Source organism: Hippichthys cyanospilos, chromosome 8, assembly GCF_059441005.1.
Source record: "Hippichthys cyanospilos isolate Australia breed blue-spotted pipefish chromosome 8, RoL_Hcya_1.0, whole genome shotgun sequence".
Taxonomy (NCBI): domain Eukaryota; kingdom Metazoa; phylum Chordata; class Actinopteri; order Syngnathiformes; family Syngnathidae; genus Hippichthys; species Hippichthys cyanospilos.
Window position 1 is genome coordinate 9,947,472 of NC_142376.1, and position 243,793 is coordinate 10,191,264.

General features: G+C 38.7%; 2 protein-coding genes across 5 annotated transcripts; both read right to left on the bottom strand.

Moving 5' to 3' along the window:
* Positions 1 to 121,753: 121,753 nt before the first annotated feature.
* On the bottom strand, positions 121,754 to 169,849 carry bcl11aa (BCL11 transcription factor A a). Its single transcript, XM_088421688.1, has 3 exons — positions 169,463 to 169,849; positions 165,933 to 166,385; positions 121,754 to 127,260 (listed from the first exon to the last, which is right to left on the bottom strand). Exons 1-3 carry the CDS (start codon positions 169,515 to 169,517, stop codon positions 125,033 to 125,035), a joined length of 2,736 nt encoding a protein of 911 aa, XP_088277814.1. The 5' UTR covers positions 169,518 to 169,849; the 3' UTR covers positions 121,754 to 125,032.
* Positions 169,850 to 180,164: 10,315 nt separating this feature from the next.
* rims1a (regulating synaptic membrane exocytosis 1a) lies at positions 180,165 to 243,357 on the bottom strand. 4 transcript variants are annotated; one of them, XM_088421028.1, is made up of 32 exons: positions 242,600 to 243,357; positions 239,422 to 239,496; positions 232,309 to 232,519; positions 229,845 to 229,856; positions 218,870 to 219,138; positions 216,809 to 217,497; positions 209,810 to 209,850; positions 209,157 to 209,270; positions 208,929 to 209,028; positions 208,085 to 208,208; positions 207,382 to 207,399; positions 206,475 to 206,521; positions 204,945 to 205,060; positions 204,731 to 204,861; positions 204,457 to 204,628; positions 202,987 to 203,140; positions 202,629 to 202,682; positions 199,368 to 199,530; positions 198,067 to 198,171; positions 197,546 to 197,605; positions 194,912 to 195,001; positions 193,241 to 193,324; positions 190,590 to 190,699; positions 190,277 to 190,395; positions 188,852 to 189,012; positions 188,507 to 188,721; positions 187,000 to 187,032; positions 185,576 to 185,741; positions 184,508 to 184,620; positions 184,258 to 184,359; positions 183,983 to 184,122; positions 180,165 to 182,508 (listed from the first exon to the last, which is right to left on the bottom strand). In XM_088421028.1, the coding sequence occupies exons 1-32, from the start codon at positions 242,749 to 242,751 to the stop codon at positions 182,290 to 182,292; spliced, it is 4,359 nt and encodes a 1,452-aa protein (XP_088277154.1). In that variant the 5' UTR covers positions 242,752 to 243,357; the 3' UTR covers positions 180,165 to 182,289. The 4 variants fall into 4 exon arrangements, with proteins under 4 accessions (XP_088277154.1, XP_088277155.1, XP_088277158.1 ...); XM_088421029.1 differs by lacking the exon at positions 197,546 to 197,605; XM_088421032.1 differs by lacking the exons at positions 193,241 to 193,324; positions 197,546 to 197,605.
* Between the last annotated feature and the right edge of the window lie 436 nt (positions 243,358 to 243,793).

The window sequence follows — 243,793 nt, forward strand, 5'->3', positions numbered from 1 at the left end:
ATATATATATATATATATATATATATATATATATATATATATATATATGAATACACAAAACTCAATCGACATGGTGAAAATAAAGTCTGCACAGCCCTGCTTAAAGGGTATTTTATAATGGGAAATAAAATAAACTTTTTCGGTCATTGTCACTTAATTGTGTAACTTACATATAACATATACAAATGAAAGGGAGTAAAATAAAACGAACACGATTGAGTTGCCCATATCTGCACCACGTCTTATATTTAGGTGACCTTGTTAAGAAACTATTCATTTTCAAACTTAAGTTAATTCTAAATCAGATTAAATGACACCATTCAAAGTGCTTCTCATAAATAATATTTTCCCGAGTTATTTGTTATCTTTCTAGCAGAAGTCTGAAGAGTTTTTTTTCCTTTTTTTTTTGCCAACACTTCTGTATTGTGTCTAAATTCTTCCAAACATCTGCAAAGAAATGCATTATTGGTCAATCAAACCAAGGTTTTACTTCATGTTCCAAATATTCAAGTCATTAAAGGGGTGTCGTAGCCACACAGAGGCCTGATTTAAGGGAGCGAGGCGTTCTACTTCCAGATTTGGAAAATAACTCATATTTCATAAGAAAATCAATCACCATTGTGCCAATGGCGATATATAATCATATATACACACCAATAGATAACAATGGAACGTTTAAAAAGCACAATACAGGCACTTTAAATTGCGGCCCATGACTGCTACTGTTATGACTAAGTTCCTGATTTGGACACATGACAGACCCCAGACAGACAGAAATGTTTGAAGATTGTCCAAAAGATTTATTAAGCGTGGAAAGAAAAAACAACACCAAAAGGGTAAAGTACAACAGAAACTTGATTGAATATCAAAGTACAACCAAAAGAGAGACTTACAAAACGCCTTAACAGAAACACACACCATGAGGTGGAGGTAATGGAGTCTAGAGGAGAACGACGGAAAATGAAAAAGTATCAACTTAAAAATTCTCAGTAATAGGAACACATACAAACACAAGTACCAACAGGAAAGAAGTACTGAGCGGGTAAATCCTGTAATCGTAAACTAGATACTCGAGACATCGCTCAGCGAATGGCATGGAATAATCCGACATCATTCTTCTGCTCCAACTGCAATCAAGAAGACCCGGTGATAATAGATGATCGCTAGGCGTGCGGCTGGTGACTCCGCCCCTTCATCAACAAAACTCACTGCCTCGAGAGACAAACACAAACAGCCGTGAGCCGGAGACTTGACACTAACAGTTGTCTACCACACATGTAATTGTTGTACATTAGTCAAAACGACAGATTAAACAATTCTTAATTTCAGACCCTTACTAATAACTTTTTAAAAATATATATATTTGTAGTGAAAAATATATATCTTAGAATAAAAAAGCAAAAAAAAATGCATCGCATGACCCCCTTTCCCGTGTGGTGGGGAGGAATATTTTGGTTTCATCTCCCTACATACCACTAAGAGCATAAGCAGCCTTTTTTATCCTATACATACGTGTTCAAGCATTCATTGCACGAGGAGTAATAGCCCCGTGCAGATATATTACAAAGCACTTAGATCTTAAAGCTTACACAGTGAATTCCCCCTTATAGATCCCGACCGCAATTCTATTGCCCGTCTAATTGAATCATAAATACATGTATATGTATATTACCCATTAATAAATAAAGACACAATTTTTTATTAATGAAGTGGAAAATGTGGTATGGTGAGACATCAATCATTTAGCATAAAAACCATGGGTATTAGTGGGGTGATATGGTTCAGGGGGATAAAATTAGACACGTTAAATAGGGAGCGCTGTGTGCATTAGTGTGAGTTTTTACATAAGCAATTATGGAAGCCTTCAATGTTAATTTATGTGTGATCAGTGAACAAGAAGAGGGAGGGAGAGGGTCATGTAAGTGGGTGAGATAAATAGATGGAAATAGGAGCAAATGGGGAGGAATTGTGCAGCCGGTTGCGCGACAGAAAGGGAAGTGAGAAGATGGAGTGAGTAGTGGTACAGGACGGACGGAATGCATTAGCGACGAGACGTGGGAAGATTGTGTGAAAAACAAGCATATTAATGAGGCAATATGAATCACGCTGATTACTCAACAATTAGGGATCTGTAGTCTTCCTGCAAGTGCGCAAGGAAAAAGTAGAAGAAGGAAGACAGGAGAGTGTCGGTTCTGGGACAAAACTGCAGGTGCATCAGAGGTCTTGTGGAAAAAACTTGAACAGCCGTGCGGAGGAAGTGCACAAAGTCAAAGCTGCGTTGGATGAACTTGTGAATGAGCTAATGAGACATTGAAGATATAATGGGGCATAATATACACCTTGGGCAATCTTTAATACATGTCATTTTGACTGTTTCCCACAGAAAAATGAGAGTGAGAGCCACAAAACTCTTTTGGCACGTAAAGTGCTACGTATACATTTGCATCTATAAAATCAAATAATTGTTAAAGTGACTTCTGCATGTAAAATATACATAATTTGAACTGAAAAATGCTTTCCCCTTTCACTTTCTGTCTTCTTGTCCTTTTATCGTTTGGGGAGTAACTATTTGACTCAATTAGAAGAATTATATATGAAATATAAATGAAAAAAGTCATTTATCTGGTAGATGTGATTTTCCGCTTGTGAATTTACATTGAATGCAGCAAAGTCACCCAACATCAAAGTTCAGGTACTTGTGAGATCAAATTAAATAAAAATAAACCACTTGAAAATGGATTTTTTACAAAATTATTACTAGTGTCACCAAAAACTTTATATGAAGAGCTAAAATAGAAAAAAAAACACAATAAAGAAGTTTTGTTTTGTTTCTTTGAGGGGAGAACTAGAAAAATATATCTGATAACAAGTGATTGAAAATATTTAGAACTGTGCCAAATACCAGTCAGTCAACGCGTTAAAAAGACAAAAAACAAGTAAATAAATAAAATGCAGGGGGGTTAGGTTAAAGTTAGTGTTAATGCCATTAAACATGGATTTAAATGTGACACAGCTTAAGCAATAAAATGGTGCTCACTCTTGTATAAACACATGATTTAATTTGTTCAGCTTATTATTTTTCAAAAGGTGAATACGTCATGTCAATGGTGAACAAAGTTTTTACCATCCACTCAATCTGTAGGTCATAAAAACCTGGAAATTATTAGGTGTATGTAGACTTAGAATAAGATAATCTAAAAGATTTGTTCCAAGGATATTTTCTTTGGATTGGTAATTATCTCCCCACATAGAAAAAATAGATACGTTATGCAGCAGTGGACAGTGCTGCGCTGACAGTCACTCTTCCTCTCTCTCTCGCTCTCTCTTTCTCTCTCTCTTTCTCTCTCTCTCTCTTTCTCTCTCTCTCTCTCTCTTTCTCTCTCTCTCTCTCACTCTCTCTTTTCACGTCCTCACTTGCTCTTTAAAAATATTTATGTATATTGAAGTTGACAAGTGATTTATTTAACTAATAATTCTCAAACTTCCTCAAATTAATCATGATTAATTGAATTTATCAGTGACTATTTCCTACAAAGGTTGTAACAGATACTGTAACTTGAGTGAAATCTTGGAATTAACGAAAATTCATCAAGTAAGTAATCGACATTTCATTTCAAAGATACTGTAGCAGAGTTCAATCGCCCCAGTGATTAAATAGAAGTTGTATTCTTAAATTCAATCACTATATATATATATATATATATATATATATATATATATATATATATATATATATATATATATATATATATATATATATATATACAACTATACAGTATTTTTTTTTATATGTGTGTGTGTATTGGAGTATGGGTGTGTGTATTTGCGTCAAATGAGCAAGATGTGTGCAGTAATCTAATTGGGCAGTAACTTGGCCTACCCTGAACTTAGTAACTGAGGCAAGACTCTAGTCCCAGAGTCCCCTGGTGAGGGTGCACGCATCCAAACTATTGGTCTGTCTGTCCGGCCGTCCAGCCACCTCTCCATCTGTCCTCCCATCCATCCAGCACCAATATCACATTTAAAAATCTTCAAAATGAGTTGACCGTTTTAGGCAGGTGATGAATCATGTCTGTCGATATTTAGTTTATAAAATGCTCGTGTGTGTGTTTTGTGTCTCTCTAGGGCGAGGGTGAGGGACACAGCTGTCTAAAATCACCACTGGGGCAGAGAATAACCTGGGGTCTTTCAGGCCTTCATCTGTGTGAACACACACACACACACACAATAAAACACACATAAACATGCCCACAAAGAAACAATTCACTCATAGCTGAAGCGTGGTTTAGCGTTGAGCCTTCAGGTCAGAATTCACTGGCCTCAAATTATATTTCTCAACATGACAGACACAGAAGTAGAGTGGAATTATTGTCTCAGGTTGTGTTTGGCCCTGGTGTTTAAAATGCCTGATGGCAGCCTTTTGCATGTTCTCTAATGCACATCTTAGAGACAAATACAAAGTGCCCACCCCCCAAAAAAGGGCAAAAAAGATTACATAACTCTAAACGTGGGAATTTTTTTATTAGTTGATGATTGATTGCTATTGATTGCAATTTAAGGACTAAACATTTCTCCAAGAGAATTTTTTAGGGCGTTTTTATTTTAAGTTATTTTGGATCTTTGGTCTTTTAGGTGTACATTTTTGTATAAAAAGTAGGAAATAATAAATAGCTTAATTTGAGGGGAAGTACAGTTCCACCCTCTGAGGTGTTTTCTATTCTTGGAAATTTCATTCTTCTGTAAATACTTTTTTATAAGGTGCATGTCTTTTTTAATGTTTTTTTCCTTTCATCCAGAAAGGAAAGAAACAATTCTTTTTTAAAATTGGAGATAAATGAAGTTTAGCAAGAGAAAGGGCACAATGCCGCACCATTTGTTCTAGTTCATCTCAAATATTGATGTTCTGTGGATTATGTTTCACTCCAAACATGTTCATTATGCCTCAGCAACTGTTTTGTGGGGGGGTTCTTTTTTCTTATTCAAAGATGTACTCCAAAATATTTTTTTTAGCCAATCACCCCTTAATGAAAAGAGCATTTTCTGTGCTGTGGCATTTATGTCTGGTTTATTGAACTTCTGAGCTACACCTGAAATGTTATCTCCAAGCATATTTTATCCAATAACTCCAGAAGATAGCTCATTCATGTTTGTTTTCCGGCTTCTCTTTTGGAAAAATGTCATTAATAACAATGCATTTTAAATTCAACAGTCAAAAAAACATTTTGCATTATAACACAATCTGGCAACAAGTTGTTTCACGTTCATCTTAATTTTCTCTTAATTTGAAAAGAAATATGTTCCTGTTATGGCAATCCATCCATCCATTTTCTGTAGCTGCTTATCCTTGACAAGAATGGCAGGCTATCAAAACCCTTATTAGCAAGGCCTTGATTATTTGCAAGTAGTCTACTGTCAAGTGAAAACTACACAAAATAAATACATGACCAAATAAGCAAGCTTTTATTTTTTCTCTAAAAAATTCAAAATGTATTTTTTTTCCGTCACTCATTCCACATTAGTCTAATAATTGAACGATTAAAGAAAAATGTTCAACAAACAACCACGCTAAAGCTCTGCAATGCATCTTGACATAAATCCAACAATAATGTACTAGTTACTCATCACACTTCTTCTCGTATTTAGAGTTTCTTGGGTAGTGTGCATTACAGTGTCCTCAAGGCTTACAGCTCCAAATATATTTTTACAGCCATCTGCGCCAGTTGGCTATTCTTAATCTGCGTGTGTGTTTGTGTGTGTGAGTGTATGTGTGATTTTTACCAACCTTACATACTGCAGTGGGTAAAGAAAGTCATCAGCAACACTTGGCTCAGGCACAGTGCCTCTGTGGTATACGCTGTGATGCCAACATAAATGCCAGTGGAGGAGCGTAAATGTCAGTCATGCACACTCAGACACACATGCCGAGTTTTGAGGGATAGTCTTTATGCAGTAGCATGGGGTCTTTGGCACAGACTCTTGCCCAGACTGGCATGTGGTCTGGGATAAGTGGGGAAGCGTTAGCTGAGCTGACACACTACCAGACGTGACATACTGCACTCGATTCTCTCCTTTTTTGACTGTTGTTCTCTCTCTTGTTTGCTTGTTATAACTATCAAACAAGTGAGCATAAATGATTCAAAATAACCCTAAAAAAATGAATACCTTCAATCCATTTCAGGGTGTTTTTAAAGTGATTTTTCTTAGTGGTGATGTCGCATGAAAATAAATAAATAAATAAATAAATAAATAAATGCAGGCGGAAAACGTATTAAGTTTGTTTGTTCCTTATACTCTGAGGAAATTAGACGACGGAATAAAATTTTTATTAAACCTCGAACTGCTCGTTTCACATGGAGTTGTATGACGACTACCTATGATGGGCTATTTTGGTTTAGTTTTTCCTCTGTCATGGTTGTTGATCAACAGTTTTAAAACAAATTCAGGGCTAAAATCTACCCATTCTGGATAATCATTCTCTAAAGCAGTGTTATGTGCAGCGTTTGCTTGACTTAACAGCTGTTGAACCATAGTTACTGTGCTAAGCTAACGATAGCGCAGCATTGTCAGCACAATATTTAGCACGGTCTCGGCCACTCGATTGCGACATTGAAACTTGTATTTTTTGGCAGGCGAGTATTGCTGCAAAGAAAAAAAGATGCTGTCGGCGAAAATATTGGCTCTGTCACATCCCAGAAAAGTGAAAGTTCTCAGCAATGCTCTTGTTTCCGGATCTACCGTGAAGTGCACAGCAAGCTCGCTCCACTCGCCTCCCCTCTCCTCGCGCGATTAAAAAAAAAAAGTGGACAAAATGTACAACAGCGACAGAAAGCCCGATCCATACCCCCCCACCCCTGGTCCGCAGTCTAAATTTAAGGAGTTGACTGGGCTGCGGTGTTCAAAAGGTTGGGAACCACTGCTCCAAAGGTGCTATCCCAGTCAGAAGCAAACGTTGGTGAATGTCCACAAAGGTAGCGGCTCTTTTGATCTTGTCAGGTTTCTTTTATGGTTGCAATTGATCTTAAGACATTCTTAAGTCATTCTGAAACAGACTTAATCATTAAGGCAGTTTAAATTGTTTTAAGAAAGTCATAAAAACAACTGCGACCTTGAATGTACACTGACAAAATCTCTGATAAGAACTTTGCATAATTAAGCCCCTAACTCTCAGAGATCTTAACATTTACAAGACTTGATGAAGGCAATGAATGTGTTGTGTTGCAATACAAAATAAATCAAACTTTGAGAACTGTTAAGACTTTCATAAAGTCTAAAGAACCATTGTGACCCTAAACAAAACATGACGGAATCAAAAGAGTTGCTTCCTTCACTGACTTTCAGCAGTATTTGCCCCTTTGTAGGATAAAGGCTAAACCAAGCAAGGGCTTGTAGCAAAAACAAACAAAAAAAATAATAATTGGAGCACACTTGAGTCTAGAACTGTAATCTTTTCTTTGTGGTTTTATTTCATTGGACTATCCTGTGTAAACTCATGCTTAAGTTATGACACACTAAACCAACAGCAAGTACCAACTACCGACACGTCACACTGCAGACGTGGGGTCGACAGAGCAGATGCAGATCTGAAACATCCCCATGCCTCAAATCCAGGGCAAGACACAGAAGGCAGCTCTCCCAGATGGCATTCCGGGACAGTTAGTAAAGGCATGTGCCTATTTACTGATATTTTCAATCAGTCCCTTTCTTTCAGCTACTGTATGTCCACACCTTCTTCAAATCCAGCACTATCATCACCATTCCCAAGCAGTAGATGGCAACCAGTGTCAACGATTGGCGCCCCATAGCCCTCACTTCCATAGCCAGCAAGTGCTTGTAGAGACTGGTTAAGGATAAGGATGCTGTTCGCAGACTACAGTACTGTTTTTAACACCATTTTACCTTCTAGTCTGTCAGAGAAATCTCTAAAAGAAGACTAGGACAAGCCTAGCTGCTAAGCAGCAAAAAGAAACTCAGACTAACCAAGATTGACTTTTCTAGAGGGAAAAAGCTTCGGCGAAAGAACTTGTGCGTTCCCCGGCACTAATTCAACTGCCCAAGCGTCCCTGCCTGGTTTTTATTCATTCAGCAAAGCATTGCACATTACAAGACATAACAAAAAGAGCCAGTCGGGCACCACCAACAGCTGGGCCAAGGTCCCAGCTCACACTTTCCTGTGTCAACAGCTTTATCTAAGGACTGGGGCGAGATGAACTAGGACTGCACAAATGGATAGCAATGCACACTATTCTAGACAAGAAATAAGCACATATTGATAACAAACTAATATATGATTTCCTTCACATAGTCTTAATGGCGAGCTTGGGACTTGGACCTGAGTGTGTTTTTGCGGAGATGAATTCTGATTTGTCTGACAGACTGCCCTCAAATGGTAAAATTAGCAAGTCAGTCTTCCTCCACGCTGTTTGTGACCGTAGGGGTACCGCAGGGCTGCGTCCTCAGCCCTCTCCTGTACTTGCTGTACACTCACGACTTTGTGGCAACACACAAAACTAACTACATTGTCAAGATGGCGTATGACAGTGTAGTGGTGAGCCTTGTCTCCAGCGGTAACCAGTCAAACTACAGGGAGGAGCAGCAGTGTTTGAACGACAGCCTCTCCCTGGATGCGAAGAAGATCAAGGATAATGGTGGAGCCACAAAGGAAGTTGGATGAGGTGTGGCCAATCACCATCAATGGCAGACCAGTGGAAAGAGTGGACACCTGCAAATACTTTGGGGTCAACCTTTCAAGTGATATGTCCTGGGAGTGCCACACCACAGCAGTGACAATAAAAAGTCCCAACAACACCTTTATGGCCTCAGGCGCTTGAAAAAGTTTAGCATGAGACAAAATACCATCGCACACTTTTATAGAGACACCAATGAGAGCCTTCTGACCAGCGGCTTCACAGCCTGGTTCAGCAGCTGCTCAGGCAAAAACCGTAAGGCACTGAGAAGGGTGGTTCACACCGTAAAAACTTCCCAAACTGCAAGTCCTCTACACCCGACGATGTCTCAACAAGTCTCTGAAGATCATTAAAAACCCTACCCACTCCCATAAAAGGCTGTTGGGTCACATACTTTAATTCAAATAGCATTTCATCAAACCTTAACGGCAAAGTACTGTAACTGTGCATTCTGAGTGCTAAGTATGAAAGTGAATTAGATGCTAATGACTGGGCACAGATCGCAAAAGACGGAGCAGACTCTTGAGATGAAGAGATGGTGTAAGGCCAACTTGGAGGACCTAATGGAATGAAATAATATGATTGCCCAAACCTTAGCCTGCTGGTATGAGTTTCAATCAAGTGAGAGAAGTGCTGATGAGTCCAACGTCTGTTGTACTATGAGTGTCTTCTTAGTGATTGCCTACCCTGCTGTCCACCCCTTCCCTCAGATGAATTACTTATATTAGAGGAATATACTGTTTGGCATAAGAGAGCTGATACCAGCACCCTGTGATGCACATGCCAATTTAGCCAAGGTCCTTTTTGTCTCTCTATTCAAGCCGAGCTTGGTGGGCCATGCCAGTTTCAGCCAGACTGGCACAGTTCCTGGCTTGGCCAATGGATTACTGAGGGTGACCAGTGATGAGTGGAGACTGGCAAAGCAGCAGTAGTAGAACAAATAAATAATACGAAATAAAATAGTATTAATAATGAATATTGTATAACATTGATAGGTGTCAAAGAGATATCCAGTTCTTAAAGTCAAACATAATTAAAAAAAGTACTTTTACAAAATTCCAAGGTTCAAGACAAAGAGGGATGCAAAGTTCACATATAGTTAATCAGCTCAAACAAATCAATCATTTTTCTCAAATGACACCAGTGTAATCAAGTAAATTCACTTGCAAATATGCAAAAGAAAAATGATGGTTCTTTGGCTGGGCAGTGCAGTGGTGCAAGAGTTGGCACTCTTGCCGCACGGAAGTCTAATGTAGAGCTGTCAACTTCCCCTTTCTTTTCAGAATTATTGATTCTCCTTATCTTTGCATGGGTAAATTTGACATAGAGGACAGATGGGGACCCGAAAATGCAGGAAACTGAGAGGAATTTAGCTAAAAAAAAAATGAAGGTTTGAAAAATAAAGCAGGAACAACAGAGAACAAAAACCGGACAAAGTAGCAACAAAACTTGAAACTAAACTAAAGTCGCACGGAACAGCAACAGGATGACTGGGAAGCATGAGGAACACGGAAGACAATGAGGAGAATTCAACAGCAAGGAAAGTGACATATGACTACGAGGAAAAGACATGGACCCAACAATTAACTGAAACACAACTGGGGATTAAATACAAGCAGACTAATTAGGGAAATATACAACAGCTGGATGGGAATAATAGGCAGAGGAAACAGATAGGATGAAATATATGGGCGGGGACACGTGGACAGCAAGTGGAACAAATCACGAATACATAACATGAACACGAAGCATCTAACTCAAACAGACATGACAAACAAATGCATTTGTAACCATGTACCTTTTGCTCTGTTTTAGACTAGTCCTAAGTGGTTGCTGCAATTTTTCATTTCGGCCATCAGGTGGAATGGTGTAGTTTACTTAACCAAATAATTTGAAAGTAACATTCCAATGAAACATTGTCCATCGCAGATTTAATCAAACAATTGCTACAGTCACATCTTTGTTGCCATCCTAGCTTCAGCTCAAGTCGCCACTGAATGTTTTCTATGTATGAGTCGGGCTAAACCTGAGCTGCATTTCTTGTGGGATAGCTCCTATTTACAAAAAACGCATATCACTACAATTTTGCTGTCAGAGAATGTAATGTAAAATTCACCATTCACTGGACCGACAACTCTCACATGAACTTCCATTTACACATCTTCCTTTTGCCCACCCTATCTAAGGTAAGATTATGTTAAAGACGACAGCCAAGCAGTGTCCAAGACGGTGTTGTTTTACAACTTGCAACATTTCAAAAACAAAAAACCCAATGCGTTTGAACGGGTTCAATCAGTATACGTAAAGCAACAAGTTAGAGATTAAAATTAGATTAAGTTGATTAAAAATTAATTACACTTTAACTATGACTGCAATTAATTGATCACAATTCATCTCAGATTGCGTCGATGAAAATACAATGATCAACAGAGATCTTTGAATGGATGAAGCATTTGGAAGGTCTTTTGGCAATATATACTCTGCCATTGTTGGAAAATCAGAAATACTTCACCACTTGTGTTGGAGGCGACAATACTTCAGAATGCAACATTTGAAAAGCGGCCTAACATGTTCTGACATCAAGGAAGCCATAGATAAGATGTCATGCTGACGTTGGAGCCCTTTGGACCCTGTGGCACGGAGAGGCATTAATGCCATGCCTTCAACTTACTGCTCTCGCCTGAATGCCTATGATGATGATGGCCATCACGACCACAAGACAGGCAGTTTAAAGTCATTCCCCCATAGAAAAAAAATATTTACGTTAGTTTCTGTATTTATTGTAGCAGTGAAGCTTTAATCAGGGAATAATTTTATCTTCGGCTTTTGTTTTTCAAATGGTCAACATCTTTCAATTTGGCAAAGCCAAAAAAAGCTGTTGGAGACTCCTGACCATATTTTGTTGGAGCAGCTCATCCAAAATTTAGAAAAACAAATGGTGTTGATGGTTATAGTGGTGGGAGGTGACACTAGGATATTTTCAAGTGGGACTTTCAACTTCACACGCAACTTCAGCACAATACGCGTGAGCTTCCAATGCAGCTTGTGTACTCGTTTGCCAACTACCAGAGTGTCATCTCAAAAATTTTGGTATTGTGCATCATCCAAATGTTGTCTGCCTACAGTATTGTTCATTAATATACTGTGAAATCTGTTAACACAACATTATTTGCAGTTCCCTACAAAGAAAATGAAAGATGCTTTATACCAAATGTGTATTGTGACACACACGGCCAGGTTATATATATATATATATATATATATATATATATATATATATATATATATATATATATATATATATATATATATATATATATTCACACAGTATATGTTTTACTGACACATTGAAATCAATATATAATTAATTGCATCATCCCTTCTCAAACGTACCCATACTGTCTCAAATTAAATTTGAAGTAAAACTAAATGGAATTGTTCCAATTCAACCCCTTGATACAAGCGATTAAGTAGAACCCTCCTATGATTATTTCACACTGAAACTTTTTCTAACCTCAGACATAATGTTCCAGTTTAGATTTGTGTCTGATTTAGATCTTTTCCAGAGCAATCTTATTGCTCTTTTAAAATACCTGAGTTAGTTTTTGTGCTGAAATATTCACACATGACCTTTGCTGGCAAGTGCAAAAACAACATTGATGTGCATTATTATATATGAGCATTTATTCATTCACATTTCTGTTATACTCTTATTTTAAATGTCCTGTTGAAGAGGACAGACCCTTGTTGAGTGTACAGTATTATGTGTGTGAACACACAAAAATACACAAATTATCAAACACAGACCCTGCACACCTAAATGAAGATAATGTCTTGATTAGGTACGTGTGTGTATTTTGGCAGGATCTTCTGTACTCTGCAGGGAATTGTTCCACTAAAGTTGGCAAGAGGCTCTTGTTCACCCTGCGCTTATGCATCTCTTGATCTCACTGTGCGATGAAAAACTTGCACCGTATTAAAAGAGCAGCCCAAGTTCCCACTGTTTACAAAGCAATGGAAAAGACTGTTTTAGAAGGAAGGAAAATAAAGAGACTCCCCAGGTGTTTAAATCGACTACAGAGGGGAAACTTTCTGTTTAATCCTAATGTAATATTTTACCAAAACAAAAGGAAATTTTCATATATATATATATATATATATATATATATATATATATATATATATATATATATACATATACACATTTGGCCTGGGGTTTTGTCCTACCTTATGGAATTATATTTTTGCCACAATCACACAGAAAAAAAAAATGCTCGTTCAAAATCTCTCTCGCCCACGATAGCCCTCCATCCATGCCTCGCTCAACATCTACCTCACCACTCGTTCGAGTTGTGTACTCTCTGTGTGCTCAGTGTGGCACACACGTTACGAATGTGCCACGAATCCAGCCAATCAGAGCTAGTAAAAGTACATTGATTGACTGCTTGGTCTTATTAGGTTCCTTGTTGTTTTCACCCCAAATGAGCAAACGAGATCACGTCACACTGATTTGGCCGGTAGTAGGACTTATTAAAGTACAAAAACTAACAAGGTCATTTATACGTCATATTTTAGGTGAACCATATTCAAGTTGCTCTTTTGAACCGGAAATCACCCTGAAACATTCAAGCGGTTGTGACAAGCATGCCTTTGGGATGATGTCAGCCTACCGCACTTACAAAGGAGTTGGACATGTTGAATTCATCTGCAAAATAGGAAAATGTAGGAAATATAGAATGTAAGTTTTTCAAGCTTTAATACTCATCAAGTTAACCTTGCTTCATATCCAAACCAAAAATCTGAATACTTTGAGCACATGATATGACTTCTCTGGGTGCTTTTGTGTGAATCTCAAAGAGTGTATGTTTGTGTGTGTGTGGTAGGTGTATTGACATTGCTCCCTGTCAAAGGCGATTTGAGGCCAGTTCAGTCACTGTCAGGGCTGAGGCCAACCGGGTTGCGGAGCGTCTGTGTATATCAGCTCTGTTAGATGCTGTCATCCAGCAGGCTGCAAGCAGTGCACAGGGGACCGATCATCATCTCATCCAGCAGGTAAAGAACATTGAAGTGACAGGAAAGGACCTCCAACCACACATATATGTGTACACTCATAAAACATGGCTCATGTTGGCCATTCCCAGTGCTGGTTTGCCCTCAAGTATGAAGGAAAGGTGTGTGTACTTTTACAGAGTCGCTTTGACAACCTGTACGGGATTTGCTACCTATGAGGCATTTATTTAACGTGCAAAAATTGTCTCATTATTGTCTCGTTAACATTTTTTTTGTCTATTCGCATAATAGTCAGTGTAGTTTAGGTCTAAGGTCATTGAAGTGCATTATTTTTTCATAAAATTACGTATAGATATCTGTCAGGTTGTGAGTTAATTGAAATAGTTTTGCTTCATTACGTTTATTCATCTAACATTCTTGAATGCTAATCAATGAATGGCTGTTGGGAAGCTCTCTTTCAAACTTGTAAAAGCTATTAAGCCATACATGTGTTGTGTCAACAACATTTACTTATTTTTTAATTTATTCTATTAGTGAAGTGATTTCTTAGCTGAAATTTGAGAAATAGCAATCAAGGTAGTGATGGGACAAGACACAAATCCCACACGCCAAGATGTCTCACGGGATTGAGTCCAAGGGAATGAGACTAGATTTTCACCAAATTTACAATATAATAATGTCTCGTGTAAATATTTCAGTTTTCAAAATGTTTTCATTTTATTGAACAGACTGCAACAAAATTAATCATCTAGAGTGCAAATCAATCAATCAATCAATCAATCAATCAATCAATCAAATTTTATTTGTATAGCCCTAAATCACCGAAGTCTCAAAGGGCTTCACAGATGAAAAGAGGTCATGTGGCGACCTCCTTCGAAAAAAGAAGTCGTACAGAGACATCCTTTCAGTGTAAGGTACACAAACACTCTCTGTCCTGCAGCAACAGTTTGTTTGAAAATCAGCCAAAATGATATCAATCTCGTGCTGTGCTAGGAAGAGAAATCTCTTGGCATTCTAATATCACGAGATCTCGCCGTATGAGTGCTCATTCCATCTTAGGCATTGGTGTCGAGAGCGGATTCACAAATTTTCTCTCAAACTCACGATACGTACAGCTGATAAACAATAGGCAATGTATTGCAAATAAGAGTAAAGCATGATATACAGTGGAAGACATGAGACAAAAAAAAAATTGAATTTAGAATGGTGGAGGGAAGGAGATGGCTGTGGAGCTAAGGTCAGTAATGACTGTGGACAGGTTCAGAGGAGCAGACCGCCATGACACGAGTTTCCCCACTAATAAGATTACCAGGGATAAAATTTTCCCTGGAGGACTGGATGCACTCACACCAGAGAGCGCAAGAAAGAGCGACATTTCTCCCTCGCTTGGCAATACATCCTCAGGACTTGGGTTTCTTGGTGTGTATTTTTATAATGTGTATTTTTGGTGGCCTTTGGAGAACTTTTGAGAAAGATATGAGGTCATGTAGATTCTTTTTTTTTCTTAAAATAATGGAAAATAAAATACATTTAGAAGTTAATCAAAGTTTGAGATCTTAAAATGTCAGCATGTTACATATAGTGCTTTGCAGGCCAGAACAGGAAAATCTCCAATTTTGGTCATTTTATTGATATCATTTGTGGTGGTATGGCAAGAAAACCATCTTAACTAATTGATCTAACTCTATTTGACGAAGATACACTATAAAGTTCGGTACACCTTATCACCTCAAGTGCCCCAACAACTCATGGCTACTCAACTCAAACTTTTTTGAATTGTGACTGTGGCAGGCACACATATTTGTTCTCAAACTTAAGGAAAAACAAAATATAGTGTGAGGGAAAGAAATGTGTGTGATTTCAAGTGATGGTGACATGGAGCGCTGCCTGGGAGCCTCTTCACAGCTCCGCTCGGTCTGTAACATCACAAATAGAGGAGAGCTGGAGTCCTTCAACTTCATACACGCTCAAGTGTCCACATGCTGCTTGTACATGCACACGCACACACATGCACACAAACGTTTAACTACAACAGATTTGTGTAACTCGGTTACATTCACATTGTGGATCATTACGCCCACATTGGATGGTTAAAGTCTTACATTTTATGCATTTGTTCATATTTCAAAAGCCAATGCGACTTCTAATGTGAATTAAATAAAATTATAAAATGGCACGCATGCTCACAAAACAATGTAACATACATGAACACTGAAGATGACATCATGGGATGCAATGTTTATGAAAGTACATATGGTGTCACTCTCTTATTGGAAATTGCAAAGGTTTTGTCCTTAAACAGTCCTAAATCATTGTCTTTTCACAACTGTTCTCTGTTCCTTCATCTTCCATTGCTTTTCTCTGCGCTGGTGATCTGTTTTGTTCAACAAGCGTGTGTGTGCTTTTTTTTTTTTTTGCCTTCTGCTGATAAAGGTTGGATGAGCGTGACCAGAGTGTCGCTACTGCAGTCACATCGGATACATGTCATTGCAGCATGGACACTCATATTGATATTGACATATGAAGAATCTTAGATCGAATGTGGAAAAAAAATCGGATTGTACAGTTCTTATTGACATTGGGTATAAAATCACGTGGGGAAAATATATATAAGAATACATACTCTTAACATGTGCATGCCGCATTGCATCACTTTTGAAATTGTTTTGAAATTGAAAAGTTTTTTTGCCTTTATGAATCATACAGTAACAGGCCAGAAGTTCCTTCTTAAACTGTCGCTCAAGATACGGTGTGTTCTGCTGGTGCATCGAGATATTTCAGTATGATGAACAACTAGAGGAGATGTTGACTAGTTTCATGAATTTCAAAGCACCAGCTTAAGCCTGATTTTGGATGGACATCTGGAGCACTCCAACAATTCTGTCATTAAGAGTTTGTTAAGTCAAAACTAGTAATGCATTTGACCAAAAAAAAAATGCTTCACAGACATTGGGCCCCTACAGCTTCAAACTTCTATACAATAATGGGCACTTGGAGCCTTCCGTCTTCCAAGGGTCCGGGGTCCCTCTCCGTGTTCCTGCCTGCCTCATCTTCCTATTTATGACCAGAGTCAAGTGGACAGAACTGACGGATGCATCCCTAAAGCAAGGGTTAAGCAAGAGAGAGAGAAGTGGAGAGTGTTTGTTTTGGGGGGGATGTTTGCACTCATTCCTGGGCAATTAGAGAAAAAGAGTGTGCGAACAGTGTGTGTGTGTGTCATGTGTCAGGGGCAGACATGGTGTGAGTTGGACTTTCCTAATCCATTATCAGTGGGCCTCGCTCCAGGTGGCGTTATGTCGACATGCTGAATGGAGAGTGTGTTGTGATGTGACAGGTTGGGTGTAGGAATGATCCACGGAGGCATCTGATGTGCGGTAATTGCTTCCCTCCCAGTTAACGGTTACAGATTGTCTTGAAAGGAGAAATTTGGTTCAGTCAAGACACACTTTCTCACTACCACTGCCAAACTTAACTTCTTTCTTTCGGGGGCTATTCGACTGGAGAGGAAATGGGTAGCTTAAAGGGAAGGCGCAAATCTCTCGGTTTTGTTGTCATGTAACTACTTTAACTAGGATTGCAAAAAACAATGTGATTAAGAATTCTTCTTACACACCTCCTTATAGGTTAATAAAAACACTACTTATTCCTTTCACTCTTACAATTTTGCATTTGTATTCTTATTTTAGATGAGTGTCACATTTTCATTTGGACTGTAGGTTCTTTTTAAACTGGTTTTACAATACTGCTAAGTAGTTTTACCTGTGACTGCGCTGAAAGTTAAATAAATAAATCATGCCAGCAGCTCCAACAATCCACATTTGCTTCATGGCACAGCATGTGGTATTTAAAGGAAATGTCCAAATTAACTATCCTAGATGTACATCATCTTTTCCGAAGAAACAAGCAAATTAAAGAAATGCATTAAACTTTAATATATAAAGCAGTGGATGTGAAAGAACAAGTCTATATTCTTCTTAATGTTGTGGTGACTTGATATAGGTCATTAACTGTCAGAGTGTGACCCAGTACGTATTCTGGACATTAGCAGACCGCACAGCAAACAAACCTTCTGTGGCCAGAATGCCCTATAACTGGACTGCAATTGAAACAGAAAATAAGGACAGACAGAAAAAAGAAGAAGAAGGAAATAAAAAACACATATAACATGCTGTAACACTCTGCTAATGTCCCAAATTGGTAGGGGCGTACCCCAGAAAGTTACCAGTGTGTCATATCACCAGTGAGAGAGGCCAAGAGGGGGCCTGCACAGTCAGGGTTTCATGCAGACCAATACAAGATGAAACACATAGTACATTAAGTCGTGAGACCACATGAAAACCTAAACAAATTATTCACCCAAAAGCCACTATAACAATGGGCAAAATAACATAACATTATCTGTGAAATCCCATTTAAATCATGCACCTTGAGGAAACTGGATGTTCCTTCAGCATCTGTAAAAAAAATAAATAAATAAATGAAAAATAACAGAGCATATCCAGATATGTATATTCAAATTCAGGTTAACATGATTTGGAAAATCATTACATATATATATATATATATATATATATATATATATATATATATATATATATATATATATATATATATATATATATATATATATTCTCTGATATAATATTACCCCAGTGTTACTGTACATTTTTGACATTTACTCGGTTAGGTCTTTGGATTAGTATAGGGACCGGTGAAATTCGCTATTATGTTAGGACATAATGCTTGGAACAGCAGACAGAAACTCCAAATACATTTATTTAAATTAGATATTAAAAAAAAAACTTATGAATGAACAGAAAAAGAGAGTAAAATCATATTGATCAAGTCATCATAAATTGATTAGCATACTATTCAATGTCAAATGTGGACAAGCAACAAGCAACAGTTTTGTTCCCTTATTAAAGATGTGAAATGAAGAAAATGAAAAATCATCATCGTCTGCCTTGTTATTATGATTCCATATTTAACCATTTATACATGCATTTGCATAAACGTGTCAAGCAACACTACATTTAACAGTAGGTTGCAATCGAACTCGTGAACAAGTCAGCCATACATTCCATTACTTGTATGTCACTCAAGGCCAAAAGCAAGAGTGAAAACTACAAAGTTATCATGTAAAATTAAACAGGTTAAAAGAATGTGTGTGTGTGTGTGTGTGTGTGTGTGTGTGTGTATGTGTGTGTGTGTTTTTGTCAATTGGCAATTCTCTAATAAAAAATGTATGGTTTAGCTTATCATGAATTGGATTTATTTTATTATGTAGCCTACAGTGACATGTTTTACCACAGTCTGACGTTAGTAATTAGTATTAAACACTCTGTACATGATGTCCCTTGTAAAAGTGCCAGTGTGAGTGCTTTTGTGAGTATTGTTATATAGAGGTCATGTAGATGAGGTGGAGTAATTATATGTTCACATAATTAGGTGACAAATTCACATACTGCGCATAAGGTCGTTGCTCTATTTGTGATCAGGTATTTCTTCATGGTCCATATCTGTCCCTGCAATAATTGTTTTTAACACAGATTTTTATTTTAATTTTGAACATACACACACTTATTCCACCCTATTTATTATAATGGATTTTTTTAATAAATGAAAGTTAACATCTGACTTCAGTCAAACATCTGACTTTACAAAACAAAAAATGGACATCATCAGTACAGTCAAATTAACTCATTCAGTCTCATAGACCGATGGCGATCTGTGCATTGCACACCTTCAGTGATGTCCTACTTAGTCCAACTCGAAAAAATACCCCTCATAATACCATCATTTAGGACATCACAGCTGGATAAATCATATGCAGAAGCATACACACGCATTACTGAGCATTGCATCACCATAATCGTGTACAACACAGGCTATATTTCAGAGGATTTAAACATCAATAAACCTGCATCAGCAATTAAAATTTATCACTACACATGATATCCATTAATTGCATGTGAACAAAATAAAATTACAAAAAAATATAAATATATAAAAAACATGCTTACACCGACCAAAACGGCTATCTCACAAAATACTTGTTTCACCTCAAAATACAATCTTCTTTCTTTCCTCAATAAAACCTCAATGACTCGGTTGACATGTTCCTCTCATTCAGTCATTCTGGGTTAGTAGATGAGTAGATATATTTCATTTTTCTGCTAAAGTTCCCTGGGTCTGGCTCTGATGAAGGCTATACTGTTAATGCAGATGAACCAAGTTACACCATGAACCATCAACCATATCTTGGTTGAACTGCATAGCTCTGCCTCCCACCCAATCCATGCAATCTCAGAGCACGTACAATGTGAGGCCTTCTTGCTGGCCTTAGAGTCAGCAACTCGTGATCGGATTGGTTATCGCAACTGTTCGTTCACTTACAGCGCACAGTGCCCTATCTGTTTGTTGTGCAGGCCTTTGGAAGATTTCATACATCCTGACGACACAAGTTTGCTGAATTCTGATGAACGTTACCAAATGGACAGAATATGACACAAAGAGAACAGAATATTCATATATTCTATTCTTTTTGTCTCATATTACACACACACACACACACACATTATATATATATATATATATATATATATATATATATATATATATATATATATATATATATATATATATATATATATATATATATATATAAACAAAACAGGCTCTGTGTAGCCCATGGATTCCCAACAATGCCCCCTTTTTGTCTTAATGACAATGGCACAGAGAGGGAGACCCAATGGCTTTTGAGTTCATCCACTCAATCAGGAGAAGACAGTATTGTCTATGTAAAGTGCTTTATCTTTGTAAATTCAGAAGTAGATCAGGTTCTTTTTCCTATTTTGTGCTTTCTGAACTGTGATATTGACCATGGTGCACAGCGCCAGAGCAGATCTTTCAAATCATGCGTAAAGTTGACGGACCACGGCGCAACGGTGCAAGCACAAAAGGCAGGGGTGGAACCGCTCTCATTTATTACCATTGCTGCAGAGTGCTGCTCATGGTGCAGGACAGTGAAGACGCAACGCTGTATGTTGAATCAACATGTAAAGGTTTCTCCCCGATTTTCAAAGCCAAGCAAGCACATCTCATGTCCTCCTATTCTGAGAATATTTGTTTGTTTACTGAAGAGGCTTGGACCCGCTGTCATAGCTGCGTATCATTCTCGTGAGGATGTAAATGAGATTGTTTATTTTGTCGCTCTACAGTGATGGGGAATTTACCTCTGACTTCCTTGGACAAGCTAAACTGGATCCCGAAGAAACTATAACTGATAGTCTTATGAAACTTTTTGAGGATGCATGTTTGAATAAAGCGACGTTGCTGTGCACACACAGACAGTGCACTCAATTAGGGAGCAACGCTGCGAATGAAGTTGCGAAAGACTTTTTAGTCAAACAATGCGTGACTACCAAACACTACTTCCTGGTACTCGTGTGAGTAACCCACGAAAAAAATTATGTGCATCCCTGTATATAATCATTTTACGCCTACTACATTTCACAAATGAATAATTGTTGTTCAAACACAGATGTGTGAAGAAAATTGGTCTGTTTTTGAGTCATGCAAAAATGTTGACCATCCTAATATAGGGGTTGAAACTCAGGATAGAGAACTCAACTGGAAAAAAACGGTAAGTACCAAAGATTGAAAGTCTGGAGTCTTAAAAAGCATATAAGATAGACATATAGTCCTTTCCACACACACACACATACATAAAAAATGCACACGTTACAAATAACACTTGTCGGATTTACACATGCCCACGACATGCTTACACTTCCACCCTTGATTGGTGAACCACAAAACATCCACACACTCAAACAGGCACAGCTCCCACTGCTTCTAGGCCTTCAGAAGGTATTTTCACTCTCTCTCTGCCTCATCAGGCCCTGTAGCAAAGGGCAGGCAGTAGCTAATAATAGGTATTGACTGGTTCAACGTGGGATGAGCAAGGTTCAACCATTGGATCTCCAAATGTGCCCGGGGGTCACTCTCGCAGCGAACAAGTCTCCCTGGACCAGGCTGAAAGAAAAGGCATTTTAAACTTTCATGACTTCTCTGAAATCACGGCTGTTTCGCCTTTCAGGCCTTAACTCTTTGTACTCAAAGCGCTCAGCCCGATCAATAACCGCAAAAGAGAGAGAGGGGAGGAGAGAAAGTGAGGAGGGGATGGAAACCAGACATCTTTATTTCAACAACTGGAAGTGGTGAGCACAGAACACACGGGCCCAGTTTTGTTCGGTCACTGCGGGGGTGAACTTTGTGAGTATGCTTGCTGTATCTACAAAATAGTGTGATCATTTGAAGGTTGACACACTGTTTACGATAACCTCCTGCTGTAAAATGATATTTTTTCTTCACTGTGTCATTTTTGGCAACGAAGACCATATGTCCCGGTTTAACCGGTAGCCTACAGTCCTAGTTCTGAGCCTTGTGTCCTGAGTCCCAACAGATTTCGCTAGCCCCACTGTTTTGTCCTGATTTGACATAGGTCATGCCTTGTTTTTATATCGATATTTGTTCAACCCAGTCAGCAAGCCATTTGTTTGGGCCATAGTCATTCATACCATAAACCAATAAAAAAATAATTTGACTATTAAATTTACTTTCACATTTGTGTTTGTGGTTAATAACTTCCTGCTTCAGTTTCCAAGAATCATGGGTAATATAGTCAAAATGAATGCAATCTGGGGGGGTGTTTCAAATGTGGGACCGCAAGGTCACATTGTGACATTTGACTCAGTTTCATTAACAAGATTTTGCAGCATTGTGGTTTTACAGTCCTTGCATTGAACGATCAATGGCTGGATAAGCAAAAACAAAAATATAGGGGGGTGGTGGGGGGGAGTACAATACTGCGTTCAATGACCATGCACACAGTAGGATCCTCCAAACAGCTGGAGAAATACTCATTCAATCCATTGCAATGATATAGCAATGATTTGATTGTGACTTAGAGCTGTCACAATTAATGAATTGCCGATCATATTAATGGACAACTATGTTAATAACCGTGTAATAATTTAGAGCTATTGTTTAACTTAGAAATGTCCTTTCTGCAGCAATTAAGTTCTGATTTCTGTAGTCTTTCAGCAAAGTCGACTGATTATCTTTTGTATTTAGTCAAAAAAGGACTTTTGAAACCACCGGCTTTAATATTGGAAGACCATGAGTAACCAGTAACTGAATCAATTTCAAATCCTTTGGTGAGAACATTAATCCCTGCTTAGTTGTTGTTTTCCTTGCGTTGCACCACACAGGGGAAGAGCAAAAAAAAAAAAAAAAGAAGCTGGCTAATGGTAAGTGGTTAAAGTTGTTTAGCATTGTTAAAACGTCATCCAAGATAACATTTAGGTTTAGCTAAAGTACCGTAAACTAATAACAAAAGAACTAGCCATTAGATTGGCCCGTAATTAAAATTGTTCGACATAGTTCCTTGTGAGAATTTATCACATATTTGAGTGTCAGTGAAATTGTGGTGTCCCGTTTTTAATTTAGTAAATGTGGTCACCCTAGCTAGGTCTTGTTGTGTCAAGCAAATGTAGCATATTTATAGCATATATATAGCTGTACATTATGCTGTTTTTGACCCCTTAAGTAAAAAAGAAAAAATCAACTGACCAATTTCAGTAAGCATGCAGATCAAGTAAAAATAGTGGACAAAACAGCATAAGTACTTCAGATTACCCCGAGGCTTGAACTGACACAAACAACCTTTCTATTAACAGGAAACTGGTTTGCATGTGACACTTTAAGTTCAGTTGATTGTTAGCTGACTAATACTTGGAATCGTTAAAAATTGAACTATTCAACTACAACCAAAAAGAACTAATACATTGCAATGGTGACTTTGTATGCACGTGTGTGCGTGTGTGTGTGTGTGTGCGTGTGTGTTGGGGTATGTGCGTGCGTGTGCATACGCTTGTGTGAATACGCCTATGTGCACGTGTGATGCCTTCAGGTACAAGGGGGTTTCACCACAGCGTGGCTCCAGCTGCGATTGAAAGAGAAGTTAATACTCAGGGCAGAGAAAAACATGTTTGTATACAAAGGCCACTACAGCTGTGGCTCCACTAGATCAACATGACCAAGGATGTCTCTCATTTGGACACAAAGTGTCATTAAATACACTAAAAGCCATGAAAAAAAAAAAAAAAAAAAAAAACACCACTTCTCTGCAAATTACGTATTGAGTATACTTTTAAAGTTTACAGCATGAATACAGTACATTTTTACGTATCCAGTACTGTGTTCTTTTATGTATAATGTGTGTTCCACACAGCTCTGCCTTGACTAGTTCAATTTGTATTTCGGTACTTGTGGTGTAAAAAAAAAAAAAAAAGGACTGGGCACAAAACCATATCCCACACAAATACTGGCATTTCACAAAAGCTCGGCTTTTATTCAAACCCACTCGTGCAATACAAATTTTGCAATAACTATTTGTCTGTATAGTTGTCATTATTATACTGGAAAATCACTCGCAGGGATTGCACGCTTCCTGGCAAATACAACAATTTTTAATGCTCTGAAGTGTAAAGTAACTGGTGGAAAAATGCTCTTTTTTAAAGTTTTTAGTTCCACGTTGAAAGTCAAACTGTGTGTACTGGCATTTCAAAAAAGTGGGGAAAAAAGGAATGATTTGTATGTCAGGAGTTGTAGTCATCATAGTTTGGATTTAATATTTGTCTCCTTGGGCACCAGTGTAAAAGAGATTGTGCTTATATTGGATCTTGACACAATGTTAGAGGTGCCAATAGTCAGTAAAATATTTTTTAAGTTATTCAAGAAGTCGTAACAACCAAATGATGGGAAAAAAGACACTGAGCCTGATTTACTAAATGTCTGCACGTGCAAAAATGGGCGCAAACCTGAATACTCAGCCGTCTGCCAAATGGGCAAAATTGCAGCGCAGTTCACTTTGCACGTTCTTGGAGGAGTCTGGTATATGAAGAAAGATTCATTGAGCATATGCAATGTGATTTGTCAAACCTGAGAAAAAGTGTAATGCTGAGTATGCACTTCAAAGAGATTTCTTGTGAAATATGAAGGTTTTTTTTTTTTTTCAGAAACAACATTTCTAACCAGGAAGTAAACCATCTTGTTGACTAAAACTGTGCCTCTCACTGTGTTACTGCACCCCACTCATGACATAGTTCTGAAGCCGACATGAAACAAAACAAAGAAAAACACTACGTTTTTTGCAGATCAAATGTATTGTAACACTACAGATTAAACATCTTATTCTGTTCACTTCCCCGAGCAGACTTACATTTCACACAATAGAGCAAAAAATAAAGTAGGCAATAAAAAGACATTCTGACTTTATTCAGAATTTAAAGTGAGAATTCTCTTTTCAAAGTCCATCCATCCATCCAACCATATTCTAGAGCCACTTAACCCCACAGGGGTCGAAGGCTTGCTGGTGCCTATCTCAGCTGGCTTCGGGCAGTAGGCAGGGGACACCCTGATCTGGTTGCTAGCCAATCGCAGGGCACACAGAGACGAACAATCATTCACGCACCCAATCACACCTAAGGACAATTTAGTATGTCCAATTCACCTGCCATGCATGTTTTTGGAGTGTGGGAGGAAGCCGGAGTGACCGGAGGGAACCCACGCGGATTCGGGGAGAACATGCAAACTCCACACAGGAAGGCCAAAGCCAGTTGGATTTGGACGGGGACCTTTGCCCTTCGAAGTCTAAATTGGAATTCTGAGATTAAGTTTTTTCCTTTACTGGCCCTAACCCTCTTCCACATCCTTCTCTGTGTACCACCCCTCTGGAACGATTTTGACCTATGTATCAACCAATGAAGTGTGGCCTTTTAAATTTAAAGATGTGCTGTCAATACATACATATACTATAGTATGCTATACTATACTACTCCACAAATATAAGACACACTTTTTTCCCAAAAATGAAGGCCAAAAACTATGTGTGCTTTCTTTAAATGAAATAAACTTTTCAAGAAGGATTGATCCGTCAGCCACATTAGCCGAGTTTTGATGCACGGATGTGCATTTTTATATCAGCAATAATGAGAATAATTACCATAAAGGGACAGGCTACAGTAGAGCTAACGGTAGCTCATGTTATCTGCGGTTTTTAAGGCATTATTTTCTTTAAAAGAATAGAGCGGGCTGAACCACTGTCCGAACCCATCCTTTTTCACACACAGGAATTTCACGAAAATGGAGAGGATCATGTAAAAGTTATGATGTCTCCAGGTGATTCAATTAAGAGTACACCGGTTAGAGAAGACGGAAATATATTCCATTTGACTCGGTTATTAATTGTGGTCTCTTGGCATATGAACACAATCAAAAACATGGTGAAACACTGATCTAGTGCAAACCCCGGGTATTTATGGTAAAATGAACTAGAGCTGTGTTGCGACGAAATGGACGCAAAACAGCTTCAATCACATTCAAAGTAACATTGCTGAGGCGTTCACTGACCACTCACAAATTGGGAAATCTGACATATACTTAATGAGCAACAAATATATAACTTACAGAAATGAATACAAGAAAATATGAAGAATTATTTAAAGATGAGACTTATTCTGTTTTGTTATAGTTTTTAAATTGTTGCCAAAGTGTCGGCTTATACACGGCAACAGAGAAAATAGTCAGACCCTAAAATCAAGTGTGCGTCTTATACACAGGTGCGTCTTATTTCTGGGGAATTATGATAATATAACAGTGTGTGTAGGCCGAAAGGCCATTAAAATATAAGCACATCAGTGAAGCAGCTTTCACTGGCATAAATGAAATCAGCATTTCCCCCTGCAAAGCATTTGATAAACTGCATGTTTTATTTTTCTTTTTGAAGACGCACTACTTGTATATATCAAGCTTGATTAATATTTACACAATCAAACCTGTCATTAACTGTAAAAATAGACACATTTGATTGCACTAACCAAAGTAATTTTTTCCCCCGAACATCTAACAACAGATTTGCTGCTTTAAATGTCAACGTGAGATACTCTCTCTGTTCAAAGTGTGCTTCTTTAATTCTCTCCTTGCTGACCCTGATCACAAACCCCCTCTTCAGCTTGGTCAAACACACACATACACAGAGTCTGCGCTGACAGTCCCTTGAACTGTTGACAATAAGTTGATGGGCTAAAGCCTCCAGTAAACATCTCTGGTGCCACATCTACCCAGATGGAGATACTTAGAGGACACACACACACACGCATTCACGCACACATACACACACACTTTCCAGGGCTGTGTTTCATTAGTCCGTGTGTTTATGTCTGCGTTCATGTGGCCTGGCGCAGAAAAGTCCCCATTTCAAGGCTCTCTTTGGTTGCTTCTCCTGGACTTTTACTTTGAGCAGAAAGCGGAGAGCAGCAAGAGTGACCACATCGCCGTCACGTCGCCGTTTCATGTATGGACAGCTTGTGTGTTCTTCAGTGTGTGTATATTTGTGTGCAAGTGCACCCGGTCACCTTTGATGTTAAAACACGTGGGACATGCTGTTCTCATTTCTGATCCCACTCTTCTAACCATGCTGACATTGCCGCATTGCCGGCCAGCCACCGAAGGGCAGATGGCACCAGAATCTCTGTGCACGTATTTACATGTCCGTGTGTGTTTGTGTGCACAACTCAGCATTGCGAGGAAACACATGACCCAAGGGTCATCGGCCCTAGACAGGCTTAATTTTTCAACAATTAATCTCTTTCAGCCAGGATGGACGAAATGAGTTTAAAAACTCTCTCACACACCATCTGACGAATGCGGTCACCACACACTCCCTCTGACGAACTTGAAAACCACTGTGCGGTTTGTTTGTGCGTGTGAGTCCGTGTGCATGTGTGTGTGTGTTTGTTAGTGTGTATGTGTTAATCTGAGAGGTGAATATGAGGAGATTAGATGGACCCGGGGGATTAAAATCTGCCCTTTACCTCAGGGGATCCGTTCTAGCAGGGACGGCGCGATGGACGCATAATACGTGCAAAAATAAATTCTCAAGTCCAAAGAAGAAGATACATTTGGATCACGACAGGAACTTTTGTATGTTCAACGATCTAACACACAAAACGAAAGAAATGAGACAGGCTGAATTTAAGGAGTAACTGCAAAAAGATGAGCTGTCATATACCCGTGAAACAAACATTGCTATGCAGTTCTGGGCAACACGGTGGTTTTCCCTCCAAATTTCAAAACATTCTTAATGGATTGGAAAACAAGTTCTGACCCTCTTTTTATTGATGATGAGTCACAAACACATCAACATCCAAATGTACCACCCACTCTAGTTTTGCTCACTCTAGCGAAGGAAATCCCATTCATTTTTGGCAACACTCTTGCCAACCAAAATGTAGTGTTTTTTCCCCAACTAGATAATTTAAAAAAGGAAAAGTAAAGGACATCGGATTCCGACCATGTGAAAGGTTAGGTCTGTTTTCTCATGTAGGGACTGTATTATAAAATAATGACTTAGTCTTAATGAACAAAATTACATGAGCTACACCAACAGATCAACAGATAAATTGATTGGATTTTTACTTTATTTACTGTCAAGTCCACAAACAGGTTTAAGACAGATTGTTTCCCCCCACAGTAAGCAATATGGACACACATTGTGTCCACTTTTTTAAGGTCAATACTTGACATTAGTTGTCTTATAAACTTTTGCTGCAGGTTTGAAGAACGAGGAAAAAATTACTTATCCACTCAAACGATATATTATTTTTTCTTGCACCAAAATATAAATTACAATATGCTGCAATAACTTGTTACCTCCTTACATAAAATAATGTTTGCAATGACATTTTTGAATGACAACAAGTCACAAAATGCTGCCCTAAAACAATTATTATCTGTATTTGATTAGTGATATTGTCATTCTCTTTATTTATATATTTTGAATAGTGTGTGTGCAAATGTGTGTGTCCAGTCAGTGACATGCGGGTCTACAAGCAGAGACAGGGAGCATGTTGGAGCTGACAAGGCCTGTAGGGTCAACATCAAGCCAAATCAACTGTACTTGGGATCAACCACTGCTCCGGGTCTGTCAAATTAGGGCACCACGCCAACACACACAAACACACACGGACATGCACATAAACAGCTGTCAGGCACACACACACTCGTGACTGCCCACTGCCCCGGAAACATCAGAGCACATCTCTGCCCTGAGGTGAAAATTGCAATGTGTGTGTGTGTGTGTGTGTGTGTTTTCGTGTGTGTGTGTGGGCAGTCACAGGGTCTTTGCGGTGACTGCTTTGCTGGAACATACTGGCTAAGCAGCAAGGGATTTGAGTTGGTTTGCGCACGTGTACGTAGGACTGGGGACATTTTTGTGAAAATTATGTGTTAAGAGCTTTTTGAACTTGAGTGAGTCATCCCTTACAATGTGTGCGTGCGCGCGCGTGTGTGTATAATGTATGCATCAGCAATAATACAAACTGTGTCTCAGCTGTTCATTAATGTGTGTGTATGTGTGTGTGTTTATGGGTAAGCACATGGTATTTATCTATCCTGTGTCAGGTGTGTTTATATGCATAAATATATATCTTGGAGTAACGGATGTGTGGTGTGTGCGTACTGTATGTGTGTGAGGGTTATGCCCCGAGGGTGTCATCAGTGGGGCAGTAAATGGGCATCTGTGCGTGGTCCAGTGGAAGCCAGCCGGTTAACTGGGCTAACTGGGCCACCTCTGCCAGCTTTTGCCAGCTGTGTCACCGAATGGCCCTCTACAATTTGTCAACATCATCATCTTTGGCTTCACACAGTTGTCCCACCACGGTCACCATCATGACTCCACTTTACTCATGTAGGGCTATTCTGCTACTTTCGTGTTCGATTATAATGAATAATTTCATTTTCTGGATTCAGTGTGAATAATTATTCTGCTCAAACAGAAGGATACAGAATAAGTCAAAACGAAGTGTCAAAACTGGCAGGTTTGATTTGCAACGTTTGTTCCGAGTGAAAGAGGACGACGTAACATACAGTATACTGGTGTGAAAACTATTTTACCTCGTCTCAAATTCTTTTGTTGTTGTCACACTGCTTGGTGTAATGCCAAATTCAGACTTTTTTTTGTCTTTATTAATGCAAAGTTGTTCTGTGTACTCTTTCGCATTCCAATAACACATGTGATTTCTATGTTATTTCTCGGGTCACAACAATTTTACATGACGAGGTATTTGTTTGTACATAAGCTGAGTTTTGATGCCCTTTGTGCATTTTTGTATGGGGCATATTGTTACAATAATTAGAGTAAGGGGATGAACTGGAGGATAGATGATGTGCCTGTTATACCTAACAGTAGCTCGTGTTAGCTGAGTTTATTATGGCATTATTTTTAATAAACCAAGTGAGCACACTGAACCAACGTATGAGTCCATTCTTGTTCACACACTAGAATATTAGTAAAACCGAAAGGATCTTGTAAAAGTTATGAAATCTCCAGGTGATTAAAATAAGAGTGCACTGGTTAGAAAACACAAAAATGATTTGTTTATTAAGGACGGTCTTTTGGCATACACCAGTGCTTCTTAATCACATTTAACCAAGTCCCCAAAGAGAAAACTTTTCATGCTAACCCCTTTTGACGCTCTGACGATAAATAAAATTACTATCGAGAAAAATTGTATAAGTATACTTAAAGCTGTATCCTTTTGACCATTAACAAAAGGAAAAAGTGATACAAAATCAAATGTCAACAACTTTCTACTATTTTTTACATCGTTTATATGGGTTACGGCTTAGTCTAAAACAGAAAAAAAGAACTAAGTGCATCAAAGTACAGAAGTTGCAGGTTTGAGTCTCCAAATTGCTTTTAGGTGTGCTTGGGAGTGTGAATGGTTGTTTGTCCATGTGAGCCCTGTGATTGGCTGGCAACCAGCTCAGGGTGTCCCCTGCCCATTGCTCGAAGATTGCTGCGATAGGTGCCAGCAAGCCAGCGACCCTAGTTAGAATAGAAAATGGATGGATGTTTTTGCATGACTCTGGATAGTTGTTTGTTCGTATGTTTGTTCGTGCATGTCAATGTGGCATGTAAATTGTGTGCTTTGTCCAATTTGACATTTCCAAGCACGATATCCATTATCAGCTCAAGGATTTATCTGAGTCAGACTACATAATTCTTCCCACAATTTATGGTGACAAAAGTCCAGTGGTATTCTTCCAACACCTCCCAACATAGTGATAGGTCAGAAACCTAAACATGATGAAAACTATTTGAATGACTTGTTTATGGCGATGGGTCACTCAGCTGTATTCAATATATGTTCATTTGAACCACACAGGATAAACTGCATGCGGATGGTCCTGTGTGTCAGTATGACTTGAGCCGTCTGGCAGCAAGGGCCTCATGACAGATCAAGGCGTTCAGGCCAGTGACATTCCTCCCAAGCCCCAGATGCATCATGGGCCAGTGGTGTGAAAAATGCTGGTCGGCCTGATCCACTCAGCTGCAGATGAATGGAGCACTCGGTGCACTCACCCGTAGATGAATGGAGCGATCTGTCTTGTCAGTGGAGGTCGACCGAGAGGTTAGAGTATCTGGCGTATATACAGTACCTGTGTTTGCTGACGCTGGAAACAAGCTAGAGTGCCACAGACACATAAAACGGTGTACACAGTAGATAACAGACAACACATAAGTTATAAATGTGTGGTGCAAAACCATTATCTTGAATATATCTCAGAACAGTATTTGAAAACTTTAACATTAACAGCTTTGATTAGATACATTTCATTTCTTTAAAGCTAATACTGAATGACCTTTGTCAGGATGTGTTGTGAATCAGTTGAGAAATTAGCCAATGCTAATGCGGGTAATATTATGGGTACTACCAGTGATGCTACAAGTCCCTGCCTCATACAATGTGTTTGAGATATATAATCAAAACCATATTCACTCTCCAATAGTCTGAATTTACAAGATCTGTTTCAGATTTCAGAGGCCTAGGTCATACTGATTACAAATGAGCTACTGGAAGAGGACACCCAAGAAACTTGAAGGAATGCTCCTACTGCAGAGGAGCTGAAAAGAGAGATTGCATTTGGAAAATGTGGTGTAAAAGATTAACAGAGCACAAGCAACTGGAGAGCTGGGTCCTGTACTAAAGAGTTTGCAACAGACTAAAGAATGTCAGCAAATCTAAACAAAATCAATGAAAAAAAAAACCCAAACTCCAAAATAACATGTTTCTATCAATTGGTTGGTGTATTTTACAACTTTTAAAAACGTTACCAAACCACACTAAATCGTTTAGAAATTTGTCGACAACCATGAGTTGCTTCACTCATATGAAATAAGTTTGAACCATTCCCAAATAAATTTAGATCCCTTATTCACAAATGAAAATTTGTTAGAAAACTGCAGTTTTGTCTTTACATCTGTGACCACAAGGTTACAGTTTCTGCATAGTGGCGCCTTTGTACTGGTCATTGAAGACATTGGGTCCAGTTGCTCTCTCATCAACGCATAACTTCAAATAAGATCGTAAAAGACTCTTGACCTCATTTACTGTCTGCCAAATGCCAATGTGAAGGGAGTGCTTCGTGTGTGCTTTAATTAGATGTTGTAACAGCGGGTGTTGCTCTAAAAAGTTGAGTTTAGTTGAGTTCAAGATGTCATGGTGATTCAAGTGAGCAAATATGATATCAATATGGTCCACAGAAGTGGTTGAACCAAACTCGCTTGAACAGCCATACAGACAGTACTAACATGGCCGGTGTAATATTAACCACACTAAGTAGCTCATTTCTTGCATCAACTGGCTATCATTAGATGGTTGGTATACAAGTAACTGGAAATAACAAGTTGCTAAACTACTGCAAACTACAATGGTTCATACTTGTGCTCTGCTACTTATGTGCTGTTTATATCTTATTTTAAACCTAACTTGGTACTTTTGCTTTTTTGTGTGTTTTTACGACATTTGTGTGGACAGCAAAGTAAGAACTTTATTGAATTGAGAAACGTGTTTGACAATAACAACACTTTGCATCTTGAATCTAACGCGCAAGCAAAGCTGCCAAACAAAAACATCATGTTTATAATAATTATATAGCAATTTGGGCTCGTGATAAGCCTAATAAGCCTAATGTTTTGACTCGAACACATTTGGATATTGGCCAATAGATGTGAAATATGCTGAACTTTTCAATTTTTGTGCTTATTTGTTCATAGTACATATACAATGTCCCGAAAAACCCAATTTTGGGAAAAAAACAAAAAACAAAAACAAAACACACACACACACAAAACAAATGTATGCCAGTTACACACAAACAAACAGCATCCTTACAAAAAGTAACTGTTACACTAAGAACATCAAAACATAGCAATTCCAACTTACAAATACGACCAAAAACACAACTATTAAATTTACTTTACCAGAAAGACACATTCTGTCAAAATTATGTCAATGTGGAATATTTGACAAGGAGGCGTTGTGCGAATAGAGGGATAAACACAGGTATGTCGAGTCAGAAGTGAATTGCACAATACGCTTTTGATCTAACGGCCCCTATCTTGGTTTTTCATCTTTTTCTTGCTCCCCTGTAAAATGTGCGTTTTCACTAAGTGCCCCCTACTATTTGCCTATACCCCATTTATTATGGAGCTGAAAGTGAAGTTTAGATGCATTTGATGCACATCTGAACAATTTACCATGAGAATGTAAACCAGAATTTTCTCCGCACGGATCATATATTTTTGCTGTGCTGTAAAGTTGAGTAAATCTGGTATTCATCTCCACGCTCTAAGACCAACAAGCACAGACACGAGCATGTTGTCTGTGACACATTCATGGACACACACAATCAGACCGTCGCCTCAGACATCAGCCCAAAGCTCAAGCGCCCCGGAGCAGTGGCTCTGACATGTCTATATGTTTTTTCCACCTGACCTTTCGCCGTCCTTTCTGCCATAGCCCGTAAACTATAAGCTGATATATGGTGGCAATTTTTTGTGGTGCCACTAGTATCTGAGTGATTGTGTACACTTTGTGGTGCCTGCCATCTTGCCACTTTACCTCCCCTCGCTCTCTCTCACTCTGGGTGAAGTAATACCAAATATTTCTATTCATAGAGTGCAGAATCGCTAAGGTAGCCCTTTACATACGTAACCTTACGGTGTTAGTGCTTTTGTTCCTCTTGTGAATATGTTTGTATCTATTTACCGTAACTAAACACATATTAAAATATATTTATTCGCAGACAACCAAGTCTTGGGGTCAAGCCCGTCCACCTCACAGTTCAGCATCCTGAGTTTAATTCTAGCTCACTCCAACCTTCCTTGAGTGGAGTTCGCATGTTCTCCCCATGCCCACATGGGTTCTCTCCTGGCACTCCGGCTTCCTCCTGCATTCCAAAATGCATGTATGGCAGGTGCATTAGACAGTCTAAATTGTCCTCAGGTGTGATTGCGAGCATGAGTGGTTGTTCGTCCCTGTGTGCCCTAATTGGCTGGCAACCTGTCCAGGGTGTTCCCCTCCCACTTGTTGTAGAAGCAGCTATAGCAAATGGATGGATCGATGGATGGATTGATGGATGGATACGAACTTGTAATTGGGGCACAGCTGTACTGGAACTAAAAAAAAAAAAAAAAAAAAAAAAATGCTGCTTGTAGATGTTTGTGCAACTGAAAGCCTCATTGCACATGAAGATGATTGAACAGGTTGAAAGGCAATCTCGGAAACTGCCCACTTCACAGCGGTCATCTGTGATCACTAACTTTTACATGTTGTTAGTAGAAGTCAGCTTGCATTTTCCTTCTAAAAGCACTTTGTGCACTTTGATCAACATGGACTCCAGCAGGTCTATTTTTACTTCTGCAGTGTCAAAGAAGCTAGCTGTGTTGATGCCCACAATGGTGCAAACGCCATTTCTAACTATGTGCGTCGACAAAAATATAAAAAGAAAATCTGAAATTAAATTCTGTGTGGATCAGGAAGACACATCTTCTTCTACTGCTTTTGGCTTTTCCCTTCAGGGGTCATCACAACAAAACATTTGCCTCCATCTAGGCCTGTCTTCTGCATCCTCTTCCCTCATACCATTACCCTCATGTTCGCTTTCACTGTATTAATAAACCTCCTCTTTGGTTTTACTCTAAATGACTACTGGGAAAATGTAAAAACTCATTCCATTAAACTTTTGCAAAATATTTCTATTTAAGGAACACATCTCAAAATTATCTCATGGGAGCGTGATGACTTTTCGCGGTATTTGTGTATTTATTTTTTTTTTTCCCTCAACATTTTTGTGTTTCTATTGGCACTTTGCTTTTGCGCAAATCTGAAGGCTGTGGTAACACACCTAGCGAGGTTTGTTAAAGTATTTTGTGAATGAATGTGGCCAGCACGGTGAAATTGTGGTTTTCATCCATGGATTTGAATCTCGGCTCAGGTCCTCCTGTGTCGGGTTTGTATCTTCTCCCTGTTCTTATATGGGCATTAGAGCTTCCTCCCACATTCCCAAAAACGACATTCCCAAGAACGACTTTAGTAGTAGTGTAAATGGTTGGTTGTCAATATTTACCATTAATATGACAGGTGCAAATCAGTTGACTGGGGGCCAGTCCAAGATTAGTCAGCTTAGGATAGACCCAGGCTCTGGTCTGCAACCCAACTGAGGATAAATAAGAAAATTGGTAGATGGCTTTTTGGTGTGTAATAATTCATTCATTGAATTCAAGGAAGTGTCATTTTTATTGAGAAATGAATTTAAATAAGTTTGAATGTAAGCAAAACAAACATTTCCATAGGGTTTACATTCTTCTTGGCTTATTGTTTTGATGGTGATAATGTTGATGCAGTTGATACAGTTGATGCGGTTGGTGCGACTGGGAAGAGTTCATGTTCTAGTAATGGACTGCGGCAGCAGCTTGTTAGCATTTTAACTCATGTTTGAACAGGCTGCAATGTGCCCCTTTAGGCCGTTATCACAGCAGCAGATTGAGCTCATTAGCTTGTTACCATAAACTTATGCTATGGGAGCTATATGGCATTAGGCCATGTTACATTATAGGAGTACAATGACACTTGTTAGCTTATTAGCATAACCCTCTACTGAATGGACAAGGAGGGAACAATGCATTAGTCAATGTAAGAGTAATGGAAAGGTTCTTTTAGCTTGTTAGCATGCTAAGCAGACTGAGTGTACATTATGCGACAGACGCATTGTTTCGCACAGCATCTCCGCTGCCATTCTGCAGCATGTGACGCACACATGTCAAAAACTGTTGCTACGCATCAACTGCTGCATGTATAAAGTATAAAGGCAAGCCCTTTGAAAAGAAGAAGAAGCCTTTAGGGTCATTGGTTTTATTTAGCATACAGTATGCTAGAGTATCTTTTTCCTGCCCATACACACTCAGTATAGCAATTATTGTTAATGCTCTGTTTGACAGTAAACCACGTCAAAAAATGCAAAGAAAAAGCTGACTTCAAAATAAACTTTAGTTTACCAAATAATTATGTACAAAAATGCCTTAGCTCACTTTTTTTTTGAGTTTTGCCTGAAGCGTTTCATGTCTTACCAACTCGACAAGTCTTTCAACTCCAGCTGTTGTGCTCGACCCCTGATACAAACAAGAAAGCATTGGTCTAAAACGACATTCAATTGCCAACTCAGGGTGCTGACAAATGACTGCATTAGGTTGACATTAAAACATAGCACCTGTTGCCAGAGTTTACCACTGGCTCATGCTCTGTTATAGTTGCATATAGCTTTAATTAGCTGCAAGCTAGCAGCGCTCGAGTGGATGCTGACATCCAGACACAGTTGCTATTCCTCTTGAACACATTTTAACATATCATACTGGCCCAAATGTTCCTTTTCAGTGGTCAAATTTGTCTAGTGGAGCAAAATCTTTGCTCAGATATGTCTAAATGCCAATGTTTTAAAAGAGGAAAATAGTGCGCTAGTGTGCTACCTCGATTGAAAAGTTACCTCAAGTCGATTCCAATTAAGAATAAAAAATGTTGATCGTCTAAAATATATAAAAGTTGGTCAGTCATTCATACTTATAATGAAATGGCTATCTGGTGTTCTGTGTTTATTATTATTTTTCACCATGCAATATATGTATATATTTAAATTCAAATTCAAAACTTCTCTAGGTTATATGTATGCAAAATTACTCAATAATGCAGCCATAGTTGCCGTTAAGTTAAATTTCTCCCCGATGGCAGCATAGTGACTATACATCCGAGGGTGATCACTGGTCAATTGGAGCCTTCCTTTTATTATATGTCCATTTTTGGGATACACAAATGTTTTGCATTAAAAATGCAATTTTCTTGATCAAAACATTGAATGGCACCAAGAACCAACCACAGTTTCAAAATACAAGTAATGAACAATTTTACAAATAAAACCAGTGTTGCACATTAACAAATGTAGAGGGATTTCTTTGAGAAAAACGAAAACGTGTGCATTCTTAATGCAACCAGACATGTTCAACTAATTTTGCTCTAGGTTCTTTGTGGGTGAGGTAAGGGTAAGGGTTTCTTCCTAGAGCCAATGTTTGTGTACATGAACATTTGCCCTGAATTAAGATCATATCAGAGATACCTAAATCCTAAAGCACAGTAGTTTGGACATTAGACACAGTATGCTGTGTGGTTGCCTGTGTAGAATAAACACAAAACGCAATCGGATTACTCATGGCTCCAATTATTTTACAGTTGACAAGCCTTTTGCTCTTGACCTTATTGTAAGGAAAACAGACCTAACTTGTGTATTGTGTGATTCCTATTCTGTTATGTCAACTACTTAATAAACAATTGTTTATGATCCGAGATGAAATCAGTCTCGCCTGGAGCCTTGGAACCCCACCTTGTCATCCTGTGCAACCTTTCACAAATTCCCTATGCTTTTCAATTATGGATGACTGGGGTGTCATTGGCATTACTTTCCTCCAGTTAGAATATTAATCTCTGTGAGGAAAGAAAGCATAATGCAGATGCCTTAATAAAAACTTCATCATGAAGGAGAATAATTACTGTGTCCTTAATGATGTATGTGTGAGTCTTTTGAATATTTGACAGGCTCAACTTTGATGCGGTTTTATCGTGCTAATTTCATCATACAGATTTTATCTGACATACAGATGGCCCAATCATTTATGTTACATGTGTGTCTTCAGTTGTGCGCATTTAATGCATGAATGATAGGATTTGTGACATTATTATATTATTTTAGTTGAAAATATTTGGAATATAAGAAGCATGGAATAAATAAACCTCATATTCAGTAGATCTAGTCTTCGTCAAGTGGAAATACTGTACTATTAGCAACACATGTAAGTTGTGTTTACACAAGGCATCGTGGCGTTTGTTGTACATTCAAAGTATCATCATAAAATGTGGTGATGAAATGGTTCAATTTGATCAACTACACTTGAATCTGTCCATGGGGTGGATGTGGTTGTACATTTATTTGAGAGGGCCATTTGTATTCCATCACCCACTGGACATGTTTGGTGGATAGCACTGGAACGATCCAATCACAGTGTAACTTTTCATGTATCATGAGTGGCAAGCAATTAGATGAAAGTGCTATTGAAAAGTTACATGTACATATTTTTCATCTTCATATACTGTATAATATGTCATATGATGTTACACATAGAGCCATCCAAATGAATCAATCGATCTAAAATGAAATGATTATTGCTTAAATTGACAATTATTTTAAAAGTTGAGCCATTGTTTGACATAATACTCAAATTTCAGTCTCTCAACAGTAATTTGTTGATTATTGTCATCCATGGTACTGTTTAAATTATTGTTTGGGTGTTTTTTATGACTAAAGAGTAGCAAATGAACAACAATACAACTCTAACCCATTATATTAATATATGAATATGCTTAATTATGGTTGACATATTGATAAGGAAAGAGATAATAGGAGATGTGAACATATACATTTATAGGTCATACTTCTTTTCAAACATAAATTGTCAGATAAGTGTGAGTGTCTGTGTTATTCCTACAAATTTTTTGCTGGTGTTTGTAATGTTGGTTTTGTTTTCCATTTTACTTTTTTACTTTTTTAAATTAATGTAATTCAAGTTATACATGAAAAAAATAACCTCATGCCCTGAATCAGATTGAATACTGACCAGGCAGGGGAGCCGGATTAACAGTTTAAAAAAATGGAACAGATTTTGGTTTTGAAAGACACAGTGTTAGAAACCTCCTTGTACCTGTGCTCACCGAGCAAATTACTATTACAAAAAAAAAAAAAAAAAACCTCCATACATATGCACAGTTAATGAGACAAAAATGAGACCTTTCGTTTTGTTTCTATTACCTGGGCTATTGTACAGTAATTATTCTGGCCGGAAATCCACTTTTTTGCACGTTAAGTTCAGTGTGGGCAGCTCGGTCACAGCTGTTGGAGTTGCGCCGAGGTGGTGTGGATATTAACTAGCCTTTAGGTTGTTGTGCCTCACAGTAAACAGGTCATTGCTTGCTCAAAGCCTTCACCTGGCTCCACACACACAAACACGCATGCACGCATGCATACACTAACACAAACATTGACTCCCAACAATTGAACACGCATTGAAAAACTTTGCTCTTTTTGCCCACATCTTCACTTGCACACTATTGGGAGTGTACAGTTGGCTATTTATGTTGTATTATTCTATTTATTTTATGATAGAACCACACATGACATGTATGCCTATGTATATCAAGATCTGTCAAATACGCAAATATATCACCACATTTTATTTTTATCGTGGCTTCATTATAAAGATAGCGGTAGCTCATGACAAGCTTAATTACCGGCGTCTCTACACAACAGGATTTATTTTCTCCTGACTCAAATCACCGGAATCATCAATAGGCCCCCTCCATTCACCTCCACATGCCCACCACGCTGGCAGCAGATGAGGGACTCTGAACAACACGCATGTAAAAGTCGGCACCCGGGCCGACGTTTACGCTGAGAGAGGCTCTCCAAGATGTGACTCTATGAGATGTGAAATGGTTAAAACGGGTGGGGTGGTGATGGGGGATTGTCGAAGAATAATTGCCTCGAGACGGTGCAGAAATAAGCCCTAATGGTCAGTAATCCAAGCCTGGAGAGGCCCTCTCCACAGTGTTCCACTGAATGCCGGTAATGGGCTTGCAGCTCTGTCACTTACATATGCATAGATCTTTCTCCATTAAAGCTGGTTTGAATGACAAATATGGGTGGGTGTAAAAAAATAAAAAAAATAAAAAAATAGAAAAAGTCGAGGGGAAAACGAGGGAGGAGAGAGAGCGCCAAAGAGATGGGAGAAGATTTTATCTTGGCTGGCAGTAATTTGGCAGCCGCTCAGGCCCCCATCCTTAAATCTCATTAGCCAATTGTTCGCATGATGCTGCCTGGGTGAAGTACAGGGGCAGGAGATGCAGCTTAAAGATGGTTGGAGGGTATTTGGACCTGGCATTTCTTTTTTTTTTTACATCTTTGTGTCTGAAAGTGTCTGTAAGAGGGTGCGAATACTTTCATGTTGACACAGATATGGATTAATTGGAGAATATAAATTGCATAGGTTGGAGTGTGTATGGTCCCGTTAACTCTGTGACTGACAGGTGTTCAGACCGCTCTCATTCAAAAGAGACTTTTACACAACAATATTTTAAACTGAGCCAACACTTGTCATTTTGGAAGCTAATTTTTACTGCATTTTTCTTGGAAGCGGAAATCACAAACTTCATCGTGAGGTATTTTTAAATACTGTATTGTTTTCATATAAAATGGAGCATATCACATTGCTGAAATGTGATGCAAATAGGTTAGCGTCTCGTTAAGTTTTTGCAGTTTAGAAGAAAAGGGAATCATTATAACAATGATGGTTTCATAACAGTCCCTGATATGGAAATCCAACTTTTGAAGCATTTAACAATCATAAAAAGTTAATTTCTCACCCGAAACACCCCCAAAGTGACAATTAACTAAATGCATCTCTATTCTGCACTCTTAGCAGAGCTTCCATTCTTGTGTCACTGCGTGACGTCACAGTAGGGAGAAAACCTTTATTACGTCGCAGTTTCACTCAGGGTAGCAAAATTAACACCCTTTGCTAATGCATGTATAACAGGATACTAAAATCATGAGAAAATAAATGGAAGGATAGTTTTGCCATTAAAACTGCTAAATTCACCATAAATGTATATTATATAGCTGATTTTGATACAGATCCTGACTTTTTTAAAGCAAAACTGGTAGGATATTTATTGTTATAGTCCAGGTGGTCTTCATCTGGCTGACTGCTTTTCAACGATGATCCCCAGGCACCTCCATTGATACAGAGGGCAAAACTGACTCAACTGCTGCATTCACACATCATCGGGTTAGGAAGACAACATCACACAATGCTTTCAACCTGAGACATGGCTCTATTTTTGTGGATGGCTCATGCAGAAATGTTGGTGCATCCTGACTATCATACCAGCACACTTTTGGGAATTTGATTGACCATCGTGCCATGCACACCTGGCAGTTTGGCGGCTGAATGTCGGTCTAAACATATGCCTCCTCAGACCAAGTCCAATTTTTGGTGCAAGGTATTGGTGAGTTTGATTCAAGTATACACAGACAATTGTGAGGTCAGTGGACCCCATATAAAGGCACCATATAAAGAGCAATTAATATTAAGATTTGTTCAAATATATATATATATATATATATATATATATATATATATATATATATATATATATATATATATATATATATATATATATCATTGGAGAATACCTGCTGGGTTCAGTTGCCTCACTGGTTGAAAGCAGTGACAATGCTGCTCTGGTCACACATGAACTGCTGCATTATTTTCTTTTCAGCAGAGGGATGTCTCCATGTAAGATCTTTAAGGGAATTAGCGGAGCCCCTTTGATTGGCGCCCACAAAGGCACACACCACCCTTTATATGGTGTCTTATCTGCAAAATTAACAGTACTGGATCTAACACTTCACTATGTTCATTTAGACATTGTGTCACACAGAATTTGCAACATGCACAAAAATAACATCCGTAGTTTTCAGCCAACATCAGCAAAATATGCATACTGGACAAGGAAAGCGTCTGCTCTAAACTGCCACAATGCACCTCTAAAACATCAAATTGATTCAGCTTGAAATCTACTACATTGCTTTTTGAAGCTTTGTACTTTTTTGACAAGTTTTGAGGACCTCTATAAACTTCCTTGGCCCATCATGTTCTGCTCACCTGCTGAGAAATTCATGCAGTGAAGCCAACTTATTTCTGCGGGTCGACAAGATCAATTCCAGTTAAAGTATAGCTTTTACTGACTGGGTGGCACATTTGCTCAGTGGTGAGCATTGTCAAAACACACTAAGGGGATTTTGTTTTCTATCATCTTTCTCTCTGGGTCTTCAGGCTTCCTCCCATGGACAAAAAAACATGCAGCAAGGTTAATTGATGGGCTTGGTTTTCTGTCTCTAGGTGTCAGGCCTGTGATTGCCTTGCAATCTGTCCGGGATGTTCTGCCTCTTTCCCAGTGGCGTCCAGCTGTAAAGATAATGGATGGATATTTACCGACCATCACTGGTTCCCAAAAACAACGACCATTAGCCACCCCTGGTCTGCCCTCCACTCAATACCATAAATGTCCTTCATTTTACAGTATGTGCCACAAAGGGTCTCTTTAAAAATGTGTGTTTATTTCCCCATTTTGCCTTACTCATCTTATTAATTGTTCACGTTCAAGGAATTGACAGGTCATTTTTTTATGTGGATCCAAACATTTCACGTGCAATTCACACTTACTGTAGGACTGACATCAAATCGCGTGTGTGTTATTGTGTGCGTGTATCTTAAGGGGGTAGGGGATACAGAGGTCTATTGGGGTTGCAGAGGGGGGCGGAGGAGCCATCATAACGGGAAGCCCCCCCAGCTTCCTCATCCTCCGGAGCTGCCAGATGGCACACACTTATACCCCTCTGGAGGAAGCCGCATATACACAGACACACACGCACTTACATTCAAACAGTATTTACGTAAACACAAATGCATCAGTCACATGCATCATGCACCCTTAATTACAGAAGTACACAGGTGCATGAACAGGAAAAAAAAGTAAAAGAATAATGTATGTAATTTTAAGCCAGCCAATCAACCACAAATCACCTGTATTGTGCATGCAGAGCAATTGCTTCACCATTACACCAGTCAGTGTAATGTAATGTAGTCATTTAAAGTGCTCCAAAGAATATACTGCATTTCCTCACAGGATATCAGCAGGCTACATGCTGTCATTGAAACGTGTCACCATATGGACACAGGGACAGTTTGTAAATGCATCACTTTCTGATGGTTTTGTCACTCGCTCTCTTAGCTCTATTTCGAGACTAAATATGTCACTCTTTGAGACTATAAAATGGGAATGCTACTGAGTGCAGGGTGTGTGCGTATGCCAAGTGCAGAAGTTCAAGGGCGCACATGTTCCGACAAGCAGGGATGAATGTACCTGGATTGCGAGATAAAAAGGTTCATATTTCACGATTGGTTCTCTAAGTGGCCTGGACTTTAATAGGAAAGATGGGTTTATATGATATGAATATGAGCATTTGAGTGACATAACTTATTTTGTGGCACAGGCTTGTTGGAAACCCTGTTGGGATGTGTGTGAGTGTAGATGTGTGCTCAGATGGTTGTGACAAATTTGTTCTTGAAGACATTTGTGTGCAACCTTTTGCTTGGATATCACACCCTCACACACTTCCACCCCAACACACACACCCATACACACAGTACCAGCAGTAATAGATATCCAATAGCTGGGAGCAGTGGAAGGGTCTTGCTACATCTGTCAACGCTGCCTGGCAAAGGCGCGGCAAGTTCAGATGCTATCTCAACAAACGGCTGCATCAAAAGATTTAGTGTCCCTACCATCACTCCCACCCTGAGGTGGGCTATGCTCGCAGTCTGCCGGGCAACACAATAAGGAGGAGGGAGGGGTGAAGAAAGATGCAGGCTGGGGACAGATAAGAAGGAAGCGACAGCAATATCAGCCAGGGGGTTTGAGGTGGAGGACAAGAGAAGGGCTGAAGGGAGACCAGAGGTGGTGGGAGGAACAGGCAGGAGAGGCGCTCCTTTTTCACCTTCTCTATGAGCCATACTTGAGAAACAGGGCTCCAGACAACACTTTTACATACAATGTCTTTCTGAGCTGTAGTCAAAAGCCTCTTTTCAAATGTAGTGTTTTGACCTTGAAACAGTCTGGTTCTCCGCTGTGTTGTCGCTTTTCCATTACACTTTTTCGAGGCCGGGCCTGTCAAAATGGAACGGTTCCTCAGAACGTCTTCCAGCACGTTTATCATATGCCAGTCGGGTAAGTTCCGTGATGCCGCTGCCCTCTGATCGACCAACAGATATAGGTTTTTCTTTAAGCAATGCGCCAAGGAACTACACTGCACACATCCATTTGGTAGTTTGTAATTTTGTAACACTCACTGTGCAAAAGTGTAAGCGCAACTCACAGCATTACACACAATATGCAAAGAATAAGCAGACCCTTTGCAAACTACACACATTAAAGACTATTATTTACATTGGTCTGCCAACTCTCTAGACAAAAAACTATATAACATAATTACTGCACTTTGCAATCACCCAGAGCACAATAAGTAAGCCACGTGTAAAATGCCGATGCAGAGTACAACAGAGAGAGCAGGAAGAGTAAACAAAGTGAGAATTAGAGGAGACCAAGGAATAGGACCATGGTGGCCATCTATATTTCCTGGAAAAACGTTAATCTCATTCTGGGCCAGACTTCCGTACCTTGTGTTCAAAGAAATCAAATGCCAGATTTGTTTTTCATTGTTACCATCACGGTGTAGCTGGTGCTCTGTGTATTTACTAATATGAAGGCCTCTTTAAAAGAAAAATATAAACTGTACAAAAGTTTGAAGAGTTGAACAGAACTTCTTAACTTTTACCTGACAATTACAATGTTTTGTGAACTTGGTCAATGTTTTCCCCGTTAGTGTGAAACGTTTGACAACGATAGCCAAAAACCACAAGTTTTAGTAATTCGTGCAAAGGCAAATATAAAATTGGGAATATTGCTAGGTATTGTTTTTAAAAAACAATTGTGCACTGTGTATAATATATTTTATATGTCTTGACAGCAGTGGGCAGTCAACTGTGTCTCGCTTGCTTAAACCCGGATATTGATTATTCGTTTGTGTGAAAGCTTCTGTGCATTTAATGGGCTATAATTTACGACATCGCCGCATTGTCCCATTACGACTCATATTTTGAATCTTCTAAAAACCAGTGACTCGGCCACTCGTGAATTATGGTGCCTCGTTCCCACACACTGCAAGTGTGCTGCGGAGGCTCGCGCAGTTCAATTGATCCCACCCTAATTGTCAGATCAGTGAAGGGGGCACTAAGAAACTGCCTTATACATATTTTAACAGTGTTCGCATCTCTTTGCGACCCAAACGTCTCTCCCTACACTTGTTTTACTTTGTAAGTTCTTTTGTAGGTATTTACAAGTACTTTTTGGTCCAATGTTAAGCACTTTGATTTCCTTTGCTGAATGCTGCTGTTGAATAATGCATTTCATTACTTTGTATTAGAGAAATCAAACTGTTGTAGAGTTCAATCACTTCGAAGATGCTTGGGTCAAAAAGTTACATTTAGAGATGACTGACAAATAGGTTACTGATAAGACAAGGAAGCTTTTACATAAAGATCTTTCAGAGTGCAGCTATAGGTCACATTTTTGTGGCTATTCTCCAGTTTTAGTTTTCTGTTTTAAATATTACTTTTGAATACCACTTACCATGGTGGGAAAAAGATTCTGTTTGGTTGGCACAAACACGGGCGCAGTGATGGGTGTGTGCAGGAGACACAGTGACCCAGAGAAGAGAAAGGGGGTTGGCTTACTTCTAATTTCTCTCCCTTTGGGTCACCTCCTAATCACAACTCTCCAGAGACCCCACTTGCCCTATATCCCCTCCAACCATCCTCACACACACACTCACAAACAAACACGCACACGCACACCTACACGCACACACATCTGAGACAGAGAATTTGCTCTTGAATAACCTCAACAGGGGTATGTGACGACACAGGGAAATGGGGCAAAATCACCGTTATTTTGTGAGAAAGGGGGAGTGTGTCTTTGAAGCCTTTCTCTTTTTACCGCCACACACCTACCAGGCTGTCAGCTCGGGGAGGATTTCTCCTGGACGTGTGTGTTAAAAGACCTTCCGATGAAGAGGGGGAGGGAGAGAGCTGCAGCCCTGATTAAATGCTGGAGCCGTCATGCCTGCGAGCCAGCTAGGAGATTAATATCGGCGTAACCTGTTACTTAATTCATTATGGGGATACAGGCTAATTTGATTTGATATTATTTTAATAAAGTTCTGTGATATCCAAGATTGTTTCAGGCTATCAAAATAATTTTCCAGTTATTACAGTTCGTCAGGCAGGTCCCTTTGATAGCAGTGGTTAGCCAGGCCTGTCCTGAATACATTACTGCAGCCCCCCACGCCAACACCCATTTACATAGTTTTCTCATTCCTGAAACTCTCTCTCTCTCTCTCTCTCTCTCTCTCTCTCTCTCTTTCTCTCTATATCACTCCCACTCACACACATACACGCATGCATGTACACACATACACACACACACACACACACACACGCGCACAAATACGCATACACACACGTGCTGAAATGCACATGCACACATAGGGCTGCATTTTCTTGATTAGTGAAAGTCTGGCGCGAGGCACAGTTGAAATCTGTGCAGGGGCGGGCTAGACTTTGTTTTGATTTTTTTGGGCACTAAAGATTCTGACATCGTTAATATGCCTGGAGGGTTGGGGCAAAAAAGATGGAATGGGCACAAAAGCTAATTTTATACTTTCACTAATGTGTTTGGGATTTTCAATGGGGGTGCACGATTATTTTTGCAGAGCCCATAAATGTTCAAAACTACAAGAAAAGCTGTGAGCAAATATGTGGATATACCAACAACAATGCTATGATAATGTAAGCTTACATGCTGGCATGTAATGTCATTTACTTGAATCAGTATCAATGCCGGAAATAAGTAGTTTTGCATCGCTGTTTGCAACATAAATGTTGGACTTTATCCTTTAAAAGGAATATGTGTAATTATTCACATGCGCCCGTAGGAGCTTTACCGCAAATGCCGAAATACACACTCCTCCTCTGGCAGTGGTATCTATCACAATTACATTTAAAAAAAATAGTGTTGGTCATTAAGAATACATTGTTTTGCAAGTTTTCGAAATTTATAATAACTTAATTTATTCATTTTTAATGAAAAGCGGTCTAAATCGTACACATTGTCACCTTAAGTAAAAACATGGAATTGCTATACTGAGAATTAAGCACCGGTTCCAAATGATTATTGAACGACAGCTTGTGTTCAAGAGTGCAAGGTTTTGTGACACTCAATCTGTGATCCGTACGGAACAATCACTATAGTTCAGGCCTCACATGCTTTGTGGTTTGCTTAGTGAAAATAACAGTGGGCATTCTTGTCAAGGCCGCATCCACAGTTGAGGCTGCACTCTCGCTGTTGAAAGAGTAGTCATGTCAAGCGGTCATGTATGTCACCAATGCACTGTGTTAACTTCAACTCAAGATAAATACACCAAATAATACATCGTTGTCAATTCAAAAGGATTACAAAGCTTTTATTTTTACATTTTTACTCTGAATGGTGTTTGCATTCTAACTTCGCTGATTGACCTCACAATTCCTTTCTGCCAAATTATTGCCATTACACACATACATTAACATCAATACACCGCCATTTAAGGGTCATATCCAACCGCCTAATAAAACACTGACATAACTGTTTATAGCTCTAAGAGGGTGTCTTTTGACCGCAAGACCTGTAGCTAATATTCTGCATCAAGGTGTTAACAGACCCTATTGTTCTGGAAACAAGGCAATACAGTTAATGGGCACATTTACAAATGAAAAGCTGCTAATTCCATCCATCAGACTTGTTGTAATAATAATAATACTACCATCACTACTATTACAACTACTACTACTACTACTACTACTAATAATAATAATAATAATAAAAATAATAATAATAACAATAATAATGTCATGTTTAATTGAAACCGTTGCTTCAGGTCCCTGGGATTAACCTGCAAAAAAAAGCTCCTCAAAATTAGAAATTGCTGATCAAATCGAGTAGATACTTTACAAAACTGCACAGCAAAAAGTATTTAAATAATAATAATGAAGAATTTAAAATAGCTAAAAAAAGGGCCCACAAAACTGTAATCTGGATCGTTTCAGATTATGATCTCAAGGTTGTCTTTAGATCAAATTGATTAGGTTAAAAATGTTTACATTTCAAGATTCTTTGAAATTATGGCAGTTTATTTTGACATCTTATGGTGGGGCAAGAGAAAGGTCCAAAAATAATTTTCTTAAACACCATCAAATTAAGATATATATATGTTTTTAATCATAGAGTTGAATTTACTGGAGTGATTTTCTAACCCAATGTTTTGAGGTTACTTTAGACATGGCACACAAAAATTTAATAAACATTTCTCCTTGGAATAGATCATGTTTTATCTTTGAGTTTCTCTTTGGAAAAATGTGCTCAAAATATGGATAAATCCAAACTCAATTGATGTCCGAGTAACATCATGGCAATAGGCCCCTCTGCTTTTTTTTGTTTTTTTTTGTGCCCCCAGATCATGGGCACATGTGCCCATTCTCTTGGCCCTGGCAGTGCTCTGGTCTGCCCACTGTCTTTTACCTTTGGTAATTTCAACATTACTGATGATGGTTGTGGGCCAATGAAGAAATCTAACTCATAATAAAGTGGATGATAAAAATATTCCCATACAGAAAAACATGCACCAATCAAAATACACACTGCACAATTTCAGGAAATCTGCTTTAATTAAAGATCTCAATTTCGCAGCAGTTTCTATCCCGCTTTCCTTTTTTCCCCATCGCTAGCATCATCCATTCATTATTAAAAGCTCCCCTCGCCTCATCTCTCCTGTGTTCTGCTCTATTATAAACCCTTGTATCAACTGCTCCGGGCCATAGAAGGACAGAGGAAAGAGGGGAAAAAAATAAAATGAAGACATGTTCGGCTCTTTGCAGGGGGCGTGTAAGTCGCCTGTCAGCCTGTAATCACTGTGTCTGCGACTCTGTATGCTAATTTATCCCTCCATACTGCTGACTAGGACATGTAATATAAATGAAGTTTGTTGGACTGCACAGGGGCTGACTTGAATAAAAGATCAGGGTCCTGAGGAGATTCAGAGCTGTTATTAGCCATGTGGAACTTCACATCCCCACCACCAGAGACCTAATGTTGTAATGAACACTTTTTACATAGAAATTGGCATCTTTATCCCTGTCAGTGCGGGATTAGTACAACTGTGGTAGCATTGTATATTCGTGACTTGAATGGATGCAAGCCCAGGACAGATTTTTTTTTCACCTCACTTCTGCCTCCACGTATCACATCGCTGACTATCGAATGAAACAACCGATTGGATTATAAACTGTTATTTATGAGTATTGCCTTTTCATAGGGTTCTGGTTCTTGCTATTACACTGTAAAATATTTTGCTCTGCTATATAATTTAAATATGACTAGCCATAGTTAGTTTGGAATCATACAATGTTGTGGGCAGTGAAACCTGTTTCACACAAGTACACGGTATCAAATTTACTGTACCACATCTATATATTGCAATCAACAATTTTGAACCTGAAGGTTTTTTCCTGAGGAAAAAAATAAGGAGCACTCAGTGCGTCATCCCCATATCTGTGGCAAAGACCTGGAATTGTTCCATTCATCCTGACACCCAGCCCATTCAATTGTGTCCACTGTCATGTCCGTCTTGTCTAAGCGAGACATCATTGGAACAGCCAGGATGTACGCAACTGAAGACACAAGGAAATAGTGAGCCAGCAAAATGAGGCAAAAGATATAGACCAAACACAAATGTCCATTACAATGGACACAAATTAATGGTCTGGGTCTCAGGAGTTTAAAGCAGCTCAAGAAGGTGATAGCAGGGAGCTCATGGCACAACCACATTAAGAGAACAGGTCCATGTCCAAGAGCTGTGTGAATAACTCATTATTTTAAATCCAAGTTCAGGAAGTCAAGCCTTCAACAAGCACATATAATAAAAACATAAAAATAGCATCAAGTTCACACGTGATGATGTCAAAGATGGTAAATAGCCTTTTTTGAATTGTGATGTGCACATTGGATAAAATGGCCTTCAATGTTGGTTTAAAAGAAAACCTCCACACACTGACCAATATTTACTCTTAGAGATAGAATCCTCCAACAGAGAGGTTGGGGATCTGACCCAAGACTATTGTGACCATGTCGAAGTGTCCTTGAGCAAGACACTGAACCGCCAGTTGCTCCTGATTCTGCATCTTTGGTAGGTGAATGAATTGTCAGTGCAAAACGCTTTGGGTAACAAAGGTAATAAAAAATGTTATATAATTGTAAATTCATTATACCATTTATTCTTTGGGACCTTTGTTTGAAGATAGCATATACTACTACATTGTATGTGTGTGAAATCTGGTACATCTTTATCTGGCAGATCACGCTGTGCCATGTTGGGGACACCAAGGGCATTTTTTACATCCTTCCAGAGCACCTGACAAATGGATGACTGAGAGTTGTGCCGGAGGATCAATAAGAGAGACTGGAGACAAAGAACACAGCCTGAGTCAAAACTCACCTTTAACATAGGGAGAAATGTTTTGCCTTTTCAGACAACACTGTTCTGAAATATGCCTCTCTCCTTGGGGTTTAATTTCTTTCTCAAGCAAGATGAACTTACAACAATGTATTTCCCAGTGTGCAAGTAACTTAACTTTCCCAACTGGTCAGGGATACTCCACTTGCTGACATACAGAAGTGGTTCAGCCAGCTGTTTTTCTTTTCTGAACAGAACCAGTTCAACTAGCCCTGTTATCCTTGCAGGCAGCTGTTCCTTTTAACAAACAGACTGTCAACATTCCATTACCGTCTTACCACACAAAGTAAATCATTGGATATAAAGTATGTAGTTAAATAAGCTAACTTGTACATTTTCAATCAGTCGTCTGTATTTTAGATGAGCTCAGAGGTGGTTTTCGGAGTGACATGAGTGGTATGAAGAAATGGTGTTCAATGTGTTTGACAGGCAAAGTTAGACTGCACTTTGTGCAAGACTTAGCTGGGCATGAAAATAGTTCAAAAGATCATCTCTTGAATATCGGCGTCTTGTGACACCACCTATCCCCCATTTACAGTGTTGTCCTTTTATATATCCCAAGAGACTTGATGATTTTGCTTCCAACAAAACAACAAAAACACAGTCCCTGGTGACCGTAAAGGCAGCTCCACTTTCTTTCTACAACTGAATGGAATATTGATGAGGGAGTTTCTACCCAAGGACTTGTTGACAGACAGAGGCCTTTTCTGTAATTGTCATTCATTTTGCATTCTACTCACTTAGTAATGCCAAGTAAAACGCACAATCAACACACAAAAATACACCAGTGTACTTGTGGGAGATTTCAAGCTTATTGGTAGTAGGGCTACACTTGATCAAACTAGATTATTTTTTGCACATTAGATTTAATTCAATTTTATTGTTTCTACATTTAGTGAATGTTTTACAACAGAGTGGTGTTTTTGTTCAGACAAAACAACAGGCAGGGGACACAAAGACATTGTAGTCAAGGTAATGTTTGACCAAGCATTGCAAGAAAGACAAGATTGAAAAAAAAGACAAAGATTCCACAAAGAGTATAAGAGTTCAAAAAATGGGAAAATTTGGAACAGGCCAGGCCCGACAGAACTCATATTTGTATGAACAGACAATGCACACGTAACAACACAACAGGTAGGAAACTCAAAGGATATTTTGTTGTAAGGTTACTGTGATTATTCCAGATTTTATGATTTTAAGATCCTCCGCTAAACAGTTTCTTGTACTTAGTTACCACTCATTTTAGCCATTTGCTTTTCATCTTCTGGGCCTTTTTTTAAGCTTTTCAATTTATCGTTTTAATTTCATGGGCCACCTATTTACTGCTGGGGCTCATTCTCATTAATTCTGTTTCCAGTTGAAGCAATGCGTTACCAACGTGTGTTACCAACATGGTGATGAATAAATTGCACTCTCGGGTTTTCAGTATTTAAATACTCCCAAAAGAAAACCACAAATATATATATATATATATATATATATATATATATATATATATATATATATATATATATATATATATATATATATATATATATATATATGAGGTCATCAGGTCGCTGAAAGCTGCATTACGTACAATTACATAAACGTTAAATTTCTTATATATCGCATATTGGATTTGAAAGACCTTATTTTTGTAATATTTCATCTTATTTCTGCTCTGGAATGGCTTTCATATCCTGATTTTTGTCATACTATGAATTGTATTTTACATGTAAATCTTTCCAAGTGATTCAAAAACACCACATGAAAATGTTACATATCTTTCATGTTCCGAAGCAAATCTGGCGGCAGAGGAGGAGGACAAGGAGCAGAAAAAAAAACAAAAAAACTAATGATTCGAAGGGTAACATTTTCTTCGTTTCTGCTGTTGTAGTCATACCTCAGGTTTCCAGATTGAATCTCAAGTTGTGTTTTATTCAAAAAGGAATTTTGAGATTCCAAGTTTTTTTTTTTTTTTTTTTTTTTTTATTACCTGTCATTTATATGCTAAGTCATTCATAACAATAGATTTCTCCTTGGATTTTGCAGAAATGTTGAATTCGTTTTGAATGAATAAAGCATTTATCTCTCATCTTTGGGTTTATCTGTGTTGTTTCCATAAAAGCAAACTTAATAATATAGCAGTGGCAAATTGAGGTCATCAGGTCGCTGAAAGCTGCATTACGTACAATTACATAAAAAAAAATTATATATATATATATATATATATATATATATATATATATATATATATATATATATATATATTTATCATACTGCTCTTTAATTCATAAAGCATCATTTTTATTCTTATAGGATATTGTGGAACTTATACCTATTACTGTCAACATCACTCAATATATGTTTCAACCAGAAAATCAACTTATGAATAAATCATGAAAATTGACACGTTTTTACATGCAATGCACTCTATTATATATGCCTTCTTCAATCATGCATATGTTGGATTTACTAAATGTAATTTGTGTGTTGGACGTGACGGCAGTGTCTTGTAATTTTATAAATTTTCTTTCACATGTACGAATATTTAAGTAAATCCATCCATTTTTTTAGCCAGTTATTCACACTATGGTAGCTGGCATGCTGCTCCAGCATAACTGTGGAATATTTTTAGATGAAGCAAAATAGTAAAGTATACATCTATCCATCATACATTTTTTTTAATCCCAAAGGGAAAATCACTCTAGTAGACAAAGAAAACGACACTAGGAAAAGCAGATATACCCTATCGCTAATCACTTATATTTATAAAACGGGGGAATATCTACACAATTCTTTTAAAAATGAATAAGACTAAAATGTTGTGAACATTTTTCACTATGTTAGACATTTTCGGGAAATGTAAAACCCGCCAAATTCCCCATGTTCAAGTAAAGAATTAATTCAGAATCAACAGTTATTGGCAAACTGTGGCCTAAATCAATAATTATTTAAACATATACAATCAATAAGTGATATAAGAAGGAAGAGAAATTGACAATATGGAGATGAAGAACATTGAATTTATTCCTCTGTGAAATTAATGTTTGAACAGTCAACATTAGCATAGCGCAACATCTATTTCGGTTTTATGCGATAGGACTTTACATTTTACTTTAGCACATGGTTCAATATTTGAACAGTATTTAGAGAGACAGAGAGGGGGGCGGGGGGAGTGCTTGGAGTGATAGTGGTAGTAATAAAGAAGTTATTGACCAAATGATATTGATCGACAGTTCCTCAGGCAAAACGAGCCGACCTTGGTCTCCCTCTGTGGCTTGCCCTCCCTCTTACTAGCGCCCCTCTACTCTCCTCCCCCAGAATTCAATAATATATTATTTTACACAGTTTAAAGCCGGACAACAAATAGCTGCACTGCGCAAGGTGAGGAATTGCTGCTAAATTTTTAATGGCTATTAGCCTCTAGGAATTTGGCAAGGGACTATGTGAGGGTGATTAAAATCAAGACTGCAGTCAAGTCTCAGTCTTGATTAGAAGGATGCTATTCAATTCAAAATAAGAAACGGCAGTGAAAGGTGGGCGAGGGGAATATTTGCTACTAAGAAGAAACAAACAAATTGTTTTTTTTTTCTTTGCCTCACTTCTGCATTCATAGGACAATAACCTTGAAGTCTTTCCAGGAAAAAAAAAAAAAAACGAGGGGGGAGACTTCACCCTATTGCGCTGGCTGCGTTATGCACAAGGTTAAAGCCGAGACAAAGTGGCCATTGATTTAGCATGGAGGACACGGGAAGGAAATACTTGGAGATGTCAGTGAAAACGTTTGAAAAGCTGTAAAAAAAATTGTCACAAGATTTCAAAAATCTTTTTCAAAACCAAGGGCAACACAATGGTGCAAAACAAGAAGATTGAACTCGATTCAACTCGAAATTTAATATCGGTTTCAGTCGTCACTCAGTTTGTGGGTCCTCTCTCGGTACAATGGCTCCCACTCCCAAAACATGAATTCAATTTTAATTAGAAACTAAAAATTGACTGCACGTGTGTGAATGATTGTTATGCCAAACCTGTGATTGATTGTCTTGGGCGGCAAAGTGCCTCTCAACCAAGTGACAGTCTTGAAAGGTTCCTACTATCTTTCCAAAAAGTATGTTGCGTGCTTCTCGTACAGTAAATGTTGTTTAAAAAAACATTATTTGCAGGCAAGCATACTTCATGGGCTTTCCAGCATTCACATATTACAAGAGCTTTGATTGACAAATACTTCTGCGGTATTTTCTCCTCACCACCCAACAAGTCCATTCACTTGTCGTCAGTTTTAGTACTCTCTTGAAAATAGTCCCAAGGTTCATCTGGAAAGTCATTGCACAGTGACAAACGTGCCAAGTTGGACTGATTGGTACATTTGCTGGCTGTGTCTAATGGAATGTTGAGTTGACTACAGATTTTAAAATGACTTATAAGCAACTGCTGATATTTACTCATTTGCTTATTTATTAATTTTTGAAGCCGGCGTCGCTCAGTACTAGACCAGAGGTTGTGGGTTCAATCCCAAGCCATTGCATCCATGTCAAACTATCCATGAACAAGACCCTAAACCAGTGGTCCCCAACCTTTTTATCGCCACGGACCGGTCAACGCCTTAGATTTATATTGCGGTCCTTCTCACTATGTATGTAATATCAACAACGGCCAGAGGCGGCGCCAAAAAAACAAAGCTCAAGCACAAACGTATGAACTGTTAAAATCATCTCCAAAACATTATTTCGGGTGCAGCCCACGCGACCCGGTACCAGTTGATCCACGGACCGGTGGTTGGGGACCACTGCCCTAAACCACAAGTTGTTCCTGATCCAGCATCCTTCATAGGTGAATGATTAGTCAAATGTAAAGATGTTTTGAAAGCTAACTCGGTGGACTTATCTATATACAAGTATTTATTGATTTATTCCTTTTACAAATAATGTATCAAATGTCTTTTGATTCATGACCATAAGTTACCAACGGTTTGATGATGACACATTTATGATATACAGTAGGAAGGAATAAACACAGTTTGTTGTAAGGCAGTGCTTTTCAAATGGATGGGCGGGCATGAGATGATGCCAGGGGAGCGCAGATGACCCCGAGGAATTTTTTTTTTTTTGGTCATGTGAAATGTAATTGCAATAAAGTAAACATTTACGACAACCAGGATAAACGCTGTTAAAAACAAACAAAAAACAGTTTTAGGATACTGAGACAATTTTTATAGCTAGTAAGCTATAAAAAGGGTCTTTTTCCTGGGGGGACTCGGCAAAATATAATTGAGAAGCACTGTTGTAATTAATCAATGGACGTGAACAATTTTATTTATCGGTTTTGTCTGAGTAGACTTGGTTATATTTAATTGAAAAACAATAAATCTCACTATTTACAATAAATATTGTGTAAATAAACAATAATATATGTATGGGATTCGATTATAGTATCATAGATGAAATTTATGAAATTTCAATTCTAACTTCTGTGATTCAAATTACCATTAAAATTCTGCTTCCTGTTTTCTACATCCGTTAAATAATAAAATCGGGATTAAGGGTCATTCTCAATCCAATTCAGAATTTTGTAATGCTCTGAAAAAAAATTGTAATGCCTCTGAAGTATAATCCTGACCAATGATGCACTTTAATCCGTAGCACTTGAAGGGAAACATATAAAATTGTGCATTTTACAGAAGTTGTGTCTTTATTGTTATGCATTTAATACATTTCAGCGGATCTTCATTTTTGCTCAGTCAGTAAGCATTTTGGGTTTTAAATCCTCAATATTTTTTTCCAAAATATGAGTTTAAATGTGGCTGTTTTAAAATGGTAGATATGTACATATAAAGCCAAAGTGAAATAAAAACTATTAACTTCCAAATTACATTTTTTAATGTCTTTACCATTATCGTTCAAATTAAATGAAAATGATCCATATAAATAGGTTATTGATACATATCCATCAACCCTCCAGTTGTAGGGGATGTAAATCAAACCCTAACCCAATAATATGTTGTAATCTGAGCAGTCTACTTAAAATTGTGTTTGTTGAATATGAATTAAGCAGCAAAATCAACCTGAGTTCATTTATCTCGGGGCGTGGCCATTTGTCACTCGCTGTTGACCATGAATGACATCTCAGTTGATTCGGTAACAACTGTGTGATTGCAACTGTGTGATTGTTATTGTCAAATGATCAAATTTAGAAAATATTGAAGCCCTGATTGGTCTTTATGTGCTTCCTGAGCAACTATGATGTCATTTTCGGTCGACAGCAAGTGACAAAAGGGCCGCCCCTGAGACGGATGAAAGCGGATGGATTTGGTTGCATAATTCAATTCCACAAGCACAATATTATTCAGAATTCAACGTTTTGACTAGTGCAAAGAACATATTATTGCTTTGACTTTTTTTTTTTTACTTAATCCATTAATCCTTTAATCCATAATTATATCTATCCATCCCCCCATATTTATGCATGAATTCCAGAATGCGCTTCAAAATGTTAATTAGAATCTATATGAAGAATTTATATGGTTGCATGTGATTAAATACTTCCCAAGTATTAACATCTTAACAGCTGCTACGTCTCAGTAACCGGTACTTAAAAACATTCAGTGGCTATAGCTTATAATGAAGTCATCATCTCAGCGCAACCGAAATTTGGTTTGATCAGTCGAATAAGTGATTATTCAAAGAAAAGAGAGAGGATTGGATCATCTATAAAGCGTGCTTTTACCTTCACCTCACTTACCCCATGTGAACATGATCTTCTTGTTCGTTTGCATGTCAGAGATGCTGATGGAGAAAGAGATGGCGGTTATGCTCGGTAAAATATTCATCCCTCTTGCAGGCCAGTCAAGTGAAACATCCAGCTACTTGGCAAACAAGACAACTTAAAAAAGCCGGCGTTACATACATTATTTAGGTGCCATGTTATTACCAATTTATGCTGGGTCAGTATGGAAGATTTGAATTTGTATGCATGTCAAAAGAAAGATTTCTCCCCATCCGTGCCACTCGTCTCTTTTACATTTCACCAAAATTGCTCAGTAAAACCGGTCACTCATTTGATGTAGTCGACAATCTGCCATGTTGGCTTACATTGTTCTGGTTTTTGTCCTCAGCTGCATCTCTACTTTTTTTTAAAGCTTGACTGCATGATTGTACAAGATCTGACCTTACCTTAAAATTCAGCCCACAAGTCGATTTCCTTCTGTGACATACACACAAACGCTCACACGCAGACATACACACAAAAAGAGGGACAGATTCGCACAGTGTTTGCCGTGGGAGAGCTCCTCATTTACATCAATTATGGATATTCAACTTCCATCCTTGTGGCCTGGCACTGCATATTTCATGGAGAGGGGGTATTTTATGAGTTAATGTGTCCAGTTGACATGCCTCTGAAAGCACTGCCCTGTCCCTTACACCGCATGGAGGATAGGGAAGAGCACGCAAACCTTGTGTGCGTGTGTGTGTACCCATTCAAACCCCTCGCTTGCCATGTCATACATTCAGCATGTGTTCCAGTGTCTACAATTTAGCACAGCATTTGCAATGCACACTGTTCAGTGGAGGCTTCTGACTTCATCTTTTGGTGAGGTGAGTTCAGCAAAAACTGCAAGCACAAAATGTAATTTTAATGTATATTTAAATTTAAAGAGATCTGTACATGAGCTAGTGCTGATTTTCAATTAAAAAAGATTTTTGATTCAACATTTTTTGATTGACAAAAACATCTGGTTCAATCTGTCGATGTGCAAAGAATTGTCATGATCTGCTGAAATCTGTATATATATATATATATATATATATATATATATATATATATATATATATATATATATATATATATATATATTGTGCAAATGAGCTTTTCTAAACATCAATCAATCAATCAATCAAATTTTATTTATATAGCCCTAAATCACCGAAGTCTCAAAGGGCTTCACAGAATGAAAAGAGGTCGTACAAAGACATCTTTTCAGTATAGGGTACACAACAGCATCCCCTGTCAAAGTTCCCAGAAGGGGAAGGAAAAACTCAAAAACCCCAAATTAGGGGAAAATCAGAAACCTCCAGAAAAACATGGTGAATAGCATTTAATGTTGACATCTTTCTTCTTGATATATGTCAACCTTTATAGATCATTAAAAAGCTGTGTTATATTTTTTCAGTTATTGAAGTATAATGCATAAATGGACCTTTATCCTCTCTGAATTTGGAATGTCTGACTACATTTGAATGCACCACCAGCGCTAATGCTAGAGAGAAAGTACTCCAAAATATTTACTTTTTTCACTAGTTATTAAAAAAGGCTGTAATCAAGAGTGATAACAGTATCCACTACTCTAACTCCTTTTCGTAACACCATCATCCACCGATCCATGGTTTCCCCAAATAACCATTATTTCTCTCCTCATGCTTTTCCCAGCGTGTTGGGGAGGTGTTGCCAACAGCTGGTGCTTTTGCATAATGTGAGAGGTGTTTAGGTTTGTATTTCATCTACGCTCACCCTTAGAATGTGCATGTGTGTATGTGTCAGAGAGAATGTAGGGACGATTTTCTGCAATGTTACAAATTGCTTTACTGACCCTGTAATTAGTAAGAGAAGACACTCAAGAAGAGACGGTGATGACACCTGTGAGGTAGAATTTGAACACCAATGCATAAATCATCCTTTACTGAATACATAACTGATAGCCTTATGATTGGTTCCTTAGACCTATCTGAGTTACAGCAGCAGTGTGATTGTCTACAAGGCAGTTTCATTGTTTCATCGAAGCAAATGAAATGATATATATATATATATATATATATATATATATATATATATATATATATATATATATATATATATATATATATATGTAAGTATAGTTTTTTTTTTGCTTCAGGTTTCTGTCCACCTAATTTTGATTCTTGTTATTTGTTCCCGCCATTACTCTCTTTAAAATTGTTTATGGTGCTGATCTGTTAAGGCCTTTTCACAGTGCACGGGTTGAACACGAGATGGGCTGGTGTTTCAAAAAACAGGTCTTCTGTGTATTTTGTTGGGTCAGCACGTGTACAGTATAATGGGAATTGCCTCTTTGCCTGTAATAGATAGCCAGTTACTGAGTTCACTGCTACAGTGCAAATCTTAATTTAACCTACAGTAGAGCCTTTGTCTGCATGCTTTGCACATTGCTAATAGTTATCCAGTTAGTTAGATTGTTTCTCAGCTTTAGGGTCTAAAGTTCTAAACTAAGCAAAAAATGTTTAAAAAAAAACTATAAGAACAAAAATAAATGCACTGAAATTGACATATCAGGATGCAAGCCGGATTCTGTCACCTCTGTAAGAACAATGAGGAATAGTGCTGAAAATGATATTGATTTGGAGAGTGCACTGGCGTTCTCAAATGCAAAAGTGACAAAGGAATACATGACCCTGTCCCTGATAGTTCACTCACCCGACTTCTGTGCAACTTCTGTGCTTCAATTCCCATTCAGTTGAGCCATGAAGAAGTGTAAGGTTGATGTCGGTCTCCATATGTGCCCTGTCATTGACTGATGACCACTCCAAACAGTTTTTTTGCATGCATCAACTGGGATAGGCTCCAGCTCCCTATGAGCTCGTACAGGCATAAAGTTTTTAGATAACAAAATTAATGGATGACTGAAGTAATGCACACAAAGTTAATAGGGGAAGCAAAAGACAAAATAGAAGCTCCTTTTTTCGTAGTTTATTATGTGTTAAATGAAAATTAAATTTTATCTGGTTGTAATTTCGGTGGGGTTTTCAATTAAAATTATGTTTTGTTTTGAGTATCATACTATTGCTGTGACTCACTTGTAGTTGCATAAATAATCATACAAAGTTACTGTACTTACGTCACATAGCAATTTACTTGAACTTCATACAGCTCTCTCAAAAATCAAAAGTAAAAAAAACAACTTGTAAGAAAAAGTTAAACAACAAAAACAATGACATGCCTTTGTCAACAAACCTTTATAGACTAGAATAGAAAAGAATGCAATAGAATACAATGCTTTTATTGTCATTGTTTAGCTGGTATACAACAAAATTGGGTGCAATTTGTATTTTCAATTGCTCTGGGGAAACGGCTGTCTGAGTCTGTTTGACTGGCTTTATTGAGCCCTATAGTGCTGACCAGAGGAGTGAGAAAAGATGCAACTACAAAGCTGGTAGTGTGTGGCATATAAAAATTAAATTTTAAAGCGGAGACTAAATGTGATTTTTCTAAAATAAAACTATGAAAATATGTTATTTGGTTTGCACTGACCAAATGAAGGCATTAGGAAAAGTTTTACCTTTTGGTAGATTAAGAAGGTGAAAGCTGCTTGGTGAGTTTATTGAGCACAGAGAAAGGAACATTGAGAAAATCTATGGTGAGGCCAAAATGACTGGTTGAACCCCTGTCCCATTGACAAATATGATTTGGTGTCTGATGTTCGCCATCTTCAAGCTGCCATCCTGTTGGGAACATCTAGAAAGGACATTGAGTCCATTTGGAACCACCTTTAACGCCTTCATTTTTTTATGCCAACAGGAGCTGCGGCTGTAACCCCTGGATTTCATATACTACGTTACGTTTCCACTCCGCTCAGCTGCGCTGCATAGGCCACAACAACCACACCGCACTCCCCCACCCACTGCATGCGTCTCCTCTCCGCCGTGTCGTGTCACTGAATCCCTGGAAGGTCATTGTACAGGGGAAAACCAACTTGCACGGTTAAAAAAACAAAATAAATGTTTTCTAAACTCCCGCAAACAAATCCAGCTCCATTTGTTGATAGTTTGCTTGGATAACACTTCATCACATGTTTCATTTACAATGGGTGAGTATATACACTATTCATTTTAACTTTTAAGTGAATTAATAGAATTGTGACTCAAACAGTAATGTATATTAGTCCATACATTACAGCGCCAATAAACAGGATGAAAGCCTTTGCTCTTTTTGTCTCAATGATAATGGCACAGTGAAGGAGAAACAGTTGCTTTTGGTTTCATCAACAGATATGAAAACCATCTTGGATAAATGGAGTGCTTTTTCTTTTTAAACCCGGATGTAGATCACATTATTTTTCCTGTTTGTTACTTTCTTAACAGTGGAATTGACCATGGCGGTGGGACAGATTTTTCAAGTCTTGTGTAAAGTTGGAGATACTGCTAGCACCGCTGCGACGCAACGTGAAGGATACGCAGAATGTGGAGCCACATCGCAGTTTGTGGAATTTAGGAGTAAGGCGGCCAGTGACTGTCGTCGCGGCAATCCTTAAGGGGTGCCGTCAAGCAAAAGCGTAGACAACCTATTGGGTCCCACTTGGCAAGTGGGGGAAAAAAAGTTCCTAGATTTTTTGGGGATCATTTTTTAACTTTGCTTCCTTTTTTTTACCTAAAACACAGTAAATACAAAATGAGAACATCTTGCTTGGCTATCCAGAAAAGTTCAAACCTGAATCATAGACATTTTCTCACTAAATGTGAAATCATATTCCTTTGCAGTTTTCGCTAAACTTTGGAGGATGAAGGAAGAAGGGAAAAAAGAACAGTTATAAGGAAAGCAGGGGGCTCGGAGTGGGCTAACAGGGGGGCATAGTACCTCCTGGACTGTTTTTAACCATCAGTTAGCTGCACTCTCATCATCTTCAAACACATCGCCTTAGTGTGATGAGTTCCCCGAAGAGGTCTGTGGCTACTCTGCCTTGAAAGCACCCTGATTTTTGCCAGTGTGTGCACTTTTAATTGCGCTCCCATTGCTTACCCCACAGCCCCTCCAATCTCTCCCTTTCACATTCACCCATTCTCCTCGAGACCCCCGACAGCTCACTCCCCCTTTTTTTCATTCTGTCATTTAAGCCCTTTCGCTCTATCTGTCCATTCTTCAAAGGCAAACTTCATTCACTTTATTTTAATTTCATAGACAAACCCTGGAGGCTGAGTGAATGATGGCTGTGGTATTGGGTGAGGGATGGAGGGAGAAATAAGAAACTCAGCTTTATTTTACTGATGGCTCTGTAATATTCGGGATGAAGCTTTTTGGACTGCTTAGCATCCACCCACGAACACTGCCTGAAAATCAAAACAAAACGCACTAACAGAAAATGCCTTTCAGTCTCTGAAGTATTTCAAAATATGAAAAGGAGGGGGGATCCCCAACATTTTTCCTTGTGTGGATCTTTGATTAAGGAAAGTTCTTTGCATAGTAGTAGAGTAAGAATATATATGAATATGTAAGAATATGAATATATATATATATATATATATATATATATATATATATATATATATATATATATATATATATATATATATATATATATATATATATATATATATGTGTGTGTGAATGATTGGTGTTTGCTGTGTAATCTATTACATACATTTTAGAAAATAAAAATGTTGCATCGCATAGTTTGCTGCTTCAACAGTCCTCGTAAGCCTTTAGGTTGGCATTTTCCTTTTAGCCTCAAGAGTCATTCATGTTTGAACTTTTGTGCACGCTATGTGCTGTACTCTTTTTTTTACCGTACCTCTTCTCTTGATAATAGTCCAGCACTGTATGTTTGTGTCAGTATGCAGGTGAACAGGTTGAGTGAAAGATGAGGCCATCCTTTTTGCCCTTTGGTTATTTCTGTACTAAGCCTTCCCTGACAATGGTTGCGCAATGATCTGTGAGATCGAGATCGCTCTTTGTTGTCTCTGTCAGGCAGAACTGGGCCATGGAGCCAGAAGGTCAAGTAAACGGAATAAGAACAGGCTTACACAACACGGAAAACGCAAGCTTGTCTTTGATGTGAAACAAGGCCTGTGCAAGTGTTTCTCAGATTGAAGGCGGTCATTGATTTCAGACAACAGAAAACTAGCTGTCCAGAAGTGGAAATTGCTGGAAACCGTTTTGGTAGCAATCATTATATTTCATGCTGTTAACCTGAGAGTTCATTTTATCATAGACCGTGTTTTTTAAACAGCGACAATTCCAGTGTTTACATTCATTTTAAAGATTTTGTATTTGGTTACTGCAGTCACTGCAGTGCAATGCAAGGAGATGCATTTTTCTTCAAATGCTGCTTTTGTTAGTTGGCAGATCGTTATGGATATTTTACATATCAACAAGGGCTTTGTTTTTGTGCTCGGCGCAAGTCTAGCTAGCACTGCCTGCTGTCCAACTTTACATAGAGCAGGGTTAAACAAAGTTTTGGTATTTTTGGAGTTGCTTGGTGGGTGAAAAGAAAAAAAAAACTGTTATTGTGCACCATGGTGGCCTTGAACACAGCCAACTACATACAGTTTAAAACCGTCGCGTGAAGGCTGCAAATCTTGACATGGTGGAAAAATAAATGATCTATTTGAGTCCATGTAGGAGGTGTAAAGAATCACAAGCGGACATTAGCCAGGGAGCTTCACCCCAATATAGAGCGATGTTCTTCGAGATTTTTTTCCACCCATGAAACCCTTTAAGACCCAGTGCTGATCATGGAGAGTAGATTCATTCTGAGCAGGTAGATATGGTTACATTAGCACTTTGGCCAATGTTGCTATGTTTCCAAAAAATGAATATGATGGTAAAGCACTGCGTGGGCCTGTGTGCACGTGTATAAATTGTTTAGCTCTCAAACCTCAATCAGGTGTTTATTAAAATTATTTCATTGGGACAGGGAAAGCATAACAAATACTTCAATTCGAAACAAAATTTACCTGTTTGATCATTAACTTTTTTTGTGTTTTGACCTAGCAGTGAACATCAGCCTTGCAGAGGAAGAGATTGAGATGGGAATGAGAATGCATGGAACAAGAGCTGAAGGCAGAAATCCACGAGGAATACAAGCTGTGCATTGCCAAATACAAAAACAGGCCGCTCTTTCGTCTTTCTTTATCCTCCTATTTTATTCCCTTTGTTAGCGGAACTTGGCGTACAGGACTTCAGAGGAGGCTGCAATGAGCACATCAAAGCACGCTGACAGATTGTGGCCCAACGGACACACTCGAAGTGGGCATTATTTTTTCTTGTTGAAAATGTAGAAAAGGCGAGTACAAAGTGGGGAAATGAAAGCGCCTTCTTTGGTTATTTTTGCCTCTCTCCTCATCTTTCGCTTTTGTTTCAATGTTGTTTTCCTCTCTGACTCCTCATGTGGAGGGGTCAGACCAGCACCTTGTTTGTGTCAGATGCTCCTTTTTGGAGATTTATGTCCACCCTACAGTCTTCCTTTCTTACTTTCACACTCTCCCTTTTGCAGACTTTTCTGACAAGCTTTCTTTGAGTTCAGCCCACATGGCTCTGGGCAAAAATCCATATGGGTCTTCAGCTGCTCTACATTGAACTGACGAAGGTTAGGCTGGAGACAGCTGAGCTAAGAGTCCTGTGATTATAAACAAATTATTAATCATGCTGCGCATCTGCTTACCAAAATAATAGATGAATAATTAAATGAGAAATGATCTCTTGACACTTTTTATGTTTTTGTACGCCTCGGGTTCCAGTGATAAGGAAAGTGTCAGAGCAGGAATCATTAGTAGGATTATAACTAAAGGAATCAGTCAAGGATTCATTCTGACCAGAGCTCCATGACTGTTAGCCTTCATAGTGTGCTATTAAGTTCACTCACCCCAAGTGATGAATCTCAGACGTGCTATTGATCATCATTGCCCTATTTCATCGTTTTAGTGTCATGGCTCGGGTCACTCATTTGTTTTATTATTTCCTGCCGAATTGTTAAGTAGCTGTGTGGGTGGGAATTTTGAGAAGTTGATGCATTAGTACAATACTTGGCATTGAATGATAGCGCCATGATCATGCTTGCTTACCAGCATCCTCGCATCTGTTTTAGTCCACTCATTCATTATTTTCATATTACGGTGATCATGATGAGAATTGCCACGGTTATTGGTTTTGATCGCCATATTATTACATGATACATACATTTTTTTTTTAAATCAAAATAGTCGATGTCATCTTAATTTACCGTATTTTCCGCACTATAAGACACACCTAAAAGCCTTCAATCTTCACAAAAGCTGATAGTGCACCTTATAATTCGGTGCGCCTTATAAAGCACATAAATCATCAGTTTTCATTTTGGGGGAACAAAAAAGGAAATGAAAAGCATCATCGCCATGTAAATTCTTCAATAGTTACCTTATAGCTGGATTCCAGCTATAAATGTATTGAAATTATTATATGCTCCAATTGTGCACAATTATATTGGGACAAGGTTTTTGTAAAAGAACGCACAATTTTAAAAAATAAATCCATAAATAGTATTTAAATCAACAAAACAATATATTGTAAGGTTTTTAATTGTAATCTGATTAAAGAAAATTAAGTTTGATATTTAATTGAATCACAGTTATAGTCTTTTAAACTCTTCACAGTCTTTGAATGTGATCAAGATGTTTTTTTTTTTTTTTTATTCTTCAGATAGTTCTTTCCACAAATCATCTTTATTCTTAATTTCTGTCTGTAATTGTCTATTAATAAAGTTTCACTGTCTTATCTGATTGTTTTCTTAACATTCCCTTCATCATCTAGTGGTTGCATAACACAACCCTAGCCACTACTGACGCCTTATATATATTAAAAAAAAAGAGTTTTAAAATAGGCCTTTCATTGAAGGTGCGCCTTATAATCCAGTGCAAAGGCAGCCATTCAAGAAATTTGGCTACCAACTAACTTGGGCAGTTCTGTTGTGGTGAGTCAGTGGGCCATCCTTAATGTAATCAAATGTATACATTATCATGTCTAGGGTGCCCCTGAATGGCAAATGATGCAACTAAGAGCTATTGACAATAAATAGAGTTACACATCCCACAAGTTTTCAATATAGCATCAGATTACTTTTCACTTTGTATAGAGGGCGCAGCAGCTTAATTCTTGCCTTCATAGCTAATGACAATGTCAAATGACCTTTTGTAATGCATTCCACTTTTTTTTTCCACTGTGTGTACAAAATATTTTAGGGGAAATCAGGTTTTCAAAGCAAAGCCATGACTCAGACCACACATTTCTTCTTGAATATATTTTCTTTTCTCATCTTTGTTACACATTCCAAATAATTAATACTTGGCATCCTAAGCAACCACCAGGAACATTTGGCTTTTATAAAGAAATGAATCAGATATTTGTGGTGATAGGAAGTTAAAACTTGAGGAATTCTACAGGCAGCTGAAAATATTTCAAGAGGATTTCTTTCAAAGCAGCACCAGCATCACAGAAATCATATGCCATCGGACCTGGCATGGCCCCTGGGGGTGATGTTTCAGTCCATTGTCCAGGAATTGACAGATTTTCACTGCTGCATGCTCTTCCCAATTTTGATGCCTTTTTTGCTCATCGTGTGACCCTTTTCAAAATGCTACACAAGCCTCGTCTACTTCCTTGGACTGTAGATGCTCCACACATTCACTTCACGTCGACCTCTTGGACTCCTCTCTCTGGTTTTGATCTCCCTTCCCTCACTCTTTGGCCCCTGGAGGATGTCAATGCAGACTGATGGGGCTTCCAGGGGGTTTCAAGGGGCCTTTCAATCCTTCATCCAGGTCTTAACGTTCAAAGACCTTGGCCAGTCATCCAGCTGCACACACAAACGCACACACAATCGTGCTGAAATGCACACAGCTACTCCGGTAAAATAAGAAATAAAAAGATGGCAAGACAAGAAAATGTCAAGAAACGGAGGAAGTAGTCGGGCCACTGAGAGCTTATCTGAAATTCAGAATAAGATCAAAAAGAAATCCTCAGAGATTTAGCCCAAGAACCATCAGAATAAGATTAAAAATGTCAAATGAATACAATTTAGAACATGTGTTTGGCATGTAGTCAATCATTCTTTATTACAAAAATACACAGTGATCCACACGTTAGTGACTACATAGTTACTTGGGCTGTGCCAAATAATCAATTCACTTAAAAATCGGTCAAAAATTCTCAGTGGTGCACTATAAAATGACATCATAAGCTTCCGTGGTAGGATGCACAAAAACAAAGAATGGAGGAAATTCATCTGGCCCATCCTCATTGAAAGTAAAGCTTTCTGCCCCTCTAAGGTAGTGGAGAATGTTGCAGCCAAAAAAGCCAAGGTAACCACAGTGATCCCTCGCTACTTCACGCCTCACCTATCTCCCCCTCAGTGCATCGCAATGTTTTGTTCTTTTCATAGGACTGTCTCCTCACAGCAGGACATAATGCCTTGCAGCCCTCCCATGCTCAATCTTAACGTGGAGTCTAAAGCAGTCAAGCAACCCTAATATGCAATTTTCTTCATATGAAGGCACTTTTGCTTAAACCTAAACCACTGTTTTTCTACATTGGACACTATATAAGGACGTTAGGCAAAAACCAGACTAGCACAGGTGCATTACTGTGCGCTTATGTCTGACTAACATGCAGAACTTATCGTACATGAGAGGTGGAGTTGGGCGTGGGCCTATAAAACGGCGATAACCTTTCATGCAAAAACAGGTGTGGGGAGGGGTGTTGGCAGAACGCAGAGTGACTTAGCATGCAGAAATGGACTGGGAAGGGGTAGCGCGCTCACTCTTGCAGCATGAGTTAAGAGTTTGTAGTCTCACCGAACACCATCAAGAGACTGTTATACCTCCATAGATCAGTTAGGAAATCAGTGTCTGCGGGGGAGAGGGGGGCAACTTTGTGGTTTTCCACTTTTCTTGGGGGGATTTTTCATCCCAATTGACAGAGAAAAACAAGGGATTACTGTATACTATCTCATTTTACTAAGAGACTGAAAAAAAGTCACCAGTGAATAACCCTTAACTGAAACATTCACAGAGGTTAACGTGATGCACGGACATTGAAAGCAGCTAGGTCTATTCACATTTTGCACACTGTAATGACGCACAAAAGTGACACGAAAATGAATATGAATGCCACACTTACTAATTAATAGGCTTTGACCATCACAGATTTGCTGTTTTTGACTGATAATGCTTCCAAAATGCTCACAGTTGGTTGCTCACAGACTGGCAAATGTTTCATGCTTTGTGCATCCTCTCACTTTAGCTGCTAACTTCACAAAGTTTATTTTCATATCTTGTTTATCAGAAAGGTAATGAGAAATATTAAACTTTTACATTTGTGCAACAGTTTTTCAAATAACATTTTGATACTGCAATTTCCTGATAAACGATTCCTATTTTATTTTACAGATGCACTTTATTTATGTTTCATATCTCATTCGATAAAAGCTATACAATTTATATTTCTTATTATTGCTTGGAAAGCAGAATAGATCACATCTATAGATTGAAGCTGAAATAGTTTTAATCATATTAAGTTTATTTGAATCAAAATTGATACTGAATCGAATAGAAGACCCAAAAATCGTAATTGAATTAAATCGCGAGACAGTCAAAAATTCCCACCTCTAATATTCACCATTTCCATACATGGTCTCGTAAGATTAGACTTGATTCCTTTGTAAATATGCCTGATTTAACACTGCCAACTGGGCAATTAACAACTGTGTTTCAATTAGTAATGGGAATTTGGGCTGTTTAAAGGGAGCCTCATAAAAAGTGACACCCAAATATACAATATGTTGTAGACAAGTGGGAACTATAATATATGAAACTGCAATTTGCATCCTGTATTATCAGTTTAAATCATCCAGTCGCCCCCAGTTTTTTGCCGTCATACAAGTACTTGCTGAAAATCACACAGGAGTCGGTGAAATGTGTTTCCCTTCTTTGACTTGCCCATTTCACCTCTTTTTATTTTTGTAATGTTGCTACATACTTTTACATTACTATTTGCTTCTTCCTTGATATTTGTGTCATGTATTTTTGTTGGTAATTTAATAAAAAACAGTATAGTTTTGGTGGCATATCAAAACATTTGGAGATTGGATTTATAACAACTAACAAAGAAAGCATCCAACACTTGTGATCAATCACTAGGTGTACTGCACTTAGACCCACTAGACAACAGGGCTGTGAATTTTGGGAAGTAACTGACAGCAGATAGAGAAACCTAAAAAGGGAGTGAATGTGTGCGTTAGGATTTGCGGCTTTCATGCTGTCTATGAATCTTCACTTTTGTTTGCAGATCGTTTGTATGTCCATGTCAGTGTGTGTCGTATTCAGAAGGATGACAATGTGTGCACAAGGGTTGTCCGGCCTTATCTAGATGTCCTTATTATCGACTGGGCTACATGGCAGATAGGGGAGGATGAGTACCCTGTCTTGTCCATCCACTGCAGCCCCCACACTTAATCAAACTATAGTACCTGTATCCCCAGCAATGAGCTTTTCTCCTGAGTCTCTGTGTGATGAAGAGCAGTTTAAAGTACTCTGATAAAAGCCTCAACAAAGACCCTCATTAGAAAAGTATAGCTGGTGGATGGATGGATGGATGGATGGATGGATGGATGGATGGATGGATGGATGGATGGATGGATGGATGGATGGATGAATGGATGGACGGACGGACAGATGGACGGGTGGGATTTGACTTTCCAGTTCCAAAACAAATCTGCAGAGTGACTGGTAACCATGGCAATGATTTTTGTAAAGGCTTTATTAAATACCGGTTCTATATTGGATCCAACACAATTGTTTTTATGAACTATATTTTGGAGTTATTAAGAATGTGTTTGTATTTGAAAGTAACCCATTACCAGAGCCTTTTCTACTCTAGATTAATAGACAATGGCTCATTGTTTATGTGTCTATAATGTCAATTATAAATTTTATTCAACTGTGCCATGGGTTCCTTAGGAAAGCACATAGCAGAAATGTGTGGAATGTGTCATTCTGATGCAGAGTGAATGAAGATTAATACCAGTTGTTTTCTTTCTTTCTTTTTTTCATTGTCTTTGTTGAGCCAGAAAAATCCACACGTCACTCTTCATCTGAGTCCGGTTTGAACAAGTGAATGCTGGTGTTCGCTACAGTTGTCATTTGTCTTGTTTTGCCTTGAGTGTTGCTGTTGATCAATAATCAATGTGTTTTTGTAGCAGCAGTTGAAATAACTATCAACAAAACTGTAGAAATACCTTGCATTCAGATTCAGATTTCTCTATGGCTACATTTACACAAGAAAGAAATATCGAATTTGTTGGTAGGAATTTCTGCACCTTATCCAATTACGTATGACATCATCATCACCACAAAGGATTAAAAGACCTTATAATTTGCAAAATATTCAGTTCCACCTACCTTTGTTTGGGAGAGAACAAATTATACATACTTTTTGTGCCACGCTAAAAGGAAGAAAAAAAATAAGTTTAAAAAAATCAATGTGGTAGGATCATGAATTGAATTTAATAAAAAAAAATACATGGATAAAAACCTAATTCTTCAGAATAACACAGAGCTAAGATTATAACTGGCCTCTTGGTGCTGTTCTTTGTAAAAATAATTTGTAATTATAATTAAATGTAGTCAAACAGCAGTTTAATATATCCTTGGTTACAAAATATTTGCAATTGTTTAAATGGTATGTACTCAAATTCAGTCTTTCCATAACGGCGACTTAAAAAAAAAGACGTAAAAGGAGGCATGCAGTCATTTACAGTACGAGGACTTTTTTTTTTTCTCTCCCATCCTTTTCACGGCTGCTTGGGCTCCTAACAGGAACCTGTTTGTGTTTTGTAGTGTCACGCTTGACTTCACCCACCTCCTCCTCCACACTAACCACTGTCTTGTTGCTTCTGCCCAAGTGGCTCCTTTTTGAATGCGCAACTTGGTTGAACAATTAATTATTCTAATGATAGGCCAGTTCTCAGTGGTGCTTTTAACAAGGACACAGAGAACGTGAGGATGAAACTGATACAGAGAGCAGATTTAATCCTCTGGAGTGGGGAAAAAAATAGCAGATGTGACCATGAGTTCAACTTGTCATTGGTTTTGATTGATATATTCATACGTGCATTCAAACATCACTTGGTGGGTCTTCATTGCACTACTCATGTTGTGTACAACTGACTATTATTTCAAGGTGACATTGACTGTGTAAAATATTAGAATACCAGTTTTTAATACGTTCTGTTTTGTTTTTCTCATTCTCGTATTTTCAAAATTCTGCAAAAAATAAGATATTATCTTCTATTTATTTGCTTTCATTTTACATTAATAAGCAATGACTCTTATTTGCTCTGGCCGTATCCTTTTTTTTTCTTCTTTTCTGTCTTCAATCGTGGGGACAAAGAAGGGGACATGCACAAGTTAATACAACTGTAGACACAAAGGCCATTGGGAGAGAGGTGTCACTGTTAAAGCATGTTTTCATTGTCAAAGCAACGCTGGCAGTCAGCGCCTTTGGCGTCAAACAAGATAAATGATCGGCTTTCGATTTGAAAATACTGTTCAAGGCATGACCATACCGCCCTGCTTACTGTTTTTTGTTTTTACTTAATTGTTTTTAATCTGAGGCGGCTGTCAAGAATATAAATGAAGTCGTGCTACGAAGTTAAATTTTTATCACCGCCGGTGGTTAGGTGGTTGCGGTGCAGAAGGAATGATGATGCCATCCGCCACCCTTCCTGATCCACTGCTTCCCTAACACATAGCCTCCACTTCCATTCATCACAGGCCATATTGAGGGAGCGAAATTCTGCGGCGGCGGCGCCGGTAATCAATGGAAGGGCTCCATATGGTGGGGATCAAAGGTGTCACATAGTGTGTGGTTCTGCTTTATTGCCAGCCAGCACTGTTAATTGGACAACAAGATCAGAGGCAATATTAAAATCCAATTAAATTGATATGAACAGATTGCCAAGTGATGTACGCTAATGTATAATTGAGTATCAAGCAAATGCGAGTGGCCCGTCTCGAGTGCCGAGCTGCTGAATAAATGATGGCCTCGCCGTAGAGGACGGAAACAACTTTGCACATTAGCCCGCCCACCCCTCCCATCTTCCTTTCCCACCCTTCTCTCTATCCCCTCCTTCACTCTCTGGGCCCTCAGATATGGAGGGACACAGAATATTTTTGCCTACTTTGTTCCTTGGGAGTAAACCGGAGAGGAGCATTTGTCCATGCTTGTCAGGGTGAGGGCAACGGAGGAGAGAAGGTGCTCACATTTGCGTGCAGTCGTGTCATGGTGCGTGTCCAAAGGGAGACGCGGAGATGGCGCGTAACGTTTTAACAGTGCTAGTCCTTCACATGCGCGCAGCTTTAATTTGAGTTTAATGAAATCTAAATTATGTATTGCCTTTTTTTTTTTTCTGGAGCAAAAAACAAGTGCATGTTTTGGTGGTTGGACTAATCAGGCGTAAACAACAGTGCCATTTCCCCGGAGACACTCTGTGATATGGAGTGCTGTTTAAGAAAAAGGAATAAATAAGCAGATGAAGATGGATGCTCTGACACTATTTAACAGACCAACGAGGTTCAGTCCAAGGTGACATTCCCTGATAAGGTACACTTGGACTGCAGCCCAAATTAATCAAAAGTTCATCACAACTCATTCATTTATTAATTGAATATTTTTCGCCTGGATTTAATGCGTTCAGCTGCTGTGCTAATTTGTGTCACTGGTAGGCTGATAAGGAGATTTACATATCAAATTTTAATGATATTTTGGCTCTAGTGATCCCCCTCCGTTTTGGGGGGCTAATTATTTATTTCTGTTGTTTTGGTTGAGGTCCAGCATATGTGTTTTAGCCCCCTGCCTCCCCTTCTTTCTTGCATTAAGCTGCCTTCCTTAATTAAGCGGGCACAGGGCTCATTAGCTTCCATGGATATGGGGTGGCATGATGTGCCCATCTCTGCTCCCGCAGGCGATGCCCAGACAAAGTGCCTGGGGAGCAGGTGCTGACAAGGTCGCAGTGGCAGCGTGCCATCTGGACTCAGGCTTGGGCCCTGTCGAGGCCTGGCTCTTTGTAGCTCGAGCTGTGGCTAATGCCATCCACCAATAACCCTGACTCAAAGACATCAAAACAGCGCTTCGGCTCTTAGGAGATCTGTGGACTTAACAACGCTAAAACAAAGGCGCAATAATTGGTTTTGGCGCAATCTGTCCTTCGTTTTCCACTCAAGGAGCTTTTGTGGTTATTAAGTGAGTTCCGAACAGACGGCACATTGAAGGCTTTCTTCAATTAAGCATGATGCACCTCCATTTGCATAACATAGATGTGCACATAAATACGCATGGATTGCAACAATGAAGAGGTCCCCCAACCTCCCTGGTAATAAACCTCACCCAGGGACTTTATGGTAAATTGCAAGGGGAGAGCAGATATCATTTTATTTTAGACACAAGACCAGCTTTTTATTTTGCTTTGTGGAGGAAATGCATCACCATAAAAATGTTGATCATCCTGAGAAAAGCACTCCGTATAAACACTGGTTTGAAATAAATAATTGGTGATCAATTTGACCTCATCATGAAATGTTCAAACTGTTCACATAAGTAGGAAGGAATGCTTTGATTCATTAGGAAAAACTCAATTAACAGTAGTCAAATAAGAAGACATTGCCATAAAGTTACCATCACAACCAAACTCAGTTAACTCAGCGTCTTATGACCATATTCCCCTGTGAGTGTAGCTTAACCTATCCTAGCCTTCTTCATTTTTCTTGATTATCTCCAGCTCGGTTTCCATACTAATCATCTTCTTACTTTTCCCTTTAACATCACTTGCAATCTTGGGACCCATGGCTAAGCAATTAAAGTTTGAATTAAGCACCAAAATGCACAATACATGCGATATTGTGAGCACTCAAACGAGATCAAACCTTTAGCATTGCGCCATCTTGACATTGTGATGCTGACCAATAACAGACCAGCATCTTAGTGACGCCGACCGATAGCAGAGCAGTATCTTAGGGGGGCCGTGATGCCGATCAATAGCAGACCAGCATTGTCGTACATAAGCAGTGAAGCGTGTAGTGATGTGTGTGATGCGTCTCGCAGTCACGCACGCTCACTTTTTATGTCGCAAGGCAAAAAAAACTGGTGACGAAAAAAGTGTCGCACTCAACGTCGCAAAGTGAAAAATACGTAAGGCAGGGACGTCGTAAACCGGGGGTCCACTGTACTCCACAGCCTAAAGTGGCTCATGGAAGCAAATCACCTTCATCTGTATGTGAGCTTTCCGTGACCATTGGCCGCATAAGCAAAATGTATCCATCTTGTTGCTTAATGAGATGTGGGCAAAATCTTGTGGTCAATTCTGCTGTGGGGAGTTATGTGTTTTGGAAGGCCCTGACCACAACAGAGAGCGCTGAGGCTGCAGATGCACTGACTGCTCATTCTATCTGGTATACCAAACCTATTTTCAAATGATCACTTTAACAACATTCTAAAAAAATTGCGATGCTCCCATTACAGGTAAGCTAATTTTAGAACAGGCTCATCCTTGTGATTAAATTGGATCCCATAGACACCTCGTCAGGACTACAGATCTCATTTTCCATGAGTCTTGTATATTGCAAGTATATTTTAAAATAATCAGGACCATTTGTTGATGCTGTTTCAGAAATGTCAAGGAAGGCCACCAAGGACTGTTTTGACTCCCGCTAATCACACAAATAATGAAACCCTGGAATTTGGATGGTCATTTCGAAATATCTCCTTAAAATTAAATGAATAGCATAGGGGAAATTGTTCACCGCAGAGGGATGGCGAACCTATAATTTGTCATTTACTTTGACCCGATATGCAATTTGTCATTTTCTGCTGTGGGTGGCTTCGAAATAGAGAAGAGGCTCTCTCCTCCCCGCCACCGGTGTGGTATCACCTCCCTTTCCACCAAGTGGCAGATTGTCACAGCGTTCTCAGGCTTTAACTTATGAAGCTGCTGGTCGCACTCTATTTGAGGCGACCGTTCCACTGTGAGGCTTACTGATCACAAGGACTGAACACACATAAAGACACATAAATACCAGCGGGAAACCCATACTTACGCACTGGTCATTCCCTTTCCCTTCCCACATTATTTTACAACCTCTGTGGCCTCCTTGCTAGAGGCCTTGGCTGTCATTATGCGGTCCAGTGTTTGGGTAAGCCAGCACTCAGTTTCTGCTTTGAGCAAAGGATGCTTTCTCCAAAGGAAGCAAAAAAACACATTTAAAATGTGGTTTAATCTTACCTCAAGGTAGGATGTTCTAACCTTTAAGGGTCTTGGACATGTGCAGGGGACCACAGTGCGAGCACCACATATAGCCGTTGAGACGTGGTCAATGACAACGTTTATTTTAGTGATTTCTGGAAGGCTGGCATGTGGTGCCTTACATGAAAGAAAATATTGAGTTTGATTGAAGGGCTACGAACAGGCTTGTTGCACACAAACATCGCAAAAGGAATGAGGCAAGCTTACTGACATAGCTACAAGTGAAATACATTCATGATGCTGCAATTACCTTAATACATTAATACATTACTTAATACATTAATCGTGTATTACAGTCAAACTATTTGTGCTTCACGTTGCTTTATCTTAACTACAGAAGCATACAGTAAAGATGGTGCTGGTTGCTGTGGGTCTACGCCTAATTGATGGTGAATACCGCTTCAAAAATCACCCTGACGGGATATTATGAAAGCCAAGATAATTTGCATTTATTACAACTACCTTGTCACAGCAAGATTGACGAACTATTAAAAATTTGAAGATGTTTTTGAGCCAGCCACTAGGGAGAATACTAGTCATGAAACGGCAGCAAATGCAGAAATAATGCAAAACAGGTGCTACCACTTAAAGGGTAAAAATGTTTTAAAAAGCCCTTTTACTTTTACTGAATAATTGTGATTAATGAAAATTCAATGTTTTGATTAATCTGGTTAAGAAAATATCAATATTTCATGTATTGCATTCAAAAAAAATGAAAATAATAAAATAACATGAGAGTTTCTCTTCAAACTTGGAGGGTGAAAAAATTATTTAAAATGTGATTTTAATAAAACGGTTTGTCCTGATTCATGAAAATACAATGGTATGATCCATCTGATTTAAAACAGTAATCAGAATAATATATTGTGTATCTTACTTTTAAACATATATATATATATATAGATATAATACATTTTTATTAGAATCTAAAATTGGTCTCACAGCAGAATTTTTACACACAATTTTTTTTCTTTTACTTCACTCTCCCTCTCTCTTTCTCTCTCTCTCGCTCCAATGTCACTTTAAAAATAATATTACAAATAATGATAATGCGGTTAATTAAAAGTGCGTAAGTATTTAATGTACTTTGACCACTGATACACATACAGTGCACAAGGATAAACAGAGCTGAGTCTGAGGGATTTTCTTCAAGTCCCCTAATTTAATCCTCCAGCCCCTAATCTGGTGTGAACCCCTAAACCCTTCTGCACACAAAAGATGACCAACATAATCCCCGGTACAGAGAGAAGGCCGCTCATTCCCCTACTTTCTGACAACTGTATTCCGCACTATGCAAAATTCACATATTAATCACCTCCATTTTCACTTCCCTGTCATTCATTGTCTACATTACACTATTAGCTATCTGTCTTCCTTCTGCCCCAAATGACAAATGCCCCAGATAATGTAAAGCCAGACACTTGACCATATCTGCACATGTCATATCATAGGTGTTTGCCTTCAGTAAAGCATCTGGAACGCTCACCAACCCTTCTATGAAAATAAAGCACATGGTTTAGAGAGGGTACATGATTAGGGGCAAAGGAAAGAAAGGCCCCACAGTTAGGGGGCAAAGAGGTGGAAGAAAGAGTGGTGGAGGAGGGAGGGTGGTGGTTGTAGATGGAAGGGGTGGGAGAGACTCAGTAGGGGGCTAATTCTCCCCGTGCCTTGCTGCAGCTGTGCCCCTGAAACTGAATGACAGATCCCTGAGCGTGGGGGGGAGGACGTTCGGCATATGTCAGAGCAGTGAGGGGCCTGCCAACTTCCTGTTAGAATTTTCATAGGTTATTTAGCAGCGAGGATAAGATTCTCTCTCTGGGGAATGGTAGTGTCACAAATGTGTTTTGAACAAAAGCCATTTTTCAAACCACAAGTATTTTATTAATACATCTGAGTACACTGTACACAAGGACAGAGTGACGTTTTCATGCATCAGCACCTTATTTCCCAGTAACTAACGTGTTATCTTTAATGCACAATATAACATTGACCTGTTAAGTGAATGCAGATAATTTTTCCATTTTTTTTGGTTTTGTTTTCTTTTTCTTTTTCCCCAAAACAGCTGCAAATACACATGAAGAACTAAAGCTAACTGTAATTTAAACCACTGTATGGGACACTCTGAACCAGAATAGAAAAATGTTCAGCATAGGTGTTCAAAACAGAAAGACATGAAATTGCAGTGTTGGAGCAGCCACCCCTCCTGTGGCAGGACCTTAAGCACAGTGACCTTCTATCAAAGCTTGGCATGTAGCAGAGCTGCCAGGGAGAAGCGCATTAATTATTGAGGAGCATACGGTAACAAGCTGCGAACGCCAGTCACCACCTATTGTCCCATTAACTAGTATTAACCTCTTTTTTTTTTTTTTTTTTTTTTTTTGCTCCATCACTGTTAAGATGGGGGCTCAATATAGGCAAAGAATGCAAAATTCTCCCAACTCTCAAAAACTGCATGGTTGCAATGCTGAAATTGTGGAATAATGTGTCAGCTTCAGGGGATTTTGAGGAAAATACTGAACACACTGTAAAAAGGTCATTTTCCATCCTTTTTGTTGTCTTTTTTTTTTCTTCTACTAACCTTGAAATTAACTTCTACCAAGCCTCGAGCTGCTGGTGTCTATGAGGTGGGCGTTGTGGATGTGACAAGAAAAAAATGTTTCTAAAAAATACATTGTGTAGGTTTTTTTTTTTCTTTTGCCTTTTCTTGGTCTAGTAAATACAACAGAAAGTATTAATCAATAACTACCATTGTTTTTAATGAGAGTACTTAATGATGATGTTTTAAAGACTGTCAGTACATTTTCTGTATTTTCTCATCTTCTGTACATTTTAAAAGTCTTATTATCAGTTGATAAAAATGACTCATGGAACATTTATTTGCATCAAAGCTCCAAAAGGAAATGCCTAGCCTTCTTCAAACATGTTTTCTTCTCCCTTAAGTGAGAATTGTGAGAATTACTGTATCTGCACGCACAATTACAACAAAAACAACAATTTGAAAGCTAAAATGAATATCCAAAATTAGTGTTATTATTTTATTCATATAAAATAAAAGATTATAATTTTTAAATACTGCACTGCAAAGTAGAATGTAAGATGTGTTCCTGAATCCTGCATACAATATATATATATATATATATATATATATATATATATATATATATATATATATATATATATATATATATATATATATATATATATATATTTTTTTTTTTTTTTTTTTTTTTCCTATGCGGTGGCCAGGGTAACACAAAACCTCTATGAGGAGCTGGCCGTGCATGTGTGAATCATTCTTTAACATATAATGTACATTCAGGGTTTAATAAAATTAAAACCTAATGAATTTAAACATTTAAACAAATTTAAACATGCAAGTAATATTTTAAGACACCGTAGCAATATGGATGAGTGTAAGAATACTGCATGTATGTAGAAATTGCACCATGTAGCTCTGCCCCTGACAAAAGTGTTGAGAAGTTGAAAATAGTTATCATAATCCAATACTACACCCTAGTTTAGATGTAGCTATCATTACTTATCAGAAAAAGTATAGTGCAGATTAAAAGCATTGTAGACCAACATCTTGAATGTGAAAAAGATCAGCAAAAAGGGATACGTTCTCAAATTGAATACATAGATTGTCATTAGTGAATATTTATTGACCGTATGCTTTTCTTAGTCAATAGAACAAATGCTAATTAATGGATATGTGTCGCGTTTTTCCATCCTTGCATGTCAAAAGAGACAAACATGGCAGGCTCCATAAGCCAGTAGATGAGATGTTTTACTAGTGTTAATAGATTTAAGTGACAATATAGTAACATTTATAACATAACAAAGAGTTCACATCTTGGGTTTAGTTTCCTTTAAACACACAAAAAGACACACATACACACCTTAGCTTGTAAAAGTGACAAGTAGTAAAGCAGGGCTGGTCTGATTTGATCAGTGGTTTGCTTCCTGTGGCCTGTAACCTCTGACCTCAGGTGACAAAAGGTCAAGTGTCTCTACACAGTGCTAATAATCCATTTATCACAGTTCAGTTGAGTGTGTGTGGTCCTGTGTGCAGTTTGTGTGGGTGTTGTTGATAGAGTAGCAACAGTGCTGGACTGCAGAATTTTGGACTGTAAAAAAATACAATTTTATTATTCTTTTTATTATAAAAACACAATAAGTATTACTTAGCACTAGTATTGTTATACTTTTACATAGTAGAATGTTGTATTCCTAGAATGTTTTTTGATTAATTCTTAATTTATTATATATCATGAATCCTACAAAATGCTTATGAGAGCAGAATCTTCAGATGGGGAATAAACAACTTACTCAGGTCTCCACTTCATTAAAACATTTTCCAGGCCAAATGAAAAGGGATGCTATTAATTGGAGAGAGAAGGCGGGAGTGCCATATTATCACTCCTTTCTTACTTTTTGTGGCAATTTCTTTAAAAGAAAAAAAAAGAAAAAGAGCATTCCCAAATGTCACAAATCCCTGCAGCTGGTCAAAAAAAAAAAAAGTAGATAATAACAAAACAACAGAAACAGTCATGGGGGCTTTCTCACTTGGGGACAAGGCCAGAGTCCCTTTTCAAGTACAATCGCAGTAAAAATCTTCAAAGCCGAGTCGAGCAGGGAACCTTTGTTTTTCCCTCCCAATCCGCACGACTTGAACCTGACCCTGTTTCTTCAAGCCTGGTGGAGGATAACATGTTCCTACAGTTTGATAGCGCAAGAGTACATTTTCTTATGACTTATTCATCTTTTGCCGCTCTCCCGCGCCTTAATTTATAATTCATTTGATGTAAAATTTCATTAATTTTCTAAAATGTTCCAATTGGGGGCCTTGCTTTTTTTTCTTTGTCCAACCGTCTATTGTAGCAGACTATTATTCTTTTATGTAGCAGCCTTGTAGAGGTTATCATCTTCTGAGGGCAAGCAGTGCTTGCTTGAAAAGTTTTAATCAGCTTTAATGAGAGGGGTCAATGCTGGAACCAGGGAGGGAGTGAGAGACGTACAGACGCTAGCCTGTGGAATGGATGCATGGCATTTTTATCTCTTTACAGTTTCTTTCTCTCATTTCTACTTTCTTCCCATCTCTGTGACAGCCACATTGTGCATCTATACTGAGCGGATTGATGTCAGATAGCAAAAACAGCAATAAGAATTGAGTTTGGTTTGATACAATTTCTTGTCAGAAATCATTGTCAAATTCTTCTGTGAGCAATTAAAGGTACAATTTCTACCAGCAGTGATTGAAATAATTCAAATGTGGCTCAAAGGATGGACAATAATATGTAAAATCCTCAACCTCATCTGCCTTAAATTCCCTCACAATGATAACACTAGTTTAGACCTTCTGCTCTGACAATCCGTGGCTTTTTATCATTCCATGAAATCCTCAGATATCCCCCTTTTACCTTCTCGTCTTTAAGTTACCTTGGGTTTCTCCGCTCAGACTTTATCAAATAGTACTGGCCTTTCTTTTGGCTTTAGCCTTGGGCTCTAATCTTCTTCCAGAAGATAGTCTAATCCATTCCATTATTAGCATTTTACAGCCAAGGCTGAATTGCTCACCATGACATAGACTGCGTCTTTTTTCAGGCCAAATGGCAAATATATGACTTAACCCGTTTAGCTTTAAGGCCATTGCAAGAGATTTGCTGTTTCTGACAGAGTTCTTGCACCTGGTATGACCTCTAAGACTCACATTCTTAGGACAGTCTACCTATGTGTTACTTTAGTGTTAGCAAAGGATCAAGCGGAATTTAGAGGAACAATAGAAAACATATCAAGCCACATCATACATATTATGAATATTTGCATTTCATTGTGTTTCTAGAGTCAGTATTGGATGGAAAATGAACTTTTTTTTCAAAATAAATGTTTCAAGTGAAGTATTCTAGCTAACTTCCATCATCACAATCTACAAACATTTCTGATGAGGGTGGAAAATAGTCACAAATCCCTGTTCCAATTTTTATGTTGTGAAAAATATAAATAAAAATCGAATTTGCAAACTAAAGAACATTTAATTGAACGTCCCATAAAGACATTGTATTTTAAACTGCATTATTGAATCCTGCACATTCCAAAAAGCTGGGACACCAGCAATAAGGAAAGCAAAAAAGGACTTGTTTGGAAAATTTCACTGGTGATATGTATGTACCTTGATTATGTTTGAAATCAATTGACTTGATGGGACGAGAGATTCACTAATTGGTGACCAACTGTGTCAGCAAATAATCCAACAGTTTATGAACGTTTTTCAACATGACATTGCTAGAAATGTGAGATTTTTCAAGGAATCTGGGAAAATCTTTGCATGCTGGCAGCAACACCAAAAAACAACATTGAAGGCCCATGACCTTCGTTGTCGCAGGTGCCAATTCATTAAAAATGAGAATCTTTATGGTCCACAATTCCAAAACACTTATAAAAGCAAAGGTGGTATAAAACAGTTGTGCAGCGATCACCAAAAGTTTTGAAACTGGGAGCTAATTATCCGTTTGAACAGTAAAATGTCTTGACTTTGTAGAGTATTAAATTGAGTAACAGCTGAAAATGATTTGTGTTTACATTTTAGACTTCGCTCCAAGTTCAGTGGAATAGGGTTTTGCGCTATCTTACAAAAAGCTAACTTGATAAGGTCATGATTTATTGGACAATAAGCTCAGCAAAGTGTGCTAAGAGTTTTAGGCTGGGGACCAACAAAATTCTTGACTTTGACCATTTGGAGGTCCTGTTGTGTAATTGGCAATTCTAAATGGCTTAAATTGACTGGGAAACAAGCCAAGCGAAGTTTGTGCCTGTTGGGCTCCAATGCAGACCCATTACATTTTAAAATCTGGCTCCCTAAAATTGGCTTTCAGAATAAACACAAACATTTATTCCTGAAAAGCACGTCAGCAAGATGAACTTTCCTTCATTAGAAGAATAATCTATAGTTTGAGGGTCACCGTGGGAAACATTTTCTTGGCTTTTCGACTGAGTTTCAGACTGGAATCGGTGGTCAAGTCTCCACATGAGGCGCTACACATAGATCGAAGGAGGAAATTCCAGCCTCCTCACCTCACCTCTTTCACACCATGAGGCCACAAAGCTTCATTGATCTTCCTTTTGCCAGCATTAGCATGTTTTCGTCCCTTGTATGCCACGGGAAAAGGTTAGCGTGCGTCTGTGTGAGAGTGTGTGCATAATGTGCATGTGCCCATATCTCTATCATCCCTATTATCTCCTTTCCCACATATCCAAATGTCACTACATCTTTTTTGCAAATGTCTTCCTGAGTGCATAGTCTTTCAATGTCTTCCCTACATGTATGCCATGTGTGCATGCCTTTTTTTTTTTTTTTTTCGTGGACGTACTTCAGCCTGTACTGAATTTATCACAGGGTGAGTGTGTGAGCATCGCATGGTGTGCACATGTCTGTGTAGGTGCAATCAGATAGTGATGCAAACTAGACTCACTGGGTTCCCAGTAGTGCTGAAGCCTGAGCTCAGAGGGCCGGCGCTTAGCCCCGGTGTCGATAAGCGGCCGCTCTTCAAAGAGCGCTGAGGAAAAACGGCTCGGCCCTGTCAAAGCTGGACAAATTCCCTGCTAACACCCTGAGCCTTGCTGCTTGAACAGTTCAAAGAGCAAGAAAAGGAAAAGCGAGGAATTGAGGGGAAAGGGGTAAGCAGCTTTATACATACAATATATAATTAGACGCATATGGAGATAAAACATCATCAGGTCTTAAGGAGAGGCCCAGGTGGACGTGACACACTGGGGTCATGATATACACAGTAGTAATTAGGATTTCTTTAAATCCTTAGAATTTGAATTCTTGAGGAGCACATCCGTCGAAACATCCATCTGCTGTGCCCTTATCCTGTTCAGGGTCACAAAGAAACAGGATCATATCCCAGTTGCCTTTGGGCACCAGTCAATCCCAGAGCTGACATGAAAGCCTCATTTCGATCCAGCACTAAAGCTTGCTTCACTCCACTACAGTACAGTACATACAGTAAAAGTTCCTAAATTATGCAAAACTTGTCCACTTTTCAGCATTTCTTTCTCATACACATAAAAATGTTTTTTCACTGTAATCTACAAATTCATATCCACGTGAACAAAAGCAACTGATTTTTTACATTTATTCCTGGCCAAAAATTAGACGTAAAACATAGTCAAAACAAAAATGATTATTATAAATGCAGGAATGTCATATTAACAGACTTGTTGTGTATCAAACATATACAGTCATAGCTAAAGTGTTCATCTAATTTTTAAACTCTTAACTTTTTGCTTTCCATATGCTGATTAGATTCGTTTTTGTGAGAGTTTTTGGACCAATGAATGAGAAATATAATTCAATAAACTACCTTTGGTGACGGTAGAAATATATGCATTCTTTGTGAGGAGCTCGCTAATCGCAGAAGCAGCTCAATTTTAGTTTACCACATAAATGCAAAGCACTCGGTTGTGACTGCAACCACAGAGAAAGAGAAAGTCTGCAATGGAGAGGATGAAAAATGTTATATTGTTGTTTCCTAATTATTTGGCAAAAAAAGGAAAACAGCATATACACTTTCTTTGACGTGTCTAAAGGTTGGAAGTGGTTTCAAATGCAGCAGCATGTAACCGGTTACAACTGGTAAATAGTTACAACTGCATTTGTGTAAGTATGTTTAATAAAACAAATTTCGAAAGTCACTTTTCTGTTGCTTTCTAGAAATTGTTGGATCAGCCACAACGTCATGTATCGAGAAAAAAAAAACCTGGTTGAGTATTTTTCTCAGAAATGGGTTAAATTAAATACAGATTAATTAGATCATTTGATTAAATTTTTAAATTAAGTCATCATTCTTTTTATCTCTTTAGAGCACCAAGAACAGTTATAAAGTGTGCAGAAATGAAAATTCTTCGACTGAAACAATTACGCTATCTATCATATTTTATTGTTGAGAAGTGAGCAATATTTTGTTTTTGTATCACAGTCACAAAGTCAAAATATGTGAAAACATTCCTAATATATTTTGTCTTAAATAAGAGCCACACCGTGAAATCTTTCTATGAAGGCGGTAGATGTACGCATGCGGCATTTGGATTGCAGGCAGTTTTAGTTCTTAAAGCACTTTGGCTAACCGCAGTGAGCATACCCCTCCATCGCGGGGCTGGGCCACAAATCCGCAAGAACTTCTATGACTGTAGCCCAACGAGAGGTCTTCAGTGCAAAACGCTGCATGCCATTTTTATATGGTAGGTCTGTCTTGTGGCTGCTTTGAAAATGTGATCTCGTCAGATTGTAAAGAAGGTCCCTTAAGGGCACTCGAATGAACACATGTCAAACTTTAACTGGAGTCGATAAGTGAGGATTTCTGTTCCCCAGACCAGGAAGGTTTCGTGATTTCAAACAAATTATCTTTTAGATCAATATATTCTTTTTTTATTTCATCTTAAATACAGGTGTGCTGACAACCATGTGTGGTTGAGCCGAGCCTACACACCCTCTATTGACCTTCATTTTTTAATGCTATTTCATCTTTCCATACTTTTTAGCTATCATCAGTGATGCCAGTAAATCTTTACATGTAGGTAACTTCACAATATAGCACTTATTACTTCTCCATGAATTAAAATTTCGCCACCTTAGCTTGTGTCAGGCTTTGGTCCTCAGGGGTCAAAGTCCTTCTTACTTTCAACATTCCTCTCCCCATAACACCTGATTCTAATGATTAGCTCATCGCAAAGCCCTGCAGAATAATGACAATCATCCTAACCATTTGAACCAGGTGTGTTTGGGCAGAACAAAACAAAATCATCAAAAAAGACAACTCTTAAATAAAAAGCTCAAACTTCTCACTCACGGCGCTACATAAAACTGGAAACGAATAATAAAAACAGAAAATCACCTGTTTTCTACCACTATAATACTCACTTAAGTCCTAGTGAAATGCATTTTTTGAGTTAACATTCACATTTGAATGAGATCATTGCATTTTCAAGAAGCAAGCAAATAAAGTCACTCTTTAGTGTATCAGTTGAAAAAAAATGTTAAAGTTTGTTGCACAGATACAGTGTTATCTACATACTTTCAATAACTGACAAAAAATGGATTGCAGGGAGGTGTGCCTCCATTCACATTATGTGACTACAGAAAGACCACAAACGTAATTTTTATATAAACAACGTACATCATACATGTAGAGCTTTGCTGTTAATCTTGGTTAAATATGTCAAGTAAGACTGCTTTTATTTTATAAATGTAAGTAAGTATTTTCATTAAGTCTATGTGAAATCCTAAAGAGTCTCATATGTTTTAAATGAAAATAAATGAAAAAAGGACGCTGTCTCACTTAGTTATAATAAAAGCAAACTTCATTAATGTCACTATCAAGACACACTCCAATAATGTGGTAAAACCAAATGCCAATTTCAAATTAAGCAGGGTGGCTGGTACCTGCAAAATACAGCTATTAACGTGACTTGTATTCTAACAGTTACTTTTTTAAAAACAAGTGATTAGGAAGATAAATAAGTTACTTTTTCAAGCAAGTAATCAGTGCAGTTAGATACTTTCTGAAGGTATAGCAGTCGCAATTAACGACCAAACCAAAAGCAAATCATTTTTAATTAGAAATTGAACCACAGTAAACAAAACTGAATCGTCATAAACAGTGCTGCAGTATGTATCCTTCACAAACAGAAATGTAACATATTGCTGGGATTATTAGTGAAAAACACTTATTCAATGTGTGTCATCTTAGTTTATTCACATTGAATAAAGGAAACTAATTTTGACAGGATTACAGTTATGATCACAATGATGGTCCACAATTCGCCACAGTTCTCCACAAGTCCATTCTGTTCCCCAAGTAAAGCATACTGTGCCTGCAGGAGACAATTTACTCCCGAAACTACCTCAAATGACCAGCAAAGCTTTGCCTATAGAACAAAAGAAAATGTAACGTGCCAAAGTATAAAAAGAAAGATGAAAAATGTGGCCTCAGCAATTCAGCTTTTTTTTTTTTTATCTGTTGCATTAATTTGTTCTCCAGAACAACAAATTATGCTCCTCTCCTATTTTCTTTTTTTTTTTTTTTACGTTTTATATGCCTTTCAGACATTAATTATATATTTATATGTAGAATACGCAAAAAGAAGCTAAGGAATGTTGGGTAAGGCAAACTGATTAAAAATTAAACAATGTAGAATATCATTCTGTTACCTAAAGGGATGCTACAGTAGAACATTTTTAAATCTGTATCTTTACTCCCTGTCTCCCTTGATGCTTTCATTTTTTTTATTTTATTTTTTGCTGGAGATTTTGTAAAGTTGCCTGTTCCTGGGGCAGTCATGCTTTCCAGCCCATAGACATCAGCAGAGTATGTGTTCTGCATATGCCTCATTGCTGTGTACGTGTTTTATAGTGTATAGTGAATGTGTGTGCATGCGTGTGTGCGTATGTGTGTGAGAATGTTCGGGAGCATCTGGGCTATTTGTCATGGTGCAAGATGTTTGCTGGGTCAATCCAGATAAACTAATGTGTCTGTGCACAGGGCTCCACTGCTGACCAGAGAGCTTGCAAAATGCAAAGACTTTGAATTATTTCTCTGCCCCATGGCTCCCAACAGAACACGATACAAAAAAAATGCACAGAGAGCATAACATAGAAGAAAAAGACTGGAAGAGTACAGTTGGGATTAGAAATGGACGCAGTGAAGAAAAAAAAAGTGATATTGGAGGTCACTGAAATAGAGAGGGATAAGAAACTGTCAACCAGTGCAGAAGGAGAAAAACAAAGAGATTGAGAGTGTGAGAGAAAGACAGGATTAATGGAGGTGGGGGACAGTTTGTACCAGTATTTGCCCTCAGGGAAAGCATTAGGCAGCTTTAAAGAAATACGTGATGGCTTAAGTGGCAAAATTGAGACAAACGTCCACAAGGTCAAAGGGTCTTTGGTCAGATAGGTGGCATAAGCGTATATATGGTCTTGGGAAAATCTATGTGTCGGGTAACCTCATGAACTTGCATTTAAAAGCACATAGAGCACATTAACATGACGGCGATTACATTACTGCCACACAAAACATTGAATATTTTTGTGCACAATTGCTCAATGACCCAAATTTGAATATCAGAAGGCTCATTGTGACCAAACTTTCTCTTTCTCACATCCAATTTTGCTGTGATGTTTTCAATCTTTCAGGATATAAGAGAGGGGGCCCTATTTTGTGCCGAGCTCAAGACTCGTGCAAAGAGCAGTCTAACAGTCCATGAGTGATGTTTTCTCTCTTTTGGTATCTTCCTAGACTTTGCAGATGGTAGATTTGGGTGTAACAAGGCATTTGCGCCCACTGTGTGCCATTGTGGGACAGCTTGAGCTGAGTCCGGGCCAACCCTGGCTTTTTCCCTAATTTGCATTAAAAGCATTGCCGTTAGATGTTGCTTTAGTAGAAATAGAATAGTTGGCTCAGTGCATGACATTTGCTTGCGGTCAAACAGGTAAACTATAGGATCTCCCCTTACATAGGATCCACATAGGATGTGGATGGCTGTGCAGGTGATAGTTGACTGGGTCAGCACAGAAGTGCATTTCAAATATTTTGATAATAATTAGGCTGTAATGAATTCAATGAATTGATTCAAACCATAATTTAGTGGGCTGTCCCAAAGTTTCAATGTGTGCCCTATACCAGGTGGTCACAATATTAACACTGGTCACCTGTGGGGTTTTTTTACTTAATCTGGTTGGGTTTTTTTTAATTGTAATTTTGTTGTATAATATTTTACAATGACAATAAAGGCCATTATGTTTCACATAAGTGAAATAAATTTATGATGGTTATGATCAGAGCTGGACGATCCATTGGCAAAATCTACCCGTCGCTGACGGAACATTTGCCTTTTGTGAGTGTTTCTGCACTTTTGGTCAGTGCTTCATGATTGAAAAATGAGGATAAATCAGAGCTGGGAAGTCCGTCACCAAATCGATCCACTGAAAATGGAACACCCATCTTCTTCGGTGAGTGTTTTATGGTGTGAAATCTTGTTTAAAAAAGGGATAAATGCGGAGACACTCCCAGAAGTTAGTAAACCGTTAGCAATGGGTTTAATTGGCGAGGGATTGCCTAGCTCTGGTAAAAATACAAGGACTGAGAAGCTCTGACTCTCCTGACCTTGACAGAAGGACTCAAACCTGTTTAAGTCAGTGCTCAGGCCATGTAATTGTTTTCAAATCAAGAGTTGTCATCAAGGGCATACCAAAAATGTGGAAGTGCTTAAAGAAGTTGAGCAATTGTCTTGTTCTGATAATGATTACAATTTGTTCATCATATTTTATAATCTGAAAGGGGTTTCTACAATAATTTAGCGGTCTTTTCTCATGCTGTTATATTTTAGATGAAATAAAATGACATGCCGCAGAGCTCATCACCTGCCCCCCCAATTTACTCCACCAAAATTGCGGGTTAGGGTTAGGGTTAGTAGGGTAGTAGGGTTAGGTAGTCTAAAATGTAGTCTTCTCTGTGTAACAAGACAGACGATGCACCACAGGTCAAGGCCCATCGCATCCACCCACCGGAAGAAGCAATGACAATGAGCCTGTCAGCAGAATTCCTAAAGACACATAACTAGACTAAACAGTTTAAGATGTGTCTAATTTTACACCATGCACAGTTTTCAGTGCATCAGAAGCTCAGCAACCCTTGTTTGCCAGAACGTCCAGAGCGCCAGTCTACCAAAAAAAGGCCCAGACTGTTTCAATGACAAAGAAAGAAAAAAATATGAATAAATAATAGACACTTGCCTTAACTGAAGAAAATCATAACAGCAAAGTGTAAATATTTTCACCAATTTTCTATAAGTCTAAAAAATGCAAGAATTGTTTCTGTCACCGTAGTGAAATATGCCTAAATCTTTCTTAATGTTGTGAGTACTTCAGATATGTCAAGATAATCCATGCATCTCACAGGTGTCACATATCAACAGGTTGATTAGACAGCATGATTATTACACACGCTCACACTAAAAGGACCCTCTAAAAAGTGCAGTTTTATTGTATTAAAAAAAGGGGTAGTGTGTAAGATTAAGACCGTTTTTCATTATTAACAGCAGGAGGTGCTGCAAGTGTTGCATTTACCTTTGTCCATAGCTAAAACAAATTTAGCCCCACCCTCCGTGTGATATCATTTAATGATAACTAGACCTATGATTTTATTTAATGCATTCTATTGGTCAGTAATAACACATTCATTTGCAAGTTTTTTAAATCATTTAATTTATTCATTTTTAATGACAAATAGTCTAAATCTTACACACTGACCCTTTAAGGTTATCTCACTTGCCTCATGCAGTGCCACACATTTCTTTTGGTTGGTTTGAATGATTATCGACAGGAATTCTAAATCAATGCTGATTTTTTTTTTTATTCTAAACTGGACAGTTTGCAGCTGAAAGTAAGGATGGAAGAGTGTAGCAATAACACAATATTTGTCTTTTCTTTGATAATCAGCTCAAAAAGGACACATTAGAAAAGCGAGAGAGTCATTTTACCCACAAGCATCAGTATGTTTATAATTGGAATCAAGCCACACGTAAATGTGTATGCCGATACCCCAACCCTAGCAACTAAACACAGATGCTGGCCGTCATCCCTGTCTTCTGTTTTATCAAAACTCTGAATTGGCTGTTTTGCCTTGAGCTGACAGCCACGTGAGGAGATTTTATATTTATTTATTTTATTTGCGTCAGTTTTTGGCAAAGGATCAGACAAGCCGCACCATGATATATTAAAATGTCAGCTTAGAATGGAAATAAACAAGTATGAGCAGAAACAGGTTTGGCAATCCCGTCCCTATCAAGCTAACCCCCGGACTGCTTGGTATGGCCCTGGGGCAGTGTGAAGATTGACAGGTGGGCAGGCTGCATCTTGCAGCTGCAGGGGGTTTCCCTGTTTGAACGGCAGGAGCATTAGGTCTGTTAGGGAATCTAATAATAAACAGATAAAGCGATGACTTCATTGTGATGTTTATATGCACAAATGTATAATGTGTTTTTGAAGTAGGTTTTCCAACAACAGTCTACCGCAAGGCCATAAAACAAGTGAATACAAGCTGTAAAAAGTCTAAAAATATTGAGCCCTATCCTGCTTTTCTGCATTCTTACAATTTCAATTGTTTGGATTTGTGTGGAGTTGACACACCAACCTTATCTCCCTTTTCCTTTTCTATACCGTGGTGTGTGCAAGATATCTGTTGTAATTTGGACTATGGAAAATATGGTGATGCACTTGGCAGGATTCAACAATGGAAACACCATCTATGAGTTTGCTTGAGCACATGAATGGGTGTCCTAACACGGACAAACAGAGACGAATCCTGAACTCAGTGGAGGGATTGTACATTCCATCTGAAAATTGAGACTAATTTTGGTCCCAGTAATTTATCAGACGGTCATCTGACAGGACACAATTCCTCCATTCATCATCTGATACAGGCAAGACATGACCATGTCAATCAGCAGGTGTGTTAAGCGCACAAGACTCATGGTAGCGGTAATCACAGCCCTCTCCACAATAGTAGTGTTGAGTTGATAGTGAGTGATTTTTTAAAAGAATGAATCTTTTGAGTGAATGTAACCAATGACCAATCAGCAGCTAGCATTACGATGGGGAGGGACTTTTCTGAAGTACGGCCATGCCAATTCCCTTCAAAGAAGGAGTCAGTGAATGGACGTAATAATCGTACAAGACAAACCAGGGAGTGCTATTTTCTGAATGAACCTCCTATGATTCTTTATAATGATTCAGTTCACATAAAAGAACGATTATCCCCATCACTACACAAAAGTCAATTATCTATTGTCGGTCAAAATGGCTGGGGTAGAGAAGGTCGACCACATCACATCGTACTATGAGGGGAAAACTCAGCTGAAAACAGAAAGGTTAGTCATAAATCGTCCATACCGTAGGGTTGGGACATATTGGGCAACCAATTCATGCACATGTCCAAACAAGAACTAATTGCAATAGTAGTAAAACAGCACTTACCTAGTCAGCGACCAAGTTACTACCCATGTTTATCTCTCAGTGTTCTGTTTAAAAAAAAAAAAAAAAAAAAAACGTTACTTTTCAGTAAGATGCAGTATTGTTCTGGGTTGTATCAAATAAGACGGTTAGTTGGAGCTGTTAGTTGGCCTTTAATCGGTCCCCATGTAGATCTCATTGGCACACATTCTTGGAGGCTTAGGGTTAGAGTTAGAGTTAGGGTTAGGGTTAGGATTTTCTCTAACTAAATATCCCATCATGCATAGCCAAATGACAATAGCGTATTTTGTATTCCAAACGCACCAAAGTATCATCACGGATGAGTCACGGCATCATTAAGACCAAGACTTTGAAAATAGGGATTGATCAAAAAGTTCAGGGCCCCTGTTCCACTTCATTCAGAATTTTTCCGCACATGTTTTGACACGTAAACTAAATGGACATCTACCATTATTAATGGTACAATGCTGGACCTCATTGCAGCATAATGTCAAAGACAACTATGCTGGTGGAATTGTGTTTATACTGATTAGCTTATAGTAACTCGCACATGCTTGAATATTTGCATTTTTGTCGTGGGGGTATGTTGTTTATGTTTAGTCATGTGATGACTGCCTGTCTGGATTGAATACAACTTTTTTTTTTTTTTTTTTTTTTTAATTTTCATCCATACAGACACTAATGCATTTTGTGCGTGTGCGATAGTGGGCTTGTGTGTGGCGACGGAAGTGTCAATCACTTTTGGCAAACCTGTAGGCAGACTTATCACAAACACACCCTCGCAGTCTCATGCTGACCTCTTAATTTCTTACAACAGAAAAAAAAGGACTTTCTATTTCACGGAATCTATTTTTTTGAGGTTAGATTTTATTTGAGAGGCAAACAGTGTGCCTGCAGTGAATGTGCCCACGATTAAGTGACAAACGAGAGACACAGTTTTTTATTCCATTATTGCAAACTTTTAAAATAAAATAAAGTCACCCGGGTCTGTATTGAATACAACTTTTCATTCATGCACAGCAGTGGTGCCAAGCATGGTTTGAATGTGGAGGGGCAAGTTACACCCTGAAAAATATAGGCAGCTTATGATGCTCTAATGGAGATCTCATCAACAAATTTAAACACCAAGCGCTCTTATTTTTACATCATTTGTCCGCATGCATTTGTATGGTAAAATGTGTGTAATGTTTGTGTGCAAATGTGTTTGCGCAACTATTTTCATGTTGAACCTCTTTGTCTATTTTAGGTGGCTGGCATTCAGGATATACCCCCAGAATGTCACAATAAATAATAAGCCTCCTAACCGCCACCCCCTGCCAACAACAGAGACAAAAGGGAAAACTTTTTCTCTCATGAATATGCAACTATATCACAAAGGACTCAAAGCTTGTTTGAAGAATTCCTGGTTTTGTTTCTCGCAATTAATAGCACAAACAACTCCTCACTCGTCCATCCCACTGCATGTTTGTCTCTCTTGGCCTATGAACAGGGTTAGCAGGGTGGATACACTTCTCACTTCTTTCAGAGTGGATAAAAATTTGCAATGGAAAATGAAAATACATTAGACAAAATATTCTTGTCAGGTGGATAGTGTTTGTAAAACATAAAACAATGGCACAGACATTTGAAATGTTGTAGATTTTACTATTTATGTCCTGTGACAGGTAAATTCTAGCTAACTTTTGCAACCAAACTTAGAGGAGCTTACTGGCACAAAGACAGACAAAGATTACCGTTTTGGTCGTTAACTTCGGCTTCGGCACTTTGGCTTTTGGTAAAGCCAAGTTCAAAAATGGTATCATAATTTACAAAACGTTACATTTTACACAGTATTACAATAGTCATAATTATATTATAGTTTTTATTTGATGACTTTAGGTTAATTCCAAGATTTGACTCTACTATCTTTTCCAGGCTTCATTAGAGATAGCTTTTAAATAAACACAATTAATTGTGATTAATGCAAAATTTTGTTCCTAACGAATGAAAACAATTGAAATCACTTGGCAATTCTAGGAAGACTTGTCAAAACTACCTTTTTTTCAGCATTACATCCTCCAATTAATTTTACTAACACTATTTAAATCAAATTTAACCTCTGTCATCAGTCTGGCATTGCTTATAAGGTTGAGCAAATTAAAAAAAAGACATGAGGCCTGACTGTGCTTGGTTAAGACACCTCAGCTCTCAGTTCTCATATTGTGATAAGCAGTAGATAAGGATTAGGACGTGGGCTGTCACATTTCATGAAAAGATGAGTGGTGAGAGACCAGGGCATCTGTCCACATTGCACAGGCTACTCCTCAAATATTAATAATGATAATGAGCAAAGGGCTGACCAGGGCCTGGGGCCCACAACTTGCATTTTCTTATTAGAATAGCCCTTGCAATTCACATGCAAACATACACACACACACACGCACACACACGCACACACACACACGCACACAACACTCACTCACTGAAGTAGATATTAGCATGAATATGTGCGCATGGCATAATGAAAGACAATATGCACATGTATATGCACATGCATATACTGTACAAGCGAGTTAACAAAGACATTCAAAATGGTTAATTTGAGAATAAGCACCACACATACAAATGGGGCAAGCATGCAAATGGACAAGCAGGAATGACGATCCCCCTCTGGCCAGAGAGCCAATGCTCAGAACTCATCGCCCCTTCTGACCCTTGTCACACACAATCAACCTCGCACTCCAAAACACACAGCTAACCATGTGTAGCCCCTCCACCCCGTGTCTGTATCCCTCCCACGCATCTACACTTACACTAAGACAGGGTGGGTGCCCTGCCTCAACCCTAGACCCGATTGGTCATTAGTATGGCGGTCTGTCTGTGTTTGTTTGGCCTCTAATGGACCATTTAAATGCAGAATATTCACAGCAGACAGGGCTATCCTTTGGGACAGCGCACACAGAGGCCTGAATATGGTCCATTATCCAGGAGAAAGTTATTCTCATTATCATTTGGCAACCACAAACTGACTGGCAATGGGTTCGCTTGCTTAATGCACTGCAGGTTTGACCAACGCAAAACGCTGCACCTGCAGCACTACACATATTGCTCGGATTAGACACCGTTCTAATTTAGGGAGACAGCTTAATCGCAAACACGCGACTGTGATAATTGCTAACATGGCCTAAAATTTCCTTCTTCCTACGACATTGTACCCATAAAAGAAATAATGAAGTGTGGTCAATTGACTGGTTAGGATTAACACTTTGCTGAGTGGTTTAGACGTTGAAGTCAATATCCATTACCCACACGTGTTCCAGCCGTGGCAATATTGATGAGTCATATTCCTGCTGTATGGTGTTCACATTTTCACACCAAAACGTCACTTGTTTCACATCTCAATTGAAAGAAAGATGATATACAATACAATTTTCTGAGCAGGAAGACTTGCCTAGCTCAGACAAGCTAAATGAGACATTTTGTCAGCAAGAAAGTTTTTCGAAAATTTTTAGAAGGGGAGACTGAAGGATGGAACAGTCAAATCCACAAATTCAATGTAATTATGCAAGATGGTGCTATGCAATTTTTGTTCAAGGCTGTTTTATTCTCTTCCATTTCATTTTTGTGATTTCATCAAGTACACACACAAAAAAGACTCAAAAAGAGTGTCTGATTTATTAAATTTGGAACTACATTTGTGGTGGTTTTGCTAAGTGTACTTTACTCAGCAACTCCACCATGTTTTAATTGCTCATCTGCCTTAATATGGGATCACTTGCAATGTGCATCCATGTACAACCTAGTATTATAAAAGCAACGAAGTCAGTCTAACACAATTTAGCACTGTAACTTCAGAATTTACTCTTGATTGGAAAAGGAAACTCAACTGTTTCTGTCACAGATTTTAGAAGCGTTCGATTAAATTGGCTGATACCTGCAGAAACCCTGTTAAAATCTCACAATTTAAACAAAAAATGTTTTTTCAATCCAAACTGTTTGTAATCTATAACAAAAATTAAGAAATTGGCTTCACTGTTACAATACCAATTGAAAGTAACATAAATGTGCATTGTATGAATGTTTTATTCGGGAGTAAGGTGAAGTATGCTTGTCAGTGTTTTTAGCATGTGTGTGTATGAGTGTAGTTTTTTTGCGCCCAGTGCTCCCCTAGGAGTGGTGGTGGTGTTGGAGGAGGAGGGCTGGAGGGAGGCTGCTGGCCCAGCGGGAGGCTCCAGATGTGGGGCTACTGAGCTGACAGGCCTGGGCCCCTTTGGGCGTATGTGTGCCAACCACAACCTCTCTCGCTTTTCAGCAGCTTCCTTTGTGGTTTGGTTCCAGTGTAGGGACAGGCAGGGGAAGATAGACAGAAAGTTACACAGATAAAGTGAAAGATGGAGAGACAAACACTTTTTGTTACATTCTACAAAGATAAGAACAACATACGGGACTGTATAGAATAAGCAATAAACTACTTTTTTCGGGGGGTTTGTCTTAAATAAATGTCTTTTCACCTGAAGCGTGCATTTAACTACTAATATCCGTCCATTATCTACTGCTGCATTGGCAGGAGAACCCACATTTCCCTCTCCCCAGCCACTTCGTCCAGTCTGCCTTGGGAATATCCAGGTGTCAACATGCCAGTTGGGAGACATAGTCCCTCCAGCGTGTCCTGAGTCGTCCCCGGGGCCTCCTCATGTGGGACATGCCCAGAACATCTCACCAGGGTGGCGTCCAAGAGGCATCCTAACTAGATGCCCGAGCCACCTCAACTGGCTCCTCTCAATGCAGATGTGCAGCTACTCGATTATGAGGCCCTCCTCACATCTCCCTTAATAAACGTAATAAACACCTCAAATGCTCAAGCAGAGTAAAATATACTTTAAAACTGGAAGGAAGGGCTGTTGGTGCATTCCTTTATTTATTTATTTAATTATTTATTTATTTTTACCATGTATAGTTTTTTGGGAGTGTTATGAAGGCATGGCGCCACCATTGCACAATAAGTATTTTTGACTGGCAAACTTATTCCAGCATATTTACAAATACCTTTGAATATATTTTCAAATACGTTCATGCATACATCTGTTCATATCATGTATTTTAAAATACCTGCAAATACTTGTCAATACATTTGAATGTACTTGAAAATTATATTTGAATATATATTTGAATATATCTGTAAGCTAACTGCTAAAAACATTCGATTTTTCCCAATAATTCTTTGTGGTATGCTCTTCAACACCCCAGGGCATTATGGAAATATGGTATATATTTAAAATTCAGCATACATATACATTCAAATATATTTACAGTCATTTATATGTTCAGATGTATTCAAAAATAGGCTCCAACATAATTGCAAATACACCCAAATGTATTTTAAATAATTTTCGAACATACGGTACTTGTAAAAATGTTTGAAAAATGTTAGAATTAGGGTTTGATTACACATATTTTGATGGCACCAGTACAAATACTCAGATTTTGAATAGTCACTGACATCAAAACCACTGATACTTTAAAATAAAGAAAACAGCCCCCCAAAAATTGACAGATAAATTTCAAACCATACCTATGAATCTCTAAATAGCAATATTCCTAACTGCAAGAATTTATAAATTTTCCATTCTCTAATTTATAGTTTCTGATCGCAAAATGGCCACAAGCAGGCGTGAAAATATTTACTCCTCATTAAAATAAAATGACACAATGGCATGACGCAATGGCATGCAAACAGACTTCCTTGTATGTACTGCACATCAAGTTTGTCGCATTGTTACAAGAAAACATGATCTACTCTATCTTTCTGTTTGATGGTCCGGTAACACAAAACCCAAACCCTAACTCTAACCACACCCACAATATGACAAGCAAAATCATATGCTACCAACATTGCAACCCCTCCCCCCAAACGCACTCACAAAGGAGAAAACAGGCCATGAACAGTTGCAAAGAATGTGACAAAGATTATGTTATCATTATATTGTATGTCTCACTGACCTGCAAAAATTATAAACATTCATCATTATCAATTTCTACTGCTATCACAAAAAAAGCTGCCTTACCCATTTGACCTTGGGCCTTGAGCAGTATGTTGCACCTTATACAGGTCATCTGTCAATCATATGACTGATACATAGACACAGACCGCCATTCACACTTCATCATCATCGAGTTGCGATTAAAGGTGTTCAGTTAATCTTCTGACCACGTTTTTTTTTTTTTTTTTTACTCTAAAGCGGTTACAAGCCCACTTAATAGGGAGACCTGATTTTGACAGTGGTCCAGTCCAGTTTCTTAAAACCAAACTTGGGAGAAAAACAATCAGTCGTGGGACACACTAGGAGGATGTGAAAAAAAAATGAAGGTTCACTTTTTACTTTCAGTAAATATCCAGGCCTTCACACACATACACAAAGCACACACACACCTAAACACACACACAGAGAGCACTTGGTTGCCCCTGGTGAGAAAGTGGTGTGGGGCTGAGGGGCAGCTCCCAGGGCCATATGGCAACGACACAGACATTTACATAATGTCATATTTTATTTAATTAACCATTCTAAATGCAATCAAAAGCTGATCTGGGCTTTGAGCGGCCTAGCTGATTGGCAACATGATAGCGCTCTGACCCCAAACACAAGCCCGTTGCATCTCAGTAATGCACAATTGGAATTTCCTAAATTCAATCAAGTAGATATTAATGTGGGATAAAACTGTTGACGCATCAACCAGATTGCCATAGTATTGTTTTTTTTTTTCTTTTTTCTTTTGTCTGCAGCTGTACTGTGTATAACATGGTGTGCTCCATGTTTGGGTGCAGCTGTGTGTGTTTCTGAGAATCAGGAACTTCAATAATAGAGTAGTCCTGTATAAGCACCCTATCTTGCCAAGTTTGAGTAAAACAGGCACACACACAAACTGAAAGTTTCCTCCCCAAGGAGAGGAGCGTTGGTCGGCCAAGGGCCCAGGTCCCCTTGTAACAGGAAGGAAGGAAGCAATGGCTACAAGCACATACCCACAAACACACACACACACACTTGGATGCACATATAGGGGCCATTGAAAGGTAATACACACAAATAAAAGAGGTTTTTCATGGGTATGTCCACTTACATGTGAGTTATCCCTTCACACTTACACGGGGGATACCACATAATGCGTTGCGTATCCGCATGATGCAGCCATGTTAATGTATGAGAGCGGTTCCTCATGCTGCATGTCCGCTGTGCTGCGCAGCTTCACGGCTGCGTCGTTGTGATGCGGTCAGCCAGCTTTACGCAGGACTTGAAAAAGCTGGTCCACCGCCGTCTGCCGTGGTCAAGTCCATAGTTCAGAAAGCATCAAACAGGAGAATAATGTGAACTACATCCGCATTTACAAAGCAAAAGCACTCCACATGTATGATTGTTTCGTTCTTTGCTGTTTGATCGGATGAAGCCAAAAGCGATTGCTTTTCCGACTCTGTGCCATTGTCATTGAGATAACAAGTGCAAACTTTTGCCATGGACACATATCTTCAATTCGAGGTGTGTTTAAAAATGTTCACGTATGGCAAATGCAGCCTCCAGAGAAAGCTTTCTCTCAGTGTGACTCATACTCTTTGGCTGCCGTAGCCAATCAGGGTCCATATCCTGGTTTGTTGGCGTAAGTACCACTGTAAATTACTGAAGCTAAGTATGATGGGCAAAGTGGCTAACATGTTTATGCTACATGCAGGGTTGCGGCCCTGGAGGACTGAAGTTTAAGACCTATACTTTAAAGGAAGGACACATTTAATAATTTGTACCTGAATGTCTTGCAAGGGAAAAGGTGTAGACTAAGAAATATATATTTTGATTGACAACCTACACTGTCACAATGGTATTTTACAGGAGGTAAGAAAAAACCTTGCAGCTTTTATTGATTGTACTTGGAATTTTGAGTGTTTTGACTTTGAATTAATTCATATTCTTCACAAGTCTAGAGATTAAAAACAATCCACTTATCCTTTTCCTGACAATCGATATACAATTACATTGTCCAAGCAGTAGGGAATATGTGAGTGGCAGTGAGTAGACTTGCAATAACTGGTGTGTTGATGACTTTAAATCCCAATATTATCACTGAATATGCCATCAAATTATCATATAGCAGCTCTGGACAAAAGAGCAAAATCTTCACATTATTCCTTTATTTTAAAGTTCAACACATTTGTACAGAAGTTTTAACTCATCTCACCAAAAAAGCATCAGCAATGCATACAGTTATAGAACATTGCATGTCCAAAGTTCACTTCCTAGGGGATTATGCGCATAAACTCTGAACTTTCACAAAATACAACATATTGTTACTGTTGTTTTTACATTTTCACGGGTTGAAGTGACTTTTAGCGATATACACACACAGCACAGTTTTGTGTGTGTGTGTGTGTGTGTGTGAGAACAATTTGCTATTCAAGCCAAATAGTCGGCTCAAGTGTTCAATTTCATTGTTAATACTGTGTTTTCAGGTACAGTGTTTATATGTTGCATTATATGTATTTTTAACAACCCTGTGGTAAAAATAAATAAATAAATAAAAGCAATTATCGCTGAGTTTTTGGTGCTGTAACAGTTTAATAGAAATTCCATTCATTTCAATGGGAACAATATCTTGAGTTAATATTGTTGGAGGTTGCAAACTGGATCACAAAGCCAATTAAGTTTATAAGGTTTATTGTATAGAAAATAAAAAAATGATGTTGCTGGAGTGGTGCACACATCCCAGCTGGTTGACTACACATCCACTACGCAGCTTTTTAATATAAACTTGTTGTGTTTTTTTATGTTTGATGGGATAAATCTATTAAAAGACAGCCTCCGAAGCTGATATGTCAGAAATGTGGAAGGAAGAATGCGTGTAGCTCATTAGCATGCAACTCAAGGTGTGTGTAAATATATTGCAGAAATAGAAGAATATGCCCTATAACGTTTAGAACTGACAACAACTTCATCTGCAGGTCAGATAGTGGTAAGTAAGACCAAAAAAAAAAGACCATAAGTGTCTGACTGTTTCATGGTTCAAACACCTGGTGAATTTTGCTGTTGTTCTTCTTCTTGCAGAACCTCATTTTATGCGGAAAATACCAAAACATTGAACAGTTTGACCTGTGCTTTCAAAGTTCAGAGAAGGTCAAATGAAGTTAAAGGTTTAGTGCATTTTTTTTCCTCATTTGTCCTTGTGGCTGGACCCAGGCAAGGCTGGAGGTGAAGCTGTCAGTTCTGGAAATCTAGAGGCCCGTCGTTGTGTCATTACGCCACAAAGGTCACCTCATGTTGCCTCATGATAATCCACGGCTACATATTCCATTGGGATGTACACAATTCATGGAAGCTGAAGACATTCCAGTTCTTGCATGGCTGCTATACTCACCTAACAGATCACCCGTTGGCAATGTTTGGTTTGCTCCGGCTCGATATATATGACCGCACGGTCCATTTCCTGACAATATCCAGAAACCTCACACAGTCATTGAAGAGGAGTGGACCTGCCTTCCGCATAGACTGCAGTCAACAACTTAATCAACTGGACATGAAGGAGATGGGGTGCACTGTGTGAGGCAAATGATGCTGATACCAGATACTGACTGTTTGTCTCTCCCCCCTGGTGATGCACCTGGTGGTAACACCATACACTGACAGGATTTGTTGCTACCCTGGTCTACTCTAATGCAGTAAAATGGTGCACACATGTGCAATCATCATTCTGTCAAATCAGCATCTTGGTATGCTGCATTTGAGGTGGATAGATTATTGTAGATAAGGACATGCTCACTAACACAGATTTAGACAGATTTGTGCAGGGGAAAAGATTAGGTTTTTCAGAAAATGTGATTTTCTCTGTTTTTTAGTTTTTAGTGGCTACAAAGCAATAAAATAATCTGAAGTATGCAGATATTGCCAGAAAAAAAAAAAAAACTGCGACAATAAACGCACACAGTGTTGGGTTGTTAAAATGTTTTAGTCTACTTGTTTTAAACCACTACTTCACTAGCCATTTAAAAGACATGATTCTGACATGGTTCAAAAAAATAAAATTACAAAAAGATAATTTGGTTGCACTTTTTTGTGTCCATAATGCATTGCAGAGGTATTGAATCGGGTCTCGGAATTGGCAGCTCGTCAAAATCAGGTCTCAGGTGAATGGGACATCCCTAATTTAAATATTTAGTAAAAATTTGAAAAAAAAAATGCAGCAGTTGGCTTTAATTTAAGAAAACAATGGCCAACATGTTTGCCTGTTTTCTAAAAAAATGTTATGAAGCAAATAAACATATAAATCAGAATTAGCATATGTTAGCATACGTTTAAAAAAAGTCAGTTTGATCAATTATGATCAATTAGAAGCCTTTGTACAAATAACATTGACATGTAATTGAACCTGAGCAGCCTCAGAATTGGATCTGAAAGGAAATACCCTCCACATTTATCAGTATTCAAGAAGTTGCTCTCTTTCAAAACACTTTGGTGAGTACAGTACATCACTCCCTTTTGAGTGAAAATCTTTACTTGCTTTGCAGTTTAGTTTTACCATTAAACAAATGAAATGTACAACAGAACTTGAGTCATTGAAAACAGATTTTGGTTGCTCCTCACTTTATTTCTTGCTCCACCTGCTGAAATCCACGCGTGCTACCGCATTTTTGTCTTGAACAGACAATAAGACAATAAGACAGCGCTTGACGAAAGTGCATTTGAAAGTCCAAACTGATGCATACAATATCGCGTTGGAGGCTCATGCAATCGTCTTAAGGTGGAGAACACTGGTCCGATTTTGAGCTATGCGGGTATAAGTCGACGCTCCCAATATGGGTGTTGAAAATGAGGAAGAAAAACTCGATTTACACATGGAGAAATACGGTAATGAAAGGAAAAGTAAATGAAATAACTTATTCCAATTATAGCTGTATACACAATGGAAGAAAGCAGGAAATATCTCATCAAAACTGGGCCAGTGTTGCTGACAGACAAATGATTTGCTATATGCCTTTTTCATTTATACCTCAGTCACATGTCCAATGTGTGTAAACACACATAATCTCCGAGGCTGTCTGTGTTTTATATTGTTTGCGAAGTAGTGTTGCTCTGGTCATTGTGTTCAGAAAGGGGGGTGGAGGTATTTAGTGTGGGAGGATTGTCTGGTTAGGAATTGATTCAGTCTGGGACAGAGACAGGGGTGGAAGGTCACAGCCTTGATCATATATCCTTCAAGAGAGTGGCCCACCTGATATACCCCCTTGATAAAATTGTGTAGAGGAATTGGTAGACAATTAAACAGATTGTTGCTGGCCTCTGAATTGATACACAATGGACGTGTGACTTATTTGCTTTATTATTACGTTGCAGGTATGTGTGCATGTTTCAGTCTCTTGATGGGGCGTGTCTCATTAGGCCCAGAAGGAGGTGTAGGGTCACTCCAAAGGGAGACGGGAGATCGATCGGGAAGTATAACCCCCCATGACCTCCGCCACCATTTGTCACCTGCCATACACAGACACACACACTGTTTCTCTATATAGCCTGCAAACCTAAAACACGTACAGATATATAACTACACTAAGGAATAACCCTCTAAAAAGTAGATTAAGTGTTTCATCAATTACCTTCAGAAACTGAAATTATATTTGTAAATGACATAGCGCCCTTAGTTTTTCAACTACCTCTGTAATATGATAGACAGACACATTAAAAAGTAAATGAATATATTAGAGATGTATGCATACACTGAAGGACAACCGGTGTGCAAAATGACCTCAACATTCACTCACACACATTCACATGCACACACACCTCAATCTAAATTAGGGGTGCAAATTGGGTGAAGGGGGAGACGCAGAAGGGGGTGAGGAGTGACTGAAATGGAAGAGCCGAACTGATCAATACTCCGAGAGATTTGCCTCACTCCACTCTCCTCTCAATTGTCATGGTACCTCCATGCAATTAAGGGCTCCCATTCTCTCCTCCTCACTCTTCGCTCCTCTTTTTCTTCTTTTTTTTAACCCTGGCCCTTGTCCTGTCCAGGTTTAGAGAACTACCTTTCTTTCCCTGAGGCTCTTATATTGCAATATTGTGTGTCTGTGTGTCTGTCTGTGAGTTTTTTTGTGTTTGTTTTGCTATTAAAACCCCATAAAGTACAATTTCATTGAAAGACACATTCACAGGAAATTCTCATCAAGTATTTGTAACAAATTGAATTGCTGGTCAGTCTGACCAGTGTGTGAAGGAATGTTGATGTCATTTTGCACACTGCTTGTCCTTCAGTTTATGCATATATCTCAAATATATTCATTTACTTTTTAATGTGCCTGTCTATCATATTACAGAGGTTGTGGTTGTGTTTGGTAAAACCTAGGTCAAAATTCCACTAAATAGAAAAAAAATAAGTAGCTATGCTCATGCACACTCTAGATCAGGGGTCACCAACTCCAATCCTTGAGGGCACCTATCCAGCATTTTTTTTTGTTTTCAGTGTAACCCTCCTCCCCTGCACCTGATGCAAATTATCATGATCATTTTGGTGCTCCTGCAGAGCTTCTTGATGAGCACATCCTATGAATCAGGTGCAGTGGAGGAGGGTTACACTGAAAAAATGCTGGATAGGTGCCCTCGAGGACCGGAGTTGGTGACCCCTGCTCTAGATGCTTAAGGCCTGTTTTGGTTTTAGGTCGCTAGATGTTTTGGTTTTCAAAATATTTAAATTTTGTGTTCACAGATCAGTCCTGGGCTGCCTTCCTTTCCTGCCAACCAATAGTGAAGTCTGTGACAGCAGTTTGAATGTTGCCAAGTTGAAGGATATATATATATATATATATATATATATATATATATATATATATATATATATATATATATATTTATTTATTAGACCAGGTTTTGTGAAAACATATATTGAAAATAAACATGATTACATCTGTGTTAGTTTTTACATTGATTGGTGTAATCTAATCATAAGTGTTTCATAACCTATAATGTAAATGTCAAGTATTGCTTCAGAATGAATTGCAGTCAGTATTATGCATTGGAATGGCAGCTAAATTGCATCGGTTTCTACAGCCAAAGCTCAGAATTCAAGCCTTCTATCATTAAGCACAATGCCAAGTGTCAGCTGGAGTGTTAAAATGATGTTGTTACTGGACTCTGGTGTAATCAAAACCTAATGCCCTCCTCACTGTAATGTGGCTATTTAGAATCATTAAAAGCAATGGTAACTTTTTTTAAAAAGGAATCAGTTGTGCAGGAAGGTTTGAATAGTCATACATTCCTCTACATGGATACTGAAGGTAAAACTGACACTGATACTGTTTGTGTTCTTTTGTGCCACAGCAGTGTAATTGGTAAATTGCCCATATATGAGGCGACATTCTTTGTTATACTCAAAGCACAATATGTTTTGGCATGCAGCTGAATACAATGCATTGTTGGCTTATTGATACGTACGAGAGAGAATACACAAAAAGTTTTATTTGACAGTGAATTTTTCAAAGGACAAATTATTCTTTGATGAAGTCCTAATTGCATCAATTGAAGATTTTCGTCACTCTGACGTTATCTATACTGCTATTATCAAGAGCGGAATCCTTTTCAAACACAATGTAAATCAATCGTTCGTCCCGAGAAAAACTAAGTGTATCACCCTGAAGCGCCAATTTTACAATTATTTAGTGTATCCAGCTAAAGCAATTAATTGGCTTGGTCTATGTATTTTATTTTAAAAAAATATATAATCATTTGTTGAAAATGATGGTATTTTAGCGTATTCTTTTGTACCCTTCTAAATTGCTTCGCAGATGTAGTAAGCTAAGGCAAACATGCATGTTGTAGACTCGAATATACACATAAGGTCAGTGATAACTTGCCACAAGTCAGCCCAGGTAATTTTCGAGAACCTTTTATCCTGTTCAGGGTCACAGGGCGCTTAAGCTATTCCAGCTGAATGTGCGACAAACTTTATTGTTTCAAATTACCTTCCAACAAGACCAATTCAGGTGAATGTCTGGGGACCATTTGGTGAACCTTTTTGACCATGGACAAACCCTGACGAAATCAAAGAGCCACCGCCTTCGCCAACATTCGCCAACATTTGCACCTCTGTGGGATAGGGACTAAAACATTTTCCCTCACTCAAATGCAGGTCATCAGGGTCCCTCCGTAAAGCCAGGCTTGAAGTAGAAGCTCATTATCAAGCACCTGATGGAGCGGCATGGGTGATTCATGATGAAGAAACACTGAAGAACTCACCTGTGTGAAGGCTCAAGACTGAAAGGTGAATTGTCAACTGGGCAATAAAGAAATATGGAGACATTTGTAGCCTGGATACCATGAAAGCACGTTCTCGGGATGTGGAATGACACCTCTCTGAAAGGGAAAGAACCCAACATCAACATTAAAAAAATGGGGTGTGCCATCCAAAAACCAAAATACACACAACTCAAATTGACTAAATGCAAGAGAAAATTGTGTCACTGTATGCTCTCTTTTATATCTTTTTATGTGGTGTATTTGAAAGCGTCAGCATACAGTGTATTTTCAGGGTGTGTATTGTTTGCTTGCATGTTTTTACCTTAAATTACAGACACATACTTATGCATACTCACAGTACAGATCACCCTCCTCCATCTAGGGATTATGTGAATAATTATGAATAATACATGAGTGTCTCCCCTCCCCCTACCTCCCACTGCTGCCCTTTATTGGCTTTGGCAGACCGCCACTCATTCAGTGGTTTGGGCAGACCGGTCTGTCTATCTAACTATGGAACCTCAACACAAGATGTGTCTCCAAAAATCACACTTGATTTTCCCTCAAAAAAGAAGATGTGAAGACGCATGACAACAGGAATAACATTAGAAGAACCTGTTTTGGACTTGTGCCATATTCTCAGGTGGAAGACAACATTTGAGGAATTATGGCGTTATATTTGTGCCACAATTACGAGCGCGCGAAAAAAAAAATTGAGCGGAGAAAATCAAACTGAGCGAGCAACAACAGATTTTGAGAGCAAGAAAAAAACTATTGAGCACGTAATGATAAGAGTTTGAGCGCGCGCCGACGGAGTTTGAACACAGAAAAAGAAATTGCTCACTCAAAATTCCTTTTTGCTCGCTCGGCACAGCCCTCTCTCGCTCAACATCTCGCTCTCGCTCGCGATACTTCTGCCTCCCTCGCTCAACATCGCGTTTGCTCAACATTGCGCTCTCGCTCGCTCGGGTCGTCCTCTGCGCTCGCTCAGTTCTGCACACGCGTTACGTTACAGATAGAGTACAAGCAATCTCATTGGATACCAAGCTGTCAATCAAAGTGCTTTTACAAGCTCTGATTGGCTGGTTTTGTGGCACAAACGTAACGCATGAGCAGAACTGAGCGAGCGCAGAGGACGACCCGAGCGAGCGAGAGCTTGATGTTGAGCAAACGCGATGTTGAGCGAGGGAGGGAGGAGTATCGCCAGCGAGAGCGAGATGTTGAGCGAGAGAGGGCTATCCCGAGCGGGCAAAAAGGAATTTTGAGCGAGCAATTTCTTTTTCTGTGTTCAAACTCCATCGGCGCGCGCTCAAACTCTTATCATTACGCGCTCAATAGTTTTTTTCTTGCTCTCAAAATCTGTTTTCGCTCGCTCAGTTTGACTTTCTCCGCTCATTTTTTTTTTCGCGCGCTCGTAATTGTGGCACAAATATAACGCCATAAGGAATCGCACCGTTTTTGGATGTTTGTTATTGATACATAACCCTGAAATTTATGAGTGACTCGACTGTACACTTTGCTATAAGTGGGTCAAAAATGATCATCATTAAAATCAATGGTGTATGTTAATTTGGGTAAAAATGATCATATATTATATGATGTATTAAAGTACTTTTTAGGTGCATTTAAGTTTATGTTCTCCATCCTTCCGTTTTATATAGCCGATTATCCTCACTCGGGTCGCTGGCTTGCTGGCTCCCTGCTGTCTCCGGGCACTACCCTCAACTAGTTGCCAGCTAATTGCAGGGCACGCATAGGAACGAATAACCATTCACGCACCCAATCACACCTAAGGACAATTTATTGTCCAATACACCTGCTCGGGGAGTACATGCAAACTCCACACAGGAGTTTCGGAGCCAGTTGGAATTGTTATGTTTTGAGGAAAAATCACTGTAAGTTAGTGTGTGTATTTGCATTTGTGCAGCTTGGGCACTAGGTGATGTTCATGAACATATTTGTGTGCCACAGTGGCCTTGGACATAGCAAGGACACTTAAACATGATTCCAATATTTCATATCACTGTTGCTATTCTCCATCCCTAAATGTTTGTGCTCTTTAAAACTTGTTATAATGACTGATAGAGAGCCCGTGTATCTTGGTGACTTAGTAGTGGTTAGACCTCATGCAGGCTGTGATTGACACTGGATATTGTGGCTAAAGGTTCTATTTTTCTTGACAGGCGCCTATGTGCTCAGCGTAAAAAGGGACTCAAGTCTAATCTTTCGGGTCGCCGGGCGTTCCAACGCGCAAATCTGCCTTGCCACCAGTGTTTCTTATTCGAAGTTCAATCACTTATCTGAAAGAAAATTATGAGAGTTACAACCCTACTACCCCTAACCCTAACCCTAACCCTAAACCTAAAAAAAAAAAAAAAAAAAAAATCTTTCCCTCTATCCCTCTTTTTCTGCGGTTTATGGGGACCGGAACCCCCCTGCAATAAGTGAAAACCGCAAAGTAGCGTCATAGCGGAGGACGTGCTTTGAGAACACAGTCCACTGCGAGCTTGTAAAAGATAAAAGAAAATCGTTTTGCCTTTTGTAATAAATTGGAAATTGAATTGTAAACACTGCTTTTTAATCATGTTTGTTAAGCTCCTTATTATATGCTCTTAGTTGGCCATCCGAGGAACTGCTTACCTAATCCCGACTAATACAAACAGCCAAGACACGGAAAGACAAGGCATACCAGTACATTTACTGTATAAGGTTTAATAATTTGAGATATAAATAAATATGTGTACTGCGGTATTAGTTTGATTTCTAAGGAGTGCCATTGGCAAGTGCATTTATATTCCGCGATGCATTGAGGGCACGATATAATTCAAAGTGTTCCCTTTCTTTTTTGAGCAGTTAACATCTTGACATTTTTGTAAGTTGTTTTGACTCCATTTACTTTTGTTGGTATCAAGTTAAATCAGTGCTCGCCTCGCTGATTTTAAACAAGATTATCATCTATGAAAGTCTAAAAGTATACTTAAAACTGTATCCTCTGTAACATTACAAAAATCAAATAGAAATCAATTTTTTAAATTATTTACTACTTATTTTTTAGTGTTTATACAGGTTACAGGTGAGTCTAAAGTGCATCAAAGTGCCTGAAATGGGAAAAAACAATGATGTCAATCCTTGATTTTTTGCAATGACTCTTCTTATGGCATGGGGTCATCTGTGCCCCACAGCATCAGCTCGCACCCCCCTCAGGGCAGCCCGCCCCACTATTTGAGGAGGACTGAGTTAAATAAAGGCTCCTAAAATAATGGCACCTGGAAGGTCTATACTTCTACTGATTTGTCTTCCATTTCCTTTACTGTTCTTATTCAATGATGAATAACCTTTCATTTATTTAAAGGTGATCCATCAAATCTTTGTTTCAGTCACATCATTGTGTGTTAACCTCTGAAATTAGTTGATTGATATTTGGCTGAAAGTCAAAGTAACACCACGGCTCTCTGTCATGACGCATATACGCTTAATAACAGTCAACTATGAGTACATCTCGGTCTACAAGGCACATCTGCACTTATATTACCACTGTGGTAGGGAGGGGAGTTTGGGACAATGTACATGTGTACTGTGGATCTTGTGAACTTCTATATCCGGGGGGGTTGAGAGGATTATAAAAACCCAACTTGTGTACCGTACAAGTATTTACACTCCCAGACTATTAACTCATTGTCTTAGGCATCAGAAGTTACATCGGGCCACTTGTGTGACTGGGGTTGGGTGCAATGTGGGGTTGCACACATCTCTCTCTCTCTCTCTCTCTCTCTCTCTCCCTCTCCTTTTATATATATATATATATATATATATATATATATATATATATATATATATATATATATATCTTCTAACCGGCCATAATTATGCCACAGGATCCATTTTCTGTTGACAGAACCATGTAAAATGCATGGCGCTTGTCTTAGCTTAATGTATTGCTGTGGAAGCTGAGGAGACCAGCCTAATGACCACACGGATTCATTATTTCAAATATTAATGCAACATCCCTCCTTTGTGTCTCCTGCACATTACAGAGCAGTGCACGATCATGGCTCCCCTGCTGTTTGACTACAGTTTTCATACAGTTTACTCCATGAATACATTTTAACGGTTCTACAGATATTCAATAAATCCATGTGATAATTTAAAAATATATATGCAGTGTTTTGTTTTTTAACTCCCATATACCACTTGCAGCAACAATCCAGTAGGTCCTGTTGTCCGCAAACGATTCAGTCTGATTTTCACTTGCAAAAAGATGCTGAAGCTGGTCTACACCCCAGAATATATTTTATTCTTATCTCAGTCATAAAGGGCTCTATATGATTGTGCCTACCAAACAATCAACGTTGCCACAATTTCTTTACAACTGGTATTAGAGATGGCCTCATATGGCTTTCAAGTGAACTTTTTACTCGACCAAACCTGCTGTCATTCTTCTTTTTTTCTTCTGAGCTTGCCCGGCTTGTTCGGGGTTGCCACCGTGCGTCGTAATTTTCGAACAAATTCTACCTTCTGCATCCACCTCTCTAACACCAACTGCTCTAATATTTTCCCTGAATACATGTATAAAACTACTTCCAGGTTTTCCTCCCACTCTCTTCTATCAATATAGTCACCACCTCACCTTCGGACAAGTCCAATGTCTAAGTCTGTTTACTCTAAGTGTTGTCAGAATAGTTAACCTTGTCCATCCCTATGATGAACTAAATCAAATCTTTTCCAATGTGGTAGCTCCTAAAAAAATTTGTCTTCATTTCCAGCTATGCCATTGTCTCTAATCCGTACATCTTGGTCATCCTCACCTCCATCTCACAAACGTATCCTTCATCCTAGCCTAGACTTCTTTTCACAATTCCATTTTGTTTCAACCATTCCTAAGTGCTTGGGTCCACTTCTTCACCTCCTTGTCACACTCTGGACTTTTGACCCTAATGTATAGGCCTAAGGTCAACCTTTCTAAACTTTTATGGACAGAATTCTTAGGTTTGGCTGGGGCTTTGAGGAGGTTTGATGTGATGACATCAGTATTCCAGCACAGATTTGTTTTCTTTCTTTTTTTAACAGATTATCTTCACTATTGTTAGAGTGGCTTGTATCTATATGTGAAGCAGGTGTGACAAGCCCGTTGTGGTTACCCAGGATTGGTGCAAGGTCTGAAATGATGTGGATATTTGTTTGTTGTGGTGAAGAATGATATTTACTAAAACAGTGCAGCTCTTGTTTTTCGAGTCAATCTACATTCCTCACCTAAGCTGTGGATAGTGTCCAGAAAAACAATAACCTGAATGTGATGAAGTGGCCGGAATGAATTTCTTATAGCCTACCAGCTCATTCTCTTCCAGATAGTGAGAAGTTTGGTTATACGTGATTGGGACTCAGTAGTAGAGATGAATGTTGAGAGTACCTAGCGCAGGTGGCCCAGGATTCCAGTTAGTATGCCTGACTGGTGAGGTGTCGAGGGCACATTCCATTGAAAAACAGGCTTACGATCTGCTGGAAAGATTGTCCTAGAAATGGCAATCTAGGAATGTTTTGCGATCCCTCCAGATGAAGTGGCTGTGGGGAAGGAGGCCTGGAGTTCTCTAATTTGACTCCTGCCCCAATGCCCTAACTTTGGACAAGTGGGAGAAGATGGATTGGTATTTATTTTAGGCATTCTCTGCATTAGTAGTTTCCATAAGTATGTTTCTAATGTTTTGTGTGCTTCTTGCATATCTGTTACGATGTGACCTTCTTACATGTATTTTCTCCCTTCATTTCATTGCCAGCTGTACTGATTTAACACATTCTGTCCTGCCACACATTCATTTGCACATGGTTGTCATGTGGACTTGTAGGCACGTTCTCTTGCAAATGGTGCTCACACTCATTCATGTCTTTGCTTTGGTGTGGTCTGGAGACTGTGAGTGACCTTTTCACCATATTCCATTATTAGAGAAACTGACATTCAAATAGTCACAGCCTGCAGGACACTGAGACCCCTCTAAAAATGTGCCCCTAAGAATGCATTCTGAAGGACCCACAGTGTTTCTGTATGCATATTTTAAATGTGTGTAACTTTCCGCCCATAATGTGGTCATCGTTTAAGACATATCCTTTCATATTATGTGCATGCCGGCCCTAGTGGGATGAAAGCCCAAGATTAAAGCCATAAATCATGGAAAAACTGGAAGAGTTCAACACACAAAACAGTCTTGGAATGACAGGCACACATGTACTTGTATGACCCTTATTTTGTGCAGTTGAGCTACAGCGTATGCCGTATCAGCTCTCTCTTAAGCACCTGAGTGTGTGTGTGCTTATTGAAACAAAGAGCCTTCTGGAAGGTTTTCCATGCTCGTCATGCATTTGGGTGTAAGCTTGTTGATAACAGGTGTGTATGCGTGTGTGTGATTATAAATGTGCATGCATGTGTTGCCTTTCTTGGCCAATAAAACAGGTCAGTCATATGACCGTATGTTGTGTTGTCTGTGAACAGGCACCACACTCACACGAGGCCACAGCATGAAGTATAGCTGCTCAAAAAAATTAGTTAAGATAGAAAAGTCTAGGTTTTAAAGGGCATTACGTAAACATGTTTTGTTTGGACTACAATCATTCATAATACAGAAGTATGACTGCATGGCTTACAAAGTCATGTTGACATTACATGAAATTGAGCAAAAAAGTCTCAGTCTCAGGGTTTTAATTTGCACAAAAGCTTCTAAAAACACACACACACACATTAACAAAATTTTATCTGCTTAGAATGTTTTTGAAACAGTATGGAGGTTATAAAACTTGTAGAGAAAATTCAATATTAAATCTAGTAAATCTGAAATTTTTTTAGTAAATCTGAAATTTTCACTTTGTAAATTTCATATACTGTACTTTAGTCAAGTTTTTTTCAACCCCTTAAGACAGAGGTACACGCATTTTTTTCAAAGAGGCCTGTCTGGGCTTTGGGACATGTTTAGAAATGCTACGTAAGAGAAAATGTGCTGCCTGTCAAGCCACGGTAAAATAGTCAAAGCCAAACTGTGACGAAGTAAGCTAAGTCTTCAAAATAAACTTTACTTATTGTACAAGTAACACATGAAACTAAGGACATTTTGTGGTGTTTTTACGGAATCTTAGACAACACTAAAACCAACTTGAAAATCTTTGGCTCCCAGAGTGGGTTGTGACAACACGGTGCTGGTCTGGACCAGAGTACAATTCAAAAATCCTACATGTATAATAATCTACAAGAACAAATTTTTGGGAAGCAGTGAGTTTTGATAATGGCAAGGAGGAACAGAACCGAACTAGACACAACATACAAAAGACACCCATACGTTATCTCACATAGACACTTAAGCCCTCCCCTATACCCTGTGGTGAGCAATAAAGGTGTTCAGCCATGTGAAACCCAAGCCTAAACTGCATGTTGACCTTTGAACTATCACAGACAAATACGCACAAAACAAGTGGTGTTCAGGGGAAGATGAAATGAGAGGATGAAAGAGCAGTGCTTGCATGTGTCTGTATTGTAAAAGGCTTGAAGGCAGGAAGGTCACAGAAACACTTTGGTATCAGACATAACAAAACACACGATGTCCCATAGCCCACGTTTCCCTCCCACACTCACACACAAATGCTCATAAACACAGACACCTCAGTGCATCTGGAGTTTCTTCAGTGCGCCTTCTGCTATCTTTCTCTCACTCTTCCAACAAAATAGACCTATATCCCTCTTCTGTCTAGCTGTAATTAACATCCCTGACCTTTGTGAGTGGGCCGGTGCTTGTAGCAGAGACTTTTGAACTTGGCAACACAAGTCAGGCAAGACACACATACAGATAATCCATGTCTTTTCTGGACATCCTTTTATCCAGCTGAGGCCTGGGGGATTTTCCGTTTGCCCAGCCAGGCCACGATGCCTCCTTTTGGGGTCAGAGATCAGACCGATACCCTTCGTGAACCTGGAGGCTCGAAACGAGACACAGCTCGTACACCCTATTGCCTTTGTTGAGTTATGAGGTCAGGGTGAGCAGTCATAGCGGCTGATATAACACAGGATCATTCTGTACAGTGGAGGAGTGTAACTTGTGTTTTTTCATTATTCAGCTGCATTTGAAAAGAAAGCCTTTATATTGTGTGTATATATATATATATATATATATATATATATATATATATATATATATATATATATATATATATATATATATTTGGTGAAGAATTAGCAACATATTTCATCGACCTTCTTATTGGAGTTACTCAAGGGAAATTTCAGCAAGATGATCAATACATTGTAATTCCATAAATCATTTTCACATAAATCCATGAAGGATGACTTCATTCACATGCTCAAATCCTTCATTTTCCCTCCCCCACTGCCCCATTCATTCATGCTCACTTTCATTCATTTCAGTCTAACAATGAATTTGAACTTCAGACTTAACCAAGAATAGAGTTCACTAATGAGAGGGGAAGAAGGGGTCTGGGGAAGTCAAACAGTGCATGTTCAAAATGAAAACGATCTTTAATGTTGTGCTCGTATAACATGTATACTGTACATAGTCATTCGATACAGTTTCTATATGTGCTTTATAATTCTTTCTCCTGTATTTTTCCATTAAAAAACAAGATGGTTCTGTGCCAGAATTTCATACGCCCCTTGATAAAAGGGTTTGTCACGGGGGTGCACGGCGGGTGTGAACGCCGGCGTGGTTGCGGAGGACCCAAAAGCAGGGGAGCGTCGGGACAGGGGGTTGATGACATCCATGTTTATTAATACAACGAACGGGAACAAAAAGCGGGAAAAACAGGACGGCAAAAACTAAGGGCGCAGGCAAGCTGGAAAAACGGAAAACAAACACTACGGGCAGGCTGGCAGGAATACACGAAACTGATGGGCGAGACGAGACGGGACTACAAGACGACAATGACCTGACACGACAGAGACAATGATCCGACACGGGCTGTAACAGACACTAGGCTTAAATACATTCACAAACTAATCAAACTAACACATGGCAGCTGGGCAGGGACAACAGGCAAAGGGAGCAGATTGGAGGACACGAGGCGCAGGTAACAGACAGGTGGACTAAATCAAAACTAACGCAGGCAGACGCGACAGGGGCAGAAACCGGAACTATAAACGTAAACAGAAACAGAACCCCTCAAAATAAACCCACAACCCAACAAACCATGACAGAATGGATCATTCTGTCACGGGGGTGCACGGCGGGTGTGAACGCCGGCGTGGTTGCGGAGGACCCAAAAGCAGGGGAGCGTCGGGACAGGGGGTTGATGAAATCCATGTTTATTAATACAACGAACGGGAACAAAAAGCGGGAAAAACAGGACGGCAAAAACTAAGGGCGCAGGCAAGCTGGAAAAACGGAAAACAAACACTACGGGCAGGCTGGCAGGAATACACGAAACTGATGGGCGAGACGAGACGGGACTACAAGACGACAATGACCTGACACGACAGAGACAATGATCCGACACGGGCTGTAACAGACACTAGGCTTAAATACATTCACAAACTAATCAAACTAACACATGGCAGCTGGGCAGGGACAACAGGCAAAGGGAGCAGATTGGAGGACACGAGGCGCAGGTAACAGACAGGTGGACTAAATCAAAACTAACGCAGGCAGACGCGACAGGGGCAGAAACCGGAACTATAAACGTAAACAGAAACAGAACCCCTCAAAATAAACCCACAACCCAACAAACCATGACAGGGTTACATTGCTCAATGCACGTTATAGACATTTTTTCTTATTGTATATTTAGCCTTAAACGTGTAATTGATCATTTCATTATTAACATATCAAAGTTCACCTTACACCTGATTTATTTTTATCTTCTTATATGTATATTCATTATTTTTCTCTTTACTTCACTCCTCTCTTGCACTTCATAATTACTCATTACAATATAATCTCTACGTACGTCTTTGTTTTCTCTATTTTTATAAGCTCTTAAATGTAATTCACTGCTTTCTTGTTTATAATGTAATTGTCAAATAGATAATAGTCTTATCATACCATTTTCTTTTGAGACTAATTTTATTCAATTGAAAGACCCCTTATGCAGTATATATATTTATATGAGAGCTCAGTGTCGCAGTGTCTCCATCTTCATAAAGTTAAAAGAAATAAGTATTTTTTTCATGATCATACTAGTAAACACTCATACAAGCACACTCATACAATCATAAAAACCGATAGCTGATTTCTTTCTCTACCTGTTACAAATTTGTCATTGACAGAGGTATGTGCTTCTTTTGTGCTCGTTATGATTATCTAGTAATTGCACCTTCTGAGAAATGTTCATGGAATGTCCACTATAATATCCATCAGTTACTTGGCAATGAGTTCCCGCATACCACAATGGTCAGCAACTACTCAATAGGTTGTCGCAGACAAAATGAATTGTTGTGGCATGGAACACTATGCACACAGAAATACCTAGGAAACACATAGAAGGAATAAAGACAAGACAAAACGCATACGTTTCTTTGTGATTCTATAGGAACTGTTCTAAGTCAAGGCCATAAACAAAAGCAGTGTGAAAACTTAGTTTCTAGTGTAAGCGCAGAACCTCTTTTAGTAAACCCTGCAGGCCAAAGACAAATGCACAGGCAGTTACCGGAGACTTCAGGTCATGGTTGTATACATTTTATTACAGTGACAAATGCATTACGCTTCTCATATAAAACCACAAAAGGATCACCTCGATGAAAAGCCTGAATGCTTTGGAGGTTTATAACAATGAGTGTGTCGCAAAATCAACTCGAAGAATGTACAGAGAGCAAAGGAGCGAGAGAGAACTAGAGCGGGGAGGAGTGAAAAAAAAATGTGGTGCTGATTTGTTTTATTTGTCCAGGTGGTGCAGCTAGTGGCTAATTTCATTGTTTAACACAGAGTAAAGCGGAAACTGTTGCCAATCGTAGCTCCTCCAGTGGCAAATAAAGATTTATTTTAGATTATATGTACAATGTACAGTATGTCCAACACACTTGAACCTCAAATCCACTGGCTCTTAAGGTTTCAACCTGGTTTTCATAAGTTTATTATGAAAGAAAAAATATGCAACATTTGCTCTATGTGACATTATCTAGGTTATGTATACGAAGTGTTAAAAGCCACTTACCCTACAACAATGTACTTACAAACAGATAAAAATATCTAACTGATTCTTATGAAAACATGGAATTTAAACTAGTGTACAGTACAGTTTAGATTTTCGTTGATGTAAAGCACAATGTTGTTCATGAAAGCATCAATTGTTTGGCTGCTGGTTCAGGATGTACTCCACCCCTCCCCCGATGTCAGCTGTTAGGCTGACTTGCTGCATTAATGAGGGCATGTCTGAGAGAAAAATATCTATTTCTGGATGTTATTTGTTAGTAATTTTGCATGCATCCACACAAAACCAATCCCCTCCGCACAGCTCTCTCATTCACAGCCAGTCATGATGAGTTGATGCCAAAACGCCTTTTTGTACCTGTAACCCTGTCATGACGCCACCGCTGTAGGATGACCAGCAGTGTTTTAGTTTTAAGAAATATTTCCTTCATTTGCAGCTGAACAAGACCGAGTATGAACATGCTCTTAGACTGCTTCAGACTCCACATTAGGACTGAGCATAGGAGGTTTATGGCAGTACATAGGGTAGGGGCTCTTTTGAAAAAAATACTATGGAGCACTGAAGTCGAAAAAAGCGAAGAGGGACGGGTCGTAGCATGCAGTGAATAACTAATTTAAAGCCCAAGTATTGGGAATATTTAGGGTTTTAATTGTCATGTAAAAAGATCCAATAACCCAAAAAACACGTTTGGGTTTTAAAAACCAAATAAGACCCTTGGGAGTCACCGTTTCTAACTTAAATATGTGGTCATGCAAACGTATTCAGGTTATCTCTTTTGAATACATCATTGATTCAAACTTCGCCGTAGCGATTGAGATGGGCGTTTGAGGGTTTGCCATAGGTTTACTCCCACATTCACTGGCACATGTTAAATTTTAACATGTTTCTTGGACCATCAGCATATTCATTCACATACTTAGATGACACAACTACCGTGGCCTAAATTCATCAATGACAAGAATTTGAAATTGAATATTTATTCTTACAAACAATGCTGTTGAGAATTAAGGCACACATTTTCTTATTATTGGATCAGGATAAAAGCACAGGCTCTGGATTTCAACATTAACTTTGAGGCATTTTCCTATTGTCATCTATTTCTTGTTAGCTTCTGGTGACTCTTGATGAATGGAGTTGAGCTTTCATAAAGAACTTGATGTTAGTAGTTATCCAAATTGAGACCTGATGGCCTTGGTCTGTCATCGACACTTTTTTCATTGCTAACAACACCTTATACTATTTCGTCGAATCTTCAGTACAAGGTTTTCTCTGAGTAGTCCAGCATCTATTCACATCTTTGCTAAAGAGGCTGAAGAGTGTGTAAGCTGAGCCGAAGGGTGCGGTGGCTGGAGGACATGGTGCTGATTGATCCTGACAGCTTTATGAGGCTTTGTGACTACTGAGCAAACTGAGGGACATAATTATATTTGCTTAAGGACATTCTGTGAGAGCTGGCCATTATATGTGTACTCATACTGTTAGTATGTCAAGTTGGTATACGTGTGACTATTGAATGATGTAGCTGTTTTCAGCTGCATTTTAGTTATACTTAGGAATAAAGCTCATACGTAAATGTGACACACAGCAAATAAACATAAATACTTTTTTTTTTTGTTTCTCAAAGAAAAACTGCAGTATTCAGAACATGTATAGGATATGAACGCAATCCTGGAAAATGCAAATACTGTACATAGTCCAGAAACTGTACTGTTTTAGGAATAACGGCAATACAGTATAGTGCTGTACAATACTTAAGCACTGTATTGTTTAATTGTACTTTATTTTTAATTTTGAGTTTTATCCGTCTTGGGGACAAATGAGTCTATTTTGAGTTGCTGTCGGCTTCATTTTTTTACATTACTAAAATAGTTGCCTGTGCATCATACAGTTGTGTTGCTAATTGCATGTAACTCTCCCATTGATCATGGCTGATGTCTGGTGATTCTTGTGCGTCGAACCACAAGCAATTTCCTCTGAGAAGGTAAATTGCCAGAATTATACTGAGCAAGAATGGCTTCTTTGTTTTTCAAAGTCCCAGCGATTTGAGTCTGTCTGACTCTGAGCGTCTCCTGAATGTTTTTCACTTTGGATCCCGCTTCTCTCAATCAAGTGCATTTCAGGGTCACTCTTCTACGGTCATTTGCATTCTTTTTCTTATGGTTCTTTTTCAACAGGATGTAAATCAATAATATTAAAATCTCTTGTAATTACAGCCAAACTCATAACAATAAAATGTCAACTACATGTTACCATTAGGGGTCCGATGAAAGAAGATTGAAAGGAGGAGATATTGAGTTGTATCAAGTGAAAACTCTGTTTGCGCTACTGTGGCTGTCAGAAATGCGTTCCGGATTTCAGAAGTTCCATTGCAAGGGATCGATCGTTAATTTTAATGTCGTAAAAAAATTTTTTTTTCTTTTTTTTTCTGGGTTCAGGAAGTTCTGTGTGAGAATATATATATATATATATATATATATATATATATATATATATATATATATATATATATATATATATATATATATATATATACACATATATATTTATTTATTTATTTATACATATATATATATATATATATATATATATATATATATATATATATATATATATATATATATATATAATTTACACACGTTATTTTCACTTTTTTTCATAAAAACTGACAGCAACATTTGATCGTCAAAATTTGAACACAATCAAACAAGAAGAAAACGTTAAATTTGAAAAGGGGCAAATTTTTTTCTTGGTTGAAAGGGGCTATGAGATATGTGTTATGACCCTATGGGTCATATGCTGTTTTTGTGTATGTTCTGCTGCGTTCTCTCCTTGGTTTGTGTGTGTGTGCCTTTTTTTGGAATGAGTCAATTGTGTGCAGGCGATGTCCTCTCATTGGCTGGCTCTCCTGACTGCCGCCCTATTTAACCAGCCCACACACAGTCCGTTTCTCTTCAGCCATCCCATCACCAGGAAATGCTAGCTTTTGCAGAAATCTTTTGTTGTGTGAAGCAGTGTTTGAATGAACTGTGACTTGTTCAGATTGTAAATATTTGTAAATAGGCAGAGAAGAGGAAGATGCCTCTTTTTTTCCTGTTTTTGTGTTAGTAAGTTAGCTAAGCCAATTATCATTTGCTTCCTTTTTGTTTGGCTAGTGAGGTAGGGTCAGTTTAGAAGATCTTTTGTTTATTTTGGTACATGCCTCCTCTGAAGAGAATAAAAACTGCACCTTTTGTTCACATGCACAAAAATGGTGTATCCCAGTTTCCCCTAGACTGGATGCTTTTTCATCAAACAAGGCTTACGCCACAAAGATTAGTTTTGAGTTAGCGAAAATATGACAGGGATGTCAACCTTCCTGAGGTCTCAACTTTAATTTCACAGGGTCAAATTTGACTGACTTTGTGAAAACACATCACTCACACATGTAAAATGTATTTTGAAAAAAAACGGGTATATTTTAGTGATATAAATTTTGAGTTATTGACAAGAATAAGGATTTTAAGTGGACATGTCCATTTTTGGATTCATACAAAAAAACCTCCTTAAGGTCTCGACTTTCATTCCACAGCAACCAAAAAGTTCTGTCCTTGCAATATGCAACAGCAATACAAGGGCTTCCTTACCTTGAAGCAAATCACTACGTCATCCGAACATCAGGAAATAATCCAAATGTAATTTGTTCACAGTTGTTGTCAGTTGTCAGTCTACGTTTCATTTTTTACTTTAAAATATCCAATAAAAGCAAGTTTTGTCACGATGGTGTTCCTTTGTTTAAAATGAGAGAAGCCCTTCCCAGCACACAGACAGCAGCAATTCGTTTGGATAAGCTGTTTTTTCTTCAAGAAAAGTTTTGAAACGCCTTTCAAGTAATCATGTCTTTTTATGCTCATTTAGTCGGGATGAAATCTAAATGAAAAATGAGGTATGAAAAGATTAAACCTTAAAATGAAAAGATTATCACAATTTCAATTGTAAAATCTCCCTTGCCAACAATACAAGCAGTGCATATTTTTCTAAGTCCTCCAATGTTAATGTGTTATTAATTTGAGGAAAAAGTATTTTTTTTTTTTTTATGAATCTGATTGCATTTTAGATATGTCCAATTTGTCATGATATAACTTTGATCCTCACAAGGCTACACCAAATGGCTAACTATGTTTTAATTGAGACTAAAATCTGAAATCAAATTTTCCATTGCAATAATTTGATGTTAAAAACCACACAAACATAGTGACATTAAAACAAGCAAAATTTGGTACATGATGTCTCAGGAGATGATTGTGAATGAGTGTGAGGGTTAGGGTTAGGGTGAGTCTGAAAGATATTTTGAGGTTAAGGCCAAAGAACCTTTTTGCCCCATCTCATTTGATGAGCTGTTGAATCTCCTCAGATTTTGAAGTTTTCATATCTCAGACGATGTCCTTACCTGCTATTATAATGAATTGTCCAATGTTCATGTAAGATTTCCTGAAAGTTTCATGTCAGTATCTTTTTGTAATCTGGTTGCTATGAATGTTTGAAAGATGACTTTGCCTTGATTTTAAACATGTTTTTTTTTTCTCAAAACTTTCAAATTGGCAGCAATCAAATTGCTGTAACTTCATCAATTGAGCCAACCCCATGTGTTATATATCATTTTGAAGGTTTTTTTTTTTTTTTGGGGGGGGGGGTATAAAATTAGAATAACGCATATCAATCTCATTTTCTCCAAACTAACCTTGTGAAAATATATATTATTTATAGTGTGTAGCATGGAAAAAGAATTTGAGATAACAACACATACAGCAGAGATAATGGACAAGTGACAATATACTTTCATTTTTTTATTAACTGTTTTTTTTTCATAAAGGGACAAAATGGGTGTGTGAACAGGATTATGCAGACATCTGTCAGAAAACACAGACAGTGGTTTTCTTAATACAACTGAACAGGTACTACATATACAACAGAAATTAATAAAAGGCTTGATTTGTCAAATGACCATTGGCCACAAATACAAAATAAATGATATTATACTCTGACAAAAAAAATATAAAATAAAATTAAATCAAAACAAGGATCCATCCCAAGGCTCTGTTTTGAACAGAGCATATAGGTGATAATAAATAGCAACTCCCATTGTAAAAGATAAAGTTCAAGTTCAAGTTACAACAAACAGCTTTCATAACAGGAATAGAAAAGGCTGATAACAAAATATTCCGCATTGCCATTTACAAAAATTCTTAACTTAGCAGGCTTCTTTCTCCACGTCTCCAGGTCAATTTTAAATATGCTTGGCATATGAACGTGTAACCAATCCAAATATAAAGCACCATTTTGTATTTGGCAATGAAAAAAAAAAAAAACTGCAAAACATTGAATTCTTTTCAAACATATTTATTTTGACACTTTTTTTTTTGTACTGCATGTACTGCATATGATTTATTTCCTCTCTCTACTTGTTGGAATGTTGTCAGGTAGGGTAAGAGAGACAGAAGCGCACAACAGAACAGGCCAATGTCAGCTTGTATTACTGCATACAAGAATGGCAGCAGGATGGAAGGGGGGTCGGAACCAAAAACCAAAGAAGATATGTACAACGACCTCTGTGGACAGGGAAAAGAGCAGTGGCCATCACATGACCTACCATGCCTCCCAATGCCACACGCTTTAGCTGATTTTTTTGTATTAGGTTTTTCATTTGATCTCTTTAGACATACAAATATTTTGCACTATATTATCCTGCCAAATTAAAAAAATATACCGTGGCAGCTTGGGATTTTTTTCCACTACCAAAAAAGGTATGGTACCTTTAGAGAGAACAAGCAACAGTTAAAAATACGAGCCTCAATATAAATACTATAGTGCCTACTCTAAGTGAACATTGAATTCAAATACAGTTCTAGAAATACAGAAAAATCAACCATAAATGTGTTTAAGCATAGGAATTGACATGTATGTGCATTTTCCTATATTTTAAGTTCTTTATATATTCATATATAATCTTAATCATTTCCCCAATGCAAATTGTATTTCAACCTGAAGAGCTGTGAAGAGCCGAGGCAAAATAAACTACAAAACCATCACAGATTTTTTTTTGTGTGTTTTTTCTTTTCTTTTTCATCATTTTATATATACTGTGATGGGTGTCTTGAACATTACCAAGACGCTGAGGAAAAGAGAAACGACAACAAACTTAACAGGTTCCCCTAAAAGACAGTGAAATGTTATTTCCCGAAAAAGTGTTCCAGAATTTAGAATCAAAGAAAGATTTATACAAAAATGGCGACTGGATTTGAGTGTGTATCGCAGAGTCCTTTTTTAAATGATCTCTGAGTGCTCTATATTAAATGTACAGACCTTGTTGAAAAACTGATTTTGATACATTGATGAATGCTCAAAGGAAAAATTGGAAGTGGAGGATGATAATGTTTATTAAACTGCTGTCAACAGAGTACTTTACTGCGTTTCCCCCTGTCAGCGTAAACTTTTAAACTCAGAATTTGAAACAGTGCACTTTGTGTCTTTTTAGCTGGCAATGTAGCATTTAGACTCAAGCTTGACCACTTCTGCAAACGTGTGGAACAATGCAAGAGGGATGATGGTACTTCCAGGTTGAATGACAAGTGCTTGACTCAAAACAGCTTATAACAGATCTCCCCTCTTGGCTTTCAAAGCCGCAAAACATGTGCTCCCCATTAGCCTATGCATACTGATTAAAACAATCACATTTCACCCTTTTTAAGAGGCATTGTGTACTGATGGATTTCTTCTCGCTAAATATGTTTTTTTACGGACCTTGAATCGAAGAAATGAAGAAATAATAGCCTCTAATCCCCATCACACATATGTATATTCAAGTTTGTTGTACCTTTCTCTCTGTCTAGCTTCAAGGTATTTCAACGCTCTCAAGTGTTTTTTGGAGGTCACAACGTGTCGTTCCACACACCACAAATGAAAGCAGCGCTGCAGGTTTGTGCTAACTCAGACAAAGACCACTGTTATCCTCAAGTTCAGGATTGTACATTACAGATTACATTTTTTTTCTTTAAAAGTAGCTCCTTATTGGAAATAGAACTACACATATTCAAATATCCACAACACTGGTCGTACCATGCTCCTTATGAAAATCCGCATACTGAAGATAAGCCCATTGAACATATATTAGGTAGCTAAATGGTCATTAACTAGAAAGTGAATCTTTGATTATGAGGTGTCATAGTCCAATGGGGCAGGCAGGTGCTTGATGCAAGGACCTTTTCTTGATGGTTTCAGCCTCGTGTGGCCCCCAAACTTATTCCAGATAAGATTATGGCCAATGTAGTCTTAAAATATCAAAGGCACTCTTTTTTTTTTTTTTTTTACTTTACCAAATGATAGTACAATTTGTTAGTTTTTGCACACTCTTGCGTTATTGAAATTTGACAGCCATCACTATTTATTTGACTTATCGAACCTATGAAGTTTTTTGTTGTTGTTGTTGTTTTTATTTCGTTTTTCAAACCCTGTGTTAAGATGGCATCTTTTAGAAAGATCCGGATAAGTGCATTTCCAGGGGTTCCAGAAGTAGGTCAATTTCCATGTAACAACACAAAACTGTACATGATATGTGTTACAGGCTATATGCAGCATGGGTATACTGTATCTTTCTTGTCTTTTCTCTTTTTGAAGAATAAAAAGAAAAAAACATAACAAGAGAAAAACAGCAACACATTTACTAAACAAGTAACCAACCAGGGACAAGTTATTTTCTTTTTTTTTCTTTTCTTTTTTTGTTTTGTTTTTGATTAACAAAAACGTACTATGCATGCTGACAAATTCTTAGAAATGAAAACAAAAAACTCCAAAAATAAAATAGTACACAACATGTAATTTATTGCACAAGAAAAAGGCTCCAAGTTTTGCCTCAATGCAAGAGTATTGCCCCGATACAGATCATGCATTCAATGGGTAATGAACACGGGGTGTGCTGGTCTTAACATGGTCTTAACTTTCCACCAGCCTGGAGAAAGTTGAGTTTTGGGGCTGTGGCAAAAACTGCAAGAGTCTCGGAATCAACGGGGAGCTAATGGCAGACAGCTGCGGGGAAAAGGTCTCATTGTTCGGCCTTCTACTCGGACTTTATTTCGGTACTCAAAGGGCGGTCACTGTGCCATTTTTTCATGTGTTTCTCCAACGTGCTATAGACGCTGAAGGGCATCTGGCAGATTTCACACTTGTACACATCCTTGCCCACTTGACCGTGGGTCTTCATGTGACGAGTAAGTTTGGAGCTTTGGGCACAAGCGTAATTGCACAGCTCACACTTGTATGGCCTCTCCCCCGTATGGCTGCGCCGGTGCACAGTCAGATTACTGCAGTTCTTGAATACCTTGCCACAGTACTCACAAGTGTCACTCCTCCGACCATCCTTGGAGCTGGGCCGCCCAGGACCCCCAAGATGAGGTGTGCTACCCCCGCTGCCCGTACCGCTGCGACCCGACATCCCGCCGTCCAGTTCCCCCGGGGGAGTTGAGAATCGCAGGCTGCCGTTCTCTGAGGAATGCTCGGATGAAGAGGCGAAGGGCGATTGTCTGGAGTCCCCAAAGTTCAGAAAAGGATCCTTGAGCTGTCGGGAAGCAGCGTAGCCAGCGAGCCACTGCGAGTAGACATTTTCCGTGTTGGGGATGGTGGGAGTGGGCAGGTCAAATTCTTTTTCCAGCTTGATGCGTTTGGAAAAAGGACTAAGCGGACTGGGGCTACCCAAAAGCAGTTTTTTCGAAAGGCAGGCAGAGGCAGATTCGTTGGGGGATGCGCCGCGACCGTTGACGGTCGAGAGCGAGCCCTCTTCGCCACGATTTGTTTCCGGCACTGAGTTAGAGTCGCACATCTCCCGACTTTGTGGATGTCCCCTGTTGAGGTGGTGGTGGAGGTGGTTGTCCTGGGCAATCGCGTTCCTTTTGTGCGCATTGAGGGCTTCGCTGAAATGCTGCATGCTAGCGGCAAGGCCCATTCCCTGCATGACCTCGGGGAGGGAGCGCGGAATGGACCCCTCGTCGGTCATCCCTCCCAGTCGGCTTCCGATACCTCCGTTGTTCTCATGCTGACGCGCGGCTTCCAGGTTCAAGCCGAAGTGGTAGCTGTTGTTTCGCCGGGCAGCCCTTTCTCCGTTCGGCACTTCCTCCTCCTCTCCTTCCTCTTCCTCTTCCTCCTCCTCTTCCTCCTCCTCCTCCTCTTCTTCTTCTTCCTCCTCCTCTTCCTCTCCGTTCTCACGAAGCATTCTGTTGTTTTCACATTTTAGCTTGGCCACTACTGACTTAAGGGCATTGCTGGCACTGCCCATGTGGTCACTGGTGCCAGGCTCGGGAGAGGAGGCGGTCGAAAGTCCGTCTTCTGACTTGCCCGTGTTCGGCGAGGAGGATTTGTGCATGTGGGTTTTCATATGGCGCTTCAATTTACTTGCCTGTGTGCAGGCATGGTCACACAAATGACATTTGTACGGCTTTTCTCCTGTGTGGCTGCGCCGGTGCACTATTAGATTACTCTGAAACTTGAACGCTTTGCCACAAAACTCGCAACACTTGGATTTCATCGGGGTGTTGGCCGAGGGTGTTGCCCCGGCAGAGGGGAGAGGAGTGCTGGGAGTGGTCTGAGAGCCCACAGGGGACTGCATGGAGCCTGGCAGAGGCGGCGGGGTTGCAAGATATGGAGTTTTGTTGCCGCCTCCCCCTCCTGGACCTATGCTTCCCACACTTGTCTGGAATGGCTGGAGTAAGCGCTGCATGGGGCCAGGCCGGCTGGGGGATAGAGGGGGAGTGGACCCTGAGGTGTTACCCGCCAGTTCCCGAAGCCGCCGTGAGAAGTCCATTGTTGGAGGGGGCTCCATGGGAAGAGGAGGATTGAGGCGCAGCACTCTGTCAAAGGCACTCGGGTGGTGGGCTGCCAGCGCCAGTTCCTCTGGGCTCAGGTGATGGGGGTCCAGGTGGTTCCTGGGAGGGGGGCTGAAGATAGGCGGTGTGGGGGGAAAACGCTGATGATGGAGCCCACCGCCAACACCGAGTGTACTTCCTCCTCCCACACTGTCCCTTCCTCCTGAGCCTGAGCCTGGGATACGGAGGAGATTGAAAGGGCTTGCGTCCGGAGGCAGATGGAGGCCGTGAAGGGGAGGATGAGAAGGGCAATCTGCGCCCCCACCCAGGGAGGAAGGCCCACCCATTCGTGGGGTCAGAGGACTGCCATGTTCGCTCTCCAGGTAGATACGGAAACCGTGGGAGTTCTGGGCGTGCTGCAGCAGAAACCAGGCACTGCCATATGACTGCTTACAAGTAGTGCACGTGTAGGTCGTCGGTTCCTCTTTGCCTGCGATGACAGAAAGAAAAAAAAAATACATATCTTAGACCAATGGTTGCCAACTATTTTCAATGATGCACCCCCTGTCGAATATATTCTCGAACAAGTACCGCGTTACAACAGCCAAAGCATTTTGTGGATGACAACTTCAGAAAAACGTTTGTGGTGGTATATCTGCATATTTGTTTTTTTCTTTCAGGAACTCCAGAACATAATGTTAACACCATGTTTTTCTTTTTTTTCATTCTCATCTGCCAAAAAATTGTGTCACTAATGAGAATGCTTAAGCTTAAGAAAAAAAAGGATTACAACATTATGCAAAGGTGTTAATGTAACACAAATTTGCAAAAGATTGCTTTATGTTCCAATTAATTTGCTCTTAAATTATTAACATATGTAATTTTCTGCCACAGCACGAATTAGAATACGTGCAGACATACTATTAAAATCTGACACACCCCCTGAATGGATTTTAAATAACACTCGGCTTTTTCATACCTGCCATTTGAGAACTGTTGTCTTCGATGAGACACTAAAATAAATCTGTACAATGAAAATATTTTTATATACATGCAGTGCAGTGACTCCATAAAGAAAACTCCCATTTTAAACCTCCACTTCTGTTCTTTCACCAGTAAAGATACTGCTGTATAGAGACTAATATTATTTTGTCGAATAATAGGCATGAATAACTTACTCTTCTATGAACCAATCACTTTTTGGAACCTTAGGCCTAAATGTTACAGCTATTAAGTGCAGTTGGCACGTGGTGTTGCAGACTTTGCAAATACAACAGTACTTCTTATTGAGGTCATGCCCCACATGAGTTACATGTGAGAATATGGTGTGCATTTATTTTTTTCCAGTGTGTGTTGCTCTTCTTTCAGACTTTTCTGGAACAAAACGTTTCCCTTTGGATGTAATGTTAGTCCTCTGATGTCAGCAGTAGAACAAAGAAAGAGCTATCCTAGCGGACCACCTTTTTCGCTTCCTATTCTGGCACCAAAACAGTATTGCTTATAATCACTTATAAATTTAAATAATAATATGATAACACAAACATATGTATGAGAAATATATATTAATAATTATTCATGGAATTAATTAAATACTAAAGACTGTGCATCTTGTAATTAAAAAAAAGATACTTCAGAGCATGATCATTTTAATGTAGAGGAAACAGGTATGTAACAGTTTTCAGACGAATGAATACTGGATGCTACAGCCATACATTTTGCTCTGTATCATATTTTTCCACGGAAAATTACTAGACTTTAATATTCACTGTGCACTTTTTTACGTAGGAGCATCAATCAAAAATACACTAGTTCATGCATGTTTTAAAAGCATAAAATTGGGCCAAAAGTCTTTTTTTTTTTTTTTAATTGGACTAAAATACTACATTTTCCACAGTTAGTCAGTGTTATGTTTTGGAATGCACATTCAATGCACTTGCCTTACAAGAAAAGAAAGTACGTAGCTTGGGTTTCAAATGGATATGAATGCTTGTATTGACCACAATGTATCGTCCAGCAATAGCAAATACCTAACAACACCGAGACGGGATGAGCTGAATTTTGACAAAATTGTCTTTGATTGGCCTCTGCCTTAATAACCTTTAGCGTCATCCGATTTAAATAGTAAAAAGTGCAATATACTGTACTCAAAGATTTTAAAAAGTTGGCTGAATTTCCCAACCTTTATTGAGTCAAGTTATTTCATTTTCCGTGATGCACCTGAAGATCTCTTACAGCCTACTATGTATAATATGTGGCACAGTGGGTTGGAAATCCTGCCTTGTAGCTCATTCAATAACTAGAACATGTCACACTTTACAGAGAACTGTTTAGCAAACGAGGAATGAGGGACTTAGGCATTCATTTTCTGCACTAAAACCGCATTTATAAAGGCACAAAGACAACAAAAACAACTGCTTTGGAAGACCATAGTAACAACAATTATGGTGTGCAACTCTAAAATAAGTGTCAAATTATGTATACAGGGTGCCACATTCTGTCTTTTTGTTTCAGTGAAAGGGATCTCCGTTCCTCATTCTCTCCTTTCCAACACACAGTTGTCCCACATGACCAGAACAGGGGCTGCTAAATTATGGATCATTAAAATCGGCACAAATTACCACTAATGTGGCCACCTGCATCAGATTTAACCTCTGAATATCATTTGCATTATCAAGACTAGGGATGGTTAATTCTATTCAATCATTCATTTTTCTTCTCGGTGAACTGGTCAGTCCATTTATTAATTTAGTCTGTTCTATTTTTGTGATGATGTGGCGGTATGACTGCTGTAGGTTACACTTGATGCATTTTCAATGACATAATTGTTACTGTCAAATTAAAAAAAAAAATAGTCTGGCAAATTTTCGGCACTTAAAATCCTGTATTTACTATAAATCATTGAACATATAACATTCATTAACTCATTAAATTGCAAAGATATATTTTAACCTTTTTCTTTCTTTTGTTTGTAAGAGGCCAGACATTCAGTCCCAGGTATTTACATCAACATTTTCTGGCAAGTGTTTGGCTAAAGGTGGGTCTAAAAATGGCTGGTACTAAACAGATTAGGTGCTAGAGTAATCAATTGCAAAATTAATCAATTACTTTACCAAAGCCAATCAATCATTTTACAAAGGTAATAAAGCAATTGATACCAATTAAGTACCTAAACTAAATGATGAATACTTTATCACCTAAAGTAATTGATACTTTCATGCTTAGTAACATAAAAGCGATGCATTACTTTAATGCTCAAGTATCTAAGGTAATCCATTACTTTGGTACTGTATGCCCTAAAATACTGGATTGCTTTACTAATTTACTACACAAAGTATTCAATTACCTTAGTACTTAAAAACCTAAGGTACTTGACTACCTTAAAACTTAATAATCTTCAGTAATCAATTATTTTAGAGTTAGATGTATCTGGTAACAGCACTTTTGGCCCTCATTTAATCAAAAATTTGAAAAAATAAGTAAAAAAAAAAAAAGCACCTGCAATTGAATACTGTACCTAGGCTCATAAAAATGTGTCTCTGGTGAATGATTTAATAATAATAAAGGTAAGAAAAAAAAAGTAAAACATCAGAGCCAGCCCTTTTATTAAAAACTAATTACAGTGAAATTCCTGTCATGCACGAGTGTGTATGCAGTATTGTAAATCCAAAAGAGCACAGCAATACATATTAAAATAAGACATAAATCTACAGTGTTACTTAATATAATACTAAAAATAAAAAAAATAATCCAAAGACTTTGATACTCTCCGGCTAGTATGTTCCTCATACACATCGAGCTAAGACTTGTCCACGCAACTGAGTGAATCTGTAAGGTTAATGGATTTCAGAGTAGGCGACTGCTCCACTCTATCTCTCTGTAATATACTCCCATCAACCACTTCATTAGGGAAACTCTCTGCCACTCTGAGGTAGAAAAATTAAGTGAGAAAGTGGAATGGAGAAGGAAAGATGAAGGCAAAGGGATAGAGGTGAGAAAGGTGAAGGAATACTTTCATTTAAAATGAATGCAGAGACGACAAACATGCTGTCACAAGTTAGCTTGATTACAGCAGGTGTATTAGTGGTGTAAGAGGAAAAGAGGGAAGTAGCGAAAGGGGATGATCGTATAAGATTCTTTACTCGAAGCTAAATGTCAAAGCTCCTGGTGAAACTCTGGAGAACAGACGCGCTCGGTTTCAGAAATGTCCTAACATTCAATACCAGCCATGCTGCAATGACCAGCTCAGGCATTACACTCTATTAAAGCAAGGGCATTGCCTGGACACTTAAGTGGTGCTGAATGGAAGAGGGAGAAAGGAGGAGAGATTAAGGTGGCTTCGCTCGTGTTACCCTCCTGTATCCGACTGTGGGTCTGTGTGTGCGTGTGTGTGTGTGTGTGTGTGTGTGTGTGTGTGTGTGTGTTTCTGTGCGTGCGTGTGTGCATGCACATGTGTGTGAATATGAAACCGATCTCAAAATTATTTTTTTCATGTGTTTTTGAAACCTGCAAATACATTTTGCAATTTTGATGTGTTTTTCAGATTTATAAAATTCCATGTTTTATATGACCATTTTGTGTTCTTGTAACACAAAATACTTTCCTCATTTGTTTACCTTGTGACTTTAATTTGTTTTCCCTTAAGCTTTTTTTTTTATATATATATATATCACCCAGAAGACATTCTTCTTCTTTTGGCTGTTCTTTAGCTGCTGTGCTGGTGCTTTTGCGGCATAGAATGAGAAAAAGCACAGGTAGAAGAACATGTTCATGTTAAGGCAGCGTAAACTTGCGCGAAACAAATTAGGGTTGCATTTTGTTTCCCAAATTCAGTTAAATAAAGATACTGTATAATAGGTCAGATAGAGGCTTTTTCAATTTCCTGTTTTAAACGAGAAAAGGCTCGTGTTTAAATTCGATAGAAATAACAACACTGCCTCCTGGTGGACAGATGAAGAATTGGCTTTTAGACATGTGGACGACAAGCAACATAAAAAAAATCACAGATATTGTATATTTGTGAATATGAAAAACACATTAAAAAAATTATCTGGTTGTAGATCCGAAATATTTTTTTTTTTTTTTTTTTAGGTTTTTCGTCATACGTCGGCAACAGGCATATCTCAGTGGTGAACTGATGGACTGTTCCTTGGCGGTTAAGGACTGCAAACAAATATGTATTTCTTTTTATTTGATCGTAATAAAAATGTGGCCCTTTGGTATGTAAACAAATAAGGTTTTCATCGGTGAACGCTCAATATTTTGTATCAAAAACCTCAAAGAAAGCAATCTGCACCAAATATTTGCATAAGCAAAATTTGCATATGTGGTCACTCTTATTTGTAGCTTTTGAAAAACGGCTCCAGAATTATTATTATTTTTCCAACTGATATATATTTGATCAATTTCAAGAAATGTGAGCTCTCTCTATTACCAGATCTGTTTGTGGATTATTTTTACTGTGAGATGCTCAAAATGTTCACCTCAGTTCCACCTACAGTATTCTTCCACATAAAACCCTGTGCGACGCTTCCTTTCTTTCAATCCATAAGGGCTCTGTGCAGGTGTCCTTCCTTGGCTGAGTCCACCTTGAGATGAGGTGGTCGTAACTGACGTAATGGAACATGGCTAAAACAGGATTACAAATGTATGCCGGCGCTGAGCGACATCGGCTCTCACTGTCTGAGTGCTGAGCCTCAGCATTTTCGGTATGTCAGAGGATCACTTGTTACCCTAGCTCACATAGTTGTTGGCCCTAAGGACATTCCGGGACATCAAATTTATTGCCGGCATTTAATATTCAAGTGTTTGTACTTTTATTTTCATCAATGACTCCCATTCAGTAGTCGCCTAACTTCATCAGTGCAATTACTGTTTGTGAAAAACTTGGCAAAATGAATGAAATGATTAAAATGTCGAAATGCCTGTTGGTCAAATTATAACTAGTTCAGTTACAAGAGTGCAAACAAAAACTTATTGAGAAAAACATTTGAGCATGTTCTTGTGGTTTTCCGTTCAATTTTGGCATCTGCTTCTCAAAATTAGAGACATTTTTTCACGCTTCAAGCTGGATTCCAGAATTAATTTATACAACCGAATAGTCCTCCTTAGTCACTTAGTCAACAGCAACAACTGCAAAAAATACAAAGGCAAACGGTGTCCTCAGCACAGTCAAATGACTGCAAATGCTCACACAGAACATTGCAGGGTGGAAATTAGCCCACAGCCAGTTACAGATTTAATTTACTACCCCTAATGCAGTACATATTCTTTAGCGGTGGTTATTAGAATGTACATAAAGGACAGTCAGCGAAATGAAACTAGACTAGATCTATTGATTATTATTAGCAAGGAAAAGGAACATGGTCACCGGGTTCTTGGGCTGGCGAGGTCTTACAAACGAACAGATATTTTCCAAAGATTTGTATCTTCAAATAAGTTGAATGGGATAACTTGAATAAATGATAAATGAATGTGCCATGGTATGTAAATATGACATTTCCTTTAGATAAATCTCTCCAATTAAAGATTATTCAATATGCATCTGTCTTTTTTTTTACAATGCAATGAGTTGATCCGGTTTGATTCAGTGCACTTGTAATATTTTAAATACACACCAATTTGGCTGACAGCAACAAACCTTTGCCTTAAATTACTTGACCTCTCCAAATTCCATTCTTTTCTCCAAATAATAGCCTGCAGGCTTGATAATCATGGATGACTATTTCAAAGTGTAACAGTATAAATGCATTTAGACAACAGAAAACAATAGTGAGCGTGTTTGCTTGAACGATGCCTGCACGCGAACGAGTATGTCTGTACGCTTGTGCTAAAAAGCCTCACAGACTCTCCTGCCTTATGAGCAAAAAATATCAATATCGTCTGTCCGTGTGTATGTGTGTTTGCGGAATATATCAATACCTTCTGTCTCTGTGTTTAGAACCCCTGCCGGGCTACAGACTGTGGCATCCGCAACGCTCTCACTTGTAATCTCGAATAAGTGTTTGTCTGCATGTGTGTCTATCCACCACGAGTCATTATAGCTGCAAAGTTTTTATCTTCATGTCACACACACGCATACAAACTATCAATGTCACACACACACACACACACACACACACACACACACACACACACAGTGATGCTGGTCTAATGACAAAGCCTGCACTTTTAAACTGTGTTTATACCAGTAATTAAATGGAGGTGACCTTTGTAGAAGCATCCAAGTGCACTGTGGCAGTATGCTTGTCGCTGTGGACAAGTGAGTGCGCGTGTCCGTGTGGAAGGCCGGCACCCCTGATCGCAGTGACAGCCTCCACTTAACCCCAAACCACCATGGTGAAATTACAGACCAGCCAAATTACAGCACTTATGGGAGCAGAGAGAGAGAAGGGAGGGAATGAAAGACAGAAGGTGGTCCTCAATGTGTCTGTGCATGTGTTGGAAGCTTCTGAACTTGGTTACACAAGAGTCACTCTTGCGTCTACATGTGCACACAAAACTGCGCCTGCCTGTGTGGCCCCATCCTAGGATGCAAATGCTTGCTTTCAACTCTTGAGCTCTTGCCATTTGATCAGATTTATTGGTCTGATTTGGGTTGGGGGCAGATTAATCTGGGCTTTTGATTGATTTCTTCCTACTCCATTGAACATTTAACTACTTAAGGTTAATGTCTTGATCCTTTCTTTAGGTTGTGTTTATTTTGATGAAATTTGTGTTCAATGTATATATGTTCAATAAATCAATCAATATAAATGATGAAATCTTACCTTTGGCACAAAGGCAATTTAATTTCTTATGAAATCATGGTTAAAATCTCCAAGTGGAATTTCCATGATAGGGGGTGTTTAAATAATACACATCTCTGTGTCCATCTTTGTTAAATTTGCTGCTACAAACTCACACAGGAGCACACTGAGATTTTCATTACTTGCCATAAGTGAGAGAAGAGGCTGGTGGTCACAAATGACACACATGCTCGGGCTAGTATTGAACGATCTGCAGAGACCTGCAACAGCTGCCAAGCACGACAATTCAGTCATCAGTGTGAACGTGTGTGTCTACCTTTGTGTGTGTGCTTTGTGCGTGCTGCAGTGACCGCAGTAGGAGATCACTCTGAGCCGAGCAAACACCTCAGCTGGACGGAGGCCCACACACAAACACGCACAGCACTTTGCTTCCTCTCCTCATCTAATCCCTCGTCCGCCCACTTGGCTTCATCCCTCCATCTGTCCGTCAACACTGCATACAGGTGGCTGCCTTCTCGCTCTCTGTAGTCTTATCCCAAATTCAATTGTCCGTGCCCTTGTTCTCGTACCCCCATTAATCCATTAAGCGTTTATCTTTTTATTCACTGTTTTATGATTTCATAGCAATAAAAAGGAAACATAGACCAGTCCAAAAGTAGGAAGTGATTCACAAATGATGTAAAATTTGGTTTTATGAATGAGAGAAATAATTCAATACTGTATAATAGAACCGCTATAGAACAAATAGGACAACGCATGCACTACAGAGAAAGAAGCAATAAACAACTTATAGCATGCCAGTGACAAACTGTGCAGTAAACTTCGCTAAAAAATATCAGATAGCTTAAAACATCAAAATACCACCATTAAAATCCAATAATAATAAGAAGAATATTCAATCACTTATTCAGAATGCCAAGAAACCACGAGTAATTCAGTTATCATTACCTTATATGATAGGGCACAAGGCCCCAGCATTAACACTAGCCGCTAATTACTTCAGTGCATTCAAACGCAATCAGACATTTAAAACTCAGAGAAAAATAAATGCCACTCCATGCAGTAAATGTTAATACATGTAATTATCTAATCAAGACGTACGTTCTATTAATCTATAAATGCTGACATCTATCAAGAAGAATGTTTGTGGGTGAGATTACGTTAATATTTCAACCCTCTCAAGGCAGGTGTTGCAGAAAAACGTTTTGTAACTAAAAGCCATCATATTCAGAATTTGCCACAGTAGTAGTTTGAAACTTTCTTTGCTACAGGGAAACATTTGTAACATCAGAGGTCAATGTTGTTGGTCAATGGAGTTTGACTCACAATATCAGTAAAATTAAATGCTTAATAACTTTGAGTTGAGGGTTCTAAAGCTCTTACACACAAAATGTTTCCTATTATATCTGTATGGGTATTGCTTTGTGCTTTGGACATAAAATTGTCGAGAGCGATAGTTTTCAACTGCTGGTTCAAGGCAATTCGGGGGATACATGTGATTTTAGCAAGGTTTTTCCAGTTATCACTAAATCTATTTTAATGCTTTTTGATGCCATGACAGGACATTTTTCATTTCAAATTAAGAGCAAATTAATTGGACTATGAAACAATTTATTGTTAGGTTGTGCCGTTATATGCCTTTATTTTGTCAAGTTTTATATAGATGAGCATTAGTGATGCAAATAACAAGATGATGTTACACTATCTGCGTTAAAAATCTGATTACTTGACAAAATATGAGCATCTTATGAAAGTAATCATAAAATAGCCCTAGAACTGTGTAAATAGTCTTGTTAGAATGAAGGATTAAGATTGTTTGGATCAATGATTAAGTCCTTCAAATCAGTCACCATCTTTGCCTTCCCATCTATTTACACACCCATTTCCTTCCGGTCGTCTCTCAATTCTCCTAGGTGAGAAGCACTCAGTGCCGATACCTTTAATTGTATTCATTTAAGGCCAATCGATGGAGGACATATTTAATACAAATTTATGACCGTAAGCTATGGGCAATAAAAAGCCTTTGCTATCCATAGCTCTGGCTTGTGGTGACAGAGTGAAGGGGGGTGGGGGGGGGGGGGGGGGGGGGGATGCCATCCTGCTTTTGACACAAACAACCTCCCACAGTCTCACTGCCGACCTTGGAGAGATAGAGTTTAGGCTACGGCAAAAACACTCAAGTCCGAGATACCCTCCCGCCCTCGCCCCAGTATTTTCTCTCATACAACTTCAAGTGTGAGTCTGTGTACCATGGAAGGTTTTCAAAGCTTATTACTTTTGGAATTCAACGCTAAAATGAGCTCTGATAGTTATTCTGAGAGGAAATCATTTGATTATTTTACATGAATGTAAACTTGGCTTTTAAGATGAATTTTCATCTTGACCCAGACAGTCAGATTGCATTTCTTATGTTCAATAAGTCTGGACATGTCTTGTTAGCCATGTAAAGAATTACGAAATGTGTATTTAAATAATATGTTTTTTCTATGTGCATTTAAACACTTATATTTGACACCTGTGCTAGTATGTTTTTACTAAGGGTATGACTTTGTTGTGGTAATATCAATTGAATAATCAATGACATTCTTGGAAAATTACAAAATGGCACTAAAGTCCATTTCCAACTTTTTGTGGTTTTCCAGCTTTTTGTTGTTTTTCTCACTTTTTTGTTTCTAGATCTAGTAAGCTGATGGAAACTAAAATATGATTTTAAGATGAATTTGTTGTTTAAGGTTACATCTAATTGAATTCAAAATAAAGGATTGTTGCATCATATTGTTGATTATGTAACGCATTGTAATTAAATATAATTTGCATTTGAACCTATTACAGCATTTATGTGCCACAGGTGTCAGTATTACATATAAATCCATACCATAACTCTGTATCCCTAAATATTATAAAATGTGTTCAGGTTGTTCTGCAAACCTGTCATTCTTAATTTTTACAAGCAATGTAAGGATGTTGTGGAAAGAACTCTCTGCCACCACGTCATTCACAGGGCAACAAGTAAAAATTTGTTGAAAAAAAAGTATTTTTTTTCCTTTTACATTTTTAGATTACCGGTAATCAGGATCTAATCTGCAGCCCCCCCCCTGCCAAAAATTACCACGGGCCTTGAAAACTCCATATTGCACAGTCCTTATTTCCAAGCAGATTAAACTATAAGGAACACACAAGCCCTTTCAGGTATTATGTCTTCCACGGATATGCAGAATTGCCACCAGGTGTGTATGTCTTTTCAGCAGACACAGATATCAACAGCGAGCATTGCAGCGATGAGATGTGCGCGAAGACTAACTGCCCTTCAGCACTCCCACACAAGCTCGTCTACTTAATAAACACTGTAGGCTTCATTCATTAGAACTGCAGCCACTACGCCCTGAGAGCCCAATCGATCCCCCAGACGTTTTATATAGAACGAGGAAAAACTGAACGAAGGCAGGGCAGGTGAAAGCAAGCAAGACAGGCAGAATATATGAGTGTGTTAATATGAAATGAACAGCAGTTTACCTGCCTCTTTAACTGCGTACCCGTGTGTGTGTGTGTGTGTGAGAGAGGAGCCTGTAACTGCTCTCGCAGAGAAGAGCTCACGCTCATTGCCAAAAGAAATCTTTTGTCCTCCAAGAGAAACAGGGTGTGCAACATTAGAACCACATCCAAGATGATGGAGACAGGTTTTTGGTTTGTGTGAAATTTCTAGACAGATGTATTTGACAGACCTCTAGATAATCCTGCAGAACTTTTTAAAGATCCTTATGGCAGTTCAGGCTTAATGTTATCATACAGGGGACCTAAAATGTTTTACAGTTGGAATCTATGTGTGTATATAGGCCTGCTACTGCTTTAAAAATATATGGCACGCTTTTATTGGTTGAGAGGAAGAAAAACTGATCAGAGCCTCATACCCAAGGGCAAGAGTTGTTCCATGTGGCATAATAAAACTGAAAACACATGGTCCTTTGTGTGGTTATGTAATATTTTTTCAAGTATATTTTCAGGACCTCGATCGTTAATTTTTGCTTTCACATTTAATGTGGCCTCACAGTTCTGTTTTTCAGAACAGTACGATTAAAATATGCTCGTGTACAAATGTGATTGTTTGATACATATCAAGGTAAATCAATGAAAATCTTATGAATGATATCTTTTGGGGAATTCCTTCCTGAAATGAAGCAGATATTTTAGAGGTGACGGATAAACAGATGAACTGCAATCAATTAAATACATTTTAAATTACATGCCATCTAATGTTTCATCTCTGACATTATCCTTTTTGTATGCTGGTTATATCCATAACAATGCCTTGTGCTTCTTGTGCTTGAGTTCTTGAGGGGAAAAAAGTTGCAATTGATAGGCTCTCATTGTATTTTGCATAACCTGATAGGCTCTTATTGTGGGCGGGGAAAGTTCAGGTGCAGAAGACTTGCCAATGGAAAAGCGTGTAAGAGTTGTTGTTCCGATTAACGATGAATTTAACTTAAAAAAAAAATGACCTGATGGCCCCTTTGATAAAAGCAGAGAGGGATGCATTCTTTGTAAGAAGGAGCATCCTAAACAAAGAAGCAGCTCAAATTTAGCCTATCACATAAATGAAAAGCACCCAGCTGTGGCTGCAACCACAACGAAAATCATCAACAAAGATGCTAATGTAGTGAGCCATAGCAAAACTCAAGTACATCTTTCCTGTGAGCAAGTCTGCAACAGACAGGATAAATGGTTTGTTAATTTCTAATTACTTTTAAGACATACAAGCTCATGGGACTAATCTTAAATACAGCAGAAGGTAGATGGTTTCACATTTATTTTATAAAGGAAATAAATGACTGAAAAAAATTGTTGTATAGCAATCGTTTAGTCTACCTAGTTGAGGGGTTTCCTCTCATTTTTTTTGTGAAATAATTTGATTCTTATTCCATCATTTTTTAGTCACTTGACAGTACTAATTTTCAAGACATTTAACAATAGTAAGTCCAAAATAAACAATAATGAGTCTTTCTCAGGGTTTGTGGTCATTTAAAAAAAAAAAAAGTTTCAATGTGCTTGTGGAGGGCCGATGTCAACCACAACATATGGTATGGAGAGGTTTTGGGAGTGACAAAAGACTTGTGATAGATGTGAAAGGCATTTTGTTTGTGTCTGAAGCTGTAATGAATTCTGCATACACATGCACGAAACTATGCCTGGCCACCAACAGAGGACAAAAAGGCTAGTAAATAATCAAAAAGTGAGAAAGGCAATAGGAAGAAAAATAGTGAACTTGCATTTTCAAGTGACGTCTTTTTAACAACTCCGTGGATGTCTTCGATATCCAGGTAAAATCATTCAGCGTGTAAACTACTTAGGTCTGCAGGCATGTGGCAAGGTGTGTGTGTGTGTTTTTGCGTGTGTGGCCGTGTGTGTCCAAAGATGCTCCATTAGTGATTTTGGAAAGTGGTGTGGGGGCCTGGCATTCCCATCAGGCCCAGTATGGCTTAAGTGCTGCACCACATACTCCGAAACCCCAACTACCCCCACCCTCATGGGCACTGGCTGTATTCCCCCCTCTCCCCACCCTTCAATCCCACCTAAGACGACCTTACAGCGCATCTGTCAGCTGGTTTCCAAAACGCCTCACACACACACGGGCACACATACTCATGGTCCACTAATGACCAAACCCAAACAGTTCCCAAACAACTCTGAAAAGCTATTAGGAGAGGGCTTTTTGACGAGGAAGTGATTTTTTTTTTCTTTTATACGCCATTAAAAGCCATGGATAAAATGTGTGTTCGCGTAAATACAGCCACAGGTCAGAAGTAGCGCCAAACAGAGATAATTGAGGAACCAGACTTCCCCTTGAGATAAAGGTAGAGTAGTATCCAGGTCTAGCTTTATCAATCTGTCGCACATGTAGAAGACATTTTAAAGGAATTTGCTTACTTTTGCTGTGAGTTACGTCTTTTTAATGTTTTCCTTTTTTCTGTGGCATGTAAGTCAAAACTATGAAGAATCCCAACTGAATAAAGTTGACTTAATTTTTCTCGTCAAACTGTGGAAGAGGTCATACTGTTTTTTGGTGCTCTGGTAAAATAGAGGATTTTTGTTTTTCAAAGTTATTGCAATAAAACAGCAAAGTCAGCAGTGATCCAAGACTTTAGCGCATTACGTAACAAATGTTTGATTCACTGCATGCCATTTCAAAGCCTGGCTATTTTTTAAGGGATTCTCTAAATAGATTTTTGCCATTTTCCAGATGTTTTTGTTAATATTATTGTTTGTATTTTACATTTTGACTAAGGTTCCATGACCAAAATTATTGATTGATTAATTGAACAGTAAAAAAAAAAAATGAGAAAGAAATAATGGATGCAAAAACGTACTGCCATTAAATCACTATATCTTTTCAGCATTGAGAAAATATTGCAAATAAGGAACGATGCTAGAGCAAACATTCAAAGTGGTGAATGAACTTTTTGAAGTCTTTTTGAAGACTGACTTTTTCTTTCATTTTCATCTCAATGATCCCCAATCAATAAAGAAAAAAAAATCAAATAACCCCAAGTTTAGCTTGTTTTTGTTTTTGTCACATTTCAACTATTGTGTTGAAATGCTGCAACACGATCATTAAATCACAATTGTTAAACACTTGACTGCAGAGCTGCATTACCTAAATTTGTGGAATTTAAACTCATGGGACTTAAATGCAGCAAGAATGCACAAAGGGCTCCTGGCGGAGAGAAAATGGCTTTTAGTCCGGGGTAAACAGGATCCATTCCTTGTTAGTGGAGAGCAACTAAGATTTACATTAGGTCAGGTTCAGGCATGATTCTGAGCCAAATACACACTCAGGCAATATTTTCCTAGAAAGTGATCTTGGGTTTCTCTACCTGCTTATTAACAACTTTTCTTTCCTTTTACAATCTCCTCCTTCTTTTAGCTAGTTCTTTGTCCTGTATTTTTTTAAGGCCAGTTGTGAAAGAAAGACCAAACATCGCCCATTCATCATCACATGCACTCACACACTCACAACACACCTGGCTTTGCTGTTACTCATCATAAAGAGCAAGTCAATCAGCACTCTAGCATGTCTCTCAAAATGGAAAGTTGAGTTGCAAACTTGGAGAAAGGAACCAGATACTGTGGAGCCCCCACATGTTCAGATGACAACTTTTTTCCACTATTTAGCTTTTTACCACAAACATACACAGACACATAACATTTGTAGCTGCTGTTAGAAAATCTTGAGAAAAATATTTCTGATGAGATCACTTGGCTAATTGGACGAGCATATTCCCGTTTAGAGGTCACCTTGGGAACGGCCATGGCAGGAAGAAAATGACAAACATGTATGTACTATTAGGTTAAGTAAATATCTATGCAAAAAATAAAAAAATGTAAAAGTGTGCTGAAAGTGAAACATGAATCAAAAAAGGATATACACATTATTTTTTTTTTTATAAAAAAATTTACACAGTAATTTTATTCAGCTCATTTTACTCTTAAGAGACTATATTGGTTCCGAGTCTAAACCGAGTCAAATGTACACTCTTATTTACTCTGAATAGTATTCTCTCTTCTAAGTGCAAATCATATTTTTAAACTTTACTCTCTTTGAACTGGGATCAAACTTCGTCTTTTTAGAGACAAGTGGACTAAGCATCAGACCAAGCCCAAGTCAAGTCTCAAATCTTTGGCCTACAACTCCAAGCCGTTGAGATTCCAAGTCAAATCTAAGTTCCTGACCACGAGTCAAAGTGAAGCCGTATATCTTGATCACAAGTCCACGACGAACACTAACATTATATGGATTTTTTTTTAAAAAGAGTTAGGATTTTTACTGTATTTTATTGTTTTGTCTCCCATGTTAAACTGAAATTTAAACCAGATTTAAATGCTCGTAGCTATTTATGCCTTAACCTTTATACCTTATACCTTAACCTTAAACGTTTACCTTACTCAAGTAAACGTTTATGCAAATGCTTCATTCTTCCTGGCTTTCTGTCAAATTGAGTAACATTATAAAACGTTACTTATACTATTAAATATTTTGGCTTCTCCACCCAGCCCCGATGGTAAAGAAAATGAGAGCAAGTGACACCACGGAGAATTGTAATGTTCACGAGTCCCAAAAGAAGCGTCCGAGTCGCGTCTAAGTCAAGTTGCAAGTCCCACAAAATAAGTCTCACGGGTCCAAGTCAGGAGTCGCTGTCTCTGCAACCAAGTATCCAATCACATATCAGCGGGCCTTTTTTTTTTTTTTGGTCTGAGTGTTTGTTGGACAACTTTCTGATGAAGTGATAAAATCACAGACACCATTGCATTCATGTGTATCCATTTATGGATCTGTTTTGGCTTTCAGATGAACTTTTATCCTCCCCGTTTGTGGGATATCATTCTCTGCCATCCCCAAAACCCTCTGAGTCACATCATTAAAAGCATACACATGCGTGTCTATCCAAAGTCATCATCCCAGTCATTCGGAATGATCTACAAAGAATATTATTGGAATGGATTTTGAAGGGAGAAAAAGTCCCTATAAAATAGCTGACAAAGCCGTTTGGGACGGTAAGCTCTCAAATGACTTTTGAATGTCTAACGGGATGTATGTTGAGAGGTGTCAGATGCACAGATTAATTCCCACAAAGCACACTTCTCCTTACAGGGTAGCAACTACTGGACCTCATAAAAACCGGCACCATTTCTGTTTAAAACTGTTATATAGTCACTATATTTCTTCTTCCCCAGACCTACTACTTGTAAACTACAATATTCCATTTCTCTGAGACCGTCTACGTCCCCTGCTCTCTTTTTTTTTCTTTTCTTTTTTTTTTTTTTTTTTTTTTTTTTACTCCTGTTCCCTGCAGCTGAGCCCTCTAAATCAAGTTGAAACATAGCATAGCTGCTTGGCCGTGTGTATGCTTGTGTCCCTGTGTGCATGTTTATGTTACATACAACCACTGCCAAATAACATGTCCCAGTTGTACCCTTCCCACATCACCTTTCTTTCCTTATACATCTACCTATGTACACTGTAAAGGGGTACAGTGTGTACATGCATGTAGAGTATACAAAAAAACACGTTTGGTGCTCTCTGCCATGGCCATAAGGGTTGAAAGAGATGATTATCTCATGTGGTGTGGAATAGAAAAATACTTGATACATTACTTTCTGTACATACAATAATTGTGGAAGTATTTTACACGTTTGTGTTATTTTCCACGCTGAGGATGAGTGAGTACAGATAATGTATGGATGGATGGATGGATCGATGGATGGATAATACACCAGCTTAACATTAATTATCACCCAAAAAAGCCAGCGCTACAAGTGGTCAGTGAGCAGCAGTACAAAGTACATGAAATTTTCCTTTTCAGCATCTAGCATATTGGGATTTTTTACAGCGTACACTCCTTTGCTTTGTGATACTCACACAGCTCTTTTCAACCTCCCAAAAGAGTTTATTCAGCGTATTCGCTGTTATTTAGACATGTCAAGGCACAAGCAAACGTACTCATAATATAACTAATCAGGCTGCCAACGCAAGTGCTAACTTTAAAACAAAAGCTGAGCAAACATAAACACTTTAAGAGGGTTTTATGTTGGAGGTTGGCCAAGAACTTGCACAAAAAGGGAATACATTGTGTAGAAAAATGAAGGTATTTTTATAATTATTTATTATGCAGAACTAATAGTTTTCGATTGACAATAAACAGTGTGCGCAATATTAAGCAGCAAGTTAAATCCATACAGCATTCACTCCTAACACATAGATCACTAAAAATGTTACAATAACATATAAAATGTATATCCAAATATGTTAAAAGAAACAAACACTGAGCACTAGTGTATAGTAGACTTGCAGTGGAAGACCGGTATGTCATCCTTAAACGTTCCAAACCTCAGAGACTAAACACAAAGTTTTGCTTTGGTCATCATTTATCAAATGCCAGTAATAACGGTGCCAATAACCTTTATTTTTTCATACAGTCACCAATATAAGAGACGTGAGTCACAGTTAGTTTTTCCGATACTGTAATTCAATACAAATGTACTCCTCAGAGAACGCAGACGAGTGATCTGATTTATGGCCCCTATGTTGGACCGCAGTACGAATGCTCACAGAAACAGAACTTTTGTTGTGAACAGCATTTATGTCCAGGATTTTTCCCCCCTCTTGTTTTCCAGAAACTGCGTGAGAAGGGGTATATGTGTGAAGGTGGCAAAGTGTGCCATATTTAGTCCAGACTGGCAAAGACATGGACTTCCTGTTGCTTTTCACACATGCACTAGTTTTACCATCTGCCCTCGCCTTCCTCACCGAGTGTCTTCTCTGTCATTGCTTGCTTCAGCGTGGCTCATACTTACTCTGTTATAACCTCCCATCACCTCCTCTCTGCCTTTTCTCGCCGTTAAACGTGCCTCAACTTCTCAAGCCGACAGTAGCGCGCCTCACACGTCTTGCCAAAACCCCCGGCGGCCATCACAGCTCTGCGCTTGCCGTTTGCGCCTTAAAATGGCTACCATTTAACTCCTTATCACATTTTAATATTAGAGGCTGTAAATCTTTGTGGCAATATGTGGGTTGGCGAGTCACGACGAGAACTGCCGTGAATCACATACAGCATGCATAAAGAAAGACGTTGGTATACAAATCATACTGAAATAATACACCTACGGGAACTGAAGATTGTAGACATATTTTTAAAGAAATTTTGGCCTTGGAACTTACACTTAGTAAGGTCAGATATTTAACATGTTTCAACACTAACTAATTCTTTCACATGTTCGTTCCATGAAGTTTAAAGTATACACTTTTTGTATGAATAAATAAATTATTTAAGAGGACACAAATATTGAAGACATATTGGATGAAATGTGGTTTAATATTAATTTAGGTATATACTAAATGCGGCAAAGTAAAGCCCCCTTTCCATTGAGGGGCATATGTTGGCGAGTGGCTCTTTTGATCTTGTAAAGTTTCGTTCAAGATTGCAAATTGTTCTTAATGCCTTAAGACATTTTGACATTGTCTTAAATGTTTGGTAAGAGACTTGTTTTTCCTGTCATAAGGAAATTTTCAACATGCCCAAGGAAATTTTGAACATGCTTAAAGAAATGTTGAAATTGCTTGGGGCGGCATGGCTTAGTGGTAAAGTGGTCGTCTCCCAGCCGAAAGGTCGTGGGTTCGATCCCCCGACCATCAAGACAATGTCTAAGTGTCCTTGAGCAAGACACTGAACCCCCAGTTGCTCCTGATGCTGTGTCATCAGTAGGTAAATGACTAGTTAGTGTAAAGCGCTTTGAGTACCTAAGGTAGAAAAGCGCTATATAAGTGAAAGTCCATTTACCATTTACTCAGTATTTTGACATAAAAAAAATGTTTGAAATGTCCTTGTGAACGCAAATGTTTAGGTACATCTTTGCGAACTTTAAAAAAACTCCTGACACCGACATGAAGGCACATTTACTACTTTCATCGACACTCAGTGGGATTTGTCCTTAAATGCGAACATGCAATGTGCTTAAATGTGAACAAATCAGCATGCAATGCGTAACACCAGTCAAAAGTTACGAAACACTTTCTCATTCAGTATTTCTACGTTACTTAATCTAAGTCATCGGCACGTCAAAATATTGTTGGAATTTTTTGGTAAAAAAATAAAATGTTTATCAAAACAGAATATTCTTTATAATTTAAATCCTTCAAATTAGACACATTTTGCTGAGATCACAGCTTTGCACAGCTTGCTATTTTCTGAATCAGCTTTATAATGTGAATGATGCTTAATGACCAAGAATATCTTTCAAGTCACAGCTGTGTATTATCCAAAGTAGGGGTGTCGATCCATTTTTGCCCCAAGATCTACTGTTCCATGGGGTCGTTAAGCTTTTAAGTCAGCTTAGTCCTTCTATGGACAGAGCCTCCAAAATGTCACCTAGCAAATACAGCACAAGCCTTAAATCATGCAAGGTATCTTTATAATGGATTAATCAACAAAGCACTACCCAACTACTGTAACTGCCCTTTATATAATCGAGAATAATAATCAAGAGTAACGTAACTACGTCAGAAGCGAAATCGGCAGCGGCGTGTGCACATAGCATGGCGTCACCGTGCAATCATCCACAGCAGCATGCACGCCAACTCTCATGTCATAAAAGCACTGGTAAGGTAACTAAGAAAAATGTATTCTTAATCCTAATAACGATAGAAGTACTTTGGGTGAAATTAAATAACCTTTTACATACAGTATGTACATATGCAGTTATCTTTTATTCCCATTTTTGGTGCAAAGTCTTTTGGGGGGATCTGGTACGATGACATGCAATCAACACAGTCAGCAGATTTGGTCTCAAGTTAAAGAAGCTGTATGACCTTGTTGTTTGTTTCCAAATTTTTTACTTACTGTACACATGTTGATCAATCGTGTATAATGTGTCTGTCTTGAGCACATCGAGTAATATGGACCGACAAGTCTGCCTTCACATGGATGTAGCAGTGTTGTTCCAAGTGTAACCCCGGCCGGAGCTCATGGTCCCTCCACAGTGGAAAAGTCGAGCGCCGTGTTGTGGCAATTAACCCTGTTAATCTAAGTGGCCACTGCTTAAGTGTGTGTGCTTTTGTGTGCGCATGGCTGTAGCTGGCTAACCCAGGCAGATGAGCCCTCACCCCATCACAGCCCCCTTATTTGCTGGCAGTCTGCCGTCTGACTTGGCAGACGCACGCTCACAAGGGGTCTGGCGTGCACGTGTGCGCGTTAGTGGGTGTATGCGCACACGCGTGTTCGTTTGAGCTTGCGTGTGATTTCACAAGAGAGGGAGGATTATAGATGTTGAACATACACAGGCAAATGAGCACAGGGCTCGACTGGTGTGCATGGTCCGTGTGTCTGTGAGTTGTAATAAAGCCAACAGCGCTTTACTAGCCCACTGACACTGCGCACAATAAGATCAGTGGGCCAAATCCATTAGTGCTATAATTGCATTACATGGTAAATATTCCTAAAAGGTCAATATCTCCATCATCAGAGAGCAGTGCAGAAGAAAAGAAGAACTGTGGGATTGCTCTCAGGCATCTATTGTAGCAACATGTTGTACTTGTTGTCGTTTTTTTTTTTTTTTTTTTTTTCACCAAGTAGTGCTTGGTTCAATGTTTCAAATTATGTTTGTCAAAACCGATAAAGAGTTATAAAAATAACTTTGAGTAACACTATTACTGTAAAATCCAAAATTTAGCGCTGGACAATCAACATAGCTTTTGTTTCCAAGAGAAAACTAGACTGAAATAGATAGAACAAATGCAAAATACACTGTATCTCAACTATCCAATAAACAAATATAAAATCAATAGAGAGATAGATAAGTAATACTGTGCTGCACCATAAGATAAAATAAAACCGATTTTCTGAAGTTTCTTCAAAATTAAATAATACCCCATTGAAAGAAGTGAAATGACAAATGATGACTACTAATGGTTTCATGCAATAGATTTAATTAGAAAAAAAAATGTGGTTAGTGCCAATCCGAACAGCAATTTTCAATGTTATGAAATGTATTGGAAGAGTGCATAAAGTGGGAACGAGGAAATGTATTAGAAGAGTGCATAAAGTAGGAACAAGGAATATCTTGAATTAAAAAGAGTAAAATACTTAAAATAAATAGTGTAAAATGCTTTTTTGCTTGATTAGTGCAAAACTGTGAACCATTGAGCAACATGGTGAATACATGCTGAATTTAGGGAATTGGGATGTAGCAACTTTTTATAGGGCACTAAAAAGGTTTGACATGTGGAACCCTAAAGGGGGTTTTCATCTTGACTGCTCAAACACATGCTGATTCACTTTACAGTGATATCAACCCAGGCATCGTTTTTATTCCAGGTTCTTTGGCTCAGGCCATACAGTATTTGATGGAAGGGATGTTTTTGCAATACATAAAAATCACTTACAGTAACATGTTTGATGGCAGGTTTTGTGTAGTATAGCCTTAGATGTTAGATTTGTAAATGCCGGTCCTTCTAAATCACTTCAATTTTTGTCTAAAATTGGGTGGTATGAATTGTTCAATGTGTTTGTTTTTTTCGCAAGGCTGGAAAGCAAGGGCGGATCACTTTTCTTGATTGATATCAACATTCCTGTGGCATACTGGCAGTTGCAGTTGAGCAGAAAAAAAGCAAAATTGAATATAGTTGTAGTTCTCAAGAAAAAGATTGAGCGTAAAAGAAGTGAGGGAAACCAAAGTGGAAACCGTCAAACACACAGTGGCACAAGAGATACACACAATCATAAACACACACAGCCTCCAGGCTATTGTCCTCCAAATTTAGGTCAGACTGAATCTAACGGTTACATACACACCCCAGGAGGCTCTCCTCACCTGCAAAGAGGCCAGTTTGGACACAGTGTCAAAGATTAAACCTGTTTTATGTCAGAGATGGGAGCCTGCTAGGGGGAGCATGAGTAAGAGGGTGCGTTCACTCAGTCCTTTAAACCAGGGGGCAGAGGGTCACTGGGGAATACACTTTTCTTCACACGTCTGCACACCCATACACACACACACAGCTGACCCTCTCTATGTGCCCGGTCAAGTAGAAAGGTGGATCTGTGTCAGGTAGCAAGGGTATTTACTGTTACTGAGACAAGCGGGCTGTGGAAACTCAAACACAGTAAAGGGGGGTTAGAAGAGCCGGTGTAAGGCAAGAAAAAAAAAAAAAAAGAAGACAAAACAAGAGGGCCGTGAGACAGACACCCAGCAAGTGTTGTGAGACCTTGATGATCATCAGAATGCACACGTATGTAATGTCAGATAGCAGATAGTACGACATACAAAAGGGCAGGCAACAAAAACTACCCACACTTTAAGACAACAGGAAAACAATGAATAGAAGGATTACCGAATGTTGATCTATTTCAAAGCGCTTTCTAGTGCCGCTCTCAAAATCCTAAAACGGTGATTACCGCACTAATTCCACTGTTTTGACCTGCTTTTGTTTTTATCCTAACACAGATTGTCTCAACAAAAGGTCATCAAAGTCCAAACATAGCTACTGGCTACGATAAATTCAAAAGACAGTCTCTGACATTGTCAGTGTGTCTATATTTTGCCAATACTCAGACTATAAACAACAATGCTGTTAATTTTGTCAAAGTAAAGATAAAATCGTGCGGATTTCAACTGACCTAAATGTAAGACAAAACAAAGAAAACAAAGCAACAAAGAGTAAACATTGTCTTGCTCATCGCCTGCCATGTCCATTTTCTCTAATCAAACAACAAACGGACTCATAAAGGAACTGGAATGCCTTCAATCAGCACTTAATAAAGTTCAGAAGCGACAAACAAATGCAGCAGAAAGGTCAATTGATCCTGATTGTTAACACGGGTGTGTCTTATTAGTGGAAAGGATTAAGAAGCCAGTGAGATGCTAATGTGAGGACAGAGCAAAAGACAAACATGGGTCTAACAGGATGGCACAAAAAGATTGTTTAATTCCTATTCGTCTGAATTCACTTATTGATTTTTGGAGGTAATATTCCAGATTGCTTTATCATCAGATTGAAAAGTTTATCAATTAGATTTTTTGATTAACGCACATTTGAATAAAGATTCGAATTCCGTTCCAAATCCTACCATGTGCCCTTCATGGCTGTGTATAAGAACATAAAAAATGTAGACTTGTTTTTAATAGACTGATTTAAAACCTGTTTGTTCTGTTTCTTATTCACTCAATTGCATTTTGTAATTTTTAAAACTAAAGAAATCAGACTAACTTTAATGAATGCTTTAAACAATCTTTTTAGTTATTAATGAGAATAACATCAACAGTGGAGAATTGATTGCAGTCTACAAAAAAAGTATATATTTTTACAGAAAAAAAAGTGACATTTGGGTTACTCTCAGCAATTTTTCTTTAACCATTCCTCGCTCATAACATAATATCTGGTAAACATATGTATTGCATTGCTTACCTGTGTTTATAATGTCCCACTTAATGGTAATAATAATACATTTGCTTTATTTTTTTGTATAGTATAAATGGTTTGTTGATCCTGAAAAGTACACAATAAATTTTAATATTCCAGCTAAACAAAAAAAATAAGAAGGTCCACAGGTGTGATGCTGAATCCGTTGGGCAGCCGTAATTTATCATTCATATGCCAGTGATGGCAAGCCCGGACAAAATATGGCCTGGTAAACACAATCCATAGATCATTCACAGACACAGACACACTCAAACATCCACAGAATCTCATGAACACACACACACACACACATAGAGGCATACATAAAAATGTATCTTGGAAGACAGATGCATTTACGCGTGCATGAGTCTGGACATGGGTCATGTCACAACATGTCTCTTTCAACATGGTGAAGACATTTTTGCTTTCTTTCAATTCCACTTTATCTCTACTTCATATGCCTTCTTTCTTGGAATACACATGTATACTTTCCACAATCTCTTTAATTAAAGAAAGAAATAATCTTTTTCTTTCATTGCATACAAAAAGATTCCTCTCAATGTTTGCTTTTTTTAGTTTGCACACTGCCCTGCCTGTATTTCCTCCTAAGTAAAAATACGATAGAAAAGATAGGCAGCCGTTTTCTCTGCTACATTAACGTCCCTCCCCAAAATATGAAGCATCTCTAAACTTTAAATCCAGGCTTTAGAGGGCTGTATCGCAGCGGGACATCATTGCTGGCCCTCATCTGCCAGAGTAAACTGGGAGCTGATTTCTGTGTTTACATAAGATTAGAGAGCAGGGACGAAAGAAGCTAGCTGATATGGTAGCTCCCAGCCAAGAAGCTCTAATTTGAAATGCAGCCAATGGTGTCACAAATAGCCACCAGGTAGTGGGGGCAAGGTGAGGTATAGCCGGAGGTAAAAACAAGTTGCAACACCACACTACATCTCTCTGCATGCGTGTGTAAATGACTGTCGTGAAATTGGCAGTGGCAAATTAGAGATGTTTAAAAAATGAACGATAATTACGACAAGGGCAAAGTGAGGAGTAGAATTGACTGCTTTCCTCTGTGACAAGTAGATAACAAAAACGTGTCTAAAAACGTTTTATCTTTAAAAAAAAAGACTGTGACATCTTATAAAATCAAAGTAATTTGAAGCTATACAGTAGATTATGAATTAAGTGATCTAAGTGTAATGGATATACACAATGTTTACAATTTATACAGCGTTCAAGTGATTGTGTTATTCTTTTTACATACTAGCACAACTTGGATACGCAACAGAGCAGTGTAAAAATGGAGGGAAAAAATGCATGGAATCACATGTCCCCAAGTCTGAATCTGGATGAATGCAAGCCTGCTGTCATCAAAAAAGACCAAGCAGTGATGCACACACATCTCTGTCTGCCCAAAACACAAAAATAAAGACACTAAATTATAAAACATGCACTGTCAATCAAAATAAAATTTGGAGGAGTTTTTACGTTGAGTATTTGCATTTTTACTTAATATTGTTTACTTATGTGTTGTTGCTGACATGAGAGGACACTTTTGGATGTTGCTGTGTGCCTTTGTATTCAAAAAATAAGATATGCTCCCATCATCTAAAACAAGAGGTATGTCAAAATTCTGCTGGTAGATAAAAGAAAACACAAATTTATTTGATGTTATAAAAGAGTTCTTGATTCAAATTAAATTGTATTATGCATTGAATCAGACTGGATGCTGTTTTTTAATTAGAATATTGATGTGTGTATTCAAATTTAGAGAGCAGAGTTGATAACAAAACACAAACTTATTCAACATGTGCTTGATTAACTCATTCAATCCCAAAGACACATTTCATACTATAATCTTTTTTACTGGACAAATGAAAAAGATTGTATGTGTCCATCAATTAATTTTCTTTAGTGTGTGCTCTATAGGCTCAGGGTGAGATGGAGTTTGCCCCTGCTGACTTTGGACTCTGGACTCTGGTCGCCAGTCAAACAAAAAGCACACATAATGTATTAATGACCCTAAATGAGCTGCACGTTGATTTTACATATGACCACCTATTAGATAATGATGGCAAAAAAGCCTGTAAATATTACATTTTCAAAAGTCAAACTCTTGCCCACTGTATGTATGAGAGTTGTTGTATTAAATCAACTTTTAAATTGAAGACAACAAAAATTTAATGTCACCAGTAATCACAACCCCCCCCCCAAAAAACACATTAATGTATGTTCACTTTGTAGTAGGAAGCAAAAAGTGTTGTGTGTAGGCAGAACTAATAAAAGAGCAAAAACTGTATTTGTTCAAGCAGTATGTTTGATAGTTATCACAGTGTTTACGACAAACGCCGGAATAGCTCAGTCTGCACACACAATCTTTCAATCAACCACACTTGTGTGGGTACCCGGTTACGCCGATCTCACATCTGTCAGCAGACATGTTTCACTGTGGGGGTAGATAGATGAGAAAGTGAGTGCCCATTTTTATGTCGGATCATGAAAAATTCGCCAAACTAATGAAACGTTGATGCTTCACAACTTTGAGAGTTAGATGTGTTTGTGGTGAAGGAAGAAGACTGTCCCACACAGTTGAGCGCTTCATCATCAAACATCTTTGAAGGATGACAAAAATGTTGAAAAAGCATAGATCCAACATCCAAAATTTTGGAGGTCTTCCCAAGAGACTGGAAGTTATTATATTGTTGTGCACCATATTTTTCGTTTGGTTTCCTTCCTGGCCCTCACAGGTAGATAGATCAGATGTGCTTGGGGCCATTATACATTACAATACATGAACTAGCGCCGTCATGAGATTAAAAAAAAAAAAAAAAAAAAAGAGAGAGTGAGTGAGCTTAATTAATTCAGATTTGTAATTATTTGATCTAATTGATTTCTTTAAGTTCACCCAAAAAAAATCTAAAAAAAAAAAACCTCTCAGCCAGAGGTTTTTTTTTTTCATTTTCATACTGTGACCGATCAAAATATTCATAATAACAACAAAACATTGGCTTCAGTATTTTTTTTTTCTTTACCTTCTGCTGTATTTGGGACAAGTCCCAAGTGCTGGCTGCTACTTTTGATTTCTGCCATCGGGAAGAATGGTGCCGTTTTTTTGTGTCAATGCCCAAATCATTGGGAAAAAAAAAACTCAAAGTAAAACATTGTCCGTCCCGTTTGTCATAGACTTGCTCAACTACAGAGTGTTATCGGGTTTAGTTTGGCAGAGAGCTTCGCTATGTCTTGCTTCATTAGTGTCTTTGTAGCTATGATTAACTGTGACTGCAGTAACAGCTGGGTACTTTGCATTTATGTGGTAGGCTAAACTTGATCTGCTTTGTTAAGTAATACAAAGAATGTATATCACCCTACCTATTTCAAAGATGAATTCTCCATTCATCGGATGGACAACTCTCACATGTTCTTCAATTTTCATGTCCATTTTGGGTGAGATTGACCTTTGTTTTCAAACAGCCAACAACTCAAGCACAAGTACCTCGATTAAAAACAAATGCTTTAATTATGACTTTATTTAATAGATCGCAATGAAACCCTAACTATATTTTTTAATAATGTGGTCATTCTAAGTCAAAAGACATTATAAGATTTTACTCTTTGCAAGATACGTATGTTTTTCAAACAGCCTGTGCATATATGCGACTGGTATAATGAGAATTGCAAAAGGAGCTGCATGACAAACAAGGTAGAGCCAGCGCAGTTGTATGTAACTGCGAAATGAGCTGGGGCTAAATGCATACAAACCCACACATCCACACACACAACCGTATAACACCAGTCTCATCAAACAATTGGACGATGGCCAAGTTCATCTGTTAATGGACAGTCGCTGTCAGACTCAGCCTTCGCCTCTTCACTTTGCCCTCCCCCATTCTCTCTTTCCCTCATGTTCCCGATCCCATCTCTATCCATATCCTGTCCTTCCGCCCAAGCCCCTCAAGGCACTCTACCCCTATGCCCTCTCTTCTTCATCCCTTTCAACCTTTCACAGTTCCATTCCTCAATTTCTCTCATCACCTAACTTTGTGGAGATGGCCCGGCGTGTTCTTTGTGCACCAAAGATAAACAGTGTGCATGTGTGTGTGTGTGTGTGCATATGTGGGTTTCTTTGTCTGTCTGTCAGTACAGTAGGCAGTCTATGAATATACAGTAATAGCCACAAAGCAAACAGGAATTCATTATGTATTTGTCAAAGGTCACAATAACTTCATTATGATCCAATAGAAGATGTGCGCAAATGTGTTTATTGTCACCTGCAGGCAGGTTTGACAAATTTCCAGACCAAAACATATCAAAGAAAATTTGAATGGAGATGGATATGAATTACAAGACAGTAAAGTGAAGAAATAATGGATGATTCATACAGCATACTTTATAGGTAGGTATCTTTTTTTATCAATGTGCACATACACACACATACACACAAGCCATTGTGTTCTTTCAGGCTTATTTATTGGAGGGCAACATGAAATCATTCCATTTTATAATTTATTTAATAAGAAGTAAGTGGTAAGTCGTTTGAATGGAAGGTTTTAATCTGTTGTTGAAAAGTATGTATATATTTTTCAAACTATCTTAGAAACTGATATACTGTATGATGAAGCTGTATTGTTAGCAAAAAAAAATAAATAAAATAAAAATAGGTTTACGTTTAGAATGTCTATTAAAAATAATATATAGTTCAAATCTAACATAACAATGCTTTGATGGTACTAAGTTTGAAAACCTCTGCAAAACAGCTGGATTTGTTAAGCTACTTCAAATTAAAACGTTTTTTTTTTTTTCATGAGCAACTTTATCAGCATGAGCATCTTCCATTTTGACCACACACAGCAGAAGTGTGCATGTATACAAAACACACATGCGTGCAGAAACACCCACAGGGGAAAGAGAGAGAAAAACGGCTAAAAAGTACATTTTAGCCATTCCATTTTGGGCGGATAAATTATCCATTAGATTTCATCATATCGTACAGGGCAATTACATCAAGAAAATGATAGCGGGCACGGGATCAATTATGCATGTTCTTGGCCTAAGACCAAGCACCGGGCATACATACACACACACACATGAGAAAATTGCCCATCAGTTCATCTGACTACCTAAAAAAGTTCATTCACTAAATAATTTAGCTGTACTCTGGATACAGTTTCCCAGCTGAATATTAACAACTTTGAAGTGAGTAACAGCAGCCAGAGGTGTATATGTTCTGTATGTGTGGTGTGTTTGTGCGTGTGTCTGCATGTGTGAATAGATACCTCAGGAAACAGGCCGCTTGAGTCCCTATGGAGACCACCCCTCAAAACACACATATACAAACACTTCGTCCATCACGCTTCTCAGCAATTAAGAATTCCTTTTCATGGGGATGGAGTTTCACATATTTCCCCTAACAGCGTTTGTACACAAAATGGGAGGAGGATAGAAGAGGGGCATTGGTGTAAGTGGAAAGTAGGAGTAAATAACGGATTTAAAAAGAAAACAGCAACAAAGGGAATGGGAGAAGAAAATCTCAAGATTAGTGCTTGTGCGCTCGTTGAAACTGCCACTCGTCTTTGTTCTCGTCTTCTAAATTTTGCATCCTCATTATTTAATGACAATCAATGTGAATTATTGACTTCTTTTGTTTTGTCTTTCCTCACAAAGAGCTTTTCTCACCACAAAAAGCATTTTTCACCATAAAGGAGTCCAACCAGAGTCTGTGTTCCTACCCATACGTACAGTATATTGTAGCTAAGTGCTTACGAGCAGTAGGACTAATGAATTGTGTTCATGCTCTACCATATACAAAGTTCCCTTGAGGATTTTACTTATAAATGCAGTTAAGTGTTCAAAATAAAATAAAATTTAAAAAAAATAGGAATAAAACTAAAGACTGAAACCGTTTGTCTTAACGGTAACGGTGAAAGTAAAAGTTTAAAAATCATGGTTTTTTAATGAATGCATTATTTAAATGTGAAAAGGTTTCTGCTGTTAAAAAAAATCAGAAAGCATCATACTCGTTCTTCTCTTATTCTTTTCATTCCAATTTATTGAAACAATCAGAATTCATTTGACTGTGAACATTTCAAAATACTCTGTGGTGCAAAATTGTACAAATAATATTGCAGATCTAATTGATTTTTGACTTTAGGCTCTTCGTCACAGCTGATCATGTTCGCAGATCACGCCGGTGCTAAATTGTCAAAGTAGCCATCATCTTATTATATGACTCGATACGTAATCATTGTGTTACAAATGTTCTGTTCATTGCTGCTCTTGCCAGACTCCTGTACTCCAAAGCATTTATTTTTTGTTATGTACTGACTCTGCATTTCACACTAGCAATCAGTATGCTAAGTGACCTCTTGTTTGCCTTTGGTGGAAAGTGCTGCTTGTTAGTAGGGTAGTTTATTTGTCACCACAAAAGAGTGGATCTATACGACAGAGCTCGTTTGCCGCTGCTGCCCACTGACTTGCATACTATAAAAGATCGTGTTGCTGCAGAACATGCTACTTTAGTGCCAAACATTGAAGAAATGATTTCCAGAAGTAGGGACGACAGTGAAAAAGATGCAATGCTTTTTTAACAAGTTCAGAGCTGCTTTGTGTGACCTTTAGCATGCTGCAAATTGGTGAGTTTTGGAGGAAGGGACCCTCAAAAAATGTATTTTGCCAATCCCAAAATCGAATTATCTGAGGTTGCGATTTTGGTCCCAAAAAATATATATCGTTCACCCCCTAGCAGTGATGGCTAGGATTAAGGAGTGGCTGGCCACCGCTCCATAATGAATGTGGGAGAAACATTGACGCAACATGCACGGTACAGTAAGCCATCATTTTTTATGTTACCTATTCTCATGATTGACTTCTTTACCGTTGATTATAGTCGGTGAAATTGCAACTACAAAGTCAACCGCCTTTGGCCAAATTGATTATAAGTATGTGGAGATTTCTTTTTTCTTTTTGAGAGCGAGAGCAAAGGAGAGAGAGAGAGAGAGAGAGAGAGAGAGAGAGAGAGTGAAAGAAAGAGGGAGAGAGAGCGAGTGAGAGAGAAAGAGAGAGAGAGAGAGAAAGATGGGCACTGAGAAATCATTTTACCATGTCAGCTGACCCGTATAGGACCTAGCCAGATGGTTTGTTGACTATATTTTGTGTATGTGTGTTTGTGTGTGCGTGAGTTTGTGTGGGTGTTCGTGCGCGTGTGTGTGTGAGTGTATAGGACAAGGGCTGTAATGAGGGAACAGGCGAGACGTCATGTAAATTAAATATGTGCAATATCTGGCGAGGCTGTAAATCTTCACAATTAAGAATAATGTAACTTTCATTTATATTAGCCAAAAATCAAAACAACAACAACAAAAAAAACGCCCATCTCTCATACACACAATTACCCATGGCGCAAATGTGAAAATACACACAAGGCACATACACAAGCATGAAAACACCCCCTGACATGCGGGTTCTGACAAGCGTGGCGGATGTGCACGGTGAATGTGCATGGTAATAGGCCAATCAAAAATGCAAAACAATTGGCAATTACTGTGAGGAACTAATGGTCATTAGAATTTACAACTAGGTAATGAACTAAAGTCTGCCCACTGCATGCATATTCATAAAGCTATTTGAGCTTTGAAGATTAAAGTAGCGCTTAAAATTCAAATGAGCGTCCACAAATTATCTGGAAAAGTCAGCGTTGCTGCTGGTGGCAGTTTGTGGATGTGTGTGTGTGGGGGACGGGGGGGTCCCTTATGCATGCATGTTTATGTGTTGAGGCTTTGGGTTTACTTTAACATTCCTATGACTGTCCTCTGCCAATTTTTCTGATAATATGCCCGTTTTGTACATTAATATATTGCATGTAAATGTTTCCAACCCCAAATAGAAAAAATATCCATCCATGTAGAGTTTTTATAATGCTTGCTATATTATATTATTTTTCAGAAATTGAAAACCACAAATGAACTAAAAATTAGGGGTATTTTTTTGCCTGTGGCAGAACCAACCAACAATCAATCTGCAAATAATTTATACATTCATGCTTAATTATTTTGTACAATATAGGTATGACCGCAATAGTCAACATATTTTATTTCTTTGTAGAGAGTTTCTCTTAACTTAATTTGAGAAGCAAGTTTCTCAATTTTGTACAGCTTTTTTGCAGGTTAATCCCAGGGACCTAAAGCAAAGGTTGTTTTTATTTAAACAATGATAAGTGGATATTATTATCAATTGGTTATCTTGTATATGTACTCAACACTTTTTATTTCTTAACTTCACACATTGAATAATGGCAAACTGCATTTTCTTGTTTAGAAGCCAAGAAGAAAAGCAGAATTTTTAATAAAAATGAAAAAACATAATAAAAATATAATAATAGTAATAATAACAAAGAGAAACAGTAGAAGCAGTATTTTGTACAATAAGATCAGAATTAAGGCCATTCAAAGCAGGTTAGAGTTTTTCTCTAGAGAATGTCAAATTGTGGGGGAATTAATTGCACATTTAATACTCAGTTAGCAGTCTGTGAAATGCATTAAAGATCAGGAGCCAGAAGCTTTTATATGCTGACCCCGACCTATTGTTTGATTGTTTTAATAATGTTGCATATTTGACTTTGCATCTTATGTCAATCTGCCTAACTTCTTGGGAGTGTTTTTAATGTTGAATATTTTGCCATTCAATGCTTTTTAAGGATGACCACTGTATTTGATTAACACATATGCAAATGTGGGAAAAATAAAAAAACAATTGAATACTTAATAGTGTTAAGACGTAATGTATTCTTGCTTTGGGACAAACCACAGGCGAATGCTTAGTTCGTCTTCCTCACGATTGAAATGTTCACGGTTCAAATCCTGGGCCAAGTTAGCATGTTCATGCGTGGGTTTTCTTCCGCCCACATTCCAGAAACCTGTTTTTTGGTTGAATGAAGATACAAAATTGTTTGAAGGTGCGAGTGGGAATAGTTGTTTGTCAAAATATGCGTAGTGGGTAGGTTGACGACCATTTCAGGGCACATCCCACCTTTTGCCAAAAGTTAGCTGGTACAGACCTCTTGGACCAAATGAGGAGAAGTGATTCTAGAAAATTAGATGGATCTTTTGTTATCCCAACTATCACTTAGTTGGTTTTGATGTTTCATATTGTAGACGTATAGATTCTAGCCGTAATGCATTCTCTGCATTCTGAAAAAGAAAAACATCTGAAACGGTTCATGAGGGAAATCCCTTATTAGATACAGTTAAAAAAAATTTGCATACACAATCCGTAGCATTGCCATGAATTATCACCAGCTGCAGCTCTTGAGTTCCATTCAGTGAATTGTGCTAGTTGAAAGACACCTCGCAACAGCCGTAGATTGTACAAATTATGTATGTTATCCTGCTTGGGGGATGCATCTTATTTTGTACGCCAATCGACACCACTTTTCATTTACTGAAGAGTAGGATGTCAAGTGGAGAAGGTGGTGGGAGTGAGATTGAGACAAACAGACACACACACAATGCCAACAAAAAGCTTAGATCCACTCACACACAACTGGAAGATGTAATCATCTTGTGACGTGACATACTCACTCACATGTACGGACAAACCATCAACGATTCCCCTGTATTCATTTTGCCAAGTCCCACACACACTTTCCAGGCGTGGTACCAGCACTGGAGAGCTCCTCTGGCTGAAATTCGTGACACTGGCCGACAATGGAACCGACACCGGCTGCATGAAAGATAAAAGTCCATATTGTTTGTGGAGAGAGTGTAAAGGTCTTAATAGCCACACAAAAGGAGTCATTGATAAATAAGTGTGTGTATGTGTTCAGGAGGCGTCTATAATCCGGTGGCATATATAAATGAACCTTACAGCATATAAACAGGTTTACGAACCCTTCAGCATAATAAGCGACTAACATGTACAACCCCTGCACGGTCTGAATGGTGTGTGCGTGTGTGCGCGCACAAACGAACAAGAACAAACACACCCAGTGAGCAGCAAGTGAGCCAAAAGCAGAAGCTTTTCCCTCTTGCAACGAAGGAGTAAATGTAGCGTGGACTCTGAATTGCTTAGATAAACACAAAAGAATCAGATCAATAAACAATCCTCCACCATCAGTGAGTGTGCAGAGTACTGCGCTGGAGTAGTCACACATGTCAGGGACACGACTCTAAATACTACAAACAAGGAAATCATTGAAATGTGTTGTTGTTCAGGACATGTTTTCAGAAAAACTGCAGGGCTCTTCCAACCAGTCAGAATCTGTGGGCCATGTGATGTCTATCAAGCATTACATTTAATCCTTTATTGATGCTATTGTCTCATTTCTCGCTTTTTCTGTGTCATGAAAAGTTGTCTGTTCTTGTGCAAGTATTAGAATAATTCAACAAAATTGGCTGCAATCGAACAAACTGATATTCTGGATCGGTGGTTCTCAAACATTTTTTTTAACCATGTACCTGGGATGCATCTATTCAGCTATCCAAAAGATAGATCCCGTCGTGACATCTGTTTCATTTCTGGTTTGTTTGTAATTAGTGACATAATTTTACAGCAATGTGCATCCATGTAAAATTCAACAAAATAAAGGCGTACAATATTTTGCAAAGTAGTCACTAGAACACAGTTTAGCTATCAGTTGTTTAATTTTCTAAGCATGACAAATCAGTCGTCAGAGTGAAAAAAAAAGAAAAATGTGAAAAAAAGGGAAAATTCAGGCAATTTCAGCTGTGCCTCTACACACATTTAGAAAATCCTTGGCGAGAATTAAGCTACGTACTAAAGAAGAAAACTCAACACCTACAAGAAAAATGAAGGTGAATTTAAAATACAGTTTGACCTAACCTACAGGTTTGTGCCAACAAGTGTAGTGCCCTGCAAAAAATGTTGCTACAAGCCTGCAAAATCCCCCTGACTTTCTTTTCCACCATCATATCCATGTGAAGTGAGATTTTCTGCAATGACAGCATTCAAAACAAAATTGTGCAGTGAGCATAAGTAACACATTTCAGGTGTCATTGTCCCCCATTACTTCAAGATAGGGCCGGCTTTTTGAAAAGCAGCAAGTGCTGGGTGCCCACTAATTATAACAACCACATTTAACGTAATGACAAGTTGTATTTTGAACCATTTGTTTTTATGCCAGTGCATCCAAACATTGGGATCCAGTCTTTGCAGCAAAAAAAGGACGCAGGGTACCACGTTGGAATATATCTCAGAATTAGTGGTGAGAATCCAATTGCATGATGAATACATGACAAGAATCAGGTGGTTGCTACTTTTAACACTCTTGTCCATTTTATCAAGTTGGAATGTTTTTTTTGTTTGTTTGGGGGGGTGCAAACACATGATGTGATGTTATTTAACTTTTTTTTTTAAATAGTGCTTTAACTTTTTTGAGACCAAAGTTGAATGATGATGACTGATTCTGCTGAATTTCCTGTTAAAATATAAATCATCTGACATGAGCTTTGTGTAAACATCTAATTTACTTTGGTGACTCCATTTCATGTCCCTTATGGGGTAAATAAAGAACTGTATGTAGATAACCATCTTTACATGATTGTGTGTTCCCACTTAAACATTTTTTAAAAGTACAAAATTAATTTATGACTTCAGACCTATGTAAATTTATACTGCTTTGCAAAACCACCGTGATTTGCGTTTGGTGTTTCAGTAACATACTAAATTAAAGCTTGTTTTTGTTTTTTGTTTGTTTTTTTAGTATAGTGAAAAAAACGTTTTGTTGCTTTTGCATGATTTCATTTCTTTGATATGTGTATGGTGAATATGTTTTGACGGGTTTTCACTTGCATTCAGTATTTCATAGGTTGCCGCATAATCTTCACACATCCTAATTATGAGCAAAATTATCAACATAATAGTAACGTAACACATTGTATGATAAGTCGAAACACAATTTTCATCCCTGCAGAATTGGAAGTAACCACTGAATTTACACCACAATACAATTTGTTGCCCCCACCAGCAAATAATTTGCTGCGCTGTCAATCATCTTGCTCGCGTTACCCCACTGCTGATATTGCATGCCTCCAGAAAGATATTTACATTTTGTAAGCACATTCCAAACCCAACAAGCGAAGTTCAAAAAGGCTGCACTTCAGTCCACTAATAAATCCCGCGCTGGAAAAGAACGAAAGAGGGGCTATCAATAGATTAGTAATGGCAGCCTGTGTGTGAAATCTCTTTGTAGGTTCGCTGTAGCGTGAGAGACACGCACTAAACGCATCCAAAGTGGTCAGGGTTACAATGCGCAGCGTTGGATTTGAATTTAAATGTTTTTAAATGATTTAAATGTTGCATGGATGAGAGACAATTGCATGAGTGAGAAGAGAAAATGAAATGGTTGGGGGGGAAAAATAGAACCAAAGAGAGGGAGAGAGAGAAAGAAAGAGAGGAATGAGGCTGAGAATGGGATCTGACACCATACAAGAAAATAAATGGACCTTGGAGATGAACTAATATGTATTGAGGTAAGTTGCATTAGCAGTGATGATGAGATAATTACAAAACAATAAATCATATACAACAATCATCATGTTACCAGCCTTCAAATGGGAATATCACTAGTAGAAGGCTAATGGCATTCATAAATAGTTTGAAGTGGGTCTCAGTACATTTTAGGGTTCATCTATGCGAGGAGGAATAATGGCTGTACTAATGAGCTAATATTGATAGGGTGGCACAGTTTATCAGACGATAACATCGTTGGTCAATAGGATGAACAGTTGTTTCTTCTGGCTCTATTTCAGCTCATTAACGAACATAACTGATGTGGCGGTTGTTGAATTCACTAACTTGCAATGAGAAACAGATTTGGAGCAACGTGTCTAAATTATATTCCTAAAACAAAATAGCGCATCACAAGACAATACTGTTAAAATCCATCAAAACCATACAGAGATGAGGTGCGAGATGCGGTCATTGACACACACACACAAACACACGCACACACACATGCAAAATCCTCTCTTTTGAGACATTAGCAATGCTTTTTTTGAATGAACAGCCTCGGGGATTATATCACAATTTTCATCTCAGTCAGGGATTAATAGAATAAATGGGCAAGAGAGAGCACATATTGCATGAGTGTGTGTGTGTGCGTTTGCGGTGAGGAGGTATGCTGGTTTTTTGCATTGCTGATTTGCTTATACAATCTTCTCTCTCTCTCCTTTCGCTCGCTCTCTCTCTCACACACACACACATATGCAGTCACACACACACAGTACACACAAGCACACCCAGGTAATGCATCCTCTCCACAGCCGGATCTCTTTGATATGCAAATAGCAGCGGCCAAGCACGAGTCCGGAGCTTTGTGCTCTTTGGAGCGTTGCAGCTGGAGCATCATTGTCGCACTCTGACCACAGATACACATTTCATAACAAGATGCTCCAGAGTCATCGCATCATCGGTACACAAAAACAAGATAGTAAAAAAAAAAAAGAATGCCTTAGGGGAGAAGATACATGGATTTCATCTAGGTTTAAGGTGTTATTGCAATTGCAATGCCAATAAATGATCACAGATGACATTTGGATCATGCTTCACTTGTATCAGTAAGTAAACACCTTCCACATTCTGTAATGTGAATGCTTGATTTTCAAAAAGGGGCCACTGGGACTAATTTTAAAGAAGATGCATCTGTGTGAAATTTCTCACAAAAAACAGAGTTAATCCGTAATGTCTGACTGGCTTGATTTACTGTAAGGAAAAATCAAACATATAATTAAAGATGTCGCTTGAACACAACAAGTCAGCATTAATAAATAAGAAACGCGCTAAGTGTCCGATCTCTCAGTTGTTTTGTCGTTAGGAATGCTGGCCAGATATAATCAAGGCTGAAGCTCTGGTAGGATTTTTTTCTGACATATTTACTTTGCCATGACAGTTTGGGGTCAATTAGGATGAAAGCAATGGGGCAGGAAGGGGGAATACTGGCTTTTATTATCAGAGTGGATGTGTTCTTTTTCCCCCCCCCAACAGAAATCTGGTTGAGATTCGGAGTGTAAAAAAATTCTAAAGTATTTTCTCGGGCTTTCTGTAGTTCAAACACAGAAAAGACATATAGCACAACCATCCTGTTTTCGCCACCGGTTTGAGTGTACAGCTGTTCATACCACGACGTTCCCACACACAACACTATTGAAGCAACCAGCCGCCTGCATTATGATGTAAATCGCTCTAATAACCCAGTTGAGCTGGTAACTGTGTGTGTGCGACTGTGTGTGCGTGTTGAAATATAGTCGCTGCTTAGACAAGCAGGTTTGCCTTCAAAAAAAAAGACACACCGTCTCTCGCACAGCTATAAATTTGTACATTTGCCTGTCAATAATTTTCCTCGTTTGTGTTCCTTTTTAAAGTGTTATTTAGTGCAGGGAGGAGGTTACTTAATTTGAAAATAAAACAGCTAAATGGTAAACAAAGTGGAGCATTTGGAATGCCTGAGACACAAGGAACAAAATGATAACGTGTGTATTTTTATTATGTCTCTCCACTGCTCCATTTCATCAACATCCCTGTTTTACTCGTTCTCTTTCTGCAGTGGCTAATTTGGTACAGACAGGCGGCCACTAAAAACTACTGCTAATTAAAATACATGAGGAGGAAAAGATGGCAGTGCAACAAATAATTAGTGGTGTTAAGATGCTTTATATAAATGACTTTCCTTTTCAGAGTTTAACTAATGCTGGCTTTTCCCTCTCCATGCATGCCTGTTATTTGACAGCTTTGTAAGGGAGAAGATATAAGCGAGGGCAAATCTTACGTTCTACCTATGAAGATATTTGAAGCACGAATGCAGGGTGTAGATTTGGGCCGCATTTAGTCAAGCTCAATGTGGCAATGAAAGGGGAAACCACACCGAGCGGACACATCTGCTCAGGCCACATGAGAGAAGCAAGCGCACACACATTAAAAAAGAACACACGTTCTGCGCGCCCAAATTGAGGAAGAGGCTGCACTTACTCCTAAGAGTTTGAGTCCGAGTCATAAATGGTCACACACATACACACGCTCATATTCAGTGCTGATGATGGACCAAGAGTGTCAGGATTGTTCCAGGTGTTCTTCCTACTCCTCACTACCCTTATCTGGAGAAAAGCAAATGACCCAGGCTTGTCTCAACATGTTTTCTGACACTACACGGGGCACTTGCAGGCTTCTTTATGACTATTTGTGTCATATAATACTACACACGACACACGCAGACATGTAACAAAGTCCAACCAAGTGCAATAAATGGGTAGTAAATGCTGTAATTTAGTCATTGCTTAGAACAAAGACTGTCTATTACGTCTTATTTCAGATTAACCACCTCATTCACAATCTTATGGATGGACAAACATCCGTTCCAAAGAGAACCTGCAGCCCATTGCCTGCAAATGGTTTGTTTTTGTATTCCGAGGCATCACGCGTAAACCCAAGAGGGAAACAATGCATGATGGAAGGTGTGAAAGCTGTTACCTGGGAGGAGTTCCTGTTTGGGGCAGATTCCACGAGGCGATGAGAAGCGGTCATCGTCGTCATCTGCCAGCGTGGCCTGGATGCCAACCTCCACCGGCCGTCGGCTGCGAAGGGTGTTCAAGGCGGGAGAGGGGGTCAGGGCCAGGCCCGGGGAGGGGGAGGGGGGCTTGTCCAGGCCTCGGCCCACAGTGAGACAGGGGGGGCCGTGGCATCGCTTCCGCTTGTGCTCGATGAAGAGCAGGATGTCCGCCAAGGGGAAGGTGGCCTGGCACTGCCCGCAGGTCAGCAAGTCCTGTTCCGGTGAGTGGTGGGGATCATGACCCAGTCGCGAGAACCGGCCTAATGTTGAGCCCGGGCGGTGCCCGTTGAGGCTGCTGCTCCCCTCCGAATGTTCCGAGCAGCGTTCCGACAGCTCCTCCGACGAGACCACTGCCGTGGAAAGGGGATCGGCCGCTAGAAAGAAGGAGAAAGGCCAAAGAAAAAGAAATATAAGAGTGGGAGGAATGAAGAATGAGCAAAAGGCAGGAAATTAGAAGATGGGTCTTACGCTCTGGAAATCAAGTGCCATGATCATACAAACTCTTTTTCATGATTCATTTTGCAGCAGTTATTTGTGTGACTAGTGGAGGGAGCAAACATCGCTGTAAAGATTTAAAGGTGCTCAGACTGCAACACAAGACCAGATTTGATGTTGTGTAGTTGATATAAAATATCCATCCCTGATATATATATATATATATATATATATATATATATATATATATATATATATATATATATATATATACACACAGGCAGACATAAAAAAAAACATAACGTGCAAGACTTTTGACAAAAAAAGTATATCACAAACTTCCTAAAAACAGGGCATTCAACACAAAACTCTCACCCTTTCAATGTCAGATTAACACGAGACTACTTTTTTAAGAAGGCTTTGTCAACCTCTCCTGCAGTGGAGTTTATTATGCCAAATGCTGAATTCAAGAAGCGTTATTGTGTGTCCTTCTTTTAAAGAAGATCTTGCAGTCGAAGGTGAGGAGTGTGACTCGGCGCTCACCAGATAACACTCGTTGACCTTCTTTACTCAGCCACCCAATTTCACATTTTAATGAACTTAAAACCACTGAGGATCAAAAAATAGATTTTAATTTTCATCGTCTGGGTGATTGGTACAGATTTTGTCCGATAAAGGGGAAGGGTTGCAGAGTGTGTGTTGGAATTCAAGCCAATGTATGCGTGTGTGTGTCTTTTTCATGTTGTGTGGACTACATCCCCCTCCACAAATTATCATTTGAACGCTGCACTCCTGCACACATCTGCGTGCAAACTGGGACGTGGAGATAACATGATAAATTCACCACCACCACCCACAGCCTCTTTCACCCCAGCTTCATGCTACATCCGCCCCCTGCACCCCACCGATTTAACTTGAGGTCAGTGCAGCTTATTTTTGTTTTCCACTGCAGTAAAAAGAGTATAAATTCCATCACATTGACAAAACTTGAGGAAAATATCTATAAAAAGCTATAATTTAAAAAAATGGCTTGATTTATAAGGCTTCAGGCATAATGGTGGAAATGTTTTTTGTTTTTTTTTTTCATTTAAAACAGTGTGACAAAAGGTGTCATTGATTTTAAGGTAAAAAAAGATAAAACTATATACATATATATGGTAGTTGTAAGACAGCATGAGAAAAACCTAGAAAATATTATTGTCTCTTTATGGACTGTACAAAAAGTTCAATTTCATCGGAATTTACACTCCAAAATGTTAGTTAGCTTTAGACTAAATTGAATGTTGGTGCAGAAGTTAACTTCTTAAGATGTTGTATTTTGTAAGTTTGTTTTGGACAGTTTAAAAAGTAGTTTGAATATGCAAACAATGAAATTGAACTGTATACGGTGTATATTTGGTGTAACTAATTCTAATACTTTTAAAGAGAATGTTGCTGCATGCTAATATGATTAGTTTGCTCACGTGCAATTTCGCATTTGACAAGTATACACAAATGATGCGAATTTCGAATTCTTCAAAATAAATGATGGTAAGGTCAAAATGTGGGGGTTTGAGAATGTGAGGATTTTCGTGTGTGTGTGTGTATAAAGGTGCGTGTGACTGAATATGTATGTGTAATGCCCATACCACCCTCTTTCCCCCAAAGCCCCCACTCCCCTCCCAACGCGCACAAACACACGCACACACGCACACACACGCTCTCTCAACCCATCCTTCTCTCCCAATAGTCCACACATCGTAGCAGTGTGTAGAGGAGTAGCAGCGAAAGTAGTCAAGTTCAAGCGCTGTGCTGGATTTTCTGATCGCGCTCTGCCTCCTAGCGACAGTTTCTTGCCATGGTCACTGTCACATAGCCTGTAACCCCCCCCCCCAAAAAAAAAAAACGAACACGAACACGGGCGACAGCCAATCAGCATACCAACACTTAACTAACCATTGATGTGTGAATGTACAAATGTCTTTTTTTAACGACTTCAATTTTGTGAACTTTTGAAATAATGCGAAGATTACATTCAATATGACTCATGGCAATTGTCCCTGCTGTTAAATAGCAAATGTATCCGCTTTCCCCTAATAAATTATATTATAGTGTCAATGTAGGAGCAATAAAGAGAACAAATTACAGTTTAAGTGATCAATACACCGTGCGTAATGACTCATTTTATGTAAAATTTTGCTGACATCTTATCTTGTTCTGATCTTACAACAACACAAAATAGCTTACATATTGTCCATTAATGTTAACATCTGAGTAGCCTTATTGTATCTGGTAGAATAAAAAGGATGATAAACGGGACAAGACGAATAATCCTGTTGCTGTCTTGCAACTCTAGGCTGCACAAACTCTGTTGCGTGTGTTTCTGTTTCTGTGAGAAAGTTCCTCAACTCGGATGAACAGCATCACATTTACATAACAGGCGTTAGAATTTTAGAAACGAGTAAAGGAAATCGATTTGTGTTGTCTGCGCCGAGCGCGGTGTTGCTATGACGGGAGGCAGTTTGTAAACACGAGAGATGTGTTTCCGCTGGTTCCGGTCATTTGGACTACCGTTTTTCTCTCTCTCCCTCTCTCGCTCTTTTAGAAAAGAATCCAAAAATCGAAGGGAAAGTGAAACTTGGTCACAACAGTGATGTTCCGAAGGGGATTTCTCCCCGTGCTCCGCAAAGAGCGCGCTCGGACGAGCCAGCCGTGTGTGCGTCTCCACTGACCGGACTTGATCGTGAGGGCACCGAGCACGAGCCAGTTGGACCCGATCACGGCCAAATGTCTTGTTTTGGATAGTGTTGCTCTTTTGCAACAAGGTTAACAAACTTATCGCTTGCGAACTAATGCTTCGCACTTTTGCGACCGCGCTGTCGAGTCCACTTGACCGCGGGTTCGAAATGCTCCATCCCGGTGTCCTCACCGCTGATGTTCTGCTGACTCCCCACCCACCAATATCACCCATTTGCCGGTTTAACGCAACGAGAGCAGTGCGTGGAGATGTATCTTCTGGTTTCTGGTGTGTACTTACGCGAGAAATCCCGTTTACTTAAGTGCTGAGGTTTGCCTTGCTTGCGGCGAGACATGGTGGCTGGCGGCGGCGCTCAATGCGGATCACATCGGGAAGAGCCTGGGTTACACATTGGAGACTCCAGTGGGGCAAAAGAATATCTTCATCCGGCGCCTTCGTCATCCACACACAACAACAACAAAAATAATTTAGGGAGGAAAAAAATTCAAAACTAATTAGAAATTATACAAAGATGGCGCGGAGGCGAAGATGGATCGCGGGATCGCCTTCATGGCTTTTTTGAGAAAGAAGAGCGGAGAAAAGAGAGAGAGCGTGAGTGTGTATGAGGATGGAGAGAGAGGAGAGAAGAGAGGGGAGAGCGATGGAAAAAAATGGCAAAAGCCCCCCTCCGCCCCCCACCGCCGCCACCACCCCTCCCCTCCCCCCACCCCACCCCCCCACCCCCGTGGTTGGGGGTTCAAGTGCACGGACGTGACGTTCCCGGCGAACTTGAACGTCAGGCGGTGGACGGACACCCGACATACAAAAACATGGGCAGGGCCGAGGCACCCGAGTGGGAGTGGGAGTGGGAGGAGGGACGGATGGGACGCGAAATAACAACACCAATGGACGATCATCGGAGAGGGGAGGTGGAGGAGGAGGGAGAGGAGGGGGAGGGCCGCACATGAGAAGTAGACCCGGTGGAAACCAATGGACACAGAGATCAGGGGGGCCGGACAAGACACACTTGGAAGGAAGGGTGTGTGTGTGTGCGTGCGTGTGTGAGAGAGAGAGTGTCAGAGAGAGAGGGAGAGAGAGAGAGAGCGAGAGATATGTATAATGAAAGCAATATGCAGAAAGAGAAAGGGACGTGGACGTGAAACAGGGCAAGCGGAGCCGCCGAGTGGGGCGAGCATGATCCTCCTGCGCATACTTCGACAAATTCCTGCCGACTCGCGTGGACTTGCGCGGCCACAGACACAAAACACTTGGAAAACTTAAGTGGAGGCGTGTGCGTAAACCCCCAAAACCAAATCATTGGGCTTATAGTGGGTGGCTTTTTACGTATGATAAACCACATTGTACTTGATGAGCGCTCATAACACGTCACTCTTTACTTTTGTGAGGATATTTAACTTTTTATTATCACCGCCATCGGCCCAGAGTTTGTAGCATCGATTTCACAGGTGACTCATTGACTCCCAAAGATGAGAAAATAAAATCCATTTGAAAATTCATTTATTGCCATATTGCAGGTGTCATGTCATGTCCAGGTCACGTTACTCGCACTTTTTTTAAGTAATACACTTCAACCGATTCCATGTGTTGTGCACACCTTTGGAAGCATCGTGGGCGCTTATTTCGTACAACGTCCAAGAAGAGCCCTCGCCTCTCTGTTCTGACTCGATCCGAGGTGAAACCCAAGCTGCTGACCTTGGCGAGAAGAAGTGCGGAGCTGGCCCGTAATAACTTTCAGATGTGATTCAGGTTCGAGCTGGAACGGGGGAGGGTTCGTCGGTAGTGGGGGTGGTGTATAGAAGAAGGAGGAGGAAGAGTGAAGAAGAAGAGGAGGGGGAAGAGATTGTAAATACTCTTGTAATAAAAGGGGGTTTGGTAATATAAGACGACAGGCTTTATATCGGCAAAGTCGCACGCGTGCAGCGCGCAGCCGGCGCGGCCATCCACCGGGGAGACACGAGGGAAGAGGCGATTCTCGCTCGGAAGCGATAAAGAGAGATCAGGAAACACAGTGGCTCTTGTGATTGCACGAGAAGACGGGATGAAGGAGCGAGCGACCTCGGCGTTGGTGCACGGAGAGCTCGGAGAGCCGCTTCTTGCGAGAGACCGGAGATTCGCTCACTGACCGAAGAGGACGCGCACTTAATACGGAGGGGGTGGCGATGGTTGGTGGTGGTGTGGGGAGGCAGGCCAGGAGGATGAGGAGGAGGGGGGCCGGGGGTGATGGTAGAGTGACAGAGAGAATAAGAAGGAGAGAGAGAGAGCGAGTCGCCGGAGGAGTGGCGGAGGAGGTTCAACGTCAAGGGGGAAAATGCATGACCAGTGAGTGAAATATTTTGCAAGTTGCAAACTTGCCCGCATGGCTTGTCTGGGGCAGGTCGGCACGCGCGGGCGCGTGCATGTGCGCACGTTTGTGAAAGTGTTCTTGCGGGTTTCCCCGGATATAAGAACAAAACGCGTTTGTCCAAAAGGTCTCCATGATCTTAACTACGGGTTATTGTGTATTGTTTGATTTTTATTCTGATTATAACGCATTCACAAAGAATGCATAACGGGGGGAAAATTGAAATGAGAATTTTTTTTTTTAAAGGTGTTTCAAACTAAACCAATGAAGCGTGCGGGAATGTACAATTTTCTGGCAGTATAGATTAGGGGTCCACTTTGTGAAACAGTATATGATAACATGGGAGTGGATTATAACAGGGCTAATTGTGGCACAATTCTCCCCCGTATTTATTATCTCCCCCGTAGGTATTTATTTTTATTGCGCCTCTTTTTTTCCACAGTCTGACAATTTTTTAGTTTCCCCGTTGAGCGTATCGCCATTAGAAGCCACCGCCCCAGTAAAGCGGATTAAGATGTATGAACGAGCTCATCGACTTTCAATAACACTCAGTTTTACCCTGTAAAGTATTACAAATGTAATACTTGCTATGCGCCTATGTATATATCCGCCTGACTTCTTTACACTTTCATTATAAATACTGCAAGCCAGCCTCTAAACCCGGGGCCAACAAGTTTAAGGGACCCCTGTAGGTAAACCTGATTGATACCCGCGGTTAAAGGTCCAACGTACGCTTAACTTTACCTATACAATATCCTCGCCATCTGTTTTGCTCCAAATACCTTTCTGCTCCTCCTCATCCTCACTTGCCACTCTCCATCACACGCGTGTGATACGAGGGTACTGCTCAGAGCCTGCAGAGCTGCTCGGACGCATGGAGAGCGCACTGGGCTGTCGCCATATGGAAATTGGAAAAGCGCAGCTCGTCATAAATCAGATTTTACAATAGTGTGCTGCAAGGAATGCCGTGCATAGCGCGTACGCATGTTTGCATGTTGATTTCAATGCACGCATCTTGTACTTTGTAAGCACTTTTTTTGCAAGAATTGCAAATCTAAAACACTTTTAATCTCATCCGTAATACATGTGGGATTTATACCATCTCATCAAACACTTCAGCCCCTCTGAAGATCCACACGTACAGTATATGTAAATTTGAGAGTGCACAGTGGTATTGGCTGTGGTTTCCCAAGAGCGTGCGAAGAAGTGTGTGTGCGGGCACGCGCATGTGTCTCACAAGGCAATCGGATGAGTGTGTGTTGTGTGGACGTGCGTATGTTTGTGTGTGTGGGTGTGTGTGTCGTCCGGGACGTGAAAAGAGTGGAGACAACAGAGCATCAGACCGTTGACGGTCACATGGGCGCCTTCCTCTGCACGCACGACAGCTCCGGGGAAATTGAGTAACTGGGGGCGCATTTCAATATATGGAAATGACCAGGGGGCCCCTGAGATAAATCAGCTCCACATAGACCCAATCCCCGACCCCCCTCCCCCTTTTTTACACCTTCATTTCTCTCTCTTGGTCTCTCGGGTCGTTGCTTATATTGTTTTGAAAGCGCTCCCCAAACCTGAGCCATGAGCCTGCTTTAACAGAACTTAATGGATTTATGAAAAGCATAGTTTTATTTCATATGCTCACGACAAAAAAATTGCTCCGATATGGCGACTTGCAGGAATTTAAATTTCTAATACACAAAGTGCGTGTTGAATGTCTGCGCGTTAACAGGACAATAAAGTTCAGATAATTTGGTGAGGTCCTTTGTGATTTTATCATTCACAATGTTCTGCACATGGTTTGGAAATAAGCCTGGAGCATTGAGCAAAAGACTTTTTTTCTCATTTTTTTTCCAGGTGTCATCTTAATTTCTATGCAGAGCTTCAAATCCCTGTCACATCCAGTCTTGCGCTTTGGCAGCGGAATTTCGTGTTCACGCACGCAAACACACACGCACACTCGCGCGCCGTCAATTTTCAGCCATCCTAAAAGATTTGCAAAAACGGGGGCAGGCTGGATTTTACCGCGAACTATTATCACGTCGCGGGATGTGCGCACACGTCGCGGCGCCTGCCCGGTGGTATTAGATGAAATCAGGCGGGATTACGCAGCTATAGACCAAATTACCAGACCCCCACCTGCATCACACTCACCCTCACACACACAGACACTCACACACTCTGCTCGGGCGCACATGTTGCGATATTTGAGTCCGGGACATCGAGACATGCAGGTTGCAATGAATGCCATTTGTGGTTTCATCTCATTTTTGACAACTGAAATTTACTTGATGGCAAAAGGGACAAAATGAAAGAGCCTCTCGTTATCTTGCACGAGGGCCACATAGCAGCACTCTACAAACCAACTCTCCCTGTCAAGTCCCAGGCCAGCCTCCATCACCACCATCCATCTGCCTCTAATGCACGGGCACGTTTATGGCCGCCGTTAGTTAAGTCGTTGTTAATTTTACACTAACTGGTTGTTATGAAGATGAATGACGAGGGGGAATGACACGCCTGGGACCTTTGTGTTGCAAGTAGAGCCCAGCACCGGATCATATAGCTAAGAGATCTATGAAGGCACGAGCAAAGTGTTTGCTGATGTTAAACACATCGGCTGCGTTTAAATGACCACATACAGTTTTGGAGGAAGTTTTTAATTGTATTCTTTCTTTGTCAAAACGTACTTTGCACACAGTGCATTTAATTGAATTTATTTTTAATGGTCAAGTTACCTATGTCTATACATATTGTAGTTTATTAAAAAAAAAAAAAAAACATTTGAGTAGTGTAGGCTACTATGCTAAGAAATCAGTAATGAGTTATTCCAAAGGTGGCTTCTTACACTCTTACAGCACCAAACGCGGACTGGAGGTCCCCCTAGTGGCCACTACCACTAGTGTAAGAGGAGGGGCCCGAGTGAGCTCCAGCTCCGGGCCCGAAGCATCGATCCGACGTCAAACTATGTAAGTTTAATATTGGAATGGAGCATCCATAAAGTTGATAAAATGAAATAGATAAATTTCAAACACGTTAAATGGGATTATTGCACAATCTGATTTTATGGTAAAGTACTATAAGTAATGGGAAAATGTTCACTGCATGGTGTGGTGGATTGTCAAGTTTGTCGTTGTCGTTTTTTTCACATGCAACTTTGACTCAATGTGGAGACCTAATTCATGCAAGGGTACCGTGATCCTATATATGTGAAAGGAAATTAAATAGTCATGAATGAATACGTATATCAACACGCGTATATCAACACGAACAAAATACACATTTAGTCATCTCTTCTTGCTGGCTGCAAAAGAAAATGTAATTGCACGGTATTATTATTATTATTATTATTATTATTATTATTATTATTATTATTATTATTATTATTATTATAGTAGTAGTTTCCAAAACTACATTACAGCAGTATCCAAGAACATTGTTTCGAACTTGGAACGGCTGCGCGTGATCGTACCTCAGAGGGCTTAGTGATAAATCATGTATTTTTAATGAATATCAATAGAAGGGGACCCCCCTACCCTCCACCCCACCCCAAAAGGCAGGAGCCGGGCTATCTAATTAGATTAAGCGGCGGTGCGGGGGAACAGCGCGGTAATGACGGCTGTATCACGGCCGCCACTTTCTAATGGGCTCTGAAGCAAACTAGGGGGGCTTTCAAACCATTAACACCGAGGGGGGAAATAACAAATCTAATCTGACATGACACCCTTCTGTTTCAGTCTGCCTCTTAACCAGAAAGCCTCCATTACTGGCAAAGTCCCTGCGTCTAATGCCATCTGACTCCCTGACTTGTGTGTTCATGTAGCGCATCTCTAGAGACCAAGAGGATCTATTATTATCATAATTGACCAATTATAGGTTACACTCTTAATGTTTGTTTACACATGCGCGTCCCCCGTAAAACAACACTAGTGCAATAAACAATCGAGTGTATTTTTTTTAATACAAAAATATTTGTAATGGGGAAAGTGTGGCATATCATACATGCACGTATGGGCACTATAATAAGGAATTAAAATTATTACACGGGCAAAGTGAGGTTTGGTGAGCTCCAGAAAGTTTCCTTGACAGATTCACCTGCGTAAAAAGACAAATACACGCTCACAATTTATTTTATGACATTTTGGAATATCTTATACACGCTTCACGCATTCGCACTATAATGAAATTGGACCTGTGTATAGTCAACTTATTTTGTAATAGTCACTATCTGTTTAAGCAGAGATTTTTTTTGTTCAACATTGTATCATAAACACCGCAACTATTTACTCACCAGCAAATAAAGCAAGTGTACCTGATGCGGCGTATCGACTTCCGCTCTGACAGAGACGACCAAAAGGATCACAAAGTACTTTACAGGCCTGTTTAAAAGCAGACATATAACGATATAATGCATATAATAGTATTAGTTTTCTTTCTTTTCTTTTTTTTTTTGCTGAAAGTCGATACCTAACCGTGAATAATTCATCAAAGTGATATCAAATTTCTCATCAATGTAAACACAGTAATAAATAATTAAAATTTCACTCTATATATATTGTATAAAGTATATATATATATATATATATATATATATATATATATATATATATATATATATATATATATATATATATATATATATATATATATATATATATATATTATGTATTTTATATATTTAGTGATTCGGCGCACGACAGTCCACACATGCACTAAGGTGCAATACGCGAAAGGCAAAAGCAAACGCATGAACAGGTGTGAAAATATTGAAAGTGGTGACCAGGTTTTTATTGTCAAAACGTTGAAATGTCCACGACAGAATCATTGTATTGCAGTGACTACGAAATATTCTAGGAGCTACAGTATTTATTTATACTGTAACGTGTATTTAACACACAAAATAAAATGTTTGATGTGGGCAAGCATTGATACATGCCAAAATTGTATTCCATAGCCGATTCGAGCAGAAGAAAAGTTTTTTCAATTTCTTAAAGAAATGATTTACCTCGAGCGATACATACTCAGTGACATGACATCATAATATCATGGACATGAAGAAAAGTGTGTTGCCATTTACTTTTATGTTTTTCTCCTTTCTCCAATTTTTTTTTAAGTGAGATATTTACGCATAGTTATTCTATTCTGAAAAACAATCCGTCCAGGAGGTGGCAATAAAGAGCTTATGAGTGTTTCCAGCGTGTATCTTTGGAGGATGGCGGTGCAGAGTGACAGAGGGCAACAGAGTGACACAATCTGTCATTTCAAACGCCATCAAGCTATTAGGCCCGACGAGATTGATGATTACTTTTCCACAGAATTCCTGGTGATGAAGCGTGCTACTCGCATGGATGGTGAACATCTGGAACTCAAGCTTCTCTGCACCAATTTTCACAGCACTGCATGGTGACTGAAGTTTCAGACGTTCAAGTCGGATATATTAATGTCCAATAAATACAGTGGTGAAATTAGGCCCAAGTCTTAAGAAAATTGAGGTAGAAGTTTTATTCCTAAAAAAGTATACTTAACATTTCTGGTAGCCACCATAACAGCACAGATAGAAAAATAACACTGCATATGAATACAGTGAAATGAAAAACAAAGAAATCAGGGCTACACACTGCCCCTCACGTGCTCAAAAGCAGAATTAGATGTTTTAACATCTTGAGGAGAGATAGTGAGTATATCGGCAAAAGGATGATGACGACTGACTTGCAGGGAAAGGGAGGGAGGAAGACCTAAAATTGATGAATGTAGTGAAGAAAGACATTAGGATGCAAAAGATATAGACTTCCGTGGAAAAGGATGACACTCAGTTGTGACCCCTAATGGGACAAACAAAAAGGAAAAGAATGTGAGTGTAGATAAAAAATGAATTAGGACAACAGAGCAGTCTGTGTTACTGTGGATTTGATGAATTCTTCCCCAGCTATTCTCAGAGTAATCCAAGCCTTGTCTTTGCGTAACCACGGCTATTCAAACTCACATCTTCTCCACCCTTTGTGACCAAAAAAAAAAAAAAAATCCACATGGCTTTGATCATTGAATAAAAAAATTGTCGGTGCTACACGAATCCGCAGAATGGGGTTTTATTCATTTACAAGAATGCCAAGGCGCTAGGCAGAAGTAGTGTTACAAAACGTAGTCCAATTGGCATCTTTGGCGGGAAATACAGTAGTGTGATGTCTTAAATCTATGGTTTATGCTTGCTACATGCAAATGCAGCTCTAGAGTTTGGCAAATCTGCACTTTGGCTGGAGATTTTGAGACCTTCAGTTTTGACGGGGGAAAAAAGCCCACTCACGTGTAGCAGATCGGGAAAAACAGAAACATTTACTGCCCGTTTGCAAAAACCCCAGCTACTTGTAGACCATGCCCCTACTTCCTTCCACATAACAAAAACATACGTCGGTTCAGTGAGGACTCTAACGTTTTCAAAGGTGTGAATATACTCTAAATGTAAATGGTTGTCTGTTCCAGGGGTGCATAAACATTTTTGCCCTATGATTTGCTTTTCCAGAAGCCAAACTCCTAAAATTCTGGCCCGCCAATATATAGGTCTACATCACAAGGACATCGAATGCACACGAATCGACGTTAGCAACATTAGCTTAGTTCATAGATTCAAAGCGACTCCAAAACATCACCTAGCAACAACAGGAGCTTCAAACCACATAAGATATCTTTACAACGGATAAATCAACATAGTACGACCCAACTACTGTATTAGAAATTTATTGTTTTCTTTCCTGAAAAAAAGGGAGAGCAATGTAAACTGCTTTACTCGGCCACATTTAGAGCAAAAATGCAAGACACTGGTGCACATACTATATCCTCTTTCAATTATACAGCATATCATGCCGACTAGCTCTCATGTAAAAAATGAACGTCATGTCATGTTAAAAATGTATTCTTGATCATTATAACAGGAGTGCTTTTGGCAAAAGTAAAAGTATACTATATATGTACAGGTATGCACATAACTGGTATGCAGGTACGCATGCATGACAGAAATCATGGATGCGTAACATTGCGTGCTTCACTTACCGCATTTGCATACCCAACTTTTACCCATGACAACACCCTGAGCTGAACATTTTTGTTCCCTGAAAAGTGGTTTCAAGATGTGCTGTGGCTTGATGCACACAAAGAAAGGGTACGTACCAAACATTATATCCTGGTACTCATGTAAGGTATGCCCCCCCCCCCCCCCCCCCCCACAAAAAAAAAAGTGCAACCCTGACTATATATATCATTGCTTCATGTACATCTGCAGTTTGCATTTAGCCCAGTTGGCACTTTTATTTTTCATGTCACGCAATCTACCAACACTAACTTCACGATCGACCGGCAAACCACACTCCTACGCATTGAGCACCCCTGGTCTACACTATATGTGGCAATTGATTGACTGGCAGTCATCCCAGGGTCTTGCCAGCCTCCCATCCATGACATTTTTGAATGGGCTCCTAATAAAGTCCCAAATAAAGAGAAGTGAAGAAAAATAAAGTGAATAAAGGGAAGAAAATGGACATACAGTTGAGTTCAGTTATCAACTAGAGAAAATTAAATGAGACAACTCTCCAAGTAGCTATACAATGACAATAAAGATATTCTATTCTATTCTATTCTATTCTAATTCAAGACTGGATTCCTTATTGTTGCCAACAGTGTGTCTGTATCCAAAATAAATTAATGCCTTGATTAGGATGACGCAGGGACCACTGTCAAAAAAAATTTCAACCTTTGTTTTTGTAACTTAAGGGCGTAAAAACGTTTTCACACATCAATAAATGTTTGCAGTTGTTAAAAGTATGTTGATTTACCCGATTTGAGTAAAATGGATGTAAGTTGTAAAAGTCAAATCTTGTGAATGCTACATTATATACCAATACTTATGCACAACGTTTTTTAACGTTTTATATAAGTTTGTGTGTTTATATTTATATATATATATATATATATATATATATATATATATATATATATATATATATATATATATATATATATATATATATATATATATATATATATATATATATATATATATATTGTTGGGAGACCATTGAAAACACAAATTCAGACAACAACCAAGTCGGAATGAAAGGCACAGACCGTTGCACAGACCGTTGCTCCGTTGCAGGTATGGTGATGGCTCTCCTAACAAAAGCAGTAGGTGTATGTACTGAAATGAGGAAAAAAAGTATAATGTTGTCCTACCAAAACTCTGTCATTTCATTTCATTTATAAATTATCAACACGTTGAAGATGTTGTTAACTCTAAATGGGAATTTCTCTGTTAAAAAGTATTTGAAATTCTCAAAAAAAAAAAACTCTTTCAAGTATATTGATCAACAAGATATCTTTACAGCGTGTCATTGTTTATATGGTTGGTTCTATGTTTGATTCTATCATTTTTTTTCCCCCTCACCTCATTCCTTTGTTTGTAGTGTTTTGTCGGGTTCAGTGCATTTGCCTCCGTCTGCCGCTGTAAAATAAGTTCTACTCCTTTGAGTGGATCCAGGAAAAAGCTAAAAATTAGTAGTACTTTTTAAGTTGTCCACTGAGGTCTTTTTTCGCATTGTAGCACTTTTACCTTGACACGTCCCAGTGACAACAACAGCTGATACACAGTAATAATGAGGCCTCTTCCATGGAAAGAACAGGTATCTTCTTCCGCAGTCTTTTATTTGTAAATAATAAAAATGAACTCTTGAATATAAAACATACACGTCAGTAGAGCCACATCTGTTATACAAACAAGAACTGTTGCAGTGAATACTTCTTCATCTTTCATCTAGCATCATCATTTAGGTTTGGGTAGCCATGGGCTGTAAACAATCAGTATTCGTGGAATAATACTGACAAAGGAAAGGGCAGTCGGCCACGCTGCCAAGATTTTCAACACATACATTTGCAACATAGGTTTGTAAAATTAGATTCTTCATTGGCTTTAGAAGTCCGGTCCCAAGCAATAGTAATAAACAGGTGGGGGGGTTTTGACAGGAAAAACAATGTTTCAACCGTTTCTCCACTTTGAGTAAAACAACTTAGAGTGGGTCAAGAAAGGCCTTTTAGCGCGCCCCCTGGTGGCTCAGTACCGCTCAGCAGCTTGAGCCCAGCAAAGGGTGCACATTCGTCTCTCAAAAACAAACAAACAAAAAACAAAAACAACAGGAATGTTTGCGTGTCACTGACATTTCTCTTGTTAATAATTTCTCATTGTTTTCTATATACAAGGTGTGCATGTGTGGTTTGGAGACAGGCAGATACACTTTTTCTATATTCATATATATCTCTATCTTTATAATTTCTCTCAAACTCTTAAAAGTACTTCATATACATGTAGCTGTTTTTCACACATTCTCTATTGGTCTGGAGCCCAATAAACTGACAATACAGTTGCATCCTCGTCATCACCAGGGTCTCAGCTATGCTCCGTACTACAGAACAACTCGTTCAAAGGGCTTCAAAGAAAAAGAGAAACAAAGAGAGTTTACTGTGGACAATTCCTGATATGGATATTTTAACCCAGAGTGGAAGATGTGGCCTGGGTGGAGTCAATGCTCCCTCATTGTCCCGCTCCTGTTTTTAGGGCGGGGGATGGCTTGGCTTTTCTCAGTTTGTATTCATATTCAGTACAAGCAAACTGTACAGGAACATGCAACATACAAGCTGGCCTAAAATCATGTGGAGCTAACACTCTTTTCACTTTTTTTAACCTATTTTTTAAGTGTTGTTTGTTAATTTCTCATGTTGTTGACTTTTCTAAATTAAAGACATAGACCAAAACAAAAAAAGAAATGAAAGTAAGAAAATAATCATGCATGCAGTTGGGGCATTAGGGCAGGTCATCCAGAGATCATGCTGCTCCCTTAGACAGGGAAAGTAGAAGTGGGGAAGACAGGGGTGGTGTGTATTAGGATTAAGATGTTCAGACAAACGTCACCTGATAGTAGCTTTTGCTCAAAGGCAAAGCATTGCTCTAAAACCGGAATAAAAAGTGGCTGTACCATAGGGTACCATTCTGATCTCGGCTAAACAAAGACAAACAAAAATTCAAAACAAAATATACAAAGCACATCATAAATTTGGCCTCTTTTTTTTTGTTCAGTCTCTACCATAACAAAGGACTCAAGCTTTTCTTGTGCTTGCGTTCATGTCTCACAAGGCAAGGAGATGAGTGAGTGCGTGCGTGAATGTGTATGTGTGTGTGTGCGTGTGTGTGTGTGGGCTCCTTTTTAAAAAGTTGACTCCGCCAATACCAAACAGCAGTCCCTCATGCTCAGCTATGCTTCCACTGTTACCTTGACAATGCCAATGGACGTGTCATGCAGCCATTCATTTTCATGAAGGTGTGTCGGTTTGAAAGTTTACAAACTCTTCCACGGTGTTGATAGCACTCCTGGCTAGAGAAGGACTTTGATCGGGTGCACAAAAATAAAGTTACACAAAAGACAATTGATTAAGTGGAAAGAAAATCTCCATCTTGGAGGAACAAACAAAGGCAAAGGTTTGCAAAGAAAAGGCTCGAGTCGATAACGAAGTAAAGGTGTGAGAAATGATTGTCAGACTCCGACTAAGCTTTGATTGGCTAGTTCTTTCCCCGCCTGTTCCCGCTCTATCATGCTTATTCCCTGTCTCTCCGACTGGCTTTTTATTGGTAGACCGAGGTCCTCTTGTCCTGTCGCCACCCTCTGCTCCATTGTGGTCCAGTAGTGATGTTCCTCTAATTTTTTTAAGGGATTTTGGATGCTTAACGTCATCGCCGTCACTAGGACCGAACACCCGGGGGTGGTCCTGAGCTGTCCAATGATGTCTGAGACGCCAGCCGCGTGAGTGGAGCTAGAGTGGGATCTACCAATGAGGATGGTGGAAAGAGTTTGTACCATCCAATCACCGTGCTTGATAAGTCCAAATCTTCCAATAAGATCTGTGCTACACCCATAAAACATTTGTGGTCCAATCGTCCATAGTCCCCCCACACAATCACCTAGAGGAGAGAATAGCAGTGGAGTTTGGTGGCGGCAAATGGTCACAAATGCAAAAACAACATGATTTATAAACCGCTAGATGCAGTGGTACCTTGACCTAGGAGTTTAATTCATTCTGTGGCAATGCTTTACACTCATATCACTTGGTTCTCGTTAGTTGTCATAAAGTGCAGAGAAAATTGCTTCTCCATAATTGGATTATTTTTGACCCATAGACAGTAGTTTCTGGACTATGAGCTGCAAATTATGTGTTCATGCTTTGAGCACTGCGTCGTTTAATGTGACACCGGCAATAGATTTACCCAAATTATCAAACACGTCACAGTGAGCTAATGAAATAGTCTGAGTCTGCTCTTAAACCGAATATTCGTCAGCCATTTGTTATTGTAGTGCATATGTGTCACATACGTGCACACGGCTATTTCTTTCTAAGGAAGCAGAGTGAATTTAAAAAATGAGCTCACTTGGTCGAAGGTCTCTGCTAAGCACACTGGCACTGACTGATCGGTGTATGGCATTTCCACAGCCGAACCAAAGGATGGTGGTCCTTCCCCACCAGCAAAAGTACACCCAACACTTTCACAAAAGCGATACTTACCAGGGCTTGTAATCAAACAATCATTTGTACTTTTCACTATTTTAGAGACAATACAGAGGGCTAATTCAGAAAAAAAAAAAAAATCTAACATTGGGCGTGTTAGTAGGTCAAGGTACCACTGTAATCCCACCATAATTAAACAAACCAAAATGAAACAAGGGTATGAACCAGTCACTCACAAATACAACCATAAAAAAGGGCGAGACAAAACAACAAATAATCATATAGAAGGATCACATCCACCAAGGGACCTAAACAGTAATACTTTTTTGTTTGTTTGTTTGCTTTTTAATCAGATTGCAAGCACTTTAGATTATTTTGTTTAAAAATAACATTATATCAAGTCAATAAATGTGTTTTCTTTGTCCTTTTGGTTCATTGTGAAAATCAATACTAAAGTGTGTCCTAAATTATAGTTCAGATCCTAAAATCCTGCTTACAAAGAAAAAAATAAACTTGCAGAACAATGCATACATTATATTATAATTTTCTGGGTTTTCACTCAAAATTAATTCCCTTGACTTTTTTTTTAAATGGGAATTCCCCTAAAATAGGCTACGTTTTTTACAAAGAGGTGGTGGTGAAAGGATTGGAGGAGAGACAGTTACAGTGCAAACGAAACACACAGGGGACAAAGTAAAACATAAAACACAAACCAAAGTACTTAGTCCAACAGAAAATCTAGTGAGTGTTCGGAGCGGGAGCGGGGAAAAAAAAAAGAAATGATTTTAAAAATCTTCACTCCATAAACAAATGCAATTATTATCTACTTTAGAAAAGCCAAAGCCTTTTTAATTTATAAATCTGAAATAAAAATCTATTCTCTGAGGCTTCAGTCAATTACTCATACCACACACATGCACATGGGAGATTACCTGAAGCACCTTGCCCTGGGGACTCTCATCGAATAGCAGATGCTGCTGGTACAGAGGCTCCAGGGTCTTTCGTGCAATCTTAGTTTTCTTTTTGGCTTTGCAAGTTCCATTATCCAGCAGATACACCTTGACATAGGGAGCTGTTGATGCAGCAATGACGTTAGAGGGATTTAGGAAAAAAAATGAGGCACAGTGATGATGAAAGGGTGGAGGAAATTGTAAGTATGATGAGCTGGCACTAATTAGGAAGAAGGGAATAACAAAATATTGCTAACCTGGGAGGGATTTGGAGCCTGGTTTGGGGGTAAGGCCTCGTGCCCTGATCACCTCCACCTCCAACTGTCCTTTCTTATCCATCAAACCAATTTGAACGTCACCTGTGAAACACACGAATAACACATGTATCAATGTCAGTCGAAGTGAAGTGTATGAATCTTAACATGTAACCGTCTTCGATAGCCTCTTGGTTTAAATGATCTCAGTCATGTTTCTAAATACATATTTGAAACAAAACTAAACGCTGACCCATTGCAGGTGTTGCCAATGTTTGCCGGCCAACCAGCTGACCGGGTCCTAAACCATCTAGGAAGTCACTGAACTGGCTGTCAGCACCCAACCTCATTCCTGAGAAGATAAGACTGATACAAACATACAAACACACAAACATACAACATTATAAACATAGACACTCAGTGTATTCGTTCAAGCATGTACAGTATTTGGCTGAAACCAAAGTGGGGAAAATGGGATGCATTGCGTTCAAAATTGCCTGTCCTCTGCTACTGCAGAGATTCTGAAATTGTGAGTAGAACATTGGTCACAGTTTCCTTCAGATACAGTATATATTTTTTAAACTTTGTATCTTTGTAGAAAAGGTTTTGCTGTTGATTATTTTTTACAGTGTTTATACGGGTTACGGCTTAGTCTAAAACAGAAAAAAAAACAAGTGCATCAAAGTGCCTGAAACAAAAAAATAAAAGAATACAAGATGAAAATTCTTATTTTATTGCAATGACACTTCATGTGAAAAATAGTCTTTCCCCTGGGGTCATCGGCGCCACCTTAGGGGGGCCCGCCCCACTATTTGAGAAGCACTGCTCTGATTTGAGCTGCCAGTTTGATATAAAACTGACAAACATTTGAATGTATTTTCAAGTATATTTAAACATGTTTTTAAAAAGGTTTGAACATTTACAAGTATGTTCAATCACATTTTCAAATGCTTTTGGAAATAGTGGCAAATTCGTTTGAACATATTTCAAAATACATTCGAATGTAAGCCAAACACTAAAAACATTTTTTCCTATGATCTGACAGGGTATGATGGTCAACAACATATAGGATTATGGCAGTGCTTCTCGATTACAGTATATTTTGCAAAGCCCCCACTAGGAAAGAGAAAACACCCCCTAACTTACTAATTTTTTACAGAATTTATGCAGGTTAAAGGTTTGTCTAAGCAAAAAAATAAATAAAAAATCAAGTGCCTGAAAAAAATAGATGGCTATTCTTATTTGATAACAATTGCACTTCTCATTGCAAAAACAAATCATTTCCCCTGGGGTGATAGTTTTTTCTTGCAAGAGTACTCACTTTCCCTCAGAGCTGTAGCTGTTCATGCTGCCATCAGTAGACTCTCTACTGGCCTGACGGTTCATGGCTGACCCTCCTCGTGGGAACTCCACTGCCATGCCCGTCTCCACGCTCCTTTGGATACTGCTGCTGCCAGCCTTAGTCACCTTCTTACCTGCTGAGGCTTCTGCAGCAATCAAGAAAAAATGTTTAGTTTTCATTATTATTGCATGTGCTGTTTTCTGTGTGACCACACATCTCAACTTGAATCTTGGCCATTCATATTCTGTCAGACAAAAATACATTAGATGTACTTAAAGCTTTTAAGTTTTTGCTTTCCAGATCAATTTCAAGGTCAGTCTGACAAGCTTGATAACAGCATTCACAGAAAATAGGTCAACAATTTGAAAACCTTGTGGTTTTGAAACCGAAGATTTTAGGTGACAAGGTCCCTACTTTGAGTAGGATTAGACTCCATCGCCTCAGAATACCTTTGCTCATAATTTTAAAGGTGATACTTCAAGAGAAAAGGAAATCATGCAATCAACAGTGTACATCCAAACATGATTGGTTCAGCTCTTTTTAAATGCCATCTCATAAAGTTTGATCAAGACATTCAGATATTTTTTTTTTTAAAGTACAAAAAAAAAGAAGAAGAAATCCATACACAATGCAGTACACAAATGACTTTTTATTGGCGTCTTAAAGAACTGAACCACAACTGAAAACCTTTTGCTGCTTTGAAGACTTCTGGGAAGTTGGAAATCTTGGTGCTCACAAGAGCTGCCATCAAAGTGAAATAGTCAAACATAAATGCAAAACATGACGATAAAAATATTTATAAATCAGAAGAAATTAAGGAAAATTTCTCAAGTACCTATATGAGTGTATCATATTTTAGTGTATTTCCTCAGCATAAGTTGGAGATTTTTGACTTCCCAGCTGCTTCAAATAACGCAACAAGGTTGATGAGGAGGATGGCGGAAGGAAGCGTGCTGAAGGCAGAGGTCAGGAAGGGCTAAAGTAATGATAAAGCTAATCATTTTACTCTTGCTGTCATGGTCTGTCTGTCTAGATTCATTAAATGCAATTTACTATGAAATAAAACATCTCATTCTATGCATCAGTAGCGTAGTGGTACATGCTGCTGCTCTCGTGCACATCGTGCGGATTTGATTCCCGCCTGTGCCTCAACACCCAGCCACTGCTGGTCCAAAGCCCAGGAAAAAAATGGCTGGGTTGTGCAGTAAGGGAATCTGGAATAAAAATAATATTGTGCCAAACAAATCATGCCAGTAACTCTACATGGCAACTCCCGATGTGAAAAGCAAGTTTTTTTCTTTAAAAGATACAGTATGTCTTCAAATGGTATATATGTGAGTCTAGCTATTTTTTTTCTGTGTTAACTTTCTCTTCACTCTACGCTGTCTTTCTAATTTGTTTACCTTTCTGTCTCTCCGCCGCCTTACCAGCCGCCTCTGAAATAACACAACAAAACCAATGAACAACTAAAAGCAAAGTACTGCAAAGACAGATAATCATATTTGCATGTATGACTGTCTTATACTGTCAAGACAACAGATACAGTACAATTGTACACAACTGTACTAGAGTAAAACCCCCGTCAATGACCATGCAAGATGCAGTGGCCATTCTCAAACCGGACATTGAGACTGCACGCATTATCAGTGTGTTTTTCGCAAGGAAGTATACACTTCTAATGCAGCAAACACCAATAGGAAGTAGTGTAAAACAGATAAAATAGCACGGCACACTCTGTCGATTTTTGTGGCCAGTGGGGCAATAACTTCCACTCAATGATTTTTGGTGTGAGTTTGCATTGGAATGCATTTGCTGACAATTAACTGGGATACCATTAACTTTTTCCAAAATTCTGAACTGAATAAGTGCTGGAAAATGGATGAATAGATGGATGGATGGAGTCGTGGTCCGCTGATTATATGTGATGCGTTAAAATCATCTTAATTTTCCAAACATTGAGAAATTCATCAATTCTTTTATATAATTCTTTTTTATAATTTAATCAATTTATATAATAAAATTCCTTTAAAATGTTATAGAATAAATTGGAGGTCCATTAAATATTGAAAAACTTACAGCAATTTGAAGGTTGCCAAGTTGAAATCCCAAGTTTTAAGAAAAAGCCATTTAAAGTTTTGTCTCATACATTTTTCAAAGCTCCATAGTAAGCAGTGCTGAAAAACATATTGACCTCAAACTTTCAAGAAGTGTTGAAAGACCACCGGAAAGTAGATTCCAATAGCAGGTAAGGAGGACCATCCGAGATTTGAACACTTTTTCACTCTTTCAGCCCCATGGACGAAAATTCTTGTATTTTAAGATAGTAATAACAATCATAAATGATCCAATTCTTGTCAAATACATTTTTTTTTATGAAGGGTAGCTAACACCCTTGACTAATGCCAATGTAATATAAGCCAATTGAGCACTGTAGTGATAACTGAGCCCATTGGATATCAGTGTTTCTACATTTACAACACAGATATTACCTAAATGCAATTCAAAATAAGGAATGTAAGTCAATCTTTCATATGATGCCACCCATATTTACAGACGTAGCACACAATATTCTGTCGGCCTTGAAAGATGAGAGAAAATGCTAAACATTCTGCCCCTCTAGAGATTTTCTTTTCCGATAATGTTTGGCACTGAAGGAGTGAAAATCTCAAACCATTCGGAGTCTCTGCAAATTAATTTGGGCAAAAAGGATGATTTGGCCTCCACCCCAAAAAAACTTTGAAGACCCCTTTAAGTTTGCAGTTCCTTTCCTTCATGGATGTCATGTTTCATTTGCATTTGGCCACATAAGGAACATAATGTTTTGATGTCATTTCGATAGTTCAACAGGGTTTTCACCCCCCAACAAAAAATATAAGGAATACCGTACAGTTCATCTTTTTGGTCTCTGACCTGTCTGGCTGAGCTGCGAAGTACTCCGACTGCGCCTTGAAGGCAGGATGGCGACAACACGTTGGCTGAGGCTTGAACGCCGCTTTTTGATCCCACTTCCCAAGCTCCCGAGGGCGGTGTCTGATTGGCTGCCATCCGTATGCTCCATGCCATAGATCTCGCCGCTCACACTGGTGCTCTTTATCATGTGGCGGCCCGTTGCACGCATGGCTCGACTGATCATTGATTTTTTGCAAAATCCATCACATCACATCATTGAAATACTAACGTATCTACAGAGGTGAAGTACCATAAATGTCACGTCTAATAGATGCTTGAAAAGACTAGCGCATATAATGTATGTACCTGAAGCGTCCTCTGGGTCTCTCTGACTGGATGGACATGTAGCTGGTGCTACTAATCCGAGAGGCACTGCTGGTTCGAGAGATGGCTGATACGTCACTGACATCACTGTCTGAAGACTTATGGGAAGCATTCTCACTGCTCGTCCGGTGGTCCTTGAAGAGCTGCAGGAAACAAGCACCATGTAATCGAGGATGGTTGCTTAAAAGTGTAAATGTGTGGGGAAGGTGTTGGAACCAAAGTTTATGTTGGTTAACTAGACTGACTCAAGGGCTGAATTTACAGTACAGAAAATGGCTGAAGTGAATGTTTGACCTAAAATACAGACTTCGATTTTGCTACAACTTTGTTGAAAAAACCCAGTGACAGAAAAAAAGGTGGCGGCCCATGTTTACATGGTTTTCCCTTCAAACTCTAAATATACAAGTAAATAAATGATCCTCCTCATTAAATCTTGATACAGACATAATGACAATTAAAAACATGCAATTGGCTAATGTGTCACAGCATCCTCGGTGAGCGGCATTCACAATCAGGGTTTCACGAAATAAAATCCTTCATTTTATTTTATTATATACATTTAAATGTTAATGAGATCAGGGGGGGTCTAAGAATACTGTACAGTATGCATGTAAAAATTGAAGAAAAATCTGAGGTATCTAAATGTTCCCTAGTTGTGGGGCTGGCCAGGGAGACAAAGTCTGGCCATGGCCTGCTCTGCCCTTGCATACCTCAGAAATAACACCATCTATTCCTGTTTCTACTAACAGCCTATCATCAACATTGTCATTTATTTAAACTAGTAATAGACAAATAGGGTTTGTTTGTTTTTGTTTTTTGTTTTTTTGTATATTGCAACATTATAATGAGGCTCTGCCAAACGGCATTAACAATGAAGACTCTCTCGGTGACAATGATGATTTGTAAAAGAACAACAAAAAAAGGAGCTCTTGAGAGATATTTGTGTCAGTTTTCATGGAAAAGACATATTAAGTAATAGGAGAAAAATCCCATAAAATGTAATTAACTGTAGTTAGCTATTGAAAACCAAATCATGAAATGTTATCAACAGTAAAGATATTCTGGCATTAAAAGTGTGAAAGGTATTACCTTGTGACAATTTGTTAACATAGAAACACAACATTTTAGTCCACGCACAAATGTGTGCCTATTTTTTCTCTTGTTTCATTCATAGGTTTACATATCGAGCAACCACATGCCTAAGAACAACATCTAAAGTATGTTTTCAAATTGGTTCGATTTGTTTTTTGTTTTGTTTTGTAAACACGTGATGTTTGCAGTTATTACATTAAACTTATAAATGTACCGTATCTGCAATTTATGTTTCATTGAGGTGTAAAATTGTCTTCTAGTAACTTCAAATAACTTGTTCTGAACCTCAAAAGTAAAAGAGGATTTGAAACCCACCTCCCGTTTGTTCTTGAGTGCTCTGTCGAGGTCCTGCTGGCTAGAGTTACTGGCAGCTGACATCCGGTTCGAATGAACTCTCATTTGGAGTTGACGGACACGCTCCTCTGCTACCAGGGCTGGATAGAAACACGCAATTAAACACATTCTCTTTTTTTTTAGAAAGGATTTCTGCAATAAAATAAATAAAAGCTGTTGTTTTCCAAAGACACAACAGACAAAAATTGCATGAGGAGTGATTTAAAGTGATTTCTCCTTTTGTTCCATCTCATGTACCACATGGTAGAAGACGTGTACACCTGTTAATGCTTACCTTGTTCTACACTGTTGCTCTTGGGGGGAAGCTGGGGGAGCTGCCTCACTTTGCGGGATGAGGATGATGTCACTGAAGAGGAAAGAGGTGTACCACCTTGGTGGTGGCCCCTATTATTAAGTTACAGAGAAAGAAGGGAACAGACAGAAGTTAAGATGATTTGAGAAGACAGACAAAAAAAATAAATCCGAAATATTCACGTAAAGTAATTCAATACATTTCCAGAACTATTTTAGAGCATGAGAAATCCATACAACAAAAGAAGAAATACCACTAGTTTGACCAAAAAAAAAAAAAAAAAACTTTGCTTGAAACAGCAACAACAGTCAGGGAAAAGGTGGCAAAAAACGATATCAGCCATAGGATAAGCAAGGTGTAGATGAGTCAGCAAAGGAAGCAAAAGATTTTGCGGAAGTTGACAAACACAAGCGCACACAGACGCATACACACGCAGACTTATGCAGATGTGAAAGGTGGAAGTGAGTGATAGTGCAAATATCTACAACGTAATGGTTGCCAAATATTTTACATAAAATGTACATGTTTTGAAAGGCAAAAATGAAAGAATTTAAAATATTCAATATATGTTACATAATCATTTCTGTTGACATACAGCCCTTGGAGCGATAGAGAAACAGAAACCTGTCCACCATATACACAGGTATTAAACACAAACGTCACTTATTCTGAGGAAGTTTGTGGGTTGACTCAAACAACAAGCTTGTTTCTCCAATCACTTCTCATTGGATGATTTTAGGGGAAAACCCCACATTTTATAAAAAATCCAAAACAAACCTTAACATTAAGTACTCTTCATAAATAGCTCCAGTGAATACAACATTTGGTTAGTATAAAATGAAACCAATCACTAAAAAAAAAATAAATCAATACAAATTTCAATTAGATTAATAAATAATCCCAAATATTAAATGAGCTGTTTGTGATTGGCCTCGGCTCACTCTATAAAAGATTACCCTGATTGGGAAAAGCAGAATAAAAAAATCAATGGAATGAATAAAATTCAAGCAAAATACTGTAGTTACGACATCTGTCTTATATGCAAGTGGTTTTGGGTTCAAAATCTAGCCTAGATCAGACCCTCTTGCACATTCTCACCGAATGTGTACCCGCAGCATACGTATGCAAGCACAGAATCTATAAGTGTGAATGTGAGTGAGAATGAATGCGTGCAGAGCCGTGCCCTGTGATTGGCAGGAAACCAGTCCAGGGTGCAAAGCCAACTGGGATTTCGCTCCAGTTCGTCTGTGACCCTTACAAGCTCAAGCTGGAGAGAGAACGGACAGATGACCGTGGTGTCTCTTATTGGACAGCAGGTGATACTAATTCAAGACAATTTGATGGAAGTGTTTGTTTGTAATTTAATGCTGTGAATGTCTGAGCCTTAACAGCCACTCTCAAAGAGCTTCCTGCCACATGTCTGATATTTAGAGAGTATGAGCTTGCCTGACAATGGCCGTTGAGGAAAAGATGACGTACCCCCCCCCCCCAAAAAAAAAAAAATATATATAGGTATTGACAAAACAGCAAAACACAGAGGATGAAAAGTAAAGATAAAAGGGAGTTGTCATTGATCTCACTCACGTGTTCACACAGAAAGCAGAGAATTAGTGATGTGACGGATGTCATGAGAGTGATATATGCAAAGGGACTCAGTCACAAAAGTGTGTTATTAATGTGTGCGCAGATGCCTGAATAAAATGTGTGGTTCACCTACGGGAATTTCAGGCATCACAGAATAAAATACAATAAGGTTGGATACACATACACACATCCAAAGTTGATTCCGCTGAGATTTCTACGTCAATGCTGAGGACTCAGTTGTAAGGAAACAAGGAGTTAGAGCACATAGAAGCAGCAAATGTGATTTTCCAGAGCGACGCCACCAAAGACACCCCGCTTTATGTCAATGCAAAAAGCCAACACAACTGCGCAGGATTTCACACCAAAAGCAGTCCAAGCTACGGCAAGTTAAAAATGAGCACAAACTAAAGCTTAATAAGTGTAGGAAACCAACAATACAAAACCAACAAGACAAAATCATGTCAACACTGTTCACAACCAAGAACACAGACCATCAACCACTTTTGGTAAAGAGACCAGAAAGAAGCACAGAAGTAAAACATATACACAATGGGAGTGACAAACTGTGTAGAATTTGCCTATTCTGACAATTTCTATTTAGTATGCCACAGCCACTATGTCAAAGTCTTAACCACAGAGTACCAGAGATTGAGGATAAAAAAAGGAGCCATCAAAAAATAATTTGTGATATTATACGTTGTTCAAATCATAGCCACTATTCATATTAGCTACGCGCCAATGCAAAAGTAAAAGCAAGACAACCTCAGATTAGTGAGGATTCACACTTATCATAGGAAAAGAATGGAATGAAAAGTCAAGAATAAATACATTGTTACAGGTAAAGCTTAACACTTCTCTAAACCTACAAAAAATGTCAAAACATGAATTTAGTTGGAGAGAACATAAAACAAGCGTTAGTGTAATCATTAATTGACAAAAATAAGTGGTGTTCATGAAAAAAAAAGTTTAAAGTTGGTGGTACTCAGTGGCATCACAAATAAAGCTCAAGAGAGTAAAAGAGAAGGTCCATGGGTTCCACAAAAGGGTACCTGTCATCTTCAGGGGAAGCATGTTGGATAAAAATCCTGGGGCTCGGAGGACGTCTCCGGGGCAACGAATGGGACAATGATTTTCTATGCATGCACAGGGGAAAAAAATAACTTCACTGAAAATAATGGATTCTAGTAGCTACTAAAGTCCAGACAGTCAGTCAAATAACATAATGTGACCACACCATTAGTATTTAAAATCAATACTGTAGACTCTAAAAACTAAACAAAAAAAAAGTCAGGTTAAAAATAACTTGATTATGGGTCAAAAAGGGACCAACTCAATATTTGGGACAGTTTGCCCAACCCACTGGAATGCTTTGAGCAAAACAACCCCAAAAATGTGTTGTTTTGTGAGGCAACCTAAAAAATGAAGTTGTTTTATATAAAACAACCAAGGCGGTTAAGTCAAATTAATGTTGGTTCTTTTTTTTTTTTTTTTACCCATAATGTTGTTATTTTTGACCGAACTCTTTTCGAGCGTATGGCAGAAATAAATTTTGTTTAATGATCATAATGGAAAAAAAATGTGCTGGTGATTCAGGGCTATATAAATAAAATTTGATTGAGTGATGACTTGATCACTATGCATATTATTAGAGGTATTGTTTACAGGGGTTTATAATTGCATTGCATCATTAATTGCATATTCAAATGTCCTCCTGAGACCCAGTCTACTCAACTGTGTCCACTGTTATTTCCATGCTGTCTCAGGAAGACAGCAAAGTTAACTACATCCGACCCAAAAGCATGAGACATCAATAGAAAGGCCGGTTTGTCCTCTGCTAAGCACACTAAGACTTAGTAGAGTAGCTTGGAGGAGTCAAAAGATATAAACCAAAGACAAATATCCACTACAATGCTATGGACACAAATTCATAGGCTGTGTCTCAGAAAGGTACACGGTACAAAATAAAGTGGCAGGATTTTATTTTTTACCGCTTGGGGGCAGCAAAGCCAATTCTACTCCCTCTTGTTTGGCCTCTGATTATGCTGTACAGTAAATAACAACCTCCTTAATGATATTCTATTTAAAGTGCGATTGCATTTCAGGTTTAGAATATCATTTTTTTTTTTTACTGATTATTCCAAAACAACACCAGTAAACGATTGTATTATATTACTACATTAGTACAAGCCAGAATAAGACATAAACAAGAAACACAATCAAGGTTCACGCTATGGATAGCACACACAAACCAAAGCAATTGTTTAGGATAGCATTATAAGGTACAAACTCAGTCTCACCAAGCAGACAAAATAGTGTGATTGTGATGAAAGAGTGTATCTGATGTACAATTTACTCATATTAATGAAAGTCATTCTCTGGAATTAAGAGTGTGTAAGCAGGATAGAAAATTAGGAATGTGCCACTGAAGGAAGTGAATCAGAGTAGAAGAAGAAGAGCTTGAGGTGTACAAAAAGAAATGCATTTGTCTTAATAATCACAAGGACCTAGTAGATCAATTAAAATTACTGTGCGAATCATTTTAATGAAAAAAGTGCACATTTCAAAACGTGAAGATTTGATCTACATTGAGTGCCTTGAGGAGATCTAAGGGTGAAGCAAATCATTTGTGAAAAGTGGTGAAAAATGCAAGAGAGCAATACCAAAGTCTTACAGGAGCTACAGCATCACTACAGGAGGGTGATGGATTCAAAGCATGGTACCTTTGCAACTCAGGTGAGGGGACATGATTATCAGGAGTCAGACAGTTGGTGCTAGCACTCCTAACCCTGTCCAGAGAAGGCTGAAGATCACTAGAGGCATCACAGCACAACATGCCATCCAATGGAGGAAGAGGAGGATGGAGAGGAGAGACAGGGCAAGAGGTCAACCACAAAGAGAAAAACAATGGACAAACACAAAACTTACATCCAAAAAAAAAAAAAAAAAAAGTTTGGCTGGATTCACAAAAGAATAAGTCTGAGAATTAAGCCATGCCTGGCTGCAGGGCACAACGATGCAGCTGGAAGTGTCTGAAGAATGTAGTTACCTGAGTTACCAAACACACTGAGTGATGAAGGTACATTTTACCAGGGCGTAAAGTTTAGCTAGCTTTTGACATGCAGGCATGGTGCACTGCTCTTGCAAAACAACATGCACCACAAATAAGTTAGTGATTTTTTTTCATCAGCCATAGTAATAGCAGCTATTTGGTTTTACTATCTTAATAATACAAAATATTCATGATTTGAGAAAGTCTAACGGGCCAAATATTGACCATATGCTTCAAACAAAGCAATGATAGAAAATGTACACAGTTTTGTGTCATAATTGCAAAAATGGCTTGACCTGTTGGCAACTAGCAAAAGGCTGGTTTCAAAACACAGTTTGATATTATAAAATAATAAATCACCTCAACCAATAGTTAGTTGAAAAGCAAGTCCAGTTAAAAAAAATATGATAGTTAACAAAAAAATACAGGAGACCAGATGGGCAAACTTAGTGGTGGAAAAGCCACGTGCATCATAATTATTTTAACTGTATATTGAAAAAATATATGTAAAATTTTTTAAAAAATGTATTGTATTATATGGGAGTTCATAGCGTTTTTCTTAGAAAAGTTGCTTGACGGATCATTAGAATAGTTAAAAATTTGCACACTTTCCGAAGCCGATTTAAAACAAAGTAATAAATTCCTTTGGTGTATGTAAACTTAAGTGCACAACTATATTTCCGCCATCTAGCAGTGAATGGTGATACACCTGTACTCATACATTTGCACATTTGCCTAAGACATACAAAAACATCCAAGCACAACTGTATAATTGCATTCATAAGTGTCAAGACTAAGCCCTCGTGTTTCACACAAGTCCCAAGTGGCTGTGGCGATCATCAAATCAATAACATCGAGACCCCACTAAACTTGAAGCAAGTCGAGTCAGTTCATTACTGAGGTTCGGCAAGTCCTGTGATCTTGCGCTGTATAATATTGCTTCATTAGTTCCATTGCGTTCATTACCTGTGCTTCACAATCACACTGTGCAATGGTCTCAAAAATGGTCCCAAAGCCATCTGTATATCATTTATTAATTTGGCTTCTCATATAGATACCTAAGCGACACGGAGCTTAGTTCTTGTTTGCCGGGCAATAAATTATCTTAGCTGTTTACTTATTAACACATCATACCTTAATTTTTTGGTTTCATGTCATAGTTGTCAAGTCATTGGTTTGCGATAGGAAGTCACGACTCCCAAGTCCTAAAATTGTTAATGAGTACAGTTGTGTGATTCAAGTCCCGCACCTCTGTGATGAACACGTGGCCTTTGGTTGAAGCATATCAAACCCTTACACTTACCTTCTATGACCCCCTTTTTGTATTGCTTTTTTTTTTTTAAAGTGGGTGTTTCACTGTGTCTAGTTGACCTTCTAAATTAAGCATGCATGTCAGCAACAGAAGCAGCAAAGTGGAAGAGATTGTAGAAGGAAAAAAAGAAGTGTGTGCAGTTGTTTGGAAAACAGACAGAAGAGGGCAGGGCAAATGAAGAGCAAACATTATCTGTGGTTTTATGAATTGGGTGAGTGTCGTGGTACAGGCATGGGTGATGAGATGAAGTCTACATTTGCAAATGTAGTACACTTTGGTAGGTTTTACACTTTATTTCTGTCAGTTACTGAACATCTACCAAACATGATATTTTTTCAAAACATTTCTGCATAAATCTGGGGGCAGCACCCTAAAATGTGTGTACCACTTTAATTTTCACGTTTTGGAATCACTCTGCTAAAATGTGTGTACCACTTTAATTTTCACGTTTTGGAATCACTCTGCTATAGTGTCGGCAAATTGTTTTAGTTTATCTTTCATAAAAAAAATCTCTGTATGCCTGACCAAAGTGAAAGTTCGCAAGATCTTTATAAATAACATGTTCAGAATAGAATAGAATAGAATAGAACACTTGAAAATAAAAACAAAGTAAAGAGCAAACAACATATTGAGGCACCCTGAGAAGATAAACATTGCCCTGTAGCGTCCTCTTGTGGATTTTAGGCAGAATCGTAAGCGAAGATTCACTAATATTAAAAAACCTTTACCTTTACCTTTACCTTTACCTTTACCTTTACCTTTACCTTACCTAAAAAACTTTTTTAGGTATTAACAATGTTCAACATGTAATAGCTCTGTAATTACTTGCTGAGTTTTAATTCTTTCGTAGGATTAGTATTGCAGTGAAAATTACCACAATTCTTTATTGACCATGGCTAAATTTGACCTCTTTCCAAATATAGGCTATTTCACGGAAAGAAATTCACACCCAGAAGCATATCGTATGGAATATGGCATGATTGACCAAGTTACCTTAAATGGATGCACTCAGCACTTTTGCCTCGCATTGATTGGTTGATCATGATGACTTCACTGTGGTAACCATGGAGATGGATGACACATAAGGAAATCAACAACAATTCCCCAAAACAGGAAAGCAAAGGGAAAAGAGAGTGAATTGGAACGAGACGAAGCTATGCGCATACACAAATGCAGACACATATACACACGTTCACACCCTCAAACGCACAATTGACACTGCACTTTTACAAACAACTAATCGAAAGCCTGCAGCAACAAACCTTGTTCAAAGTCCAAACCAACCAGGATAAAAATTGCTTATCAACAGTGCAACTAAAATAAAATGAATCAATTAAATACAGAAAACAAGCATTTTACCTAACTCATAAAATGCTGTTTTACCATCATTGACATTCACACAGTTCACACATTCAAACGTTTTGCAACTTTTCTGCATTGCCGACAAATGAGCCATCGGTATCGCTCTAAATACTCGTAACTCAATAAGTGAACTTGCAAGGTTTGATCACTACCTGTCATCCAGGTATTCCTGATCTTTGCGGTGACCTCTAGAGGGGTCATAGTAGCGAGTCGGAGACCGAGAACGCCTGGAGTGTGAAAGCTCATCGTCTAGACTCCTGAAAAAGAAAGACATAATATCATTAATGATGGAAATGACTCATGTCACTGTAGTGGTCAAGCAATATGGCAAACAATTCTTGGCTGGGCTCTTTTGGCTCAGACTGTAAAAGCAGAGCTGGCAGCACAGTCAGTTCCGGAGTAGTTGGCCATTTCATTAGAGGATGGCCTCACTTTGATGGTTTCCAACATTTCTCATCGCTCACACACTGTCATTTGTCTTTCCTATACATTGAACTAAAATGTAGCACCTGGAGGAAATGTGACTAAATATCACTATATTTTTTCAGCATATACTGTAGTAGAAAAATATTTCTTTAAGGAAGAAATACATCTGTCATTTGGGAAAATCACTTTTAATTAGAGATGCACCAAATTGAAAATGCTTATACTGTACAATAGCGAAAATTGAATATCACAAACGCTTAGCTGAAAACAACCAAAATTGGAATCCACGATATTTACAATGACATTTGCAGTTATTCCATTTAATGCGTTGAAGGACTTTTTTCTGTCTTGAGTCTGAAATGTTTGCCTGCATTTGAACACACTATAGCTAGCGCTAACGTTGGAGACTTGTGTTGTATCATACAGTGACAACATAGCTGATTAATGGTTTCTTAGCATTTCTAATCAGCGAGTAAATATGATTTTTTTAATGGCGTTGTTGGAGCTGAGAGAGGACACGAGCTGCCAACTTCAAATTAAAAGATTACCACGGCGATTGTGTTATTGGAAATGTATTATTTGATGTGTTTATTTTGAAGTTGCCCTTTGCAAGGCACTATTGGCGGGTGATGTGATTTTGTTCGTCATCTTTTTGGCAGGTTTTTTTTTTTGACTCAAATAAATTTCCAGGAGAGATGTGGAAGCTTGGCGATACGTCTTTCAACCTGCTGATATGCTTTACATTAGTTGCCCACCAACTGACGCCCCTCATCTTCTCCAGCGTACTTATGTGAAATTCCAACTGACGCTTTCTGTTTTTTGCATCATAACAACATCCTTTTTTGAACATATTTTTCTGTTTTAATCATCGGTGAGAAAAACTCATGTTTTTTTTGCCATTGGTGTAAAAAAAAAAAAAAAAAAAAATTGTGAACAGCCCACTATGGCTTGTAATAATCTTTAGAAGTCCCAGCATTGCCGCTTTAAATGCAGCAAAACATCATCTCTAAATCATCTAAGTTCCCACCTCTGTGCAGGAACATTGGCGGGCCGGGACCGCATACATCCCTGCTCCTCACGATGGGGGGATACTGAGCGGGAACGTATGTGATGCGAGGGCGTTTGCTGATGCTCGGGCACCTCCAGGGTGGACGTGGGCTCCCTTTGTCGCTCCCTGCCACGTCCCTCTGCTGTCGGGTGCCAGTGATGGTGCCATGCAAACACACACACAATCCAGTCAGCCACAAGTAAAGCAAATGAATATTTCAAATACTGTGTCAAGCATTTTTCCAACTTTATAAACAATTTCGAGATCAGAATGAGTGTCTTCCTTCTACAAAGTCTACTCGGCGGACGGATGTATTGGGATACATGACCAATATACTAGCAGGATCTGGAAATGTTGTGGACTGTTACTTGTGACAGCTATACAAAAACTTACAAAATCATCTTGTCATTTACAAATCATGTGTCATATACACTAAGAGTATTGAAACGAGTAGGACTCATTTCTTTATTTTTTTTTTTAAAAATTGACTACACAATTGGATTTGACATCAAACGATGAAGAGTGATGAAGAATGTTTTTGACATTGTTTCAAGGAGCATGTGGGTACTTCCGATACTCAGTTTTAGATATTGGGTTTGCAAATACACCTGTGTAACTAACAAACCAGAGAGATGCATAGGCATGAAAAACAAGAAATTGTGGAGCTGAGTGAGTATAGAAAAATCAATTACAAAATTGCACATTGGCCATAACCCTGATGAGAAGAGGTTTACCCTTTACTAAAGTGATGGGAGGGCTCGAGCTTTGTGGATTAAAAAAAAAAAAAGATGTGCTCATGATGCCAAATGTGCAAGCTCATCTGTGAGACAATGATTTGGCTTGAGCTTGCATGGTTTCTTTGGGGACAGGCTCTCTAATTTTGACTGATGATATAGCAGTCTTTGTTTTATAAGGCTAAGATGGTTCGATGTTACTTACGGCATGCTATAAACCAGTTTGCGCAATGGAATAAGAATGTTTTGTCATGTTGCACAGGATGGCTCGCACGGGTTGACTCTTGACTAGTATTCATTTGATTATTTGTTATAAATTCTTTGATATCCTTGGCAGAGGTGCACATCATTTTTACTCAGATGAGTACCAGGACAAAATATTTGGTATGCACCCTTCCTCTCATTAAAAACAGTCTTCCTCAATGTCCTTCTCACCGTCGCTCCCACATTAGCAGTCTGTGTGTGGACACAGGCGGCCTGCGTCCTTAAAAGCTTTATAACTCTGTAACATCTTATTTAGTTTGTACCATGTTTTATTTATTTGCTGTAGTTTTCTGTTCTGAATGGATGTGCTGCTAGTAGGCTCATTTGATTGACGTGCGCGCAGGAGAGAGAGGTGTGGAGGAGCGTGAGTCACGGTGTGAAGGAAAATTACATAAATAAATGGTACCTGTCGTATTAGAGCTATTTACCAGAAAGACCGCTGAATTGTATGTTCACAACTTCAAAGTGAATGGGACCCGTGACAGTTGCTTTCGGAGACCCGAGAACTCCTTATAACTCTATCAGTTATTGTTTGTGCGGTTCATAAGAGGTAAATTCTCTGTCAACTGTTAAGTGACAACATAAACGATATCCTTCAGACCTTCAAGAGAATAATACACAGGCCTGACAGCCAGTTCAAGCCGATTCAGTAAACAAATAAATATCCTCAGAATAGAAAGACATGGGAGGTGCGTGCTTAGCTTTTTGAAAGGCGAGGAGAAAACTTTTACAGAGAGCTTGCGTTGTTCCCTTAGTTTGTCTTGCCAAAGAGCAAGAGGGTCATTAGGTATTGCTTCTCGATTAGCTTGTTTGCTAGTTTGTTAGCTACATTCACATGCTTTTTGATACTTGTCATAAAAACTTGAACTGTAAATCTTGCATAAGTGTTGCAACCAAGCCACAGCAGATTTTGGAGCCTCTTTTCTGGGAAAAAAAAATGTTCAGCTCAGGCTCGGTTGTTGTCATGAGTGAAAGTTAGGAAGGGTACGCAATTGTGTGAAGTGAAGCACGCTATATTACGCATCTGTGATTTTTGTCGTGCGTGCATACCTGTGTACCAGTTATGTGCTCCCTGCATAAAGGCCTTAATAGTCTGAAATCAGGGTTGCAGACTCAAATGCTGCACTGGTGGAACGTAAGAAGTTTAAATTATCCCACTCGGATTCTCCCAGGCACTCCACCCGAGAAAAACAAAAATGTGCTGGAGCAAATACTTGGTTTTAGGCAGATTCAGTTTCTATTTTAATAAGTTCTAAATCAGACTCAGATGCAAATCCTTGGAGGTAAACGCTACACTCTTGATCTCTTGTCTCTTCATCTTTTAATGAAAGTAAAACTAAAGAACTCAAATACAATGTTCCAATACTTTTGGACGGGAGGGGAAATGTTAGAGATAAGCAAACATTTAATACAGTAGAACTTGAGTGCGGTATTTTGAAGGGGTTTTATAATTGTCTTCCATATTTTAAAAAAATAAAACAAAGCATTCTCTGTTGTTGCAGCAGTACATCATTTAAAGATAAAAATAGAAATAAAGAGAGTGATCAGCCTTGAAGGCATATGTGCATCCTTGCTGGGCTTTGTTTTGATCCCAAGGTCCCTGGCTTCATTTCCAACAGTGTAATACCTCAAAGCTTGCAATGGCCCACTAGTTTTTGCTTTGAGTGGGTCTACCATTTTTCCTTCCCATTTATACCTAACCAGACATACCAGATGGCTTGTTTTACAAAACAGTTTGTTTCTCAGGCCCATCTGGTAAACAGTTGATCCAAGGTGTTCAGAAAGAACAGGAACTTTTAAAAAAAACGTTAGGTGACTGGATGATGGTAAGATTTTTCATCACGAAAAGCTTTCAGGCCCCTGTGATTATTATTATTATTATTATTATTATTATTAATACACTATTATATGTTATATTTTTAATTATTTATCAATTTTTTAAAGATATTTTTTATTTAATATTATTTTTTCATCAATATTATTTACTTTATTATTATTAAAATTCAATACATTTGTTGAATTATATTTTCAATCAAGTACTAAATCTGCAAATAATACCCCAGTTTTCATTGTCAGAAGTCATGTATCAACACACGGTCAACAACATTGTAGTTTATTCCTCAGTGAATGTTATATGATCACACGTTGAGTGTATTCCATGTTGAATAATAATTCCATTTGAAAATACTACACTGAAACAAAAGATGAAATAGTTGCATAGTAAAAAACAATCCCCACCCACCTTTCGAAACTACTGCTGTACCCTCAAATTCGGGCTCTGTTACACGTTGTGAACCTACAGTACATTCACACAGACACACACAGGCACACGACATGTGTGCACATGTGCCCACACACACACATACGCACACACAAGCATGCATACATTCCAGTACAAATTAAGTATTAGGGGAGGGAAATAAAAGCAGACATTAACATTGACGTACAGTACATGTTATGCAAAAGCTACTATTGGTTTAAAGAAACGAAATATTGCCTCGTTTCCGATGCGCAGAAACACACAGAACATGACATGACAAAGCTTAAAAACAAACACTCATATTTAACGTCTAGTACAGGCAGAGACATGCAAAACTTACGCTGCAGCTTTCTGCCGGGGTTGTCCGTGTGTATGTGTCGACGAGACAGATATGGGGAGGGTCGGGGGAGCGGTATGGATGAGACGTCGTGCGTTTGGAGGGGATACCAGTGCGGCTTGTCATCCAGCAGGGCTGTCTCCAGCTCTATAAGGATCTGTCAAATTAAACGGGTTTATTTTAAAACAGTGAATATCTTCTTACTTTAAATAAGGTAAATACATTAGTAATTGCAGTTCATGTACCATATTTTGCGGTTTATAAGTCGCTCCATATAAATCGATCCAGTCAAAAAACATATATTTAAAAACAAACAAACAAACAAAAAAACAACAACAAAAAAACCTCATAGATCGCTTCGGAGTAAAGATGATTGTTTCGGTCATTTTAATCCAAGACCAAGAATGGTAGAGATCTGTTCAGCCGTTCAGAGGTTGTTCAAATGTGTCCTTCTGGTTTACAAAGAAATCCAAAGCGACCAGTGGAGGAGATGGTTCCAGCATGAGCCGTTTTTTGCTTCATAACATTAAAAATTGGCTGCTTATGAGAGAGCCTGTATTAAAGAAATCTTAATATAAATGTATAATATTGCATTATAAATATTAGGGAGGTTTTAACCAGTTGCAATGTTTATGTATCACACTAAACATGACCTTGGGCATTCTGCTGTGACTTGCATCCAGAACACCGACAGAGTTGTTCTCTCGTAGATACTAAGGTTGCCGTCATTTGTGATCTCCAGCAGTTGAACATCTTGCACAGACATGCTAGATTCACCTGGTTTGTTAAAAGATATGTCTCGGATCCTTGTGGGTCTTTTATGGCTGGAAAGTAGAACTCCAAACTCCTTACTGCAATAAAGCATTATTTCAAGTAGGACTCCGGGTATTGCCTGTTGAAAGCTTTTTTTTTTTTCTTCAGGTGCAGACTCCTCTGCTGTCTGCTTACTGGGCCTTTTCCTGTTTCCAAAGAAATTTTCCAAAGATGTCTGTTTCTTACTCATTCTGCTATATTTTTGGTGAAATTTTTGGGCGCAAAGTGACTGAAATGAATCCAAGACAATCTGGTTATTCATTATTTAGTTTTTCAAACTAAAATATCTTTCAGGCTCAGGTAAAATATAAAACAGGAATAATTATTTCTTTTGTTTCCCAGTACCGGCCGTGGACTGGTGGTTGAGGGCCTTTGATCTATTCTAGAAGAAGTGCTATAGTTTTAATAAATACATAAAATACAAAGGAAAAATTGGTGGGAAAAAAAAGCATCATGAAAAAAAAAACATATTTAAGTCACAGCCGAGTGAGTTGCACGAACAGCCAAATGATGAACAGCAACTTATCATCCGGAAATTAATTAACAAATAATTAATTCATTGTTTTATGTTGGCCTAAAAAAAAACAAGCACAAGCATGAATGCCTGCAAATACATGTACAGTGTGTGTATGTGTGTGTGTGTGTGTGTGTGTGTATTACTTCTCCCATAAAGATGCTATCCTCCTCTGGTGACCTGGGCTGGTCCCACACAGTCAGCTCCAGCATATGGTTGCGGAAATCCCTACGATGGATGTGAGTGTAGAGGAATGTTTGGTTCCACTTGGGTTCACATGTCTTCTTCACTGCTTTCGTCCTGCGTTTACTCTTGTCACTGTTTCAAAACACAAACAGAAATTAAGTTAGTGCTTTAAATTTGACAGATCTTACCACTTGAGAAAACATCCCCTTTAACAAGAACACATGACAACTGCACCTGCGATCGGGAAGAAAGTACATTTTGACGTATGGACTTCTTGGTCGTCCATCAGGCCGGAGAGGGAGCTCTACCGCCTGAAGCACGTTGACTATTAGCTGGTGACCTGCTTTGTCGTACCACAGCTTCACCTGCAGGGCAAATGCACACAAGCACATTTGGTCTGGAAACTTCAAAATGTGAGATAAACCAATAATAGTGCACACACACTCACAGAAAGTTTTCCTGGCATTAGCTGTGGAGCATCGAGAATCATTCTGGGACTGGTGGGAGATAAAAGATTTATAGATGGTCTCTCCATCTTCTGGGACTCAAATGAACTCGAACCTGCTATGAAGCAAAAAAAAAAAAAATAGAGAACCGTTTTCTAATCTCAGAAATGATAAATATAGCCTATGCTATTTGGACATGTGAGCAAAACATGTAAAAGACAATATCTTTACAGTTTCTGCAATGCATGGAGTATTTTTTGTAAGATCTTTTTACTTACAAAAATACTCATAGAGACTTGATATTTCAAATTGGATAAATCTGGAGTTGTAAATTTTCTTCCTGAGCTGTGTAGAGTGTCCTAGACGTTTATTTCTTACAGTCCCTTTAACACTGCCATATCAGACTTTATGGCAACACTAAAAAGTTGTGAGTACATCGCCTAATCACCTACATATCACAATTATTATGTGAGACAGCAGTTCCAGATTAGAATAGTTGTTCATAAACACTTTGTATCTTCAGGCACTTCTCTTAGGGAGTTTTGGAGCGCTATCCCTTGAACTGCACTAGGTTCACAAAACAACTATATTTGGTGACAGTGTAGCAGACTTCAAAGGCTGGTTCATCCACCTTTTATGGCAAAAAATGACACGATCAATTAAAACGGTACTGTTCCTGTTTAACAAATAAAAAAAATGAAAAAAGACAAAACAAAAGAAGCTGCAGAGGTGTATTTGGCATTACACATTGTGTGCATGGCAGCTTGAGTGTTAGTGCTTTTAAAGGACAGTACAGCACCTTTTTTATTTGGAAGTAGCTTGTGAAAACTGTCAGATGGCTCCTGCGTTATTTCAGGGCTTTTTATAATAAATACACTGTGATTGTTACTGCTTCACAAGAACGTAAGAATATATCACCCTGTATGGGCAAATGACCAGAAAAAAAGGCTGGTCGGATTCAAAGAAAACTAATTATACATAGAAGAGAAGTAGTTGGAAACAAGTTAAAATACGGAGAAACACCATAACACAATTTTGAATTTGTTCAGTACAAAACCAACCAGAATAATGTTAAAAAAAAAAAGAATGAAAGGGATGCTTGTTTAATCCATTAGAAAGCAGTGAAAGAAAGTGGATGGTCGCTCTTGTGTAATCTAGCCGCAGCCTCGTTCAACCTTGTCCTGGCATCTCAGCAAAATATGTCAGACTCAAAATTAAGTGAACAATAATGAGTCAGATGTGTGCATGTGTGATGATTTGCATCACCAGTTTTGACTTGTTTTATGTGTTATTATTATTAATTATTATTATTCAGCTTGTGCAGTTCTTCACAAATATATACATACATGGAATATGTATGGAACATCACCTGCTAACTTTGAAGCAGTGGTTTCACTGAGGAATGGGGATTCACTTTTAATTGTCATCAAATTCTGTATAATTATCGATTTAAAGACAAAGGTTGACAAGCATCATCAAATGGATGGAGTTCAACTTTGGTGCTTCCACCTCACAACATAATAGATACCTACTAGATTCTAATGGGGGATGTGATGTGTCTGGTATTCTTGGGATGTCACTGAAAAATAAAATGCAAACAGTGAGTCACTTGCATGTTTATAACCGGCTTCTTTGAATGCAGTAAAGTTAGTAGTTTTGTGCATGTGCAGGCTTTCATGCTTCAGAAATACAGTAGTGTTCAAACTGGTTATTTACAGTACTGCACATTTTCAAGCTACACTATTACAAACTTCGGAACGATGGGAAAGCAAATGATCGTGGAATGGGGACATTTCTTAAATGAATACAGCTATGTTGAATTGAATACTCATATGGTTCAGTCATCAATAAATGTAATAGCATCGAGCTAAAACTAACAACACTAAAAATACTTACTAAACATACAGCTTTTATTTTCTAACATTGTGTAGTGTCTCTGATGAAGGGTTAGTCCCCACCAACTGCCAACTTGTCATGGAAACTAAATAGATATGGTTTGTATGTAATACTGCTACTACTGCTAATAATAATAATAATAATAATAACACAAATAGTTACAATAAAGCAAGCATCATTAGAATAAACTCAAACCGTGCTTCTTCAATTCCAGCAGCCAAAATTCAAAACAGCAGAGTTAGCTAAGTTTGGAGCAAATTGAATGATTTTTTTTAATTTTTTTTTTTTTTTTGGAACGCTGGTTAATTTGGCTTGAGGAAAAAAAAATCGACTTTGTGAAACAACACCCATTTTGCATCCCTTTGTGTTAGAAAATATAAGTGATTTGACAATTGCAGTGATTTTCAAGGAAGCCAATTGCCCTTGATATTCTCATCTAAAGGAAAGGTGAAATCTATTGGGATGAAAAATGCCAAAAGCAGTATGACATTATTTTAAGCATGAGGAGTAAAAATGTCCGAATAAAATGGTAAGATTACTTACTGATATTTTCTATACACCCTTTGTGAGTGTTTGGAGAGAAATAAATATGTTCAATTTATGTTTCAAAACAAAGCAAACGTGTATGTCAACATTATTGACAATATTGTAAAACAATCAGTGAGTTTGAGAAGAACATACGGTATATGAATTTAAATGTCTGCTATTAAAACGTTTTAATGGTTAACTATGATTTTTGTCACCTTCCCAAAATCATGGCCTCAATCTTTTTTTCAAAAACCACAAAAAAGAGAACTAAATACAGTTTCATTGCCTTGATTTTTTTTTAATTGATCTATTTAACTAAGGATGGGTATACAATGTCAGAATATGACATGGGACAATTTTAAGAAGGTGACAATTTTCCATTTTCACAATTTTAAGTTTCATTCAATTAAATAATCGAATCATGAACTGTCTTACAGAGATAGTTGACCAATAGTTAAGATTGTGTATTGACAAAGACAATTGGGAAAAAAAACAGTCAAAAAACGTATAATTCACAACAGGGGTTTGTTCTATTTTTACAAATAGATAAATTTTTGCTGCAGTTTTTCTTTTTTTAAATTGACAAGTACACCAAATAAAGTGTATGGTATGTGATTATGTCTGAATGGTGTTTATAGTACTGTGTGCATTTTACATGTTCTATTTTATAAGCTGTCTATAACCACATTAGAAACACGTTTAGAAACATACAACTTACCCAATAGGCCGGGATACAACTAGCTCGACTTGGGGCTCCGCTTGAGATTCCAGGATGATGTTGTAAACTTCTTTCATTGTGGCTCCTGGTAACAGTTTTCCATTCCACTGCAAAACTTCATCCCCTGAAATGAAATGTTGTATAATAGTCGGTGATGAGCAATAGATAATTAGCATAGAATGGTTAGCATCACTTTTATATCCTGGCATAAGTCATTACAATTGAGCAGTGCGCTGGACTTTGAAGTGCAAGCAACACTATTTCAGTGAGCGTCTTTTGGTTTTGTAAATTCCGGATTATAAACCACACCAGTATATAAACCGCAGCATCCCGTATTATAAACCACACCAGTATATAAACCGCAGCATCAAAAATTGAGGGGGGGGAAAAAAGTCATGGATAAGCCACACTGGTTTATAAGTCGCGGGTCATAACATCAGATAATTGCGCAGAAAGATACTATATGGAAGGTTTTTTTTTTGTTTGTATTTGTTTTTAAAAACTTGTTTTTATTTATTTGCCTGTTTACAGCAACATCCTATCTTCAAAAGTGTGAACAAGCATACGTGTTTAGCTCTAATATATTTATACAAAGTGGACGGTTGAATGAATATTTTCACGTAACACGTATATATATATATATATATATATATATATATATATATATATATATATATATATATATATATATATATATATATATATATACATATACATATATATATAACGCAGGTCTCACATCATGAGAAAAAAGTTGCGGCTTATAGTCCGAAAAATACGGTCAATAGAATTGCAGGTAGAGTTCTGAAGACATGATTATTTGGCCATCATTTTACACTCTTACCTGCTCTCAGATGTCCAACCACATCAGCCAGGCTGCCCTTTTTGACCTTAGTAATGAAGGCACCTAATCTCCCTGACTCTGTTATTCTACCTCCAACCACCTATCAAGAGAAAGTGGATACAATTGGGAAGACGAAATATACAGTATGAAAGCCCATTCAGAAAAAATCATGGAAATATATCTTTTCAATTTCACACGTTTGCCATAACTGTCCAATGAGACACTGACTTTTAATCCCAGCAGAGCCCCAGCTTCTTTTGGCACGGTGGTGCTCCTCTTACTAAGGGTGATTCTGCCGATCAGATGGTCACCCTCCTTGGATGGTTGCCAGGTTACAGGATGCTGTAATAAAAAATGGGTGCTGGCTCAATTCAGAATTGTGACATCATGGCACACGACACTAAAATTGGGTGAAAAAGTACATTTCAATTTTAAAGATAAAGCGAGTTGTGTGTCGCATTTGAAAATTGGGCCGTATCGTCTGTATATGTGTTACCACAGATGCACCACCAGGTGTTAAATTAAAAACTGCAGTTGTCTGTTTACATTTTAACTCAACTTGTTTATATTAAAACGGGTATTTGGAGCAATCATGAGAGACACTGTTTTTAGTGTCCTGGTCAACTATGATCCCATTGTGCTTGTAAATGTGGTTGGAGACTTGAATTTTGTGACTCCCGTTTGTCTGCTAAAACAAGTGTAACAAGAAGGAACAATACTGAACACCTCCTACACACAATGAAAATGTAAAGTTTTTTAGTTAGCTATGATTGTATTGTTATTATTATTGTTGTCATTTATGTAGAAGACATTAATACATTTGTGGTTGTCATATTGGTTTAGAAATAAAGTAGATTTAAGTGGAGAAATATTGTACTTACATGCCACACAGTGGGATCATGAGGGTAACATTCCCAGTCTCCTGCAAGAGGAAAATGGAAATTGACCAAAGTGAAGGTGAGACAACATTTCCAATATACAGTATGAGATACCTTACCATGTAAAATAGTACCATGATAAATTCTAATAATGTTTGAAATACATTAGCATGGAATTTCAATTTACGGAATATTTAGTCTAAGATATCTATAGTTATGTATTACAAGGCATGTAAACACATAACTGTAACATGGCTCAAGCAATTCAGTGGATAAATTGTAATTGATTGATGTAGTTGATTTCCTTTTATGGTTCCAAGTTACAACAGGCATATTATGAAATAACTTTTCTGCCCTCATAGAGCAGTGAAATCTCTCCAATTCAGAATTTGACCTGAATAAATATAAAATGATGTAACTTCTGAGATCACAAATTCAGTCACAATAGTCAGAATGTTGTGCAATTTCTAATAAGCTGGAATTCCTCACATCACACGAGGAATCAGAATAGTAAGAATATTGCACAAAATTATACTATGCATCATCACCCGAACCCAGTTTCTCAAACATAAGAAATGCACAAGATTAGAAGAAAATACATTAGAGAATTGGTCAAGTCTAACCATGTTCCAGCATGACAGATAAAATGTAACTTGTTGATGGATGAGGCTAAAATATATGCATTATTATGAAGACACTGATGCAAGACACCAAAGAATGATTAAAAAAAAAAAACTGACACACAATGATTTATTTCACAAGAAGAACTTGGGAAAACCTGTATCAAAGTGCATCCCATCCCCTTCCATTACAGGCAAAGTACATATCGAAAGTTGTCTTATGCGCGAAAAGTAATAAATGTGAAAAACTAAAGATAGTTAAAGTTATAGTCTTAGGAGAATGGTATTATTACATTCCAACTGTCAAAGGCAAAATTTGACTGGTCAACTGCTAACCCACTGTAGACAGATGTGAGCAAATGAACTTGAAAAACCGATATGAAAAACCCGACATCATATTTTACCTGTCATAAGTCGGCATGCACATGCATGGTTCTCCATAACTTCCCAAGCAACCTTGACCAATTGTCATGAGAAGCTCTGAACAAACTATCACTTTATAAATTCAGCATGTTTCCAACTGATGAAAAGTATTTTTCCATCAGTACATTCTTCTGTACACATGTGAAGGATAGCATTTGTTGAAATGAGTGCAGCACGTCGATGCCGTTGATATGACATAACGTAAAATAAGAGTAAAACAGAGCCAGGCATCCCTTGGACCAGGCAGACAATGAGGCGAATGGGTTGTGACAACTTATAGTGGCATTATGTAAGCTTAAAGCAAACTAAGTTCTCAGTTTCATAACTCAAGCATGAATGTAGTGCAGTGTTGGGCCACATGGTTGAGAATCATAAAAACGCCTGGCCATACAGTCAGGAACCCATGGATGGATTTCAGGTATATATTATTTAAGAGCCATCACCTTTTAGGGAGATTTTAACCATGATAAAATGACAATTCCTCAAAAAAAAAAAAAAAAAAACTCTTCTCGATAGAGGTCACAAACTAGAAATTACAAATTAGAAGAATAAAACCAAATTCAGACAATTTTAAGGAAAGAAAAAGCTCTACTAGAACAGGATGGCATTTCTCTAAAATAATTTGGGGGGAATATAGCATGTCAAAAGTATTCAATTAAACTCAACACATACATGTTAAGATAACAAATACAACATAAGAAAAAAAATATAACTGCATTTTGTTGAAATTACACATTCAATTTAGTGTGACAATGTTTTGTTATTAGGGTTTCACCTGGTAGTTTTTAAGACGATGTTTTTACATAGCAGGTGCTATACTGTACATAGAAGATAGACAGCATATAGTATGTGTGTGAGTGAAGGTGCGTGCGCGCGTGTGTGTGTTTCTATTGTGAACTCACAATGATTTTAAAAAGTCAAATGATTTAAAAGCCTGCATGCTTCACGGCTGCCAGCAACCACATCTCATAATTGATCCTGTCTTCGTCTCAAGCTAAAAAAGGAAGCGGTGTCTAGCTGCCATGCCGGAGTGTATACAGTAAAACCTGCTCTGACAAAAACATCGCATACTAAACCTCTACTTGCTCAATGTCAAAATGCTTGGTGGTGTATCTAAGTTAGAGTTCTGCAGAATGTGCAACAACAATCGGATGACACAGGCTTGTTTAAATCGGTAGTCTATGCCTTGTAAAATTGATGGATCTCCTTGAATATACAGTGGAAACTGTTAAAATTCCTCGATGTTCTATAACAGAAATTATGAAAATTATTGGAATTTGAAGACTCTTAAAATCTATATTGCCAATTAGAGTGAAAGCAAATGATTATTTGTCCATTTGTGCCTTGTGATTGGCTAGGGTTAGGGTCACTAATGTTGGAGAAATATGAAGAAATCTAGTACCAAAGAAACACTCGTAAAATTTTTAGTTTGCGTGTTGGAGTAATTCGAAGAAATACAGTACTTTAGAAACACAGGTAAAATGGTAAACAACAAATAAATGTTTGGTTTTCAGATGTATGACATGATTAAGAAAGAAACAATATGTCCGAAAATGGATCTTGTTTTGAAACGCCAGCAAGCTCCTTTCTGAATTTCGCACGAGCGGACAAAAAAGGAGAGTGGTTTCACTTGTTAGGCAACTACTGTTGTAAAGCATTTCGGCAGTTTGAGAAAAAAAACACAGCTTAGCCTCCACTGCTTTCCTATGGGCAAGCCAGAAAAAAAAGACAAAACAATGAAGACAAACAACATTGCATCACACCTCAATGGCATGTGGCAAAGGCCAACTTCAAAATAAACAGACCAAATAAAACATGGCCGTCAATACATTAACCGTCATCGTTTGAAAATGTGTTAGCCAGTCGTCAAATAAAAAAACCCATAAAAAATAATGGGCACACCCCTAAAACAAACTGAACAATGGCACAAGTGGTGAAGTAAGAGAAAGGTTGATTCGGATTGCAGGGTTTTTAACCTGCAGTGGACACACAAGTATTTTATCGTATAATGCAAAGAAAAGACAGTTTTGTCTCATATGCCAAGAAACGGTGGCTGAATTCAAAGAATTCAATCCGCGCCAACACTATGAATCTCGTCACAAACACAATTATGACAGCTTGCAAGGACAACTGCGAGCAGACAATCTTGCTAAGCTAAAAAATGGGTTGTTAGCACAGCAGTGTAGATTAGTCAACCAAGTTCAGCTAAACCAGTCGTCCATTCGAGTTGGCATTCCAGTTGCTCGACTGATAGCAAGCAGCGGTAAACCTTTCACTGAAGAATTTGTGAAAAAATATTTGAACACTGTCTCAGAGTAGGTGTGTCCCAAGAAAAAAGATGTCTTAAATGCCTTGAGCCTATCGGCGACCACAATAATGAGACACATTTAAGAAATCGGGGCTAACGTACAGTAGACGAAATAAGTTGTTTTCTCATTAGCACTGGTTGAGAGGCCAGTTACGGCAAACTTTTTTTTTTTTTTTTTTGGCAAAGTATCCACATCATGGAAGAGATGAACTTGGACTGGTCAAAGCTTGTTAGCATCACGATTGACAGAGCTCCTAGTATGCTAGGCGCATCTCAGGGCTAATTGGACTCGTGAACAGCGTGATGGAAAAACGGGGGATTACCCCTCCGCTACAAGTCCACGGCCGAATTCAACAACAAGCTCTGTGCTGCAAATTTGTGAAGTTGGATTCAATCATGAAATTTGTGGTCTAATGCATAAACTTTATCTGGGCAAAAAGACTTAAACACAGGCAGTTCCAACAATTCCAGTCTGAACTGGAGTCTGCAAATGGCTATGTGCTGTATTACAGAGGTCCAATGGTCGAGCCGCGGCAGAGAATTTCATTTTGAGCTAAACATTTTTATTTTGGTGCATCCCTAATAGCAACCAAAGCCGCAGAAAAATACATGTTATTTGTATTTACTCCATTTAGTAGTAGTGAGGTGTTTCTAGTTTATTTCAGAAGCATTTGAAGTGGTGCATGTGAGCGACTCATCTGATCAAAATCACACCCTTTCTGAAGGTCATTAATTATAACACATTGTTGAAATATTTACAATTTGCCAACTTACACAGCTCAAGTTGCATTTCTAAAATGCAAGCCTTTCCCTGAGAAGTGAATGTTTGGTTGTACGAGCAGCAACAATCCCAAATCTTATGCTATCCAATTGATAATATTTCATCATTGAATGTCATTCCGCATAGATGCTCAGCAGTAAGCTCTTGAATGGTTAGCAGCGATGTGACATAATCTAATTTGGATATAACAATGTCAAAATGTAAACAGCCAAGTCTTCTTGGGCTTGAGGGCATAGTTTGCTATGTGAGGCCACACAAGGTCACCATTGGAATCAAATGGGGTCAAATGGACTTATCACAAACACAAGAACATGCACACATGTACACTCTCAGTCCAACTGTCACCACCAACAGACTCCCTTAGGGCCAAGCTGAAAACAATTTAATATGACACCCAGCAGAGCATTTATACACACAGAAACATGCACGCAGTCTAACACGCACTTGTTAACATGTACACTAGTTATAATGACAGTCAGGCTGCTGGCTCTGACCTGCAGCATACATTTGTGTATGAAATCCAGCAAATGTGGTAAGCGCTGCAGTTCTTCTTCAAACAAGACAGAGAACAAATATTGCACTTAAAATTATTTGCAGATTAAACGTGCTGCTGTATTGGCAAATATAGTCCTACTTGTCATACGAGTTTAGACAATAACAGGTACAAGAGAAAATAGAGCAATAACTTTTTTTGAAATATTACTAAAGGCTAAGCAAGGTTACTACAATTGACCAAAAACTAACGAAGTAACGAAACTTGAACTCAGGAAAGAACAACAGGTACGATCGCATGAGCAGGCAGCATGTTTGCAGTAGTGAGATGTGTGTGAAGGCACTTTATATTGGAAGAGGTAGGAAAACAACAAGAAATGGGTTTGAAAAATAACTTTGTATTATGTTACTTGGATAAATATTTTGCACTACTTTCTCCACAAGTCCAAAATAATTTGGTCTACTTAAATAATGTGATTTGTTTTATATAGAGAACAATGACAATATCTGCAACTTTAATGCATTAGTTATTCAGTAAACCCTGTTCAGTAATGTTGATACATACTTTTCTCACTACATTAGCCCAAGAACTTGATATTTCGCAATAAGAATGGAAGACGGGTTGTTTTAGAGAACCGGTTCCCATTATTTTGATTGCAAATAATTATTTGTTGCCTGGTGACTACGGTTATGATAGCAAATAAGAGCTGACAGAAGTCATAACTTTCCTAACGTTTGGCTATATTCAATTAATAAGATGTAAAGATGGAATATTGCTAACTGTAACAGTTACAAGAGCTTGAACATTTCCGTGTGGATACTTTTAATATGCAAAACAGTGATAAAATTATATACTGTACACTATATATTGTAGTGCAATATAACCTATGATATGATATTACTAGTATGGTCAAGGAATTTTATAAACATTGAATAAATTAATTAATTAAGATTTGTAATTATTTGATCAAATGTAGCTTCTTTAACTAATTCAGTTATAGCCATTTACCTTATGCTCTGTTTGAGAATAGTCTCAAGTTCTGGCTGCAACTTTTGGTTTTAACCATCAGGAGGAATGGAACTGTTTTCTTTGGTCAATTATTAAAAAATAATTCAAAATGACCATTAAAAAAAACAACGCCCATGTTTCTCAAGTCTACTATTGGCAGAGAGATTTGCTATGGCTCGCTACATTATTGTCTTTTAGTTGTGATGATTACCTCTTGCTATAGTCGCAGTTGGGTGCTTTGCATTGATGTGGTAGGGTAAACTTGTGCTGCTTTGTTGGTAAATGTCATGTTCAGTTGTTAGACATTTGTGAGAAACTACACAGAAAGAAGGAGAAAAAGGCATTTGTCCTTTCTCATGCATGAGGAGAACGGAGGAAGACCACACAAATGCAATTCTGCTTCTAACTGAAAACCTTCTCTGCACCCTCTCTTTATATTAGCTCAAGAGGTTCCCAGGTACAAAAGTCATTGCTGCCCTGAAGGACTGAGGAGACATTTGGCAAATAATGTAAATAATTGGTTTAGGATGGTGATGAAAGCAGTTTATCTCCTTTCCTCCAGCAACAGGATGCGACACTGGTCAGAATACCCCCGTTGGTCACGGGCCTGTCTCCTTTCTGTCAGTTCCTCTTCTTCATAACCAACAGTAAGAGAAAACATTGATCCTAATCTATCAACATACTGATCACTTTGCAAACATACTAACTGTTTGCATAACAAACATACTAAGTGCATAAATACGGGATAAGCTGTATGCCTTTATCCTAACAGTAACCGAGCTTCTTCTTACAAAAAAACCCATCTCACTCTACTTTCATCAAAGCTGCCATCTGGACATTATTTTAAGTTCATTTAGCATTAATCGGATCAACAACACGTTCTTCTATTTTCAAATCTTTCTTCTGCCCCTGAACTTTCCCTCTCATCCCAACCACGTTCTAAAAACATGCATGGACACTCTAAATTGTCCTTAGGTATGATTGAAAGTATGAATGGTTGTTTGTCCTGTCCAGTGTGTGCCTCGCCTACTGACCAAAGAATCCTGAGACTCTATTGAGACCAAAATGATTGCTGATATAAGGTTTCAATGTCTCTTAAAATTGATTAAAAAAACACACTCACACACGCGGAAAGTTCATGTGCCTAACCCACAAGTATATGGTGGTCCACATTCTTTTCATTATTGAATGCATCGAGAATGTTTTTTGTAATGGTTTTTGTCATGGTTTAATTGACTTTTCAATCAAAGACTTGTGATTTGTCTTCTGCTTGTCACATATAAATGCCAGTATACTTTAGGTGACATTATATTAGCACAGATTTTTTAAGTAATGTAAATGGAAGAGGGTACAAACTATGAAATCTCACCTCTCTCACTCACACTTTCGATCTCAGCATCCTCGCAACTGCTGTATTCAGGTGTAGTCCCTCCCTCCTCTTCTGAGCTGCTTACACTGGTCTGCCTCTTGCCTCCAGCCCCCAACCCCCGCTTCGATTTGTAGGGCCTGGGCGGTGGTGGACGCAAAGATTCCGATTGATCAGAGCTGAGTGAATCGTTGCGTAACATGCTGTCAGCTTTGTTCCTTTTGGTTCGTCTCACTACATGCCCCTGACCAGGGGCTGATCCAGGTCCTGAACTTAGAGGTTCTCTGAGTTGAGGGGATTGGTCTTGCTGCGCAAGAGTGTGTTCACACAATCCACCGACAGTTCTCGATCCAGACACTACACCATCTTTCACCTCCCCCATAATTCCTGTTGTACTGCCTTGTACTGAAATAGGATGGCCCCGGCCTCCAGAAGGGACTGGCCCTGCTTGACGAGGGGGGCCACCAGTGTGGCTCATAGTTTGGTAGCCCCCCTCTTGTGTCCGTTTCAAGCCACCACTTCCTCCCACTGGATCAATCTCCAAAGAACGTCCTTTTGTGAGCCGCCGACTTTCCCTGTGCTCCCTGGTCTCACCCCGGAGGTCTCGGTCCATGGAAACCTGGGTCTGCAACATCGGGTGGCCTGACCTGCGCTCTCCCCGACCAGTTCCACCACCGCCTTTTCCGTTTCTCCTAGTAAATATGGAGACCAAGAGAATAAAACGATTAGCAAAAAAACATTTGTTAGGTTTTGCTAGACCGTTATCTAACTAAATCTGCAGTGTGTATACAAATGAAAATTGAAGTTGGTTATCAACAGTTTAAGCATTCCTCTATGTTAAATAACAAATCTTGAGAAAGCATTCTCACCAATTGGAGAACATTGCAAAAATCTTTGAAATAGCTAAAGAGAAGATCTGTACAAAGCCCGAACGAAAATCACAATCAACTTGAAACTGTACTGTATTTTTTCCTCTGTGAAGGGGATCTGTCCCAACGACGCACCAGAGTCACCGCCAGGCAAAGCAGATTGGAGATAGAAATGAAACCGTCTTTGACCCAACCATGTTGCTTAGAAAAAAAGAATGATAATCCCATGCTGGCGTCTAAGGAAGTCTGCAAAAAATTGGTGCACCCTCTACACTCTTTTCTGCCTACTTTCTTACAGTGGCATGAAGATTCAAAATACTTTATTACCTATGCATGGGCACATGTAACCTGCATTTATTCCCTTTATTGCACAGAGTCTGGTTACCAGAAGCCCTCTTGCACCAGAAATTCATTCTGAAGAGCAATAAAAAAAGACCCCCTTTCAGTGCTAAACCTCAATTTCAAACAAAGGGAATGCAGCGTTTTATATTACTCCTTGGAATGTCCGCTATCTATCTACCCTCTGTCTCTCCGATCTTTTAAGTCTCAACACTCCCCGGGCATGAACAGATCACACTAATACAATAAATGTTCAGCACAAACTCCCTTCATAATCATTAGAGAGAGTTAATAAAAGGTCAGCTATTCCATATTATAATGGACCAAACACCCAACATGTATCTGCTGTTTGAATACTGTATTGAGTAGGGGTGCAACAACAATTAGTTTGAATCAAAAAATAAGGTTTGATATAAATAGTGTATGTGCATCAAAAACAATGAAATCGAAACATTCTCCTTTAAAATATATCAAAATACATACTGAATCATGTTTTAGTGGCGAGCTAAATCTTATATATTTTAAATGAAATGCCACATTTATACTATTGACAAGTTCTTTCATTTTGAAAAACAACAAGAAGAAAACCACCCTCTCAAATTGAGCTGTTCCATAATTGTATCATCATGATAGTAAATCGAACCAAACATAACTGTTTTACGTTTAAATAAACCATCCTTGAATTATGTCTTACGCCATTTAACAGGATAAGTATCTATTATAATCAAATGTTCTTAATTGGAGAAATTCACACCAGAGTATGTTGTAGCTCAAATGCAATTAAAAATGTAAATGATTTCAAAGTGACTTTTAGCATTGTAATTGGTTTTGAATGCAGTTAGCTTTGAAAACATACATGTCTCTTGGTGGTTCACTTCGCGACCGGACATCTGTTCCAGTTGTGCTCCCATGTGCACTGCCTGGGTTGGGGTCTAGGGATGTGGTGGATCCCGGAGGGGCTTGGGAGTGGGATCGGTGTTTCTTATCACCAAGGGTTTGGCACACGGATGGCTCACTGATGGCTGAACCGAGACCAGAGGGCTTTCCTGATGGACCGGTGAACCATTCGCCTGGCTTGGTCAGCATCTCCTGTTGTTTTCGGCAGTTATTACAAACCCAGATGACCTACAAAAGTAAAAGTAAAACTGATACACTGCACAAATAGTGACAAACTGTTATCTAAAAACTATATATTCCATGTATATACAGTAGTTTTGTAAAAATTAATGGTATTACTGAACTGAAATGGATATTAACATTACAAACCACCAATCCAAGGAGGATTTGGTTGCTTTTATCAGTCGAGAGTAATGTAATATCATGCTTTCAGGAGATCAACAATATCAAAGCATGAATGATGATTAGATCAATCAACTTGTCACCAAATAATGTCTCCTGTCATTCTAGTTCCTCCTCCTACATCCAGGATGCACACGGTCTACTCAAAAAAGAAACATGATGTCCAGATTTTGGTTGTGACTGGATTGCGTTTGTGATTGAATCAGGAAAACGTTTTAAATATGCAATGTTTTCAATTCAAAGATACAATAAATAAGTCATTTTAATATCCCTCACTGCAAAATCGCCAAGAGATTGAAGCTTAATGAACAACTCCACACCATGGAGTTTTATGTCAGTTATGAATAAAGGAAGCGGCAGCACGGCAGCAACTTTTTTGCAATGTATAAGATGCTTTCAGAGATTGTCCTGGGCATGTTTCATTAATGTATGGCATTATACAGAATACACCATTTAATTCATTCAGAAAACAAATGGTGACAGATCAATAACTATTAGTTACAACAGTGACAGATGGTATTGATGACAGATGTGATTGCATCCCAGAATACATATGATGAATCATTGTGTAAAAGAGGAAGCACTGCACGACAGCCCTGCAGCATGAGTGCAGTCATAGTCATAAGCCTGGGTTTATATCAGATTCAGTGACGGAGGAAGTGTGGCTGGCCGTGAAATACAGACACGCAGAGAATGGAGGAGGAGAGGGATGGAAGGTTAGAGTCAGTCCGTCTTCTCCAGCCACCAGGGTTCTCATTACTCCTGAACACTCCCCAATGACTATTTAAAGAGAGCTAAAATAAAACACTCTGCCGTATGCCATACCCACCACCCCTTTTCCCCATCCTCTCCCTCCACTCACGCTCTCTCTCACCCCCTTCTCTTTCACTTCTCCCTTCTCCAGATTGCTTTTGATTAAAGCTACAAAAGCTGAGGAGAAAACAGCTTTACACCGACGCCGCAGCTATATTTATCCTGCCAAACAGCCCAGCACCACCAGGGAAAGCAGGATAATGTGTTCAAATACACACACACTCTCACACGTGAGCACACACATACGAGCACACAGGCTCATGTGGGACATCATATTGTTGTTGAAAACATCCTCCATGTGATTTATGATGTGTATGTCTGCCAGATCGAAATATTTTAAAGGTGTTTTAATTACCAGAGAGGGTAGCAGGAATTCATTAGTTCAAAAAAACCCTTCAGTAAAACACTGTTCATCACAGAGGATACATTCCAGACTTCTGCCATATAGAGATAGCATATGTAGAAGGCAAATCACAGTCTCAGAACAATCTATTTATGTTATGATTATGCACACAAAGTTCATAAGTAGAGAGTAGGTTCAAGCAGAGATAGAATGATTATTGGCTAGGCCGACATTCGGGACGATGTTTCCCCATATTGGTGCATATGGGCATCGGCCAATTTTATTAATCTTACGGCCAATAAAATCTGTCATTATGCTTGATGCCTCCTCGCATTCCCTGACCGTGGAGTCTCGCGCCAGCATTGCCCTGCTCATAACAGTATCTGATTGGTTAGCCGTGCAAGAACCAGAGCAAATCAGTAGTGAAAGCCATATATGCATTGCCTTGTCTTGAATGCCTGCTAGCCTTCCAGGATACCCTAGTAAAACAGTGGGTACTTGAGAAAAAGATTGGCGAGACACCGTGACGTTAAAAGTCATGGTTATTTAAAACTGTCACGACATAGCATGGTGGAAGAGGAGTGGAAGAGAGTAAACCCAAAATGCAGGGGAGTAGACAGGCTGGAAGTGCTTGACAAAAATACTAATTTAATAAAAGGATGGAAACACAACAAAAACAGTATCGACGACTAAGCCAAGTGCCAAACCAAAAATCCATAAATATACTTCATACAAAACGTATAACTTAAGAAAAAACACTGGAAGGATATATCCTGAGTGAAATAAACTGGAATAACTTAAAGGAACATATTAAACTTGGACATGTGGATAGCAGCAGTAGAGATTTAGACAATAACCCAACAACCAACTGAAAGAAAACTGGGAACTAAGTACACTCAACACAAGTGAGGTGATTACAAATTAGCTGGACAGGGACAATAGGCAGGGGAAGCTGATTGGTTGACACACAAGGAAGGAGGAAGGCATGTAAACACAGAGAGGTGGACACAATCACACTAACGAGAACACTGACAAGAAGAACAGAAACAGAAAAAGAACCCACTAAAGTAGCAACCTATAATAAAGACAACAACAATATAACACCACCAAATTGAAACTGAATTTGACAAAAAAGATCCAAATCTGCCAAAATCAGTAAATTCTTTTCTCTCTTGCATTGTCTGTCTTAACGGACAACCGCAATGTGCAGCGGCAACCCATTCTCATTGTGTATCGTACATGAGTCTTCCAGGGCTGAAACATCTAGTCACATTACAGCTGCTGTTGTCCACCTCCTGCTTCACCACTTTCAGTAACAATATAAGTTTGCTATTGCTGCAAACTACTGCGGTAACATGGCTTACATGTTATTATACATACTTTCACGGAGTGTTTTATGTGATATCTCTTAAGGTAGGACGCGAGCAGTATAGCAAGCTGGCGGTGTGGTTCAACATGGCCAATCAATCTAGGGAGAGAGGGGGGAGGCGTGTGTGCGTAAGCCACAGGAGAAGCTGAATAAACTGACAGCAGTCCATCGCAATAATGTCTGCTTCACCAAGTTATTATTGCTATAATGTTTAGTTATTTTTCCTAGGATTTTAACAAAGTCATATTACTCTGCCTTTTTTGTGTTGATTGAGAGACCCTCAGCAAAATAAAAAAAGTTAAATGTTGGGGTTTGTACTAGTGAAAAAAAGTCCCCTATACTGCAATAAATATTCCATGATCAGTTATCGGTTATCGAGGGGTTACCCTGAAAAAAAATATATTGTGTGATCCCTTCTCTTAATTTAACCTAAGAAAAGGTTTCTGGGATATGTGATGAAAGTACAATACTCTGAGAAAACACGGAAGCATGGGTAAAAAAAATTAAAACTAGGTGGTTAGGGTTTGTCACTTTGGAAAGATATTGAAGTGAGCAATTCACACATTAAACTTGTGAACATTTCACACAACAAATGACCAGAGCACTGGAGAACTGGAGCCATGAGCTGCAATGAGACTGAACTCATCACACGCTAATCCGTAATGTTAGATTACATTGGTGTTGAGTCACAGGCAAGTACGAAGGTATAACAGCACACAAATACAAATAGATACACAAAAACAACAATGGCATCAAATACATATACATGGACAGGCAACGACAAGAATATGCGCTTTATGATCCGCGCATGCACCAAGTATGACACACACGCACAATCATGCACACACAATGCTCCAACAACTGCAGCAGCAAGATCCCCCTGAGATCAGTTTGTGAGTGAAGGCGAACTACAGAGAGAATAGCTTCTCCATAGATGGAAACTAGGACACAAAATCGTGTGTGTGTTTGTTTGGCATCTTGCAGCATCTGTGCCTGTGTGCACCCATCTGTGTGTGTGTGTTGGGGGGGAGGTAAAGGCGGTCTGGAGCCATATACAGTATGTGCATCATTGCTCATGTGTGCTGTATATGAAAGGCGTGATGTTTGTGGATGTACAATATTTCGTGGAGAGGAAACGCAATATTTAAATTTTGATGATGTTTTCTTCTTTCTTTTGACCAGCAGTTCTCAAATGGGGTAAGAGAATAAACTCCAGGCGGTACATGAAATTTTAGCAGGGTTTCTGCAGGTAACAGTAAATCTAATTTCATGCTCTTTAATGACAGGAACAGTATATTTATCTCTTTGAATTATGCGTAAATGAACACAAATCAACTCATTACTAAACTGTGTGATTCCTGCAAAACATTGCATGATTTTATTTGATTTAGTTTTATACAGGCGTGCATTGTAACTGCAATGTACATACAATTAATTAAGTAACATTTTTTTTTTTTTTTTTTTTTTCCAGCAGACAAACCCAGCAGTAAAAGAGGTGAGGTAACACGATTTATCTTCTGGGATTGCTGCATGAAATACACATAGAGATACCACCACTACAAAAGTTGTTCCAAAGTTTGATCAGTCAGATGCAGACACACAAGCCTTTTTTTTTCCCCATCCTCTGAGTAGGGTACTTGGCTTATGGTGGAAGACTGACTCATACGCTTGCCTCAAAGTGCAGAGATCGGGGTTCACTTCCGGCTCCAACCTTCCTATGTAGAGTTTACATTTTCTCCTCATTCCTGCGTGGGTTTTCTCCAGGTACTCCAGTTTCCTCCCACATTCCAAAAGCATGAATGGTAAATTTATTTGACACTCTTAATTGTCCTTACATGTGTCTGTGAGTGTGTATTGTTGTTTGCCTTTGTGTGCCCTGCGCTTGGCTGGCAACCAGTTCAGAGTGTAGCGCACCTGCTGCCCGAAGACAGCTGGGAGCGCGCCAGCGATCATTGTGATTATAAGTGGAACAGATAATTGATGGATGGAAAAAAAAATAAGATTAATCAATTTTCTGATAATTCAAATTAATGATTTGGGGCATTTGGTTGAAATTCTATCCCTTATGCTTAATAATTTCTGCCTTCTTTTAAGTTAATCATACCTCATAATTGCCCTTGTTTGGCACCACACTGATATCACAGTCCTATTTTACCAACACAATAAAGCACAGTGATGTTGTTACAAAATATTACCGAGCAAGTTGCAAGTTTTTATCACCTGAAGTCACAATCTGTCACTTACACTATTGATTACCACAATGGCCAACATTATCCAGTGTGCACTCAAGCAGACATGCTGTCATGTAACACTGCCAGTCTACATTAGACTTGCTGCTCCTGCATCAGGTCAAGCTCAAACACAGCAAATACTTGCCAATCATGCGAGAAAAAAAATCTGCATTTGTCCAAAAGAACGAAGGTGGAGGTAGAGGGGTGGGAACAGGAAGTAGTAGCAGCCAATGACAGCTTGACGTATGATACCGGCAGCATGCGACTGTGGGCGTCTATAAATCCTGAGCTAAGGATGAAAGACTGCCACAAAGGAGATTAGTGTCCACAGCAGCTAATGAGGTACTACATCAGCACACCACAGCTCTCCCACAACACAATACACACTCATAAGATACGCGTACAGTACGCAAACACATATACAGATGGCTAACACAAAGTAACAATACCGTAACATGCAAGTCAAACAAATCATTCCCACAACCACTGTACATTATATGCTTTGACTATTATTGCACACATTTAAAACAGAAAAGTAACTTGGCAACTTTAATGATTATTTGTTTTAAAAGTTTTAAAAGGCATAAAAACGGGCACATCTTCATTTTCGTCTTGGGGAAAGTCTAGTTTAACCTGTTTGGGACCAAATGGCATCTCGCTGGGTGTTCCAGTTGAATGACGCAGGTGTTCATAGTGGGAAAACCGATAACATCAATACCAAGTCTATATCGATATTGGATAGATACTATCACGATGAGATTGATCCACTCTTGGGTTCATTGGTACCAATTTATATTTTGGCACAAACTTATATATGCACATGATAATCATGGAAAAAAAAAAAAAAACACCAACCTACAAAAAAAGAGAGGAGAAGAGAAATTCCCTAATCCAGACAGAGATGATTGATAGAAGCTTTTCAGCATGGCAGAGTATCGTAAATTTAGTCACGTTTTGCATTAGTTAATATTAGTTTTGAAATAGTCAATTTCTTATTTTATCCAACACAAAAAATAAAAATTCTTAAATCCCTGGTAACACATTAATGTGATTCAAATCTTATTTAAATGAATAAATTAACTGCAATTTAAACAGGAATATACAGAATCTAATATGGCTCCGATTTTTTTTTTCACTTAGCTGACTGCCTGAGAGTGGAGATCACAAACAGTTTGACATAAATGAAATTAAAGACCTGCAATCTTCTATTTACCTTAGGCATTCATTTGTGAAGCATTGCCATTCTCAACTACAATTCCTCAATGTCATTTAATCATATAATAAAGCTATTCTTCATCTTGACATCTTCACAAGGGTCATGGACATACATACTGTAACCTTTATCTGCAAACTATCTATAGTGGCTTGGTTTTAGGTGTTCAAATCCGAGAGGGCAGTCAAGCACAAAACGTGCCTAGTCTGTAACTCGAGTCTAGATCGTCAAGCAGAAGACTAAAAGTAAAATATTGACCTCATTTCGAGAATAGGCAGCTCCCTTCTTAAGTTTAGTCAAGGAATACTGTTGAAGCATCTGTAAGAGAGTGAGGATGCTATTATATGTGCAATGTACATTTAACCATGTATTGTATTGATAAATTGGTATAAAAAAAAATCACATAGGAATCAGGATTCTTGATTCAGAATTGATTTGAAATGTTCCAAGTTGGCATCTGTCGGAGGCACACAATGACGATATAGTACGTCAGCACGCAGCTAGTCAAGTTGGTGCGGCAGGATGTATAAAAACAAAAGATGGAGGAAATTCAACCAGCCTTGTCTTCTTTGAAAGTAAAGATTTACTCCATTACAGTGTAGTGGGAAATGTTGCAGCAACACATCCCGAAGATTTTTCAACGGTGCCACAGCTTTTACCAAAGAATTGAAAGAAAAGTCGCTAGCGCCTTGACCGAAACCATCAGTGGCACAAACGTGAACAACGTAGTCTCATCACGTTTTGCTAACTCTATTGACGCACGAAAGCCACTAAGCGGCAAATGTGAATCCAACGTTTCACTCAACGTTTGTTCATGAATGGGCTATGACCGTCACGGATCTGGTGATTGTGACTGATAATGCTAATTATATGCTCACATGTACTCAGCTCAAAAACCTGGCATATGTTTCTTGCTTTGTCCACACTCTCAAATTAGCTGCTCACTATAAAATGTTTATTTTCATATCTTGTTTGTCAAAAACATACTGCAAGTGTTAATCTTTTTCATTTTTGCAAGTTTTCTTGTTTTTTTTTTTTTTTTAATATATATTTTGGTATTGCAGTTTCCTGCGAAATTACTTCGTAATTACTTCGTACTGAAAGTACTTTGTTCTATGTTCTAATTATACAGATGCACTTTATTTTTATTTTATCCACATGTCCACATGCTGTTTGTTCTGTAAAAATCAGTTTGTCTCCTTTTGTTATTCTGTGCAAAGCAAACTGATTTAGTGTGATGATTGTGCAAGAATCATTTTTAAATGAATGGAATGGTTTTGAATCGAAAATGGATTTTGAACTAAAACGTAGACCCAAAAATCATAATCGAATCATGAGACAGTCCAAGCTTTCCACTATGAGTAGGTTGTGATTATTGACCTTATATGGTGATCACTGGCATACTAATGCTAACTGCGATTGCTAAGTTGTTAGCGAAGGCTACATTTCTTGGTGTCTAAAAATTGATATGTACAGTGATTACAATTAATTAACCATATGAATGAATAAATTACATCATGTATATGAATGTTTTAATTTACATTAATGAATTACATATGGCAATGACTCGAATATTCAATGGAATAATCAAGAGGATAATCGATTTTGAAAAGATTTAATAGTCGCAGCTCTAATAATATATATAGAAGCAACACTATTTGTGTTGATTGGCCCTTCACTGTCATTATACTACTCAGTAAATATCATTTGTTTTAAACAACTAATAAAATATAAATGTTTTATTCTTTGTTGACAGCCCAAGCTATACAAAACAGGGTGCAAAGTTTACATAGCGGCATGGAAATATGATTTCCCTTGGGATGTCTGTAAATCCCCCAGATGTAGATCTATTTGTAGTTGGCACCACACAGTGAGACCATACTGTGTTTCTCACTGGATGTGTGTATTTCTGCTATCATATAGCAATGAACAGCAAGAAGCAGAAGAAAGATGGCCCCCTTAAGACCAGTCAATGAGAGACGCACGTGGAGGCGGACGCAACTCGTAAGACTGGCAATCAATAGTAATCATGAGCGGCTATGGCATTAACAGGAGATGGCACATCGCTCAGGCTTTTGCTGTTGCGACGGGACACAAAGCACCACATCATTTCTAAGTTGGATCAATAGACATTTGCAACACGTTTTTGTGGTATTTCAACCTTAATAGCACATTCCTGTCATCACTAGATTAATTTTTGTCAGCTTGAGAGGTTAGCCTTACAAAGTTTTGGGATAGTTTACTTGCAACGGGTAAAGAGGTTTTTAGAGAAACTAATTTAGCAGATCAGTACTGTAGCAATAAGAAGATAATACTTTGGCTTTGAGATGTTCAGAGAAAAACTGTGAAAACTTCAGACAAATTAGTCTTTGAGTTTACCAACACCTCCTCAGGGTTGCAATACACATACGCTATACTGTACGATGCCAAGATTATGGCTGCAATTTACCATACTAAAAGATACTGAGAGGATTAATTTCCAAACACTAAAAACTAACTTATGCTCTGATGCTTTGGGGAAACATTCATTTGATCTGTTTCACTGGTTTTATGAACCAAAAAACACGCAAAACAGAATATAAAATATAAGTGTTTTGCTGATGTACGACATAAAAATAGTGACAGCGCTAAATTTAATTTTGAAACTTCTTGTCATCCATCCCCATGCTTACCAGTCATCATCAACTAAGCATAATACTGACGTAGATATTTATAAGCAAGTTATTTATAAGCAAATAAAAATAAAAAATAAATAATGAATGATGCTTTCTTTAACATGAACCTAGTTCTCCATAACTTGTGATATTAATCATCTCTTCTACTTCCTGAAACAATGCTGTTTAATCCTAATTAAGTGTATCAAAAAAATAACAAACATCTAGTTATCAATTCAATTCAGCTCAATTCTGGCTAAAGGTCTAGTGAAGTGCTACGGATAGTTTATCCAAATGTGTAGTAAAATTTTGGAAACACACAATAAAAGGCATGTAAATGACAGTCTTCTACGAAAATGCAAAGCAAGACAAGCATTTTATTGCATTACTTTTGAGTAAATGGACTGCATTGTAAATACCAAGTATTCATTTAAACGATTAAAAAAACAAACACGTCACTGTTTCACTCTATATGGAGCTTTTTTACAGATGTGAGTGCAATAAGGACGCACACCTTGACGAGTGCTGGTTGTTTGGGCTGTTTCCCTGTGGGAAGTGTCCCATGTAATGTCCTCAACCTGACCTAATTGTACATAAGTAAAGTTTCAATTATTCAAACATGAAATGTCCTGTACACGTTGGGTTTTCTCTTAGCAGACAACATTCATAGATGGGGTAGGGCCAACATGCAAACCAGAGAGAGACAGAGAGAGCTGTATGAGAAAGTAAAAAAAAAAAAATTGTGAATCTGGGGGAAAACCAAAATCAGTCAGCGCCATGACTTAAACATAGCTTGCAACCAATACAATCAGTTGGAATGTCCTTAATAAGAAGCAAGAAATCACCAGGGAACTATGTAACAGACATCAAATGGTCAATCCAAAGAAAACAGCAGCAGTAAATGGACACCACAAAACAACTGTTAGGACATCAGACGCAACACCGGAAGATTTGAATAACTCATTAATAAAAAGAGTAGGAAGATCATGATGCAACGTACACTCTCAAAAAAGAAGCGTTTCATCTAAGTCAAAATTATGTGAAATGGAGGAAAGAAAGTTTTCCCTTTGAGGGATATATGTTAAGCAGCTAAAATGATGCATTTTATGTTGGAGAATGAAGGGAGAAACCCGTAATTGAAAGCTCCTGAAAGCAACAAAAGAACAACGCGTAATTTAGCAATGTCAATGATATCTCAAATGTGTTTGCTGAGCAGAGGTCAAATTGTGTGCAAGGCATATAAAATAGAGAATGCTCATGACTCTACAGGGGTCGTAATGTGCTGGAGGCCTGCCACTGGCAAAATGTTGACAGTAAAAACTGATATTTTCAACATTTTATGTTACAGGCTTGTTCCAAAATAAAATTTAAAACATAAGCCAGAATTTTGCACGTGACATTTTGGAATTGACGCCAGGGAAACGCATTAGTTTTTGCTATGTGAGGTATGATTGTGATAAAATATGGACCGGCATCTTTTTTGTTTTTTTGTTATTTTTAAATCTTTAGATAAGACAAACCTTTAACTTGTATAAATGCTGTAAAAAAAAAAAGTACCGCAGTTAACAGTTGTTAGTTGTTTTTTTTTTTTTTTATATATCGCTTTTTCCTTGTGTTAAAAAGGGTTTTAGTTAGACAGTTTTAGGTATATTTATACAATCTTTATAGGTAATAATCTTATTTAGCTTCAGAGTGGCAAGTGGGGGGCACAAAATGTTTTCTCTTTCCTAGAGGGGGCTTTGTAAAATATAGTTGAGTAGCACTGGATTAAAGTAATATTGTAAAATAACAACATTACAACATTTTTTTATACTGATGATAATGACAAACTAATACAATCCTACATTCTTCTTAAAAATGCATGTGACACACAGAAGCCCCTCAAGTGAAAAAAAAAAGCAGTACTCACAACTTTGTCCTCCTTCAGCGCAGTGTCAAGCCATACATGAAAAAGATAGAAAAGAAAACGTGAGAAAAATAGTAAGTATCGTGATTAACTGAAATCAGTGGCCCTATTAGCACATAGAAAATTTGTTTACGGAAATATTTGTATTTAATTACTTTATTTGATACGCCATTGAGTTTTGTTAGAGTGATATTTCTTGCGTGAGTGAAATATGCAACAGTGAATGAATAAAACCGCCACCCACCCTATCATACCACCTGGGACCTCAAGGCAGGCGTAGACTTTTGGGTGTGTGTTTAAGTCCGCGTGGGATCATTAAATGCCTCACCGGGAGTATAGGGGAGGGACCGAGAGGACACACCACTTATTTCAGTGGAAGTTGTAACACCTTTATGAACACACACCTCTCCCCTGCTGTGTGTTTATAGGGCACATCTGCACCCCTGGGAGACCCAGAAGGAGTGGGAGAATACCCCCTCCATCCGCAGCTCAGTGTAATGCCCAATTAACCTTTAGCGGCTTCTGCCTGGGTCGCACAGTGTAGTGACACTGTGGTGGGATCATACATAAACAAACAGTATGATTATTTCAAATATACTGTAACAGATAAGTATGACAGGAATAATCACATGCATTTTATGGCAGGTGGGTTGAAGCTCGGATGCGGTAAAGGTTCAATGTGTTTCCTGCAATATATTGGAGAGATTGACCTGTGTTTATCCACAAAATGGTTGCGCTAAAAATATTTGATACAAGTTATTGTAAATTTTCTGTACCTCATTTGCCAGCTGTAAAGAAGAGCCAATGTAGTAAATATGGCGTTGTTGTCTTCTGGTTTACATGTACAGTAGGTGTTAATTTTAAAATGTTCACATTTGGGGTAATTTTCCTTATTGAATAACAGGCAAATAAAATAAAACAGAAACAATGATTTGTGCTTTTTTAAGTGGGTACCAGTACCTTATGGCAAAGAGGCGTGCTTGTCAATTTTCATCATTTCATGCATTTGTTTATTTACTGTAATTAAAGATTAGTTCACTAAAACAAACGCTGATAATGTTAATGTAATAGATGTATGTGACATGACAAATGTGCTCAGTGGCCACTTTATTTTGTGCAGTTGCATAATCGAATGAAATCCAGTATAACCATACAGCAAAATGCATCAACAATTGACATTGGTTTACATTCTTCTTCATTCTTTGTGTCACCTTAATCATCCTGAATGTTTTTTTTTTCTTCTGAACTTTGGCAAGCAAAAACAATATTATGTAGTATGCACAGAAATGAAAATGATTGGCCAAAACCTAAAATGAGAATTGCCTGACCGAACACCAAGACACTAGAAAAAAATAAATAAAAACAACTTTCACACATCATCTTGCGAAAGCCAATCGACTTTGGGAAAAGATACGCATAATGTCACAAGCAGCACCCTGCACAGGCGCATAAATGAGTAATGAAAAGCAAATAAAACGGTATGCTATGGTTCTGAATATTATTCATGTTTTGTGTTTTAAGGCCTGTTTAAAGGGGACTAATTTTAATGTGCTCCAGTTTTTTTTATGTGTGTGTTTGGTGTGTGGTGTGTGTGGTTGTAATTAGATATAACAAAGGAAGGGCTTTTATTTGGATTCATTGATTTACCATCTACTAGAATGGAAGACAAAAGTCTAGTCATTTGATTGGTTATTGTAAACTTTTATTGACTAAAAAAACCTTGATTGTAAATAAGTAAAAGATCAAAGTCATGTCACTCCCATCATTCTTCTTGATATATGTCAGCTTTAAAGGAACAATGTGTAAGATTTAGACCGTTTTTCATTAAAAAGGAATAAATTAAATGGATTATAAATTTCAAAAACTTGCAAATAAATGTGTGAAAATGACCAGCAGCATGTTTTAAATATAATTGTAGATCTACAGTAGTTATCATAAATGATATTACATGGGGGATGGCACTCCTCCGGAGACTACAATGGTAAATGCAGCACCTCATGCTGTCCGTAATGAAAAACAGTCAAAATATTACACATCGTCCTTTTAATAGATTGATACAAAGTCCAAATCATTTTCGATCAATAACTACATATCAGTTATCAACGTTTAATGCATTGACAGATTTATTTTCTGTCTTGAGTTTGACATCTTCAACTGCTTTTGAATGCACCATGTGTCATTATTAATATCTACTTACAAGATTTGATAGAGATCACGTCTATACAAATTACTGTGTAATTAACTGTGTCTTGCATTTAAAATATGTAAAAACATGTAAAGAATAACCAGTTTGTTTACATAAAAACTCAAATAATAACCATTTATGGTTTTGTTTGTAGGAGGGGCACAGAAGAGAATATGTTGTTTTTGTTTTATAACATGGAAGAACAGAAAATCACTTTGGCATTTGTATGACTGTTTGTTGAAAAGCTTTCATGGGACATAAAATGCTCTCTTTCTAACTCACCGTATTGGATCGAAGCGAGACCCTCCCTCCGCAGCGGGCACAGAACTTGGTCTGGCAGTACGAGCACAGGTTTCCACAACCATCTGCAAACTTGGTCTTCTGGCAGATGCCGCAGGTTGGAGCATCATCTCGGTGAACTGTTGAGCCCGCTGCAGCTGTGGCCTGCCTGATCACTATCTCCCTGTAGCTGGAAAGCTGCTGCTGGATGCCCCTGAGACATATAAAATGTTTAGTGAATGCTGGATGAAATGTAGAAATATGTCAAAAGGAGCTGAGGGAAAGGTTTATAGGCAAGCATTCAGCTGGAAAGGAGATGTCATTCTGGTTAGGGTAGTATAGAGGGTTCAAGTTTCCTTCACTTTACGTTACCTTATGTCTCAATGACTGTTAAAGGTATGAAAACTCTATTTATATTTCTTTTAGGTTATTGTTTTCAAATTTTGTGTTAACTGTTTTGTTTTGTTTTGTTTTAGATAGATAGCTAGATAGATAGATGGATAGATATGTGACTACTTCTCCCCTTACAGTGAATGTGCAATGTAAATTGAACATGCAGCCTTCAAAAGCATGCATACATTTTTTTTTTTTAATCGAGCAATCCACAAGCCATGTGCGGCGCGGCGATTGTCACGAACAGCTTGAGCATTAAGCCAAACGAAAACTTGAACTTTTCAACACAAAAGAACTGTCGTTCAAAAACCATTTGGGATCATCGACGGGCACTTGATTCTAATTTAGTGATTCCATGTGTTTACATAAGTCCAAAATGTACTTCACAAACAGCGAAACCACTTATTCCAAGCCTTGGCTGTACTTATTAATAAACACACACATATGAGCACTTAAGAAGCAAAAGCCAAAGGTCACAAAGAGGTCACCTGCTGCTGCTGCACTGCAGAATCTACTACCGCATCCATAGCGCTCGTGCATGAAAGAGTCCGACATTGGTGGCGGCATAAAAAGAATAAATAACTATGTACTCTCTAACATGCTACAACTGTGCAATTTTATGTTCTTTATCTAGTCAAATTTGCTTTCAATTATTGAAAATCATGGCTGTGAGATCCTTCCACAGCTCTCACTAAGTTGTCTATGAAAAGTTAACAAAAGAGTTTACAAATACCTCATTTGTTTCCAACTGGTTTTAGATGAGAATCTGGATCCTCAATCACAAACACAATAAGAAAAGACCTTCTGCCTGACATTCAGTACTTGTGCCCAAAATAAGCCAATAAAAAGACAAAGCCCCTCAGTCCTTGAGGTTCATTAGTTCTACAAAGCTAAATATTGGCACATTGTCTCAACTGTCCTGAGATTTTAGAAACCAGGTTGGCATGTCGTTGGGATTCAGAGCCAGCTTCCTCTATTCCCTTTTGGAGTTTGGTCCTCCGTGGCCTAAATGAGTCATTCCCCTTATACTTGAACTTAAAAATAGGAAGCAGACTTAAAAAAAAAAGATTTTGGGAAACAGGTATTCATCAAACAGCCATTTGTCATTTACAAATTGTAGCTTATTAAAATGTAATTCATTTTTAAATCATATCACTTTTTTACCACATCTGATGTGAGATGTTCTACGATTGATTTGACGTCAAGATTCAGAACATTTTCATTAGGCATAACAATTTGTCTTTGGGAGGGTTTTTTTTTTTTTTGCAAATAAAGCACATCCACCCACATGCATTTTAGCACCTTATTATTTGCAGAAAATACTTTAGCACCATTTTTTAAACTTGCATGGTGCTATGATGACGCACAATAATTCACACATTCCAAATTATTGATTTATCAAAAGGATTTGGTTATATACTCTATGACTTTTTGTGTTCAATTTGGGTTGCAGAGTGGTTGGCACATCTGCCACATTTTTGAGGTCCCTGGCTTGTTCATGGCCCTGGCCTTCCTCTGTGGGGTTTGCATGTTCTCCCTGTGCCTGTGTGGGTTTTCTATAGGTACTCTGTTTTCCTTCCACATTTCCAAAAACATGTAGGTGCATGTAGGTATTCTCAACACGCTAAATTGTCCTTTGGTGTGTTTGGACGTGAGGATGGTTGTTTGTCCACGTGTGCACTGTGACTGGCTGGAAACCTGTGCGGGATGGACTCTACCTGGGTATATACCTGGATGTTTGAATTGTTTTGACATCATTAGTCTTGTTATGTTTATGATTTTGAATTAAATTGTAATCATTCCGAATTCCTGAAAAAAAATGTCATTTTTTTTGTTTTGGTTTTTATAATTCTTTTTCAAGTAAAAATAAGTATGCAATTATTGCTGTCTGCACATTTTCTACAGGGTTTACATTTGAAAACTTCAGAACTAGCTCACAGCAACAAAATTACTGTGTTCAAAATTAATTAACTGACTAACTAACTAATTCATTAAAATGAATGACTTAATAAAAAATTTAGCTTAGAGTATATTTTTGGACAAGTATCTCGCAACCCTTGTTGAATGTCTCTGACTCTTTTCCATACTTTTTTTCATGATACTTGCAGTAAAAGTGATAAAGGTGTGCAGTTAATAAAGATTTTGTGGTGAGGTATATATATATATATATATATATATATATATATATATATATATATATATATATATATATATATATATATATATATATATATATATATATATATATATATATATATATATGTGTGTGTGTGTGTGTGTGTGTGTATATATAGAAAATTGTAATCAAAAGGTAAACACATCTCAGGTTGACCAAATGCCTCAGAACAGACTTTGTTTGACTTTAGAAATCACATTGTACATAAAGTACACAGAACAGGATCATCCGCGCTGTGGCCATATGGACACAGGCACATGCAGACTCTGTCGTTTGCTCGATCAAGCTGAGCCAAGTGCTGCTGCTCCATCTTCCCTCACTTCCGTTACAGAATTTACCCTGCTGGGTTACTTGTGTGTTGTCTCCACTGCTCCCACCAGAGCCACCTTTCCAACCTTTCCACATCGTCTACTCTCAAGGAACTATCTGGTAGAAAACAGGTCACCTGCTCTTTGCTGCCAGCGCAAGTCTAGTCGTCAGTTGCGGCCCACTTACGAACTGTTAATTTGCTTACAGAAAACTGCCAGCACTGCCAGTAAAAATGAGCGAATCTTAATACTTGTGCTGGGTCAAATCTAGCTCAATTTTTTTTTTAAATTTGGTAGACCAGCTACTCCTCCCAGAATGTTCAGGTGGACATGGCAGACTCATCACACAGCGCATCATTCTAGATGGTTAAAAAGGAAGTCTATTGTCTGGGGCAGGGGGTGTAAATGTGATTTTGCTGGATTATATGGAGGCGTGGGGAGGTAGATTTTGCGCTCGGCATTGTGTGCAGTTGATGTCATCGCAGTCCATATACGACAACAGCGTGGGACCAAACCTCTAAAACATGGTACAAATCAAGTACAGTACTTGATTGGTGGTGCTAGAATACATGCCAAGTAAAGGAGAGGAGAGGAGAGGAGAGGAGAGGAGAGGAGAGGAGAGGAGAGGAGAGGAGAGGAGAGGAGAGGAGAGGAGAGGAGAGGAGAGGAGAGGAGAGGAGAGGAGAGGAGAGGAGAGGAGAGGAGAGGAGAGGAGAGGAGAGGAGAGGAAATACAGATGGAGGAAGCACCAGAGCCAACAGAAGAGTTAAGTGGGCAGTGTGCTCCCCAGACAGGACTCCATATGGCCTGGTAATGCCATACACTGCCAGACATAGACACAGCATGTACGTATACATGTAAAGATGGCAAGTTGGCGGAGCGATAACACAAATGTTAGTTAAGGAGATGGACAGGCCACATCCACATTATTCCATCAAAGGTTACTTTGTGGACTCTTTATTCAAAAGGTTAAACAGTAAGGGTGTGCCCAAGAATCAATTCACGTAAGCAATACATGCTAGAAGACTTGCTGCTATAACACAATCACGTTGAATGAAGACTTGTATTGCTCTCAGTTATTGGTGGAAGTCTACAGTTGCCTCTCACTCACATCAACTCACTGCAACTATACGCTATATGCTGCCACGGCTTCTTTAAAAGAACATTATTGGACGGACCTGCTCTTTTTTTTTTTTTTAAACCAGCCACAAGTGCACCAGATTTATGAATGGCAAAATACAGCACTCCAGCTAGGTTAAAGAAAACGTAGGCCACTTTCAGACATCACTATGTGAAACAGTGATTGAGTTCAACGAGTCCCTGGTCCCTGGCTTGGGCAGAAGCTCACGGGAAGACTGGGATTACAGCCAATCCCTGAAGGAACTCAGGAAATGACTCGTCGCCAATCTCGGGGCTCACAGGGATCACAGGATAGCGCACTACAATGCTGCTGAGCCATCGCCATGGTAGCATGCTATCAGGGGTGATTTTACTTCCATGTTTAGTGATCTACTATAAGTATAAATATCCATAGATTTTAGACTGCATTTACATTGCCTTTACAGAAGCATGATCCACATCGCAGGCTTGTTAGTGCCTATCCCAGCTGACTTGGGGCAGTAGGTGGTGGACACCCTGAACTGGTTGCCAGCCAATTGCAGGGCACACAGACATGAAACAACCGTTCACGCACCCAATCACACCTAAGGACAATTTAGTATGTCCCATACACCTGCCATGTTTGATTTTGGATAGTGTGAGGACGCCGGATTCCCGGCGAGAACCCTTGTGGGCTCAGGGAGAACATGCAATCGCCACACAGGAAGGCCGAAGGAAACCGGTTTGAACTCGGGTCCCTGAACTGCAAGGCAGACATGCTAACCAATGCAGCACGAGCAGCCTAAGAATATTATGTACTCTAAAAATTGTGTCTTGATTTCTCAAAACATAGACAAATAGCTGAAAAAACATTACTTATTGGTTTGGCCCACCTCATAGCTGAGTGGGGCAAACTTACAAGGACTCACAAATATTTAGAGTCTGTGCATGTTAAATGTGATTTTTAAAAAATATATATATCTAACAGGTGGCACGGAGGCCGATGTTAGCACATCCGCTACTCAGTTAGACTGGGGGTTGGAATCCTGCCTCCAGCTCACTGTAATTCCATATCAATCTCTGCCTCAACTATGCAACCCAACAACACACATATTCCACACATTCAGTGCACAGGGATAAAATAGACAAGTGTGATCCTTTGATGATTGGATGGTAAAAAGTACATTACTGACTGTAGAAGTCATGATGAATTACAGGGAACTTGAATTTCAGAACACAAATGAGCCGAAAGGGATAGAGACGCTCCTATCACTTCAAAACAAGATGACAGTCTGTTGCAAGTAACGCTGGCAATTTACATTTGTATTAATGATAAAAAAAAAAAAATCTCATACAAGCACATGCATGTGCGTATGCATATACCAACAAAAAAAGCCACCACAGCAGTGCATTTGGAATTAATTATACATAACATGAATAAGATGTGAACCAACCAGTTTGCTTGTGTGTGCGCTTTATTTGAAATCTACCGATCAAATAGATCTCTCAACAGACCCACTACCACTATTTATTTCCAAGAATATGCCTTACCCGCCTTAATAAGAATTAAACAGCTGTGCATTATTTAAAAAAAAATAGTTATTACCTTAAAAACAACACAAACAATACCTTCTAATGTGTACATTGCCATTCAAAACCAACAGTGTTTTATGTGACCATGGATTTTGCAGCAATGTTGTGCTCACTTATGATTATTTCTTTAACGCTCTATCGTTGGATGTTTTCTGGAAAACATTATGTTAAAGTCAAAGACGCTGAAGAAAAATATCCAGGAAGTAAATTTGTATAACAAAGACGGTAGTTAAGCTGGATCCAATGACAAAAAAAGCTCAGCACGGTGAGGGAAAATTATATTAACACTGTTGAGTTTTGTATTTAGTTCATGGATGAAAAGCAGAAAGCCCCATCACCTTCCCTGTTTGTCTATTATGTTACATATTTAAGGGCTGTCACTATAGACGATTTTTAAAATTGGTTATTCTATCGATTATTTTATCAATTAATCAAATAATTGTTTTAAATAATTTTGCATTCAAGTGTATTGCATTTCACCCAATTAATGATTAATACCCAATTATAGTTTATTCAGCATTATCCATGGAAAAGAACACAAATATTAAGCAATGCCGCACTAAAGGGATTGATGTGCTCTCCTATTTTTTTTATACTGATTCTTTGAAGTTTTGAAGTTTTTGAAGTTTTGAGAGCCATGTTGTAAGATCCAAAAAGGGCTGAGCGTCATGCCTTTGTTTGCATTGGTAAAACTCGAATGATCAGAAGTGCATACCATCATCAAAATGCTGCATATTTATTCATTTGGATGTCATGTCCTCTAGCATGCTACCTAGGTCTGAGAAGGTTAAGACAAAGACCTCCCACTTATCCTACACGCCAAGAAGGTAAAAAATAAGAGCAATTGCCATGTAATTATTTTCAAAGAACAGTCTTTAGTCAACTTTGCAAGCAGTCAATCATATTCTGGTCCGTTTAAATGTCACCTTTGTTAGACTAGGCAAAAAAGAAAAGTGCTCATTACCAATTTTAGACGGCATTAGCGATTATTGAAACCTTGACTATTTAACATCTTTAAACCGGATAAACCGTCTATCCGGTTGTTGGCCCATGCCTATTCTGAGATGACTATTGTCTTGCTCAAGCACCCACATATTTAGACATAAATATAGCAATGCATACAAGGGAATTGATAGTTTTAATGCTCATTTGAAGCAAATCATATGTAACATACAGGATGGTTTTGTTAAGAACTGGGCACACTGATGCAAACAGTAAAGACATGACATGCTTGTCAGACCTAGAATTATTAAATGGATAATGTCAGTCATTACGGTGAAAGTTAGTGTATTAGTCACCCAACAGGCAGACATATAATTATAATACGTACATACAATAAATGTCAACACCGAAGTGTTTTCTATATAATACAATTCTTACAGCTGCAGTTATCCTAGTGACTCATCAAAGGTGTAAAATCAATCTCAAAGGAAAACAACAAACGTGAAGCTAGAGAACAGACAGTTATTATGACTACCGGAGAAGCAAATCTGAAGTCACTTTTTTCATTTCAATTTCAGACTGCCATTAAATGAGTAAGCCACTCACCGGACATCATTTTGCTGCGGAGGTTTTTTCTGCCCAACCAAGTTCACTGTTCTCGCTTGGATAGGCTTCTCTTCTCTGAAATACACAAAATTCAAAATGTCACTTTGGCTTCATTAAACATATAAACTTCTGACGTGTCTGACAAACATCTATACACAAGCCAAATACATAATAACTTTTTATAATTAAGGTATGGTACATAAACATGGTAAAATCAAAGTGTTTGTCACATACAGTGGTTAGAGTTACACGATGTTGTCCTTCATGGAATGTCATCTCCAAATGTCTCTTTCATAAGTGGAGTCAGACAACTTGATCCAAGCACAACTACGATTTGGGCCCAATATAAGAGCTTGACCATTTTTTAGACACTTTTCATAAATTTAAATATTCAATTAATGCATCTGTGACAAAGCGTGTAATCGCATTAGAAATTCCCTATATACGAACTGTGATATAAATGGCAATTGCTAAAAATACATGAAACATAATATGCTCAAAATATGCAGCCACTGCATATTATTGTAGAACAAATAACTAAACAAGCATGGGTGCAAACATCACAGGCTCGCTATATGATTTTATTTTGGATTCACTTTTTACAATAAACAAGTGTCCCCCCTTATAAGGAGGAAAAGAGATGCAAGTGCTGAATCTAAGGGAGCCATCGACATCATCTATCTATCCATCCATTTTCTGAAGCTGCTGGTCCTCACAAGGGTCACAGGTTTGCTGGTGCCTATCTCAGCTGGCTTCAGACAGTAGGCGGAGGACACCCTGAACTGGCTGTCAACCAATTGCAGGGCAGCCATTGACACTTTTTTTTTTTTTTGCCAACTCTGTGTTAATTTTGGGGACGGTCCTTCTGTATCCCAGCGTGACTGTGCCCCAGTGCACAAAGCAAGCGCTATAAAGGAATGCTTGGATATGTTTATGTAGAACTTGACAGGTTCAAAGAGAGCCTTGTTCAGAAAGGTGATCAAGTCTCTCCAATATCAGATATGTCTGATCTCACAAACTTCCAACTTGCAAGACTATAGACTTGCATCAAACATCTTCCCAGAAGAGTGGAACTTTAACAAGTTTCCAGCTGCAAATAGTTGATCACCTGTCCAGCCCTACATGTTATTTTCCCTGTACAGTATATCAGTGGTTCTAAAATGGGCATACAAGTACCCCTGAGTGTGCATAAAGGCCTTTCCGGGGATACATTTTTAACAGAATATCGACATTGTATTAGCAAATCTAAAATAATGCTTTGTTAATGCTGTGACAGGAACAGGACAGTTTCATTTTCAAATTCAGAGCAAATTACGTGGAACAATGAGCAATGTATTGCTAAATTGTTTTATAGTGACTCCTTTGAAAAACAGTTCATGGATTTTCTTTTAGGGGTGAAACTAGTCCAGGAGTAATTTCAGTATATGGGTTCAAAAAAATTTTTTAAAAAACGTCCCAGGCATTTTTTGATCTTGTCCTGTTTAATAGTGTACATGTCAGAATTCACATGTGTAGCAACCATTGTTAATTGTCTGAATGACAATGAAACATACTAGGAATGCAGTGAAATGGTCAACTTAAAAAAAACTGGACTGTTGCAGCCCTATTTATTGTGTTAAGTTTTATATGGGTGCACATTGTAATTAGTGGCAATGAAGTTACATGAATTATCTTCTGGAGTTGCTGAATAAAATAAGCTCAGATTCTCCACTACAAACATAGTTCAACAATGGAATAATGGCACTCAAGTCTTTGTTTTCCTCTTCTTCTTCTTTGTCATCCAAAAAGCATTTGAACTAGTTAAGGAATACTTGACTGAAAAACATTTTTCAACAGTTGTTTTACGCATGGCTTTTGTGAATAACCTGAATTTCACAACCTGTGGGACATAATAACAAGGGTGGCTTTTGTAAGTCAATCTACACCCAAACGCTGATGAGAAAGCACAGTGCTGAGGCCACTCAAACTTAAGATATAGGTGGTGACAGTCTTATTTGCAGCCTCTACATTGTGACACGTCTGAATCCTTGGCTTCTGAAATATTACTAAAAATGATGCACGGCCACTTAGGGCCAGTGCTATCTATTGGACATTTCCTACTTTAGACGCAGTGAATCGATCCTCCATTCCAGCGCTGGACTATCAGTCCACGCAGAGATCTTAAAATAGAACAGAATCGTACAGCTTGAGGAGCGTGTAGCTTAGGTGGGTCATCCTATTTATCTATCTATCTGCTCGGCTATGTGTGCAGCGTTGTGCAGATACTATGAAAGAAGGCTTCAACTTGATGGATGAGGTGGTACTGGCTAAGGGGGTTGGATCCGGGATCATTTGCGTACTGATCGCAATGATAAACAGTGGAGCTCTCTTTCATAGATTCATGTATGGAGACAGGAAGGCAGGGGAGGTGGATGCACACAGTGGATACAAGTCACTCCTGATTCAAAATGACATTAAACAGGCACCTTTTTCCCACTCTGTTATTGGCCTACTGGTTCTATAACAGGCTGTCTGAATGCAAGAGCTCTGGCCTACATATCGTGCATAAGGATGGGAAAGGCTCAACCGCACCCCAGAGCTGGGAACAGCAGCTGTTGAGATGGATGCTGCACAGATAAAAGCCAACAGGGAGGGTTTTACTTTTACTATGTGCCGTGTCAGGCATCAGTGAGCTTTCTGCTATTCCATTGCACTCTTCCCTGCTGCATCTGTCAATGAAATACTTCAGGTTAAAAGCAAATACAGTCCACTTGAGTGAAGCATAAGCATGACTCATGGTGGTGATGCTAATGAGACAAGTGCAAATGAGAAATTAGTTTCTATTTCTCAGAGAAGGGAGTAAGTGGGATGTCATGCTGCTGGTGATGAGCCGTATAGTGACAGACGCTTCTTCTGACCATCACCCTCAAGTTATCCATAGCCAAACATCAGTATCAATAGGCAATCCAGGCCCGCTTTCATTTAATTTCTCTTTTGATCGAATGCTGTGAGCAAGTGTGTGTGTGTGTGTGTCTGAGAGGGAAAGAGTTCAGCAGAAGATTCAGAGTCATCCACACACACATGCATGGTCAGATACAGAAGAAAAGAGCTGTGGTGCTGATTCTGAAGCGCTAGTTACACAAGAGAGGAAGAGGAGTTCTCACACGCTCACTCAAACAGCAATCTTTCTTTAGCTTACTTTAGCATGGCCTCTTCCTTTGCTTCTTCCTCCCGTTGGCGAGCCAGTACAGCCATGATGATCTTCCTCTCCTCCTCAGTCAAATGGCTCAAGTCGGGCTCTGGGATGGCCTGAGCGACGGGTGGACCCCGAGGGCCTAGCGAGGCGAACATCTTGCCCACCACCACCCTCCTTTTCCTTCCCCTCGATTGGGATCACGGATCGCCGAAACCCGCTGGCGGAGCCCACGGATCACGACATGGCCCGCGGATGAAGCAGTTTAAGGAGCGACTGATGCGGAGTTCCCATGGCGGTTGGGGGGGAGGCACCCGGCACGGCAGCGACGAGGGCGGCGGTGCTGTGGTAGTAGCTATGACAGCAATGGTGGTTGTGGTAGCGCCAGTGTTCCCGATTGCCGTTATTGCCTCTCCGCTTCCCTCTTGCAGCTCCGGCGTCTAACCCCCGCCCCCCACCCGCCCGCCCGGCCGGCTCTCCCCTCCACCACCTCCGTTTCACGGGGAGCCCATTTCTCCGGCAGTCGGTGCGGGCGCTGGCACACGGGCTTGCTCCGGGTTCCGGCCGAGCAGAAGAGAGGGAGGCGGTCTCCGCTCGACCACTGGCCTGGCTGCGTCGCTGCAAGGCGAGGCAGACACTTCTTGCTGATGCTGATGCTGCTGTCAAGGAGACGGAGCCGTCAATGGGACCGCAGCCCCTCAAGCGCGTTCACTTCTCTTGCAGCAGGAACGCGCCGCCCTATTTTGAGAATGGGGGGCTCCACTCGCCGGGGAAAGCGCGCTCACGGCAGCCTGTCGCACGTATCAAAATAAAGGGTTTCCTCAGGGGCGAGATGGCAGGTTTTCCCGCCCCCAACCCTCTGTCATGTTACGCTTTCAATACATTTACCAAAGAAGATGCCATTATTTTGAGGCTTCATAGAGCAAGATTAGGTTGATTAAACAATAACCTTAATTGTTTATCTTATTATCTTCAAGTAGTCTGCCCAACCACCTTCTGCTCTTTTGGCTCCTGTCTCTTTAAGGCTTAAACGCCAGCCGCAAGAAAACACTTTTCTCTCATTGGTCAACTTTTGGCTGTCGAGATTTTCAAAGACACTTCTGAAGTTGTCATTTACATGATAACTGGTACAGCACACATTGATTAAAAATATAGCGTTTTACACTTCCTAACCATATGGTACTTCATTTTTAAAAGTCT

Coding starts and splice junctions, on each gene's coding strand:
- bcl11aa (XM_088421688.1), bottom strand. CDS start 169,517: ATGTCTCGCCGCAAGCAAGGCAAACCTCAGCACTTAAGTAAACGGGAT. Junction 166,386..169,462: donor AAGTAAACGGGATTTCTCGC/GTAAGTACACAC, acceptor CCTTCTTTCTAG/CGGCCGATCCCCTTTCCACG. Junction 127,261..165,932: donor CAAACAGGAACTCCTCCCAG/GTAACAGCTTTC, acceptor CTGTCATCGCAG/GCAAAGAGGAACCGACGACC.
- rims1a (XM_088421028.1), bottom strand. CDS start 242,751: ATGTTCGCCTCGCTAGGCCCTCGGGGTCCACCCGTCGCTCAGGCCATC. Junction 209,029..209,156: donor GGGCTCTGCTGGGATTAAAA/GTCAGTGTCTCA, acceptor TTCTCTTGATAG/GTGGTTGGAGGTAGAATAAC. Junction 198,172..199,367: donor GCCAATGTTCCTGCACAGAG/GTGGGAACTTAG, acceptor TTTCTTTTTCAG/GAGTCTAGACGATGAGCTTT.